This window comes from Carettochelys insculpta, chromosome 29 (genome assembly GCF_033958435.1).
Source record: "Carettochelys insculpta isolate YL-2023 chromosome 29, ASM3395843v1, whole genome shotgun sequence".
Lineage (NCBI taxonomy): Eukaryota > Metazoa > Chordata > Testudines > Carettochelyidae > Carettochelys > Carettochelys insculpta.
Genome location: NC_134165.1, coordinates 264,516 through 547,511, shown reverse-complemented (window position 1 = coordinate 547,511; position 282,996 = coordinate 264,516). Strand labels below are relative to the sequence as shown.

General features: G+C 48.2%; 10 protein-coding genes across 24 annotated transcripts; 4 read left to right on the top strand and 6 right to left on the bottom strand.

Annotated features, from left to right (window-relative positions):
* Positions 1–5,734: 5,734 nt before the first annotated feature.
* Positions 5,735–34,817, bottom strand: PIN1 (peptidylprolyl cis/trans isomerase, NIMA-interacting 1). Its single transcript, XM_074980153.1, has 4 exons — positions 34,728–34,817; positions 28,892–29,092; positions 15,144–15,254; positions 5,735–6,964 (listed from the first exon to the last, which is right to left on the bottom strand). The coding sequence occupies exons 1-4, from the start codon at positions 34,783–34,785 to the stop codon at positions 6,855–6,857; spliced, it is 480 nt and encodes a 159-aa protein (XP_074836254.1). The 5' UTR covers positions 34,786–34,817; the 3' UTR covers positions 5,735–6,854.
* A 3,604-nt stretch (positions 34,818–38,421) lies between these two features.
* UBL5 (ubiquitin like 5) lies at positions 38,422–41,717 on the bottom strand. The gene is made up of 5 exons (XM_074979847.1): positions 41,624–41,717; positions 41,337–41,401; positions 40,960–41,043; positions 39,307–39,344; positions 38,422–38,682 (listed from the first exon to the last, which is right to left on the bottom strand). The coding sequence occupies exons 2-5, from the start codon at positions 41,390–41,392 to the stop codon at positions 38,639–38,641; spliced, it is 222 nt and encodes a 73-aa protein (XP_074835948.1). The 5' UTR covers positions 41,393–41,401; positions 41,624–41,717; the 3' UTR covers positions 38,422–38,638.
* A 69-nt stretch (positions 41,718–41,786) lies between these two features.
* Positions 41,787–46,158, top strand: FBXL12 (F-box and leucine rich repeat protein 12). The gene is made up of 3 exons (XM_074979664.1): positions 41,787–41,892; positions 42,214–42,286; positions 42,876–46,158. The coding sequence occupies exons 1-3, from the start codon at positions 41,798–41,800 to the stop codon at positions 43,656–43,658; spliced, it is 951 nt and encodes a 316-aa protein (XP_074835765.1). The 5' UTR covers positions 41,787–41,797; the 3' UTR covers positions 43,659–46,158.
* Positions 46,159–50,501: 4,343 nt separating this feature from the next.
* LOC142003040 (hepatic lectin-like) lies at positions 50,502–56,983 on the top strand. The gene is made up of 6 exons (XM_074979665.1): positions 50,502–50,832; positions 53,049–53,156; positions 54,215–54,289; positions 54,859–55,010; positions 55,873–55,985; positions 56,267–56,983. Exons 1-6 carry the CDS (start codon positions 50,790–50,792, stop codon positions 56,400–56,402), a joined length of 627 nt encoding a protein of 208 aa, XP_074835766.1. The 5' UTR covers positions 50,502–50,789; the 3' UTR covers positions 56,403–56,983.
* Positions 56,984–75,569: 18,586 nt separating this feature from the next.
* On the top strand, positions 75,570–137,215 carry LOC142003136 (LIM homeobox transcription factor 1-alpha-like). The gene is made up of 9 exons (XM_074979835.1): positions 75,570–75,598; positions 85,025–85,211; positions 129,364–129,596; positions 130,309–130,466; positions 131,389–131,466; positions 131,860–131,915; positions 132,004–132,026; positions 132,960–133,118; positions 136,984–137,215. The coding sequence occupies exons 2-9, from the start codon at positions 85,039–85,041 to the stop codon at positions 137,136–137,138; spliced, it is 1,035 nt and encodes a 344-aa protein (XP_074835936.1). The 5' UTR covers positions 75,570–75,598; positions 85,025–85,038; the 3' UTR covers positions 137,139–137,215.
* Positions 137,216–141,913: 4,698 nt separating this feature from the next.
* Positions 141,914–148,807, bottom strand: CHCHD5 (coiled-coil-helix-coiled-coil-helix domain containing 5). Of its 7 annotated transcripts, none has more exons than XR_012642801.1 (5): positions 148,711–148,807; positions 147,597–147,737; positions 146,980–147,112; positions 145,804–146,337; positions 141,914–142,045 (listed from the first exon to the last, which is right to left on the bottom strand). XR_012642801.1 is itself a non-coding variant. In XM_074980093.1 (4 exons), exons 1-3 carry the CDS (start codon positions 148,748–148,750, stop codon positions 146,962–146,964), a joined length of 321 nt encoding a protein of 106 aa, XP_074836194.1. In that variant the 5' UTR covers positions 148,751–148,765; the 3' UTR covers positions 146,200–146,337; position 146,961. The 7 variants fall into 7 exon arrangements, 1 of the variants encoding a protein (XP_074836194.1); XR_012642804.1 differs by having other exon boundaries at positions 147,597–147,733; positions 148,711–148,800; XR_012642803.1 differs by lacking the exon at positions 148,711–148,807 and adding an exon at positions 148,637–148,700.
* Positions 148,808–148,910: 103 nt separating this feature from the next.
* ATP13A1 (ATPase 13A1) lies at positions 148,911–183,210 on the top strand. Of its 3 annotated transcripts, XM_074980337.1 has the most exons (26): positions 148,911–149,285; positions 155,033–155,122; positions 156,786–156,976; positions 157,376–157,448; positions 158,077–158,232; positions 159,074–159,143; positions 159,778–159,884; positions 160,548–160,677; positions 160,958–161,013; positions 161,577–161,703; positions 161,944–162,081; positions 162,676–162,796; positions 165,130–165,287; positions 166,960–167,135; positions 169,459–169,569; positions 170,210–170,335; positions 171,357–171,465; positions 172,038–172,234; positions 172,696–172,792; positions 173,925–174,106; positions 174,661–174,775; positions 176,179–176,375; positions 179,658–179,800; positions 180,164–180,275; positions 180,712–180,855; positions 182,772–183,210. In XM_074980337.1, exons 1-26 carry the CDS (start codon positions 148,911–148,913, stop codon positions 182,880–182,882), a joined length of 3,612 nt encoding a protein of 1,203 aa, XP_074836438.1. In that variant the 3' UTR covers positions 182,883–183,210. The 3 variants fall into 3 exon arrangements, 2 of the variants coding, with proteins under 2 accessions (XP_074836438.1, XP_074836439.1); XR_012642830.1 differs by lacking the exon at positions 180,164–180,275; XM_074980338.1 differs by lacking the exon at positions 155,033–155,122 and having other exon boundaries at positions 148,920–149,285.
* On the bottom strand, positions 180,167–190,581 carry MVB12A (multivesicular body subunit 12A). 4 transcript variants are annotated; one of them, XM_074980339.1, is made up of 9 exons: positions 190,449–190,581; positions 188,115–188,213; positions 187,459–187,555; positions 186,656–186,782; positions 186,426–186,557; positions 185,577–185,683; positions 185,033–185,097; positions 184,738–184,794; positions 180,167–180,299 (listed from the first exon to the last, which is right to left on the bottom strand). In XM_074980339.1, the coding sequence occupies exons 1-9, from the start codon at positions 190,530–190,532 to the stop codon at positions 180,234–180,236; spliced, it is 834 nt and encodes a 277-aa protein (XP_074836440.1). In that variant the 5' UTR covers positions 190,533–190,581; the 3' UTR covers positions 180,167–180,233. The 4 variants fall into 4 exon arrangements, with proteins under 4 accessions (XP_074836440.1, XP_074836443.1, XP_074836442.1 ...); XM_074980340.1 differs by lacking the exon at positions 180,167–180,299 and adding an exon at positions 182,968–184,579; XM_074980342.1 differs by lacking the exon at positions 186,426–186,557.
* A 376-nt stretch (positions 190,582–190,957) lies between these two features.
* On the bottom strand, positions 190,958–212,349 carry DSN1 (DSN1 component of MIS12 kinetochore complex). 2 transcript variants are annotated; one of them, XM_074979940.1, is made up of 12 exons: positions 212,270–212,349; positions 208,472–208,508; positions 202,167–202,227; positions 201,270–201,632; positions 200,325–200,398; positions 199,412–199,484; positions 197,231–197,318; positions 195,932–195,991; positions 194,893–194,964; positions 194,146–194,293; positions 192,901–192,988; positions 190,958–191,148 (listed from the first exon to the last, which is right to left on the bottom strand). In XM_074979940.1, exons 1-12 carry the CDS (start codon positions 212,302–212,304, stop codon positions 191,042–191,044), a joined length of 1,206 nt encoding a protein of 401 aa, XP_074836041.1. In that variant the 5' UTR covers positions 212,305–212,349; the 3' UTR covers positions 190,958–191,041. The 2 variants fall into 2 exon arrangements, with proteins under 2 accessions (XP_074836041.1, XP_074836040.1); XM_074979939.1 differs by having other exon boundaries at positions 202,167–202,245; positions 212,270–212,347.
* A 4,269-nt stretch (positions 212,350–216,618) lies between these two features.
* PBX4 (PBX homeobox 4) lies at positions 216,619–269,996 on the bottom strand. Of its 3 annotated transcripts, XM_074979511.1 has the most exons (9): positions 269,635–269,993; positions 263,121–263,194; positions 231,096–231,337; positions 230,538–230,728; positions 230,108–230,243; positions 229,656–229,812; positions 220,003–220,109; positions 218,989–219,075; positions 216,619–217,430 (listed from the first exon to the last, which is right to left on the bottom strand). In XM_074979511.1, exons 1-9 carry the CDS (start codon positions 269,862–269,864, stop codon positions 217,338–217,340), a joined length of 1,317 nt encoding a protein of 438 aa, XP_074835612.1. In that variant the 5' UTR covers positions 269,865–269,993; the 3' UTR covers positions 216,619–217,337. The 3 variants fall into 3 exon arrangements, with proteins under 3 accessions (XP_074835612.1, XP_074835614.1, XP_074835613.1); XM_074979513.1 differs by lacking the exon at positions 220,003–220,109 and having other exon boundaries at positions 269,635–269,996; XM_074979512.1 differs by lacking the exons at positions 263,121–263,194; positions 269,635–269,993 and adding an exon at positions 236,406–236,611.
* Between the last annotated feature and the right edge of the window lie 13,000 nt (positions 269,997–282,996).

Sequence of the window (282,996 nt, the reverse complement as noted above, 5' to 3'; positions counted from 1 at the left end):
CATGCATGGTACCCAGCCACCAAAACCGTACCGGGACATGGCAGGAGAGGCAGGCCCTGCAAGTTGTCTCTGGAACGTCCCCTCTTGCTCCAGTATAAACCTCCCAGGCAGTGACAGAGTATCAGAGACATTATTTCTGTGCAAGGAATGAACAAGGATCAAGTCTACAAGAGATCAGCGCATCTAAATCAAGGCAGCTGAAGTGCTATTTGGATTCAAAGAGCTGTTAAAGCAGTCAGACAGGCTCTGCAGCTGTGGAGCGAGTGCCACTGCAGACAGACTTCTGCAACCATGTTATTTTATGACACAGCCTTAAAGGGCTAAAATGTGATCTAAGTGCACCAGGCTAGAGGCCACAAGCTCTGAAGCAAAACTGCAGTTGGAATGAGAGAAAACCAGAGTCACCTCTCATGATAAAATCTCTCTCGAAGTCCATATTCTGCACCATGACAGTTTCTGGTAAAGACAGCTGCATTAAATCCCTGCCCTGCCAAAATCCCAGTTCAGCTAATTCAATGCACCCTCCTGAGAATATCCCCACATTAGCAATTGGCTGAAGCGTCTTCCTTCACTTCCTGCCCTGCCCTGTTCATCTATAGCTTTGCTACACCCTGTTAAACACTTTCCACCCCAGACAGCTGCACTGCTGGGCCAAGCATTAGCAGTTATAATCATTGCAATGCAGGAGCTGGGCTGGGCTGAGCCACGGGCCCAGGCCCACAGTGCGATTAAATTGATACTGTCCCTCCTGGCTCAGAAGCCCAAGCTGTCTTGTGCTCAGCCAGCAACCAAGATAGCTCAGCCTCTTACTGCTGAAGGACAGTCAGACAGGCCTGTTATGTTTGCACATCCCTGGGCTGGGCTGAGTCTCACAAACAGGACCCAGAAACCCCAATGCCCATCAGTGTGATGGGGTAGGGGATACCTGTGTGTGTGAGTGGCTCACAGAGGGTGTGGGTCTCCTGCTGGGGGTAACCTTGACAACCAGTATCAGAGGGGTAGCCGTGTTAGTCTGGATCTGTAACAGCAACGAAGGGTCCTGTGGCACCTTATAGACTAACAGAAAAGTTTTGAGCATGAGCTTTCGTGAGCACAGACTCACTTCATCAGATGCTGTCAGTCTATAAGGTGCCACAGGACCCTTTGTTGCTCTTGACGACCAGGTAACACTTTTGTACTGCAGACAAAGGAGGAGGTGGAGCCTGAGGGATCTGAATTGGAACTGGGAGTTGGGAAGCAGTTAGTCTGGGCTGGGAAAGAGAGAGAGAGAGACAAAGGAGGGGGCAAGGCCCTGGCTCCAGGGACCCCTCGGGGCCTCCTCTCCCCAACATGGATTGGACTGGCTGTCTCCGCCTACTGTAGTGACTCTTCTGTATAATGCTGTGCCCTGTCGGCTAATAAACCCACTGCTCTCCTGCTGAGTGAGAGTCACTCCTGCCTGCAGACGGGGTGCAGAGCTTGGGGGACCCCAAACCCCATCATAATCAGCAAATGTCTCTGCTAATCATAGCACATTGCTTAAGAACATCTCACTGGACACTCTGTCCCCCACAATGCTCACCTAGATGGAGAAGACGTAGGCCACAAGCACCCACAGCCTGGCAACCTAGACAGACGCCATAAGCTCAGGGGCTGGCAGGGCCACAGAACACTCTTGTGCATTGCTCTGTTCTCTGCTTGCTGTGCGGCACACAGAGCAGGTGAAGGCAGCAGGCTGCATTTGCAGCTTTATGGCTTGTTCGTGTTCTCCATGCAGCTTATCCAAGGAGCCACCAGCACTCTGTGGTGTAGGTGGGGGTCTTCGCCACACGCCTGCACTAGTGAATTTACAACATGCTCTGGGGGAGGAAAGTATCAATACTGCCATTTGTGTGGAGCATGGAGAGGAAGGGATGATTCATGCAGCCATGGCAGAGATGCCAACAGAACCAGGCATCCTGACTTCCTGCCTCCCATTCTAATCCCTGAGCCCCAGCCCCAGCCCCTTCCGGGAGCTGGCTCTCTCCCGGTGAGCAAGTGTGACAGAACTGAATTTTAACAGGGTTCTGACGGGGATTTATTTCCCCACCTCCCTGGCAGAAGGGCTGTGGGTTGGGCAGCTGCAGTGTGGCTCTGCGCTCTCAGCCCCAGTTTAATAACGGTGGTGACAGAGATGGATGGGATCTCCTGGAGCACAGCAACATGTCATCAGAGTACGCGGCACCCTAGCCAGGTCTGCATAACGAGTCACTCGGCATGCACTTCCCTCTACAGCAAGCACGCAGTGCAGCACGACTGGGGATAAGCAACAAGGGCGCAAAGTGGCTTCGACCCTTCACCTCCGAAATCTTGCTCAAACATTGGGGCTGAGATTTGTCCAGGTGTCACCAAAGCTTCCCATGTGATTAGAAGCCCCCATCCCTGGTGACCAGGGATACTTCACTGCTGCAGGTGACAAAGCCAGAACAGAATTATTGTCACAAAAATCTAAAAGGCAGAAAGCAAGGAGGGATACCTGGGATTAACCTCTCCTCTTCAGAGCCGCTGGGGCACAAGGAACTTCCAGGACTTCAAAGGGCAGGGGAAGTGCAGCTTAAGTGAAAAGGCCTGAACTCTGGCGGTCTATAACAACCAACTGGCACAGACAGGAACCTGCCTTGCACGTTCCTCCTAGGGATGTTAACTGGTTAACCTGGGGGCTGGCAACCAAAAGACCAAGAAGAGCCTTTTTTTTTTTTTTAATTTCGTAAAAAGTTCAATAATTCAAGAGCTGCAAAGGATGTGATTATGAGACTGTCCTTAATAAACAAAGTCAAACCATACTTTTCATAATCCATTTTAAGAACAGCGCGCGCACACACACACACCCCACAATGCACTGCAGTTGTGAAAGTGGGAGATAGCCAATAGTTCAAGATCACATATCATTTGCTATTTAGATAGGAGTTGTTCATTGCTAGGCTTTTAGATGTTCACTGAAATATCACAAATAATCAGGAGGTGTTTTTCTCCCCCTACTTAGCAATTATAGCATTGGGAGCCACGAAGAAGTCCTTAAAGAGCCATGTGCGGCTCCAGAGCCACAGGTTGCAGACCCGTGGGTTAACTGGTAAACCAGAGACTTACTGGCATGCTTACCACTTAGCTGGTTAAACCTGCCTTGCCAGCTCACTCCATCAGCAGCCAGCCACACTGGGCCAAAGCACCCCTCACTGCACAGAAGCCAGAGTGCCAGGACATAGGTTAAAATGATTCACCGATTAAGCGCTGTCATTTAATTGGTTAACCGTTTTAACATCCCTACCTCATCCATGGGGCCCTGATGGCAGAGAGGCGCGATGAAAACGCTCGTGAGATTAGCGACGCTGGCTTCCCTCTGTGCTCAGGTCTGTTTGCAGGAGAGGAGAGGTCACAAGGGTACCGAGAGCCTTTTGGTCCGTGTCTAGATTTCACCCTGGGGCTTAATGCTGCCCCTGGGAATACGAGCAGAGGGGCTCAGCTGAGAAGGACCACAGCAGAGGCACAGCCCAGCCATGCACAGGGCCTTCCGACTGTTTTCAGGCAGGCATGCATGCCATGTTCTATCCCCACTCCTCCCCCTCCCTCCCAGCACTGTCAGAGCGCAGGGCTGGTATTCGAATCAGGCTGGAAGGGAGCAGGGAAGAGTGTGGCTCCAGGAGGTGTTTGGGGGATGGGGACAGGCAGGGGGTCTGCCATCCACTGAAAATAGCTTCAGGAAGTAATTGCAAATCAGGGCATATTTATCCCAAAATAAAATCCTTTCAGCAGAACCCGACTGCATGCTAATGGAGGAGTCCTGCATGCCAGACGCAGCAGGAGTTCCAGGGCTTGAGTCACTGATGCAGGTGGGTTAATGCCAGCATGCAAGCTAATATGGCTCCCTGTGACTCAGACACAGGCTTGAGTCACCTCAGTCCTGTCCACAACAATGAACTGAGGAAGGAGAGTTTCACGTTCTCTCCCCCCAGTGCCACATCTAGAGCAAGGTTTCTACGGACAGTCGGACTCAAACTCAAAGAGAAAAGAGGCCCGCAGGCAGAGTCCCACCACCTCCGCCTGGTCAGAAGTTTCCATTCTCAGACGCTTCGGAACATGTTTTTGCATTGCAGCTAATGCCTCGGCACAGTCTCCATGGCAGGATGGTACCTCTGGCTATAAAGCGCCAGGCAATTCAACACCTCTGTTTTGGAGGCTGGGTCACTGAACACCGTTCTCCACATACACCTGAGATCCAGCTCAGTACATGAGGGCCCAGTCGGATGAACTCACAAGATTGGCAAGAGCAGTTCAGACCAGTAGATCATTTAGTCCTGTTTCCCACATGGCCATCACAGCCTGCAAGAAACTCTGTACTGGACAGTTAGAGAGTAACATGCCCAGAGGGGAAGGGTTTTTCCCCCTAGCAACCGCACGGGTGGTAGCTGCTAGTTTAGGCTCCTATCCCTTCTCGGTATGGGATGCAGGCTCTCGAGAAGGCACTATGGGGGAAGATACCCCATCATAATAAGCAGCTATCCACCTCCTTTAACTTTAACAACTTTAATAGCAAAATGTTTTTTTGGAATTCCTCTAAACTCAATATTTTGTGGTAGAGTTCCATAGGTCAATATCATGTTTCAAATTCTTTACCCGTTTGCAATCCAGTGCCTGTGTTTCATTAATTACCTCCTCACTCCAGTATTACTGAAAAGGGTTTCTAAAAAACTGGAAAAAAAAAAAAAAAAAAGACTCCCCTCATTAGGCCTGCCACTCCTGCCCCTTTTATTGGTGCACTTTCTAAAACTAAAGAGTCCTGATCTTTTCGGACTGCTACATTTCTGCTCCATCTTTTGAAAGTAGAGGACAGAGCTGAACAGAGACTATGCAATTCTGTTTTAATCCTTTTATACAATTGGAGATGAAAACTATGGCCAATTCCAGCTTCAGAAAGCATTTGGGTGCCACTACTTCAGCTAGTTCACCACATTCCAGAGGTATCTCCATTTCCCATTATCTACACTTGATCCTGCTTTTATGATACTGCAGTGGTTTGGGTTTTTTCCCCCCTTTTCTAAATTCTCACCTGAATGTCACCCCAGAAATGGGAGGGTTCCCCCCCCCCAATATGTTGCCATGGAGACTAACTTTTAACTGACATGCAAGAGCCTTCCATTTCCCCAGAATGGCCAGCAAGGGAAAGAACAGAGGCAGAAATGCAAGAAATATTCACTTTCAGATGCTTCTTGGTTTAGGTGATCATCTTAATTGGCTGGAGCTTTTGGGAGATGTTGCCTTTCCTCATTTCTAAACAAGATGGAAATTTTTAATTCACATCAAGGAGCCACTATCCATATTGGCTGGTCTGATATAAAGAAAACCTCTGTAGATTTGCAGAATGGAGACAAGTTGGGAAACAGTGACCGAAACGGACATTAGAGAGTCTGCTGTGCTCACACAGAGTAGTGTCTCACTTCATGATTCCAACAGAGCTATGGCCTGTGCAAAGCACTGCTCAACAAGTGGTACAATCTGTCCTCCCCCATTAGCTGGAGGCTAATGTTTGATTTTCTTTCAAGACCTGGAAAGAACAAATGAGAACTGTTTTGTTTAATATCACCGGCATTACATTTCCATTTTAAGACCAAACTGGCTAAAGCTGCCTTTACACATACTTCACAGGGAATTTAAAAAAAAATAAGACCAAAGGGATCTGTGAAATCCAGAGGGGAGAGGGAGAAATAATCAGTGCCAGAGCTTTGGAAATGTTCAACTGGGGAGGGCTTTATTTTCTGCTGAAGAGAACCAGAATTATACACAGTATCGGCACTGGACCGAAGCTAGGAACTTTATCTGGTGTGGTTTGGTTTTTACTAAACATAAGCGATGCAGTGTAACTGGAAACAGTGACTAACAGCAATTAACCCACAAGTGGAAAAAGAGAAGCTCTGAGTGCTCTCTCCACATTGAAAATCCACACTGTAGTTCCTCCTCTCCCATGACATTGCCATGCCTTAACAACGGAGTGATCTCACACTGGAATGGTTAACACACAGAATTCTACGTACCTCTATACAACTTGATTGGTGACTGATCTTCCTATACTGGGAACTACTGGCAATTAGTCACCCCCCCACACTTTGTTTATACTCATCACAAACCAAAAGGCATCTTCGAGTTTTAAGCCCATACAACAGAAGCAGAAAAGCCAGTTAATGCTGTCTGGTGGGATCAACAAACCACGATCTTCACTGAGCCAGATACATGAAGGGAAGTTACACGCAGGCAGCAGTGACAGGTCCCACCAGCATGGCATCTTAACATCAATTTATAATCAGGGGCTTTGATAGGTCTGTTCTACAAACAAACTGGGCTCCAGACCAAATGATGCTTATTCTAGATATTTTTTAAAGCAGTGCAGGGATGTAGGGGTGGGACAGAAATTTCATTCCATCTTAAACACCAGAGCTCACAAGTCTATTTTGCCACCATCAGTGCAGTTCTGTAATAAATACTCTATCTTTAATAAGGTGGGTGTGGGAAGCACTGAAGTGTGACCTTTAGCATTGACATGTCTCCTAAACTGAGGAATTGTCAATACAAAACTCAAGCGGCTGTGGCATGCCTGAGAATTTTAACATTCTCTGCTTATGAAAGACGTGACTGCCTGTTAGTTTGATTGCATTCTCATCCTTGGCTAACCATGCATCTCTACAGGTGGAAAACATTGTGTCAGGTGCCACAGAAGGTACTGAGAAATGAAATGAGTTTTTTTAAACTAGATATATGAAGTTCATTCAGGAGAGTGCAGGGTTGGAGTAGGGCTTTTTTTCCTTTCTTCCCCTCGCCCTTTCCTTTCTACATGTCACCAAGGCACTTCACTCCGTGCGTAGGATGATGTGGATCCCTGAATCTGTGAAAACTGGTCCGCTCATCTCACCAGCCCGCAGCGCAAATGAGGCATCTTCAAAAGGTTTCTGCATCTGACCTGCAGAAAGCAGCAAAGAGAAAGAGTTCAATTAATTCAGCAGAGAGTGGAAGACCTTTCTGAGCACACCAGCCTCAAATGAAGGCAGCCTCCAGGCAAGCAACGAAGCCACCAATTAATAGCTTGCAGGGGGTGTTTGTTTTCATCAGTTCCCAGCAGACACGCCACCAACACACACGACACAGATTCAGGGCTTTCGCTCACATCCCATAAACATCACTGCTGCTCGGAAAAGTGTTACGGCAAGCTGGGGAGTCAAAGGGCAGAGGAAATCTCCTCAGCAGATTTATTGCCACAAGCCAGTGTGAGCATTTCTGTTCCAGCTGCCCTTAAGGCAGAGGGAAGGGACAGAGGCAGTGTAGATTACAAGCAGCACTAAATAATTTACAAGATGCACCTGGGTAATGTCATGACCTAGACAGAGCTTGCTTAATGCTCCAGTCTCCATGTCACCAAGTTCCTGGTGGTTTATCAACAGAGACCTAGGAGAGCCACAAGCGAGGCTGGGATGGCCCCTGCACGAGGGATAACGAGCAGGCAGGCAGCCTACAGCAGTTCTGCAGTGGGCTACAAAGGTTCAATCAGAAGGATCTAAGACAAGGCAAGTGTTACCAGTTCAAGAGGGAAGAGGATTTTTGCCCAATTTACTGTGACATTTTGGAAGTTATAGCAGAGAAATGTTGAACCCCTGCTGAGATAACGAGGCTCCACTTTCTCAGTCTCACTTGCATACCAGATGCCTGCAAAAGGAAAAAGAGCCCCCGGTACATACAGACATTTCACTCCCTACACTTAGCACTGACTGGATTTGCAGTGTTTGCCTTGAGATGCCTGAAGAAGGATAGATCATCTGCTCACCAGGAACACAGCATAAGTCTCCTCTAAGTTTATGACCCCTGTCTCAGAGTTTCAAGACACTGCTGTAGCTTTGGACTCTGCAGCACATTAAGAGATGGCTACAGAAAGCATGACAGATGGAGCATCAGCAGGCTCTGTTTTTTCCTAAACAGACATTTCAGTGATATACTAATCTCTTTGGGAACTAAAGCATGCCTCCCTGCACAGGCCATACATCCTGGATGCGTTACACGGAGCTGAGGAGCTGCAGCAGAATTCATATATTTCACTTTAGGGTCTAAATCCATCCAGAGTTATTGCTCTAGCAAGGCAGCTGATGTTACGCAGGCTCAATTCCTCCTTTCAGGATCGGTCACAATAGCTTCAGCCTGATGTCTTACCATTAAAAAAAACCCACTGTTTTATTACTGAAGTGACTCAATACACAGGATTTCTCAGAATTCTGCTTCTCTCCTCAATCTAGCCTTTAGTTTGCTTCTCCTACCAATTAAACTTTCTGTCTCACTAACTCTTTTTCTAATGACATGTTCACACACAATTCAAAACAGCATTATCTCACCTAGAACTGCATACCAAAAGCCCTTCATCTTAGTTTTTAAGTTAATTCTGCTACAAGCAAAGGAGTCTTTACTTCAGAAGAGGAAACAGCTTCTGTGTGCAACACCAGAATAATTTTCCTTCAGCAGAATCAGTTACGTGCAGTTTCCCAAGAAGATAAATTGGAATGTTTTAGCAGTTTCACCTCTGAAGTAACCAGCATTCAACATTTCTAATAAATTATGTTTGCAGCCCCGTGACAGCAAGAGCCAAAGATGGAGACTTGAGTGCGGCATTTCAGGACTAGACCAGCCACTTGCACTTCTAGTGTCACCTAGTGGCGACAGAGTCTTGGAACATTTCTTTATTTTCTGCTTAAACCAGGAGAAATGTTCTCTGTGACTTACAGAACTACAATGAGCACCTCGAGTTTAATGGGTATTTCGTTATCTCAGAATCCATAAATGCCTGTGTTATGCAATAAAAAAATACATTTGCGGAAGCAGGAAAGTTCTCTCCCTTTGCACTGCGACTGGAGTGCTCCACGAGGTGTGCATGCAGACAGCACCTTTTATCACAGTGCCTGGTCTGCCTGCACCTTGTGCCACACACATCTGCATGCCTTGTAGTGAATCTATATGAATCTGTTTGGGTGACCAATCCTCCGTTCCTCTTCTGACAGAAAGCCCACGAAGGCAGCTCCAATGCAGAGGAGAGGAAGGAGGGCACTAAAGCACCCATCAGGAACACATCTCCAAGAACTCCAGTTACTGCACGAGGCAAGTAACTGCTCCTTCTTGGAGTATAACCCCTTGTGTGCACCATTTCAGGTGATGCCCCTGCAGTAACACTGTCAGGAAATGGGAGTTTTGGAAAAGAATCCAAGGCCAAAGAAAGAACTGTGCTGCCTACTGCTGCAATGGATCTTACGATGTTTGAAATGTGGAACAGTGGTTGGAAAATATGTACACTGAAAACCCTATTGCAGCCTTGCAGATTTCAGCGACTGGAACATCTCTGAGTAGAGCTACACAGAATGGAGTAGAGCATGCAGTCACATTGAGAACACGTATAGCCTCAGCAAAACTATAACTGGTAATAATACATCCAGAGATCAGTTTACAAAATCTCAGAGTGGAGACAGATGCTCCCTTAGACCTGCTTGCAATAGAAACAAATTGTTTTGGGGGTATTTCTGAATAGTTTCTTAACAGCGAATGCATAAAAAGTTGACTCTTCTGTAGACTGGTGGGGCTTGGAAAAAACAGAAGGTGTGTGGTTCAGTTGATATAAAATCAAAGACACCTTAAGAGCTCTGGATGAGGTGTTAAAGGTAAGTTGTTTTCCAGGGAGAAGGTAGAGGGAGGGTCTGTCATTAAAGCCCTGGACTGGACAAGCATTCATGCAGAAGCAGTGGCCACAAAGAAGGAGAAGGACATCTTCAGACTGACATAGCAGCAAGCACATAGTTCATGACACACAGGGTAGTTTTGTAACACAGTTAAGCATCAGGCTGGAATCCCAAAGCAGGGCAGGGACTCTAAACTTCAGAAAAAGATTCATAAGTCCTTTCAGGAATCTCGAAATGCTCAGGATGTGAAAATACCTAGAAACCTCTATTTGCATAGAAAGCTCTTAATACCACTAGGTGAACCTTGATGGCACTCATAGAACGTGTTTTGAGAACACTCTTGGGGCAGATGACAGGCTCAAGGGTACGACTTGGTAATAGTAGTGACTGTAACGGAAAATGGAAGAAATCTTTTGCGAGGACGAGCGTTAAATGGAAGCAGGCATCTTTGAGGTCAAGTTTTGCAAGCCAATCTCCTAGGGCTACCAGCCTGAATTTCAGATTCTTGACATGCTGTTTAATTGCCTGAGATCTAGCATTGGACTCTGACCCCCGTTTTTCTTGCATATCAGAAAATATTTTGAACAGAAACCTTTTCCACTGTGTTGAACTGAGACAGGCTCTATGGCCCCCCAGTCTCAGGAGCAATGACATCATCTTTGTCAGTAACTGCTGAATAGGAATGGGGAGGGGAATTGGATGGGCAGGGAGGGAGTAAATTAGATAGTTCAACATCTCATGATGCGTCTGATATCACAGCCACCCCTACATGATGAAATCTAGAGAGGCAGTATCTGAACTGACAAAAGGTGTTTGATTTGTGCAGTTGATTAGCCCTGGTCACTGGGTGTTCTGGACTCTTGAACAAACCACAAAAATGGGTGTCTGGATGATGTTGAAGGCTGAGATGAAATTCATTCATGGTAAGTGCTGACTTTCTTTGAAAACCTCATCCTCTGAGCCCCTGGTTCTTCTGGAAGCCTGGGGAAGGCAGAAAATTAATCAGATGGGATTCCTGTACCACACAAGACTTCCTTTTATTTGCAAGGGTTATATATTTTACATATCCTTAAGTTTTTCCCTAGTTGCTTAGGATGTGAAGGAAGTCATCTGTGGAATCTGCAAAAAGCTTCTGGCCACTGAAAAATTAATTCTTCACAGTCAATTCTACCTCACATGGAAACCTGGTCAACAACTGAAGCTTGCCTCATCAAAGCTGTGGTGGAAACAGAAGAGGATGCGGTGTCTGTCACACCTCACAAAACATGCAGTGAAACTTTTGCCACAAGGTGATCTGCTTTTAATATGGCCCTGAACATTCCCAGAGTTCTGTGTTAAATGATCAATAAAACCATTAAGCTTCTTATCATTCAGGTACACGCATTCTGACCTCAGGGCCTGGTAGCAAGCAACCTTCAAGTGTCATGCAGCTGATGAACAGCTTATATGACCAAACAAGTCCAGATACTTCTTGTCTTCTTAACAAGGGCCAGTCTTTTGGGTATACTGCCAGCCTCCACCACTGACTGCATCCACAGTCAGAGTTTGGTGCTGGATGACAAAATACAAACTCAGAATCGGGCCTCTTGAACAGGAGTGCATGGGCAGTCTTCGCTGGAGTTTGCCAGAGGGACTTGGCTAGCTACAGCACGGCTTCATTAATTGGCAGTACTGTTTGTGCTGAGGTAGAGGTATGTAATATGTGCCGGGTCTCTGATGGGAATCTTGGACTTCTTCCAGAGGAATATACCAGATGTCAGCAATAAGCTTCACTAGATCCTCGAGTTGTCTAACGTCATCAGCTAATGATGGTAATGGTTAGGTGAGCATCTCAGCTGGTGATGATTTTTTTTCAGATGTATAAGCAGGAAACCTCCTGGTCTGCCCCTGCCTTCTGCTCCTCAAATGTCTTTTCAGGCTCAGAACGGAGAGGGCAGATGGAAAGGTCTTCTGTGTTCTCTATGCAACTGAGTTGAGGTCCCTAACATTGCTGATGGTACTTGGCCTTACTGAGAACCACAGGTCAGTGACGGAGACAGTACGACATGGAGGAGACGAATCCAACACTAGTCATGGCAAGCACTGGGTCTGGTATCTTGCATCTGTTTCATGTGCAACAGGACATAACATCTCCTGAAATACATTGGAGTTCCTTCAACAGAAGGCTCGAAGTCTGAGCCAGAATGTTCCTTCACACATTCTATTGGAGGTGACACGCTGTCCTCGTGGATACCCAAAAGACAGATATATAGGCCTCCCAGAAACATTAGCAGTCAGTGGCCCAGCCATCCAGAGGTTTCAAGGAATGGAAACCCTGGCTCATTCAGTACCAAAACTCCTGCAGTACAGGAAGCCCAACAGAATTCAAGAGCCTCACCAATGATGTTGAAGAGGCTGTTGTGTGGAGCATGGAAGTTTGTACTGAGTAGCATAAAGGACTCCATTGAAGCTGGTCTCTTGGTAGTAGAAGTTTTCGTTATCAAGCCGTTACCACTGAGGCACTGAACTTAGTCTTAATGTGCTTCATGGTATCTGAATTACTTGAAGTCTCACTAGCATTCTTCATGGAGCCTGAAGTTTCCAGTGATTGGATCTTCTTTTATGAGGGATTTTGTTTTTCTCCTTTATTGGATTGGGATGCTCTTGGTCAGCATTCCCTGTAAGCCGTGTGCTTGTGCAGCCACTCAGGAGAGATTCAAATGCCGCTCACCCAGTGTTTTGATTGGTGGGACACAAATTTATTCCACACACAGATGGAAAAAATCCACAGACAGATGGCAAAGATTGGCGGGAACATCGCTCTTGGTATCAGCAATGTAGTTATAAGTACGTCAACCAATGGAGACTGGGGTTTTGATGCCATCTTCCCCTTGGAAGGTCTCAGTGATAGTGATCTGGATGATGACGGGACACTGATAGACATGGAAGCCCTGTAAAGCAACCTTCCTGTGCCTGGGTCTGCATCACGTAATGAGGCTTTCCCTATCATTAAGAGTCTGCTTACGTTTCCTGTTCTTACAGAATTTTACCTTAAAAGATAATATTTTATGGGTGCTGGTAAAGTGGTGTGCGTGTGTATGTGTGTGCATCCCCAGCAATTAATGCAGTGAGGGTGCCCATCACCAATAGCTATTACCTTTTCACAAGAGAAGCACCTCTTAAATCATAGAGAGTGGCACCTCCAATGGAAGACAAAGTTGTTCAAACCCACTCACTAGGGGAAAAAAGTATTATTTTTTTCAAAAGAAAAGGGGGAACTGAAAAGAAATTCCAACTATACAGTACTAAACCTATTAATGCAAAGCACTAAGTAGGTTGCTAGAACACTAATAAGATGGAAAACAGGAACATCCTAAAACAACCAGAAGTTCTGTGGCACCTTATAGACTAACAGATATTTTAGAGCATAAGGTTTCATGGGCAAAGACCTGCTTTGTCAAATGCATGACTGGGGGGTACCAGAGGAGGGTCTCAATTTACAGGCTCATGGAAAGGAGGGAGTCCCAATCAAGAGGAGGGCCAGAATTGACAAGGTCAGTTCAGTCACAGAGGATGTGTCCATCGCATACAGACCCCAGCTAAAACCTCTCCAGCGCATCACCAGTGATCTACAACCCATCCTGAACAATCATCCTTCACTTGGCTACCCCTCTGATACAGGTACACCCTAGAACTCCATCTCTGGCCAACAGCAGCTGAGAAGGAACTGAGGGTAGCTCACCCACACAGCTTTATATAGTGTTGGTACAAGGATTTATAGAGCACATACTCCAGCAGAAGAGGCATTGATACCAAAAATCTTCTACCAAAGGCATGGAGCACGTGTGCCTGAAGTGGCATACCCACAAGAACAATATTTGAAGACAAATTACTCATTTAACTGTAATACAAGTTAGATTTGTATGTGGACATAAAACACAAAGGCAACTAAAAGTATATATTGCTGCAAATCCTGAAGACAAAGTTTTTGCTGCCAAAGTCCATGGCAGTAGGTCAGTTCTGACCACTTCAATACTTTCTTGATTGTAACACAACTATGGAGACTGCCCTGTGTACGGTGTATTCTCTAATAGACCTTTGCAGTGGTGTGCCTCAGAACAGATTTCTGTTGCAAAATGTGTACTTAAAATGTTCAGAAACTTGTCTTAATACTTACTTCTTATCCTGCTATCCCCAAAGGAGGTCTTAAAAAAATGTGATCTTTCCAAAGACAGAGACATGGGATTCCACCTCCCTGTTTCCACTGTAGGCAATTCTCACTAGATTTCTTCCCGTGGGGTCTATTAAGTTTGTAACTTTGGAACACATACTTTAAAGCCAAAGACAGAAAATGCTGTATTTGCCAGCTCAGGCTATAAATATGGGCACTTCTCTTATGTGCCCCTGGCATTGAAGTGTTTTTTTCTCTTAATACATTGTTGACAGGCTCTCGTTTTGAACTGCGTCCTACTCAGAGGAAACTGAATGCATAAGCAATTCCAAACAAAATTAAAAGTGAAGTAATCATATGACAAATCTCAGATGTTTCTATTTCACTTGTAAATTTCAAAGGACCTTTCTTATGTCAAGTGTCTTAACAATTCTCCTATTAATAAGTGAACTCAGAGCAGCTTTCTGTATTTACTCCCTCTGCACACAGATTAATAATGCTGAAATGAATTCCCTCACCAGCAGCGTTATTTTCAGGTTTAAGCAAATTGCACCCATTTCCCCAATTTGCTATACCCATGCCTCCCCACACACGCTTTAAGGTCAGCACTTAATTATCTGTCTAGTTTGTCATTAGTTCTATTCACTCATTTCCTCATTGTTCATGGTTTCTTACACTAAACCTTTGATTCCCATTCAGCTTGGCTGGAGAAAAAAACATTGCCCTGAAAGACACAGCCAGTTTCGTAAGGAACGTTTCTGTAACATTCTCCTTGTAGGATAATATCAGAGCTGTATTCCTACCTGGCTTAACATCTATGCAGCAAACTACATTTCATGTTCAGCAAGCTCTCCTAGCACATCAATTCATGCGGGGTGGGGGGGAAGGTTATTACAGTAAACTTTTTTATATCTGGGAGCCCCAGGACCCAGGAGGTTACCAGATATTTAAATATTCTGGATAATAGAGAAGTATATCTAGCAACGCATAACACTACAGAACAAGATCAGATATTAACAAAACTGTATGCAGAGTACTTTATTTACCAACAGTTGCACTGTACACTGTAAACTTATACTGCATAATCTGTATTTATTTGTATTTACTTTCACTATGGTGTATTTATATAAAACACAACTGATATTTATTTCTCGTTATAATTCTGGTTATTTGAGACTTCTGGATAATAGAATGCTGGATATGAAAGAGGTTTCTGTAATCCCCCCCAGCTGATGAATTTCAATGTCAGTCAGTGCTCACAGTATTGAATTCATGTCACCTACCTCTCCCAAAAGCACCCAGGTCTCCTCCTGCCTTTGCTGAGCTGCAGTCACTAAACTGGGACGCAAGGGATTCAAAATCCTCCTCTCCAGATTTAATCTTCTGGATGTACCCTGTTGACACACAATAGTTCACAGTCAAAAGTGAGCACCACGTCGGAGAACATGCTAAAGAGTGGGGAGAGGAAAATGTCATAATGAACATGGTTAATTATGCAGGTGTGTTTCAAGGGACCTGTTTTGCCATTGTATCATTCCAGAGAGGCAGCACAGTCTTACCACCCCCTAATGGCACGTATAAGCCATTGCATAAGGTCCATAAGCCCAAGAAACTAGCACAGCACGTCAAGAGCTTGCTTAAAGTGTTCTTTCTGCCAGATGCGAGTGGTCTTTTGCTGCACTGTATCCTGGGAGTGTGAGCATGACTGCCACTTTCACCACACCTATGCTACTGTCATATGCTAAGGCACTGCTCTCTCATGATAGCACCACTGGACAGAGGCTTCCAACAGCGACAGAAGGGATTTTCCATCACTGTAAAAACTTCGCCTGCCTAAGCAACGACACTCTTCCATTCACCGCCATGCGTTCGCATTACCAAGTTGTTAGTCATGCAGTTATCATTTTGCGCTTTTCTACAAGCTCAGATGCTCTCATATTTGACTGCTGTGTGCTGCTGTGTGTGTGTGTGCCAGAGAAGAATGGATGACGATCGCTTATACAAGATGAGTAACAATGGGGAAACAGCTCACATGAAGCCTTAACCCCACTCACTATAGACATAGCAGGGTCTAGAAGCTCCAAGTACTGGTTCCCATAGAACCCGCACCTTGCAGGAATTCCCGCCTCAGAATCTTTTCACCAGCTAAGCTTAAGACAACCCATCCCACAACTACTCTGCCTATCAGAAGTGAGGTCTTCCAACCCCCTGACATGTAACTCAAGTCAAAACCTAAACCTTCCCCCCACCCCAACACCCAGAAGCACTTCTTATCGAAGGCTATTTCCAGGCACCTTTTCATCTTTCCTGTGCATCCTAAGTCACTTCATCACTCGTTGCTGAAAAGTGGGGTGAGGAGGAAGGGATGGCTGAAAGGCAGAAATTCACCAACCACAAGACAAGAACGTAATGCTTAAATTTTTAGACACTTACTCTTTGGAAAAGGCCAGATACAGCCAATTTCAGCCACATAGGTGGAAGATGCTGAACATATCCAAAAATGGGGTTTAAATGGAAATACTCAGAGCCTTCACTGGAAACTGTGTTTTTCAGCTCAGTAATTACAGCCCAAGATGACTAGCACATATACTACTCTATCCCTGTATCTGTTGAGCAGGAAACAGGCTAACTCACCTCAGCCATTCTACAATATTTATATTTGAGAGGTGTGGGTGTGTGTGGAACGGACCATTTAACCACTTGGGCATTGAAAGTATTTAATCAAAGACAAGCAAACCAGTGTCACAGCAAGTATCAGAATTATGCCGTGATAGGAAGTCCGTGGCAGGGTGGATTGATTTAAATCACATTTCCCATTGATTATACTTCACGTTTCTTAAACAATGGTGCAACTCTGATCACTAAAACATGTTAAGTTACAACCCAGTACAGCATTTTACAGTGCTTGAGGATATACTTTAAAAATTGCACAAAATAAACTAATAAAGTTAGAAAAGTACATATTACTCTCTTCCTTAGTTCCCCCTAACCTGCACAGCCTCCTGTTAAACTCCACACAAGAGCTATTATGTCCCACACAGGGGCTCAGGGCTGCACAAGGAAAGATGCCTCTCCCCAAGCTGTGAAGCTGCTGGGACTGGCGGGGAGGTGCCCTTCCCTGCCAACCCCAGCAGAGAGCAGCCACAGCCAGTGGAGGGTGCCTCTCCCCACCAGTCTGAATACGGAGTAGCTCAGGCAAGCCCAAGTCTCAACCCCCGACCCAGCCTTGAGCCCTCTCCACTCTGTGCACTGAGTTCTATCATGCACCCCAAAGCCCTCACCCCTAGCTCAGAACCTGTGCCCCCTCCTGCACCCCAAATCTCCCAGGTCTAGCTCCACCACAGAGTCTGCACCCAAGCTATGGCCCTTGCATCCCAACCTTGAGTCCCTCAACTCGAGCCACACCCTAGAGCCCACACACTTAACCAGCGTCATCACACTCTGGGCACCCCAACCTCTGCCATAGGCCTGAGCCCCCTTCCACATTCAAAACCCCTTGCCCCATCCCTACAACTGAATTTTGTTGTGTGGATCAATAGGAAGATGATGTATTGCATATCACCTCCACACTTGTGCAATTAAAAAAAATAATACTGTTCAGAGGTGGAAAAAATTAGAGGGAATACTGCTCTTTGCACCTGTGTTAAGCTTCAGATGCAGTAGCAGTTCCTTCAAAAATGGTACAAACTACTACTACTACTACCACCACCACCACACACACAAATATTCTATTAAACTAAATAGTAACTATTACCCAAGTAGTCCTGTAGCACTTTAGAAGACCTAATAATTTATTTTGTCAGGTGATGAGCTTTTGAGACAGACCCACTTCTTCAGATCTATAGCCTTACCAGAACAGACTCAATATATCAAGCACAAAGGTCCAAAAATTATCAATGTTGACAAATCAGAAAAACTGATGAAAAGTGATGAATTTTTCTGATGTGTCAACCTTGATAAATATTTTTGGACCTCTGTGCCTTATATATTGAGTCTATTCAGGTAAGACTATAGATCTGAAGAAGTGTGTCTGTCCCTCGAAAGCTCATCGCCTAATAAATTATTTTGTTAGGTCTTTAAAGTGGTACAGGACTGCTTTTTTGTTTTGATAGAAAACAGACTACCAAAGCTCTCTCCATTACCTAAGTTTCACATTTGCAATTGCAGCAGTCACCTGACTTGCTAGTTGATGGCGAATCCCTAAACTTTTTTTTTTTAAATTTTCAAATTAAACAATTCTAACTGCCATCACAATACTAAAAATACAGTGTCATTAAAACTTCTACAGCTAGCTCACCTGCTACACTCCCACTGTCACTTTGATTCACAAACAAACATGAACTTTCCTACTTTTTCAACTCCCAGATGATATCTTAGCTTTGAGTGAATAAGGCCAAACAATGAAAATATTCTCTGCGCCTGCAGAGGAAGCTACTGTTGTGAGAAGTTGGCTTTGCAACTGAAGGAACTCTGTTTCAAGATGCATGGCTAATGATTTCCAGAAATTCAAGGGAATGACTTTATTTGTATTATCAGTAAACATGGACTGATTAAACAGTTTTGGCTTCAGCCCTGAAATGTATTATGATTCGCATATCCCAGGGATGATTTTGAGATGCCCATGATGGCAGCATCTTCTCCAGAAGCTAGGCCGCAGTTTTATAACTGAGGTGGAGAAAGCACATAAGAAAATGCAGTGGGGTTGATGCTTAACCCATTTCGATCTATGTGGCCTGCAGTTAGGTCTCTGATGAAGTATCTCTCATCAACGTCTCTTGAAATGTCTTCCAAATTTTGACAGCAATCGCTGATGTTTAAGGCTAGGTATATAGCTTTCAGCATATTGAGAATATCTTCTACATTCCTTTTTAATCCAGTGTTAGATACTTTCAATGAGATACTTCCATCTATTTAATCACGGTTTTCTTCACAAAGAAATGAGATGAGACTTATAAACTGTTCAAAAGAATTGACCATAGAATTCCATCGCATATCTTCCAGAAGAATTAGTTTGGATGCTTCTGCTCTCTTCAGTGAAGCAAAATGGTTGTTACAGAAGTATTTTGCAACTTCATCAGGAATAAAAGAAAACACTGAAGACACACTTAAGTCTTTGGCTAAAAGAGGCACTAAATGCGCACTGCAGCCATATGTTACTAAGGAACATATTTCCAATTCTAAGTATCTTCTCATCTTTGGGACATTTACAGTGGTCTGTGTCAAAACGATACATGTGACAGTGGGATTTTTGTGCACGGTTTATCACAACTTCCCCCCCCGCATCAAAGCTTAACCTGCCAAGTTTCCCCGTAGTATTTCTTCCACACTGTTCAAGTTCCTCCTAGAGAAGATTAAAAGAATTGGATTTGTTTACTTTGAAAAAGAGAAGGCTGAAAGAGGATATGATGGCAGCTTTCAAGTATCTAAAAAGAATGTTACAAAGAGGAGGTACAAAAATTATTCTCATTAGCCTCTGAAAATAGGACAAGAAACAATGAGCTTAAATTGCAGCAAAGAAGGTGTACATTGTACACTAGCAAAAATTTCTCAGCTGTCAGGGTGGTTATTTACCAGTATAGATTGTCGAGAGTGGGTTGTAGATTCTTGATCACTGGAGATATTTAAGAACAGTTTAGACAAACAGATAGTGCTTGGTCCTGCCATGAGGGCCCGAGGACTGGACTTGACCTGACTTCCTGAGGTCCCTTCCAGTTCTAGTATTCTGTGATTCATACTCTGTATCTAGCAACCTCCCAATGTCTGCTCTACCAGGTGGACTGTAGCCTAGTCACTAGGATTAAACCATGTCAAAAAAGTGTTTATTGTAAATGCAAAAAGGAGAATTTGTGACATAAGTGAACCAAATGACCTATGAGACCTTAATGGCTGGTCCTTATTACAAACCCATCTATTGTGGTTATTTTACTGGATGATTGAAATCTTTTGCTTGATAATACTTTGTTATCAAATACATTTAGTTGCAGCACTGCTGCAACAAGTACTGACACATGACTCTGAAGTTGTTGCAGCTAAGCAGTCAGAACGGAACAGTCAAATCCTCTTATACTTAAAAGGGACCCCAAAACAAAATTCAGAAATAACTGAATACTAGAATGAGAATAACTATTCAAAATTATTCTTCCCTCGTGCCCCCTACCACCCCAGTAAGGGCACAGACCCAATTCCAAATTACCTAAGACTGAAAGCACTTAGAGAATACTTAATTTTGGAGTAAGCCCCATTGAACTCACTGGTACTTTTCTCTTAAAGCAAACAAAAACAAAAACAAAGTTTAGGATGGGGTTCCCTTGAAAAATTGGATTAGGCTGAAGTAAAATAGGGAAGAGATTTATGGCATCAACATTGTGGCCACAATCTTCCCAAATAAGGGACATTACGTAATATAAAAGAAGAAAGTGATATTCAGAGAATGTCTCTCTGCAGCTTTCTGTACTGCATGCTTAGGAGATTCTCAATCTAGTTAGCTAATTAAACAAGCCATAAGGATTAGCTAAGCTAAAAAAATTTTTTTTCTAGGAATCTTCAACACAGCAAACAGCTTGGGAATTTACTCGTTAAATTGCACGTTTACTAAAAGACAGAGAATCTTAAATAATTCACACAGCAATGCATCATTCTTCAAGTTACTAACCAGTTGATCCACATTGTTCTGTAACACGTCCACATGTTCATCCACATTGTTTTCTTCTGCTAAGCAGTTTTCCTTACGATGTTTCATTCTTGCAACTAGGCCCTGCATCTCCCCCATTCACTGTTTACACTTGATATATTTTCCTTCACCCAAAAGGAAAAATATTTTCCAAAGTATTCCCAGAAAGGGTCTGTTTCATGCCCAGAAGCTGTGACAGATTTGCTATGGCAAAAGGGTGGGGAAATATAGTAAGATGTGTGCACTGAATAATGTTTTCCCTTTTTCTTTCCAGTACACTCCACTATTCCTTTCTATGTATTGTTTCCATCTTTAAGATAGTGTCTTAACTAAACTCCTCTGCTTTGCTTGGCCCAGCTCCACCACCACATGAGCACAGAACAAAAACAATCCTACCCAACCTGTATCTTTCTTTACATGTAACTTTAGCCTGATGAGAAACAAACTGAAAACTCAGAATTTTAAGAAGCTAGTCTGTCCAGCCTAGCTACCTGATCTCAAATCATTAAATAACTGCAACTGTTAAGGGTAGATTTAGCATATGATGATGAGAATTAATTGTAACGTGATACTTTTAAATTAGAATTTAGTATTTTATTGATTATTTTTAATTAAATCATCATTGATATTTATTCACCCTGGTTCTTGGTGGCTTATGGAGATCAGTTCGGCTTTGGAGTAAAGCACTATGCAGGATTTGGAGTTTAAAAAAAATGTGATAAGTTCATGGAGGATAGGTCCATCAATAGCTGTTAGCCAAGATGGTCAGGGATACTACAGCATACTCCAGGTGCCCCTAGCTTGTGACAGCCAAAACCTGGGAATAGAGACAAGGAGAACAGGCCACTCTAATTGCTTGTTCTATTCATTCCTTCTGTGGCACCTGGCATCGGCCACTGTTGGATGACAGGATTCTGGTTTAGCAGGACCATTAGTTCTTCCCTCTGCTACCTAAGACTCGGAAGTTAAACTGCTAGCATTTGTTTCAGTGTTTTAGTTTTACTGGAATTAGAGCCATTAGATGGAGAAATTCTCTCTCAAGCCCAGTCTAGTATTTCCCTCCAACCCAAGCAGAGAGCATTCCCTGCACTGTATGCTTCCCAGCTCCTGTAGAGGTTTCACAGACTCAAAGAAATAGGCTGCCACCATTTCTGCTGGGAAGACCAGTGCACAAGATGACAGAAGGATGGTTAAGATTCAACTGTTTGCTCTTCTTCAGGCTCCCTGCATGACCTGGCCCAACTGTCCAAAGGTATTTAGATATGTAAGTTGCACTGCCCTCCTTCTTGGGGGCTTGCAAGTAGTAAAGCTTACAAGGTGCTCAAAGACTCTGGATGGGTGGGGGGGGTCCATACAAGTACCACAATGAGAATACATACACCTCAGCCATTACAAAACACCAACTCCTTTTCCTTTGGTATCCTGTACCCGCCCAGTCAGTTTCTGTCTCCCTTCCACATTTACATCCTTCAAATAAGTGTTACAGCCACCCTGGTTGTGATTTGGTCACAGTACTATAAGTATATGCTATTTTTAGACAATGATCTAAACTTAAACAGCAGCACTATTAACAGATGAGTATTTGTTACAATAGCAACTAGAACACTAAATCAGGGCCCTCTTCAGCTAGCAACTGTACCACATAGTGAGTGAAGCCCTGCGCCAAAGAGCTTACAGTCTGTACAGACAAAAGAGCATGAGGCGGAGTCAGAGGGTAAACTGAATTGACCAAGGTCAGAAAAAAAATCAGTGGCAGAGCAGGGTTCTAGTTCTCCCAAGACTAATTTTCCCTGCATGCCTCTTCTGAGGCACACTGTAGGTGTACATCTCTCAAAGGTGGTGTTACAACCTATTTAAGTTCAAGTGTAGTCTGGGGAGCATGCCAGTGCCCCAAACAAAGGTCAGGGAGAGCATCTGAAGTGTCTTTCAAAGTCAGTCAAGCTTTGTTGCTCTCCTGATGCCCAGTCTTCCATCTTCAAAGAGAAAGTCGGGACACAGTAAATGTTATGAAAAAGGAAAGACTGTGCTTGGTCTAGCCATTATTGGTGCAAACATCCTCTCAATGAAACCCTGCTAGGTCTTGGGACCAGAAGGCAGGCTAAGTGTGAAAGTTAGACTTTCCATACATACAGCAATGGCTGAGGTTCTCCTGAAGCACTCTGGGAAAAGGACACAAGAAAAGGAAACTGTTTAATCTGAAGTCAATAACTGTCCTAGTTTCAGAAGCTCATAAGCCATACTGGGGTAACTGAGCCTTTTATCATTTGGGCACTCTAAACCAAGCAAGAGCATGCATATGCTGAAAGATGGACATTTGGACATATTTTAAGCTGTAGTTCTTTGCTGTACATGGACAAGTACAAGTTTTTATCCCCAAAGTTTGAGAGGATAAAAAAGTTTTGCTTCCACACACTCCTATGGATCCAGAAATGCTCCTTCATGAACAAATGGAATAGCCCCCCAACAGCTAGCTCCAACCTGTACAGGCACTTCTTTGATCCATCTGGCATGCGCGCGCGCGCACGCACAGTCATGGGCGAAAGGTAAACCAGTAAGAGTGGGAGAGAGCAAGGCAATCAGAAGGGAACAGAGAAGCTTAAAAATAGCAGCAACTTGTGTAGCAGCAAAAGCAAAAACTAAGCAACAACTGAGACATGCAAAGCGTCAAATATGAAAACTCATGTTGACAGCATCACCCATGAAGAGAAAAGCAAAAACCCAAGAGTCACTAGGAGTGAGCTTGTGGAAAGGGATGCAGTATTCCTATTGCAGTTGTAGTGATTGCTGCCTTGTACAGCTGGTCCAATAGCATTCAGAGATGTGTCTGTGCTGGTTTCACTCAGTATTAAACACCTTGTTAGAATGGTAAGTGTTAGGCATATGCAACATCCACCTCTCACGGCAAGGACACAGGGGCCTGCCTGTGCTCAGAGAGGGGAAGCAGAGGAGCTTCTTCCTCCAAACCCCAGAACTAAACACAAAGACTTGTGGCAATTCTAGACTTGGCTGAGATGTTGCAGTAAGCAAACATGCCATGAAGAGACTAGACAAACAAAACTTAAGACCAGTAGCCTAAACCAGTCACTGATAAATAGTGACATCTCAATGATTCTCCAAGACATTGTCTGATTTTGGTGACACAACTAGTGACAAAAATATATGGATGATTTTGTCTTAAGCCAGTATGACTCAGTGTTCTGCTTGGCTAAGCAGCATCTATTTTTAGGGACTGGAAGAAGACATGATGGTTTTTAAGTGAAAGAAATCTGTCAAACAGCAGACTTCATTCAAGCATCTCTTAGTACAGAGCCTTCTGATTGAAACAGAGCATAATACACTGTTCTTTATTTCTTCAAATACTTGGGATTTCCCCATCCAGGGCACATTTTTTCTTCTTGAAGTTCAATCAATTGGATCCCTTCAGCTGAAGTAATGTTCAGTACTCTATATCTGTGTAGCAGAGAGGTAGTCATAGGTACGTATATCTGTGTAATTATGCAAAAAATTGAACTCTGTAGAGAATTGTTCCTGCATCTCCAGGTGGACTAGAACTAACCTCAGAACCAGTCTGTGGGAAAGCTGCCAGCGACAGAGAGAGGAAGAATGGGGACTGACTGACCACGGCCCTGTGACTATATTTTGGGCACCATGGTAGTTTATATTCTTTTCGAGGAATAAATGCAATGATGTGCTTTAATACAAAGACAAGCGGCTGCAGGAGCAGGACTGCTAAATTGAAGGGGTATGCATATTTATCACCCCTATTTCATTGACTCCTTAGAGGTGGAGAGGGGACAGAGATTACCCTGAGGCTACGTCTACACGAGAAGTATGTCTACAGAAGTTACTGTCGGAAGAGATGTTGACAAAACTTCTGTTGACAGATCATATCTGCACATAAAAGCGGACTGATCTTTTGATCTGCACTGTTGACAAAAGGGCGCCCTATGAACCATGTACATGGCTTTTTTGGCTGACAGTTTCTGTTGACAAAAATGTATTGTGTGTGTAGATGCTCCAGAAGTTTTGTCTTCAAAACCCTAGTTTTGCTTACAAAACTCTAGTATAGATGTAGCCTGAGGGAGTTGTGAATCAGTTCTGTAATTTGAGAAAAATTAATCATGATTATAATAAGCCATTTACTCCAAAAGAGTTTTGTGTGTCTCTGGTGCCTCAAGGCAGAAGACAATTTGTTTTCACAGCACTTATGTAGCCCACTCCACAGTGGAAAAAAGGAATACTATTTATCTAATTAAACTAAGCTGCTCCAGCCAAGTGTAAACAGCATATTTACACAATACATTTGCTATCAAAATACAGCTTTCATCCAAACTACATATTTGCATCACCTTAAGTGCATGCTTGCTTCCAAATGTCATAGTAACCCTGCCAGTAACTGTTATGTTACCTCCTGTTGCACCAACAAGTGCAAGAAGGTTCAACCTTAAGGCGCACATATTGAAAAAATAAAGCCATCTAAGTTAAGGAAGAGTCATATGGAGTTGTCAGTTTGTACCATGATCTTCATGCTATTAACAGCTCCTGAAGAATTAACTTGTCAGAGTGAATTTCACAAGATCATAAAGTGAGGCTAAATAATTTAGTTGTTATAGCTCTGCTAAATGTAGGACCGTTTACTAGTCCAAGCACACCGTGTACTTGCCAACTGTCTAGATCAGGGGTCAGCAACAAAAATATCAAGAGCAGACATCTTTTTCCAAATCTGTAAAAAAAACAAAACAGAACAAAAAAAAACAAAACCAACAATAATTCAAGAGCCACAATGCATGTGACTATGAGATGGTCCTCAATAAACATCAAATCATAGCTTCTGTAACCCCTAGTTTAAGAACAATGCACACACACACGATCGGTAATGCGATACATGTTTACTGCAGGACATTCACAAACTTTACATATTATATTTCCTTGCACTTTACAAGTGTGTTTGTACCACTGTCTTCCTGACTTTCACTTGCGAACTTCTCTCTCTCTCTCTCTCTCTCTCTCTCTCTGTGAGAAGGAAGGGAAGCGAGAAGACCTGCCTGTTGCAGACCCCTGGGCTAGATGAGCACTGAACCAATGCCAGCTCCTTGTTCTGCCATAGATTTGGTGTGCATCTCCGGGCACAATACTTACTCCCTGTGCCTCAGATCACTGTCTCCAATAAGATTAATTACCCTTCCTTCCACCAGCTCTGTCTTGTCTAAGGCAATCAAGCTCTTCAATACAGGTACCAACTTGTGCTATGTATTTGTCCTAAGCCAGGCACAGTGCAGCCAAGCACTGCTATAATACAAATAAAAATGCCAGGATTATAGTGAAAACTAATTTAACATTACGTTTTCTCCACCCCTTGTAACTTTTGTAATGGTGTAAGGTTTTGCAATGCTGCTTTAGTTAAAAATTGCTGATCAACTCTACCTATCTTCAAGTCTAGTTTCCTTACTACTGGAAAGAGAGTCATAAGTAAAAAAAGTCCAAAACCAAAGTTTGTCTATCTAAAACGCTAACCTTTAGCAAGTTCCTTAAGAAGAGGAGAATATAACAAAGCATTTTCCTTAAACAAATTCCACTTGCAGGCTTATACTGCATAAAACATTAATTCCAGAGTTAAAGATTCTGAAGGAAATATCAGAGGCATAACACCTTCGTAAATAAAGCGTAAGACTGTGTGGTGCTATGTCTGTTGAACAAATGCCCCCCGAGAGAGCTACTTAAGAGATTCCGTGCTATAATTACGATCACCAGGTACAGTACATCTGCTCAGAGAAATTCAATTATACTTATTTGTCAGAAAATGGAGCGGAGTTAGGCTGTGCGTTCACACAATACATTCTTTAGGGTTCAAAAAACCCTATTTTTTTTTGGTCATTTTTATGATGATAATACCGGATTAGATTTTTCCAAGTCAACAGTATCAGTATATCATCTCACCTTCACGGAGTAAAGAAAATGAAGACAATCTACATAGGAAAATTATACAAGAGGGTGTTCCCTGTGACCTTTCTACGGAATAGGGTTTATCAAGGATGGCAGTGCTGACAGATTTTTTTTGATCATGGCATTTCATTCGCAAGAGGCAAAAGTACAATGATCATATGATGAATAAAGAATCCCTAATGGCCTTTAATCAAGAACACAGCAGGACACTTATACCAAATAAGTTTTAATCACATCTCTTGTCTTCAGATGCCAGACAAGAAAGAGGATTGTTAAATGTTAAAATTATCTGATAGTGAGAGGACTTTAGTCTCCAGGGCTGTCAACTCTGTACTTCTTCAGTCTAGCACTTACAAAACAACCTACAGCTCAATCTCATCTAGAACAAGATTAAAAAGCCCCTCTATGACGTTACTGAATGTTGAAAACCTGTTGTGTCTGAGTAAAGGAGGGCACTCAAACCAAGTTATAAAGATGACATTTATTTATTCGCAAGACTGCTAGCTCAGCTTCTAATTGGGGGAGGCTTCTTCTAATAGCAAAAATGTCTAACTGGCTATACGAGTCTGAAATACCACTTTGGTAACAGTTCAAGAGAACTTTTCCTCTAAAATTTATTCTCACTTGGGCCCAAGTTTATGAATACCTGCTCTATAAATGGCAACAGCACTTTTGCTTCCTGTATAGTACAACCCCATTTAGCCAATCCTCCTCATTACTCGATTCTACCTATGCACCAAACAACTAGTGCACCCAGGTCCAGAAACAGGCAGGCTCTCCTGGTGTTGCAGTCCTGCACTTTCCCTCTCTCTGGATTATTCCATTGGGCCCCAGTCAGGCTGCAGTGTGGTAGGACTCTGCTTACCCAAAGTGTCAATTTTCAGTTATTTGGTGTGGTGCAAAATTGCGCCCCCCCACCCCAATGCAAGGAGCATACAAGACCTAGGCCTCACCTCAGTACAGGGGGGCAGCACAAGGCCTAGGTCCTACTGCAGTCTTTAGACTAGGGGTTTATGGGATTTTGGCAATGCACAGTTCCTTGCACAGAGTTGAATTTCACCCTAAGATACTAGTAAATCTGCCAGAATCAATTCCTATGTGCAGCCTGGCTACCAAGCATTTCAAGTTTTTTTTTTTTTTCTTTAATAAAATTCTCATTTCCATGGGCATGGTTCTAATCAACTCCCCAGTAACACCCTTCACACACTGCAATGCAAAACATCTGCTTTATTATACCTTTTACCCATCAATTAACCTAACTCGCAAATGGTCTCAGAGGAGATTTTCCTGAATAGGTGCTAGCACTGTTGGCAGTTAATTCAGTATCACTTTCAAAACACACTGGGCACCACCTGCTGGTTACTACCCTGTTTGGCTTCAGAGCTACATGGTATTTGGTGGGGTGATCTTCTCCCACAAAGACTTTTTTTTTTTTTAATTGAAATACGATCAAGACTATTGTGTGTAAAACCTCATTTCTGAGCCACCCAAAAGCAACAAGAAACTTTACAATAATGTAACAGCATGCAGCAACACCAGTGCTTTACAGCTTCAAAGCACTTTACAAAAGGTTAGCCCTCACAACACCCCTGTGAGGTAGGTCAGACTATTTTATAAACTGGAAACATGTTAAATTGCTGATCCAAAGCCATTAGGAAGACTCACACCGACTTCACCCCCAGGCCCTGCCTAGCTTGATCCCAAAGCAAAAGGAGAGTCAATGGAGAAGCCGAGAACCCCATCTCTAGACCCCAATGCCCATGCTCAGTCCCCAAGACCAAACTTCATTAAGCAGCATCCCAGTTAAAAGCTACTGCCAGCACTGCAAAGGACAATACATGCCATGACTTGTCACAACAGTCTTCAGGAAAGACCTAGGATTCCATTACTCCAGTGTGGGAGCTGACTGTGCTAGGAAATGTATGTTTTGGGGCTCACCTGAGCAGGATATGTGAACATCGACATGAAAATGTTTATACATATGTCAGTCACAGAGTAATCAGAATTTACAGAAAGCATGTTAGAGCAAATAGTCAAATGGAAGCTTAAACATAGAAAAAGTAAGATGTTTAAGGAACATTTAGTTTTAGCTTCAAATAATTGTTTTATTTTTAATATAAAAATTATATACATATTTACAAACAAAATACAAATGCCTGTCTGACATGACATTACAAAAATGCAGAGTGGATGGGGAAGGAATGGATCCTCTTAAGTAATTTAATTAGGGTCAGTGCATCACACAGCATAATTGACTCCCCATGTGGTTGTGCTATAAGAAAGTCCATGCTTAAGCCACTTGGCTCAAAAACTTTGTCTTACGGAGTTCATGCAACTAATAAGTCATTTCTCTCTAAGTGTTTGCTTAACATAACTTTACCCTTTACTACTATTAACCTCTCTCCTCCTTTTACTTGCCATTTATAAGCTCCAGTGCCTCATCTTTGCTCCGTGTGATCTTCTCCTGCCTCCATGATGATGGTCTTCTGGATTGGTTGTGCTTCACCAAGAGGTGTGAACAGCGCACTTTGGCAGGCTCTCCTTGGCCATTTTTCCCACCACCAGTGGGGCGCTCCCATTGGCTTGCATTTGTAATGTGGTTGAAGTAATACACACGGCCTACAAATAAAAGGAAGGAGAGGATTACACATTAAGTTTCTTTTAGACACACAACACTAACTTCCGGCTTATCTCAGCAAATATACAAGACTCTAGATTTCTCCAAGTAAGTGAGAAAATGTGGACGTCAGCTCAAAGCAGAATCGCTACAGAAACAGTCAATATCCCATAATAGAGAATGCTGCAGCTATCTAACACAACTGTTAAGATTCTCCTCTCTAACAATCTTTTCTAATGAAAAATAAAAAGGTGGCATGAGCACAACAGGCCATCCATTCTCATCCAGCCTCTTGACATCAACTGCCTTTCCAGCTCAACCCTGATCCAGTTTTCACTGAAGTCCATGTCAAAACTAAAAAAAGTAGTCATGTCACATTTTAAAAGCTAACAAAATAATTTGTTAGGTGATGAGCTTTCATGGGGCAAACCCACTTCTTCAGATCTGGAAATAGATTATTTATCCCTGCATATATGTTAAAATAAAGCATGGTGAAATCGTTAATCAGAAAGGATGAAAGGCCAAAATATCGGTGACTCATACGTTACAAACACTGCATAATTATGAGATTTCAGGGAAGATGTTGATAAACTGAAAAAAGTTACAAGAAGAGCAACAAAAATTAAGATCCAGAAAGCATGACTATGAGGTAAGATAGAAAAAATTGGGTTTGTTTGGAGACAGAACAGTTTTCAAGCATGTAAGAGGTTGTTACAAGATGGAAGAAAAAATGTTTTTCTTAATTCTAAGTATAGGACAAAAAAGTAATGAGCTCAAACTGGACATTAGGAAAAACTTCCTGTCAGCCTGGTTAAGCACTGGAATAAAATTGCCTAGAGAGGATGTGAAATTTCTATAATGGGAAGTTCTAAAGAACAGGATAGACACCTGTCAGGGATGGTCTAAATCAGTGGTTCCAAATATGGGGTCCACACAAGTAATGCAAAGGGTCCGTGGAAAAAAAATACAGGAAATAAACATCATAGAAAATGGAACTGGCTTTGATGGGGGTTTGCAAACAGTTTGGGGGCGGTGATTTGGGGTCCATACTAGTGAAAAGGATGGGAACCACTGGTCTAGATAATATTGGTCTACCTAATATTTAGTCCTGCCATGAGTGCACTACATGAATTCTTAAAGCCCCTTCCAGTCCTATAATTCTATGATATTGCAATTAGAAAACTGAGCATGAAGGCTTGTCTTTGTGCAATGCCCAGAGCACACAATCACTGAAGCCTTGATGCAGGACACATCTTTGGTTGCTAGTACTAACAAAACACACATCCCAACCAAAATCAACCCTAACTGCTCTTTAAAATAAGCAGCAAAATTATCCTGAAGGACAGGGGGAACCCTGCTGTAAAGCTATGTCAACTACTACTGTAACCTGGAGATGATTCATACTTCTGCCCTCCAAGATGGAAGCCACTCATACCTGCACTTGCAGCAATTTTCTCCAGCCACACCGATCTTCTCCATCATTAACCTCCCTCCCTAACCCGTTAAGAGCAAAAGATTTCCAACCACCAAATCATATGCACAATACTCTGGAGAAGACTATGACTGTCAGGCACAGACCATGGTGATGAATGCTATACAGCAAATGCCCATTCACTGGCATTAAACATTAAAAAGGTCATAGAGCAGTTTTTAAACTAAGAGGTGGGGGAAAGCCGATTGGTGCAGGGGAGCACCTGCATCGGACGGAGACTTCTCTTACATGAGGCTCTATAGATAGGGATTCCCTAGAAGTTAGTCAGATAGGGAACATGGGAAATAATATATGGGCAGGATCAAATGCGAAACAATCGCATATAAAAAAAATCCAACGCGTCCGTGAAAGGCGGACGTATAAATAGTGGTAGTTCTTTAAAGTGCTTTTACACAAATGCTAAGAGTCTGTCTAATAAGATGGGTGAACTGGAGTACCTCATATCAAAAGGAGGAAGTTGACATAATAGGCATCACAGAAACATGGTGGAATGAGGACAATCAGTGGGACACTATCATACCGGGATATAAATTATATCGGAAAGACAGAACAGGTCGTGTGGGTGGCGGAGTGGTACTATATGTGAAGGATAATATAGAATGAAATGAAGCAAAAATCCTAAAGGAATCAAAATGTTCCATAGAATCATTATGGATAACAATACATTCCTCTAATATAAATATGGCATTAGGAATATATTACCGACCACCTAACCAGGACAGTGACAGTGATGCTGAAATGTTAAGGGAGATTAGAGAGGCTATCAAAATAAAAAACACAGTAATAATAGGAGATTTCAATTATCCCCATATTGATTGGGTACATGTCACCTCAGGACGGGATTCAGAGATTAAACTTCTTGATGCCTTAAATGACTGCTTCTTGGAGCAGCTAGTACAGGAACCCACAAGGGGAGAGTCAATTCTCGATCTAGTCCTGACTGGAACGCAGGATCTGGTCCAAGAGGTAACTGTTACTGGACCGCTTGGAAATAGTGACCACAATATAATAATTTTCAATATTCCTGTGTTGGGAAGAACACCGCAGCGGTCAAACACTCCAGCATTTAATTTCAAAAAGGGGAATTACACTAACATGAGGAAGCTAGTTAAACAGAAACTAAAAGGTAGAGTAACTAAACTAAAATCCCTGGAAGCTGCATGGAAACTGTTTAAAGACACCATGCTAGAGGCCCAACTTAAATGTATACCCCAAATAAAAAAACACAGTAAGAGACCTAACAAAGAACCACCATGGCTTAACAGCCATGTTAAAAAGGCAGTGAGAGAGAAAAGGGCAGCTTTTAAAAAGTGGAAGTCAAATCCTAGTGAGGAGAATAGAAAGGAACACAGACACTCCCAAATTAAGTGTCATAATGTAGTAAGAAAAGCCAAAAAAGATTTTGAGGAACAGCTAGCCAAAAATTCAAAAAATGATAGTAAAATGTTTTTTAAATACATTAGAAGCAGGAAGCCCGCTAAAAAAGCAGTGGGGCCCTTGGACGATAAAGATATAAAAGGAGCGATCAAGGAAGACAGTGCCATTGCGGAGCGATTAAATGATTTCTTTGCTTCAGTCTTCACAACTGAGGATGTTACAGAGGTTCCTAAATCTGAGCCAGCCTTTTTAGGTGACAAATCTGAGGAACTCTCCCAGATTGAAGTGACATTAGAGGAGGTTTTGGAGTTAATTGATAAGCTGAATAGTAACAAGTCTCCAGGACCAGACGGTATTCACCCAAGGGTTCTGAAAGAACTCAAATGTGAAATTGCGGAGTTATTAACAGTGGTTTGTAACCTATCCTTTAAATCCGCTTCGGTACCTAATGACTGCAAGACGGCCAATATAACGCCAATATTCAAAAAAGGCTCTAGAGGAGACCCTGGCAATTATAGACCGATAAGTCTAACATCAGTACCAGGCAAATTAGTAGAAACAATAGTAAAGAATAAAATTGCAAGGCACGTAGAAGAGCACAAATTGTTGGGCAAAAGTCAGCATGGTTTCTGCAGAGGGAAGTCGTGTCTAACTAATCTATTAGAATTCTTTGAAGGGATTAATAAACATGCGGACAAGGGGCACCCAGTGGACATAATATACCTAGATTTCCAGAAAGCCTTTGACACGGTCCCACACCAAAGGCTTTTATGTAAATTAGGCGGTCATGGGATAGGAGGAAAGATCCTTTCATGGATCGGGAATTGGTTAAAAGACAGAAAACAAAGAGTTGGAATAAATGGTAAATTTTCACAATGGAGGGGGGTAACTAGTTGTGTTCCCCAGGGCTCAGTCCTGGGACCGATCCTGTTCAACTTGTTCAGCAATGACCTAGAAAATGAGGTAACCAGTGAGGTGGCAAAGTTTGCAGATGACACCAAGTTGTTCAGGACAGTCAAAACCAAAAGGGATTGTGAAGAACTACAAAAAGATCTCAGCAAACTGAGTAATTGGGCAGCAAAATGGCAAATGAAATTTAATGTGGGTAAGTGTAAGATAATGCACATTGGAAAAAATAACCCAAACTACACGTACAACGTGATGGGGTCAAATTTAACTACGACAGATCAGGAAAGGGATCTTGGAGTTATAGTGGATAGTTCTCTGAAGACATCCACGCAGTGTGCAGTTGCAGTTAGTAAAGCAAATAGGATGTTAGCAATTATTAAAAAAGAGATAGATAAGAAGACAAAAGATATCATACTTCCCCTGTATAAAACTATGGTACGCCCACATCTTGAGTACTGCATGCAGATGTGGTCTCCTCACCTCAAAAGAGATATATTGGCATTAGAAAAGGTTCAGGAAAGGGCGACTAAGATGATTAGGGGTTTGGAACGGGTCCCATATGGGGAGAGGCTAGAGAGACTGGGACTTTTCAGTCTGGAAAAGACACGATTGAGGGGCGATATGATAGAGGTATATAAAATCATGAATGGTGTGGAGAAAGTGAATATAGAAAAATTAATTTGCCTTTTCCCATAATACAAGAACCCCTAGGACACCAAATGAAATTGATGGGTAGTAGGTTCAAAACTAATAAAAGGAATTTTTTCTTCACACAGCGCACAGTCAACCTGTGGAACTCCTTGCCGGAGGAGGCTGTGAAGGCCAGGACTCTATTAGGGTTTAAGAAAGAGCTCAATAAATTTTTGCAGGTTAGGTCCATAAATGGCTATTAGCCAGGGGTAAAGTATGGTGCCCTGGCCTTCAGGACAAGGACAGGAGATGGACGGCAGGAGATAAATCACTTGATCATTGTCTTCTGTTCTCCTTCTCTGGGGCACCCGGCATTGGCCACTGTCAGCAGACGGGATACTGGGCTGGATGGACCTTTGGTCTGACCCAGTATGGCCGTTCTTATGTTTTTACTTCACTGGACACAGGGATCAAACCTCCAATTGCACACCAGCTACTCTGAAATTGTCAGCATTCTGGTAAAGCTGTCTGGAACACAAGAGCCACGTCAAAATCCCACGCAACTGATTTGCTTTTAACCCTTCACATATTGGATATCAAGAATTGCTCCACACTTAATCCTACCGCAGAGCAAACACACTCTACCATCTACCACATCCATATCGAGACCTGCAGCCAATAAAACCACCGCCCCTACTTCCACTTTCCCTCCCGACTCGCCCCTCCACCACAAGACGAGCAAATACCAAACCTGCAGAGTCTGCGCCTCGGCCGGAAGATCCCATACCCGAGGGCGCGGGACGAGCCCCTGCCTCTCGCAGCGCAGCGCAGCGCAGCGCAGCGCAGCGCAGCGCAGCCTGCTCCCGCCCCCGCTGATAAAAGCCACTTCGACTCCACTCAGTAGATGCAGCAGCGAGCCCGACCCCCGCCGGCCTCTTCCCACTCAGGAGCGCCCAACTCCCCGCAGCGCCCTCCCCAAAGCATCCCACGAGAACCGAGACACTGCAGCCCCCAAGACGCCCACCTGGGGGCGGCCCTGCACGGCACTGCCAAGCCCGCCGCAAGCCTGGCCCGCCCCGCGCCCACTGATCGTGCTCCCCGCGGCCCGCGCCCCGTTCGGCCTCAGCTTCCCACAGGCCCCGCCCACCCCCTCTGCCTCGCACCCTACAGGCTGCCCCCATGCGCGCCCCCGGCCCGGCCTCCAGCCAGAGCCCCGGGACCCCCAGTACCTGAGCTGCGGCTCATGCGCTTCTCCCAGCCCGAGGGCAGCTTCTCCTCCTCCGCCATCTTCCCTCCGCCGCAGCCCCGCCCGGCCGCGCCCCGCCTGCCTGGCGCCTTTGCCTCCCATTGGCGCTAGGGAGGTCGAGACCCCGCCCCCGCTAGCTCCCATTGGATCACACCTATAAGTCCCGCCCCCTGCAGTCCGTGTTCCATTAGCTCAGAAGACCAGTGATTGGCTGCTGAAGAAAGACCGCAATGATCCCGGAAGAGATTGCGGAGTGACGGGATGGGAGCCGAGAAAGGACAAGTGAGACAATCAGCGAACACCGTGCCCAGCCAGCGGCTGCTGGGCGCGCTTGTGTCAAGCCACGTGGGGGGTAGGAGGGTGTCCGAGACCGTCACTGCCCATAGGCACACTGGAACCTGCGACCTCTGGAGCTTAGCGCAGGCGTCTCTACAGCTTGAGCTAAAGACCATCTGGCTCCCAGCCCCGGCTGTAGAGCATGCCTTCTTTCTCTGTGAGCTGCTCTACGTGCCACTACATGGGAGAGTGACCTCACACAGGTGTGTGGGTTACACTAGTCCCAGGAATGGGGACTGGTTGTGGACTCCCAGCATGAGAAGGTGAGGGCAGACACAGGGGACGCCCTTGATGTCACCATGGGGAGGGGATGCTGATGGGGTCCCCTCCACTCAGCCACGGGACAGGGAGCCCTGGAGAAACCCAGACAGTCTCAGCCCAGCGAGCCCAGGCTGTGGGGAGGCTACCTGGGCTGGGGCATGTCAGTGAGTAACAAGTGGCAAACCAAGTGGCCACCCACGCTAGTCCATTAGACTTGCTACTGCACAGGTGGGCAAACTTTTTGGCACAAAGGCTATAGAAATTGTATGGTGGGTGATGAATGCTCACATTATTGGGGCTGGGGAGTGGGTGAAGGCACCAGCTTGGAGTGAGAGAGTCAGAGCCTGTGAAGTATCTGAGGGGTAGCCGTGTTAGTCTGGATCTGTAACAGCAACGAAGGGTCCTGTGGCACCTTAGAGACTAACAGAAAAGTTTTGAGCATGAGCTTTCGTGAGCAGACTCACTTCATCAGATGCTGGTCCAGCATCTGATGAAGTGAGTCTGTGCTCACGAAAGCTCATGCTCAAAACTTTTCTGTTAGTCTATAAGGTGCCACAGGACCCTTTGTTGCTGTTACAGAGCTTGTGAAGCTCTGGGCTGGAACTGGGGTTTGAAAGACTGGAGCAGGGGGTTAACATTAGGGAAGGGTGCAGGTTCTGGGTGGCCCATACCTCAAGGAGCTCCCAGAAGCAACAGCACATTCTTGTGTTTCCTGGCTTCTATGGAGAGTTGCCAGGAGGGAGCTCAGGGCACTTCCTCATCCATGGGCACTGCTTCCAAAACTCCCACTGGCCATGTTCCCTGCCCATAGGAGCTGAAGGGGCAACCCTTGGGATGGGGACAGCACAGGAAGTCCACTGGTTGCACCTAGGTATAGGCACCAGAAGGTGGGGCATGCTGCTGCTTTTGGCAGCCACAGCAGATGCAGAGCAGGGCAAGCCCCTGACCCTGCTCCACAGGGGGAGGCCAGATGCAGCCCATCCCTGCACTAGCAACTGCTGCCAATCATTGCACAGAGCACCGCCCTTATAAACCGTGTAGCTTTTTGTAAATTCTCTTGCTGATGCATTTCTGCTCTTATGGCAGCAGAGGGCAAAACAGCATGCTAGCCAGAGTCTACCTTAGCGTCCCTCCCAATCCAGGCCTGCATGCTCACAAAATCCCTTTATTATTAACAATCTCAAGCATTCCTGAGCCAGGCTGGCCAAAAATGAGATTGTAAAAATAAATATGAAGTTTTGTTGATTTGACTTTGTTTGAGCCTTTAGCATTCTGCAAGCAGGAGGGCTAGACATATTTTTGTTTACTGAAAGTTGAAGGTCTCATGTAATCACAGGGCCCCAGTCAACTGGGCCTTTAAATAAGACATAGAATATTATGGGATTAATAACCACAAGAGTTAGCAACTCAGTGATTCTACAGAAGAGAATTCCCATGCAGTATCCCACTCCCTGAATTTTTACAGCCTTCTAGAGGAAAGAATAAAAATTACAGCATATCAGTGATTCTGAATTACAGTAAGAACCATCTTATAAAGAGGAATTGTGTCTAAACAGAGAGCCAGAACTGGTGGGTTGCAAGCTGTGTATGTGAGGGAATGGGGTCGAGTAGTTAGAGGAATAGGAATTCTGGGTTCCAATGCTTTGGGAGGGAAATGTAGTCTCATGGTTAATTTTAGGGTGAGAAATCCCAGTTCTATTAAGACTCTGGTTACTCTCTTTCTTCTGGGGTAACTGGTTCAGAAGGATATTCGGAAAAGTAATCATTTTATTCACAAAACTTCACAGTAAATGGAGATCTTGCTAGTGTCCAGTTTGCAATGAGCCTTTTGCAACACACTGATAAAGCTGACGTATATTCTGTTTCACTGTGAACAATATGAGTAAATCCCTCTGGGCAGCTTTCACTGTTTTTTCCCTGTCTCTCCCTAATGCACCATTTTTAAAAAGCTGGTTGCTCTGTCACTATTCTCCACTTGTCATTGTCTGTTTTTCCCTTGACACTTAGCCAAATCTTTCACTCTGCAGAAATGTTCCTGTGAAAGTCATCTGTGCCTCTCCTGGTGTCTGTCAGAAATGACCCATTCCGGAGCATCTCCAGCATCCTTGCACTATGATACACTAATGCAGTTCTAAAAAAGGGGCATAATCAGGAAGGTCAAAGTGGTATTGGAATTGCAGCCAGCAAGGGATGTGATGGATTATGAGAGGGGTTAATAGGTACATTAGCAACAATATGGTGATCAGGGAAGGAGCGGGATCCTTGCTGAATGCAGAAAGTAACCTAGTGACAGATGACATGACAAACCAGAAGTACTCAATGCCTTCTTTTCCTAGGTCTTCAAAGACAAGATCAGCTCCCAGACTGCTTTACTGGGGAGGAGGGGAGTAGGCCTCAGCGGTGAAAGAGCAGAGTAAGGATGATTTAGAAAAGATGTCAAGTATCAGAGGGGTGGCCGTGTTAGTCTGGATCTGCAAAAGCAACGAGGGGTCCTGTGGCACCTTATAGACTAACAGAAATGTATGAGCAGAAGCTTTCATGGGCAAAGACCCACTTCATCAGGTGCAGACCTGCATCTAGTGAAGTGGGTCTCTGCCCATAAAAGCTTCTGCTCGTACATTTCTGTTAGTCTATAAGGTGCCACAGGACCCCTCATTGCTTTTTTAGAAAAGATGGACATGCACAAGCCCATAAGGCTGGATCTACTGCATACGAGGGTGCTGAGAGCGCTGGCTGATGTGATTGCAGAGCCATTGGCTCTGAAAACTTGTGGCAAGCAGAGGAGGTCCTGGATGATTGGAAAAAGGCAAATACAGCCCCCATCTTTAAAAAAAGAAGAATCAGGGGAACACCACGCTGGCCAGCCTCATCTCTAGCCGTGGGAAAAACAAACAAACAAACATGGAACAGGTCTTCAAGGAATCCATTTTAAAAAACATGGATGGAGATTCCTTCAGTATTCATCTTATTCTAGAAAGCCAACCCCACTCCTTTCCAACTTTCCACTCCTTCCAACTGCAGTAGCAGGTAAGGAAGAGATTTCTTCTGACTTAAACCACAACAAGGAGAACACAGAATTTGTCAGGAGGCATTTATTGCAAACTATTTAAAAAAACAACAACCTTCTTACAAGTTTGCAGCCATTTTTATTACCATCAGCACTGAAGCTCTCAAAAACTACATGCACAACTTGAACTTTTAACTGCTACCTTGAAATAAAGTTTATAGACAAGTTTTATATCAGAAAAAAATTAGAAAAGTAATGCCTGCCATATGCAACTGCAGGTAGAGTCAAGGCTACTGGTAATATAACTCCAGGTTCATGCCATCATGGATTTCATCTAGAAGGAATGAGTTAAGCGATATTCCACAGGAAGTGTTCAAACAACTGAAAAACATGTTTCTACCAGCTCAATAATTCAAAAATAAGTTACATCAGCAAATTTATTCTTAATGATCTGTTATAAAATTCTCAAAAACACAGCTCTCCTTCCCACTTTACTATAGGTGTGGTGTTTCTGTTCCAAACGGAAACACTAACTTGCTAGTGTCATACAAGAGAAAGAATACAGGTCATATGCAATGTGGTAAGCATCTATGCTGGAAGCAGCAGTATCTTAACTCAGCACATTAGTCCCTTGTCATACGCTACCCCTAAATTTAATAAGAATAGATTCACCAGTTATCTTACGGTAGCTTACCATATTATCAGTCACCACTACCCAAGGAGATGAGCAAGATTTCTGGTTTGTAGCAAAGCGACTGTCAGATTAGGAAGGGTCTCTGGATAGTTACTTATTTATAACATGTCCATCACTCCACTACTTGGGTTGTGAACAACATGGTTCTCTCTCTGATACGTGGATTGTGGATCTTATAAATAGTAAAGAACATGACCATTATTCTAATTAAAAGTGTTTCCTTAGAAACTGCAGTTTACTCACTATTCTTATGTTCAAGGATACAATCTCCCAATGATACGTGGTCCTTGAAGATTGTGTACCTGCAAAAATGTGTAAAAAAGTTCATCAAGAACAGAAGCGTAGCACAAGAATGAAAAAAGGAAGTCAATAGGAATGGAATGATTATGCTAATAACTCAGATTTGTTGTTATCAATTACTACATTAAAAATATCATTGAAATGTTACATAATGGGTTTCAGAAGCAGTGTTTTGTTTTGTTTTTGAAACAGATACCAATCACAAGTTCCATGGCGAGAGACAAGAGAATGCCTACATGCCGGGGTGGCCAAGCTGCAGCTCTTTCAGCAATTAAACACAGCTTCTACTTGGAGCCATGTTCTGGGAGTGCCATCCACTGCTCTGCTTACATGCCCCAGTGCTTGGTAGGAGAAGTGCATGGTGGTGGCTCCGGTGAGTCTCTGGCATCAAGTCTGAGCTAGGGACTTGGGGTGTCTGGCTTAGCTGGGAGGGCACTGAGTTACAGCAACATGTGTGTGCACGTGCCTGGCTCTGCAGGGAGGGCACTGAGTTAGAGCAGCGGGGTGGGGGGTGGGGGGTGGTGTGGAGAGGAAGGGGAGGGAAGCTGAAAGAAGGCATTGGAGCCGGGGGGAAATCGAGCCACATATTACATATTTATTTTTAATGTAGATTAAAAATAAATACGTGTGGCTCTTTGCACTGTGTCTGTGGCTCTTAGTCCCTAATTGGTTGGCCACCTCTGCTATATGCAGTTATAGTGTGAAATATAGAGTAACTTCACACAATGAAGTTAAAATCACCACACTGGTTCAGACCAAACCTGCATCTAGCTCAGTATCCAATCTTCTGATAAGTGCTTCAAAGACAGTAAGCTTTACAAGTTATGATCAAATGTTAGAAGAGTAATAAATTGTGTAAAAAGATGAAGAATCAAAAGCAAAAATTCTGTGTTGAATATTACCACTGGTGAAAACACAAAGGAGAACTCAGTCAGTAGCATTCACTTGGAATAATCTGTGGTTCCTTACACTTTTGCTCTACAAAGTGTAGAGCTGCTGGCCTGCCTCTGAGACTTTAATTAAGAGATTTGTCAGTGGAGCCCCCAAAACACTGGACAATGGGAAAGGTGCAGAAAGGAAAACATCTGAGAATTAACAAATTTCACAACCTAAAAAGAAATCTTAAAAGCACACTTACTGGAAGTTTGCATCACATGCCTCCTTGCCTTAGGAACATCCTTTCTGATACATTAAAGTTTTGTATTCATATGCAGCTTTCCATCCCAGTGTGCATCAAACTACTGAGACACATTACACAGTTTTTTTTTAAAATCGCAGCTTGACAAAGCCCTGGCTGTGATGATTTAGTTGGACCTGGTCCTGCTTTTAGTAGGGGGTTGGACTCTCGAGGTTTCTTCCAAGTCTATGAAATGCCATTACCTCTGAGTATATGGAGTGGGAGTGATGTGGATTGTAGCTGAAGACTGCACTAGAGACATCCACATACATCATGTACAGAATTCAGTTTACCTGTGTTGGTCAGCTGAAAAGTTAAAATGAACCTGCTTGGGACTGAAACTGTAGCTCCAGTAAGTCCTACTTCATCAAATCTGATGCTTCTCAGATCTACTAAAAAACAATGTTTCCTTCCCTTGATCCTGCATTTAATTCACTCACCATTTCTTGAGCACAATTTTGTCCCACCGGGTCCCAGTCTGAGCTGCAATGAGTTTTTTCAGGTCGCCAATTGTGTCCTCAGTGCTGAGTGACGCAGTTAAGGAAACTACATTCACACCCAGGTATCAAGCACATGGAGAAAGCAGCATTGACCACAGCCAGAATCCTCTTCTCCCCAAGAATCTAGACCTTTGGCGGTCTCCTTCCCCACCCCTCACGTTACGGACGCCAACCTCCACGGCATCCCCACAGGAGTGGTACCTTCTCGTTATGAGGAAAGGGCACCGGCAGACGCACCCGTCCCCAAGTGCCCCCAGGCCCGAACCCGAACCCCACGGCCTCTGCAGACCTCACCCCGACGGGCCCCCGAAGGATACTTGCATTTCACTCGCACCTTCTTGCCCAGCCGGTCGTTGCAGACAACTTCGATCATGCTGCCGGCCTGGGGGAGCGAGAGGCGTCAGGGGCCCGGACACAGGCAGCGGGGCGGGCGGGGCGGTAGGCGGGACGCTGGAGGAGGTGGCCCCGCGGGAGCTGAGGAGAACGGGGGGCTGACCCGGAGGGCGGAGGCTGTTCTGAGGCCAGGCGGGGGTCCCTTCCAGGGGCTGGGGCTGGGGCTGGGGCTGGGGCTGGGGCTGGGCCGACCCCCTCCCGCTGCACTCACCGCTGCTATCTGCCGCGTGCGCACCTCGCACCTGTCAGAGGGGAACACAGAGCGACGGCGACCGAACCGGAAGCGGAAGTGATCTAATAGCAGCCATCAGAAATCGCAGTCGGGCTGCGCCGGAAGCGGAAGTGATCGGGGTGGTGTAGCTGGGTGCGCCGGAAGCACCCGGCGATGGCTGCTCCCGGGGGTCTGGGGGCGCTCCCCGACTTCCTGCTACTGGAGATTTTGTCGCTGCTGCCGCTGCACGAACGATTGCGCGGGGCCAGGTGAGGGGCCGGGCCGGGCCCCGCCCACCGCGCGGCTCTGTCCAGCCTGTCCCCCTCCGGCGCCTCGCTTCGGCACCCGCCCCCCGGGAAGCCCGCCAGTCCGCCCGCTCCAGTCCCCGCCCCTCACGCCCCCCTCCGACAGGGAGTCCCTCCGCCGGTAGCTCCGTCCATTCTTGCCTGCCCCCTTGACGGGCATTGCTGCTTCCGGGTAGTTGAGTCCCGGCCCCTGGAAGCGGGGATCCTGCGTGGCTGCCTGGTGGGTTCTCCTTCCCCTTTCCTCTGCGGCTGGGATCACAGCCTGCTCCGCTGCTGTCTCTCTAGGGTCTGCAGACGCTGGCACAGACTGATACAGGACAAGATGCTCTGGAGACATGTGGATTTAACACCTTACAAGGTACTGGCCCAGCTGTGTCCCTGCAGTTGTCACTCCTGCTCAAGACCCACTCTACGGGGGTGATCAGTGCTGCCTGGGGAAACGGCAGAGTGGTCTGTGGGGACGAGAGATCTGCACCTAAAAGCCAGCAAGAGATGTTGAAAAAGAGACACAGTGAGGATATCCCTGGCCATGAGTGGAGGGGGAGCTGTGTAGAGGAGGCTAGTTTTAGATAGGCAGAGAGGCTATGAGGTCAGGTGAATCAGCTTCTTAAGGGCATTTAGAAACAAGAAGGTTGATTTAAGCAGGTCGCTGAAGGCTGGGGTGGTATGTGGGGAAGAAGATTGTGTATGTGGAGGAGAAGGCAGCATGTACCATGTGCTGGAGTGTGGAGGGCAGGAACTGAGGTTGCTCATCGGGAAAGGAGGTGCAGCAGACAGGAGTAGGGTGGTACCTGTGGCTTACCCCTACAGGTGTCACATACCTTCCTTTAATGTGTATTTGAAGAAGAGCAGGATGGGTCTTTCCTTTCTCATTTACTGGTTCTGTAGGGTTTGTTCCATTTCTTATAAAGGTGCCAGCTGCTTTGTTGCTGCTCTTTTATGCTCAGATCAATTCCAGGATCTTGTGGCATCTGCTGCGGCAGTACCTGCACAATCGCCTGAAGATACTGAAAGTGAGAGGAGCTCTCTGCTCAATGAGAAAGCATGAGTTCCTTTCCCCAGCGCTGCTGCAGGCGCTTGAGATGCGGTGCCCCAGCCTTCATCATCTGTGCCTGACAGAGGCCGACCTCCGTCTGCTCCAATATCACTGTATACCAGCTTCTCTGAAGACCTTGGAACTGCGCCAGTGTGAGATCCCTGCTGTGTGGTTCCAAAAATCTGCACCTGCCAGCACTCTCAGAGTCCTGCCACAACTGCAGCACCTCATCATCCATAATGTTCCTGCCTTTTCTGATCACCATCTGTTCAATATCTCGTCTCAAAGCAGCCTGAGGACACTGACTCTCTCTGGAACCTATCGGGTGACGGACACTGGGATTCAGAGAGCAGCCCCACATCTGGAGGACCTGGAATGCCTGGTTCTGCGCAAGTGTGTTATTACAGATGCTGCTTTTCACTTCATTGGGCGTCACATGAAACAACTCCGCTCTTTGGAAATCAGCAATCCTTGTTCCTTAACAGATGCTGGCCTGATGTGTTTAGCAGTCTTGAAGTGCTTAGAAACTCTCTGCCTTGAGTTTAGCTATAAGCTTTCCCCTGACACTATTGTTGCTATGTGCCAATCACTGCCACAGTTAAGGACTCTCCTTTTAGAGGGAATTGATTTTGGAGACCAGGCAATACATAAGATTCAGACATGTTTGCCCAGCTGCATTTTAGCTGCTCCATGACACACATTCTGAGGCAAAACATTGAGAAAGGGGAGGTGTATGGAACATACAACAGGGAAAGAACTGGTTATGTCCATTTCGTAAAACGGACAGCAACCATTAACCTCATCATTTGATGAATGAGTGACTGTGATTGTATCCTGTCCTGGAGGGTGGAGTAGTAGGGGTTCTGCTATGGCCCTGAAGGATGCATGGAAGACCCTAGGGGGAAGCAAAGGGAGCTTCCAGAATGCAGTTGTCTGTGAGGCGAGTTGAGCATGCACCTGTTTAGCCTAAGTTCAGTAAGAGAGCCCAGCATGCCTCTCTACCTTCTGAGCAGCTCCATCATCTTTACATGCCTGATTCTTCTGTCTTCACTGTTCCTCTTCATTCTGTTCCTGAGTGTCCCTCCCCAAACCTGGAATCTGATACATCAAAGCCTTACGAGACCTCCTGCAATGTGTCCTCCCTTGTCCTCTTCTTTCTCCTGCTTGTTTGTCTGAGCTGTGTATGGAGGGCCTTCCATGTCATGTTTGCAGCTGCAAAGGAAACGATGAACAGAAGTACTTTTGTGAGTACATGCACAGCACTGCAACCCCACAGGTTACAAATACAACATTCTCACTTCTTGGGATCCAAAGAGCTGGGCAGCAGACCCAGACACAATGAGTATGCCCTGTGGAACGGGGCAGTAAGTCAGGATAGTTCATGTAAGCCAATGAGTTGATTGAACTGAATGCTTTCACTGGTTCCCACAGACAGCGAAGACAGTAAATATCTTGCTTTGGTGGGTAATGGAGGCGGAAAGGAACGGCTCCTGTATGCGTTCAGCTGCAGACCTAGTCTTTACGCGATTAGCCTGGGCGCTGCAATGATGTCAGTGAATTAATTGCCAATTGGCTTGGGAAACAGCCCTACAATGGCAGAGGAAGTAAGGCATCACCTACCTCCACACCCTGAAATAGTCTGCAAACCTTTGCCAAAGATCTGCTGGAAATCTTCCATGAGATCTCTCTGGAGGATGCCCAGGGCATCCCAGTGTACATACACAAACTGTTTCACAGGGTTTAGCTGTACAGGGAATGAGAGGCAGATGGCATCTCTTCCTCTATTGCTTGTTTCATGATCTTTTCTAGCCTATTTAAAAGCATACTATGTGAACAGATGTGTGCCTGCAATACCAAAGCAAACATCATACTTCTCAGAGGCTCGTTCCTCTGCATCAGAACTGCTAGTGCTGCATGATAGGGTCTGGCTCAGCTGCTCTGGAGTGAGGACGAGGTCCTGGTTCTCCACGCTCCTCCTCATCTTCATCCAGCACTTTGTCAGGGTTCACACAAGTGGATCATGACTCTGACTCCTCCAAAGTTTCCACTGGGCCCTTGTGGCATGGGGTCAACACTGAGAATATCATGCATCTCCTTGTAGAAGCAGCATGTCTGCAGCTGGGCACCAGAGCAGCTGTTTGCTTCCCTTGCCTCCTGGTACACCTATGGCAGCCCCTTGATTTTCATGTTGCACTGACACATTTCCCTTCTATAGCCCTCCTGCACAATGTCCCAAGCCATCTTCCCATAGATATCCACGTTTCTGTGGCTGGAGGGGAGTGGTTCCTGCACAGCCTGTTTGGACCCCAGACCCCAGAGAGCCATCACATCCTGGATGCTCAAGGCAGGTGTGTGTTTGTTGCATACAGCCAGCATGGACAGCAGGGCAGATGCAAGTTGACCTCTGCACACTGAGCAAACAGGAAATGGAATTTCCAAAATTCACAGGGGTGTAAAAGGTGAGGGTGGGTACCTGGCTATTGAACAGTGGAGTTCAAAATGTTGGACAGCACAGTCGTGATGTAGTATTGTGGGCCACCTCCTGGAGACTTTTAAAGTCGACATAAGTAACACAGTGTCTACACTGATCCTTCATCATCTCAATTGTCACCTTAAGTGCCATGCCCCTTGTGGAGGTGGAGTTAAGTTGAAGTGGGCAATTTACTTTGGACGGAGCACCATTGTAATGCAGGTGCAGACAGAATTAAGTCTACACAAGCTGCCTTGCATTGACCTAACTGCTGTAGACCAGACCCAAATGTGTATAGTAGCTGGAACATAGATCTCAGGCATTACATCTGAGCAATATTAGCTGGCTGCCAGTGGCCAGATCCAGCACCTGGTTTGTTGGGTTACAGTGCTGTGCATTGTTACTTGCACCTTTTATAGTTTCAATAATCCCTCCTTTCCACTTCATGTTACAAAGCCCTGAGCTCATGTTAGCAAATTTTGATTGACATTAGACCCCTAGTAGCACAACACTGAAGTTTCCATACTCGGACACATTGAGTTTTTGAATCCTCAATGTTAATCTGTAATCAAATGCAAAATTTACTTATAAAATAAAAATGCTTTGAGATCTGTAAAGTCATCTTATGCTGCCAGATTTGGATCTAAATACACCAGTAGCTTGGGTTTTAACAGATCAGTGATACTGCTCGTGATGTGCAGAGAGGCCTACCTTCTTGGTAATTTTATTCCTACTACAACTTAGCATTTCCTAGAGCCTCAGCTAAGCACCATTTGTAACCAAATGTGACCCATGGACCTCTTGATGCCAGAGACAGAGGACACAAGGGTACACAAAAGTACAGGGTTTCCCAAAAGATTTTTGTGTAAGGTCTCTAATGAAATTCTGTCACAATGTCTTGAGCACTGTGAGATGTGCGAAAGGAAAATAAGTGAGAAGTTGTGTACACAATGAAACTTAACGTTCTCTAGACCTGCCCACTTTCTTCATCTGAAGCCGTGAGTCTCTCACACAAATGCTGATGACCTAATATATTTACTAGTCTCTAAGGTGCTGTAGAACTGCTTGTTATCTGCACAGAGACAGTGAGGGCTGTAGAGGCTGGTGGAGTTGGGTGCTAGCCCCTGCCAAAGGCAAATTAAGGTTTCCTGGGACTCTAGGCCGGTCCAAGTGGTGGGGGGCCCCCACCCCTTCTACCTGCCCACCCCTACTCCACCCCCTTCCTCTAAAGCCGTGCCCATGGTCCAAATCTTTCTGTACCTTGTGCAGGGTCCCCCCATTCCATCCCCTGCTATATCCCCACAACTTGTTTGCCAATTTCTATCCTACCCAGGAGCCCCAAGACAACTGGTTCTGTTCCCTCAACAGGTCCCCAAGCTGCAGCAAGCAGAAAGAGTTCCCTCTGCCCTAAGGCTGCAGCAGGAAGCAAGAGCTCCTGCAGTCCAGGGGCTGCAGCAGGGTTTCCAGTGCAGTGGCTTTCCCTGACACCTTCATGTTGCAGTGGGGTACCCAGGTTGGGGTGCTGAAGTTTTTCCCACCCACCCACCCAACGCTTCTGGAAAGCTGGGGTCAGGGTGCTGGGGGCTTCCCCACCATCTCCAGCTTCTGCCAGTGACATATCAGGGCACTGGGGGCTTTCCCTGGTGCCCTCCACCTTCTGAGGACAGAGTCATGAGGTGCTGGGGACTTTCCTTGCTGCTCTCTTCCCCATTTTTGTGAGGGCACAGGCTCTGTTAGCCAAGTGGCTAATCTGCAACTGCCCCCAGAGACGGCCACAAGAAGCCTCACAGCTCAGGCAGCCCCAGGAAGTGTCACAAATATATTTTAAAAACTGACTCCAGAGAAGGGTTGAGACAACTGTGTCTCTTAACAGCACCTTTTGGTTAACCTTTTCTACAATGCCCATGCAACATCTTCCTCAAGTTCACATGCTCAGCCCCTATCAGCGAGGCCTGCTTGGAATATAAAATGCATATGATGAGTTTATAACTCACATGGCGATGAAGGTGAATACTGTTCACTGTTTTGCAAGATCCAGTCCTGTCTCTCAGTGTTCTTCCTACCCACTGGTCTATGATTTTGATTCAAATTGCCATTTCTTTCCTGGCAAGACTGCCTTCTAGTCAGACAACTGCATGAGAAGAGTGGGGACACAGCTGCAGAATTGGTGAACTCCCTAGCATGTTGTTCATCTTGTGGTCTGGAAAAGACATCAGATGGACTAACTTCTCAGTTAAGCCTCCCACCCTAGGCCTGTGTTTTTCTCTGAACGCCAGCTTTGTCTAATCAGCTGTTTGCCTTCTTTTCAGATGTAGGTTGTGCAAGCACCTTTCAGATCAAACAACAGACCTGGAAAGCATTGAACCTGTGTGGTGAAATTCATTGTGCACCTTGGCAGCAACTGCTCTAAAAGTTGACATTATCGTCATGCAGCATTCAGGAGAATAAACAATGATGAGCGCCCCAGCCCTGAATCGGGAATTGTTTCCAAGTCTGTTTGATGCCTTCTGTGACACAGAGTCCCTTTGTACTAACTGTCAGAGGGCACAGAGGGGGTTCTTAGGGTTCAAGTATTCCTGGAGTCCGGCAGATATCCCCCAAGAGTGGTGTGCGATATCTCTTGTGAAAGTTGGCAGGCACGGATAGTTGTAGTAACCCCGCTTGATTGTGAGCTCGAAGTCTCTGGAGGCTGAAAATACTGCTGTCTGCTCGGAATTGAATAGGTATGCCCAAGGGGCAAGCCTTAAAACAAATAACAGCACCACTGAAAAGTAGATGTTGAACGGGAGAGGAGCAAGGACACATCCTTGAATTGTACCATTTGCTGTTTCAAAAGGTGCTGATGTCTCTCCATTGTTTAGGATGCGACCAAGCATGCCATCATGAAAAGACCAAATAATGTTGATACATTTTTCAGGACAGCCAATTCGCCCTAGTATTTTCCAGAGCCCATTTTGGTTGACCAAGTCGAACGCCTTGGTCAAATCACATAGAGGTCCTGATGTTGCTCTCTACAATTCTTTTGTATCTATCTGGCTGTAAATACCATAACAGCAATGCCTCGACCAGCACAAAATCCGCACCAGCTTTCAGGAATAATGCCATTTTTGAACACGTAGTGAAAGCCTGTTGTAAAGGATGCAGGCCAGGATCTTAGCAGCTACAGAGAGCAGAGAGATGCCCTGATGGTCATCTCAACATGCACAGTCACCTTTATCTGTTTATATTTTACATCCAAGGCATGAAGTCCTGAAAAACTAGCTCCTTCTCCCAAATGGCACTAAATAAATGGATGAGATGTTACATTGACTGGCCACCAGCAGCTTTATAAATTTCTGATGGAATTGCATCACTGCCAGGTGCCTTTCCATTTTTCATGTGGTTAACAGCTTTTTGTACCTCATCAAGAGCTGGTGGTGTGACCAGCTGTAAATCATTAGCCCACTGAGGACTCTCTGCAAGAATGCTGCTCTCAAAAGATGAGGTCTCATCAGCACTTTGTGAAAGTGTTCAGCACGGCAAGTCAAGGATTTTTGCACTATCTGTGATCAAAGTGAGGCCATCAGCAGAGCGCACTGGTGTACAGCCAGTAATGCCTGGCCCAGAGACTGCCTTCAGCCCATCACAGAATGCTTTAAGATCATATCTGTCGGCTGCATCTTAGAGTTTAACTGCTTGATATTTCCACCAATCCTCTTTCATTTGCCATAATTTGACTTGTGCCTCCTGCTTGGCTCTAATAGATGTCGATTTCCTGGAGGCATTCTTTTTCTCATTGATCCAGGCCAGGCGTGTCACATGCACGTTATCAAGAAGAGCGTCAACATCTTTATCCTTGTCATCAAATCCATCCTTGTGCCTGGGTTTTTGGAAACTGAGGATCTCAACAGCAGTTCTGTAGGTTGTTTCTTTGATGTTAATCCAGTCATCCTCAGTAGTGAGTGACTGTTCAATCCAGTCATCCTCAATAGTGGGTGACCATTCTGGACCTTCATTGCTGGTGACTAAAGAAGCATTAAGGCTGCATTGAAACCGTGCTTGTGTCTCAGGTATTTCAAATTTATCTACATCCAGCTTTTTCCAGCATGCAGCAGAATGATGTTGTTTTGGTGAACAAAGGTTCAAGGCAACAACACTGTGTACCATGTAATGATCAGACCAGGAGTTAGTGACACACATTGCATGAGTCAACTTGACATCACAAAGATCTCTTTGTTTTGCCAAGTAATATATAGCTTGGTTTAAAAGGTACTGAAGAGATTGCTGGATTCAGGCTAGCATAAAAAGCCTCCTTTTCATCATCTGCAGCAGTCAAAGTAGGTACATATGCACTAACAACTACAAGGCATTGTCCCTAAAACTTTTGCTTGTGAATGCAATCATTGAAATCTCAGTTGTTTATGTAATAAACTTTTACTGTTGTCGTTAACGTGTGTCTATGCTGGATGCTAAGCCGTGTGGTGATCAGAAAGGAAACAAGGGAAGCTGGTATGTATGGTGTCTTTAATAGCACCAAATCTGGGAATTCTGCAGGAGCCCAGTGGATCAGAAGCTGCTCAAGAGTGACACATAGGGGCTGGAGTGTCTTCATTGCTAACCAGGAGAGAGAGAGAGCCTGCATAGGCCTAGATGGGAGGGTCTCCATTGCCCATGGCCTGCAGGTTTGTGGAGCTCACTGACATGGCCTCCTCATGCTAAACAGAGGTGATGCTGGAGTAAATGACTGCACAAGAGCAAGGGAATAAGGTACCTAGAATTCAAAACACTTTAATTACAAAGTCAGGACTGTAGCACCATTGTACGTAGATTGGTAGGACACTGGATCAGCCTGGGATGCATTTTATCTTCTTGTGTTATCGTGTCCTGCATCACACTGCCTCTTGTGTGGGAAATAACTTTCCAAGACCTTAGCCGCTGCCTGCCAAGAGTTCTATAATTCTCTTCCAGAAAGAAAGTCCTGAGCCGTTGCTCTGCAAACCCTGCTGTTGTGACCAAGATTTTTTTTTTCCTTTCAGGAACCAGGCATCTCATATTTTTGCTCTTGCACAATTTGAAATTCACCAAGAGAGTTTGGAATAGAAAGGATGATCTAGTTGGCCAGCCAAGATCTTTGAGTCTGTTTGAGCAGAGGACTTATCAGGATCCAGTTTGAAATGGAAACAACCCAGATGGTCAGGGACAGAGGACAAGCTGCCTGGGACATGGTGTGAGCACTGCAGGTTATACATTAACCTTTGGATTTAACATCTTTAGAGGAATTGTGAATTCTGTATTCTAAGTAGTTCACCGAGCAGGGTTCCACGTTGCCCAGGTTCTAAGGCAATTGAAGCCACTTCTCAGGCATCCTTTACCAGCATGGACAAGGAAAGACTTTACGATGAGCTGCGCATTTTTAAAGGTAAGCCCTGCCCCTTCCATCCAATAGCTGAAGAATGGAAGGAAAGAGAGAAATGGGATTCTGGCCCAGATGGGTAGGTGGTCATGGGATAAAAAGGTTGTCTTCTGGATCAGTAACTGTTTAAAAGGGAGGAAACAAAGGGTAGGAATAAATGGTCAGCTTTCACAGTGGAGATGTAAATAGCAGGATCCCCCAAGGAGCTAGGCTGGGACTGGTGCCGTTCAACAAATTCATAAATGCTCTGGAAAAGGAGGTAAGCAGGTGGCAAGCTTTGCAGAGAATACAAAACTACTCAAGCTAGATTGGTCCAAAGCTGTCTTGGAAGAATGACAAAGGGATCTCAAAAACTGTCTGACAGTGCAGGAAAATGACAAATGAAATTCATTGCTGACTAAGTGCAAGGCAATGCTCACTGGAGAACAGAATCAAAATACAAAACAACGAGATCTAAATTAGCCTATATTGTTCAAGAAGGAGATCTTGGAGTCACTGTGGGTGTTTCTTTGAAAACATGCACTCAGTGTGCAGCAGCTGTCAAAAAAGTAAACAGAATTCTAGGAACCATTAGGACCAGGATAGATGATAGGAAAGTAGCACAACCTCACTATATGTATATCCATCATGTGCCCAGACCTTGAATACTGCTTGCAATTCTGGTTGCCCCAGCCCAAAAAGGATATACCATATCAGAACTGTTAAAAATACAGAGAAGAGCAGCAAGAATGATGAGGGTGTAGAACAGTTTCTGTCCAAAATGAGATCAAAAACGGTGGGACCTTTCAGCCTAAAAAAGAGATTGCTAAGATGGGGAAGGGGGGAGGGTTACCACATAAAAAGGAAGACTCCTCTGAGGGGGAGTGTATATCAGTATCTACCAATGTATTAATGTACTAGGTATACTATAACACATTAATATAACTTGAGTTGGTAGATACTGACACAGATACACTCCCTCTCAGAGGTATCCTACTTTTTGAAAGGTCAAATAGGGTAACCCTAGGGGAGAGGATATGACAGAGGTTTGTACACTCATAAATGGTGTGTAGAAAATGCGTAACACTAAGGACTGGGGCTCACTCAACTAAATTTATAAGCAGCCGGCTTAAAAAGGACATAGGGAAGTACTTCTTCACACAACACACTGAATCTCATTGTCGGGGGTATTGTGAAGGCCATGGGTATAATATTCATGGAGCAGAGGGTCTGTCAGTGGCTGTTAGGCAAGCTGCATGGGGACAGACCCCCTGCTCTGGGTGTTCTTAACCTTCTGACCGCCAGCAGCTGGGACTGGTTGATGGGGTGGATCATCAATAATTGCCCTGTCCATTCCGTCTGGAACAGCACCTGGCCCGGTTGGCTTTTGGAAATAGTTTGATGTTTGCTGATGAGAGACGGAAGGGGCCTTTCTCCCACATTAGAGATGTTACAGTTTTGAATTAAGAATCATGGACTATTCTGAAATGACTGTGAGCGTCCAGCTCAAGATGCCTCCAAGGGGCTGGGCTGCTAGGAGGAGATGCACTTGGGATGGAGCCCCCCTTTTTGTTGTCTCCAAAGGAGGACACTGTGCTCAGAATGAGCAGCTACTCTCAAAAGTTTGGGTCACAGGTTTAATTTCCCTGGGGTGAGCTTGGAATGTTATTAAACATCAATTAATGATGAGGGGAAGATAATCTTCTATTGGGACCTGCTAAACAAACTTGGAATACTAAATACTTGGTCCCACTAGATACAGCATGAACATGAGCTTAAACCCTTCTATTGTTGTGATGATTACCAGCCGTTATAAGCATGAGAGAGCCATGGGACATATGTCTCATGGATGGTTAGAAGCTTGTAAGCTCTTGGGGACACGGCATGTCTCTCTGTTCTGTGTTTGTACAGTGCCTAGTGCAATGAGGCCCTGAAACATGGCAGGGCATGCTAACGCCCCTAAAAAATAACACACAGCGTCCAGCACACTGGGGTCCCTCTGCAGGAATGGGGCTGCTACTCCCACTGTAGTATGTCTAAGCAGAAAAGGCTGATAGAGCTGTAAGGTGCAGTTACAAACACTCTGTAGACCTCTACACCATGCAATTAACCCTCTAATTTAGGGTTTATCATTTGTTAACCCTTTGTAAACCGTAAATGGGCCCTTCCTCCAATGTGGCACCAGAGCAGCTGCCAAACCTGGCAAGATGTGATGCTCACACTCTGTTTCTTCTGTTTTAAAGACAGGCACTTCCTCCAGCAGAAGCTGAAGTCTCCGCTCACGGTCTACGTGCTGCTGGCACTTTCCTACCTGCTGATCACCATCCTGTTTGCAGTGGCACTCTCCAGAGGTACCGTGGTGCCTTTGGGAGTTGAAATGTTTCACGTCATTAATGAGGAAGGCAGTTGGGGATGAGATGTGGGGTCTGTGTACTCAGAAGTCCTGGGGTCAAGCCTGATACTGACTCCTCTGTGTCCTTGGGCTTCTTTGTCTCTTCCGCAGCAAAGAGCCCACTCAAGATTCCCATTGTGCTGTGTGGATAGAGGGAGGCTGCCCCTGCCTGGCAAAGCTCGCAGTCTAAACCAACTTAGGGTGGGAGGGAAAACTGGGACAGAGAGGGGAAGCAAGTATTTCCCTGGCTTCCCAGCAAGCCAGGGGTAGAGCTGGGAATAGAATCAATATCTCCTGAGTGCCAACCCTGTTCCCTGCCTGCCGGCCCCAGTAGCAGGACACTGCACAGCTCAGTGTTACTTTTCCTCTTCAGCCGCACACAAGGGGTGGTATTATTTGTTATTCTCTTCTCTAGGCAGATCCTCAGAACTTCATGTTAGGACGTTCTGTGCTTGGATTTTTGCACAGATGTCATACAAATCTCTCATTGCCTTTCATACCAGGGCAGGCACAACAGCAGAGCCGCCCTAGTGTATCAGTACTTACCCCAGGTGGCAACCCTTGGAAACACCCACTGCAGCCTTTGCAAAGCTGCCTGGCTCCCTTGGTGCCTACGTTCAGGTCGCTTGGTGGCCGGTGCAGGTTATCTCAGAGTGGAATTTTTATTTTTCTGTTGTATTCCAAGGTGGCATTTTTTTGTTTTTCACCAAACCCTTGAAATCCTGCTGCTTAGTCCAGGCTGAACTTGGTTGTAAACCTAGCAGAATTAGTGCATTGAAGTGCCCAGATCACCTTGCCCTGGGATTGGCTGCGAGGATGTGGTCTCAGCTTTCCTCCAACAGTTAAATAAACCTGTTTGGAAGGCATTGCTGGCACACACACGTGCTGTTCAGCTCACTGGTTGAAGAGTGTTGAAACCCAAAAACTAATCAGTGCCATTCAGAGATAACAGGGCCTGCTAACCTGATGTGTATTCTCTCTCCCTCTCTCTCTCTCTCTCTCTCTCTGTGATGTCAGTGTCCGTGCTCTCTTCACAGCTTAATGAAATGCGCAAGGAGCTGAAACGGAATCATTCCAGCGAAGATTTCAAACGTAAATATTGGGCACTGCCCTGTGCTCTCCCCACAGCTCCTGACCTCTGCTTAGTGCTGCTTGTGTGGTGCCCTTCCCACTATACAGTGCCCCTGCAGGAGCCTCTTTCTTCCCATTTCCTCACCCCACACGGCCTCCACGCAGCCCACCTCCCTGGCTGCCCTTGCTCCTTCTGGCCACAGCTGTTGCTACCCTGCAATATGTGATCACAGCAGGGTCTCATCCGTCTCCAGCACCAAGGTTCTTTGTTGGAAGGTCTTCTAGGAGCAATTTAGGGGCTTTATCCCCCCTTCAGATTTTCCTTGGTTCAGTTCATGCTGCTCAGGGGATTCCAGCTTCTGAGCTATTGATTTGCTTCGGAATCTGGTCCCCAGCTGCCTTCTATTTGTCAGGCAGAAGCGAACCCTCACCCCCCTGGTAATGTGACTGGCCAGTCCCAATGATACCTGCTGTGTCTGTACAAAGTTAGGTTCTTGCAGGGTGAGGATTATGCTGTCATTCCCACAGGGACAGGATACACCTGTCCAATCTGATAGCTCTGACTCCCCTGGTGTCCCTCCGTTTTCCAGTGTTCCCCTGCGGACCTGAGGCCCGGGAATGGGAATACTTCAGTGGGAAATGTTACTACTTCTCCCTGCGGATGACCTCTTGGCAGAGGGCAAAAGTGCTGTGTGAGGAGAAGCATTCACACCTAGCCATCGTTAACAGCCACGCCAAGCAGGTAAAAACAAGAGTCAGGATGGAAAACCCCTGAGCTCCTCTCTCCTGGCTTGCCTTCTTTCTAGGCACCTCTGCCCTTCCTGAGATGGTAGCAACCCCTTTCCCTGGAGAACGCTGCAGCCCCAGCCTGTGGGTTCCCAACACGACCCTTTTGGGGGTGGCCAGTGGGAATGACACAGGTGGGCTACAGGAAACTTGTAGAAGGGAACTCAGTGAGCCCCTGTTTACATAGTACCCTGTTCCCAAGGTAAGCTAACAGAGGCTAGTCTAGAACTAGCGGGAACTTGCCAGAATCAATCAGGGCAATTGAGCCAGTTAAAACACCTGGAGTCAATTAGCAGGTTTCCAGAGGCAAGTGAGTTCAGGCTAATCAGAACACCTGGGGCCAACTGAGAACCAGCTGAGATGGGTTAAAAAGGGCTCCTCATATGGTAGCTCAGTGTGTGAGGGGAGATGATGGGAAAAGGAGCTGTGGGCAATCTGAGGGGAGCCAGCACACGCAGGTACCAGAGGGAAGAGCCTGCAGGAAGGAGGATGCTGGGACTGCTGTCGGGAAGTGGTCCAGGAAATCGTCGCTGTCAATCAGCTGAGACTTGAGACATTGTAGGTAGCTGCTGTCCCAGGCTTCCTGGACTGGAGAAGAGGACAGGCCCGGGCTCCCCCATTCTCTCATCCCTGATCCAGCACAGGAGGGGGACTGATAGCAATGGAGGGGTTTGTCCTGCCTGAATCACTTGGGGGGCAGCAGAGGCTATGGAATCTGGCCCCTTTCTGCTGTGTTGCACATGAAGAGAAAATGGCGCTGACCCGAGTGCTGGAGATGACTCCCAAAGCGTCTTTCCTCACCCTCCTTCCGACTGCAGAATTTTATCATGTACCGGACCCGTGACAAGCGCTTCTGGATTGGCCTCTCAGACCAGAACGCAGAAGGGGTGTGGAAATGGATTGACGGGAGTGACTCCACCACCGGTTTCACGTGAGTGTGGGCTGCCGTCACTCTCCCTGCGGCCTGGGGTAAGATTGGGTCACAACTGGGTAGTGGGAAGCTGCACGGGGCATTGTTGTCCAGTAGTACATGGTGTGAAAGTCTGATGAGTGTCTTCACCAGCGGGCCTGCATTTCAGTCTCTGAGCCAAGTGTTCCCGAAAGCGCCAGTTTTGAGACCCCATCCTGTGCGCCTGAGGCCCCTGCGGCTCTGAGCCCACTGTCCCCAGCACCCCGTTCTTGCCCCTCTATCTGTGGCCCCTCTGTGTACAGGTACTGGAAGGAGGGGGAGCCCAATGACAGCAACCAGAATGAGGACTGTGCGCACGTCTGGACCTACGGGGAGTGGAACGATGTGCATTGCACCTACGAGTGCTACTACATCTGTGAAAAGCCTGCCCCTCTGTGAACAGAGACCCACTGGAAGCCAGTAGCCACGCGGCCTGGAACTGTCCTGCCTGTCCGGGCCGCGAGCAGTCGGCGCTGCCACCTGCTGGCAACAGAGAGGATTTAAAAATCATACAAGTCTTGTTTCTTTCCACTCCTCCTCTCTTCTTAATTTATATTCCCTTATCTCTGTGTCCATTTCCTGTTGGCTCCTCCATGAGTCTCTCTCAGCCACGGGGTCTGTATCCTGGGGAGGACGCAGAATAACTCCCAATGCTAAATGCCAGTGTCTCTACACCTGGAACTCAGGGCTGGTTTCAAACAAAGATTGTCTTATAACCAAATTTTAAAAATAGGTTGTTAAAATGTTCTGGGTTTTTCTGCCCTACTCCATGCCACTAAATGGAAAAAGAGAGGAGAAAGTGTGAAATTTTGATACCAAAATTTTGGGTAAAAATTGTTTTTGGAGGGAAAAAAAGAACACAAGTTATGAAGTTTTCCAAAAATTCAGATTTTTCAACATCCATTGCACAGCACCTTCCTCAGATTGCATCTGTGTCATTTGTCAACCAACTCTGACTGTATCAGACTCCAGACCCCTGTGGGTTGGGCACATTGGTAACAAGATGGTGCACTTGGAAGGTTACAGAAGGAGATGCAGTATCCACTGAAAACCATGAGTGGGTGCAGCGAGATCTGGGCCCTCCCTGGGTTTAGCAAGTGGCATGGTGAGAGCACAGGGCAAAGTGTGATGCACTCAGGGGAAACGTAGCCAATTTAGCCCAGTACCGATAAGAGCAATTTATTTGGAGCACTCAGACAGTGTCACTTGGTATAGGTGTGATGGGGTTCAGGGGTCCCCCTGCACTGCACCCCGTCTGCTGGCAGGAGTGACTCTCACTCAGCAGGTACAACAGAAGGTTTATTAGGCGACAGATGCCCAGTTTCTCACAGAAGCGACAGCACAGCAGCCAGAGACAGTCCTTCCAACCTGTCCTGGGGAGAAGACCCCGAGGGGTGCCCCTCTGGGGTGTAGCTTCCCCCTCCTCAGGCTGGCTGCCTTCCAGCTCTCCCTTTTCCTAGCCTCTAACTGCCGCCCCCCGATTCAAAACCCAGCTCAGCTCCTCCCTCCTCTTTGTTCAGGCAGAGGTGTTACCTGCCAGTTGTAGCCCCAGGGTCATCCTTAGCCACTGGGAGCTGCTGCTAGCCTCAGACATCCAGCCTGACTCACACAGGCACTCCCCCCACTCCATCACATCTCTCCCCACTTCCAGACCGAACTGAGCGGGGTCACTTAGCCAGTGACCTGGGGAAGTTCGGGGCCCTCCCTGCGTGACAGGGCATCAGCTATGGTGTTGTTGTTCCCCTTCACATGGACCACCTCCATGTCGTAGTCCTGCAGGAGCAGACTCCACCGCAGGAGCTTGGCGTTGGCCCCTTTCATGTGATGCAGCCAGGTCAGGGGTGAGTGATCGGTGTACACGGTGAAATGCCGTCCCAACAGGTACGGCTGCAGCTTCCCCAGTGCCCACACCATGGCCAGACATTCCTTCTCTATGGCTGCGTAGTTCTGCTCCCGGGCCAGCAGCTTCTTACTCAGGTACACGATGGGGTGTTTCTCCCCTTTGTCATTCACTTGCATTAGCACCGCCCCCAGCCCCACGTCTGAGGCATCGGTGAACACCAGGAAGGGCTTGTTGAAGTCTGGATTTGCCAGCACTGGGGCCCTGACCAGAGCCTCCTTCAGCGCGCAGAGGGCCTCTTGGCACTGCTCTGTCCAGACCAGCTTGTCAGGCTTTCCCTTTTTACACAGCTCCGTGAGGGGGTATGAGGGGGTACTGGGGTCCCCAATGCTCTGCACCCTGTTTGCAGGCAGGAGAGTCTCTCACTCAGCAGGAAAACAGCGGGTTTATTAGCCGACAGGACACAGCATCGTTCAGAGGAGTCAGTACAGCAGGCAGAGACAGCCAGTCCAATCCATGTTGGGGAGAGGAGGCCCCGAGGGGCCCCCAGAGCTGGGGCCTTGCCCCCTCCTTTGTCTCTCTCTCTCTCCCAGCCCAGACTAACTGCTTCCAACTCCCAGTTCCAATTCAAACCCCTGAGGCTCCACCTCCTCCTTTGTCTGCAGTACAAAGGTGTTACCTGGTCGTCAGGGTTACCCTCAGCAGGAGCCCCACACACTCTGTGAGCCACACACACACACACACACACACACACACACACACACACACACACGCAGGTATCCCCCACTCCATCACATCTCTCCCCTCTTCCAGACCGAACTGAGCGGGGTCACTCAGCCAGTGACCTGGGGAAGTTTGGGGCCCTCCCCTCGTGATTGGGCATCGGCTGCACCCTCAGTGCTCCCCTTGATGTGCACCACCTCCATGTCATAATCCTGCTGGGGGAGGCTCCAACTCAGGAGCTTGGTATTGGCCCTTTTCATGTGATGCAGCCGGGCAAGTCCCTTTAGTTCCCTCAGGTTGGTCGGTCTCCCTGCCTCTGTCTCCGGTCCATCAGCCACGTTCTCAAGTCGGGCAGGCAGAGCCCATACAGATGCTGCAGCACCAACAGATCAAATAGTTCTTTTCTGGTCTGGGCCCTGCCCTGTCTGCCCACCAGTCCATACAGCTGCTCCAGCCAATGTTTGGAATTCAGTTACAGTCCAGTAACGGAAGGTACAAATGCTTCCACCCTTGGCATTTAGCCAGACCACCACAATGGTTGTGTGCCTCAGTTTCCCCTTCCATGCCACACAATAGGTTTGGAATGTTCCTCCTCATGTGACAGGTTACAAGACTAGTTAAAGGGAACAATGGTGACATTTCAGAGTTACAGATTCCTTCAACATACAACTCATTGTTATACATCAATGTCATCATGTCACATGGCTCTTTCCAAACATTCAGTACATGGTACAATTCTACAGCTTTTGGTAGCAGCACCCCTTGGTTACAGCAGTCAGCGTGAGTAACAGAACAAACCCATTGCAACTGCACACTTACGTTGCTCTTTGGTAGACCACAACCTTTGTGCAACATCCTTGAGAATCTGGTATTTTGGGGATAAATGGCTGAGGCCTTTCTTAGCACCAAAAAGTTCTAATCTTCTCTCTTGCCCCCTGGGGTGGAAATTTGATCTCTCTGGCTGTGCCCTCTCTTCTAACAAGAGCTGGGCCATTGATGATCTCAGGGAGACGGCCCCCTTCCTGCCAGTCTGGAAATTTGCAAACCAAACTGCTTTCTGAGAGTTGTTTTGTGAGTCCCAGACGCAGAATCCACATGAAGGAATCCCTGTTTATCTCTTACTGGCCCACCAGGCCCACAGCTCCTTCATCCTTCCACCTCCAACTACTGCCTCCCCATGGAATCAGAAGTTGAATCCAGTATGAGAATATAAGTGTTTCCACCATCTGGAGATGGGGAATTGCTGGCGCTCTCCTGCATCCTACAGAGACTGGCTGTGCAGCTGTTTTACTTGGTTCTCACAGGGCTGCTCACATTCCCTGATAGTTTTTACTTTACTTGCACCAGCTTCCAATTCCTGAGAAACTTTTACACTACCTGCTTTGGACCGTTGCAGAGCACAGCCAGTGGTTTCACACTCAGGCAGGTCCTGGCCATCAGGAGCTGAAACAAACTTCTCCCCAGGCAAAGGGCTGCTCTGGTGCTTACAGACAAGCACCTTTTCTGTTCACTCTCCTTCACCTCACTCCCATTTTCTGCAGTCCCCACAGACGGGTCAGGAAAAGTTTCAGGGAAATTCTTTTCCTCAAGAGCTCCCCCAAACAACAACTCACCCCTGTCTGGTTCCACAGGGGCACTGCTCCCTTGAGCCACAACCAGCTCCTGGGTTTTACCTACACCCAGGATCACTTCTGGCCCATTAGGCAGATTCCCACGTAATCCCCCTCCAGGCAGACAGCCAGTACCACCGGACAGACAGTTAGGATCCCTTTCCTCCCTTTTGCTACCAGCTCCTTTATCTTCATCACTCAGCATAACTCCATTGCCCGTCTGTTCTTGTGTCCTGGCGAGAGGATGACTCTGGTAGGACAGAGTCCTCTCACCCCCTCCCAATAACACCTCAGCATCAGGCAAAGAACAAGTACCAGAACCGTCTGGTCTCTGGCATTTCCTGATGATCCTAACTGGATTAGACCAAGTTAAAGCATCATCCCCCCTGAGAGACACAGAGGTAGGCCCACTTCCCATCTGGGCTTCAGCTGCCCTCAGATCCAGCTCTGGGATCTTGGCTCCATCTTGAGCCCCCACAGGCTCAGGCAAAGGAGTCACTTCCCCAGAAGCAGAAGCACTTTTCTTGCACCAAGGACCAGTGTCCTTAGCAGGGACACCACAGCCCATCCCAGAGCCATTCCCTCTGCTCCAGCCCCCATGGCTGGATTCAGAGACACACCTGGAATGCTCTTTCCTGGTGGTTCCTTCTACAGCCACCCCAGGCTGGTGAATCTTCCTCAGACAATGGGCTAGTTTCCTCATTGGCACCTTTTCCAAACGCAGGCTCTGCTCCCTCCCGAGGCTGCTGCTGCTGTTCAACACAGACAGACAATGGGAGACACTGTCTCCTTTCTCCCAGCCCCCCGGCTGGTCTCCACACACACACAGAAGGTGGAGCAGCTTCTCTCACAGACAACTTGCCATTCCCAGTGGACAAGCTGCTTTCCTGCACAGACACACAGGCACCTTCCTCGGCCCAGGCCTGGAAAACTCTCCGCAGGTCTGTCTTGGCCACTAGTAGATGATGGGTTGGAATCGCTCCTTCCCTCCTTGAGCTGTGGCAGGCCACTCGGTTCAGAGCTCCATGCAGTCCAGGGTTCCCTGCCCCGATCCGGGCTCACCTCTGCAGTATTTTCCTTAACCGTCAGCTCTGCCACTGCACATCCACGCTGCCTTGTCCAGCTTCTTTAATCTCGATTCGGTTTCCAGGTGCTGCCACTTCACAGCAGAGTTGCTGAGCGTGGTTGCAGGCTCTCAGGCTGATGCCCTCTGCACCCCACGATTCCTGGAAGAATCCCTTCAGTGTGCCAGGCTCCTTGCGGGTCACAAGCTGCCCGGGGTTAGGCCGTAGGCCCCTCCGCCCTCTGGGACCGACTCCAACAGACTCCCAGCGGAACCCCTTCTTCAGTGTGACACCCGCTCTCAGGGACCATGAGCACCCTGTCTTGGGAAGGACTCATTCAGCGTCAGCCTCCTCAGGGGTCACTTGTTCCTGGGGTTTGGGCTCTCGGCCCCTCCACCTTCTGGGACCGACTCCAACAGATTCCCAGGAGTAACCCCTCCTCGGGTGTGACACCCTCTCTCGAGGACCACGACCGCAGTTGCTTGGGTTCGGCCGCAGGCCCCTCCGCCTTGGGGAACTGCACCTCACTGCCCTTCAGCACACCTGGGTCTCGCAGGCCCCACTTCTTCCGGGGCCCCGGTCACTTACTGCTGGATGCTCCATCCTCGGGGTGCAGAACATCCCACTTCTGACACCAGTGTGATGGGGTACTGGGGTCCCCAATGCTCTGCACCCTGTTTGCAGGCAGGAGAGTCTCTCACTCAGCAGGAAAACAGCGGGTTTATTAGCCGACAGGACACAGCATCGTTCAGAGGAGTCAGTACAGCAGGCAGAGACAGCCAGTCCAATCCATGTTGGGGAGAGGAGGCCCTGAGGGGCCCCCAGAGCTGGGGCCTTGCCCCCTCCTTTGTCTCTCTCTCTCTCCCAGCCCAGACTAACTGCTTCCAACTCCCAGTTCCAATTCAAACCCCTGAGGCTCCACCTCCTCCTTTGTCTGCAGTACAAAGGTGTTACCTGGTCGTCAGGGTTACCCTCAGCAGGAGCCCCACACACTCTGTGAGCCACTCACACACACACACACACACACACACACACACACGCAGGTATCCCCCACTCCATCACAGGGGGGCTGCGATGGAGCTAAAGTGGGGCACAAACCTCCGGTAGTACCCCGCCATCCCAATGAAGGCCTGGACCTGTTTCTTAGTCTGGGGTGTTGGCCAATCTCTGACAGCCTCCACTTTAGCTGGCTCTGGCTTTAAGCAGCCGCTGCCCACCTTGTGGCCCAGGTAGGTCACCTCAGCCATTCCCACCCTGCACTTCCCTGCCTTGATAGTCAGCCCGGCCTTCTGGAGTCGGTCCAGCACCTGCTTGAGTTGGGACACATGGTCCTCCCACGTCTGGCTGAAGATGCAAATGTCGTCCATGTAAGCCAGGTCAAAGCTCTCCATCCCTTTCAGTAGCTGGTCCACCAGATGCTGGAAGGTAGCGGGTGCCCCCTTGAGGCCAAAGGGCAGGACCAAGAACTCGTAGAGCCCCACAGGAGTGATGAAAGCCGACTTCAGCCGGGCATCTTGGTCTAATGGCCCTTGCCAGTACCCCTTGGTGAGGTCTATGGTGGTGAGGTAACGGGCTCCCCCCAGTTTGTCTAAAAGGTCATCAGGCCTGGGCATGGGGTAGGCGTCCGAGACAGTGATGGCGTTAAGCTTGCGATAGTCCACACAAAACCGAACAGACCCATCTTTTTTAGGGACTAACACCACGGGAGAGGCCCAGGGGCTGGAGGAGGGTTGGATCAGCCCCAGAGCCAGCATGTCTTCAACCTCCCGCTCTATGTCCTGAGCCGTCCTCCCTGTGGCTCTGAATGGCACACACTTGATAGGGGCGTGGGTGCCTGTCTCTATTCGGTGGACAGCCAGGTCAGTGCGTCCGGGTCTGTCCGAGTACAGCTGTTGATGCGAATGCAGCACCTCCTTGATCTCCGTCTGCTGGGCAGGGGTCAGCTGGTCTGAGAGGGGAATAGACTCCAGCAAGGAGCCGGCTCCAGTCCTTGTGAGTAAATCCACCAAGGGATCATCCCCCTGCCCCTCCCAGTGTCTGCACACGGCCAGCACCAAGTTCTGTCTGTCCCAGTAAGGTTTCATCATGTTCACATGATAGACCCGGTGGCTGTGGGCCCGTTTCGACAGTTCCACCACATAATTCACATCATTTAGCTGTTTGACAACCTTGAAGGGCCCATCCCAGGCCGCTTGCAGCTTGTTCCGCCGCACAGGTACAAGGACCATCACTTGATCCCCGGTGGCATAGGCTCGGGCCCTGGCGTTACGGTCATACCAGACCTTTTGCTTCCTTTGGGCCATGGAGAGGTTCTCCCTGGCCAGGCCCATGAGCTCGGTGAGTTTTTTCCCGGAAGGTCAGTACATACTGTACCACTGACTCTCCTTCAGGAGAGGCCGTCCCCTCCCACTCTTCTCTGAGCAAGTCCAAGGGTCCCCGTACCCTCCTTCCGTACAGCAGCTCAAACGGGGAGAACCCCGTGGATTCCTGGGGCACCTCCCTGTATGCAAACAGCAGGTGGGGTAAGTACTTGTCCCAGTCATGGGGGTATTGATTCATGAAGATTCTCAGCATCTGCTTCAGAGTAACATTGAACCTCTCCACCAGCCCATTGGTCTGCGGGTGGTAGGCTGTGGCCCAGGTGTGCCGGACCCCACACTTGTCTCACAAGCTTTGCAGTAGGGCCGACATGAAGTTGGACCCCTGATCCGTGAGGACCTCCTTGGGGAACCCCACTCTGCTGAAAATGGACAGCAGTGCATCTGCCACGGTGTCAGCGTCGATAGAGGTCAAGGCCACTGCTTCTGGGTATCGCGTGGCAAAATCTACCACTACCAAAATATATTTCTTCCCTGAACGCGTTGCCTTGCTGAAGGGGCCCACTATGTCTATAGCCACTTTCTGGAAAGGCTCCTCTATGATGGGCAGTGGCCTCAGGGCAGCTTTCCCCTTGTCCCGGCTCTTCCCCACCCTCTGGCAGGGATCACAGGACAGGCAATACAGACGGACAGCTGCAAAGATCCCTGGCCAGAAAAAGTTCTGTAACAACCTTCTCCTGGTGCGGTGGATCCCCTGGTGTCCTGCGAGCAGGACATCATGGGCTAGGTACAGCAGCCTGCTCCGGTACTTTTGGGGAACCACCAGTTGCCTCTGGACCTTCCATGGCTCCGCTTTGCGTCTGGGAGCCCATTCCCGGTACAGGAATCCCTTTTCCCACAGGAATCTCTCCCTGCAGCCCTCCCCCAGCTGTGGAGCTGGGCTGAGACTGGCCAGTTCCCTCAGCTTCTGCAAGGAGGAGTCTCTCTGCTGCTCTGCCTGGAATTCTTCCACTCGGGCAGGGGCGGATGCTACTTCCCCATCCCTGCCTGGCTTCAGCACCCCTGGCCTATGAGACCTGGTTTTTGGGGGCCCCCTTTCTCTCAGGGTTGGCCCCTGTGGCTCCTGTGACTTTGGCTGGGCCTGTACCCCTGAATCTGGGGAGCGCACCCCTCGTTTTCTTTGGCTACGGGTCAGGACCAGGGCACGAGGGCGTTCACCTTGCCAGTTCTCCAGGTCAGCCCCCATCAGTACATCCGCCGGCAAATGGCTGTGCACGCCCACTTCCTTGGGGCCTTCCTTCTTCCCCCATTTCAGGTGCACCCTTGCCATGGGCACCTTGAAAGGGGTCCCATCAATTCCTGTTATCGTCAGGTGGGAATCGGGTATCATGCAGCCCGGTGCCACCACCCCGGGTCGGGCCAGCGTCACGTCAGCGCCTGTGTCCCAGAACCCCGTGACCTTTTTCCCGTCTACTTCGAGGTGTTTGAGACACTTGCTCCACCGAGGTAGTGCCGTCCCCACTCTGTAAACTGACCTCTGAGCATTTGGTCCCCCTGAGGAGCTGGTCTGTGGGGTGGACTCAGCCCAATCCGAGTGCCCATTGTCAGCACCACCCGCCTTGGCCGCCAGCCCCTCTGGCTTCTGGGACCCCACCCAGTTGACTCCATGACCCCCCGGCCTGCTCAACCTGTCTGGGAGCCTGGGGCACTGGGCTGCTCTATGCCCCTTTCGCCCACAGTGATAACAGCCTGGGTCTTGTTGTGTCCCTCGGGCCGGCTGCTCGGTCCGGGCTCTGTTTGGCTCTCTGGGGGGTGGGTGGCTGGCCCCTCTTTCCTGGGCTTGCCCAAGAGGTGGTCCCCTCTGTTGTACAGTTAGGGACCGGTCTCTCTGAGATTCTCGGTTTCTCCAGGACTCCCTCTCCCTCCGGGACTCCCTCTCTCTCCGAGACTCCCTCTCTTTGTGGGGCTCACTTTCAAACCTGGCCCAGCTGTTTGTGAAGTCATCTGCCAGTTTCCCTGCATCATGTGAGTCCCCTGGCTTCCGGTCCACGAGCCACACCCTCAGGTCAGGTGCGCACATCTCGTAGAATCGCTCCACGACCGCCAGCTCGATCAGGTCCTCTACAGACTGGACTCCCATTCCGAACGCCCACTTCTGGTAGTATTGCTTCAGGCGGGCGGTTGTATCTACATGGGTTTCCTCTGGCCTCTTCTGCGCCTCCTGGAACTTCTTCTTGTACATCTCCGGAGTCAGCCCGAACTTATGCAGCAGGGCCTGTTTGAACCGTTCATAGTCCCCAGGCTGCAGCCCCACCAGCTGGCTGAGCACCGCTGCGGCCTTCTGGCCCAGCAAGGGGGTGAGGTGCCGGAGCCACTCATCTGGGGGAACCTCATGCAACTCACAGGCTCGCTCAAAGGCGGTAAGGAACTCGTCCATGTCCCCTGGGTCCTGACACTGGGCCAGCACACGTGTCTCCAAGTGACTGGCCACCCCGAACCGTCTGGCCCTCTCCCCGCTTACCGCAGCTGGGGCCTCTTGGCGTCTCGCCTCTGCCATGGTTCGCTCATGCTCCCGCTCTCGCTCTCTCTCCTCACGCTCTCGCTCTCTCTCCTTCCATTCTCGTTCTTTCTCCTCCCGCTGTGTCTCTTGTAGCTGGCGCTCGTGCTCACGCTCTCTTTCTCGTTCCTGGCGCTCGTGCTCACGCTCTCTTTCCCGTTCCTGGCGCTCACGCTCTCTTTCCCGTTCCTGGTGCTCCAGTTCCTTTAATTTCACCTCGAGTTCCAGCCATCGCAGCTGTGCGGCGGGGGACTCTGCCCGCGATGGACCACTGCTAGCTGAGCACGACCTGGTGGGCACCGCATCTGTCTGACGGCGTCGAGCCCCTGCTCCTGTCGGAGAATCCGAAAGGCTTCCCGAGGCTGACCAGCCACTTTCTGCCGGGACAGGCTCTGCCCCCCCGGCTCGGTCATTCTCTCCCAGCTGGGCAATCAGCTGGGCCTTGGTCGCCTTCCCCACGGTCAGGCCCCTCTGTCTGCACAGCCCTGCTAGCTCTGCCTTCAGGAGTCGGGTATAATCCATCTCCCCACTATCTCCCGGGGTATCCACTCACCAGCAGCAGCTGCAGGAATGGCTCTGTTCCCCCTCTGGCTCTTGTGAGACTCCTTCCTTCTCTGGTGCTCAGTCAGCCACTGCTGGGAGCTCATCCGTGGGTGCAGTGCATCCCACTTCTGACACCAGTGTGATGGGGTTCAGGGGTCCCCCTGCACTGCACCCCGTCCGCTGGCAGGAGTGACTCTCACTCAGCAGGTACAACAGAAGGTTTATTAGGCGACAGATGCCCAGTTTCTCACAGAAGCGACAGCACAGCAGCCAGAGACAGTCCTTCCAACCTGTCCTGGGGAGAAGACCCTGAGGGGTGCCCCTCTGGGGTGTAGCTTCCCCCTCCTCAGGCTGGCTGCCTTCCAGCTCTCCCTTTTCCTAGCCTCTAACTGCCGCCCCCGATTCAAAACCCAGCTCAGCTCCTCCCTCCTCTTTGTTCAGGCAGAGGTGTTACCTGCCAGTTGTAGCCCCAGGGTCATCCTTAGCCACTGGGAGCTGCTGCTAGCCTCAGACATCCAGCCTGACTCACACAGGCACTCCCCCCGCTCCTTCACAATAGGGAACAACAAGAAGTCCTGTGGCACCTTATAGACTAACAGGTAACAGGACTTCTTGTTGCTCTCAAAGCTACAGACTCACAGGGCTCGCCCTCTGATACTTGGTCTGGGGTGTGCCAGTGAATAGCTTGCAGAGATGGCTATAAATGCTGTGATCATAGTGTTAGGGGAGTAGAGATTAGAGCTAGGTGTATTGACAGAGCCCAGTGGCCGCTTTTCCTCTCAGGCACTGAGTAATGACCACCATGGGCCTACGCAGACCTGTGGTATGAGATGCAGGTGATTCCAGACTGACTGAGGCAGTGGCCCTCTATAATGCTGCTGTCTGAATGGAAAGTTAATGACCACATCTGCAGCTCTATCAGCTCCTACAGATTTGTTAACTCCACAGCTCCATAGATGCTGGAACCGGGGTGCTGGGGGCTGCTCCCACGCTCCCTGGCTTGGAGTGGTTTTCATTCTTAGAGGGTTTACAGCTGGTTCAATGGCTCTTAGTCCTGCTGCTGTACACATTGTTCCTGTGCCCTGCACATCTTTGAGGACTCTCCCCATACCCTCCAAACCCTGGTGCTGTTTCCCCTAGGAATTCTCTCTGTGTGCTATGTGACACTCATATTTCCTAGGTAGGAGAAGGCTGGGGGGTCAGAAAAGTCTCCAATAAGGGGTGGTGACAGATACATCTCTGCATCAGACACTGTGTGGTTCAGCTGCAGCTGGTCTGGAACTTATTTCAAAAACTTCATTTTTTGTTAACATTTGTCTTTGAAAAAATGTGGGGTTGTTATTGAACCCCCAATAATGGCTTTTGAACCAATAAAAGCCAAACGCTTCCCGTGTATAACCAAATGATTTCTCTTGCACACCCTTCCCCTCCCTCCACAAATGCTGAAAAAGATATCTTGGAATATAATTTCTATTTGGTCAAAAAAGCCATTTTTCATCCAGAAATAAAACTCCTTTGATGGACATTTACAATCAGCTGTCATTATGCATGGCAGGCACCAGGTGGTGCCCTGCAGCCCACGGCAGAGTTCTCTAAAGGGAACATTGTACTCAGCATACAGCTAGTTTCCTTTGCTATCCCCTGCACTTTCTGTCCTTTTTCATTGCACATGAGGAAAAGAAATTGAACGGGCTGCAAATTGCAGGCCTAACAGTAGAGCTCTTTGGCCACTGGGCTACTGCTGTCCTGCCACTCTTGGGCACTGTTGTGACAATAAATAATTAATACCAGCTAGCTCTTCTCTCAGACTCATTATTCCCATTTTACAGACCTGCGCTGGAACTCTCCATGGTTCCCACATTTAAGCAGCACACACAGAACTGTTACTGGCCTAATAAAAGCTGCCGTAGGACAGGTAGTCACTCTTGAGTTGGAGTGAAGTGGGTCATGTTGGCGTTGGAGCCGCGGTGCTTCGATTTGCAAAGGGGCTGAGCACACACCGGTCCCACTGACCTTGCAAACCACATCCCGCATCTGCGTTTGTAAGAGAGGCAAGAGTGGAGCTAATGCGGGTTATTAGGAGGTTTAGGGGAGTGTATTGGAGCCCCACATATGGAGCAGGCCCCAGTGTGCTGCTCTAAAGATTCCTGTATGCAAAATAAATTAATAATCTCAGAGGTAACAAGCAGTCCTGTAGCACCATAGAGACTAACAAATGTATTAGGTCACGAGCTTTCATGGGTAAGACCCACTTGTGCAGATGATTGGAGTAGCACTTAGGATCCAGGGTTTATATAGCTGGGGGAGGCAGGAAGGGAGAAGAGGGGAAAACGCGTTGCCTGTCACTAGTAGGACCAGCAGAGGGTTAAGTGTGATGTGTCCCATTCCTGAGAACATCAGTGGTGGGGACACTGCCCTTGTAATGCATAAGTTAGTTGGGATCTCTGTTAAGGCCTCATCTAGATGTGTTGTTTGTAAATGAATTCCAGGTCAGATGTCTCCCTCTGTGATCTTGTGGTAATAATTTTTGTAGAAGAATGGCTCTTTTAAATCCATTATTGAATGTCCAGGGAGATTCATGTGTTCCTCTACGGGCTTATGAATGTTCCAGTTCCTGATGTTGAATTTGTCCATTCACCCTTCGGCTCAGAGACTGTCCGGTTTGTCCAGTGTACGTGGCAGAGGGGCATTGCTGGCCCATGGTGCCATAGATCACGTTAGTGGGTGTGCAGGTGGATGAGCCCGTGGTGGCGTCTCTGCTGTGGTTAGCTCCTGTGATGTTGTGGCTAGAATAGATATGTGGACAGAGTTGGCAAAGGACACCTAGGGCCCAAGTCTGTGTTCCAGGTGAAGATCTGTACTAGCTTCTCCAGTCACTTACCCTGGCAATAATCAGAGCTGCTAGCACAACGGCTTCCCCGCACAGCAGCACCTAAAGAGCCTGCTGCCCTAGACACTGCACAATCACAGAGTGGGAGAAGGCCCTGCATGGTGCAGTGTCTAGCTGCAGGCTGCACTTGCAGGCTTTCTCTGAGTTCAGAGGGAGGCTGGGATGGTGTGCCACTCTACGGTGGGCCCTGGTAACAGGGTCCCAGGGTGCTGCACCTGAGAATCTTTGCTCTGGAGAAATTGGTCAAAAGAGGCAAGACAGAAACCAAGGCCCAGACAGAGGACCCTAACCTGGATGCAGCAGGTCAGAGGCAGAGCTGACCCCACATCTCCTGGCCATACCCAGTGCCCCAGTGATTAAACACAGCCACCCTCAAGAGGCCCCTGGACTGCACCTTGTGCTAGGCTCTTATCTTGGCTGGGGCACAGGCTGTTGTTATCAAGGGTCCAAGTGCCCGGGGCTAAGGGTTGGATCCTTCTCCTGCAGCCAGGTTACCTCACAGACAGGGCTCTCACTTTGTTGGAAAGACAAGCAACATGTTGGTCACACCTGGCTATGCCCTGACCCCAAGAGCCTGGAGAACCACCCAGTCCAAAGGAGGCTTTGTGTATGGAACAGCTGGGATGGGTAGGAAGCCAGCAGCCACTTTTTAACATCCCTTGGCTGGGCTAGAGCTGAGGAGGTACCCACGTAAGGACTCTGTGCGTATGTTAATTAGGCCCAGAGCTCCTGAGCCAGGGAGCTGTCACGCTTTCCCTTCCGCTCTGATTTGCGGGCTATGTTCATTGGTTTGTACCGCGGCGTCCGCGGAAGGCTGAGGGCTGGGAGCGGTCGGCAGGTGCCATTGGCAGTCACCCAGCAGCACGGTGCATTGCCCCACCTGCACACTTTGAGGTTCCCATCCCCTGATAATGCACTGCTGCTGTCAGTGGGTCAGTCTGCCTGTCTCTTCGAGGTGGAGCGAGGCCGCCTGCGAAGCCAGGGCATTGTTACTCTGGCAGAGGCTAGTGTGAGTAGCTTGGGCTGGATGGAGATTGCTGAGGCATCACTTGCGTGGCATAGATGGTCCTGCTCAGCGCTGCAAGGGGAAATGAGCTGAGCTTCCCCAAACCTCTGGCAGCAGGGCCTTCCGCAGCACCACTGTGACCCAGCATTGGCCACATTCAACATCTCAGCATACTCCATGCCTTTGTCTGCAGCTGCCCCCCGGGGAGAGGCTCTGCCAAGATGCTGCCTCACTCCAAAGCTTGGCAACTGCCAGGGGAAGCGCCTAGAAAAGGCCAGGAGTGGGCTGGGGAGCTCTGGCCAGTGGACTAGGAAAGTACCTGGGGCTGGAGCAGGTCAGAAAACTGGCAGGACCGGCTGGGACAAGTTTAAAAGAAAAACCAAAAATGGGCAAATGTCACCCAAAGGTTTTGGGAAATGTTGTTTTAATGAACCACACTCCAAACAATTCATTTGGGGGTTTTGGGCCTTCCCCACCCTGCCTCCCCACGAAAGGGGTGGGTGGGAAAAGATTGAAACAACGCGCACACACACACTCATGCAACAGAGAGAGCCGTCTCCAAGCTCCAGCCTTGGCTGAGCGTGCAGCAGGGAACAGTGGGGATGGTCTCACTGCTGTACCCTGGACAAGGCTGCCCAGGATCGTGGGGGCTAAGGGACATGGCCTTGGTCCCAGGGGTTCCAATCTGGGATGGTCCCTGGGCCTGAGCAGAGGCCAGGTGGATGGGGAGACAGAGGAGAGTCACACCCCAGGTTCACTTGGGCAGTTTCAGGCAGGGCAGGCCTGGCTCCTGCTTCCAGCCCAGCCTGAGCGGCAGATTGGGGCAGAGACCCAGGGCTGCGGGTTACTTCTCGGCCACAAATAAGGACCCAGTAAGGGCACTTTGTGCAGCCTGGGGCATCTGACTGCCCCCAGTCCCCTGCTCCCCTGAGAGGATCCTCCCAGGGAACCAGATTTTATCCCAGGTAACCCCCCAATCCATGAAACAGAGGGAGGAGGTTCTGGGGAATGTAGGGGAAGACATGAGGCACAATGGGGAAAGGACCAAGGGAGATGTAGGGAGCTCAAGGGGCAGAGTGGGGGGTGGGTCTTCACCAGCGTTCCCTGTAAGCTGCGCTCTTGGGCGGCTGCTCAGGAGACAGACCTACACTGCCTGGCTGACTAGCAGAGCACTCACAGCCAGGCTGTGCTTCTGCTGGTGGTGCCCAGGCCTTGGTGCACACGGAAATTTGTTCCACACCCAGAGGGAAAAGATTAGAGGGAAAACAAGAGTCCTTGCTGGGGGCATTTTCTTCAGGGTTTCTGTGTGTGAAAAATATGGTAAGAAAACCACCTCCCAGCCCACATCCCCCACAGTCCCCAACACCCCTCCATCCCCTGTACCCCTGTGCCCAGCTCTGACACCCCTCCATCCCCTGTGCCCCTGTGCCCAGCCCTCCACACCCCTTCTTCCCCTGTACCCCTGTGCCCAGCTCCCCACACCCCTTCTTCCCCTGTGCCCAGCTCTGACACCCCTCCATCCCGTGCCCAGCCCTCCACACCCCCTTCTTCCCCTGTACCCCTGTGCCCAGCTCCCCACACCCCTTCTTCCCCTGTGCCCAGCTCTGACACCCCTCCATCCCCTGTGCCCAGCCCCCTATCCCCTTCATCCTCTGCACCCATGTGCCCAGCCCCAAGCCCCTCTATCCCCTGTACCAGGCCCCCACACTCCTTCTTCCCCTGTTTCCCCCATGCCCAGCTCTGACACCCCTCCATCCACTCTCTATCTCCATGCCCAGCACTCACTGTAGCCTCCTCCATCCCCGGTACCAGCTGCCGGCGCCTGCCCGGCTCCATCCCCCAGCCCGGACATCGGGGAGGGGAGGTGTGTTCTGGCGGCCGGAGCCCAGCGGGGCCTGCTGCGTGGGCGTTAGTGGGGCTGTGCCGGGAGGGGGTAAGGCCCCCAGCTGTGCTGCCTCGCCCCCGACCTGCCCCGCTGTGAGCCTCGCCCGCGGGCGGCCCCGGGAGGTTCTGGTTCTGCCCTGCGAAGAAAGGGGGGCGCTGAACACCCCCGGCACGAGGTGGGAACGGCTGGAAGGGGGCGGGAACTCGGGTGCCGTTTGGGGCAGCTGATGGGGGGGCGAGTTTAGACTCGGTGCGGGGCAGTTAATGGGGCGGCCGGAGACCCGGTGCGGGGCATTTTCGCCCTTCCCCGCAGTGCCGAGTGACCCAGCTTCGGGCTCTTACTCGGATCGGATTGTCTGACCCTTTGGGCGCCGCCTGGAAGGGTCCCGCCGCTGCCTTTGGGGCCGGGCCCTGCCCCTCGCGCCCCCAGCTGCGGCCAGAGCCGGCCGGGGCGCCCCCGCGGTCCCAGGGGCCCGGCAGAGACACTCTGACCCCGCGCCCGGCCCGAGCGCCCCGCCCGACGCCCGCTCCCGGGCTGCCGGTCTCTATCGCCGGCCGGTCTGGAGAAGCGACCCCGGCTGCCCCCTGGGCCCGGCCCCTCCCCGCCCTGCCCGCACCGGCTTCGCTCCGAGCACCGCGTGTGCGAGCCGGGCCCGGCGGGAGACGCCCTGCCCCGAGCAGTCTGCGGGCCGGGGGCGCGTGGAGCACCGAGCCCTGCCCCGGCAGCGGCGGCGCGTCCGGCCGGGTAGGTCTGGGGGGTCCGGCCCGTCCCCGCCGCGGGGCCCGTGGGGCGGGGTCAGCCTGGAGGTAGCAGCTCGGCCGGGGAAGCGGTGCCCCGCCCCGGCCCCGCCGCGCAGCGCACCGCACACGCGGGCAGCCCGCCCCGGCTCCGCCGCGCCTCGCGCGGGAGCTCCCCGGACGGCAGCGCGCTGCGAGGCTCGGGGCTCCCGCCGGCGGCCGGAGAGCGGGCGCTGCCAGGCACTTCGCCCGGGCCGGCCGCCCGCGAGCCCCGAGGGACGAATGCAGCGGACCCCGGGCCGCGCCGCGAGCCCCCGCCGAGGGCCCAGCGCGCCCGCCCCGGGGGGCGACACCCCGCCACGCTGAGGCCGTTTCCGCGGCGCGGATCCCGCGGCCCCGAGCTGGGCCGAGCTGCAGCGGCGGGACCCGCGGGGACGACGCGCGGCAGGTGACTGCGGCTCGCTGGAGCGGGGCCGGGGGCCGGGCGGCGGCCCGGGGCCGGCGGGGAATTGGCTCGGCCGGGGCCGGGCCGGCGCGGGGGCTGCGGGGCGCGGGGGCGGAGAATTCGTTGTGGTTCCTTTGGAGCGGAGCCAGCGGCGCCCGGCGGGGACCGGGCAGCTCCCCGGGCGCTGCCCGCCTGGTCTGGGGCGGCTTAAAGCCTCTCGCCCCCGAGGGTAGAGCAACAGGCGGAAACGGGGTGGACTTCTCCCGCCCCAGGGCTGGGGGCAGAGACCCCCCATCCTGCTCCCTTACCCGCCCCGTATCCTACCCGGCATCCGCCCCGAACCCCGGTATCCCGTCCCCTTACCCGCCCCGCATCCTGCCCCCTCATCCACCCCATATCCTAGCCAGAACCCCGGTATCCCGTCCCCTTACCCGCCCCGCATCCTGCCCCGAACCCCATTATCTGTCCTATATCCTGTTCCCTTATCCGCCCTGTATCCTACCCGTCATCCGCCCCGAACCCCGATATCCCGTCCCCTTATCCGCCCCACATCCTACCTGTTATCCGGCCCAGTACCCACCCCACATCCTACCCAGAACCCCATTATCTGCCCTATATCCTCCTCCCTTATCCGCCCCACATCCTACCCAGAACCACATTAGCTGCCTTATATCCAACCCGTCATCCGCCCCGCATTCAGCCCCGAACCCCGGTATCCTGTCCCGTTATCCGCCCCACATCCTACCCGGTATCCTCCCCGCATCCTGCCCCGAACCCCGGTATCCTGTCCCGTTATCCGCCCCACATCCTACCCGGTATCCTCCCCGCATCCTGCCCCGAACCCCGGTATCCTGTCCCGTTATCCGCCCCACATCCTACCCGGTATCCTCCCCGCATCCTGCCCCGAACCCCGGTATCCTGTCCCGTTATCCGCCCCACATCCTACCCGGTATCCTCCCCGCATCCTGCCCCGAACCCCGATATCCTGTCCCCTTATCCCCCCCGCATCCCACTCAGAACCCCATTATCTGCCCTATATTCTGCTCCCTTATCTGCCCACATCTTAACCTGTTATCCGCCCTGTACCCTGCCCAGAGCCCTTTATCTTCCCGGTATCCTGCCCCATATCCAGCCCGTCTTAGCCCCCCCCGCCATCCGCTCAAAAACGAATCCGTCCTGCCCCTGTCACCCACCGCACCAGCCACCCCACCTCCCCCCCCGGCACAATCTATCACGGCCCTATCCCATTTACTGTCTGCGGGAGGATCCATAGGTCAGGTGGGGCCCCGAGCCGGGGTACCCCCGGGCTCTTCCCGCACTGGGTTCGGGGTCTGCGGCCCCATAATCTTATCGCCCAGAATAACGTAAAGTGGTGCTGGGACGGACACCGGCAGGTGGGGAACAGACCGGGGGACGGGGGAGCTCCCGGAACGGGCGCGGAGATTTGGGGCGCTCCGGGGCCACACGGGGAGGTGGAGGCAGACGGGGACATGGGGCGCTGCTCGGGGGGGACACGGGGCGCTGCGGGGCCACACGGAGAGGTGGGGGCAGAGGGGGACATGGGGCGCTACTGGGACGCGCAAGGGGCGCTGCGGGGCCACGCGGGGAGGTGGGACAGACGCGGAGGTCGGCGGCCAGAGAAGGGAGCGGACGGGAGGCGCTACGCGACGCACAGCTGGGGAGCCGTGGGGGCTCCCTGCACGGGGGCGGGGGAAGGGTCGTTGCGTTGCAGGGGCTGCGGAGTTTGTGTGGACGCAGGAGTCCGGGACCAGGGTCTGCAGCAGGTGGGCTCCGCTGCTTCCTCTCCCGGGGCTCAGCAGAGGAACATCGTCCCTGCCAGGCCGGGCACCCTGCGCCCCTGGCCGGCCGGCACTAACCCGCTCTCCCCGGCCCCAGGCTCGCCCCAGCCCGGCTGCAGCATGAAGACGGAGGAGGCGCCATCCTGCCTGCAGCAGGCCACGCCGGTGCTGGGCTTCGGTGAGTGTCCGAGGGCCCGGGGCAGCCGGAGGACTGAGCCCCGTCCTGCGCCCCGCAGCGCCGCCCGTAGCCCAGAGCCCGGCCCCCGGCTCGGCTCGGCTCGGCTCGGCTGGGCTGGTGGGCGTATCCGCCCCGCAGCGTGCCTGCAGGGGAACGGGCGCGGGCGGAACCCCGGCTCGGGACCGGCTGAGTTCGGGGTGAGGCCGGCGGCCGAGCCGAGGGTTTACACGCGCGTGGAGGGAGGCGGATGGCTCAAGGGTTGGAACCTGCTGGGGTCCAGCGGTGCTGACCCCGCCCGACGGGTGCTGAGCAGCTCCGGACCCGATCCGGGCACTTGTTTAACGCGGCCCTGTCGTGTGTGGGGGTGAGCCCTGCCTCGTGGGAAGAGGCCATTAGCATGTGACAAGGGGTGCCCCCAGATCTGCTGGGCTGGGGCCTCAGGGAACTCCTGACTCCGTCCATGCAGCTGAATGGGGAGGAGGCCAAGGGGGGCTCAGCCCCAGGGCAGGCCCCGGTATTTGGAGGGCGGCTGGCTGTGGGGACGAGGGGCTCCGGGGGCTGGCAGGTGGGACCAGAGGAATTCTGGCTGGAATCAGGTGCCTCTTACCGTGAGGGGCAATGAACCCGCAGAGCAAAAAAAAGGTGGGGGGGGATTCCCACAGCAGGGAGCCCAGGGACCCCCACCCTGAGCTAACCGCCAAAGGTCCAGGCACAGGCCTGCCCTTGGGTTAATGCTGGCCATGAGGCTGATTGTGCCTCCTCAGCACCCCGCCCCCACACACCAAATATTTACCATCTCATGCTAAGGTGCCTGTTGCAGCCTGGCTCTCCCCTGACCTGTCAAAGCCTCGCAGCCAGGAGGAGGCGGCGGTGTTCGAAAGGTCGGGGACTCCTTCCCTTGGTTTCCAGGCCAGCCCTTCCAGTGGGACTCTCCCAGGGATTAGACACCAGAGCGAGGAGCAGGGTTACATTTCACCCCTTTCATGCACCATCCTGCGACCGTGTGGTTCTGGTTAGGATGCCTTATGCTACGTCACTGCTGGGTTCTTGGCAGGGTTCTCCATCCTTGTGTGCAATAAATTTGCTGTGTGCAGCACCAGAGAGACACACACTGCTGCTCTGGGTACTCCGCTAATCAGCTGGGCAACGCTTGTCTCTCCTGGGTGGCTGCCCAAGCGCTCAGCGTCCAGGGAATGCCGGTTCTTGGCCTTCTGCCTGGCACAACTCCAGGTGCGAGCTTCTGATGGTGCCATCAGCTTTCTTTCTGCTCACATGGCCAGTGTCAGCGCTCACACTACAGCTGGCCGCAGGCTCGCAGGGCACTTTAATAATCTAGCCTAAGGTGCGCACTGGGCAAGGAGAGGACAACCTTACAGGGGTTCCCTTGATCTCTCCAGTTCAAGTGCACAGGCCTTTATTCTCCACTTGAATATATGCCCCTCCTCTCTCTCCTCGGAAGCTACTGAAGCATTAAAGACCCCTCCCAAGTCCCCACTGGGATGCCTGTGCTTTGTGCTAGGGGTGACAATCACCACACCACCCAGCCTCTGAAAGGCACCGGGCTCTGCAGCCAGTGGGATGAAGTGGGACCATTTGAAATGTCCCACTTAGCCCGTTGTTGTGCAGAAACCTGGCTTTGGACTAAATGAGAAGCTCTGGGGACAGTGTCTCCTTTCCATTGCAAAGTTTCACTTTTGCCAGAAACCAAGTCCCAGATCACCGCCATTTTTGGCACCTTGGTAGGGCCTGGGGGATCTCAGCCTGGCAGCGATATTTTTGTGATAACTTTTCTTTCTTCCCCTGTAAGTGGAATGCGAGCCCTCGGGTATGTCAGACCTAAGTACACCTGAGCTAGATGTGCATAGCCCAGCTTGAGTGAGAGCAGCCAGACCCAGCAGTGTGCCACTAGCACTGCATGACTACGGGAGCTGCAAGCCCTGCCACACTCGAGTTAAGGGGTTTGGTGTGTGGACAGGGCTCAGGCTGGGGCAACTCTTCAGCTACTTGTGCAGCGATGACAAGCCCCTGCTGCCCTCTGCATTTGAGGCCAGTTTTCAAATCCACAGCATCTGTCAGTTCCAAATTAGGCCCTCACCCCTGGTGAGAAGCGAGTTTCTCCAACAGCTGGCATATCCCCATCCCCCCACACCCCAACGATAGGGCATCTCCCACCACCTTGCCCTTGACTCCTGCTGGGCAAGCATGAAAACTAGGTTTGCTGATGCACCTAAGACTTTCTGCTTCAAATGGAGCCTTTCTGGTTCATGGAAATGTAGACCTGAGCCTGACCCAACTCCTGCGGAGTCGGGTCTAGGCTAACTCCAAGCCCTTTTGTGTCTCTATGGATACTTAGGGATAAGCAACATTGGGCCCTGATTCAGCAAAGCGTGTGGTTAATTTTAGCCACCTGCTTAAATCCATCCCTTTTCAGCAATGGAGTTACACACATGCTCAGGTCTCAGGGAAGTCAGATGGAAAGTAAGCACAAGCCTAAATGAAGTGGGCACTTAGAGCTCTGTGGAACTGAGACCTTAATGCTTCTGGGCACACACAGTGCTGCAGTTTCACAGCACTCATGCAATTGCTCTGGTACTGTTGTGCAGCGGCTCCACTCTGCAAGCCTGGCAGTAGCAGCTCAGAGGAAAGGGGAACTGAACACAGAGCTCTGGGGCTGCCTCTTTCCAAAAGTGCATCAGGTCCTCCATCAGGGGAGTGTTTTGAATAGGGAAAAAGGTGCTTTTAAGGTAGAGGTGCAGAAATTAAACAATTGTGATTTTTTTTAAACTCATGTGGTCTTTCAAAAAATGAGCTCCTGGGCCCTGCCCCCTTTCACTCTGCCTGGGCTCAGCTGTTGCATCCTGGAATGAATTTGCCCTGTCTGCATGCACTTGCTTATGATGCTGATACTGGCAGGCCTGGTGCAGCGAGGGGTGTGTGAGCAGTAATGTGTTGGAGGAACCCTTAACAATTCTTTGGCTTACAGCAGTAACCCTCACAGTGTTCTAAACACCTTCCATACACACCTTCATCCTTGGCTCTAAGAGCTTCCTCTCCCAAGTCCCAATCATGCAATGCCACAGGGCACCACTAGGCTTGGCAGTTCACACCTCCTGCACTTCTGTTATGAATGTAAAAATACCGTCTGAGTATTTAATTAAGCACTGCAGGGACTGACTGCTCCTGTGCTGCTCTGTTGCAGCATGAGGAGATGGTCAGTTTAGGCAACAGACAAAGGTAGTGGGGAACAAATCATGCAAACATACTTCATTTAGAAAAAAAAAATCAGATCTCCCATTGCCATACTCTGTTGCCATTATGAAGTGGCTAAGCTTTTACAGGCTTTACGGTAGACCTGGATGACATTTATAGAGACTCATTTTCATAATGGTAGTGCTGAAAGGTCCCAGCTGAGATTGGACCACCGTGTGCTGGGTGTGGAACAGACACGTAGGCCCCATGCGTTCTCTGAGGCACTGCTTTAACTGTCCTGGACTAATAGTCTCAGAGGAGTAGCTGTGTTAGTCTGTAGCTTCACAAATAACAAGCAGTCCTATAGCACCTTAAAGACTAGCACTTATTTATTAGGTAATGCACTTTGGTCTACTGCACATCTGAGGAAGTGGGTCTTAAGCACAAAAGCTCATTAGCTGATAAATAATCTTGTTAGTCTTTAAGATGCTACAGGACTGTTTGTTATCCTGGACTAGTTGAAGCAAATCTCCTGGTGGATGCAGTCATAGCTACTTAAATGTGCCTTCCTGGGTGAAGCCAGTTTATTTTGCTTAGGTAGAGCCCTGCAAATCCGCTGATACCTGCTTTATACCCAAAGGTGTGTGCACCCACAGATGTGGATATCTGTGCCTCTGTTTTGCAGATGCAGATACAAATTTTATATCTAGAACCCTGCAGATTTGCAGATATCAGCTTTATATCCGGGCTGCCTGCATCCGTGAGTGTGAATGCAGATATCCACACACCATTTTTGCAGATGCAGGTGTGGATGAGGATACCAATTTTTATCTGTGCAGGGCTCTGTGTATAGGTTCTTACACCTCGCTCATCACCGTGGTATCTGGTGCATTACATGATTGCAACTGACATCTGTTGCATGTTTGGTCTCTTATCCTCGTCCCTGGTAAAATGAGTGCAGTGGAAGGTTTTGTTTTGGTAGCATGTTTACACCCTGCATACCCTGTGGTGCTGTGTGTTTGCAAGAGACATACACCTAGGGGAAGAGGGGCAAGGCTACCCTGGTAGAAGGGTACCCGGACTAGGAGTTGCATTGGTATAACTGTGTCAGTCAGCGCTCACACCACTGACTGGTACAAATAGCATGTGAGGAGCAGACCTTGGCCAGAAATGGACCCTGTCCCCACAGAGCCTACAGGCTAAACAGACAAGATGAATACAGAGCAGGGGGGGAAATTACATCATTCAGAGTGGGGAGCAGAGCCTCGCTCTCCTGAGTCCCAGTCTATGCCTCGCACCACTGGCCCATGTTGCTCAGTCACTCCGCAGGTGGCATGTTTTCCTCTGGCTGCAGAGGGGACAGGTCAAATTGCTGAAAGGGAAAAGGAGGGCTCATAGGCTTCATTCTCTTTAGCTGGCCCTGTCCTCTGACTTGCATGGTCAAGCCCAGGGTTTGCTTCATAAGGGGGTTTGACACTGAAATTTGTCTAGGGCTGACATAGTCTCAGTTAGTCTGTAGCTTCCTAAACAACAAGCAGTCCTGTGGCACCCAAGAGACTAGCAAATTTGTTAGGTCACAGGTTTTTGTGGGTGAAACCCAGGAGCTAGTAAAGCTCATGACTTAATCAATTTGCTAGTCTCTAAGGTGCCACAGAACAGCTTGTTGTTTGCAGGGCTGACGTAGTTTAGATTAACGTTAGTTGTTGCTGGCAGAGCAGCAGTTGCACAGCCCTGTTTGGGAACAGATCCTACAGACAGCTAGCTGGCAGGAGCAGTGGCAGCAACTCAGCTGGGGGAGCTGGCTCAGCCCCTACTGAGCCTGAATGCAGACTGTAATGTGGGCTATAAAGTGGGTTGAGTAGCACCTTCACTCACACTGCTCAGTCCCCCCAGGAGCCCCTGTGGTAACCAGCCCTGACTGCAAAGGGTTTCCCTTGCTCTTAGGTAACAATGAGCGGGACCCCTCAGAGGCCAGTGATGTGCCAGTCTCTTGGCACCCAATATCCACCTGGTCTGAGTTGGCTCAGAACTGTGCTGGGCAGAGCCTGTGCCCATTTTGCTGTCACAACAGACTCTAGCTCTGGCCACAAGTGGATCTAACGAGGCCCCAGGCACTTTGCAAACTTCCCCTGCCCAGATTCCTAAAGGCTATGCTTTGTTCCACTCATCCGGCCTCACACTTCCCCACCACATCTCTTCCACTGCCCCTCAGTCCTGACTCACAGTTCCTCTTATTCCAGCCACAGGCTCCTCCCCCTAGCTTTCCATCTGCCCCTCTGTCCTGACCCACAGCTCTTCTGCCATCCCTGCCTTGGGATTGCCACACATGCATAGGGCACAATGAAGGCTTAACTGTAATTGCTTCTGGTCTCCTGCCCTGTGGAGCCAGGTGAAAGGCAAGAAGGAAAGGCCACCAGGGAGGGCAGAAGCTGGGGAAGGGGAAAGAAACTGTAATGCAAAAAGCTGGAGGCAGACAAGAGAAATGTGTAAGGGAAAACAAAGATGCAAGGGGTGGGGAAAAGAACACAAAGATGCAGAGCAAGCCTGGATGAGTAACACTCCAGAGCTGCGTCTACACGTGCACGCTACTTCGAAGTAGCAGCACCAACTTCGAAATAGCGCCCATCGCGTCTACACGCGTCGGGCGCTATTTCGAAGTTAACTTCGACGTTAGGCGGCGAGACATCGAAGTCGCTAACCTCATGAGGAGATAGGAATAGCGCCCTACTTCGACGTTCAACGTTGAAGTAGGGACCGTGTAGACGATCCGCGTCCCGCAACGTCGAAATTGCTGGGTCCTCCATGGCGGCCATCACCTGGGGGGTTGAGAGATGCTCTCTCTCCAGCCCCTGCGGGGCTCTATGGTCACCGTGGGCAGCAGCCCTTAGCCCAGGGCTTCTGGCTGCTGCTGCGGCAGCTGGGGATCTATGCTGCAGGCACAGGGTCTGCAACCAGTTGTCAGCTCTGTGTATCTTGTGTTGTTTAGTGCAACTGTGTCTGGGAGGGGCCCTTTAAGGGAGCGGCTGGCTGTTGAGTCCGCCCTGTGACCCTGTCTGCAGCTGTGCCTGGCATCCCTATTTCAATGTGTGCTGCTTTGACGTGTAGACGTTCCCTCGCTGCGCCTATTTCGATGTTGGGCTGAGCAATGTCGAAGTTGAACATCGACGTTGCCGGCCCTGGAGGACGTGTAGACGTTATTCATCGAAATAGACTATTTCGATGTCGCAACATCGAAATAAGCTATTTCGATGTTGGCTGCACGTGTAGACGTAGCCCAGGAGAACCCAGAGGCAGGAGGTGTTGCTTCTTGGAACCCTGATTGGTATTTAAAGGGTCCTTGGGAAAGGTTCTACAGGTGTACAGGCCTGGCAAAAATAAATAGCTGCAAACAAATCTAACCACATCACTGAGGGGGAAATTACTGCAAATTGATGAAAGGTGTTAAAGTGAAGTGGCCCAGTTAAACTGAATTAAATCCCTGTGTAGATGCAGTAATTCAGAATTAAAGTGATCTTAACTCAATTCACAGCTAAACCAAATGTAAGCCAGTCTCATTCTGAATAACAGCATTCACAGAGGGATTCAATGTGGCTTAACTACACCACTCCAAATTCACACCTTTAGTTAATTTGGATTAACTTTCCTGGATGTCTGTATAGACAAGTCCCTGTCACAGCTGCTGCCCCCCCAGATTATGGTGAGACTTCCCTCCTGCCTTTTCTCAGACTACTCGAGGCATTTATAAGGGAAACCCTGAACTGCTGGACTCCAACAAACTGCAGTAAAAGAGCACAGTAGCCCATGGAGAGGGACCAGGCTTCTCTTCTGTTAGCTGAACTGCTACTCCCTAAGCCATCCCAGCACTGATTCTGCCTCCATCAAGTTCAGCTGCTTGCTCTGCTCTTATTTCCCTCTCCCAGACGGTCAGAATATCTGCCCCACCCATCTTCTTCCCTGCTGGAAGGTACGTGGCTTGTGAGAGAGCCAGCAGGGGAGTGGGGGTAGCTCTCACCAGCAGAGATGGCTGTTGCGTAGTTAAGGAATCCTGCTTCAGCAGCAAGACCCAGCAGGGACCCATTGCTTAATGGCAGAGGCTAGGGCAGAGTCAGGCCGTGCTATGTTAGGGCTCTCCTGGTACCTGCATTCAAATCGGTGGTACTGTTTGTTTCTATTGCAGGAACACATAAGGGCCCTATTGTACAAACAAATAGCATAGGCCTGGCTGGGACCCAGAGCTCCCAGGCCAAGATGCGATGCATAAAACTGCACATGAGAGGGCTCGATTCCCCATTACCCTGTACCAGCTGCCCCGTGCAAGGAAGTGAGCATACCACTGCTTGATGGGGAGAGGAACATGTTACGCTCACTTCACTGCACGAAGCAAATGGCTGGGTGTGAGGGAGCCCTGGATGACAGTCTGGCTCCTACCTCATCAGAATTCAGTCAGAGAGTCAGTCGTGTGGACAGACTCTGTCCCCTGCCACACCTGTCACAGGTAACTGAATTGTGAAACTCTGCTGAGTGCAAGGAGCTAACACAGGTACTGCTGAGGGGCTGATTTGGCCCCACAGATCTGTGATTGTGGGAGGGGTGTGACCAGAGCTGCTTGGTGTCACTGCTTTCCTCTCAGAGCTCCTAGCTGGTGAGTTTTGCAAGGCTGGGAAATCAGCATTTCCCTTCTCCCATGTGCATGTGACCACAGAAATCACATGGCCCCATCCCACAGCGCTGCGTATATGGGGCCCCTTTCCAAAGCTGGGCGGCTCTCTCCTTCCTGGGCGAGCAGCTCAGTGGAGGGAAGCTTATGGCCTTTCTTTCTCTGACAAGCTGGTTGTCTCACACCTGCCACAACTCTAGTGCTCACACAGGTAAAATTCACCCTGACTAGCACCCATTGGAAGGCCCAGACTTTACCCCCCACCCTACCCCCATAAGCAGGCTCCAACAGAAGCCCGGCTCCCACCCCAGCCTTGGGCAGGGCCCACTGTCAGGCTTGTCTCCCCACGGCCTCAGGACAAGGTCCTACCCCCATCCCAGCATGAGGCCTTGGCCCACTGAAGCCCTTACAGAGAAAGGGTGAATGAGTGGCTGGCTGCTCTGTCTGGCTGCAGCAGGATCTTGGAGCTCTGGGCTCCAGAAGCTGGCCCAAAGGAAGATGGAAAAACAAGGGGCTGGGAAGGGCAAGGAAAAATTAAGTTGCAGCTTGTTATGTGGGGTGGGAGATAGTGGACTCAACTCAGGTACCTAGTGCCTGCCGGGCTGGACCTACAGCCCAGATCCAATGCACCAGAGAGGGGATTCATAACCTTACATTCAGGCCTCTACCTTGGCGTGATCACACGGAAGCCTTTGAAGGGCAGCCATAGATTTGTGCCTTGATAACATCCAGGGAAAAAAATGCCTGGAAGCTCTTCCTGTTTTAAGTGTTTCAGCACCTCATCCCCCAATGGGAATGAATCTGGCATGTCCCAGGGAGGCAGAGGCTGGTTGTTCAGACCCACATCTGACCCCCTTCCAAAGGTCTATTGCAGGTTTCAGAAGTGCTCGGCATTCAACAGCTTCTCCTGAAGACAGCAGAGAGCCCCCGCACATCCCTGAGTATAATAGAGCATATGTGTGTCCTGTTGCTGAGAGCTGTGGAGCGCGCGCGCACACACACACACACACTGGGCGCTACTGGGAGCAGATTGCACCATGGGCTAGATTTTTTGAAGCAATTAACAGTTGGGGCCAACGTTCAGCCCCCAGTGGGCTGGCTGATATCACATGATTACTGAGTGTAGGGGCTGGTTACTCTTGGAGAACTCGTTATTAGAGTCCAGGAAGGAAGGCCTTCTGCACTGCACATCACTCCACAGTGGAGGGGTTTGGGTTGTTTTTGGAGGGGGAAGGATTTTAAAAAACATGCTATCGGGAAATTAGATGCCAGGTGTTTTGGGGGATGAAAATTTTGAGTTACTGATACTCTTGTAAAACCTTGTACCCAATGCACTGTTCCTCTTTGTCACTCTCCCAGTGTACACACAGCAATGAACATGAGTAACACATGGCTGTAGAAACAGATTTGCCCACAAACCTGAGGCCACGACCTTGCTTAACTCTGGCTTCTGCCCTGGAAACAGAATTTAAGCAGCATCTCAGCTCTCTGCTGGGTCTCTTTCCTTGTGGGGCATTGCCTCCATGGCTGGAAACCTGTCCTCCTGCATGGGGCTAATCAGCCGTTTCCTCTATTGCCAGGTTCAGACTCCAAAATGCGGGAGGTTTGTGCTGGCTGTGATGCACCCATCTCTGATCGGTTCCTTCTGAGAGTTAATGAGCGTTCCTGGCATGAAAATTGTGTGAAGTGTGCTGCCTGCCTTCAGCCACTCTCAGGCACCTGCTACTGTCGCAACCGGCAGCTGTACTGCAAGCACGACTATGAGAAGTAAGTGTCTCCGGCTTTACATTTGGGCTGCCCCATGTCCACAAGCGCTGCTTATTGTGTTTGGGGCTGCTATTGAGGGGGATGCCGAGCAGAGAGGATACGTCTGAGATGGATTCTGGAGATGGACTGTGACGAAGTGGTGGCTGTGATGTTGAGTGGCAGCAAATAGGAAGCTTCAGGTCAGGTTGTGTACATTGCAGTGATGTCTGGAAGCCAACTGTACTGCAAGCAGCACAAACCATAGAATCCCTGTTCTACAAAGGAAGCGGGGAATTAATAGAAACCAAACCTCTCAACATAACTGTAGGTGTAGTGTACAAGCTGCAGTACAGAACACTGCATCACTTTTTGCTTGCCTTTCATATTGCTGCAAAGTGCTTTCCAGTGCACTGAAGATGTCGGAATGTGAAGGGATAGCCACTTGTTCTTCTGCACCGTGGCTTTCACCCTAATTCTTTTTTCCCGCTAGGGAAGAATGGTTGGTGTAACTGGTTGTTTGTCAGATTGGTGTGTGTAAAACCAAGGCTGTATGGTAGCAAGAGACCACCCCTGGCCTAAATAGAGCAGTGATTGTCACAAATTTAACCTCCATGAATTTATCTGGCTCTTCTTTGAACTCTGTTAAAGTGTTGGTCTTCACAACATGCCCTGGCAAGGAGTTCCACAGGCCTACCATGTGCTGCATGAAGAAAAACTTCCTTTTGTTAATTTGTTTTAAAACTGCTACCTATTAATTTCATTTGGTGACCCTTCATTCTTGTGTTCTGAGAAGTTCTTGAGATGAAAGTTCAGGCCTTCCTGATAGCCAGGAGGCACAGGGATATGTGTCTTAGTGGAGCTGAAGTTTATGGGGTCCCCTTGGTTTGAAAGGGAGGGAGCTGCCAGGGTGACAGAGCATGTTCTGATTTGCAGGTTGCTCCCCTCCACTTTTTGGTGCAAAATAGCACATTTCTGGGACATTTCAGGTAGGCTGTTAGATCTGCCTGTTTGCACAGGCTCCTGGGAAGCATGGTGGAGCTTGGAGAGGGCTCAACACTGAGCTGTGTTTGTGCTCTGCTTGGCTGTGGAGGTTGGTTTGTCTCTTCCTCAGTGGAGGTCTAGCCAGCTGGACTGTTACGTGTAGTTTGTGTGGCTGGCCAGGGCTCCAGGAGCTCTGAGTAGGGCTGCACTGCTAGGCTGGTTATCTTTCTTCTTTCAGTCTTGTAGTTTGAAGTGTAGCGTGTGAACCAGTGTTAGCAGGAGCTGCACTGTGTGTAGCTGGAAGCAGAGATGGTGTTTCTGTCAGATGAAAGTGCACTTCTTAGTGTCACAAATGTAGAAGGGAACATCTCGAATCAGAAAGTTACAGGTTCCCCCAAGGAAACACAGGTGGTTGGTGAAGCAGCCCTCCGGTCTGTCTGTGGGTTACTTCTCATGCCATGTGTCCCAGTGCAGGAGAAACGCTTCTCATATTACATCCCCAAGGAAGTCTGGGCTGAGAGCCTGGGGTTGGGAATTGTACTTGTGCTTTTGTAAGCACGGCTGAAGGACAAACGTGACCAGGGAATGACTGGCACTTTGTCCACTTGTGGCCTTTCAGATTTCTGCAGCTCCCTCTGTAGGCTCCCTTCCTCCAGAGTCCGGCTCCCAGCAGCCAGACACAGTGGAGCAGAACCTGCAGCCCATGTAACAGAGCTCTCGGAATATTTTATTCTCCTAACATTAAATAAACCCGGAAAGAGAAAAGAGGAAAATGGAGATGCACAAAGGGAATAAATTTGACAATTGGCACCAGGAGGAATCCAGCAATTAGTTGGTTCTGAGGTTTCTGTAGGGGGGTATTTACCTCTGATTCACCTTTGTCAGCAAGATCCAAACTCTAGCTTTGTTGATAACTCAAACTATGTGTTCTCTGTATCTGTACAGCTCCTAGCACAGTGTGATTCTGGGTGACTAGTAGGGTGATGTTGCTGCAGCTCCCAGGTGCTACTGTAATGCCCCTGATAAATAAAGTGCAGCACCCAGCACAATGGGCTCTCAGTCCATGACTGGGGCTGCTAGGAGCTACCACAATGTAAATGAACACTGCAGATACCTGAATGGCAAAGCTTTCTTCCTTGTCTCTTAAAAAATAGTAAAACAATACTTCCACTTCTACCGAGTTTCCTAATGGAGAAGAAAGACAATGCTGTGAGCATGGGGCTGGCAGTCAGGTGGCTGCAACCTATTTTCAGTGCTGCCATTGACTTGTTGTCTGACCCTTCCCGATGCCTCAGTTTACCCATTTGTAAAAAGGCCGTGAGGATCCTGGCCCCATTCAGATGGGCTGGATTCCTCCTCTGTAGCAGGAGTAGCAGGAAAGTAAGAGGAGGCACCTGCTCTCTCTTCCCCAGGGAAAGCCCTGGAGCCCTGGCTGGCTCTGAAGAGTTGGCTGCTGACTGAGCTCTAGCTTATTAGCACTTTGTGCATTTAAATTTTTGGTAGCCTGGAGGAACTTGGGTGCTGGGCAGGTGGAGGTGTGGAGAGCTGTCTGGAAAGGAGTTTGGGGGTGTGGATATGTGGGGGCACAGGGTGGGATTAGTCCTGAGCTGCCAGCCAAGAGCAGCACAGAGGAAGGAGCGGGATGCAGGGGTCTCTGCTCCTTGCACTTATCCACAGCAGTCCGTCTGGGATGCCCTGTGCCACTGCAAAACAACAGGCACAGATGGCAGAGGTTTGGGGCCCTGTGGACATTTGTTGGGCCCCACTTTCCCCAAGTGAGGGCTCAGCTTCAGGGGCTGCCAGCCCTGTACAGTAGGAACAATGTGCTGAACACCCCCACCATTGCAATCCCACCCCAGAATGCCCCCTTGCCCCTCAGCATGGACACCCTTTGGTCCTCCAATCCCACATACACTTTACCCTCCTCCAGCCCCCACCATCCTGACAGCCCCCCACCTCCTGCAGCTCATTCGCTCCACTCCACTGCCACCCAGCATCCCCAAACCCTCACTTGCCCCCAGTGTCTCGCCTGCAGCCCCCCAAAACTCGCCCCTCATCCCATGACCCTCCTCAACTCATCCCCACCCATCACTCTTGGCAGATTCCTGGCCACTCACTAAAATACACTCACCGCTTCCCAGCTCAGTGCTCATGGCCTGTCCCAGCCTAAGGCAGCCCTGGCAATTTCTCCACATGCCTCAGGTTTGTCTGGGTTGCCGTCCATGGTGCAGAAGAGGCAGCTGGTCTGAGTCTGGGACTGTTGCAGCCTGGCACATGGGGTCACAGCAAGGGTTGCCTCTGTTATTTTTTTTTTTTAACCAATTGTGGGTGGAATAAATTTTATTTGGTGCACCGAGGCTTCTGCCAATGTGCACCACCATGAAACACAGGCCGCCGGCTGTGGCTACTCTGCTATCAGCTGGGTGGCACCTGCATCTCTCCTGGGTGGCCACCCAAGCGCTCAGCTCACAGGGAACTCTGACCACAGAGCTGCTCAGTTGCTTTTTTCCCGGCAGTGGTTCCCCCTTCTGCTGACCCAAAATAGGATCCCTGTGCAGGGGCACCAGAGCACATGGGTTAGTTTGAGCCTGCAAAGTGGTGGCTTTGGCTTTGCTTTGTGATCTCCAGGTTACATCCCAGACGAGACAAGGCACAGGCAGGGCACTGCAGCAGTTTTTGTAGTGGGATGCTGAGAGCCACTGAACTCAACCCTAAATCTGTATCCAGTGGAAACCTCTTCAAGCCGGGGGGAGGAGGAGCTGCAGAGCCCCCAGCACCGCTAGTTCCAGCACTTTGGGCACAGGCAGTTTGGACCCCGATGCTGGTAGTCAAGGCCAGGCTGTTACTGCCACCTGTGTGCATGCGGGTGTCTGCAACTTGCCAGAAGTGTGAGTCTGTCTGGGGTGGTGGTGGGGGTAGGAGGCCATAGGCTCTCTTGCCTCTGGCCCATGGAAGCAGGGTGACTTTGGGGAGCTGGTGCATGGGCTATGCCCAATGCTCCTATCCCTACCCACCTTCCTTCAACAAACCTGGCACAAAGATAACCTGGAAGAGCCTGGCCACACACAGGGGCTGCTTCTCCCTCCTGGAGCTTTGACTGATGACCCAAACCAGCAGCCCTGTGACTCTTCACACTGGCCAAGTGGCAAAGCTCCGGAGTAGGTCAGGGCAGATCCTGCCAGAGGCTCTCTCCCCGTATGGGGCACTTTGATCCCGGGGATGACCATTGCAACTGCTTTGGGTGGGTGCTTGGCTCTCCCCTCCCTTGCAGCACAGGGATGATTCAGAAGCTACATTGTTTCCTTATTTCCCAAGGCCGAAGTTGACGAGTTGGCAAACTTTTAGAACCCCAATCGGTTACCAAAATGGCTTTGAATGCTCCCTCCTCCCTCTCATCAGCCACACTCCAGATCCTCCGGGTATCCATGTAAATCACAGCTTCTCCTTCACCTGAACATACCAGCTGAACCAGGCAGCCATGACATCAGCTAGTGTCACCATGGTAGCAAGTGATGTCACAAATGCAGCACTGCCAAACCCCTCCATGAATCAGCAACAGGAAGAAGCCCAAGGAAAGCTGGAGGAGCCATAAGGCCTGCTGGCTAGAGCAGGAACAGTCCTGGGAGTCGGACTCCTGGGTTCCACCCCAGCCCCAGGAAGTGTGGAGGTGCAGGGGGTTGTCTGGACTCCTGGGTCTCTTTTTCCAAACATAGGCCTGCTTTGTGACTTTGTGTAAATCACCTCCCCGGTCTGTGACTTTTCCCAGCTGTGCAATGGGCATAAGAACTGTCAGCTCCTGCCCAAGAGGCGGGTCTGCTTAGTGTTGGGGTATTTGGGGCTTGGGGGAGCTTGGTGCTGCTGTTGAGAAAGATGAGAGCATCTGAGTCTGCATGGAGAGGTCTCAGGCAGTTGGCATTTCTGGGAAAAGAAACCCAGAGATGGCCCATGAGGTTTTAGGGAGGCTGCTGGGAAGGAGACAGCGTGCTTTGTAAAGTTTCCTGGAGTTTGGCAGCCACCTATAAAGATTTTTCTTAACGGTCCAATCTTATCTCTTCTGTGCTTCAGAAGAGAGAACACAGCCGCCTCCCTGCCGGTGACGCAGATGCTTGGCAGCAAGCAGGGGCAGTAATAAAAATACCGGGGCTCACCCAGTGCCCAGGGTTGTTTAGTCACCAGATACGAGCCAGAAGCTGCTGCAGCTGGACATTCCTCAATGAAAGGGGAGACTGTTAATCTCAGTCGTGCCACCCATTCTCCATCACCCCACTGGCTGGCTTTATTTCACAGCCCCTGCATGAGTGGTGGATGCTTCACAGGCTGGTCCTTGCTGGACAGAGCTTGCAGTGTGTGGCCCTGAACTCCCATTAGAACGGTTTCAGCCTCATGTTGTCCTGCACTGCGGCGATATTCACCTGAGGGCTGAGATAAACTCTCAGAGGTGCCTGGAGGTAGAGGCTGACTGTCCAAAGGGCTGAGCTCCCTGAAGTTCTCAGCACCAGTGCGTGTTCGGCACTGATGAAACCAGGTTGCAGGGGCCTGTGTAAGTGAAGAAAAACGGTGCTTGCTTAAACCGCATTAGCTCAGGGTTTGGCTGCACACACAACTTGTGCACCTTTAACCATAGTGGTACAAAACCAGTGAGGACTCCTGTGGCCCCTGAGAGGCTGACAGGATTATTTTGGCATGAGTGTGTGTGGGTAGAAACCACCTGTCAGAGCGCAAATGCTTAAGCCCAAATAAATCTGTTAGTCTCTGAGCTGCCACAGGACTCCTCGTTGGTTCTGCAGACAAACACCACCACCTCTCTGAGATCTGTAGTGGGACAATTACACGGGACAACCCCATTCACCCAGTGGGGATGCAGACAGACAGGTAAAGTTATTCTGGTACCAGAAAGGAAGTAAGCGATACAGGTGTGAGGCAGCTTTATTGCTACATTAACACTTGAGGCAGTACCAGTCTAACGCTTCAGGTCAAAATCTCCCCCCACCCTGCAGCTGACATAATGACACCAGTCTGATACGGCGTGTGGCTCAGGACCTGGGCTACACAAGGGCCAGCATTTTCAAGGTGGCAATCTTCACAGTCTAAAGGTGTTTTAAACCATGTTAGCTAGCAATGTTTCTCATCCTCGAGACAGAGCCTGAGTCAGGTGCCTAAATAGAAGGTTAGGTTTTATGCTTCCAGATGAGGGTTTGAAAATCCCATCTGAACATCATTATTTAGGCATTGAAATGAGTCTCGGGGTAAACAAAATTTCAGAAGCAGCCAGATTCCATTTTCAAGAGAGTGTTTGGCATTTCAGAGCACTGGCTGTCGAGCAAACTAAGGCCATTTGAAAATGGAACTTAGGTGCTTCAGAAAACTTCAACCCTCAAGGACCTGGGATTTTCAAAGGTGTCTATGGGAGTGTGGTCCCCCAAGTTGCTTTTGAAGATGACCCTCAGGCTCTTTAGTTACTAAGTGTCATGAAAACGTGTAACCCTTTGGCACTCTAAAAAGTTTTACCCTAGCACCCAGACGCTCTCAGGCCACTGTTTTCAAAGGAGTCTAACTTCCAGCACTGATATTTTTAAATCTTCCCCCGTGTCCCTGCCCCGTGTTTACATTCTCTGCCTTGTGACATGCATGCGCACACAGAACCCCAACTCCAACCCAGTGTTCTGGCCAAGGACTGATCTGGGTCTGCAGCCTCCATCATCACCTGGGGCAGCAGGTGAGACCATGGCTGTAGCGTGTTGACCCAGAGGGGAGACCTGTCTGGCACATATCCCTCCTCATGTGAACTGAGCAACCAGAGGAAAATGCTTTAATGGAGAGATAAGCCAGCAGCTGCAGCTGAGCATGGGGGAAGGACCGGGCTGTTGATCTGGAGATGAAATGTTAAGCCCGAAGATGGATGTTGCTGTCCGGTCCCTATCATATAAAACCGCAGTCTGAAGGCTTTTGTAAAACTCTCTCTTCCCCTTTGGCTTGGGGCCCCGCCAGCTATCCCGGCCCTTCGTTTGGGCACCTGCCTTGTAAATCCTGCTCTGTGCAGCTCATGTAAGTGGTATCAAACAGCAACAGTCTGGGGGTGGAGGGGGAGGAGGAAAACCTTCCCTGCTGATGATAAAGTGACTGCACCGGCCGGCCCAGGCGCCTTGTTTACTTTGAAGTTTGTTTTGTGGGACGACAGGCAGTGCGGGGGCTGCCAGGGAGCTGTCAGGAGGGATCTGAACCGCAGCCTCACTCTGGCAGGCATCCGTCTCTCCTCCGCGCTCTCCCTCTGCCCATGTGGAGATGATTTGCTTGTCCTCTTCAGAGATATGGGCTGAACTCAGCTCGAACCTGCCTTGCCAGGCACTTGGTTGCTGGGCTGCTCTCACGTGACCAGTGCTGCTGAGCACCGAAAGAGAAGCCCTGACACACTGCCCCAGGCCTTGCCCTTGGCTCTGGCCTCAGGGCCCAGAGAAATCTCTCTGGCGTTGCTGTGACATCGGCACTGAAGGCAGACAGCCAGCGACAGCCAGCCCAGGCCAACCCAGCCCAGGACCCCTCTTGGCACCTACACGGTTCCTTTTGCCTTTTCTCAGCATGGCACATTGGACCTTGGGCATTTCCTGGGGCTGGGGCCACACCCTCTGATGCTTGGCTTGATGGGCAGCAACTCCTGCATTTTGTCACTTTGCAAACCTCTTGGCAGTCATCTCAGCACTCCCCTCATTTCCTGGCGGGCTGTGTAGGCTGTGGAGGGGTTGCTGCAGGGGAGGACTAGGTCACTGTGTTAGTCTGTGTCCGCAAAAACAACGAGAAGTCCTGTGGCACCTTATACTCTAACAGATTTTTTTGGAGCATAATCTTTCGTGAGCAAAAACCTACTGTGTCAGACTACATGCCTCTGCCATAGTGGGGCTTTGCCCACGAAAGCTGATGCTCCAAAAAAATCTGTTAGTCTGTAAGGTGCCACAGAACTTCTTGTAGTGGAGGACTGAAAGTCAGGATGGGCATGTTGTCAGAGCTAGACCGGGGAGCCCAGCATCCTTTGCCTTTCCCCGTCATGGATTCCTTGGCCTGCACAGCCTGTCCCTGGGGCGATACCAGGCCTTCGTTAGCTCCTGCACAGGGACACTTGGTTCTGAGCTGGCGCAGCTTTTGCAGAGGGGATGGGTGGGACAGCCTGACACAGAGACCAGCAGAGATCTTGCTATGCTCAGAATGAAAGAGAACAGTGCACGCTTGTTGAACCATGGCTGAAAAATACTGAGAACACCACGAGTGTTGGGGAGAGGGGGCTGGGGCACTGGAGGTGCAGTGACAACAGCACCCAAATGCTCAGTTATCATCATCCCCAGGGTCTACAGTTTGTCCAATGATTTTCAGCATCCTTGGGTTCAAATGCCTTGTTGTCCAGTGTGGCGCAGTGAGGTGGTGAGACCAGGAACGAGGGGGAACCTGGGGAGGACCTTGCGGCAGAACACTCAGCAGTAATGTCCCACACAGCATTTGTGCTCTTGTCCTTTGGGTCCCTGCAGCACAATTGTGCGTTATGTTCCTCGGGGGAGCCTGGAGTCCCAGATGCCAGCGTGAGGGGTGCAAGCTGGGGAAAGAGAATCGAAAGCTGTGATGTATGTGAAGAGGGAATGAAAGTGAGCTCATCCGGATCACTGGCATCCTCCAGCTCCAGCACTTGGGAGGGAGCTGGTGCACAGGGGCCTGGGAGCCTGCAGAGGCCGGGGCTGAGCCAGCCGCACACATCATTCCAGCTGCTCTTCCCTGCAGAACAGGCTCCCGGCAGCACAATGACCCTCCCTGCTCCGCTCTTGGTGATTGATCCGGGTTCATGCGCCTTGGCAGCCACTCAGAGGGCAAGTTAATGTTTAAGAATTGTGTGGGAAGGTTCCCCCTAGGAACAGAGTAGAACATCAGACTAGGAGAAGCCAAGGCTCCGGGGAGAGGGAGCGGGAAGCGGAGGGAAATTCAGCAGTTAACCCACTAAAGGAGACCAAAGATTGCTTTAATAACAGATTGTTATTAGTTGTGTCACAATATTCCCTGATTGAGGTCTGGCCCCCATCATTCCCCCATTGCAAAGACACAGTGAAAGAGCGTCCCCATAAAGGGAAGTAACTTGACCAAGGTCACCCCAAGGAGTGTGTGGCAGAGTTGGCAATAAAACCCAGGTCTCTGGCTTCTAGCCCTGTTCCTTCTCCCCTGAGCCATAGGGGTCAGAGCAGCTCTTGTCTTGCCTCATGTGGTGTTGTTTAGGCCAGTGCACTGTGGCTATGAAATGTTGCCAAGTTAGGACCCTGTGCGCCCTGGGGGGAAATGAGCATGCTGATGCATCAGGCAGCTGGATGGAGCATAGTCTGGCATGGCAACCACTGAGTGGCATACAAGCCGGCAGAGAGACCTGAGAGGCTCCTTATTAGTATGTAGTGAGGAGATGGGCAGAGCCTGGCGATCCTTCAAGTGGCATTTTTGGCACAGGCTTTACGACCACTCCTGGTGTGATCTAATCAGCAGCCTGGCTGGCAAGGTGCAGGGCTGGACTGTTTGAGGAGGCTGCTGCCTCAGAGGTTCTGCAAGAACTGTGGGAGGGATGCAGTCCAGGGCTGGGACAGTAGAGGGGCTGCAGCTCAGGTTTGTGGGTGAGGGACACAACAGGTGAGGTGAGATCTTTTACTGGCCAGGCGCCTCTTGATGAGAGAGAGAAGCTTTTGTTAACACAGAGCTCTTCCTCAGGTTGCTGTTGGATTGGGAGGAGCAGGGGGTCTGCAAGTTGGTACTGAGGGGCCCAGCCAGCCTGGAGGTGGGGCTGGGAGCTGAGGCTGCAGACGACAAGAGAAGAGCCTCAGCAGAGCTGTGTGTTGGGGGTTCCAGGCAGGAGGGGAAAGCTGCAGAGGGGGTGGTGTTGGCTCATGCACGGCGTCCTACCTGTTGCTTAGCCAGCCTTGCTCACATGCCTGCCCCTCACCCTGGCTGTTTTTAGGGTTAGTAATGATTAATTACTCCCCGTGGGCACAGCAGGAGACAGTCTGTGTGTTGTGCAGCTGTGTCCCCACCCCACTGCCCTGCAGCCTTTATGGCCACAGGTTGGTTCTTGTTCTGTGGGGTGGAAGGAGGTAATGAGAAGTGACTGCATACCAGGGAGCAAGCAGACCAATGACACAGTGAGCAGCCTGGATGAGGCAGTGATGAATGGTGTGCCATCCCGGGATACTGTACCAGGCACAAAGGCAGAGCCAGGTGCTGAGGGAAGTGAGGAGGAGATAAGAAAGTGCCTGCACCTCACCACTCCTATCAGTAAAATTGGAGCAGCAGCTGGTTTGGGTGACAGTGGGGGGAGATCTGTGTCTGTGGTGGTAATACCGAGCGAGCACCTGTCACCTGAGGCTTGAAAAGAAGTTGACAAACTCTGTCTTATTTCCCCTCTCCCTCCACTCCCAGGGCTGCTGTGTCCAGTTACACTGCGGAGAAGCTGCACCACCAGAAGAGGTGATGTGGGCCATGCAATAATGACGTGGGTCATGCAATGGCTAGAAGAGAACCCAGGAGCCCTGGCTCCCACTCCTCTAATCCACAAGTTCCCACTCCCCTCTCAGAAGCAGGGATTGAATTGGCTCCCAGGCCCAAGGGGAAAACACTGGATTGCACCTTTTGCTTATAATTCTGCATTCTCATCCATCTTTGCCTTTGCTGGCAATCAGAGCTGACTTCCTCATGGCAAACGAGCATCCCCCATTCCAGTTTCTGCCCATAGCAGAGACCCAGACAGACTAGATTCCCCCTTGTCCCGAGCACTTGTGAGGGTGGGGAAGAAGGGCCCTGTCTCCTGCTGAGAGTGAAGTCTGTGCCATGATTAATGATGTTAATTACACAAAGCTATTCCTCGCCCCGTTTGTACTGCTCCCTGCACTGGTGGATTGGCGGAGCTCAGGAAATTAAACAGTAACTTCATAATCACTGCAAAATGAAAGAAATATGCAGATGTGCCTTGAACATGATTAAGAAACACACCACCATGTGCTGTCCGTTCCCGACTGCTGTTGGATTGTTTTCTTCTGACAGAGGGATGGGAGGGGGTCATTCTTGTCATGGCGAATTATCTTTCTAGTTTAATTAAATGTTCTTGATAGTTCTCTCCCTCTTTTTGGCTGTTTTCCCCACCCCACTTTGAGTCCCCTAAGTCTGAGACAGCTCAGATAATGATGTCATGTGTGCAGGTCCAATGGCTGTGTGTCTGTTCATCTGCTTGTCTCTGTCAGATCACACCAGCGCCTCCGCAGATGGCTCCTCTTCCAGTTACTTTGTTGTGGTCATGTTGCAGGGCCAGGTGGACAAAGAGGAATCTGAGAGAACCCACTGTTGCCAACTCCCAGAGTAGTATTTGGAATCTTCATTAAACCCTCACCCCGGGAGCCAGGTGATCCAGTAAGAATCCCAGGGAAACCAGAACCCAGTCTGCTGAGTTTTCGGTGTGCCCGAGTACTGCTGGCCTCTGGCGAGTCCTGAGGAGTGGGGCTGTGTGATGGAGTGGGGGATACCTGTGTGTATGTGTGTGGCTCACAGAGGGTGTGGGGCTCCTGCTGAGGGTAACCTTGATGACCAGGTAACATCTTTGTACTGGAGACAAAGGAGGAGGTGGAGCCTGAGGGGTTTGAATTGGAACTGGGAGTTAGGAAGCAGTTAGTTTGGGCTGGGAGAGACAGAGACCAAGGAGGGGGCAAGGCCCCGGCTCTGGGGGCCCCTCGGGGCCTCCTCTTCCCAACATGGATTGGACTGGCTGTCTCTGCGTGCTGCACTGACTCCTCTGTATGACACTGTGCCCTGTTGTCTAATAAACCCGCTGTTCTCCTGCTGAGTGAGAGTCACTCCTGCCTGCAGGCGGGGTGCAGAGCTTGGGGAACCCCAAACCCCATCACAGGCTGGGGTGGGACATTACACAGAGATGCTCCAGAAGAATCAGTCCCAGCAGAGGAGGGGTTCCGCCAACACACATGCCAGACACAAGTTTCTGTTTTCCTTATCAGGTAGGGCCATTGCCATCTGGCATCCTCTGAGGGTGAAATTCAGCCCTAGTCCTGCTTTGATTCTTCCCTGTCCTGAGGCTTATGTCCCACTTAAACCTCCACCAGGCCTTGGTTTCAGGGCTGAAGCAGCACCTGGGTCTTGTGCAGAAGCTCCTCACTGAGGTGACTTTTGCTCTGTTTGAGGCTCTGGCTGTCTGTGTGTCTCTCAGACAGAACAGGGCCCTGATGACTGGAACTCGGCTTGTCTGAATGCCTATAAAATCTCTCTTCTCCCAGGGCAATGTGTGGAAGCCAAGGGTCATGGTGGAGTCACTATTGCAGGAAATGTTTAAATCAAGATTGGGTGTTTTTCTAAAATATCTGGTCTAGAAATAAATGGGGGAACTTCTCTGGGCTGAGTTAAGCAGGGGGTCAGAGAAGACCCTCACATTGGTCCCTTCTGGCCTTTGAATCTATGAATCCAACCGGGCTGACTCAGTTCAGTTCAGCAGTATTCTCCCCTCACACTCATGTGTTCTCTCCTTTCCTTCGGAAAAGTAAGCAGGTGCCTACTTGCAGCTCAGATGCCAACGAGCATCTCCATCTATAAATAGACACTAGGGCCAGAAGGATGGTCGTTGTCTGACTTCCTGCATGACTCAGAACTTCATCCAATAATTTCTGCCATGAGCCTGCAACTTCAGTTTGAGCTACAGCTGCTCCAGGCCTGACCTCCACTCAGAGAGAATCCACTCCTTGGTAGGAGATCTTCAGTGGGAGGGGATTTAAATAGCTTATAAAGAGGGAGACAGAAATACTGGGTTGATTTTTAATCTTTGGCCTTCTTTCTCCATGCAAGGGACATCCCTTTAACCAGAATGGCATAGTTCGGATGGCACAGCCCCCCTGTAATAGGGTGGGCAGCTTCTTCAAAGGCCCAAAGCCAGCAAGTCCTGTTCTCTGGTCAGACGCAGGCAAGAAGGGGACAGGTGCTCCTTACAAAGAACTGCTGGACGCTGGTACATGTAGGGGATTTGGAAAGGACAGACCCCTGCAGGAGTCCTGCGAGGAGGGGGATTCCCAGTGAGAGAAAGACCCACCTGGAAGTTTTGTTTTGCTTTTGCAAGTTTGTTGGCTGTTTGGACCATCAATGGGACCTGGAGACAAGGACTAAAGATTGATGTTGGGTGTGGATGGTGGTTCCACTGTGTGGATGCGGTTATACAACAGTTGCTAATCCATTTGGAAAGGGGAGTAGGCCATAGCAGTGTAAGGCAGTGTTTCTCTACGAGGGGACGTGTACCCTTGGGTTACAGCGAGGTCTTTCAGGGGGTTCGTCAACTCAGCTAGATATTTGGATAGTTTTACAGCATGCTACATAAAAACAATAGTGAAGTCAGTACAATCTAAAAGTTCATTCAGACAATGACTTGTTTCTCCTGTTTCATATGCCTTATGCTGAAATGTAAGTATAGTATTTCCATTCCAACTCATTTATTTGATCATAAGGTGGAAGAAAGTCAGCAAATTTTCGGCAGCAGTCTTCTGTGATATTTTTGCATGTTTTTGTAAGTAGTTTTTTAGTGGGGTGTGATGTGGTTGTACGCAAAACAAACCCGACTCCTGAAAAGGGGACAGTAATCTGGAAAGGTTGAATGGCACTTGTTTCAAGACCTCAGGTTACTTTAGGACCATGTTTCCCAACTGGTGGTACATGTACAGGTGCACAAAAGAAGTCTGAAGGCACACGCGCACGTGCGCATGCACACACACACTTTTAAAGGCATACTTTATTAAAAAAAAGTTTGAGAAACACTGGTGTAAGGCACCTTTAGACCAGTTTAGCTGCAGCCATGCTAAGGGCTGTGTTGGAATAAATCTGATCACAGAAAAATTGAAATCATTTTAGCAGTTCAAAGACTATATGTAGGTCAGGCCTCAGAGAGGAAGAAAACAAAAGGGATGTGAAAAGGATATCCGGATTAATGAAAAGGAGAGAAGTAGCAGCTCAGGAACATTTTGTTCATGCTGCCTTTGAGAACATGGAAAAAGGGACATCAGTGAAACAGAGAAGTGTAGTCCAACCTGGTAATTTTCCTAGTAGGTAGTAGGCATCCTTCAGTCTGCATAGACTATGGATCGTGCCATTTATAGTTTCAATTGAGGACTTCATTTACAGCGTCTACTGTGACTATGAAGACCCACACGAGAGTGACAGTCCTTGCTGCATCTCTTGCAGATGTGGTGCGTGTCTGGCAAGTCCTTAGTGTGCTTTCTGTGTGCTCGCTTCTCCTCTGCTAGCTGTCTGATCCTCATCTTCCCCTTGGAAGGCCCACGTGTAACCCCTGCCTCCATCTGCTGCGGTCGTCTGCTAGTTCTTCCCAGTTGTCCAGCTCGATGTCTACCTCTCTGAGGTCTCTCTTGCAGACATCTTTGTAGCGCAACTGGGGGCGTCCGGGAGGTCTTTTGCCAGAGGCTAGCTCACCATACAGGATGTCTTTTGGAATCCTTCCATCATTCATCCTGTGGATGTGGCCAAGCCAGCGCAGCCAACACTGCCTGAGGGTGTGCATGGTTGGGATTAGCCAGGGGAACTCACTGCCACAAGATGTCAGTGTGTCCATGTGCTCTGCAGGGCCCTAGAGGGAATTGGGGGCTTATCTGTACAGAAAAATTAATGGGCTCAGCACTTCTAGAATAAGAATGTCCAGACAGGGAGCTAGTCTGGAACAGGTATTTTCCTTTACATTCTTGCCCTGCCTTATTTCAAATGAACTCCTCCTCACTTCTGGCAGACCAGCCCTAATTTGGGTAACGAGAATGTCCACGGTTAGAACAGACTAAAAGGACAGTCTGCCATTCCAGGGTGGCTGGAACCCCACCTGCCTCAGCACATAGGTCTTGGATCTCTGACTGCCCGGAGTCAAGAGGGAATGTGCCCCAGAACAGGTTATCCCATTTCTGCCTCCCATCAGATTTCTTACTCTTTCCTTGTCTGATCTGGATGGTAAGTCCTGTGTTCCCTTTACACAGAGGGCCCCTTTACAGCTGCAAGACTGAGCTGCGTAGGGCACAATCCAAAGCCAACCAGCAGGTTGGTTTGGTGGCTTCTCTCCAGCGGTGAGAGACCAAGAGAGAGCGAGAGCACGAGAGCACTTTTCTGCAGGGGGATAGGAAGGTTGTCTGGCCCAGCAGGAGTCTCTGCTCCCACACAGCCAGCGAGAGTGATGTAGTTCCGTAGGGGCTCTCCCTGGCAGCTCCAGAGGGGTAGGAAATGCTCTGCTCAGGTGGGGGAGGCATATGTTCCCCACAAGGGGACCTGGCAGGTGTGTGTTTGGGAGCTGACATGGTCCAACTTTTGAGGCTTCATCCTGTGGATGGCTACACTGTGGCCTGCTCACACTGGGCTCAGGATCTGGCTGCAAGTTCTAGACAGACAGCTCCAGGATTGCTGCAGAAGTCGGGGAGGTGTTCCCGGGGGAGTGGGGGATTTCACTCAGATCCAGGGTATCCTCAGGACAGCGTTTGGCACCTTACTCAGCTGGAGCTGCAGCGGGAAGAATTTCCCTTTGCACACAGGTTGGCCCAGTTGTGTTTGAAAAGCCTGTCGCCCGTTCACCTGCCTGGGGGCTGGACTGTGGGTCTCTTTTCTCACACAGGCTGAATGGAGGGCAGTGGAAGTCTCATATGGGGCATCAGTGTGTTTCCATTGCCAGTGGCTGTGTCTGTCAGACACCAGAGGGCACCAGGGAGGGCATAGGTGCTGGAGATACAGGCCTGAGGTGCCTGTGGTGAGAGCTGGTGCCCAGCAGAGTGTAAGTGGCCTGGTGCTTGGAGAAAGAGGCAGTCACAGAGCGCAACAGACTTTCCTTGGCATAGTAGCTGGTAGAGGCTCCAAAGTGGGTGAAATCCACACAAATGCTCTGACTTCCAAGTTCCTCAGCGCATCCTCCAGTGCTTCAGTTGCCATCAAAGAGCTGCTGGGGCCCAAGTCATTAGATGACTGGGTTCAAGCCTGTGTTTTTACTTTCATAACTGAAGCGCCAACCCCAGAGGTGCGGGGGACTGTGAGCTGCCAAGCCGAGAGGTGCCGGGGGCTGTGAGCTGCCGGGGTCTGTGAGCTGCCGTGCTCAGAGGTGTGGGGGGCTGTGAGCTGCTGAGCCCAGAGGTGTGGGGGGCTGTGAGCTGCCGTGCCCAGAGGTGCCGGGGGCTGTGAGCTGCCGTGCCCAGAGGTGCCGGGGGCTGTGAGCTGCTGAGCCCAGAGGTGCTGGGGGCTGTGAGCTGCTGAGCCCAGAGGTGCGGGGGGCTGTGAGCTGCTGAGCCCAGAGGTGCCTAGCTCAGCCCCGGCACAAATTAAACATTGTTCCATGACCTGAAAATTCCACTTCTGCAGCTGAATTCACCAATAGGAGGCAACAGTGGTCCCTGCACTGTGCCCTGCTCTATCAGGGTTGGCGGTAAATGGAAAAAGGCCCAGTAGAAGCCTTTTAGCAGAGGTTCTTTGGGGGGTTCACGTTAAGCTCTCACCTCAGAAGAGGAACCCCTGTCATGGTTTATACACTTTGACCTGTTTCCTTTTGCACCTCTCACAGTTCAGCACCTGGATTGGAAGTGAAGGCCACTGGCAGAGCAGTGGGAGGGAGGCACCCAGGGCTGGGATAGCAGTGGCTGCAGGTCAGGACTGCTTGGCATCAGCTGAGCCCATGGCTGGGACAGCAGGAGGTCAGAAGTGAGGACTGAGGGGCACCAGCCCAGCTGGAGGTAGAGCCAGGGCTGGCCTTGCAGGAGGGCTATAAATCCAGACTGAGCGGTGGAGCTACGGGGGAGCAGGTTTATGAAGGCTGAGATGCTGCACTCACTGCCTTATAACTCTCTGGAAATCTGATTGTAATTACACAAAATAAGACAAAAATAACTCACAGTGTAACCCCTGGAACTTCTGCGGCTCCTTTGTCAGATATCTCCTTGTTTTGGAAACTGGTCTAAAGGGCCCTAATGCTGCTAAGAACTAACAAATGATTAATTCAGTATTTTAAAACAAAACCTGCTTTCTTGTGGATTTGGCGGAGGTGGGAGGTGGATAATAATCAGTATTTGTGCTCCCCCACCCTTGCTGAAGTGGCCTGGGACATGGGTGTCTTTGCTCCTTGCTCTTTAGGAAACAGCCTGTCCCTTGCTTCCAGAATGGGTTTTACTCCAGGAGTGGAATCCATGACTCCCTTTTGGGAACACGCATTACAGTTAAATTAGAGCAGGAAGAAAATAAAAATGGGGAACGTAAAGCAAAGTCTGCCGGTCTAATGCCAGCCTCCCTGCTGCATCCTGAGAGCTTGGGGCATGGCTGCTTCCGACATGCATTACACCGTCTCTCTCTCTCTCTCTCTCTCTCTCTCACCTGTTTCATTCTTTCACACTGTTCTCCTCCCCGGGTTCCTTATTCCCTGGGTTTATTACCCTTTGAACATGAGAAGCCCCAGCTTGGTTTCCCTGTTTCATCTTCATTTCCTGGACTGAATTTTTCCTACGGGGCTTAACACTTATCCTTAGCATCAGAAGCCAAACAGCTGATAGCAGTTCCTGGCTCCAGTAATCCCTAAAGGTGCAAGTGCAGCCATATCACTGAGAATTATGTCAGAAGGCTTGAAACAATGGTCCCCTGCTGGCACAGTGAGGCTCAGCCACGGCAGCTAAGTCTGCCAGGTAGCAGCACTCTAAGGTAGTAGTGAGAAGTGGTCTCTGCCCAGAGAGGTTACAATCTAAAGAAAGACAAAATTATTATCTGAGGCCCAGAGAAATTCAGGGCCTTATCCCACAGATTGGATCTCACAGAACAACCCACAGGGTCCTGGCTTCAGTAATTTGTCCAAGGTCACTCAGTGGGGGAGCCTCTAACAGAGCCAGGTCTCTGCTCCTCAAGCCTGCAGACTGCCTCTGTGGTTGCAAGGACTCTCTGCTCTGACGCTTTTTGGGAACAGCCAGTTCAGGCTTGGCTGAGCTGGAAGCAGGAAGCTTACAGCCCTCCTCCCTGGGCTGACTCTGCTCAGAGACTCGGGGCGTTTTTCACAAGCACAGATTCCCAGCTACAGGCCTGCAACCTCAGCCTGTTTCCACTGCTCCCTCATGTTCTCCAGCCATTAGGCAGCTCATTCTTCAACTAGTCTCTGCAATGGAGACGGCCAGAAACCGAGGGTGTTCTTTTCAGTGGAAGCAGAGATTGTCACATATCACCTGAGTCCAGGAGCTGGGGCTTTAAGAAAACCGTTGCAACTCACGATAAGATGGTGGAAGCTGGCAGCATGGAACAAGTTTTCCTGTTACCAGAGCTGTCCCTAGGAGGAATAGAGTCTGGGCAACCTACCCCCTCCCCAGAGTGCCCCAGGTGTGGGGCCCAGCCACAGGCCCCACTGCACGCCACCCCAACTCCACTTCTTCCCCCAGGACCTGCCTCTGCCCCCCCCCTTGAGCAGAATGCCCTCCTGGCACAATGTGAACCAGGCCATCAGCAGGGAGCAGCGATCAGCCCCCTGCTCACCATGATGGCAGAAAGTGGAATGCAGCAGGCTGGGGCAGAATGGAGCAGGCTGCTGGGTAACTCCAGCTCCCCATCACCATGAGTGTGTGGGAGGGGCGTGTCCGATTCCTGCTGTTGCCCTGCCCCAGCCCTGCCCCAGGTAATCCCCTGGGCAGTGTGTGTCCCATCCCAAGGACAGTGAAGGCCATAGGAACCTCCCAAATTGGGGGGCCAGGGCAGCTGCCCTGACCCATCCTCTGGACAGGATGGCTCTGCCTGTTGCTCTCCAGAACCAAACCACAGGCCGCTCCCCTGGGTGTGTGCTGATTAACTGAGCACGGCAGTAGCTCCAAGTAGATGCTCAGCATCTTGGGAAATTGGATTCCCAATCTCTTCTCCCTGGGGTTCACAGCCATCTTTCTCCTTGCTGTCCAGCCCCTCCGGTGGGCCCTTGCACCAGTGGCTGAACCAGCAACCTCTGAGATCAAAGCGCCAGTGAGACCACACTTTTTTCTGCTCTCTGGCTTTTGTGCAGATCTCTGCTGGGCTCCCCAAGTGTTTGGGTGCCTCCATGCCCTCTGGGCTGTTCGCACACTTCAGTGGTGGCAGAACAGGGCTCTGTCCCTCTAGCTGATGCACAAATAGTATTAACAGACAGATCCATAAAGCGCTTCCAGCTTTCATTCCCACTTCTAATGCAATTAACCCTCAGTGTGCTTAATGAAAGTCTCCCTTGCCTAGCTCGGTGGCAGCTCCAGATGTCCGTGTCCATTATTCAGCTATGTCAGTGGGTTTCTGCTGTAGCTGGGAGAACCCAACACTACTCCCAGTGGTCCAGCTAAAATTCTTTCCCAATTTTCTTAATCTCACCACTCCCCTTTAGCATGGCCACTTTCTCCCCTAGCCTGCCTGACCTCACTCCTGCTCCTGTGCACACCAGCCTGTCACTTCCAGGGAGCCTCTCCTCTTCTCCAGAATCCCATCACCCTCCAGGGCCATGGTGTCCAACACGCTAGCCACTAGCCACATATGGCTCATTGGCTTGAACAATAAATACCCTTTGCGAATCACATGGCTAGTTACCTTTAGCAGTAGCCACTACAGTAGCTATTGATTGAGAACTGGTTGGACTCCAGAGATCTAGGGTGTAGTTAACAGTTCTTTGGTTAACCAGTAAGCCTCACCCTAAAGAGATGAGACTTACCAGTTACAGTTAACTGGTGGGGGTTGGAGCAGCCCCCATCCATCCAGGCTCCCCTCCTGTTTAACTGGTTAACCAGTCAAACTTAGTGTTTACCTAGTTAACTAATTAAAGGGGACTTTAGATCCCTAGGGTGTCCATGCCCTCAGTATTGTGTTGCTCTGAAGCACACAGTTCTGTGTCTCCCCCGATTTCTGTCCTAGAGAGAGACTTAAGCCTCGCGCCATAGAGCATTTCCTTATCTCACAAATCTGCCAGTAAATCCAGGTGCTGTGTCTGGGAACTCATTACCCACTACCAACGCATGCTTTAAAACATCGTAAAAACTAATGAAAAGTCTTGTTAGATCACACACAGTCTCTCACTAGTGCAAGGAACTGCTCATCTAGGGACGGTGGGTTCACCCTCACAGGCTGTCTTTAATTCTGGACGGCCTTTCTCAAAGAGATGCTCTGGCTCCATGGTTCCCAGCCAGGGGTACACATAACCTGTGGGCAGCATTCCCTGTAAGCCATATGCTTGTGTGGCCTCTGAGGAAAGATTCAAAGGCCGCCCAGCTGATGAGCTGAGCGCCCACGGCCAGGTTTGTGTTTCTACTGGTGCTGCACATTTGTACAAGCTTTGGTACACATAAAAATTATTCTGCATATGTATAGAAAAAATCCTCACTGGGATGGAAAAGATTAGACAGAGCATTACCTGTGAGGTCACAGGGCTCTTCCCAGATGTGTGTCCACTCATCTAGATATTTGCCTAGTTTTACAACAGGCTACGTAAAAGCACTAACAAAGTCAGTAGAAAATCAAATTTCATATAGAATGCTGGTTTACACTGCTCTGGGTGCCATACACTGAAATGTAGGTGCTGTGTTTGTGTTCCAGTTGATTATTAATTATATAGCAAAAGTGAGAAAGCCAAGAAATGTTCAGTAACTGCACAGTGACACTTGGATTTTCAGGTCTGATCTTGTAAGCAAGTATTTTTTTAAACGAGGTAGGACTTATGGGACATAAGACTAATCGGACTCCTGCAAGGGGCGCAGTAGTCTGGAACATTTGAGAACCACTGTTGTAGCTCATACAGGGCTTGCTACCAGAATGACTGGGTAATGTTCTCTGACCTCTGCAATACAGGAGGTGAGGTGAGATGATCATAGTGGTCCCTTCTGTCCTTACTGTGACTTTCCACCTCTGCCTATGTGTAATGAATAGGGTTAATGTCTGGAAAGCCACTGTGGGCAGATGTTTTTACTGGGGCCTTTACAAAATGTAAGGCTCATGTCTGGGCAAAGTAATGGAACAGCTGATAAGGGGGTGACATAATGACAATTAGCATATGTTTGTGGAACATAGATCTTGTCCAGTTAATTTGACATCATTTTTGATACAATTGCAAGTTTGGTTTGTAAAGGCTCTTATGTAAATTAGGTGGTCATGGGATAGGAGGAAAGATCCTTTCATGGATTGGGAACTGGTTAAAAGACAGGAAACAGGGCAGGAATAAATGGTAAATTTTCACAATGGAAGGGGGTAACTAGTGGTGTTCCCCAAGGGTCAGTCCTGGGACCAATCTTGTTCAACTTATTTGTCAATGATCTAGAGAAAGGGGTAAGCAGTGAGGTGGCAAAGTTTGCAGATGAAACCAAACTGTTCAGGATTGTCAAAACCAAAGCAGACTGTGAAGAACTTCAAAAAGATCTCAGCAAACTGGGTGACTGGGCAGCAAAATGGCAAACGAAATTTAATGTTGAATACTAACAGAGAGTAAGCCGTGCTAGTCTATACACTATCAAAACAAAAAGCAGTCAAGTAGCACTTTAAAGACTAGCAAAATAGTTTATTAGGTGAGCTTTCGTGGGACAGACCCACTTCTTCAGACCATAGCCAGATCAGAACAGACTCAATATTTAAGACACAGAGAACCAAAAACAGTAAGCAAGGACAAATCAGAAAAAGATAATCAAGGTGAGCAAATCAGAGAGTGGAGGGGTGGGGGGGAAGATCAAGAATTAGACTGAGTCAAGTATGCAGACGAGCCCCTATAGTGACTCAGAAAGTTCCCATCATGATTTAAACCATGTGTTAATGTGCCAAATTTGAATATAAATGTCAGTTCGTCCACTTCTCTTTCTAAAAAGGAGCGATAATTTCTCTTCAGTAACACACATACCTTTAGGTCATTGACAGAATGCCCCATTCCATTAAAATGTTGACTAACTGGTTTGTGGATCTGGAGTGTTTTGATGTCTGTTTTGTGCCCATTGACCCTTTGTCTAAGGGAGTTAGAAGCCTGTCCAATATACAAAGCATCTGGACATTGTTGGCACATGATGGCATATATGATGTTAGTAGAGGAGCATGAGAAAGTGCCCGTGATTCTGTGAGTAACCTGGTTAGGTCCAGTGATGGTATTTCCAGAGAAGATATGTGGACAAAGCTGGCAGCGGGCTTTGTTGCAGGGAAAGGTTCCAGGACTGGTGTTCCTGTGGTATAGGCTGTGGCTGTTAGTAAGGATCCTCATGAGGTTGGGAGGTTGTCTGTAGGAGAGAACAGGCATGTCACCCAGGGCCTTCTGGAGTGTAGCATCCTGATTAAGAATAGGTTGTAGGTCTTTAATAATTCGTTGCAGTGGTCTGAGTTGGGGGCTGTAGGTGATGACCAGGGGTGTTCTGTTCTTGGCTTTTTTGGGCCGATCTTGGAGTAGCTGGTCTCTGGGTATGCGTCTGGCCCTGTCGATTTGTTTTTTTACTTCTCCTGGTGGGTAATTCAGGTTTATGAATATTTGGTAAAGTTCTTGTAGTTTTAGGTCTCTGTCAGTTGGATCAGAGCAAATGCGATTGTACCTAAGAGCTTGACTGTAAACAATGGATCTAGTCACGTGTGCAGGATGGAAACTAGAAGGGTGTAGATAAGTATAGCGATCAGTAGGTTTTTGGTACAGTGTGGTACTGATCAGGCCATCCTTGATTAGTACTGTAGTGTCCCGGAAATGTATCTCTTGCATGTTGTAATCAAGGCATAAGTCGATGGTGGGGTGTAGATTGTTAAAGTCTCTGTGGAATTCTTCTAGAGCCTCTGTACCATGGGTCCAAATCATAAAGATGTCATCAATTTATCTTAAGTAGAGGAGTGGTAACAGGGGACGAGAGCTGAGGAATCGTTGTTCCAGGTCAGCCATAAATATATTAGCGTATTGTGGGGCCATGTGGGTGCCCATAGCAGTTGAAGAAGTGGGTCTGTCCCACGAAAGCTCACCTAATAAACTATTTTGCTAGTCTTTAAAGTGCTACTTGACTGCTTTTTGTTTTGAAATTTAATGTGGGTAAGTGTAAGGTAATGCACATTGGGAAAAATAACCCCAATTATACATGCAATATGATGGGGGCAAATTTAGATACAACAGATCAGGAAAGGGATCTTGGAATTATAGCAGATAGTTCTCTGAAAACATCCACGCAGTGTGCAGCGGCAGTCAGTAAAGCAAATAAGATGTTAGGAATAATTAAAAAAGGGATAGAAAATAAGACGAAGAATATCTTACTTCCCCTATATAAAACTATGTTACGCCCACGTCTTGAGTACTGTGTGCAGATGTGGTCTCTGCACCTCAAAAAAGATATACTGGCATTAGAAAAGGTTCAGAAAAGGGCAACTAAAATGATTAAGGGTTTGGAACGGGTCCCATATGAGGAGAGGCTAGAGAGACTGGGACTTTTCAGTCTAGAAAAGAGGAGACTGAGGGGCGATATGATAGAGGTATATAAAATCATGAATGGTGTGGAGAAAGTGAGTACAGAAAAGTTATTTACTTGTTCCCATAATATAAGAACTAGAGGACACCAAATGAAATTAATGGGTAGCAGGTTCAAAACTAATAAAAGAAAGCTTTTCTTCACACAGCGAACAGTCAACCTCTGGAACTCCTTACCAGAGGATGCTGTGAAGGCCAGGACTCTAACAGAGCTTAAAAAAGAGCTCGATAAATATTTGGAGGTTAGGTCCCAAGCTGGCTATGAGCAAGGGGTAAGGTATGGTACCTAGCCTTTTGTCGAAGGCGGGAGATGGATGGCAGGAGACAAATCACTTGATCATTGTCTTCGGTTCACCTCCTCTGGGGCACCTGGCATTGGCTACTGTTGGCAGACAGGATACTGGGCTAGGTGGACCTTTGGTCTGACCCAATATGGCCGTTGTTATGTTCTTAAGGTAACGGAACCAATGCACTTTCACTTCTGTAAGGCATTGTCTTTGGTATGTGGGAGTGCTCCCACTGCAGCACTGCACCCAAAGGGCTAATGTGGCCCTGGATAGTACAAACAGGAGTATCAATAGGCATGTGAGGTTACCTGTATTGGGCACCGGTGCAGCCCCCTTTGGGAACACTGGGCACAGTTCTGGTGCCCACCAGCTGATAACTGGAGAAGGTTCATAGAAGAGCCATAAAATCGATTAAAGGGTGGGAATCCCGTCTGGCAGGGATAGACATCAGGAGCTCAGACTGCGTAGCTTATCGAAGAGACGCTTAAGGGCTGACTACGTCACACTGCTGACATATCAATGCGAGGGAACAGAATTCTGGTAATAGAGCAAAGTTGAAGTCAGAGAAATTCAGCCTGGAAACAAGGCACAAATTTTGAGCAGTGAGGGCAATTCGCTCTGGGAGCAGCAACTAAGGGTGGGGATAGATTCTTTGTCACTGGATATGTTAATTTAGAGGGGGCGATTTGTTCAAAGATCGGCTTTACTTCAAACAAGAACTATGTGGCCTCGGTTACACAGGAGGCAGGGGACCCAACAGCTCACCAGGCCTCTGCACAAGGTGTGCTGGGGTGGGGTGGGGGGTGGCTCTGCTCTCCCTGAAGGGGTGGGGCCTTTGACGGAAGGGTGGGCTGGGGCAGCTAGCCTTCAGGCCACCTGGACTGTGGTGCACCCCTCAACCCTCAGCTCTTCCTGGAGTGCCCCACTCAATGCTTTGGCCACGATCTAAAGGGCCTGGGACTCTGGGCACTATCACAGTAATGGCAGTGGTGGCTGGGAGCTCTGGGCCCTTTTGGAGCAACAGACCAGATGGCCCCTTTGTACCCCACTGTTGGCAGCCCTGACGGAAGGTCAGACTGGTCATGCTAATAGTCTCGTCTGGCCTTACAAGAAGGGAGATGTAACTAAAAAGGGACTTGGCCCCCACGTGAAGCTTCACCTATTTAAATATGGGCGTGACTTACAATAAATGGCATGTACCCTGTGAAAACTCTGGCACGGCTGCTCTGAAGCCAGCTTAGAGCTGGGATTTAGAAACTGGTTACACTTAGAGCAAGATGAGACCTGATGTAGACCTGTCCTTACAGCAGATTTAAGTTAAAATCTCCAGTTACCATAGCATAGTATCTCCACTTAAAATCTCCAGTTACCATAGTATGTGCACCTCTTAATCTGTAATGCGTTCAGCCACACACATCCCCAGATGTAGGATGGCCACCTCTGGGATAAAACAAAAGGGGAACATCCGGGATGGTCCTGGTTCCATAAAACAGCCAGCTCTGTCAGCGTGTACTGAGCACCCCTACTATGGTTACCAGGTGTCCAGCTTTCAACTGGAATGTTTGGTTGAAAACTGTTAAAAGTCTGGTCAGGAATGCAGCAGCGCTAAGGCAGGCTCCCTGCCTGCCCTGGCTCCATGAGGCTCCCAGAAGCAGCTGACATGTCTGGCTTCTGAGCAGACAGGTGGCAAGGGGAGCTTTGTGCAGGGTGGTGCTTGGCATGCTGGCCCCTTCCAGGAGTCACCTGAGGTGAGTGCCACCCGGAACCTGGACCCTGAACCCCTCCCACATCCCAGCCCCACCTCTCTCGCCCCCCAGCCTGGTGAAAGTGAGTGAGACTGGAGGACAGTGAGTGATGGGGAAGGGGAATGGATTGAGCAGGGGGGCTCAGTCTCAGAGAACAGGCGGGGCGCAGGTGAGGCCTCTGGGAAGGGGGTGGGACAAAGGTGTAGGGTTTGTGCCATTAGAAAATTGGTATCTCTTACCCCTTACTGATTTCATGGGGCAGCTGCATGAAAAAAGAGACAATCCTGGGAATATCTGGACATGTGGCAGCTCTACCTGTGAGGCAGGGTGGTGCTACAGCTCCTGATGTGCACCAGCAGAACGTGGTCGACCTGGGAATTGAGTCAGGTCTCCCCAGTCACAGCCTAGCAGCCCTAACCACTGCACCATCCTGCCAGTCTAGCAGATCCCCCTTAAGTCTTCCTAGGCTCAGGACAAAGGGTCCTTACGCCATCAAGAACTAGTTATAGCATTTCCTGGGAAAGAAAGGTACTTGGTCACAATTGTCAGGTTAGGGGAAAATGTAGCCAAATGGTTTTGCATGTGACTGGGAAAGGCTCCAGCCCCAGCAAGCGGACAGTCGGATGTGGGGAGGAACGGCGCCTGCTGTCACTGGTCACTATTGACGCTCCCTTCACTCCTGCACTACCCATGTCCCAGCTCTGTGCTGCTCTAAAAGAAACAGAGACCCCAGAGTTTAATTTAAATCACGTCTCCCAAGCTTGTTCGTTTCTCAATCAATATTGCTTTTTGCATCATATCTAATCTCTTTTTTTCTCCAAAGTAAAATTTAATTAAATAATTCTAATGAATGTTTAATGATGTTCTTTTGTCATTATTAAATCTGTAATAAAAAAGAGTCAGCAGCCCCTCAGCCTCTCTCCCCTGTAGTCACCCCCTTCACATCCCCCATTTCTGTCTCCCCTCTACTCTGACACACGCTGTCCTGCTCACGCGCTTGCCACCCCACCCCCACCATACACACACACACACACACACGCACACTCTGACAGGGCTGGCATTCAGACTTGAAAACAGGAAATGAGAAAGGGAGAAACAGGATATTGAGTTTGGATACTATCTGGATCAGTAATATCACCCCTAGCTACCGCGGGAGGGGAGGCGCGCTTCCCCACTTGCAACATACTAATCTAGCCCGCAAAGGCTTAACAGAGGCGGCCAACAAGGCAACACAAAATCAATATGAATTGATAATTCCAGCTCAAAATTCACATTCCTGGAGCAAGCAGCTTACATGGCTTGTGCTTTGCCAATGGGGAAGTGAGTGGGTGGGTGCAGAGCGAGCAGAATGCCAGGACCCTTCCAGAGAGAATTGTCTTCCTTGTGTCAGAGGTGCTCGTCTCCGTTTTTAATGTTTCAGAGAACACTGAGCACTCATCCTCTGGTGACTAGGTCCATTAACATGCGCCACGTTGGGCATCCTAAATCAGTGCTTTTTAAATTATGTTCTGTGGAACACTGGTGTTCTGTGTACAGCGTGCAGATGTGCTATGGGTGTTTGGAAAAATTACACTGATGGTGTACATTTTCTGTTATTAACACCAGATACAAGTTACCTCTTCATTGCTATGATACCTGATTAAATTATTTCATTTTGTTTTTACCGTATATTGTGCTATTTTGTCTTTTTTAGAAGAAAATTTCCATAACTGTTCCTCATAAAACATAATATAATTTGGTGTTCTGTGGACTGAAAAAGTTTAAGAAATGCTGCCCTAGATCACTAGTTTGAACATCACTGTCTAGAGTGCCCAGATCTCCAGCAGCAGTGACCATGTGCACTAACCTGTTATGTCTACAGACAGTGCTGTCTCCTGGGGAACTTCCTTACAAACTACAATTGAGAGATGGTCACAAAAATTTCCTGACAGAAATTGTGGTTTCTTCAAAACAGACATTTCCCATGATGGAAAATGTCTACTTTGATAACAGTTTAAATTTTCCAAGCAGGAGAAACAATGTCAAATCCAAATTTCGAAACTGAAACCATATTTATTTCCTTTACAGTTCTCATCATCTTGCCATGTTGGGTCATTTTGTTTAGATTAAGTGTGCTGAAATTTTCCATTTTGACATTTCCAGTGAAAAATTTCTTTGGGTTTCTTTGCTTCCAGAAAATGTCCAGTATTCAGCTCTTTTTTTCTGATTCAGAATGAAAAGTAACTTCAAAGTGGGTGAGATTTCCTGAAAAAGGCCAATTCCATTTTTCAAAGAGCCCTTCTAAGATTAGCATGCATGGACAGGTCTCATCTCTGCTCCTCCACACTTCTCTGTTGTGCACCGACACGGCTCATCTCTGCTCCTCCACACTTCTCTGTTGTGCACCGACACGGCTCATCTCTGCTCATCCACACTTCTCTGTTGTGCACTGACATGGTTCATCTCTGCTCTTCCACACTTCTCTGTTGTGCACCGACACGGCTCATCTCTGCTCATCCTTGCTCTCAATCTTACAGCTCCATTGCTTGAGCTCAGTCACCTGTGGCCTTTGAGAACCCAGTGCAAGACCAGTGAAGTGCCTCTAAGCTATAGCTATATCTGTCAGTGGGCAAGACAAGGTGTTCCAACCAGTGTTCCCTCTAATTCTTTTCCAGCCAGAATAAATTTTGTTCTGTGCATTGAGGCATGTGCAGCTGTGCACCACCAGTAGAAACACAAGCTGATGTACTACACGCAGGTGTGCCAAAAGTGGGGAGCAAAGGGGGCAATTGTCTGTGGCCCTGGCAATTCAAAGGGGTCCAGGGTGCTCAGTGGCTGCTGCTGCTGCTGCAGCAGTGGTGGCCGGAGCTCCCAGCCCTTTTGAATTGCTGCTGGAGAGCCGCTCCATGCAGCTCTGAGGGCTGGGAGGAGCATGCTGCAGTCTGGGCAGAGCTAAGGACTAATTGTCCTCTGCTTCTGCCAAGTCCCCCTCCCTTGCAGGGGCTCAGAATTGCCCCCCTCAACACACCTTGCGGTGGGGCTCATCGCAGCTATTGTACCTCTTGGTTGGGTCGCATTTGAATCTCTTCTGAATGGCCACCCAAGTGCTCTGCTTACAGGGAACACTGGTCCCATCCATGATGCTGCTTCCTTCTGCATGCCCAAATGCCCTGATATGGTTTGTCAGAGGGTACTTCAGAACTCCACTTGTCTCACTATTTTCCTGATTGAAAGTAGCTTTTTAAAACCCACATAGAACTTAACACTGGACTGCATGCTGGTGGGAATCCAGGCTGGTCAGCAGAGATATGAGCCTGACCCTCCCCTTGTCATGCTCCTTGGGCAGTCACGTGCCCCAGTGTCAAGCGAACATGAAGTTTGGGAGCTGTAGCATTTTGCGCCTCTCTGTACTGGCGTGAATGATGGTAGGTCTTAGTGGATGAGTGAAACTACTGGCGCTGTTGACTGAGTTCTCAGTGTTGAACCCATTTGAAAATCTGGCCTCCATACTGGCAGCTGTAGCAGCGAGGCCAAGAGGTGAATGAGTCATTTGGAGGTTAATTTACATTCTCACTTATTGTCTCTCTAAGGGTGCAGGGGAGCAATGAGGTGGGACTCCTGGCCACATTGTGCTGCTCTGATGGGTGGCAGAGTTTTTCACCAGCTTTATGCTCATTTTGTGACAAAGAAAGAAATGCCCCATTTGGGCTACAAGCCCCCACTCCCCAACCCCCGGGTCAGAACGAGCACTTGCCTGGACAGCTCTCCTCCAAAGCAGAGAATGAAATCCCCCCTTGTGTCTTTACGTAGGGTTCTTTTTCAACAGCATGTACATCTCTCCATTTTCTCTCCTTACAATACTTGGCAGAAGTACTGGGCAGAAAACGTGCCAGCGGGAGATTTCTGGGTAATTTTCACTGAATCAAAACCATTCTGGGGGATTTTGGGGAATACAATAGTGATACAAGCACTTACCACCTAGGAATATAAGAGGAGCACTGCACTGATGGTAGGTGCTTCTGCAGCGTGGTGTTGGGCACTGAGCTGACACTAGGGCTGCGTCTACACGTGCACGCTACTTCGAAGTAGCGGCAGTAACTTCGAAATAGCGCCCGTCACGTCTACACGTGTTGGGCGCTATTTCGAAGTTGAAATCGACGTTAGGCGGCGAGACGTCGAAGTCGCTAACCCCATGAGGGGATGGGAATAGCGCCCTACTTCGACGTTCAACATCGAAGTAGGGACGTGTAGACGATCCGCGTCCCGCAACATCGAAATAGCGGGGTCCTCCATGGCGGCCATCAGCTGGGGGGTTGAGAGATACTCTCTCTCCAGCCCTTGCGGGGCTCTGTGGTCACCGTGGGCAGCAGCCCTTAGCCCAGGGCTTCTGGCTGCTGCTGCTGCAGCTGGGGGTCCGTGCTGCATATACAGGGTCTGCAACTAGTTGTTGGCTCTGTGTATCTTGCACTGTTTAATGAAAGTGTGTCTGGGAGGGGCCCTTTAAGGGAGCGACTTGCTGTTGAGTCCGCCCCGTGACCCTGTCTGCAGCTGTGCCTGGCTCCCTTATTTCGATGTGTGCTACTTTGGCGTGTAGACGTTCCCTCGCTGTGCCTATTTCGATGTTGGGCTGAGCAACGTCGAAGTTGAACATCGACGTTGCCAGCCCTGGAGGACGTGTAGACGTTATTCATCGAAATAGCCTATTTCGATGTCGCAACATCGAAATAAGCTATTTCGAAGTTGGGTGCACGTGTAGACGTAGCCTAGGTGTTTCTGCAGTGCTGTTCCAGGCACTGCACTAATGCTAGCTGTTTCTGCAATGGCACTGCATTGATGCTAAGTGTTTCTGCTGTTCGTTGGTGGGGACTGCACTGATGCTCGGTATTTCTGCAGAGTAGTGCTGGGCACTGTGCTAACGCCAGGCATTTCTCCAGTGCAGTACTGGGCACTGCGGTGATGTTAGGTGTTTCTGAAGTGTGGTGCTGGGCAGTGCGCTGATGCTAGATGTTTCTGTTGTTTTTGCTATGGCTGTAGCACTGCCAAGCAATTTGAATAGAACCTAGTTTTTGTCACATCCAGGTGTAATAGGCACATCGTATTTTTAGCATCCTGCTGTCACCGAGGAGGATGGATTTTGAGAATGGATCCTTCCCAGCTGCAGCAAGAGCACTGTCTCCTTGCCACCAGGGAGGGCGAAAGGGGACACACTGGTTTGCCGGCACAGCTTTTTCCTACAATATATTGATGGATTAAATTCTGCACCCACTAATATGTCTCCCTATATCTGGGGTTGGTCCAACAGCTCAGGACAACCAGGGCTGCTGGGAGGAGCAAACAGACTGATATACCTGTCCTTCCTGAGCAGAGTTTGCATGAAAGGGGCTATACTGCAGGTATGAGTAATTTGTTCTAGTTAGAAATCAAAATGTACAAAATCCCAGCAGTTCCCATTGGCAGAACCAGCACCCCTTCCCGCCTTAGTTACTGGTTTGAAAGAGGCACTGGACTGCTCTTCTCCAACCAAGATAACAGTTTGGGAAGGACTATAAACCTGTTGGTTTCAGGGCAAGAACCCTAACCCCTAATGAATTAGGGGCAGGAGAGAACTTCTCTTAGTTCCTGGTTATCCCACTGCTGCCTTCTGTGGGGTTTCCTTTGGAGTAGCAGGTGCTGGCCATGCTTATTGATGGGACACTGGGCCAAACAGGACCCTGGTCTCTTCCCTTCTGGCAATGCCTCTGTCCCTGTGGCTGCAGAGGGCAGTGAAGACAAGATGCCACAAGCATGTCTGTATCTGCAGTGAGGGCATCATTGCAACCTGCATCACAATGACACCTGCACGTCCCAAGCAGCAGCAACCTTCAGCTGTCATGTTGCCATTGTGGGCCTCTTTCTGCCTGTGCAATCCCAGTCATGCCCCTCAGGGGGATTGGAAAAGCTTGATCGCCCTTTCTCCACCCCTGTTTGTGCCCAAAATGACTGGCGCTGGGGTGGCAAGAGAAGAGGAGCCGCTGATGCTTTTCCTTGGGGAACGGCATCTTTCCCATTTTGCCCACTGCTCCTTGGCTGGCAGTGTTGCTCTTCTCCCTGCACCTGACAGAGGCACCACCAAAACACATCCTCTCCCTGGCAGTACCCAGAGAAGCGCACATTTTTTTTGTTAGCATTCTGCAGCGATATGACAGGCGCCCTACGAATTCTGGGAGATTTTAATAAAGAAGACAGGACTGTGAAATTTAATAAAAGAGTTCATCAGATTATATGGTGATGGCTCAGTGCCACAGAACTGGCAGTAATATCCTCACAGTAGGGGGCTTAACCCCTTGAGGCACGGAGCAGCAGCACTGTATTAAATCTTTCAGCAGCGCTTCACTCGTGTCACTTTAATATTTATGAATCTCCACGGCCTTGGGAACTAGTCGTGTGTTTTGTTTGTTGTTCGTTTTTTTATTTAAGGACCAATTTTCATCCCCAGCATTAACAGACTCAAGTCCAGACACTAACTATCTGTGTTATAACCACTAGTCTCTTCAGAACTGATATCCAGGCTGGTGCAGGGCCCAACCAGGCAGTCCTGCTCTTGTGGGATTCAGAAGTTGATGTTTTAATAACCAAATAGCAAAGTAATTGTCACTAGTGATCGATATAGGGCCCTTTGCAAACCTCACCAGTAAGTTCCCTTTGTTCCACACAAATTTGGTGTCTCCTTCATTTTAAGGATGGAAATATTTCACATTGGGTAAAAAGACTCCTCAGTCTGCAGTTAGTTTTCCCCACTAACAGAATGAGTTTCACATCCTTGTAAGTTCACTTTAAGGGTGTCCTACTCTCTTCTAGTCTACACACATTCCTTTACCACCATCATCACCTTTCATAGCTTGGGCATCTTTTAATTATGCGTTAAAGCAAGGTAACTAACACCTGTCAGACAAGGTTCAGTCACTGTGTCCTCCTCTCCCCGAGGGGAGAAATGTGTGTGGTGTTTTGGTAGGCTTTTGGCTTGCAGGATTTTGTTTGCTGGTTTGTTTCTTCAAATGCATGGTACTCCGTGTTTATGTCAAAGTGAAACTGAAGAAGTGTGTCTTGCTCTGGAAGCAGAAGGTGGGGAGCTTTGTGACAGTCCTTAATTCCTGGGCTAGTTTGTTCTCTGTCCCAGGTTCTGTCTCCTGCATAGATGAGCTTTGGTGGAAAGTTCCATGGCACACGAGGCTAAGTGTTGCCAACCGTCGTCTTCATCCCACAGCTTTAGACCTTTTTAGTTACCCTGGGCCCAGACTCTTGGTACGATGAAGACAAGGGCCCAGGCCTTTGACTTGACTCGATTTTCTGTGGGAAGCTAATGCAGAGAGCAGAGGACAAGCAGGGTGTGCTCGTGGGAGCACCTGTCTAGGAAGCGTTTGGTGTGACCCTCTGTCCTGAACGAAACTGGCAAGGACTCTCTGTAATAATGCAGCCGCTTGCTGAGTGCCCAGAGAGCCCTGGATAGAAGGTGCTAGAGATGGCCCCCCCAGCGCTGTATGGGTTTGTGTAGCAGGTATATCAGCACAGTGTGTGATCTGTGACACACAGGGTGACGATTCACTGCCAGCGCTTAGTGCTCAGGGTGATACCTGTGTGTTCTCCCACTCACACAGGCTTCAGTCACACAAGTCCTTGTGCCCTCTTGATGCTCAGGCATGGGGTTACCTTGGCAGGTGTTCTGCAGCCTCAGGGTCCCCTGCACTTCCCCTCCCTGCCTATCCCCTTTCATCCCAGGCTCACCCACCTCTACCTCAGAATCGCAGCAGGAGCCCGACTGGAATGCCCAGCCATTGCTGCACTCTAGCCCCTCAGCTGTTCCTTCAGGAGACCCTGTTTTCTCCCGCCATCCAGCCCTGCGTTTTCCCTGTAGGCCCCTCCCTGAAGTAGGCCAAAATCAGTGCCGGGAGCTCAGTGATGTCCACTGCTGTGGGTCTGAGTTGCCTTCCATGGAAAGAACCATTTTGGTAAGAAGGACAGAGAGGATGGGCCTCCAGGGCCTGGCAGCAAGTTTCTGTGTCACCGGATAGTTGAGATCGCCTCTCCTTCTGGTGACTGAGTGAGGAGAATGGAGCGTTTGCACCTTCTGAAGCACACTCTGCTCCCGAGATTGTACTGCCAGATTTGCCCCTAGAGCAAGAGTGTTTGCCGGACAGATCTGGGCAGGCAGAGGGCCTGCTGTGCAGAAATTTTCACCACTGAGAGAACTGACTTAATTTACGGTGGATTGTGAGTAAACAGAACCACGGGCCCCTTTCTAGAGAGCCCTTATGTGTCTCCTCCAGGATGGCCGACAAATACCCTGGGGTAGGGGGGAAGATCTGTGATGAAGCAAGAGCAGAGATGATAATTTGTCTCCCCAACACGGCTCATTCACTCTGGCCTAGGTGTTGCTAACATGGAAATGAAGCAGAGGAGAATTCTGCCCCTTAACCTCTCCCCACCCGCTCCATGTCACTGAAGGAAGAGCCTGCTGTTGTGTTGGGAGTGAAATAAACTCCTTGCAATGAAAGCACATATTGTATTCCAAGCGCCGCCTCATTCCAGTCCTTGTGTCCCACCCCCCTGCTCCTCGCCGGGTGTGAAATCTGGAAAGGGGCTTTACAAGTTCCACTTCAATATTTCAGACTGCTGCAATGGATTTGGCAGCTCAGCATTAAGTAAACAGACCTTGCTTAAGCTAGGACTGCTTCATTGTGACTAAACCCTAACTAAATAAGATGGCTTCATGAAGCACAGACCTCATGGCTTTCAAGGCTGCCATAGCCCTTGCTTCATTAACATCTTTTAATCCCACTGGTACAATTTTATACGCTCCAAATTACCCTTCCCAGGTCAGGGCCCTCCGTGCTGCCACACAACAGGTCAGGCACCTGCTCAGTAACTTGCTGCTCAGCTCAGCCCTGTCTGGCATCACTCTGAACAGAGCAAGCTCTTACTCCTACTGTGATTCCTTCTCCAAAGCTGCCTGCAAAGAGATGGGTGCCTCTAAGAGGGACAGGGCTCAGTAGGGATTAATGAGTTGCTCAGGGAGTTGCAATATTTTACTAGCACTTGAATTCAGTAGATGATGGAGTCTATTAAATGTCTGAAAACAGCTGGTCTCTGTAAACCTTCCCAACTATTCTGTTGAAGAGGCAAATCATACCAATGAGGGAATGCCAATAGGAGGGAAAAGAATCAAGAGGTCAGACTTTTCTGGGACTTGTGCACCTCAAAAGAGATGAAGAGAAGGAACTTGGACCAAATACCAAAGAAAAGCACCCCTGAACTCTAGGGTGTGTGAAATCTGGCTCTGAATTTTGCAGTTGCAGCAGGCGAGGATCTCTCTCTCTAGCACCCAACTTCTATGCTTTTGTGCAAGTCAACTCTCTCCCCTACCGTGGCATAGTTAGGCACGGTTGCTAAACTCCCCAGGGAAAATTAGTTAAGCTCCAAGTGTCCCACCACTGTTTTAGTGATCAAACAGTTTGCCTTTCATTCAAAAGCAATTGTTAAGTTTGGGTATAGGAGCAGCTCTGCACTGCAGAAGAGGAGGTTGATGGTTTGAGGAAAGGAAAATGGGAATGCAATTTGTGAATGAAATTCATCTCTGCGCACCAGTTAAGTGACATGTAAGTCCAGCGCACAGGCCCTGTGTAAAGGAGTGTATTGCACCCAGTGTAATGGTGAGTGGCAGCCTCAGGCCAGGGATGCTAGGTCTCAGGGTTCTGATCTCTTGTAAATGACATGGAGGGTTGAAATTTGGGAACAAAGGCAGAAAGATAACAGCATGTGGGGAAGAGCAGATCCCTGGCTTCCCGCCCTTGTAACAATGCTCCTTTTCCAGCAGGAAACACAAATTCCCCTGTTTGTAGAATTAACTAATTTGACACACGCTGAAGAAGGTGATAGATATCTGTATTAACTTTACAAATGCTATGTGCCTCTGTCTACTTGATTATGACCATGCTGCTCATGTCTGCTCCATGGTTGCAGAATTAATTCAGTCCCCCGGTGACTTTTGCACACTCCAGGAACTGAGATCAGTGGCTGTATACAGCCCAGTTGCTGGTGCTTAATGGACAAGAGAGGAGTCAAGGTCTTTTTAATTGGGAAAGGGACAGGGGCCTTTAAGGGGGAAACTTTAAATAAAGAATTTGAAAACTGTTAAAGACAACAGCCTTGGTGAGACGGCAACCCAGTCTCCTAAAGAGTGAGGGTATCAGAACTAAATTGGGCCCACCTCAGCCTGTGGCCCTTTTGTTGTAATACTTTTCTCTCTGATTGCCATATTCCTATGGATAAATAAGTGATGCTTTGTTGTGAGTCTTTTCATTTACCTCCTGGTCACAACTCCCAAACGGAGTCTGTAAAAGGGGCCAGGTTCAGTTGGACCTGCCAAGGAAACATGGTTGGTAAAGAAGGGTGCTGTGCCCTAGAAGCCTAGCCTGACAGTGGGATGAATCGCTGAGCGGAATGCAGGTCCCGTCACAGGAAAGTGTACCCACTAACAGACTGATGGGTCTGCCTACACTGTAGACAGGAGGTGTGACCGTAGCACATACAGACACACCTGAGCTAGCTACATCGAAGCTTTGCCAAGTGGAGCCATGGCAGCATGAGTAGAGCCCGAATACACACTCCACAGTCTGCTGTTGGTTCTGGAGTGGCCTACTTCAAAGCTGACTCCAGTGTGTCTAAACACGCTGCAATCACACTTACCATTGCTATGCAGACACATTCTGACTGAGGCCTCAAAGGTACAGCTCACTCGCAGCTGCAACAGCTGGTGAATTAATACACTTGCTCAAAGTCACTGACCAGTCAGCATGACTGCCTCTGTCCCTGTCTTTTTCGTGCATGCTCTCCCCACATTGCGCCAGCATGCAGTAGAGAGGGGTCTTTATGGAGCTTAGAGAGGAAAGTTGAGAGGTGGCCCAAATTTGAAGACACCACATTTCTCTTCTCCTGTGGTTGGTCTCCAATTCCAGCTGACACCTAAGCTGCAGCAGAAATGTTTGACTTGAGAATCTTCTGTTCCCAGCTAGTGACCAAATGCAGCAGAAACAATGCTTTTGTCCGCTAAGCAACATGCAAACATAATACAATGTTGAATTCGTTGATGTGTTTTTGACAAGTGCAGCAAAGTGTGAGGTTTATGTAGCTCATTGGTGGTAGTGGTGATGGTGTGGAAGTTTCTCACAAACATACGACCCCCTGCCAAGTGTTGGCTCAGTTGATTATTGTTATTTGTATTGTTACAGCGCTTAGGAACCCAAATCACACACCCGGACCCCATTGTGCCTAGGTGCTATGCTATCGTGGAACAAAGAGTCTCTCTCCCAGGGAGCTCAGGAGACAACAGGTGACTACAGGCAGGGAGCACAAGGAAACAAGGAGGCAATACTGTTTGGCATGAAGGGCAGTTGTCTCTGCTCCCCTGCTACCTGCTTGGCATCACAGGGCTATTTTTTCAGTTTTGGCATAACTGGCTGCATGAGCACTGACAACGAGCGAGGAAAAAACTGTTCTTTTGGGTCTCTGTCAAGAGTGGGTAGGACTCCCTTGTCTGGGAGCTTGACTGCAGTGTGGTCTTGTTGCCTAGCACACCTCACACTGGAGTGTGTGAGTGCCAGAGAACATGGGAGACAGGATGGCTTAGAAGGCCAGAAGTGGGACGTTGACCTTTTTGCCCGTTATGTCACTGATCCAGCTGTGGTCCCAGATTAGGAGTGGATGAAAGCAGTGATGAGCTGAATGCCGGTTTGTGTCCTGAGACCTGTGAAACAACTGTGCACTACCACAATTAGCTTCATACTTCACTGTTTCACCCAAAAACCCAAGGGCTGACTGGCCCACAGGGTTTAAACTCACTCCTCACTCCAGTGACATTTTTCCCAGAGGAGGTCAGAGATAGAATCATAGAAGAGTAGGACTGGAAGGGACCTTGAGAGGCCATTCAGGTGTTTAAAAGGGTTGGGAAACTAATACAGCAGGGGACAGACTCTCCAATAAATTCTTGGATTGCATTGCAGACAACTTTTTATTCCAAAAGGTTGAAAAAGCTACCAGAGGGGAAGCTGTTCTAGATTTAATTTTAACAAATAGGGAGGAAATTATTGAGAATTTGAAAGTGGAAGGATGCTTGGGTGAAAGTGATCATGAAATCTTTCCTTGCCACTTAGTCCTGATCCTTCAATCTGATTCATGTGGTTGTTACCCAGTGCACATAAAATCATAGAATCATAGAAGAGTAGGACTGGAAGGGACCTCGAGAGGCCATCGAATCCAGCCCCCTGCCCTCATGGCAGGACCAAGCATTTTCTAGACCATCTCTGAAAGCCATCTATCTAACCTCTTCTTAAATAGCTCCAGTGATGGAGATTCTACCACCTCCCTTGGCAATTCGTTCCAGTGTTTGATCACCCTGACAGTTAGGAACTTTTTCCCAATGTCCAACCTGAACCTCCCCTGCTGCAATTTCAGTCCATTGCCTCTTGTTCTATCCTCAGAGGCAAGGAGGAACAAGTTCCCTCCCTCTGCCTTATGACACCCTTTTAAATACCTGAAAACTGCTATCATGTCCCCCCTCAATCTTCTCTTTTCCAAACTAAACAAGCCCAGTGCTTTCAGCCTCTCTCCATAGGTCATGTTCTCTAGACCTTTGATCATTCTCGTTGCTCTCCTCTGGACCCTCTCCAATTTCTCCACATCCTTCCTGAACTGCGGTGCCCAGAACTGGACACAATACTCCAGCTGAGGCCTAACCAATGCAGAATAGAGCAGGAGAATGACTTCTCATGTCTTGTTCACAACACACCTGTTAATGCATCCTAGAATCATGTTTGCCTTTTTCGCAACAGCATCACACTGTTGACTCATATTTAGCTTGTGGTCCACTATAACCCCCAGATCCCTTTCTGCTGTACTCATTCCTAGGCAGTCCTTTCCCATTCTGTATGTGTGACACTGATTATTTCTTCCTAAGTGGAGCACTTTGCATTTGTCCTTATTAAACTTCATCCTGTTTACCTCAGCCCATTTCTCCAGTTTATCCAGATCCTTTTGAATTATGACCCTATCCTCCAAAGAAGTTGCAACCCCTCCCAGCTTCGTATCATCTGCAAACTTAATAAGTGTATTTTCTATGTCAATATCTAAATCGTTAATGAAGATATTGAACAGAACCGGTCCTAAAACAGACCCCTGCGGAACCCCACTAGTTACACTTTTCCAGCCGGATTGAAAACCATTAATAATTACTCTCTGGGTACGGTTATCCAGCCAGTTGTTCACCCACCTTATAGTAGCCCCATCTAAGTTGTATTTGCATAGTTTATTGATAAGTATATTATGTGAGACCGTGTCAAATGCCTTACTGAAGTCTAGGTATACCACATCTACCGCTTCTCCCTTATCCACAAGACTCGTTATTCTATCAAAGAAAGCTATTAGATTGGTTTGACATGATCTGTTTTTAACAAAGGCATGCTGGCTGTTCCCTAGCACCTTACCACCTTCCAAATGCTTGCAGATGATTTCTTTAATTACCTGCTCCATTATTTTTCCTGGCACAGAAGTTAAGCTGACTGGCCTGTAGTTTCCCGGGTTATTCTTGTTCCCCTTTTTATAAATGGGTACTATATTTGCCCTTTTCCAGTCTTCTGGAATCTCTCCCGTCTCCCACGATTTACCAAAAATGATTGCTAAAGGCTCAGATACCTCTTCTATCAGCTCCTTGAGGATTCTTGGATGCATTTCATCAGGCCCTGGTGATTTGCACACATCTAATTTTTCTAAGTAAATTTTAGTTTGTTCTTTTCTTATTTCAACTTCTAAGCCTACCCCTTTTTCACTAGCATTCTCTATGTCAGGCATTCCTTCAGATTTCTCAGTGAAGACCGAAACAAAGAAATCATTAAACATTTCTGCCATTTCCAAATTCCCTGTTACTGTTCCTCCCTCCTCACCGACCAATGGCCCTACCCTCTCCTTAGTCTTCCTCTTGTTACCAATGTATTTGTAAAAAGCCTTCTTGTTTCCCTTTTTGCTTGTAGCTAGTTTGAGCTCATTTTATGCCTTAGCCTTTCTAATCTTGCTCCTGCACGCTCGTGTTGTTTGCCTATATTCGTCCTTTGTAATTTGTCCTAGTTTCCATTTCTTATACGATTCCTTTTTTATTTTGAGATCATGCAAGATCTCCTGGTTAAGCCAAGGCAGTCTTTTGCCATGTTTACTATCTTTCCTACACAGTGGGAAAGCTTGCTTTTGGGCCCTTAATAATGTCCCTTTGAAAAACTGCCAACTCTCCTCAGCCGTTTTTCCCCCCAGTTTAGCTTCCCATGGGACCTTACCTACCAGCTGTCTGAGTTTACCAAAATCTGCCTTCCTGAAATCCATTCTCTCTATTGTACTGTTTTCCCTTCTGCCCTTCCTTAGAATTGTGAACTCTATGATTTCATGATCACTTTCACCCAAGCATCCTTCCACTTTCAAATTCTCAATAATTTCCTCCCTATTTGTTAAAATTAAATCTAGAACAGCTTCCCCACTGGTAGCTTTTTCAAACTTTTGGAATAAAAAGTTGTCTGCAATGCAATCCAAGAATTTAGTGGACAGTCTGTCCCCTGCTGTATTAGTTTCCCAACATATACCTGGATAGTTGAAGTCCCCCATCACCACCAAATTCTGGGCCCTGGATGATTTTGTTAGCTGTTTAAAGAAAGCCTCATCCGCCTCTTCCACCTGGCTAGGGGGCCTGTAGTAGACTCCTAGTAGGACCTCATCCTTGTTTTTTACTCCTCTGTGTCTAACCCAGAGACTTTCAACCCGTCCCTCTCCTTCGTCCATCTCCACCTCTGTCCAAGTGTGTACATTTTTAATATACAAGGCAACACCTCCTCCCTTCTTTCCCGGTCTGTCCTTCCTAAGCAGGCTGTACCCTTCAATACCAACATTCCAATCATGAGTATTATCCCACCAAGTTTCTGTGATTCCAACGATATCATAGTTGTATTCGTTTATTAGTACTTCCAATTCTTCTTGTTTATTTCCCATACTTCTTGCATTTGTATATAGGCGTCTCAGACATTGATTTGGTCTTGCCTCCCAGTTTTGCCCTGGCCCTCTTTTTACTCCCCCAGTGTAGCCCATACTCCCTCCCATTTCAAATTCATCTCCCATGTATTCATGCTGTCATAGTGGTTGACGAGCTCTCCCTGCATCTGCCCAGGCTGTCTGTTCTCTGTGGATGCACCCAGGGGCTGTCAGTCCAGCTCCTTTGCTGGTGCTCATTCATGTCCAGTTATGAACCTGGACACCCAGTTAGTCTGCAGCATCCCCCCCATGTGGCTTCTTGAGACAGCTCTATGCAGACACCATGCAACCACACTCCTACCACAGCCATCCTCCCCTCCTCTCAGAATACTGGCTGTTCCAGAGATGTATCCTGTTCCTATGACAACCCAAACAATATTACCTTGACTTAAATGGATTCAGGGGATATTAAAACCGGCCTCTTTAGGAATTCCTAGTGTTGGAGGGGCCGAGAATTTTAATTTTGTGTAATGCGAGCTGACACCGTGTTTATGAGCTGCTTGCTGAATGTTTTCTTCAATTAGTACAAAGCAGAGCAGATTTGTTTTCAGGGCTTACTGGGAGAGGGAGGATGTGAGGCTCCCAGTGCCTCTGTGAGACTGAGTAATGTTACAAGAGCTGCATGTCCCTCACCTGATGGCACCTGGGAAGCCCTTCCTATGAAATTCATCGGAAGGGGTCGTTAGACAAGATTTGCTGACTGCCTCATCCTAACAGCAGTGGGGAAGATGGGCTGGTCCCCTTGCACCCGTTGGGAACCTGGGGCTGGGTAGGCTTCTTCTGCAAGCTCTGACATCTGTCTGCAGGTGTCTTTGCTGTGTCTGGTACTTCTCACAGCCGTCATCCTCTCTCTTGGCTTTCATATGTAAAACCAGTGCACACCCACAAACACACATGTATGTTTGCACACTCGGACAGTCACCTAATCTTGTGCTGGTCTCTAGCTTACCCTGTCATGCGCAGGACCAAGCCCTCAGTCAGTGCTATGTTGGGAATTTTCCCTTTCCTCTACCCCTCCAAAACAATGCTGGACAATGATCCCATAAAACTCATTGCCACAGCATATCACGGAGCTCAAAGGCCTGGAAGGAATAAGGAGTGAAATATAGCTTTGATATTTATCTGGATAATGAGAATTTCCATAGCTATCCTGGTGTGGATTTTGTACAAGAACTAAACCCTCTGTCAGAGCCAGGTCCCCAGCTTCAGACTAACGGGACTCAGGAGGGAGAGCTACCCCGCAGCATGGCTTGTATAGCTAAGAGTTTTTGTCTTCCTAAGACTTCAACTTGTATGACTCTGGTGCTAGGTGCGTGCTGGGCCCACCCCTCACCTTCCAAGAGGCTCCCTGTCTGGAAGCACAAGAATGGTAGGGTGGGGCTCTGTTACATGCATATGACTGGCCCTGCTCCCCCTGGGAAGAACTAGCTGAAACTAAACGAGATCCATGGGACCAGACCCTTGAAAGACCCAAGAATCTTCATGTCATGGAAATGTGGTCTCAAGTATGGCACATGCCAAATGAGTCCCATGCTTAGGAGGTAAGTTCTACAAAGGAAAGAGACTGTGGAAAGCCATTGTATTTAATAGCTTGCATAGCTTGGCTTGAGGGCTAACTCCAGACAACAGGCTGGGAACATTCAGTGATCTGCCTTTCGTATTTGCAACAGCCAATACTAGAGTACTCGTCAGCAAGCAAAGGCACAAGATCCAGTGGCTGGCTCTGCAAATACAAACTGGAAATAACTAATTAGCTAGTAATTAGCCGCTGGAACAGCATCCAAAGAGCTATGGTGGATTCTCTGTCACTTGGAAGCTGTAAATGGAGATGGGGTGTCTCTTTCCAAGAGAGAGGCTTTAACCTAACCACAGACTATTGCAGGAACCCCTGGGTGAAATTGTCTGGCCCCTGCTATGAAGGACATCAGATTATATGAACAGTAAACTTCTGTCTGGGCTTAAAGTCTAGGAACCTAAATAACTTGTTACCAGTAATAAGGAGCATGCTTGTAACTGATCACAGCTCGCAGCTATCACAGACAGGTTTACTTTTTCTTTTCACCTCCACCTGCCATGCTGATTGCTGGTGTCAGAGAGAACCAGATTTGTATGCAGATCACCTCTGAGACTGTGCCCGGAACATGCACCCCACAGGACAATGCTTGGGGGTTGGGGTTGGTTTTTAAATACGTGACTCAATGGCACTTTTTTCTTCATTGTGCACTTTTCCTTTTAGTTCTCAATTTTTAAAGTAAAATGTGAATCCTCAAAAGATGGGGTTAGGGGTGCAGAGAGAGCTGGAGGGGAACACAGACCGGCACAGAAGGAAAGCGAGAAATCCCACTATGCAGCTCCAGCTGGAATGTCCCAGGCACTTCAGGCAAACGCCAGCATGCAGCACAGCTCCATGGTGGTATTTGGAAGAGATGAGCCCTCTCCTATAATCCTCCTCTCCATCCCGCTCTGCAGAGTTTGCCAGGAGGATTAACCCAGTCTTGTTCTCAATCCCAGTTTATGAGTTCCCTGCTGGTGGGGAAGATCCTGTGTGTTTAAACAACAGCCTAATTAATCCCCATTTTATTACTTTCTCTTGTCAAGTGGCTAAATAGAAGCTGTCAGCCGGCAGCCACCGTGCTCACATTTGTTTAGATCCCAAATTACTTCATCAGAACCATCTGCTCTGAACACCGGGCACTCGCAGTTGTTTATTTCTCTCTCAGGACACAGCAAGGGGCAGAAACAGCTTCCTCGGGGTTCCCTGCCCCAGGTCCATGCACTCCCTGGGGACTAGCTTATTAAAAGGTGTTTAGGGGGCTCAAAGGAAGGCTGAGACAAAACTAACAGGCTGAGCTGAGCACCATGGTCCCTGGGGACCTCTCCGACCTTAGGGTACAGTCACTGACTCTGCTGGCCTGAATGGAGGCACTTGGCACAGCTCAGCCACTTCCAGGAGGACACCATGGATGCTGCTGACTCAGCCAGGAGCTGAAAGGCAGGGCAAGAATGTAGTCCTTGCAGAGATAGCTGGAGAAGTCAGGAGGAAAAGCAGCATAAATCAGGGGTGGCAGGAGCAGCTGGCTGGTTTCCATATTCCACTTTGTGGTGCTTCCCTGGGCCCTTTTGCACACCCCCACCCCTCCCACTCACCAGGTCACAGCACTGCCAACCCAAACTCACTTGCTTTCTGGGCCATCCTGCTCAGAACAGCTGGGGTTGCTTGGGAGCACCTGGCAGGCCCAGCCTCATGGCACCCAAGGCTACTGCTTTCCTGTCCCACCTGATGCTGTGAACCAGCCACTGTGCATGCGATCAAGGGGAAAATGAAGCCTTTCCCAGTGCTGCTCCTGACCCCTCATCCATCTGCTTGACCCACACCCTTTATCAATGGAGGCCTGTCCGTACGCGTAGTGTCCAGAGGAGAACAACCTGAGCTGCTGCTTTGACTGAAAAACTGCACTCATGACTGGGACCGTTTAAACTACTCCAATATCTAGGTGTTAGCCCTCAAGTCACTGCCCAAGCATCAGCTCAATACTTCCCATAGCTCCATTACCCACCTGAGTCCTTCCTAGCCCCGGTGCTCCTCAGCTCCAGGCTGGCCTGACCACTTTCTTCCCTCCCTGGCCATGCAGGCTTTTCCAGACCAAGTGCAGCAGCTGCCTGAAGGCGATCGCCCCCTCTGAATTCATCATGCGTGTGCTGGAGAACGTCTACCATGTCCATTGCTTCTTCTGTTGTGAGTGCGAGCGGCGGCTGCAGCGTGGGGATGAGTTTGTGCTCAAGGAGGGGCAGCTGTTGTGCCGCAGTGACTATGAGAAGGAGAAGGAGATGCTGAGTGCCATCAGCCCTGCACCCACTGAGTCTGGTGAGGGGCCATGAGGAACTAATACCCTTGGGGCCAACAGGGATGGTGGCAAGTGGAACCCCTCTTGGAGCTGGGATTTAGAGGGACAAGGTGTTCAGGAGACCAAACCCCTCAGCACTGGGGTTCACAGCATTGCTATTGTAGGGTGTGCACGGATACTGTCTGCTCCCTGGAGAAGAGGCTGTCAGATTGGGAGATGTGGGATGCCCCTGGAGGGATCCAGTCTCTGTCCTCTGAAGCATCTATCCCCTGACTGCAGTCTGAACCAGCATCTTGGGCTAGACCCTTTTCCGATCCAGAGCAGGGTCTCCTCTAATTTTATCCATCCGTGGGCAGAATACATTTTGTTCTGTGCCCCAAGGCATGTTCAGATGTGCCCCACCAGTAGAAACATAGGCCGCTGGCTGGGGGTGCTCAGCTAATCTGCTGGGTGGCAGCTGAGTCTTTCCTGGGCACCTGCACAAGTGCTCAGCTTACAGGGAACACCGATCCAGTGAGGCCAGGTGGGAGTGAACGGTGAGAGGGACCAGCGCTCTGCCCTGTAGGGTCTCCTCGGGTGGGCAGGTACTGGGCTACACAATCCTGTGCACTGTATCTCAGGACAGGAACCTTTACGGCCATGGTGGGAGGGAGTTTCCTAGCTAAGAGCAGCTGCGTCAGAGGGCCCAGGTCTTTTGCCAGTGGCAGTAATGGCTAACAATTCCCCCTCCAGTGAAAAGCGAGGATGAGGATGGCAGCCACTCCCACGGCAGAGGCAGCGAGGAAGGCAAGGACCACAAGCGCTCCAAGCGCCCACGCACCATCCTCACCACTCAGCAGCGACGGGCTTTCAAGGCCTCTTTTGAGGTTTCTTCCAAACCCTGCAGAAAGGTAGAGTGCAGGAGAGAGCTGCTTGTCTGCCTGGCCCCGAACCCAGAGCCCTGGTGTCCAATGGCCTCAGAGCCCACTCCCAGCTGAGCTGCAGAACAGGCGATTCCAGCGGAGCACGACGTCTCCCGGGAGAGACCAGTTCCCTTCTGAGGTGCCTCCCGCCCAGCGGAAGGACGGCACCCATACTGCGGCTCTGTGATGACTTTCTTCCTGTCCACAGCAGCTTTAAGCCTCAGCACAGCTTGGCAGCCAGCTTGTTTTCGCACACTGGGCCAGATGTCCCACTGCCCCTCCCCCATCTTGTGCTGTCATTTACACCCAGGCAAAGGCAATGCCTTCTGACCTGGGAGCACTGCACACTCACATGCCGCTGGTGTGAGCGATGGCACAAGGTGGGTTGGGCTCACTTTGAGCTGTTTCACGGACAGCAGCTTCTGCTGTTCTCCTTCTCCTCTAGAGTGGGTCGGGTTTGTAATACTGTGCAGAGGAACAGAAAGCCAGGCCGCCTCCCTCCCTCATGGTGTGCACCCCGAGTAATGACAGGAGCGAAGTGATAAACAGGAGATGGGATTGCACCCTGTGAGGGCAGCGAGAGGCTCCTCCTACTAGAAGATTTTCTGTGCCAGGCATTTTTCTAAACTCTCAAAAAGGGATGGCTTCTGGACGAGCTTACAACCCTGGGACGGACAAAAGGACAGACATTGCGAAAGGCACTTTATGTACAAGTCAGCGCAACTCCTTGTAGGCAGCACCGTAGACAGATGTGAATATCTAGGAAGGGTCTGGAGAGGGAAGGGGCCTCTTGGGTATACAGTGTTATGGACACTACTCTAAACATCAGCTGGGTTGGTCATTTTCCAATTTCTATTTTCCAACAATGCTCTAACCCACCTTTTCCAACTTGTTTCCCCTTTGCGGATAGGTGAGAGAGACCCTCGCAGCTGAGACAGGCCTGACAGTCCGGGTAGTACAGGTCTGGTTCCAGAATCAAAGAGCCAAGGTGAGTGCCTGCTTCTCTTTTTGAAACTAAGATCAGTGGTCCTGATTCTCAGTTGCACTGGGGCTCTTTTTACAGCTCTGGCCATGTAATGGGCAGAAAAAGCTCTCTGAGAATTGCCCTAAACAGGGGCCTCCCCAGCTGCTGGTGGAAAGACCCTGACCCCACCCAACTGTGGCACATAGGGGGTTGGATTGAGGGCACAGCTAGTGTGCACTACCTTCTGATATCCTGTTTCCCAGGGCCTGCTGGGGCAATATAAAACCCTAATGAGGTTCTGCTTCAGGTCTAGTGTCTGCATAACATCAGCACTGCTCAGCAGGGAGTTTACTGCAGAGCATTTCCCCAGCAAGACCCTTAATGCAAACTCAGGGCCTTGCTTGCTTCTCCTGACAGATGAAGAAGATTGCTCGCAGGCAGCAGCAACAGCAACAACAGCAGGAGCAGGAGCAGCTGGGTAACCCACGTTTAGGGACCGGCCGTGGGACCGGCCGCAGCAGCAGACAGAGCAATGATGACAGTGAAGGTGAGGTGTGGCAGAGCCTTGGGATCAGCTGTCAGCAGTAGCAGGTTGGCGACCAGCTATCTGGGACTCAGGGGGCTCCGCAGAGCTCTGTGGTTGTGCAATCCATGGCTGAAACAGCAGGGGTGCTGTAAGGCAGTACTGAGGTGCACTGGCACAGCTTTGGGGAGAGGAAGTGAGGGGAAAAGTTTCAATTAGCTCCCGGAGACTGTTGGAGGAAAAACTGGTGCAACACGTAAAGCCCCAGACTAGGACTTGAAATTCCAAAGTGTCAGTCCTGCTCTTTTAGAGTCCCTTTGAGATCTGGGGAAAACACTTCCCTGCTCTCTGCCCCAAAAGATGTATGATTATGAAAATAGCATCTAGTTCAGAGGGTGTCACCAAGATCTGCAATCTCTTTTAGTCTCCAGCTGTAAGGAAGGAGCTTTTGGGAGAGTGAAAATCATGAACTCTGACCTCTGCATGCTTCAATACACTTAATGTCAGACATTTCTGGCTGTGCCACAGGAGCTCAGTTATTTTACTAACTGGTGAATTGGGATTCTCTTCAATTTAGCATTTACATACCAAACCAATTTTTAATGTATGGTCTTTGACCTCTTCCTCTAGAACTAAGTGTCCATGCTCCCGTACAAACAGCCCTATACGGCACCTTAATGATAGTGCCGAGAACCCAACAGAGGTAGACTCACTTGCTTGACAGTATGGATGTGTCATAAAAATCTTGTCACAAGCAGAACAGAGCCACGCTCTGCTGGCAAAACACAGACACTGATCCAAAGTAACGGACTTTTATTGAATGTTTATGGAGAGCCACATGTAATTTTCAGGCCCTGTACAATCGAAGTGATCTCATGGGGGACCTGTAAGCAATACTGCAGTACAATGCACAACAGCTTAGTATCCAGATAGATTTTACTCTGTTCTCATTCTGTACCCACTGCTTTCACCTGTGCCATTGACTCCTCTGTAGATGGAGCAAGTGTTCATGGACTAGATGGGCTTATGGTTTCATATCCCAGGATTCCCCAGCAGCAGCTGCTGCCACTGGATCAGAACAGCTACAGCACAGACTTGTACAGACAAGGGCTCACGCCGCCCCAGCTGCCAGGAGACCATTTGCATCCCTACGGTAAGTGGATGCGAGGGGGCTGATGTGACTCAGCACCAGAGGTGTGCTCAACCTGCAGTGTGGTGTGGTAGGTCCCAGTCCCACTGTTATTACTGTCTGACACATGCTCATCACAGCCAGTGCTGAGCATGACACCAGGCAGGAGGTGGCAGCTATTAAGGTAATGATGTATTTAAGGAGGTAGATTGTGCCTTATGCCTATTTGGTTCAAAGCCACCTGGGAAGGTGCCCAGGAAGGAGGGGGTCTCCCAGGATAAGGATAAATAGCCCAGCCGGATGGGACAGGTCACACCCAGAGCATCTCACAGAGCCACCCCTTTCAGGTCTAGGGCTCTCACGTTTTCTCAGTGGTGGGGGTGAGGCCAGGCAGAGGCTATATGGTGGATGTCAAGGCTAGCATAAGGCCTAGCTCTCTCTGGGAAGGGCACATCACAAGACTTAGGTCCCATTCAAGTGCCACTTCAAACCTGCTTTGAAGATTTGAAGAACAAGTTAAAAGTTACTTTGCCAAATTAGATGTCTTTAGTCCCAGGGCCTGATGAACAGGGTGACCATATCTCTCCCGCCCAGATGTGGGCCAAGGGGAATGATGCCAAAAATGGGACAGATGGTCACCCTACCTGGGAGTCAAGCGGTGGCTGCCTTTTGAGGACTGTCACCCTCCCAGTGAAGCTCCTGGCTTCCGCCAGCTGGGGGGCCACTGGTAACCCCTCCCAGCTTGGTATCATCTGCAGATTTTATGTGTACACTCTATTTATATTTACATCTACATACGGCACTGCACTGCCACTCTGGCTCCCAGCTCCCCCAGCCAAGGGAAGGTAGTGGGAGGGCAGCCATGGTGTGGGTCTGCCTCCTGGCTCCCCCCATGGGGGAAAGTTCGGGGACAGCCGTGCCACAGCAGCCTGGGGAAGGCGGGGAGCGCGGGTCCAGCTCTTGGCTTCCCCAGCTGGGGAAAGCTGGTGGGGTGGGGTAGCCGTGGCCAGGTCCGGTTCCCCCAGCCATGGGAAGCTGGGGGGGCATCCGCGCCACCGTGGGGGAGCCGGGGGAGGCAGGCAGCAGCTGCAGGAAAATAAGGGGCAGTTAGCTCCTTTGAGAAAATAAATCGGGTCGCTACCCTAGCATCCCAAATACGGGACTGTCGCGCCAAAACTGAGATGGACAGTCACCCTACTGATGAAATGCATCCTACTGTACTCAGGGGGCTATCTGAGACAATATCTGAGCCAATAGCTATGACCTTTGAAAAGTCATGGAAGATGAGAGAGTTTCCACAAGACTGGAAAAGAGCAAATGTAGTGCCCATCTATAAAAAGAGAAATAAGGACGGCCTAGGAAACTACAGGCCAGTCATCTTAACTTCTCTGCCAGGAAAGATGAAGGAGCAAATACTTAAGGAATCTATTTGCAAACATCTAGAAGATGATAAGGTGATAAGTAACAGTCATCATTGATTTGCAAAGCACAAATCATGGCAAACCAACCTGAGAGCTTTCTTGGACAGATTAACAAACCTTGAGGATAAGGGGGATGCAGTAGATGTGCTATACCTAGACATTAACAAAGCATTTGATACAGTCTCACATGACCGTCTCATTAATAAACTAGGGAGATAAAATCTAGCTGGGGTTACTATAAGGTGGGTGAATAACTGGTTGAATAACTGTTCCTAGGGAATAGTTATCAATTGGTATAGTTATGTTGGAAGAGCAGCACAAGTGTGGCTCCATAGGGGTCAGATTTGGGACTGGTTCTGTTCAATATCTTCATCAAGGATTTAGATGTAAATATAAATAGAGAGTACACTTATAAAATCTGCAGATGATACCAAGCTGGGAGGGGTTACCAGTGCTTTGAAGGATAGGATTGTAATTCAAAATGGTCTAGACAAACAGGAGAAATGGCCTGAGAGAATAAAATTCAGCAAGAACAGATGTAACGTATTCCATGTAGGAAGGAACAATCAGTTTCACACACACAAAATGGAAACGGCCGTCTAGGAAGGAGTACTGCAGAATGGGGTCTAGGGGTCATAGCGGACCACAATATGAGTCAATATTGTGATACTGTAGCAGACAAGGCTAACAACACTCTGGGATGTGTTCACAGAAGTGTTGTAAGCGAGACATGAGAAGTCATTCTTCAGATGGAGTACTGTGTCCAGTTCTGGGCATCACATTGTAGGACAGAAATGGGCAAATTGGAGAAGGCCTAGAGAAGAGCAACAAAAATTATTAAAAGTCTGAAAAAAAAGACCTGTGAGGGAAGATTGAAGTAAAGGGGTTTGTTTAGTCAGGAAAAGAGAAGACTAAGAGGGGACATGATAACAGGTTTGAAGTACCTGAAACGTTTTTACAAGGAAGAGGGAGAAAAATTATTTTCCTTAACCTCTGATAATAAGACAAAAAGCAATAGGCTTAATTTGCAGTGAGAGAGGTTTAGGTTGGGTATTAGAAAAAACTTCTTGTCGAGTGGTTAAGCACTAGAATAAATTGCTTCAGGATTTTGTAGAATTTCCATCTTTGGAGATATTTAAGAGCAGGTTAGACAAACACCTGTCAGGGATGATCTAGATCGGGGTGTCCAATTTATGGCACGCAGGCCAGAATCTGGCCCCTGGCGCCTTTTTATCTGGCCGGCTGGGCCAGCAGTGGCACCATTTTAGAAGTCTGCTGAGCGACTCTGATATTACAGACAGCAAACAGCTGGAGCTGCCACAGTCGCCTATGGCTGCTAGTGGCAGGTGGGTGCGTAGCACAAGAGAAGCCTGCAGGACATGGAGAGGCTGAGGCAGGGCAGCTTCCACCTCGGCCTGGATTCCACCTCTTCCTGGCGTGGGAGGCGCCTGGGGCTCGCAGTGAGTCACACGCCCGGTCCCAGCCCCATCTGCGGCTCCAGCTTCCTACTTTGTTGTTAGGTGCTGGTTGTGGCCTCTGGGTGCAGGCTCAGAGCTGGGGCAGTGGATTGGAGCGTGGGAGGAGGTCAAGACGCAGGCTCCAGCAGGGCGCCACTTACCTTGGGCAGCTCCCAGTCCAGTCAACAGAATGGTGGGCTAAGGCCAGCTCCCTGCCTGCCCAGGCCAGCACGTCCCTGCAGCCTCCAGGTGGGGGGGCAGGTGGCTGTGCATGCTGCCTCTGCCAGCAGGCACTGCTACCACAGCTTCCACTGGCCGCAATTCCTGGTCAATGGGCCTGCAGAGTCACCGCTCGGGGAAGCGCAGTGCCTGGAGGCCCCTGCCCAGAGGCTGCAGGAACAGGCCAGCCGGTTCCAGGAGCGGTGTGGGGCGAGGGCAGGCAGGGAGCTGGCCTTAGCTCACGGTGCGGCTGAACTGTTAGTGACCAATCTTCCAGTGTCACTTCAGGAGCCTCCAGGAGACTGAGACTGAGTCTGGGAGACTCCTGGCCAAACCGGGAGGGCTGGCAGCCCTGAGGATGGCGGGCAGGCCCGCCAACCAGGGAGCGTGGGCAGCGGGGGTGGTGGGAGCCCCAGGCCTGTCGAAATGCTGCAGCAGCACGCCCCTGCTGCGCACGGCTGCGGGAATGGGGGGCAATGTGGCAGCCTGGGTTGCGCTGAGGGCTGACTGGTCTTGGCCACACCCCTTCCACTTTTGGCCCCAGCCTTTCAGCACAGAGCTGGGCCTCCCACCCCCTTGCCTGGGGCCCGTGGGGGTTGTTGGTGCCACTTGTGCCATGCCCCACACAGGGCAGTGGGGCAGGGAGGTGTCCATGCCTCATGTTGGACTCTGCCCAGGGTAAATGTCCCTGACATGAAGATCTACCCTGATCGTGCACAGTGTCAGGCAGGGCGGTGCAGGAACCCTGCGGGACGTGCTCAGGGCTTTCTCCTGCTTCCCTTCCTCCCTTAGACTCAGAAGGTGTTTTCCATGACATGGACAGCGACAGTATCAGCCACTTGGGAGACTGCCTGCTGTCAACCGCCGAAGCCAGCCTCCTCCAAGCCCGAGTGGGTAACCCCATCGACCGGCTGTACTCCATGCAGAGCTCCTACTTCACCTCCTGACCGTGGACTTGGTCCCGGTTATTTGGGAAGCATCTTGGACAGACCTTGCTCTGAATTCAGAATGAGGAGTGGGGAGGAAAAACAACCCTTCAGAGAAATTCTTTGAACCTTACAAATGGAAGAGGTGGCTGGTTTGCCAAGCACACCAGCACTAGTTCATAAGGACCTACCACAGCCCAGAGGACTCAGCTGCATTGCCTCTCCCCTCCCTTTCTCTAGCCACCAGTAGATGGGTGACATAATGTTGTGTAGCTGTAACTGTCATAGTTTGTCCAGTGTTTGCTTTAGAGCATTACATTTGTCACGAGATGGGCCAAGGTGCCAAGAGTCAGGCTTGTGAACAGCATCTCCTCTGTTGGCTGCATTTATTGAAACCGTAAGGTTTGTGGGTGATGCCTTGGGGGTCCCACTGCGAGGGATTTCACCAGCCTGCCCGCTCCTGGGCCTTTGTCATTTTCTGTAGGGAAGGCCAATGACTGAAGATGCTTCTGTTTGATATCCTGGCCAGTTTGGAAGCTGCCTTCCATGGGGTTGAATTAGGCTTTTTAACGGCTGGCACCATGGAAAAATACAAGACTGGTTGGCCTCCAAGGGAAAGGGCTTTGATTGGCTATTTCCCGCCAGGAACAAAAGATTATTTGGTCTTTGTTGTGATGCACAGAAACCAAGCACACGTCCCTGAATAGAGTAACACATCTTGAATGGCCTATCAGCCTCCCCATCCCTCCCTTCAAAAGGAAGCCCACTCCAGCCATTTAAAGTATAATGAATATCTCCTTCTCACAGCTATAGGACTGCAGGTGCTGTCTGCAACAATGGCTGTTTGGTTCTTTTAAAACTGATGGTGTGAACTAATACTATTTAAAAACATTCTCACTGAAACCTCGCCCTACCTGGTTTCCATCTCAAGAGGATTTCTCCCCTTGGTACACTGGGATCTTACCAGCAATTGCTTCCCTCAAATACATGAGGAGAGGGAAGAGACTGATTGAGTTATCTTGGAATGTGCCCAGTGCCAAGTCACTTCCACTCCAACAGACCGAGTTTGTTCTTGGTGCTGAAGGCAACAGATGCCCAGATGCCTCTGCGAGGCAGAGCACCTCCTCTGTGGATGGGAAGGCGCAACCCTTCTCTAAGCAGGGACCTCTGACAAGCTGGCTGTGGGGGGGCAGTTTCGGGCTAGAAATTGGTAGGCAGGTTCAGAGTTATGGCACGGAAGGTTTATAAAAGATGCAACAGACAGTGGCAGAAGAGAGTGAGTGGAAATTTAAATCAGATTGTTAAGAAGAAAATTCTTTGCTCACTCACCCAGTATTTTATGTTTCAGATGTTGTACAGACAGCTGGCACCATGAGAAGTGGCAGATGGTTCCCTGTCAGCCCCCTTTTACATAGACTTATGGACAGAGTAAGGGCCTCCAGAATTTGCCTTCCCTCTCCAATGGAAAATGATAGCTCGGCACAAGCAGGACATTTAAACCCTGATCCCTAGAGTTGCAAATCCACCAACTGAGTTTGTGCTGTGGCTGTCAGAGACCCTAGCTCACTGATGCTCCTGTACATAGTGCTGAATTGGGTTCTAAGTTCCTCGGCCATGCCAATCTGGTTTCAAAGTTATGCCACCCCTTCTCAAACGGAGCTGTGGCTGTGGGGGGACCACGTGTGAACATTACTAATCCAGCATCTGATGAAGTGAGTCTGTGCTCATGAAAGCTCATGCTCAAAACTTTTCTGTTAGTCTATAAGGTGCCACAGGACCCTTCGTTGCTGTTACAGATCCAGACTAACATGGCTACCCCTCCGATACATTACTAATCCTATGATTTGAGAACACAGGAGACCTGTTCCTGATATGTATTGCTGTCTGTCAGGAGCTCCCCATCTAGTCTAGGGAGCTCATGGGACTGGGCATAGAACTGGTGCATGACTGAACCAGAGCCTGAATACAGCTCACACCACCCATGATTCCCCCATTAGTACAGACGTATAAAAGTGCCACATGCCACTGGCAGTCCCTGGCCCCTCTGTTTACAAAACTATACGTTTTTTGTCTCCCTCAGGCATTAATAGTGGATAATTTTTGCCTTTCAGGCAATTGTGTAAATAGTTTGCAGACATTTCAATATTTCACTTCTGGGGCGCATCCTCTCCTGGCGAACTGGCAATTTGTGAGTTAGTCCATCCACACGAGAGAGTTCCATGAAAGTGGGTTTTTTTCTGCTCCTTCCCACCTGAGTTGTTGCACCTAGTCCCCCCATCCCCGTTGCATGTCCCTCCACCCATAAGACATGAAGTAACTCATGGCACTGGTTTTCTTTCTTTCTTTCAGTGGCTTTTGTGCTGGAAATGGTCGCAATTTAAGTTTTAAGCGAATGTTTCAGTGAACCATGTGCAGATTGATGTTTCCTCCAAGTGCTGGAGGCACTTTCACCCCTGAAATCCTACCCCTGCTCCTGTTGTGATCCAGTGCTGTAATGTGCCAGTGATTTTGCATGTACATTTGGAAATAAAAACAGACTTAAAGTTGGAGTCTAAAGCTTTCCTAAGAACAGACAACCTGCACCTTTGCTCCGCTTAGACTAGATCTAAGTAAACCTGGCCATCTAGTTAGTTTCTGGGCAACCCCATAGGGATTTGGCTGAGTTCTTCAAGGTGACATTCAATCAGAACCTCATTTTTTCCTGGGACCAGACATCCTGGAGCTAGAAGCAAGGAACTAAGTACTATCAGCTATTCTTACTTTGATAAAGAACCAGCAAATCCAACACCAAGAGTCAGTTATCAGTAGCTGCAAGAGGAACTGAATTCCCCATATGAACAAATGAGACATTGGTCAGCGATGTGAAGAACTATTCTAGGTGCTGGACCTCTGGTAGAGGGGAGTCAGAGATGACAATGACCTGAGCTTCAGAAATGATGCTGAGATTCACTTGCAAGACTGGAAGGAGTATATTCTGGCTAGTTAGACTGACCTGATAGGAGCAGAAGCAGGATTTCTCCTTGACATAGTCTAACCTTGTGCTGACTCAAGAAGTGGTTAGTCAGCTTGCAAGCACCAAACAAACAGCTGAACTTCCTATCGTCTGACAAATGAGCACAATTGCCAAGCAAAGTCCAGCTGCATCTCTGGTATCCCGCATTCTGAGGGATCCTCAGCACTGCCAGGTGGCTTCTGGGGCATCCAGAGGCTGCAGGTCATCCCAGTGTATTTTGCAGCAGCCACCAAAGGTTGGCTGATGTGTGTGTGCCAGTGGGTACCAGCTGTTGTAAATGTGAAGGTGCAGGAGCAGTAACTGTGTGCTTGTGTGCACAAACATCCCAGGACACCTGGAGTGTGAGCTCTCGCCCCCTTGTGCCCTCTTTGAGCCTTCCTATGAGCAGATGGGAATAAGGGGACTTCAGAGTAGCTGGGGTCCTTTCGAAAAGGAGCCTCATCTGGATGAGCCACGCAGCGGCGAGCTGCGTCAATTCTGAAGTGCCGCAGCTGCCCGCGTGCTAAGGAGGTGCTGAATATGCATTTCAGCGCTTCATTAGTAAACTTCGAAATGGCCATTTGCATGGCCATTTTGAAGTTTTTGGCTAGTGTAGACATGGCCCTGGAGTGTGAACGCTCGCCCTCTTGTGCCCTCTTTGCTGGCCGCATCACACAGATTGGTAAGCCGTGGCTTTTCCTGATGCATGATTCCCACCTAATGGACACTCAGGGGCTAGCTGCGTTTCAGCTCTGTCCAGGACTGTGTGGTTCTTCTGAGTTGTTCAAAAGCCTCTAAGTGGATCAGAACTGCTGGGTGCTCTTCTTGATATGCCTCAGGCAGCTGCTTGCTTGGTTGGTTTGCTGTCAGCTTGCAGGGTATTCCTTTCTGCCTGGCTGCTCCAGCATTTGTGACACCGGAGCATAGCACAGCTTCCGCGTGTGGTGTTGCTGAGTATGGCTAGGTTGATGTTTGCTCCTTTTGTGGCATGGACTATCACCGTCTTACCTGCCGTTTTGCTACGTAGCAGTAACACTTTGCTTCTAAGAGCCTTCCATATACTTTAATGACTTAAGGCTCAGACACCTGGCAAGCAGGGAAGTGTTGCTCCATGATACATGTGGGGAGACAGCAGCATAGAGAGGTCAAGAGTCATTCCCCAGGCCACAGCACAGTCCATTGTAGAGCTAGGACAAGAATCCAGAGGCTCAACACCATGTGTAGTAAGCATTACCCTGCAGTGCCTCCCTTTTCCTGTATGGCTGCAAACCTCCGTTAAGGCCTTTCACGTCTACCCGTCAGAAGACAGAAATGTTTTTTTTTTCAGGAGGGAGGCAATCAGCTTTGCCCAAGGCTTCAGTGTTCCAGTGATTTTGATGGGAGTAAGACCTGGGGGTTTCTGACTTCCACTCCTGTGCTTAGGTGTGTTTCTTTTCTGAGTGTTTAGCTGAACACTTCAAAGGTGACAGGTGACCAGAAGACAAGGGTGCCAAGACAAGACCCTCTGTCCAGGCAGCCCCTCTCATACCAAGCAGTGACTTGCTGTCAGCTGGATGGGAGCCAAGTAAAGCAACCATGTGTGTGAATGGAATGTGATTCTGCATAGCTCCCTACCCTTTGCCATGGCCCATGTCAGTCCTGGGCCTGCCAGCAGTACTAAATCTCTGCCTATGACTGCCGACACCAAAGGAACATACTGATTTATGGCTCTTTTAAATAAGAGAAACAGCGTGTAAAATTGGAGCATTTTCTGGATGAAAAATTAAAGGGATGCTTTTATTAGTTCCTCATTCTAGACTCATGTGTAATTCACCTTGTTGGTTTTAAAGTTCCACTTGAAAGAAAACTTGACTTCAACAGAAGTTAACGTACGAGGCTGCAAGAGTTCCAGCACACGTAATCTCATAGATTGAGAGACTTCTAAATCAAAAGAGATCTGTGAAAAAAAAGGGCAAAAAAATTAAGTGAACTAATGAGCTTTGGTTTTTCTCCATCTTGCAGACCTCAAAGCCCTTCCCCTGCATAAATTAGCTAACCCTCACTACTTCCTGACAAAAGAGGCTTGATGAGTTTCAGATATGAGAAGTGCAGTGACTAGTCCCAAGCTCACACAGCAGATCATTGATTGAGCTGGGACTACAATCCAGGTATCCTAATGTCCAAGCCCTTCTTATACCTATCAGTCAAAACTGGAAACAAGAATCTGGAACAAGTGAAAGGGGAACAATGCAGATGGGCAGCTGAGAGACCATTCTTGGAGAGAAGTGTGCAATGGCTCTGCTAGACAGGCAGCTGAGAGACCATTCTTGGAGAAAAGTGCGGAATGGCTCTGCTAGATGGGCAGCCGAGACCATTCTTGGAGAGAAGTGCAGAATGGCTCTGCTAGAAGGTGAGCAATAAAAGCTTTCACTTCCATTTCTGCCCAACAAAGGAGCATTGCTACAATGGCACAGATGGGATTGTGTGTGAACTAAAGGGGGAACACCCCACTCATATCCCCCAACCCCCAGAGTGAGAGTGTGTCTAATGGTCTGTGTCGCAGCCAGAAATGTTCTAGAGGTTCTGAAGTAACTTGGGACTTTTTAGGCTCCCCTGTGTGGATTCTGCAGGGTTTGAGTATTTATTTCTCTCTCTTTTCAGTTTATGAGACCAGTAAGATTACCAATTCACCACATGATGGCTCCAAATCCATTTTTGTGACGCTCCCACCATGGAAAACAGAGACTTACATATTGATTTGGACCCTTTGGGATCAATTTAGCTGAACCTCTGCAGCCTTTGGCAATGGTGCAGAAAGCAGAGGTCTGACTGCCACAGACTTTTCTATGACTCAGCCCAGTGCTGGTGCATGTCTAACGTCTGTTTCCTGCAGTTGTTAGTATGGGCCCATTCTTTCTTGACTTGGGATGCAGTTTGTGCCAGAGCCCAGACAGTCTTTGGCTATAGAAGTCTGGGCTGGCACCACGTCTGGTGCAATATATTCTCCATGTCCTCAGACACAGGGAATGAGGGAGAGCAGTTTCTGGATTTCTAACGTTTGTTTTCTTACATGTAATTTCTGGTTTTCACCATCATGGAAGGGTCCTAAGCATCGCCAAACTGTCCAAAAACCGCAGCCAGAAGAGTACAGAATTTGCATTGCCAGACAGATCTTCACTAGCCTGTGTAATCCAGAACCCTGACTCTTGCAGGAGCCAATATCTTATGTTTCAGAACACTTGCTGGTCCCATGGTGCTGGCTTCTTCGTATATCCAACTGCATTAAAGCAAACCAGATGCCCAGTGGTACTTCCCTAATGTTACATCCGCATCACAGTGACTGCTGTAGCTGGCACCATGATTGTATTCCCTCACAGGCCAGAGGAGGTAGCCAAACAAACAAAACAAAACAAAACAAAAAACAACCCCTCCCCCCGCAAACAAAACAAAACAACACAACTTTTTAGGACCGTACTCCACCCTGTGAAACGATTTGAGACCCTACTGCTGCAAAGCCACAAGGAAGACTAAAACTTTGCAATACTACACATGGAACTAAAACGCCTTCGGGGCCAAAAAGTGAGCAGTCCCTGTGCATGTGCAACTTGAAAGGAGACCGACTGCGAGGGATGATCTTCACTCACAAGACCCTGCCTTTCCATACAGCATTTGCCAACTGTGATAAGGCCATTTGTTTGTTTAGTTCAGGAATCTGCCTTCAGAAATACTTGGTAACTTGGGGGAAAACAACACTTTTCAAAAGCAGACTGCCTATGCCATTCTGCCCCGTGAGGGCAGGTTTTTCCCTCAAAACTGCAACACAGGGCTTTATGATCCAGTCTACCCAAAGGGGCACGACACATTCTGCATTCAGAACAAAACCAACGGCTGCCTTGTTATGATCTCCTCAGAAGACATCATTCTCCTTGAGCGTCAGAGCCCAAATACACAGCCGGCAAAAGGCAGCAGCCCCTGCATTTCACCCAGCCTGCTGCTCAGTAACAGGCTGATTTTTGTAACTAATTGTCAGGGTTCAGCGGCTCAGATGCAAGCTGGCGTGGACATACGCCTAGCAGTGTGGTAGTTAAAGCAATAGCCTGAGTAAGTAACGATAGAGTGGTTCAGGCTGCTCAGCAGCAGGGGACATAGCTGGGCTTATAAGAGGCCCAGTGCACCTAAGCATAATGAAAAATGGCTTTTCTGCTTATAGCCTGACATTTCAATACAATTTCAACAGCATGTAAAGCATCTTTCATGCATAACAGCAGCCTTAATAAAGCTCTTTCCACTACAGATACTTATGACTAATGGGAGGCTCAAAAGGTAGTTGCACCCTCTAAATTCAGCCACCACCTCCTCTCCCAACTTTCCCACCACGTCAAGTCACTAAGTAAACTGAGTCTCCTTTGAGCTGCTCTTGGCACTTGAAAGGGATGAAAGCAGAAAAATGCTCCCTGCCTCACTTACTTATAAAATATGTATAGTTATAAGTGACCCCCCCACACACATCACACCACTCCTGAAATGCAGCCACCTCTGTAGCTGGGGACAGCAGCTAATGAGGTTACAGCAAGCAGCACAACTGCGTAAGCCAGCTGCATGATTTGGGCTGTTAGAAGCTGGAACAGACAAACTTCAATCTGCCACCACCTCCCTGAAGAGGGGACTCTCTGCCAAGCTGGGCTATTGGAAGATGGGACATTATGTTCACCAAACACCACATGCTCAAAGGCAAGAACCTGGCCACTTGCTTCAGCTGAAAGACGGACAGGGAATAATGTGTCATGTTGAGCAAGAATGAAATCGCTAGGCACCACATCAGAGATAAACCTCTTTTGGGCCTTGTTGAGCCACCTGTGAAAGGTGCCTGCCTCAAATTAAAGCAGCTACAGAATCTCAGCAGGATTAAGAAAAAAAATTTTAAACTTGAGGAATATGTGATCTGCCGTCCTGGTTTCTGTGCAAGGCTGTAGAGCTCGGTTCCCTAAGCAGGGTTGCACTGCCTGGGTCCAGGCCCTTATCTCTCTCGCTTGTTGGGTGTCCCCAGCAGCTTGGAGAAGCAGCATCTGCCTGAGCATATCAGAGGGAACAGTCCTTTGCTGTGGCCTTTGAGTATCTCAAAGCACTTTCAAGTCCAAATTAAGCCTTACACCTTTTCTGGGAGGCAGAACTCAGTCTCATTTCCTACACACTGAACAACAGCTCAGACTCATGCAAGGAGAAAAATCAAAACAAAAGTGCTGGGAAGTGAAACAAGGAGTTCCAGCTTCCTGTACGCTGCCATAGTGCTCCTTGCACTTACATCTCTGATTTAGGCATGCTCAGGGCAGCTCTCTTTGCAGAGTGAGGACTTGAAATCTCTGGTCCTTAATTCACTCCTTTCACAAGAAGAATCCACTGTTCTGTATCACTAATGACCTACACTGCCTGCTAACTTGACATAACCTCTCTTTCCCTTTCACTGTTCTCATATTGTGAGCATCAAATACCTCCCCATCATTTTGGAATTTGTTTGTTGTCTTTTTACAAAACCTGACTGGTATAGAAACGAGTTTCAAACATGGGGAGCACTAGTTATCAGATATCCCTACAGGCAAGGCTCCCTCTGCTGGCTCCAAAGCAGAACATAAAACATGCTAATCTATAGCCCCTCAGTAACATTTGTCAGTAATGGGATTAATGAATAGTCTGAGACTGTTCAAATTTAGGACCTACACAGATTGCTGATTTCTCTTCAGTTGTCTCCTGGATTCAGTGCCATCCACCAGACCCTCACAGCAGCTCCTCTTATCAACAGGAGGAAGCCAGAGCCAGCTGTTTAGTCTTTACAATTTATTTCATCAGGGTACAGAAATACTGTGCCCAAATATTGCAAGGAGTAGGAAAGAACACATGTTGCAGTAAACAGGACAAGTTAAGGGCCAATTTCATCCACTGGTCTCAGTTTCATCGCAGAGTTGAGCCTTTACTGACACCTTCATACAGTTTCTGTAGCTGATTAATTAATGGAGCTATTCAGGGCTGTGCAACGAGCAGATACAACAGCAGCACTAACAGCACACTGACAAATAGGACATCAGAATGCTTCCAGCTGTGACTCCAACTGTTAAAGTGCCTGTGGCCAGAAATGGATGAAAGCCTGAGCATGGGGTCCCATATCATGCTCTTTTGTTCCAGGAACCATGATACTGAGGCTACACAGCTGGGAACACTTGTCTTCTTCCTCCAGATGAAAGTTCTCAGTATCCCCTGTGGAAAAACAGCAGGAGTCAGCGTCAATGGTTATGCATATATGTGAAACTCTAGTCCTGAGGCTATAGCATTTACACAGACAACTGATAATAAGTAATTCTGTAGCTTCCAAGGATTTTCCACAAACTTAAGATGATTTTATTTTGATACTGCTCCTTCAGAGCACAAACTCTTTGAAAGAAAATGCTCAAAGTAGTAGAGTAAGCTGAGGAAGCCTGATGTGTACGTTACTCTAGGTAGTTCATATGGATCAAGGGCCTGGCAACAGCGTTCAGGGTTTTCATCACATGGCTGACAGCTCAAGCTCACGGTGACAGTCATTACTATCAGCTACCCAGTTGGAGATCTTAGGATAAATGAGCTAGCTAAGCGGTCACTCTGGTTTCTAGCAGTTAAGTGTCACTCTTGCAAGAATCACCACTACAACTGGCACTTATTGTCAGTCTCAGCAAAGAGGACAAGGAAAGAATGAGCACCGGTCTGCAATCTCACTTTTCAAAGGAATCTCTAGGGCATGGGAAGCACTATTGGCAGGAAGGCAGATGGGGAAGCTAGCAGGAAAGCTGCCTATGCTGGAGATGAATAACGGATTTCAACCTTTCAGCTGTCACTTCATTCACCTTAAGTTGTCAGTTTCACCTGCTCAGCGCAAAGCAGAAACTGGTTGACATGTTCCGTGCAGTTTGTCACTGAGGCTTGGTTCTGTTTCAAGCACTGTTCAAATGCAGTGAAGGGCTTGGCACAGTCATGGCGGATTTTCTGCACAACGGGGCTGCAACAAAGCAAGCACACACAGACTCTGAGTTCCTCACAGGGACTAAACAAATGCTGGAATAAGCCTAGAAAGAGCATTTTAAAATCTCTAGAAAAAGCAGCTGTAGGAAAGACAGGAATGAGCCTAGCAGCAGATGTGAAATTCCACTGATCAGCTGCACAACAAATGGACAGGCTGCCCTTGCAGTTACAGCACTGATTATCAACCAAAGAACAGGGTTCAATACCCTGCTCTGTCACAGAGTTCCTGATGCAACCTTGGGCAGGTCACTTCCTCTCCCTGCCCCTCTGCTCCCCGCTGTACAATGGGGAAAATGGCCCCTTGGCTTGCAAGGGCAGGTGACATACACATGCACCCACACGAGCTGCTCAGCTACCATGGGATGGCAGTCAGATGTGTACAAAGAGCAGGAGACCAGCCGTGGGGACAAGGTAGGAGAGAGGCCACGCGGAGCACAAAACTAGGGGCAGGCCACACTCACTGGGAGGAGGTGCAGCGGGCCATGTTGAGCTTGAGCTGGTCACAGTCCTGCTGCCAGGTGGCAGGACTGGCAGCCACACAGCGCCCATACTGCTCCATCTCGCTGCGGCAGTGCCGCACTGCCACCTCCAGGGCAGCCTGCCTGGAAGGAGACCAGAGAGTCAGAGGAGAGTGCTGGGCCTCTTCACCCCCAGGAAATGCCCATGTCCCTTCTCCCATCACAGAGAATGTTCAAAAGAGCATCCCCCTTTGCACCCCACTCGGGTGACTGACCCATCCGTTTTCCTACTCCTGGGACTGACCTGTTTCTCTTCCCACCCCAGGGACCGCCCCCCCCTTGCATCCCACCCTGGGACTGCCCAGGAGAGCATTCCCACTTTGCACCTCACCCTGGGAACTGCCCTGCACCCCTCCCATCCCAGGACTTCTCAGGAGAGCAACCCCCTTTGCACCTCACCCCAGGGACTGCCCTGCACCCCTCCCACCCTGGGACTGCCCAGGAGAACACCCCCCATGCACCTCACCCCAGGGACTGCCCTGCACCCCTCCCACCCTGGGACTGCTCAGGAGAGCACCCCCCTTTGCACCTCACCCCAGGGACTGCCCTGCACCCCTCCCATCCCGGGACTTCCCAGGAGAGCAAGCCCCTTTGCACCTCACCCCAGGGACTGCCCTGCACCCCTCCCACCCTGGAACTGCCCAGGAGAGCACCCCCCTTTGCACCTCACCCCAGGGACTGCCCTGCACCCCTCCCACCCTGGGACTGCCCAGGAGAGCACCCCCCTTTGCACCTCACCCCAGGGACTGCCCTGCACCCCTCCCACCCTGGAACTGCCCAGGAGAGCACCCCCCTTTGCACCTCACCCCGGGGACTGCCCTGGACAACACCCCCCATGCACCTCACCCCAGGGACTGCCCTGCACCCCTCCCACCCTGGAACTGCCCAGGAGAGCACCCCTCTTTGCACCTCACCCCGGGGACTGCCCTGGACAACACCCCCCATGCACCTCACCCCAGGGACTGCCCAGGAGAACACCCCACCTTTGCACCTCACCCTGGGGACCACCCCATGCCCCCCTTGGTCCCGCCCTCACATGCCGCCGCGCACAGCACACCCGCAGCCGACCGGACAGCAGGACCCGTCCCAGTCCGCATGCGCGCAGACTCGTCCTGGCCGGGACACTCGAGGCAGGTGGGCCGGTCGCCGCGCACGCGCGCCCCTGCCGGCCATGTTGCGGCGCACGCGTAATGTGGGCCCAGGGCGCCTGGTCCCCCGGAAGCGGAAGCAGCGGGTTGCTAAGACAGTTCCCGGAAGATGGCGGCGGCCGCTCCGGCTCCGGGCCCCGTGGACGAGCTGGTCTCTGCAGTCACGCTGTACCGGCGGCGGCCCCGGCTGCTGCACGGCACGGTGCTGCCGTTCGTGGCCGTGCTGTACCCGGCCTGGCTGTGGCTGTGGGGGCCCCGGGTCTGGGCCGCGTGGGTGGAGGCGGCGGCGGCGGCGGCGGCGGCGGAGGAGGAGGAGGCGGCGGCGGCAGGCTCAGGCTCAGGCTCAGGCTCAGGCTCAGGCTCAGGCCACGGCCCCCCCGAGGCCGCGCTGCTGGCGCTCGCCGCCATCGGGGTCGCGCACCTGCTCACCGCGCTCTCGGGGTTGTGGTCCGTCCACGCGCACTGCGCGCTCACTTGTGTCAGAGTGAGTCCCGGGCTCGGCGCGAGCAGGGAAGCGTTCGCGATCGCGGGGTGCCGTGGGTAAGGCCCTGGCGCCATGCACCGGCTGGGTGCCGCAGCCCGGGTGCCTGGTGCGGGCTGAGCCCCGCTCCTTTGCTGGGCTTTCCCAGGGCAGCCGGTCCCGTGGGCCGCCGAGCAGGCTCGGTGTTAGACTTGCTGGGGCCTACGGTGGAAAGCCAAAGCTCTGCTGGGCTGGACTGAAAATGGAGGTTCCGAGGCCTGTCTGGGGCTGGAGCTGAAGCCTGAGCGAGTGATCTTTGCGAGCCCACCGTTGTATGGGGCCTTGGCCCTGGCTGCTATGCTCTCAGGGCAGCTCTGGCCTTTATGTGCAGAAAAACAGTTCTTGGGATGGGGTGGGCTGCGTTGCTTTATACCGTATTGGGCAGGAAGGGCTCAGTAAAAGACTGAGAATCCATGACCTAGGGGAGGCTGTGAAGGCCAAAATACAACAGGAGTCTAAAAAAAAAAAAAGTCTGGGTAAGCTAATGAAGGGTTAACATAAGAACGGCCATACTGGGTCAGACCAAAGGTCTATCCAGCCCAGTATCCTGTCTGCTGACAGTGGCCAGTGCCAGGTGCCCCAGAGGAGGTGAACCGAAGACAATGATCAAGCTATTTGTCTCCTGCCATCTGTCTCCAGCCTTTGACTAAAGGCTAGGGGCACCATACTTTACCCTTGGCTAATAGCCGTTTATGGACCTTACCTCCAAAAATTTATCAAGCTCTATTTTAAACTCTGTTAGAGTGCTGGCCTGGCAAGGAGTTCCACAGGTTGACTGTGTGCTGTGTGAAGAAAAATTTTCTTTTATTAGTTTTGAACCTGCTACCCATTAATTTCGTTTGGTGTCTTCTAGTTCTTATATTATGGGAGCAAGTAAATAACTTTTCAATATTCACTTCCTCCACACCATTCATGATTTTATATACCTCTATCATATCGCCCCTCAATCTCGTCTTTTCTAGACTGAAAAGTCCCAGTCTCTCTAGCCTCTCCTCATATGGGACCCTTTCCAAACCCTTAATCATTTTAGTTGCCCTTTTCTGAACTTTTTCTAATGCCAGTATATCTTTTTTGAGGTGAGGAGACCACATCTGCACGCAGTACTCAAGATGTGTGCGTACCGTAGTTTTATAAAGGGGAAGTATGATATTCTTCATCTTATTTTCTATCCCTTTTTTAATAATTCCTAACATCCTATTTGCTTTACTGACTGCCGCTGCACACTGTGTGGATGTTTTCAGAGAACTATCCACTATAATTCCAAGATCCCTTTCCTGATCTGTTGTATCTAAATCTGCCCCCATCACATTGTATGTATAACTGGGGTTATTTTTCCCAATGTGCATTACCTTACACTTACCCACATTAAATTTCATTTGCCATTTTGCTGCCCAATCACTCAGTTTGCTGAGATCTTTTTGAAGTTCTCCCCAGTCTACTTTGGTTTTTGACTATTCTGAACAGCTTGGTATCATCTGCAAACTTTGCCACCTCACTGCTTACCCCTTTCTCTAGATCATTGATGAACAAGTTGAATGGGGTTGGTCCCAGGACTGACCCTTGGGGAACGCCACTAGTTACCCCCTTCCATTGTGAAAATTTACCATTTATTCCTACCCTTTGTTTCCTGTCTTTTAACCAGTTTCCAATCCATGAAAGGATCTTTCCCCCTATCCCTTGACCACCTAATTTACATAAGAGCCCGTGGTGAGGGACCTTGTCAAAGGCTTTCTGGAAATCTAAGTATATTATGTCCACTGGATCCCCCCGTCTGCACGTTTGTTAACCCCTTCAAAGAACTCTAATAGATTGGTAAGACACGACTCCCTCTACAGAAACCATGCTGACTTTTGCCCAACAAATCATGTTCTTCTACGTGTCTGACAATTTTATTCTTTGCTATTGTGTCTTCTAATTTGCCCGGTACTGACGTTAGACGTACCGGTCTGTAATTGCCAGGGTCTCCTCTAGAGCCCTTTTTAAAGGGTTCTGCCATTAATTGCTGTTAGCCAAGGTGGTCACCCCCATGATATCTGTGTCCCTGATTTTTCTGGCGGTCAGAAGCTGTGACAGGGTGATGGGGGATGACTCACTAGACAGCTGCATAGTAACAGAGAGATTATCATGTTAGTCTGTATTGTATCAAAACAAAAAAGCAGTCAAGTAGCACTTTAAAGACTAACAAAGTAATTTATTAGGTGATGAGCTTTTGTGGGATAGGCCAACTTCTTCAGATCAGAAGAAGTGGGTCTGTCCAATGAAAGCTCATCACCTAATAAATTATTTTGTTAGTCTTTAAAGTGCTACTTCACTGCTTTTCTGTTTTGATAGATAGCTGTGTGGGTCTCTTCATTTCTTCTGAGGCATCTGGTATAGATCTCTTTTGGAAAGCAGGATACTGAACTACCCAGACTGACCCAGTCCATTCTTATTATCTTCTATTATCATCTCCCTCCTTACTTGCCTTTAGTTTTCTTACTCTGGAATGGATCTGCCCACTGTCTTCAAGGCTCTGTGTAAGACCAGGCCCCCTTTGGTCTCTCTTGTCTTGTGGGGGCATTGGAATATCCATTTGGCTCTCTACAGAATATTGGGAGGCTGCTCTAGTGTCTTGAGCTTGGATATTTCCCCTTCCTTTGCTGCTAATGAGCTCTCTGCCGCTTCCAACTTCAACAGTGCTCTAATATTTTTGTGCTGTGTGTAAAGAATCTCTGAGAGGAGGAAACTATAGATGTGTAAAGTAACAATAATGGATGATACCACTTATTGAAGGGTCACCATGAATATCAATAACTATCCAGGAGGATTGCTTCCCAGATTCCCAGGTCAGAGGCAGCTGAGCATACATGGATACTCATTTACTGTGTGAGAGGGCAGTGGTTTAATAACCATATAGCAACACCGTGCTGCATTTTTAGACAGAAAGTGAAACAAAACAGGAAGGTGATTATTGGGATTATGAAACTTTCTTGTACAGAAATGTCCCTCCATTGAACCTTGACTAGCCAAGCTGGTCTGCTTTTATTTAAGTGCGTATGGCTGAGCTGGCCCTGCTTGCATGTGTGATAACTATTTTAGCACAAAAGGAGTTGCTTTATAATCAGTGAAATGCCCTGAGTGCAGCTTAGCTTTCTTTGCCAATTTTATTTGTTCCACCTGCTGCTGGGAAATGAGAGGTATGGTGGTAACTGGATTGGTTTGTTTATCTCACTTCATGTCAATTCCTGTAAACTGCCTGTATAGCTTTGGTGTCCAATGAGTCCTGAAGCAGTATAGTGGCTACTGCTCTAGAGGACTAACCACTTTATTCTGAGAATATATTTAGTGTCCAAGCCAACTAGCCACACTCAACCAGTCAAATAGCCACATGTAGCTGGTGGCTAGCATGTTGGACACCATGGCTGTAGTAGCTTCATTGTAGAAGCAGTTGCATGTCTAACTGCAAGTTGTCTTGGCAAGAAACATCAAGTACAGCTTCATTAACTAGTCTTCAGAGTAGTTGTCCTAGGTCTGTAACTATATCCTGTAGAGATGTTAATGGCTGAGTGGTAAGCCTCATCCTTAATGGTAGGGACTGGAGCATTCCCCCACCTTCCACTGACAGGGGGCTTCTCCAGCCCTGTGGGACCTGCTGTGGTTGGGAGCCCTCTAGCCTAACCAGAGCGGCCCTCATGCATGGCAGGTCTTGACTGGGAGTACTGTGGGCTTCCACCTTTGACTTATATGACTCAGTCACTGATGTCTCCCACCCAGTCATGTTGCAGCAATATTCCTCGATGGCACTGAAGATTCTTCTGCCCTTTGTGCTTTCCCTTTCATGTCATTTTGGTTGCTGTTTTTCGATGGTGAGATCTTGTTAGACTAAAAGGTCCAAAGTTTTGGTCAAACTGTGCAACTTGGTCCAGAGGAAAATGGGAAGAATAAAAGGGTTAAATATTCCTTCTCTTGGTTCTTTTTATTTATTTAAAAAAAAACAAAACCTTTTGCCACAGAATCTGATAGTGTCAGTTAAACTGCAAGAATGAAACTGAAAGTAGAGCATGCTCAATGATTTCATTGTAATGTGAGTGGGTTGTCTCAGTTGTCCATTCAGGGTGTTAGTCTGCTAACCTTTGATTAATTTGAGATGTGACATGGCAGAGTTTGAGATTTTTTCCCCATGTCAGGGGACAGAGTGTTCTGATGTGTTCAGACCTAAAATCTGAAGCTCACTGTAATGTGGAAAGCAGCATCTTAGAGCTTATATTATTAGATACCTTTTAGTATTAGATTTTTGTCTATTCACATGCTCTTCCAATATTGCTGAATATCAGCTGAGACAATTTACAAGCTTCATTATATTTTCACACATTGGCAGGTGGGAAAGCCCTATTGATTTCTATCTATTCCACTTTCCTGATCCTGGAGGAACAGGAAATGGTTCTCCAGTCCTTTACCTAGTTTGGCCAGCAGGGTGTCCATCACTCCCCCTGTAGCCTTATGCATCTCATAGTCAATCTCTCATTCTTAGCTTTCTGACAATCTGATGCCCATAAGGAACTGAAGATGCCATCAGGTTGTACCTTCCCATAGTCAGTTTTTTCTTTTTTGTCTGAAATCAAAACTCAGAAATTTGTGACAAAACTTGGAACCTGTTAACGAGTATAAAGACATCTAATACGATGAAGGGTCTTCTCCATCTGTCCTGCACTGAGAATCTTCATAGTTCCTCATAATGATCCTCTGTTCCTGTAGTGTCCCCGTGCCAGCGTCCTCAAATTTTTGATAGAATTCTGCTGCGATGTTTGCATGAATCTAGCTCAGTAGCTTTGAGCAGAAGGGAGATTGTTTGACATTGTTTGAATATGGCTTGTGATTTTTATTAGCATGGCAATGGTGGGTCTCTGGGAACAGGCTCTTATTTTTGGTGGGGTGGGGTGGGGTGGGACTTCCCATGTGTTCTTCATTTTAAAGCACCACCAGAGGTTTTCAGATATTGCAAAGGCATGTTCCAGTCACCGAAAACTCATAAGATTTCTGCAAACCCAAGTCTACTCCATCTTGTGAGGTGCCCAGCTGGTTAGACACAGGATGCATGTATAGGGCACATCACTAGAGTGCTCCAAGTGTGCTCTGATCTTCTGCAGTCAACTGAGAGCAATAACAGGTTTATGGGGAAGGGCTGAGATTGTATTCATGGTACTTGTTCCTTATTGGGCATCATTAGAGTAGTCTGAAGTGAAGGTCCTGGTTTGCTGAGCAGCTGTGTTGATCCAACCAAAGTCAATGGGACATTGAGTTTCTTGATCAAAACTGAGGAAGCTCTTGCAGCTAATTGTCTTTGTATTCAGAATCTCAGACAGTTCCCATTCCCTTTTCTGTCCTCTGCAGTATGTTGGCTTGAGTAAGTTCACCTAATTCCTCTGCCTCATGCTGTCTCTCCCCCTTGCTCTCCACATCCCTACAACCTCCAAAGAAATCTAGGAACTCAGTCTTTCTTTGGAAGCCAGGGTATAGTATATTTTTCACTGCAAGCATTGGTCTTTCCTGCATGGTTTTAAAATATCAATGCAAGGTCTGTATAATCCAGTAAATAGAGAGGAATGCTCTCTGCATTTGACTGTTGCTCACATTTTCTCCCACTGACTACATGTGAGTACTTTCTGGCTTCCACTAATGTTTAGGGTCTGTGACTTGCTTTGTAGAGTGTGTGTTTGCTTTGTGTTTTTTAGGAACCCAGTCCTAGGAAAGCCACACTAGCTAAAGTTGTGCCAACCCCAAATAATGGATCTGCAGAGCTTGTGCCACTCCATCGAGACCAGGTACAGACTTAAGACTCCAGCTCTTTATGAAAGCTGACAGCTACCTGGAAACTGCTATGATGCCCTTCTCCAACCTGCCTTTGAAATCCACTAATTTAGATTAAAACACCAGAGTTTGTCTGGAAGCCATCTGATATCCCTTACAGGCAGGGAATGAGAGGTTTAGCAAGTACAACATTTGTAACTAATACTTGTAGTCTCACAGATAATGTTTGGGACCAAAAGATTTGAATGTCCAGTTCAGTGTTTCCCAAAGTTTCGGCATCATGCCCCCTTTTGATTTTTGAGAAACCCTCACGCCCCACCATCCTCTTCTTAACCATCGTCCAACCACTCTTCAACAAAAAATTCAATTTGTAATTTAAAATAAACACAAAAGCTTGATATAAAAATGTTATTTAAAATTAAAAATAAGCTCAAATAATTTTTCTTGGCCCCTTGTGGTTGCCTGGTACAGCCCCAGCTGGCCGACTGCCTGAGCCCCATGCCAGGCTCCACAGCTGCCCGTGCCAGCCGCCCACCTGCTTGAGACCTGGACTGCCAGAGCTGCCTGCCCGAGCCCTACGCTGCAGGGGCCAGCCATCTGCTTGTCTGCCAGCCATCCACTTGCCTGCCAGCCGCCCAAGCCCCATGCTGCTGGGACCACCTGCCCACCCACCAGCCACCCACCCCAGCTGCGAGCCACCTGCCTGCCCAAGCCCCACACTGCCAGGGCCAGCTGCCCACTCACTCTCGCGAGCCTCCTGAGCCCTATGCTGCTAGGGCCAGCCACCCGCTCACCAGGCTGAGCCGCCCAAACCACACACTGCTGGGGCCAGCCGCCCAAGCCCTGCTCTGCCAGAGCCAGCCTCCTGAGCCCCACAAGTCCCACAAGGTGGCCAGCCACCCGAGCCCCACATGCCCTGTGAGCTGCCCACCGAGCCCCTCCCCTACCTTTCCACAAAGGCAGGCACCTCCATCCCCACATCTAACCCCATCCTCCTCCTTCCCCCCCCTGCCCCCAACCCACACTCACTCACATTTGTAGAAGGCAGCTAGCTCCACCTGGGTCTTTGCCAGCTGCCTGATTTTTACCCATTTAGAGTGGCAAGGGCTGAGAGCTGGAAGCAAAGGCTGGATCTTTCTTCAGGTGGGGGGAATGATTGGGGAGGGGCTGGGTTGCCTTGCCCCCCCCGGGAATTTCTTCACATCCCCCAGTTTGGGAAACCAGGGTCCAGTTGGTCCCGTCTAATCAACCCTTCACAGCCAGTGCAGGGACTGTTGCTTATGCATCTGAACCGCCATGCTCTGAGTGTCCCTAATATGGGACTACCCATTATTCAGACACTGTTGGGAGGGGCAGGAAGCTGCCTTCACCCCTCGCCCCACCCGCCCACCACCACCTAGGAAGAAACAGGACAGTGAAGCACTTCATAGGCTAGTGGTGGGGAGCAGTGATTGGAAGAGGTAGGTGGTGAAGTGCTAGTTAAGTACCCCCTCCCCCAATTTCCCTCACACACCCTCTCTCCATGGTCCATAAAAACTTCTCAATCCGGTGTACTTGTTTCCCAGGGTTGCCAGATTAAAAAGCTTCAAGTGTAGTATGTGAAATGATATAGCCCTTCTGTAAGGACCCTTGGATGTGAAAGTTTAAGTGCTCTCCCCTTCTGCATAATCTCTGCAGGGAGAAGATGGGCGGGAAGCCCTTTCCTTTGAGTTTCAGAAAATTAAGTACTCTTATGAGGTCGATGACAGGAAACAGTTTCTCCCTGTGGCTTTCCCTGTGGAGCACCCTCTCAGCTATTACCAGAATGCCCGAGGCTACCAGGAAGACAGAGAGATTCGAATGGCTGAGAAGAAATACGGCACAAACAAGTGAGCATTCGGGAGGAGCTGGGCCTTCTAGAAATTATAAGCATCAAACTGTTTCTGGATAACATTCAGTAACAGGATTTCAGGGAGAGAGGTGTTCCAGGCACTGGATTTGAATGTCCTTGCTCCGTATTATCAGGTTTTGGAGCCCTGAGTCCCCTGGAGGAAGGAGATAGCTATTTCATAGAACAGCATCGAGTCTGCGGTTAACCCTTGAAAGGGCCTTGGTTACAGATTCAAATTCCTTCCATCTCAGAGTAAATGAAAATAAGGGGAAGATGTTCTGGTACAAGTCGGAACAAAGACTCCTTTTTGTACTCCGGGAAATGCAGTAGCTTTTGAGTTTGAATGGTGCTGCAAGGTCTGTACACCAAGATTAATGAGGATTTGATTCTTTTCCAGAGCAGAAATGGTGGTGCCAGAATTCTTGGAGCTTTTTAAAGAGAGAGCCACAGCCCCTTTCTTTGTCTTTCAGGTAATTAAAAGCTGTAACTCTTGTCCACAGGGTGCAAAGAAGAGAATTCCCTCCAGTCTTCGCTTGGGAATCTGCAATTGGCTAGCTGCTTCCAAAAGCCAAAAATGCACCATTTATATATTGCACTGTCTGTGGTAGCTGACTGCTGTGGGGGAGACTTTATGACAAGGAAGATAGGGGTTGACATCTTTGGTCAGTCATAGCTGAAAGTTGTTACTGTCCAATGTGTGGTGGATACTATTCCAGTTCTCATCATAGTTGACATCAAGTGCTCCTTTTGCTGATAGCCCCAGTAGAGAGGCCAAAGGCAGAGGCCAGAAAACTGGGTCAGGGCAGAAGTGCATTAGCAAAGAAGCACTTGGAGGAGGTGTTTCCCTTGTCACTGTCCTGTGGAGAATGAAGGAATTAGTCACCAGCAAGCCAGCACTCTTCACTAGTTCTTTTTAAAATAAAGGAAAACATAATAAAGTCTTTTTACTCCTGTTGAGCTGTCTTAGTGACATTCTAGTGTCCAAGCAGCTGTATAGTAGAAGACACACTGATCTGTTGGTGGGCTTGACTTCTCAGGGAAACGTTAACTTCTTTATGGGGTAAGTGCTGGAGTGGCTTCCATATCTATTTCCTCCAGGTGTTCTGTGTGGGTCTCTGGTGCCTGGATGAATATTGGTACTATAGTGTCTTCACTCTGTCCATGTTGGTGGCATTTGAAGCTTCTCTGGTCCAACAACAAATGCGAAATATGTCAGAGATTCGAAAAATGGGCAACAAGCCATACATGATTCAGGTGAGTGAGAGCGGAGGAATGATGGTCAGAAGGTTGGCACTGAGAAATTGGGCAGTTTAGCATAGAGTCCGAAAGCATGTGAGGCCCTTCAGACATGGCCTGTTGGGGGAAAAAAAAAAAAAAAAAAAAAAAAAAAAGCAGTGTTTACACTCTAAAGGGGCCTAACCTTGGTAAGGGAGCAACACGATTTTCCTATTTCCTTTTTTCTTACGTCTGGTTTGCCTTTTGTCGGTCTATTGCCTTTGCACGCACTTGTTTAACTCTGAAGTTCTTCCAAGGCTTTGTCCACTTCCTTTGAATCATTTTAACCTTTCTAAAGTTCGGCTTTATTTAAAAAAAAAAAAAAAATGACTGTCACGTGTGTAGGCTCAGCATAGGGAAAAATGATTCATTGTGAACAGTTCCAGAAGAGCCCTGCTCAGACTGGAGCCCCAGAATTTGGTCTCCTCTTCCTTCAATACTTTCTTTTCCTCATATCTGTTTGGAAATTGCATGTGATTTTTGTGTATTGCGTAACTATAATATTATATGTATAAAAATGTAGACAGACATGGTCACGGAGTAAGAACCCACAGGAATAAAATACTCTGTGCTCAAGGAAGGAAAGAGACTTCCATGGGGTAGTAATAAATGGGGAATGACAGTTTGGAAAAAATAGCAAATGCAGGGAAGGTTTGTGGACAGCTGGGTTATTTCTAAGGGGAGACCATTTGTGCAGATTCCCCATTTATGTGGGTAACTGGGCTTTTGTTGTATCTCACTTTCTCTCCTTTGGCATGGTTTTCTAGGACCATTCCCCATGTATCTGAGTGCTCTTTGTCTCGCTGCTTTTGTTCTGCAGGTGTACAGGAACCGGAAGTGGCGTCCCATTTCCAGTGATGAGATTATTGCAGGAGATATTGTTTCCATTGGTAACAACCTACATGTTTAACAGAAGAGCCCTTATAAAATCGAAGCACTTTCACGTGCATGTATTGACTGAGATTACATTGAAAATTCAATCCAGTTGCTGTCTTTAAATGCTCATAATTCTAACATAGAATTGCTAATTGCCCATGGATGGTTGAAGACTCGCAGGTCTGAGAGAGCCTCAACTCAAGTTCCAGTCCCACAGATTTCAAACTTTATTCTACAAGATTGAAATCTAAATATTAGGAATAAAATCAGCCACAGGTGCTCTGCTGCACATCAGTGGTTCTAAGAGTGGAAAGTTCCATCTGAAAGCTGAAGATTAGGATGGAGGATGAGGGAGAACAGGATGCTGTGTCCTCCCTTACAAACTTTTTTTTTTTTTTTGAGATTACATTGCCCCAGGAGTGCTAGTCTCCAAAGCTTGAGTAGCAGTAAGAATTGTGCTTCGTTACTTTTAAATCTTTCAGTGCGATGTGCAGCTTTTATGACACTTCTGGTCCATATCAAAGTTTGTGTTTTGGTGAAGGTCATGGGGGAGATTTGGAAACTTGATAGTGTGACTTGCCCTTAGAAACCCTCCACATCTCAGCCAAAGAACTGAGCCACTTCTAAACCGCACTTCCTTGCTTTCAGGCCGATCTCCCCATGAGAATCTAGTGCCATGTGACGTGCTGTTGCTCCGTGGAAGGTGCATCGTAGATGAAGCCATGCTGACTGGAGAGTCTGTGCCTCAGATGAAGGTATGAAACTAGTCCTCAGTAATGCTTGTCATATCTTCGTCGTTCATAAACTGAGTTTCATTCCAGCCACTGTAGCAGCTGAACTGCGTGGGGTTTATAGGTATTGATCAATCTTTGTGTAAACTCTGGTCCACAAAATCCAGATCTTTTGGCATATTCTTCAACCCCCGTAGCTTGGACTGATGATATAGTAAAGGAGAAACAGAATGTCTGTTGTGCCTGGCTGCAACTGTGGCCTGTAGGGTTGGATTGCAGTGTGTGGGCACAGCACAGCACTCCCCCACATTCCCAAGTCTGCTTTGACTGGGCAGATGGGAGGGAAGAGCACAGAGATTCAAACCCAGGGACTCTCCCTTATGTCTGTTCCAGGGTGTGATTTAAACTTGATCAAATAACGTTTTGAATAGCCTCTCTGCTGAGACTGCTGGGCCAAGTGGGAATGAACCCTCAGACACTGAGTCTCATGGGCCACAGGCTCTGAGCTAGGACAAAGCAGGAACTAACTGTCCTGTTCAAATCCAGAGTCAGTTTCTGCAGGCTGCCCACCGGGTGGCTGAGAGTGCCTCATGGCGATGGCTTGTAAAGGAGTGTTATGAATCCAGTTGGTGGCAGTGAACTGCAAACAAACCCTGCTTCTCTTGAGTCCTGAAATCTCTTCTTCAGGAGCCCATTGAGGATCTTGATCCAGAGCATGTCCTGGACATGCAGCTCGATGCCAGACTGCACATCGTTTTTGGGGGGACAAAGGTCGTGCAGCACATTCCCCCACAGAAAGCCAGCACTGGACTGAAACGTATGTATGTGCCAAGCAGCAGGTGCTGGTTGATGGAATGCCGTGGCCTGGCCTGATCCTTTTAAACAATATAACTCTTTGGCAGAGGGGCTGCGTTTGTCATCTTGCTCCATCCTGATAGGTAGCAGCTTAAATTCAGTGTTAAAATAAGTCTTTTGCTGAAGACAGGCTTTTTCTCATGCACGCTGAGAGGAGTGTGCTGCCCCAATTTAGTTCTAGCTATAATGTGTCTATAAAAATATCTCTGCTGAGCTTTATGCTGTTACTGCTCTTGTTCCAGCTGTTGATAATGGATGTGTGGCATATGTTCTGAGGACTGGCTTCAACACATCTCAGGTAAGAAGTGCATGAGAGAACACCCATTTCTGTTCTTTTTATGGGAGGCCATTGTAATCAATTGCTGGAAAGAAGTTCAGATCAGTGTAACAATTATTCACCTGTTTGGAACAGGAGAACATTAGGTTAGTTCTTGGAATTCCTTTGTCATGGGTGGCTAGCTGGAATGGTCTAGAAGACAGAATACAGATTTCTGATTCAGGACTCCTGGGTTCTAATCCTGAGTGCCATTGAGTCACTAGGAGTAAGACACTCTATAGTAACAGTTACTGCCCCGGGTGATGTAATCAGGGACAAGTACAAAAGAACTTTTAAAAATCTAATTGGTAAAAAGTCAAGGCTGCTTAAATAAAGAGCAGTGAGAGACACTCTTAACTGATCTACAGCTTGTTAGCATGTTAAACTAACGTGGTGGCCCCAGTGAAAGGAATGCATCCCATGCTGTGGTAACAGAGCAAAAATGCAGGCCATCCTCATTTGATACATTTGTCATGTATTTCACAAGAAACTACATTGTGTGCTGCAGAACTAGCCATTTGCATTGAAAGCAGTTATTCTCTTAGGGCAAGCTGCTGCGAACAATCCTCTTTGGGGTGAAGAGAGTGACAGCTAACAACTTGGAGACCTTTATTTTCATTCTTTTTCTTCTGGTGTTTGCCATTGCTGCTGCAGCATATGTGTGGATCGAAGGTGAGCACTCTTAATTCTTCTTCCTAGGAGTTAGCTTTTGCCAAGAATGGAGGCTGAGAAGAGGCCTGGCAGCTGAAGAAGCTAGGCTGGTTCTATGTATGGGTGTGAGCCAGGGACTCTCTCTCCATTTTTTGTCTTCCACATGTGCCACTCATATGTGCCTCTGCTGTGTGCATCTTGTCCTTGTGGGGCACCTTGTCTGGAGCAGAGGGGCAGCCTGTCACAGGTTTTATTTTGTAGGCACCAAAGACCCCAGCAGGAATCGATACAAACTCTTTCTGGAATGCACTTTAATATTGACTTCAGTTGTTCCACCTGAACTTCCCATTGAACTCTCTCTGGCTGTCAACACCTCCCTTATTGCCCTGGCCAAGCTCTGTAAGTACTAAGCCCAGAAATAGAAATAAAAACAGACTATGTGTTCTGGTGTCTGGTATCCGGGAACAGCAGCACTTGACCATGTAAAATGTGTGAATTTGTGGGCTTTTGTACACCTTAGCAACCTCCTCTCTCTAAGTGGTGGTGACTGGGTTGGGTCCCATGCCCAGCCGGATGGCTGTATACGCTGCATGTTTGCAACATTCCTGTGTCACCCAAAGCTGGGAGCTTTCTCTCAGGGAGGCGTAGAGAATGTTTTGCAACTTTGAAAAAGCTCCTAAGTAGGTACATGGGGAAACAGGCTTTCATTCAAAACCCCATGTTCAGTTGCACTGACCCATAGGAATGGGTGCCTGCCTAAAGAGCTAGCAGGGTAAATGGCCTTCAAACTTGTCGTTGCTCTTCTGTATCCCCATGGGGTTAAATCTGACTTTACATTCCACGAGCTATAGTGGAGGGCCTTTAGAGGCCACAAAATGAATTGTGGCCGAGTGCCATGGTTTTTGGCTTGTATGTTGTCGGAAAGATGAGCACCTCAGCACCTCCTCGCTGCATCTCCATGAACATGACAGAGTCCTATCTCCTCTCTTTCAGATGTGTACTGTACAGAACCTTTCCGAATCCCATTTGCTGGGAAAGTTCAGGTTTGCTGCTTTGACAAAACTGGCACCCTCACTAGTGACCACCTGGTGGTAAGAGGTGTGGCTGGGCTCAGGTAAGCCATGGGATGAGTTTTCATAGGCAATGTTAAGCATATTGGGCTGTTGGCTATGTGTGTGGTGGGGGGTTCACCTGCCTTTTTATCATCTGGTAATGGCCCCTGTCAGACCTGGGATACATGACAGAGTGGGCCAGTGATCCAACATAACAAATCCTGCATAGCCAAGTAATCGGATGTGGGTGACATTTAAACAAGGGAGCCTCCAGCCCCAGGGAGATTTTGCCTCAGCTGGAGGTGAAGTGTCAGCTGCCTGGCAAAGACGGGGTGAATTCACAGTAGTGAAGGAACTGAGCCAGAAGGGGGTCTAGGCTAGGGGAAGGGACTCCTTCAGGTTCTCTGACTATGGTATTATTCAGCTGTTAGCAGCACCAGAACTCCTGAACTTGGCTCTTCATTTGTGAGTTCATAAATTGGTTCTTAATTATTACAACCATCTTCCTGTCTGCACAGGTGTTCAGCCCCCACCCTGGTGAGCTGTGCTCAGTGCCAGAGGTCTTCATAGAAACCCCCTCAAGGTTTATTTTATTTTAAGTTTCTGACCCCCACCCAGGATCATGGGAATGTTGTGAGTTGTAACTGAAGAACCCAAAGTCCCCATATGTGGCAAATAAAAATATAAAATCGCTACAAACAAAACCTTTCAAGAGGTTGGAGTAGTCACTTAGAATAAACAACATCCAGGTGAGCGAGGATGAGTGGTACTCATACCCTTTAATGAAAGGGGTTACAGTGAATGTCAAATGCAGCTCCTGCAAACTGCAAACACTTGTGATTTTGTGCCCATTTACTCTCAGGCTTATGAACAGTGGTTTAAAACATCTTTTTCTGGGAGTCTAACTGGCAACAGCGAGGGTGTGTTCCACCTATTGCGTATCATGGAGAGGGGAGAACAGTTTAGAATGATGTCTTGAACTAGAAAAAACATTTTTTTTGGAGGATGCACATGAATATAATCTAGGTGCAATCCACATCTGTGTGAGTGGACCTAGACAGCCACATAGACAGGCTGGCGTGTTCCACATCTGTGTGAGCAGTTATGTTCCCTCTGAGCTGTGCAGTCATAGTTCAAGTGCTGTGCAGAACTGTGTGCATCTGGTGGCAGCATGTGTTCAGGTGTCCCTCCCCTTGCTGCTTTGCCAACATGTTGCTTCTGCAGCTGCTCCCAGAACCCTCCTGCTAGCTGTGCTGTGCAGCAGGGAGAGGAGAGTGCTGATTTCAGGATATCCCTCTCTTCCCACCCTGTACCTCATCTCCACAGAGCAGGACAGAGGGGACAGAGCTCAGGACTCTGGCAGGAGAGAGGTTTGAGCTCCTCCAGGCGGAGAGCAACTTTCTTAAAGGGAAAGCGTGGTCTTGGAGACTTTTTTGTAGTGCACACGCTCTCTTACTCACACCCACAGTCTCTCCTTCTCCCCATTGCACATGTGCTCCATCTCTGCAGAGCAGGGCAGAGAACAGGGCTTAGGACTCTGAGCAGGAGAGAGCTACTGAGGTTGAACAGACCTTCCAGGTGGTGAATGCCTTAGAGACCACTGTCTCTGAGACTTCCCCAGCAGCCTCCATGTCCATGTGCGCACTCAGTTTCTCTCACTCACACACAGATATCCACTCATTCTCTCCCTTCCTACCCCCTCTGCACATACCCCATCTCTGCAGAGCAGGGCTAGGGGAGAGGGCTCAGTCAGGAGCAGGTGAACTTTCAGGATTGCCTTAGAGAGCACACATGGTGTCTCTCAGAAACTTCCTCACAACCAGCACTTATGCTGTCTGTGTGTATCTCTCTCTCACACATGTGGACACACAATCTATATGTCTCTTGTGCACACTCTGTCACACTTCTCTCCCAACACAGGCTTGTTTTATTGTTACTTCTGGGTACTTCCTGCAGTGCGCATATATTCTCTGTATTCTTTGTTATTTTAGTTTTTTGACTCATCTGTGCATTTCAGAATTTTTATTTCTCTTACAATTAAACTTAATTCCTTGACTAGTGAGTTGTAAAATGACTAGCCTGTCCTGGCTGGGGTAATTATCCCTATGCGGGTCCACATGTTACATGGGCATTCAGTTGCCTTGATTATCACTTGTTGGGTGCTCCAGTTAAGGCCAGTCCTTTGAGGAATCTGCTTAATTGGAATTGCTCATGAGGCTGTGACTGTAGTTGCAACTTTGAGAAACTGTCGCCCTGGGACAGCTTTCATTTTGTCAGGAGAAGCTCTAACTGTTTAGGACACTGGAACGGGAAATATTTGCTAGGAGAAATTGTAGAACATGTATGGCTTTGGCAGCCCATCCAAGCCTATTAACATTGTCTCTCTCCAATGCAGGGATGGGAAGGAAGTGACACCAGTGTCAGAAATTCCTATAGAAACCCACCGAGTAATCGCTACCTGCCATTCGTTGGTCCAGCTAGATGATGGAACATTGGTGGGAGATCCGTTAGAGAAAGCAATGCTGATGGCTGTGGATTGGGCTCTGACCAAAGGTACTGGCCCCAGAGTGAGTGAGTTTGTGTATGTGGTGGGGGACGGAAGGAGGGAATCTGTCATCTCCACCTAGCCCAAGATCTGCTGTGCCCCATTCCGAAGCCCCACTCTGCTCATTCCATCCCCCCTCTGGTGCTCACTGTCCTCGTTAACTTTCATTGCACTGGGGCAGGGGTTTGGCTCTGAGAGAGGGGTCAGGGCTAGGGTTTGGGGTGCAGCTTCTTGCCTGGCAGTATTTACCACGTGCAGCTGTGGGTTGCTGGCACAGTGAGCCTCTGTTTGTTTGTCAGAGGCTGGAAATGGGTGATGGGAGGGATGGCTTCATGATTATCTGTTCTGTTCACTCCCTCTGGGACATCTGGCATTGGTTACTGTCAGCAGACGGGCACAGGGCTGGCTGGACCTTTGGCCTGACCCAGTGTGGCCATTCTGATGAGGCTAAGGCAGGCTGCCAGCCTGCTCCCAAAAGGGGCCAGCTTGCACCTGAGGGTTGGGGGGGCACAACACTCTGAGCACTCCCCATCTTTGCTGGCACCACTCCCTGTTCCCAGCCAATGGGGGCTGTGAGGTGGAACTTGCAAGCAGGAGGGGCGTAGGCCCTGCCCTCTTCCCCTCCTACCCCTCCATGGGGCTGTGCTGGCCACTTCCCAGAGTTGTGTGGGGCTTGGGCACCTGCTGCACCACCAGAAATCGCAGTTGACTTGGAGTGTCCCCAGAATCAACCAGTCAATTGCCGTTGACCTATTGGTCACCACTGATGTAGCTGTAAGTGATGATAAAGCTGGTCTTCTCAGTTCCTTTCCTGTGGGTGACATTCCCGCCTCCCATTCCCTGCTCCTCCTGCATGCTCATGTGGGCTTTGTAGTAATCCTCTGCATGGGGTGAGCTTTGCCTGACATAACTCTCAGGAGCAGGGCTGGTGACAGACTTTGCAGGGCCCTGGGGAATGTGGAGGAGGAGCGGGGACTTGGTTCTGGGATTCCCGGAAGGGGTGGAGCTAGGGGCAGCCAGCCTGCACTATGCTGCACAGAGCTCTGGCAGTGACATAAAAGGCCCTGTGCTCCAGCCACTGCTGCAGTACCAATAGTCCAGACTCCCTTCTAAGTTGCTGGGTCCCATGGCAAGTTTGCCTTCCCCCCATTGGCAGCCCTGCTCAGGAATGCTGTGGCACTTCAATGGGAATGCTGCCAGAGACCTTGCACAGGGTTTTCTGCAGGGACAGTCTGCATACACAGACAGTTAAAGGGCACTCATGCTAGCTCGATGAGAACTAGTATAGCTGCATTAGCATGGTCCTGTGGGGTGCAGGTGGGTTGCACTTGGCATGGCTAAGCTGTGCTTCCACAGCTATGCTGTTTAGACTTGTGTTAACATGGGTATGCGAGCTGGGAATCGCACCCAGCTCCCAGTGTAGACGTAGCTTAAATCTAGAAATCCATCTTCGTGCTGCAGAAGTGGTGTGCTCAGAAGACAGCTCTATTCCAATCCAGGCAGTTCCATCCCTGAGTCAGTGAGACCAGAAATTCAGTTGCCGTCATGGGGCAAGGCTTGGCCTGGGGGGCAGAGGCTTGTGTTTTCTTGGTGAGTGACTCACTCCTGGGTGCCAAGAGACGTGATGCTGCTTGCGATGCTGAGAAACCTTTCAGGATTTCCCGATCTGTTTGTTTCCAGATGAGAAAGTTTTCCCCAGAAGTATTAAAACTCAGGGACTGAAAATTCACCAGCGCTTTCATTTTGCCAGTGCCCTGAAAAGAATGTCCGTCTTGGCCTCATATGAGAAGATTGGCGTGACTGATCTCTGTTACATTGCAGCTGTGAAAGGGGCCCCAGAGACCCTGCACACAATGGTGAGCACAGCATACACAGGGAATGGGCCTGCAAGATGGGTCTTAAAATGGGAATCAGTTCATTGGGTCCCCATTGGCTTGCCTGGGTTCGCATGACTCTGTCCTCATAAGTCTAAAACGTGAGTTGTCCTGAAAATGGGCTCATATGCCCCCCTCCTTGCCCAAAACAGTCTCCATTGCAAAGACTCGATTAAAGCTAAGGGGCAGCTCAGTGTCTGTTCTCAGTCACGTTGTGCTGCTCTCATGCCTGCTGGACTGAAAGATGGCAGAAGGGTGAAAATCAGGTACAGGTGCTCTCCTGCCCTCAGTGGGGATATCTGCTGCTCCTCTGAGCTCACGCTTGCCTCGCTCTTGGTGCTGGCAGGAAGGCTGTTCTGCATAACAGTGTGTTGAATATAAAACACTGTATCTTAGAATCATAGAACACTAGAACTGGAAGGGAACTCAAGAGGTTATTGAGTCCAGTGCCCTGTCCTCTTGGGAAGACCAAACGCCATCTAGATCAGCGGTTCCCAACCTTTTCCAGACGGACCCATTCTAACAATTCAAGAAGACGTGGCAACCCAAGGCAATTCAAAAGCGGGAGGGAAAGTGGGGAGATCAGGGCCATAACTAGCTAATTTTGTGCCTGACACAAGAATATAAAACTGTACCCCCTCATGTTTATATATTCTTAATAGCTATTTCATAGAAAAGGGGAAATACATTAATAAAATAATACTTTATTTACTATAGTTAGAGTTGTGGTGGTGTAAAGACACTCGTCTCCAAACTGCTCCCCCAGCTTAAACTCCACAATCAGGGGCTTGGGAAGTCACACTCAGTGGGTAGAGGGGGCTTAGGGGAGTTGCGCTCAGAGGCTGGAGATGGCTAGAGCGGGCTAGGGGAGTCACTCAGAGGCTAGGACTCACTCGAGCTGCAGGGGGCTAGGGGAGTCACACATGGGCTAGGGGAGTCACACAGAATTGTATTAAGTTCATGGAGGAAGTAGGACAGAAGGATGATGTCAAGGTCACTTTCTCCCAAGCTACCTTCCATTTTCAAATTCTCAACGCGTTCCTCCCTATCTGTTAAAATCAGATCTCGAACTGCTCCCCTCCAGTAGTTTTTTCCACCTTCTGAAATAAAAAGCTGTCATCCATGCAGTCCATAAACCTTCTGGATATTCTGTGCCTCGCTGTATTAGTTTCCCAACATATGTCTGGATAGTTGAAGTCCCTCATCACCACCAAGTCCTGTGTTTTGGATAATTTTGTTAATTGTTTAGAGAGTCTCATCCACCTCTTCTTCCATGGGCAGGTGGTCTGTAGTAGACCCCTATCACAACCTCAACATTGTTTTTTACCCCTTTTAACTTAACCCAGAGACCCTCAACTTGTCTGTCTCCTGCATCCATCTCCACCTCAGTCCAGGTGGGTGCATTTTTGATATATAAGGCAACAGCTCCTCCCTGTTTACCATGCCTATCCTTCCTGAGTAAGTTGTTCCCTTCTATACCAATATTCCAGTCATGCGTATTATCCCACCAAGTTTCTGTGATACCAATTATATTAGAGTTGTTTGTTTATTAGAATCTCAAGTTCATCCTGCTAATTACCCATACTTCTTGCATTTGTATACAGGCATCTAAAATACTGATTTGCTTTTGCCTCCCAGTTCCGCCTAGTCCCTCTTTTTTCTCTGCTTATTATAGACTATGATCCATCCCATTTTCAACCCAGCTCCCAGGCACACAATCCCAACTGCCACAGTAACTGAAACTGAAATCACCTGCACTCAGAAATCAAAACGTGAACAGTCAGGCAAACTCAACGCTGTAGTTTGGGATATAGTTTTTTGTGTAAAAGCTCTAGACAATGCAAAAATGGAACTAGCTCCCCTCTTAAGTCCTCTGAACTCTCTTCTCAAAACTCCCTCCTGTTTGCAATCACCTGTTCGCAAGCTCCCTTGGGTGCTTACTAGCAGGCTTGGTAGGCTCTGGCCTTCCTGATTGGTAGCCCTGACCCCTGGCTACGGCTTGACCGATGAGCACAGAGTTCTAGATTTCAAGCCCTAACTGGCAGCCTCAGCACACGGTCTTTCAAACAAACAGTTCAGCACACGCATGCACACACACACACAGGCAAACCAGCCCAGTACACAGTCACAAGTAACTCTCAAGTACACGCGCGTGCGTGCACTCTGGACAGCCACTTACCCTGAGGTCTTGTCATCTGCTCCTCCAACTGGAGAGCACCCTTCCCAAAACTCCCTCCTGTTTGCAATAACCTGTATATGGTGTTTAACACAATGATCCCCTCCTTTCCCATCCCGTTTTCTGCAGTTCTCTCAGTGCCCGAGTGGCTACCATGCCATGCACACAGAAATATCACGGGAAGGAGCGAGGGTGCTTGCCCTTGGCTACAAAGAGCTGGGACACCTCACCCACCAGCAGGTATGCTTGGCTCCATCTAGCAGGGCTGCACCTCACGGCTTGAAGTGCTAGTACTAACCCAAATATGTGATGTCCATCCTCAGCACCCCACCCTACAGATTGTTGCAGCCCCGCTGGCTTCAGGCCTGGGCCCTAAATTCAGAGCACGCACCCAAAGGGAGATGCCCGAACAAGGGTGTGGCGCAGACAGTTCATGAGGAGACAATTGTCGTAAGCCACAGATGAACCTGTAACTGTTTGGGGTTTGTTTATCCCTGAATCCTCTTGATTTTTATTGTATCTGTTAATTTTCTTGTTAAATCAAGGGACTATGGGTTAGCTCTCCTGGTCTCTGTTTTCAGCTTTGGCACAGACTTCTAGTGCATCCTTGGGCTACATGCTTTGCTGGCCTGTGCCTCGGTTTCCCTCCTTGTAACACAGGGTTGATAGGGCTATGGGAGGAAAATTGTGAGGTAACTATATTATTGAAGAAGGTGCTGTCTCCACTGCTTTTTTAGGGAAGTGGTGGGAGAATCCAGAAAGATTCCATACACTTTCAGCTGCCTCTGGTGCTCCCAGTCTGAGGCAGTCCCCGGTGGAAGCGCTGCCTCTGCTCATGAGATGGTGTGTAACACTCTGGTGTGGTTCTTTTCTGTGGAAGGTACGAGAGTTCAAGCGTGAGGCTTTGGAATCTGACCTGAGATTTGTGGGCTTCATTGTGGTCTCCTGTCCTCTCAAAGCTGATTCCAAGCCCGTCATCCGGGAGATCCAGAATGCATCACATCATGTAAGTGCTGGCAGGAGGGAACAAATGACTTATTGGTATGAGCCTTCCCTAGGGTTACAGGGCATGTGAGCGGCAACCACTGCCCTTAGATGGAAGTTATCTGTAGAATCCAAGGCCAGAAGGGACCACTGTGACCTATCTGACCCCTGCTGAGTACAGGCTGGAGACCTGCCCTGCATAACTCCACTTAGCAAAACATCCAGTCTTAACTGTTCTTGATGAGTGGGGGCACTGGCTGATAACTGCCCCATGCCAAGCCTTTCCCTGGACAGGATTCTGCGTATAGCCTCTGTGGCCCTTAGTGTCTCAGATAGTGCCTGGTCAGCATCTAGGTCAGGGGTCTGCAACCGAAATAATGAGAAGACTTTTTTTTCCAAAGTCAGTTACAAAATCAGTACTTCAAGAGCCACAATGAATGTGAATGTGAGACTGTCCTTAATAAGTAACGTCAAACCGGGCTCTGTCACCCCTGTTTTAAAAACAGCACATACACAATGATTTGTGTCAGTTGGAAAGTTAAGTTACTCCCATCCCCAGGCTTTACGTGCCTCAGCCCCCCAAACCACCCCCTCCTGCCCCACATCCCCAGGCTTTACCTGCCTCAGCCGAAGAGCTCTGCTGCTCCTCCAGCCCCCCACTGCCACTTCCTTTTCAGCCTGGTTTCCCAGCTCCAGCAGGGGCAGGCTCAGCTACCACCTCCACCTGGTTCTTCTGCAGGCTGACTTCCCCCATGTGGAGTACGTGGGTGGCTCGCTGCCCTGCCAGCTTCCTCTTCCAGGGCTCCCTGCCACAGCTGACTGCTCAGTGGGTCCAGGGCTGCCACCATTTAAACAAAAAAAGTGAATTCCATTTTAACGGCTGGCATTGTTTAAGTGGTGGCAGCCTCCAGAGCTGCAAGTGGCTCCTGAAAGGAGCTGCAGGTTGCTGACCCCGGTCTAGGGACCTCTCTCTGTACTGTGTGGCTAGCGCCATGAACATGGAGCCTTGATCATGTCATGTGACCCCCATCTCTCTCTCCCAGGTAGTGATGATCACAGGGGACAATCCACTCACTGCCTGCCATGTGGCCCAAGAACTCCACTTTGTTCAGAAGGAGCACACCCTCATCCTACAGCCTTCCCACAGCAAAGGTAATGGATTCCAGCCAGGACAGGAGTTCCTGGGAACTGGACAATAGGCCTGTTCTGATGTGGTGCCTGGCCTGGCTGTCTGAAACACTGATCTTGGTTGGCAGCAAGTATAATGACTTAACTGTTGCTCAGAGTCCAGTCACCTTTTGCAAGGCCTTTCCCTGCACATCTCAGAGCAGAGCACAGACTGCGGCTGGCAGGAGCAGTCTGCCTGGGTGCTACCCAACCCATCACCAGGGCCTCTGAGCGCCTAAGTAATAGCAGTGGGCAGGCCTCCGGTTTGGGGTGAAGCAGTGGTGGTAAGGGACTTGAAAACTTCCTGCATGACCTGGTTCCTGTCAGTCTGTCTGCCTGCTCCCCTGTTGGTAAAAAGGTGGACAGTAGCATAAGTCCCATAGAGGGCATACAGGACCAGCAGGTGCCCAGCATGCAAACTGCCCTGCTATCTTGCAGTCAGCAGCTAGAGAGGAGTTTCATGTCCCATTGCAGACACCCAGTTCTGTGTGCTGTCCGTGCAGTCCAGCGTGGCAATGTCTATGCTGTCTCTCAACCATGCTTGCACTCTTTTTCAGACTCCTGCTGGCAGTGGCAGTCAATCGATGGCACCATCACACTCCCTGTCTTTCCATTCTCCCTGCAAGAGCTGACACATCATAACCTGTGTGTTACGGGGGAAGGGCTCTCTTACCTGCAGGCTGCAAGCAGACAGCAATTGCTGAAGCTCATCCCCCACATTCAGGTGTTTGCCAGGGTGGCACCAAAACAAAAGGTTTGTAAAACCTCAGTGCTGAGGAGTGGGCTCTTCCCCAGCTAGGGTACTACCTACTTACCGTTGAATGTCCTCGCTGCTAACAGCACAAACCTAACCCAAGCCCAAAATACTGGGGGACTCCAACAATCTCTGGGGCTCAGCTCTTGCCACTAGCCCCACAGGCTCAGCTCCTTGGTGCTCTGCTGCATCACTTTGTTCGGGAGATGCAGGAGGAGCTCTTGGTGGCAAGTCAGCTGCATGGTTTCCTGCCCTCCTGTCTCTGAAAAGAATCCTTCTGTGCTTTGTCCTTTGTGGCATTATTAAAACCCAGCAAGGTGTAAGGCCAAGGATGCCCAAAAGAGTATTTAAGAAAGTGCTTTTCAGAGTGGCCTGCCTGTTTTGATTTGCAGTGTGTTTGGTGCATGCAGTCCCCCTGGTTTGTGTGGGCATTCTTTCTCACTGAGCCCTTCTCTCTGCAGGAGTTTGTCATCACAGCACTAAAGGGGCTTGGGTTTGTCACGCTGATGTGTGGGGATGGAACCAATGACGTTGGAGCCCTGAAACATGCAGATGTGGGTGAGTTCAAGCTTGCAATAAGGAGGAAGGTCAGGTGTGGCCTCCCACATTTGACTTTTCCCTGGGTATAGACTTCAGCATGTGGAAACTGCTGCAGCGCCTCTAGGGATTTATTTACTGGCGATCTGCTCAGCTGGCAGTGGTCAGTAGTTAATGTGCTGCTGCATCACAAACCGGGGTGAAATGAGCACTAGGCTGGTGAAGCACACACATGGCTTGTACTTCTATATTGCCTAAGCCTAACCTAGTGGGTAAAATCTGCTAATCTAGTGGCTACAAAGCAGTTACCCTTGGGAGTGCTTTACACAGCAACTTCTTCTCCACTCCCTTGCTGCTTCTTTAGCCCCTGAGTGTAACATGCCTGACAGGACTCTCGTCTGGGACATCCCTGAGTAACCAGCACATGTATCTATCCTGCATCCCGAATCAGAGGCTTGACAGTGACATCCCTAACTCCAGATTAATCTAAACTGTCTACACTCTTGTTTCAGTTGGTTCACAAAATGTTTTCCATGAAATCATTTGGTGAAAGTGCTCCAGTTCCTTTCTCCACCCTCTTTCGTGCTGTGTTCTGGAGCAAAGTGAGACTGAGCTGAGTAATGTGATGCGCTTCTGCCTAGGATAGCGGGCCATAGTGTCAGGCCAGCTGCGGTCTCTCAGATACAGGCTATGGCTTTAGTGCCTTCAGCATTGACTCCTTGATAATACGTGACACTTTTCTTCAGAAGTGGCCAGGGTTTTTCCAAGGCCAGCCAGGTATTACTGCATTCCGGTTTACAGAAGTGGAAAGGACTTGAAGTGTTACGGTAGCTAGGATGGTCTGGGGATATGCAGGAACAAAGATAGTAGAGAAGCAAGGTGGGTGAAGTAGTACCTTTGATTGGAGCAACTTGGATTCATGAGAGAGACCAGCTTTTGCATTACATAGAGCTCTGCTTCAGGTCACCTCAGCCACCATGCCAAAGGTCACACAGAGTGAGGACTAAAACCCTAACAAGTGGTGCCTTCTGTACTCCTCTACACCGGGTTTCTTGCTGACTTGTGGGAACTAGAACTAGAAGTTCACACTTGGGGAAGTCATTTGGGTTTTTCCATGTTTCTTTTTCTGCAGCTGTCATTTTTGGTCTTGCAGGGGTAGCGCTGCTGGCAAATGCTCCTGAGAGACTCCCAGAGCGGAAGAAGAGACCTCGTGATGGACCCAGTGATGGGAGACCCACCTTGCCCACCATGGGGAGCAGTGCCATGAAGCCCACCTCTCGTGCGGCCAAGCACAGGGTCATGTCCCAAAGAGAAGAGCAAATGGCCATCCAGCGGGTTGGTAGCCGAGTCTGCCTGGACCCCAACCTCACCCTCCTTCTGGAGTCAGTGGCCGACTGCATATCCCTAGTGCCTCCCTCCACAGGCTCACTGTGGCATTTATTTTTAATTTTTGTGTTGGAAATGGCAGGGACCCCAGGAATGAGGCTCTCCACATGTGGATCTCTGGGAAGGGAAGTCAGAGGGAGTTCTGTCCACCATTGCAGTCTCACGCTAGTCAAAATTGCAGCAGCTGCTCATGACCTTTCATAGATCCATAAATCAGCCATGACATTTGCAGTTCTACCCATGGGAGGTCACAAGCCCAGCCATCCTCCTCCCTGCCCCTACAGGGACACCAGTGGGTGGTGGCTGATTAGCCTTCTGGAGGTGGGTTCAGTGGGGTGAGCCACTGCAGTCAGCCCTTGGGGTATACCCAGCAGGGTGGCTAAGGCATTGGTAGTGTTGGAGAATCACTCCAAGCAGGAATCGTAGCTGGCTGGGGATGATGAAAGTCTCCCTGTTACTCCACCCTCTGTTAGTGACATGTCTCTTCTCTCACTGGAAACCAGGAGCGGATCAGCCAGGTCCTGAAGGATTTGGAAGAGGAGCATGTGCCTGTTGTGAAACTTGGTGATGCCAGCATCGCTGCGCCCTTTACATCCAAGCTTTCCTCCATCCAGTGCAGTAAGTAGCAGCGGGAGAAGAGGTCTGCACTGTAGGATTGCTGCCTGTCTTGGGGCCCTGTCCTACTTTAATGAGGAGAGTAGCAAGGATGGATCTCCAGTATGAATCTGAACAGGGTCTTGGCAAAGGCACAGAAGGCTTTGGTTGGGGTGGGGAAAAGGCTCATTTTAAACTCTGGCCCTTATTGGGAGGAATGCCTAAAACATGAGGCCAAGAGAGTGCTTCCCATATTCTTACCTTTAATTTCCCTCTGTGGATTTTCCAGCTTGGAGATGGAAAGTGACTGCTTTGAGTGTCCATGGTCACCACGGGAAAGGTGAACATCCTGCCCAAGAACACTATGCTCACATCATCTCCCCTGTGCTGTGTCGCAGACAGTGGAGAGGGCTGTGTGATGGAGCCACAAACTTGTTTACAACACAAATACAAAATATAGGAAACAATGGATAGTTATAAGTGGTCATTTTTCAGAGCAGAGAGAAGCAAGCGGTATCACTCAAGATCTGTACTGGGATGAGTGCGCACACACACGCAAAGGATCTCATAACACTGGGTGACTGGGCAATAAGATGGCAAATTAAATTAAATGTTGATAAATGCAAAGTAATGCCCATGCAGAAAAAATAATCCCAACTACACATAAAATGGTGTGGTCTAAATTAGCTGTTACCACTCAGGAAACATCTTGGGAGTCATTTTGAATAGTTCTCTGAAAATATCCACTCCATGTGCAGCCACAGTCAAAAATGAATGGAATGTGGGGAATCATTAAGGAAGAGTTAGCGAACAAGACAGAATATTTTAATACATCTATGTAAATCTATGGTATGCCAACATCTTGATTACTGGATGCAGATGATGTCACCCCATCTCAAAAACGTTACATTGAAAAGATTCAAAAAAGGGCAACCAAAATAATTAGGCATATGGAATAGCTGCCATGCAAGAAGAAAAGGGCTTTTCGGCTTGGGGGATAGATGAGTGCTACTTTGGCCGTATCATTCAGATAGGCAGTAGACTGAAAAACAAACAAAAGGAAGTATTGTTTATTTACACAGCATGCAGTCAACCAGCAGGACTTTTTTTGCCAGAGGATGTTCTCAAGGACAAAGCTATAATAGGGTTCAAACAAGAGCTCGGTAAGTTCATGGAGAGTAGGTTCCTTAATGACTGTTAGTGAGGAAGGGTAGGAATCCAGCGTTGTGTTCTGCACATCACCTCTGTTTGACAGAAGCTGGGAATGGGTGACAGGATGATCACTTGCTGATTCCCTGTTCTGTTCATTCCCTCTGGGGCACCTGGCATTGGCCACTGTCAGCAGACAGGATGCTGGGCTGGATGCGCCTTTGGTCTGACCCAGTGTTTCTGTTGTTATGTAACTGCTGTTTCTTCTTGCTCTTCAGTCTGCCACGTGATCAAGCAAGGTCGCTGCACATTAGTGACTACACTCCAGATGTTTAAGATCCTGGCCTTAAATGCCCTGATCCTTGCATACAGCCAGAGTGTTCTTTACCTGGAAGGAGTGAAGTTCAGTGACTTCCAGGCAACACTTCAGGGTTTGTTATTGGCTGGCTGCTTCCTCTTCATCTCCAGGTCAAAGGTATGGGGATGCCGAGTGGGGGCCTCAGAAGGAGGAAATGGGAAAGCTGTGCTCTGGGGAATGTAGTAGGGAAAGCAGCTCGTCTGTTATGTTGTGTGCTGTCTACTCAGTTCACTGCCTGCCCAGAACATGCAGTGAGTCACTCCAAGAGGCCTTTCTGTGGCCAACACTCAGGTATTTCAGGGAGTTCCTAATAATTAGGGTTGTCCATTAATTGCAGTTAATGCACACAGTTAACTCAAAAAAAATCACAGTTTTAAACACAGTTAAACAATAGAATATAAATTGAAATTCATTAAATATTTGGATTTTTTCTATGTTTTCAAATATATTGCTTTCAGTTACCAAACTGAATACAAAGTGTACAGTGCTCACAGTTATTGCAAAGAATTGCAATGTAGAAATGGTAAAAGTATTTTTCATTTCCCTCATACAAGTCTGTAGTGTAGTTGCTTTATTGTGAAAGTGCAACTTTCAAATGTAGATTGTTTTTGTTATGTAACTAAATTTTAAAAAAATGAAACTTTGGAGAAGGGGTCAGCAACCCCTGGCACATGTACCAACTTACCTCTGCAAGAGAGGCAGGAGCTCAGCCCCACCCCCATGCACACAGTCCCGGGACGGGAACAGAGCTGTATCTGTGGGGCAGGAGCTGGGGTTGCAGATGGAGGCCCCACCAGTCGCTCTGCAGCAGGAGAAGGGGCCAGAGCCTCTGCCAGAGCATGGGCTTGGGGCTGCAGCCCCCATCTTGGAGCCCCGGCCAGCATGCAGGGTTGGGTCTGGGGCCCTGGCCCCTGCCTGCTAGCGCCTTTGTGACAGCCCCAGGAGCATGGTGCTGGAGCCTCGTGGCAGCCCAGGGAACCTGGGGAGTGGGAGGCTGGGGCCACCTGTGGCAGAGGCCCCAGACCTCCTCTAGTCCAGAAAATTTTGTTCTTCAGGGTCTTTCACCAGAAGCCCTGCCCCTTCCAGGGGGGCCAGAGCTGGCATCCCACAGGGTCTGGGCAAGGTCCTGTCAATTCTGCTTGGCTGTGGGGGTTCTGATATAGGGCTTCCCCTCTCACTGCTGCTGAAGTGGTTTCACTTGCGCCAGTAATTTACATTGTCACTGGAGTAGGGCTTGTGTCTCCCACCTCTGTGGGTGCCCTAACCCCTGGGCTAATGAGTCACTGTCTTTCTGGTCCAGTGCCTATTTATCCAAAATGAACGTCTTCAACAGCAGAGCTGTGGAGCCCCACATCAGATACTGTGTAGCCAGTGACCCCTGTTCAAATCCTCTCTCTTTACTAGACACAAGAGAGAGGAGTGAACTGACAGGTGTGTCACTGGTAGGGTTTGTTTATTAATGAAGCTGTTGGGAGAAGGACAATTAGGGACCAAAAAGTATCACTTGGCCTGTACAGGGAGGTCAAAAGGTCAAAGTTCAGTGCTCTGCCTTGGAAAAGTTGCTGACCTCTGCTGTAGCACTTACAAGTCCAGTCAGTCCATCCTCCTCCTCCTTCAGCCAATCACTAAGACAAACAGGTTTGTTTACATTTACAGGAGGTAATGCTGCCCGCTTCTGATTTATAATGTCACTTGAAAGTGAGAACAGGCATTCATATGGCACTTCTGCAGCTTGCTTTACAAGGTGTTTGTGTCAGATATGGATGTTTAGCATTTTAGCTTTTTCATGCTGTGGCCACCGCTCCAGAAGACGTACTTCTGTGCAGATGATGCCAATTAAAAATGCAATAATTATTTTTAACTGCTGTTTTACTTGCATCCTGCCACCTCTTTCGTGGCACAGCAGTCTCAGATGATAACCCAGCACGTGTTCATTTTAAGAACTCTTCCACAGAAAATTTGACAAAATGCAAAGATAGCAATGTGCAATTTCTACAGAGAGCACCTTCCAAAATCTGAAAATCAACCATCTGCAGGTGGCATCTGACTCACATGATGAAAATGAACTTATGTTTGTCCACACTGCTCTGGATTGTTAGCAAGCAGAACCCATCATCAGCATGGAAGCATATCCTCTGGAATGGTGGCTGAAGCATGAAGGGCCATGACTCTTTAGCATGTCTGACATGTAAATATTGTGCAGTGCCTGCTACCATAGTGCCATGCAAATACCTGTTTTCACTTTCAGATGACATTGTGAACATGAAGCAGGCAGCAGTGTCTCCTGCAAATGTAAACCAACTTGTCTGTCTGAGCTGTTGGCTGTATAAGAAGTTGGACTGAGTGGATTTTTTTCAGCTCCAAAGTTTTACTTCATTTTATTTTTGAATCCAGTACATAATTCCACATTTGTAAAGTCAGCTTTCTTAATACAGAGCTTGCACTGCTACACTTCTATGAGATGAATTAAAAAAAAGATTATTTCTTTTGCTTTTTACAATGCAAATATTTGTAAAAATATAGAATCATAGAAGAGTAGGACTGGAAGGGACCTCGAGAGGCCATCGAGTCCAGCCCCCTGCCCTCATGACAGGACCAAGCACTTTCTAGACCACCCCTGAAAGCCATCTATCTAACCTCTTCTTAAATAGCTCCAGTGATGGAGATTCTACCACCTCCCTTGGCAATTCGTTCCAGTGTTTGATCACCCTGACAGTTAGGAACTTTTTCCTAATGTCCAACCTGAACCTCCCCTGCTGCAATTTCAGTCCATTGCCTCTTGTTCTATCCTCAGAGGCAAGGAAGAACAAGTTCCCTCCCTCATGCCCCCCTCAATCTTCTCTTTTCCAAACTAAACAAGCCCAGTTCTTTCAGCCTTTCTTCATAGATCATGTTCTCTAGACCTTTGATTATTCTCGTTGCTCTCCTTTGGACCCTCTCCAATTTCTCCACAATATATATATAAAAATACACACGCACTCTGCACCATGCTGGTTGCATTCTGTGTGGTAATAGAAATCAAAATATTTGAAAATGTAGAAAACTCCCCAAAATATTTAAAGAAATAGTTTTCTATTATTGGTTAACAATGCAATTACATTATTTGTGTTTTTAATTGCTTGACAGTCCTATTAATAGTGAAATTGGACAGAGTACATTTTTGTTCAGCTTGCCAGGGCCCGTGTCAATATGCAGACATTATTCATCTGAGACAGGCTATCGCCTGTGGCGCACAGCCATGGATTTGTGTGAAATAGAATTTATAATAGCTGGGCATCTCATGGACAGTTAACATAGACAGGATTTTGCTGGCTGCTTGGCCAATGATGCCAGCTTCATCATCTTTGTACTATTTTTTTAGTCTGCTAAATCCTGGTGTCTGTTTCCTTTGGTTTCCAGCCTTTGAAGACACTTTCCAGGGAGCGTCCGTTACCCAATATCTTTAATCTCTACACAGTTCTGACGGTGCTGCTGCAGTTCCTTGTCCATTTCCTTAGCCTGGTGTATCTGTACCATGGTGCACAAGCCCGTAGCTCTTCCAAGTGAGTGCTGCTTGCTTCTGACATATAAAACGTTGGCACTTTTCTTTAGGCTGTGACTGAGCACCAAGCAAATCCCATCTGGGAGGGAAGGTGCAGGGAAACATGCTGCCTTTGTGATGCTTTTTCTTCATATTTTCCCATAGATGCCGTTGCCTGCTTACTTTTACTTTTGGTATGAAGGAGGGAAATACTAGAAAGCATAGATTTCAGTTGCTGGTCACCAGACAACTTAGCAGAGTTTGGGGATTGGTCTGGGAAAAGCTGTACTCAGAAAAGTTATGGGCTTGGTGCAGAAATTAGAAAGTGTGGATCCTAGGGTTCCACTAATCAGAAAGGACATTGCCCTTTTTTTTTGCTTTGAAGGAAAGAGGAGTTTGTGGATTTGTACAAGGAGTTTGAGCCCAGCCTGGTGAATAGCACAGTTTACATTATGTCAATGGCAATGCAGATGGCTACCTTCACCATTAATTACAAGGTAGGAATTGCTCAGCTTGCATCTCTGGGAAAGAAGGAAAGGAACAAAATTGTATTTTAACTGTAATGTTACAGCAAAACAACGTGCCCTAAGGAACTGAGGTGTTTGCAAATCTGAAAAGGAGTGCGTGTGAGTTTAGCAGCATGGTTGTTGCAGGAGATACAAAGATTTATTCTGCATTTTTAACTGCAATGTTATAGGTGTAAATTATTTAGTAGAGACGTCCATTGAGATTTTGGAAAAAATTTGCATATGTACAACTATAACTTGCCTGAATGCATCAAGGAATACCTGAATTATACATCGAAGTATCAGTCCCTTGTCTGAGATACAAGTTCCTGTCCTGCTTTGAAAACTGCCTCTTACTAAACCCTGTGTATAGGAGCTGCAGCAGTTCTGCTCTGCTGTTGTTTCAATGCTGCATTTGCCATTTCAGGGCCACCCTTTTATGGAGAGTCTGCGAGAGAACAAACCTCTACTTTGGAGCATTATCCTTTCAGGACTGGCCATTGTGGGCCTTTTGACAGGTTCCTCACCAGAATTCAGTGAAAAGTTTGGGCTGGTGGAAATCCCCATGGAGGTGAGCAGAGAACAGGATGGCAGACTCTTTTGGAGTAACTGCTCTAGAAACAAATACAATGGAACTGCTACAGCCAGGACTTTTCAAGGGCCCTGAAGAAGTTAGTACCCAATGATTTCAATGGCAGTCAGGCACCTAACATCTGCAAAATGCTGAACGTCAGCTTGAATTCTGAATTCCCCCGTGTGCAACCCAAACACAGAGTGGATGACCCTCAACATCTCTTGTATTCCTGGTGAATTCTGTGCTGTTGTGCGCAGAATTTATGTCCCCTGAAGACTTCTGTGCTTTCCTATCAGAAAGTCATTTTTCTGCAGCGAAGGGGTATAGACAAGAGTGATTCTGCGACCCTCCAGCATGTTTTGGGTGCATGAGGCAGCCAGCAGAAATGTAAATCACTGTGAAATACCCAGCTTTTTAGCTCCTACCCTGTGCTGTGCTCAACTGCTATTCCCAGTTAGACTGGAGCAGACAGGAATTCCTCATCCCCTGGACAGCATCTGGGCTAGATCAAAACCACCTCCAGCAGTAGCTCTTCCCTCCCCATCCCTCAATTCCTGCACCCATCACTCAGCTGCTGGGGGGGGAGGGGGGAGAGAGGATCCTTGAGCTGTTTCCCCATGTGCCCAACCCTTGTGCCTCCAGACCCCCTCAGATCTAGATCCTCCTGCTGACCCCCCTCCCCGGGCATCTGAATCCCCAACTCTGCTGAACTTGACTCCAACAGCTGGACCCCCTCCCCCCCGTTGAGATCCATCTATCTTCACTTGGAAACACCCCACCACACACTGAATCCGTTACTCTTGCACCTAGAATACCCCTAGAAACATCTGTGCATCCAGATCCTCCTGTACATGGGTCCCTCACTGAGTTACCTGCATCTAGAGTGCCCCATGCAGAACCCTTTCAACCACACCTGGATCTCTCTCCTCTCTCTTCTCCCCCCCGACTCCAAAAAAAGAGCCCTTCCATGCTTTGATGCTGCCTGCCCACATCTGGTGCACTGGAAATAGAGAGAGAGAGCCTTCAGGTATTTCTGCAGCAGGTCTGTTCCTTGTGTTGTGTACAGGTTGCATGCAACCTCACCACAAAGTCTGTGCCCTCAGGGAGGGGAGGAAGAACTCCACAGTCACTTCTCACCTCTATGCAGCCAGTGGCCTGTGGTCCCCACTGCCATCCTGAGGCCATCGCATTTATTTGATAAAGCAAATTTGCAGGATTTGTGGAATTTTAAAATATTGTGTGCAAAATTTTGGGGCACAGAATGCCGGGAATACCCCCTTCTGAACCTATGGATCTGTGAGTCTAAGGGATGTTTCTTTTTAAAGATACTCTCTTCCATAATGTAGTTTGTGTTCTCATTGTTGAAAAAGAAAACAATCTAAGAGCTGCAGCTACTTGTCCTAAATGCCCTTCACCTAAGAAGAGCTGGGTTACTTTCCCAAACTTGCCCCTTGTTGATATTTGGAAGATCTGCGTCCTGCCTGAGGCACAGCAATAGTATCTTTGAACTTCTTTCACATATTTACTTAGCTGTAGACATGTTTAAATTCATGCCTAGTACAGCACTGCAGTTTACTGGCTCAGTAAGCTTTCATTTGACCCCTGCTCTTCTCTCCTAGTCTCTCACAGCATCCTGTCTCTTTCCCCATCTCAGGAAAGACTACATTTCTGGGTCTGGTAACATGAGGCAAGAGTTCATTTTGCATCCCTGCTTCCTTGTGGCAGTACAGAGCTGTGAGGACTGGACTGTCCAGTTCTGTACTAAGTGCTGACTTGCACAATTCACTGGTGTGCTATATTTGTCTATTTATTTTGCTGAAGTCCTGCTTGGCCCTTAATTGCCCATTAAGAATAAATTATAGCTTGTGTTGTTACTTAGCCAAAATAACTTATCTTTTCTGCTTTCCCTTTAGTTTAAGATTGTGATTGCTCAAGTCTTGCTGGCTGACTTCCTCCTCGCATTGGTGGTGGACCGGATTCTTCAGTTTCTGCTGGGAAGTGCAAAACTTAAAGTGCCTTCCTGAAACCAATTCCAAGCCTCCAACACCCCAGCAGTGCTGAGTACACATGGTATACAAGTGTGAAGGACAACAGTGAAAGGACACAACATTATAAAAAGGATCTTTATTCTTTTGTCAGTGACTTAACCCTGCTCTGGAGCAGGCCTGGGAAGGCACTCTGAAGTGCTCGTTTGGAAATCACTTGGTGTAACAATCAAGGATGCATAGGGCACTACCCTTTTAAATAACATTTGCAGGATGTTATCTGTTGGGAGTTTTGTACTGCCCTATGCCTGAGGAAACGTTTACAGAATTTGGTAATTAAATTAGAATCAACGTATTTTAAAACACATTTAGAATTTCTTTTATGTGGCAAGTAGTTTAAGTGCTCAACCTTTGAGTAACAAGAGTTATTTCTGCTACACAAATTTGGAGGTTCAGACACACATTCAAGTCCCTCAGTCATGAAAGAAACAGCAGGAACAGTTGTCAAGCTCACTGAGTCATAAATATGCAAGGAGGATGTGAACAGAGGCTGGTTTTAATTAGTATGACAGTAGCAGCAACCTCTTTAGCCCCTTAGTTTGCTTAGTATTTCTGCTGTATAAAAAGTTATAAAACTTACCCATTAAAAAGGAGAGGGAAAATTATCCAAAATAAAAAGTTGATAACAGTGAGAAAAGAGCTGGTGCTAACAGACCTAAGAAAAAATGTTCAATACCCAATTTTTCTTAATCTTTCAACAAAGACTGAACAAAATATTAGTGTCTTGCTGTCTGCTACAAAGAAAGTAAAACACATGGTTAGCTCTTAAAAAAACTGCAGGATATTTGGTTAAGAGAGTTAAGGTGGTTGAGACATCTCTTCCTCTCCCCCTGCACCACCAAATAAGTCTTAACTTCAATGGAAAGCTAAATATGGGTGACAGTGGAATACTGAACATTGCAGTTTTTAAAAAAAGCAAGTTTTAAACCTGCGGACAGCTGACTCTGGCTGAGGGTTTAAAACCTGAAGTGTAGCTGGTTTTGAACTGCAGCCTCATGACCGGGGGAAGGTCTAAAAGTCCAGGTTCCAGCCCAAGCATCTCTCCTGCCATTTTTAATCTACCGGCAAGGTTCCCTGTAAGTTGTGCGCTTTTGTAGCCACTCAGGAGGGAGTCACTTGCCATGTGCCTGATTTAACAGCATACCCAACGCTAGATTTTATTTTTACTAGTGGTACACAGTCATGTGTCCTGATCCACAAAAAAAATTAATCTTCTCCATCCATATGGGGATTTTTTTTTCATGTGTCCAATAGAGGGAACATTGTCCACCAGCCCAAGCCTGTTCTGGCCATGCCTGTGTCTTTTATTGCAGACACAGACATAACTCTAGGCTGCAAGTAGAAATAAACTTATTTGACTTTGCTTGTGAATATAATCTTAGAAAAATGCTGGATACTAGTGAGCACCAAGCTGATTACAGATTTAAATACCACAAAATTAAAAGGCAGAAAGAGAAAAGGTCACTCAGTTCTTTACAGGAATGTCCTTTGGAGAACTGACTCCACCACAACTGTTTATGCACCTAAGGCAACAGCCAGCCTCAATGGAATGATTAGTAGGAAGATGGCAACTTTGTCTGCTCGAAGTGACATGTACCCCATGCTGCTTTCTGCTAACAGATGCTGGGTGGGAGTCTGGCAGCTGCAGTCCTTTCAACTACAAAGGCATAGTCATACTGAAACAAAAAACAAGGTTCATAAATAGAAAGTGCTCTCTCTCTTATAGCAGTTAATTCATACAGTCATGTTCAGCCACCCTGAAGCTTCCATCCTTTTCTACTCTCACTTGGTATTACCAGTGAGACCAGAGGGCAGCCTAGAGTGAATTACTTACCTCCTTCTCAATGTCTGCAAGAGACTTAATGTTCAAGTCCATGAAGATGGAAAAGGCCTATAAAATAGAGATAACTACAATAAGTAATATATTCTTGTTCTCCTAGCATCCTCCTCATCCCCTAGTAGTTTATTCTACAGAACTGTTTGTAACAGCCAGGAAACAAAAGATATTTCCTACATGAAAATACATAAAATCATCAGCCCATGGGACTGCATAACTGTCTTAGCTCTGAAAGAGTAATTTAATAAAACCTTAAAAGGACATTATACTAATTCCTTTTACTGATACTTACATTAGTCCCAGTAGTGATGCTGCTTTCAAATTTGGGGTGTAGTGTGAAAGGTACCCCATCCATGGCTGGAAAAAAAGAAATGCTCATGAGAGAGCTTTAGCTGAACAACAGTGTGGAAGCACTGTGTTACAGAGCATTGGCAGGCCTGTATGAAAATCTGGTTCCATGGACAGTCCTTCAACAGGTGAGTGCTAAATTCACCCCACTGTTTAAGATGCATGCAAGTACTAATTTGTGAATTGCCAGATGGCTTGAAGAGTGGGTGAGAGTAAGGCTCAGAGGGACTACCTTATCCTCTTTTTTGTGACATCCCATTATACCACTCATGAGAAAGCAATACCCTCTGGGAAGATATACAAGATGGATTACCCATCTGCCTGCATAACCCACTCCAAGTGTGCTTTCTGATTATGTAATATCTTTGACTGGATTTTTTTAACTAGATAGAGGAAAAAAGCAATATGACTAAGCAATTAATGTAATGCAGTGTGTTTGTCCTAAACCCACTGTTGGGCATTATATCTAGAAGGAGAAAGTCACTTACCTGAGATGCCATAGAGGTTAGATGTATCATAAATGCAATCCTCTCGCTTAATGGATGCATGTTTTGAGCCAGGTCTAGTCAAAGACTTTTCTGATGGAAGTTCTGAGCTGCAAGGGATTAGACAATTTACAAATCAAGGTATCAGAGTTTCACATTTGTAAAACAGCACAAAAAGAAAAAAACAAGACATAAAAAAATTCATCCTCCAGTAACAGCAGCAGCAGCTCCTACCCTCTAGGGCTGCACTCCCTGCTTCTGATATAGCCAGCTGGGAGATGGTCATGATGGAAGGGCCAACTCTGAATGCCACTGTGATCTCTGTGTCAGCTCACAGCACCAGGAGACAGACACCTGAGCCCCACCAGCAAGAATTCTGTAGCTTCAAAGCCCATCGTGCTTGCCCAAAACATCCAAGAAAAGGTATTTCCTCACCCACCATGTTTCTTTAGGAGGCTGGCAGTAACACAGCTGTAACAATACTGCAAATTAAGACTTGCTAGTGCCTTACACTAGAGTATGTTCTTAAGGCTAAGTAAACCCGAGGTGCACAGCTGCCACTTCTATGCAGTCCCAGTCTCTCTATGAACGAGGTACTTCCTGTTTGTCAAAAGCAGCTAAGGTATTTTGCATAATCCTGAGTGGTAGCACAAGGAGAAAGCAAAGCATCAGCAGCCCCCTGCAATAACAAACTGGAAATTATGCCTAATTCAAGCCAGGTCCCAATAAAAATGAAGGGTGAGGGCTAGAGGCTACACGTCAGTAATCTGTGCTGTAATGCTGTGGCCCTGGTTCAATTCTGGTCAGGGAACATACCCTCACCTTTCTGCAAAATACTATAAAGTCACTTACTTTTTTCTATCTAGGTCTGTAGTCTCCAATGAAAGCCCCTTCATTTCTAGACTGATGCCCCTTGGTTTTGGAAGGGGTTTAGGTTTGACAAGTTGCCCCTTTTTACACCAAACAGCAAAGCTGCTAATTTCCCTGGGAAAGAAAGCGGGGGGGGGGGGGAGAAAAACACTGAAAACTAAAGGCACAGCAAGCTAGACCTGCAGCCAGAGTAAACAATGGCAGTCTCTTACCCTATTTTCATATAGCATGGGACCACTTTACTCTTGCCACTCAGCATAATGTCAAATACAACTAATTCTGCTGAATCTAATGGGACAAGCTTCATACAGACACGTTTCTTCTTGGAAACAGTCATTCCTAACAGGAAACAGAAAGCAAGGCATCACGGGAAAGTCCTACATTTGTTAGCAATAAAACTCATGCAATGTTTAAAAAGCAAAAAAAAATCAGTCTCTGCAGCAGGCCTTACCTGAACAGTGTGAATGCTGGCTGAAGGGAAAAAAACAAGGATAACAACAGTAGGAGACAAACATTAAAGCAGGTAAGGCAGGCAAGAGAAGCAGAGCACGTGAAAAAAAAAAATCCTCTCTCAGGCAGCTTTAGCAAAGAAAAGCTTAGCTAAACAGAAAAAAAACCTTGCACAGGAAGAGTCCATAAACGGATTTGGGGGGATGGGGGCGGGGGGCCGGTGCGGCACGGGGGGGGGGTAAGCATGTGGAATGCTGTCTGCACAAGTGGCTTTGTGAGCGTGATGTGTCACCAACCTGCTCACTGTATTACATAAACATCGCCGTGCCCGCCCCCCCCCCCCAAATTTAGCCCTACATGAGCGTGCAGCAGAGCCAAGAATTCCTGCATGCTAGTTCCAGCCACTCAGTGGTATACCTGCAGCACGTTTGGGCTCAATTTGCTCACATGCAAGGAAGTTGGGATTTAAAAAAAAAGAAGTTACATAAATGGGCTAAATAGGGAGCCGGGGGGGGGCAGAGCATGTATATGCTAGCTGCCTTTATCCTGGAGCAACAAAACTCACTTGGCTCTAAGAACTCCCTAATGTAAACATATCCTGGTGGGAGCGGTGTTTTTTCACTCAGGATCTGCACATCGGCCACCACAGTGCCTAGGGAGGGCTGAAAGACAGAGAAGCAGGGCAGGTGCCTGTATATTAGATTGAGATACACCCCTTGTGCAAGTGCACGTTGCAGTTTTTTGTTTTTTTGTTTTTTTTGGTTTTTTTTGGGGGGGGGGGTGGGGGGGGGTGCAGATGTAAGCCAGGTTTGGTTGTAGTTAGCATTAGGGCCGTGCTCATCGGGGCATGTGGAGGCCCCACAGTTAGCACAAGGCCTGGGAACACAAACACAGGCACAAAAGCAAGTGGTGTAGGGTGAGGCCCACTGGGCTAGGGCCCTGACTAGATGGGTGGGTGTGCACCCCAACCTTGAATTATAAGCTAAGAGGAGACCATGCCTTGGTGGGGGAGGGGCATGGCTGGGGCCAGGTTGATGGGTGGGTAGGGCCACATGCAGCTGAGCAGAGCAGCCACTTTGGGTTGGGGGAGACTTGTTACAGTCAGAGAAAGCAGAACTTGCAGGCAGCATGCCTGGTGACCAATAGCATACAGCTGCCCTCCCACTTCCACAGGCAGCCGCCACCCACACCCCCCCCCCCCCCCAACAGGGCACTTCCTACTTCGCTAGTCACAGCTGAGGTGATGCACAAGACATAGCCGGATTTCTGCCCAAAGCCCTTCCCAAAGCTGGCTGTGGTGCCTTCTAGGGTGGTGGTGATCTGTGCGGAGGAGACACAAGCTGTGAGTTTGCGGGGGGGGGGGGGGGGGGGGAAGGGGCAGGCTGGAGAGGCCAGGAGGGGATGCGGGGGGGGGGGGGGCGGTTCTAGCAGAAAGAGCAAGTTGTTTGGAGGGGATTGCAGGGATTGTGAGGGGAGGAACGTTCGGGGGGGGCTGTGTGTGGGACGGGGCTGTGGGGGAGGGATGTTCGGGGGGGGATGGTTGTTTGGCTGGGGTTGCGGGTTCGGGGGGGGCGGGTTGTTTGGTGGGGATTGCAGGGAGGGATGTTTTGGGGGCAGGATGTTTGGAGGGGGCTGTGGGGGAACGGACTGTTTGGCGGGGGGCAGGGGAGGGCTGTTCGGGGGGGGCCGTGAGGGAGCAGGTTGGTTGGAGGGGGTGTAGGGGGGATGTTCGGGGGGGGGCAGGTTGTTTGGGGGGGGGCTTTTTGGCAGGGGATGTTCCGTGGGGGGGGGGGGCTGTGAGGGGGCAGGCTGGTTGGAGAGGGTACCAGGGGGATGTTCGGCGGGGGGGGGTGTTGGTTGTGGGGGGGGCAGGTTGCTTGGAGGGGGCTGTGGGGGAGGGATGTTCCGGGGGGGGGGGCATGGGCGCGTAGGTTCTTTGGCAGGGGTTGAGGGGGAGAGATGCTCTGGAGGGGCTGCGGGGCGGGGGGGTGAGGTTGTTTGGAGGGGGCCGCGGGGGGTGGGGGGGAATGTTCCAGGGGGGTGGGGGGGGGCAGGTTGCTTGGAGGGGGTTGTAGGGAGGGATGTTCCGAGGAGGCTGTGGGGGGAGGGATGTTCTGGTGAGGCAGGCTGTTTAGCGGGGGGGTGCGGGGGAGGGATGTTCCAGGTGGGCTGCCGGTTGGTTTGCTTAGAACAGGCTGTGGGAGAGGAATATTCCAGGGGAGCTGTGAAGGGGCAGGTTGTTTGGATGGAGTGCAAAGGGGGAATGTTCTAGGGGGGACCGGTTGTTTGGGGGGGCTCTGGGGGAGGGATGTTCTAGGGGGTTGCTTGGGGGGAGGTACAGGGGAGGGATGTTTGGGGAGTGGGTTGTTTTGGGGGGGGGGGGCTGTTTGGCAGGGGAGGGATGTTCCAGTGGGGCTGTGAGAAGGCAGGTTCTTTGGTGGGGGCTGCAGGGGAGGGACGTTCTGGAGGGGCTGTGGCGGGGGGGAGGTTGGAAAGGGCTGAAAGTGAGGGATATTCCGGGAGGTGGGTTGTTTGGAGGGGGCTGCGGGGCAGGGATGTTCGGGGGTGTGTGTGTGGTAGGGGCAGGCTGCTCAGAGGAGGCTGCAGGGAGGGATGTTCCAGGGGGAGCTGTGGGGGGGAGGGCAGGTTGCTTGGAGGGGGCTGAAAGGGAGGGATATTCCAGGAGGTGGGTTGTTTGGGGGGCGGGGGGGCAGGTGTTTTGGGGAGGCAGCTGGGGAGGGATATTCGGGGTGGGGCCTGCAGGGGGCGCAGGTTGTTTGGGAGGGCTGCGGGGGGATGATTTGGGGGGGTGGGTTGTTTGGGGGGGCTGGAGAGGAGGGATGTTCGGGGGGGGCAGGTTGTTCGGGGGGGGGCTGTTTGGGGGAAGGATGTTCCGGGGGGGGGTGGGCTGTTTGGAGGGAAGGATGTTCCGGGGGGCGGGTTGTTTAAGGGGGAGGCTGTTTGGGGGAAGGATGTTCCGGGAAGCAGGTTATTTTGGGGGGGCTGTTTGGGGGAGGGATGTTCTGGGTGGCACGGGTTGTTTGGGGTGTGCTGTGGGGGAGGGATGTTCCCGGGGGGGGGGGGGGGGATGTGCAGAGGGCTGTTCGGGGCGGGGGGAGGGATGTTCTGGGGGGGGCTGTTTGGGGGAAGGATGTTCCGGGGGGCGGGTTGTTTAAGGGGGAGGCTGTTTGGGGGAAGGATGTTCCGGGAAGCAGGTTATTTTGGGGGGGCTGTTTGGGGGAGGGATGTTCTGGGTGGCACGGGTTGTTTGGGGTGTGCTGTGGGGGAGGGATGTTCCCGGGGGGGGGAGGGATGTGCAGAGGGCTGTTCGGGGCGGGGGGAGGGATGTTCTGGGGGGGGGTTGTTTGGCGGGGGATGTGTGGGGGAGGGATGTTCCGGCGGGGGGGTCGTGGGAGGGATGTTCCGGGGGAGGGGGGGGTTGTTTGGCGGGGGGCGGGCGGATTTTTAAGTGCGGGGGGGGACCGCACGCGACTAGGTGAAGTGGGCGGAGCGGCCCCGCGGCCAGGGGCATGTTAAAGGGGGCGGGACTCTCACCGTTGTCCAGCCGGCGGGCGCCGCGCCAGTGCTGGCGGCCCAGGCCACCCCCGTCAGCGGGGTCTGTGCCTGCAGCTCCGCCATCTCGCGCTCGGTCCCCAGTGACTCTTGGGGCCCAGCCGCTCGAGGCGGGTCCCCCCCTCCCTTCACCCTACTGGATGGCTCAGCTAACATTCGCCTCTGATTGGACTCATCTGAGAGCGACGTCTTCCCAAACCAATCAACAGCTGTCCTTCCGCCAGCGCGCACGCCTCACACAGATGAAGAAGCGAGAACACACCAAGGCGATCTGGCACGCATGCGCCACCAGTTCCCATTGGGTGAAAACCACTCCCGTTCCCCCCCCCCCTTCGGTGTCTGGTGGTTCGCCCCATTCCCTCGCGCTCCCTGCAGGGAGGGGCCGGGCGCGCGCCCCGGACGGGCACACGCGGCAGTAGGTGTCGCTCTCTGCAGCTTTATTGCGTGGACGGAGACGGAGACGTGGACAGCCCGAACCCCCCCCCCCTCCCCCCAGGGCCCGGCCGAGGGCGACGAGCGCAGGAGGCCGGGGCACGTGTCCTGCTCCCAGCGCCGAGCCCGGTGCACGTGTGCGTTCAGTCTTGCGCAGGCTGCTGGCCGTGGATGACTGGAGCCTGCTTGGGGGAGCCGGAGAGTAGTTTACGAATCGGCGAGTTCTCGAGCTGCTCAAAGGTCCTGGATGCTGGAAGACACGCACCACAATACCCAGTTACCTCCAGCCCGCATTGGCTCCTGTGAAGCAGTCACACTGCACCAGACCCGGTTGCTAAGAACGCCACCATCTAAGTTTAGCTGTGCCACAACTTGTCTAAGATCTTGAACTTACCCCATTGTTTTTCCCAAGAGCTGTTTCCTCATTCCTGGAGCAGGGTGTGAATGCTACTCGCCCAACCTAAGTCAGGCACTAGGAAAAGAGATCTTAGCCATTTTAATTTCCTCCTGCTCCTAAAGTCACAGTTCAGGCATGAGATTTAAGGCTAACTTTTTAAATCTCTGACTGGTGAAAAACATAAGAATAGCCATCCTCAGACAGCCAACAAGGCCCAGGCAGGCCCCATAACCTGTCTTTGGACAAAGGGCAATGCCAGGGGCCCCACACGGAATGAACAGAACAGATAATCAGCAAGTGCTTCTTCCTGTTGTCTCTTTCCAGCTTCTGACTATCCCTGCCCCTCCCAGCTAATAGCCATTGGAATTACACAGTTCTGTTTTAAGCCTTATTATAGTTTTTGCCAGAAGCTGTTGTGAAGGCCAAGAATAATACAGATTAACTATATTGTGTTAAAAAAAAAAACTTCCTGCTACTTAGTTTCATTTATTCTTTGTTCTTGTGTTATGTGAAGGAGTAAGAAAGACTTTTCCATCAACTTTCTCCACACCTGTCATGATTTGGTAGACTTCTATCAGATGCTCACTTAGGTTCTTTCTTTTCCAAGATAAAAGGTCCCAACCATCTTAATGTCTTCTCATATGGAAGTTATTCCATACCGCTAATCATTTTTGTGACTCTTTTCTGATTCCAATACATCTTTTTTGAGATGGGGTGACAATGTCTACATGCAGTATTCAAGGTGTAGTTGTACCATGGATTTATATAGGGGGATAGCATATGTACATAAGAGACCTCATAGATTAAAGACTTTAAATAGAGGCAATGGTGAGAGGTGCCATTTTGTTATATTCACTCACATGGTTATATACTAGCAACGAAAGGTCCTGTGGCACCTTATAGACTAACAGAAAAGTTTTGAGCATGAGCTTTCGTGAGCACAGACTCACTTCATCAGATACTGGTCCAGCATCTGATGAAGTGAGTCTGTGCTCACGAAAGCTCATGCTCAAAACTTTTCTGTTAGTCTAAGGTGCCACAGGACCCTTCGTTGCTGTTACAGACCCAGACTAACACGGCTACCCCTCCGATACATGGTTATATACTGTAGCATCTCACAATATAATATTCAGTAAAATATCCTCAACAACTCCAGGACATTTACTTCATGTGATCTGTAAGTTTATTGATGGAGGGGAGGCAGGTTTTCTGTGTGTAATATAATAGAATTAACTGTATACACAGGCAGAACCTCAGCTGTGGACTCAGCTGAGGACTGAACTAACAGCATGAGTAAAAAAACCAAAACAGTAAACCCTTTGTCAGCTAGCTTGCACCGAGCATCATTTTTCCTCTCAACAGTTTATGCTTCCTACAGTTGTCTAACAAGTACCATGCACGGCAAATGTTACCACTTAAAGAACACAAAACTTTCCTAATGACAGCCTGTCAAGGTACCTCCAAAGTGATCAGAGATGAGAAGAAGAGAACAAAAATTAATCCATGTCTCTCTATATCCTTTATGATTTTACTGCTTAACAACAAAGGTTCTGTGTTTAATGGATAATAAACATTTACTGTCCTGTGGCTGGAACATCTGCTTACCAAGTTGTTCTGAGAGATTCCGGAGGTATTTTGTACTGTCTTCTGTGAAAACCTGCAACAACTTCACTGCTTGTTGCAGTTCATCCATCTGCAAAACAACACAAAAAGTAAAGGTTTCACGGGAACCTATAAGATAAATGAGAAAATGTTTTAGGACTTTGTGAACTGAGTGAATAAAGCAAATGCCAAAGCATTTGGTGATGATTTCATTAGAAATTTTCACTTATTTCCCTTTCATAAGCCATGATGCAGGTTTGGACTGTAGAATGATATAGAAACAAACCGCAGATTCCTTGTATTCATTGTTAAAAACATTTATTAAACAATGTGTGATGTTTAGTGATCTCCCTATGTCAATTTTTATTGGCACAGAAGAAAATCTGTAAGGCAAACAAACTAATAGTGGATATTGTATAGTCTGACATCTTCAAAAGACAAAATGACTCGGACACAACAGATCAGCTGACACTTCTGTGTTTGACTATTAATGATTTTTAATATTTTTAGTGCATTTGAGACACTATGGCTACGTCTACACGTGAAGCCTACATCGAAATAGCTTATTTCGATGTAGCAACATCGAAATAGGCTATTTCGATGAATAACGTCTACACGTCCTCCAGGGCTGGCAATGTCGATGTTCAACTTCGACGTTGCGCGGCACCACATCAAAATAGGCGCTGCGAGGGAATGTCTACACGCCAAAGTAGCACACATCGAAATAAGGGTGCCAGGCACAGCTGCAGACAGGGTCACAGGGCGGACTCAACAGCAAGCCGCTCCCTTAAAGGGCCCCTCCCAGACACAGTTGCACTATACAACACAAGATACACAGAGCCTACAACTGGTTGCAGACCCTGTGCCTGCAGCATGGATCCCCAGCTGCCGCAGCAGCAGCCAGAAGCCCTGGGCTAAGGGCTGCTGCCCACGGTGACCATAGAGCCCCACAGGGGCTGGAGAGAGAGCATCTCTCAACCCCCCAGCTGATGGCCGCCATGGAGGACCCGGCAATTTCGACGTTGCGGGACGCAGATCGTCTACACGGTCCCTACTTCGACGTTGAACGTCAAAGTAGGGCGCTATTCCGATCCCCTCATGAGGTTAGCGACTTCGACGTCTCGCCGCCTAACGTCGAAGTTAACTTCGAAATAGCGCCTGACGCGTGTAGCCGCGACGGGCGCTATTTCGAAGTTAGTGCCGCTACTTCGAAGTAGCGTGCATGTGTAGACACAGCTTATAACTTACCATGAGTTCCATGCACTCAAGGACTTCACCCTGGCTATCTAGTATTTTCTGGTAGTCAGGCTTGCTACTGAGAATTTTGGATTGAGATGCTCCGAGATAACTACCAGGTTCCACTTGCACTTCATTTGTCTTGCAGTGCTCCAGTTGTCTTGAAAACAAAAAGCATGGTATACATGTAACCACTGCATATGGGGAGTACCCACTGTCCAGTAGCACCTTGCATAGGCATGAGCAGATTATTTGCATTTTTGCCATCTCCTGACTGTCCCAGTAAAACAAATTTTAAAACTGATCACAAATACTGGCAGAAAATCAGTTCCTCTCTACGCATCCCAATTAAACAAGTTTCCATAATTTACCACATTTCCAATGACAAGGCTTGAGTGTTCTTTTTATTTCTAAGACCTTTGTTATTTTTAAACAAGACTTAATTCCTTTAATACATTCTTTGCTATGTGTTCTTCAGGGCTGACAGCATGATTAATAGGAATTTCTTACGTGACCTTGCTGTTGCTTCATTATGCAACCAAGGGTGGATTATATTTGAATTAAACTATGCATGGAAAGAACACTTGATTGACAACAGATCACAAAGTGCTGAGTCTTTTAGTGTAAACAATTTGGGTTCTAGAGCATTGGAATTGAATACAAGAGAATCAAATTAATCAATCACTAGCATTATTAGATTCTCAATATTAAATCTATTTTTTGGCTGAAAAAAGGACAGAAAAAGGATCATAAACTAACCTGGACATTTCTTCTGCACTTTTCTGGAAGCTCAGTAAAAGCTGGTCCCAAGTTTGAGACTCTGTAGTAAACCTTTAGAATGAATGGATAGATGAAAGATAAGTTACTACAAGCTGAGCCTCTTTCATCTGGCACCCTTCCAACCTGACCGATGCCAGACAAGAGAATTTGCCAGATGATGGGAAGACAACATTTTCTAGTACATTACCAACACTTCCATTGCTTACTGTGCTCTCAGGAGACATTTAGGCATAAATTATAGCACAAAACACTGACAGCCAGGACTGGTGGTTGTAAACATACTTTATCGGACTGTGGGGAAAATTGAGCACACCCATAAGTGGTTGTCCAGCTAACTAAAATCATGCTGAATTATGGACTTTGCCAGACAAGAGAGTTCTGGATTAGAGAGGTTCAAAACGTACATACAGTGGGAGAGGAATTACCTCTATTGGGCTCTCTTATCCCCCTCAATGTAGAGGGAGTAGAGAAATTACATCAGAACCTTAGCTTTACTTTGGGTCAGAATTTTGCTTTCTGATTTGCAAGAGACATATACAGATACACATGGGGACAGATTCAGCCATGACAAACAGCGCTGACTCAAGTGGAGTTAGGGTTGTTTATACCAGACCCCAGCTGGACTCAGATTTCTGACTATCACATGAATGCTATTACCTCCAGGGCAAAAGTTGCTTGTAATTCATACCCTGATCAGATTCCAATTCTAGGACCTACAAAAGACAGGCTTACAGGTTGCCCAACTTCTCTAGAAATTTCAAAATAAATTCATTGACCCAGAGCAGCATCAGGAAAATTGAGGGCTGGGAACTGGAGTTCACAAAGAATCGTAGAGTGGGTTTCTCCTTTTCATAGGACCTGAGTTGGTTATATGTTAGGCTTCTCTTCACACAGCATCTTGTCGCTATTTGAGATTCTCAGTTCACCGTTGATACCACCTACATACTGATAAAAAAAAAAAAAAACAACTATGTCTATTCAGCCATATGAAGCCAGGTCTAGACTCTGTTAATCTTACCTGGATATATATTCCTTCATCTGGGCCAATGATGTGTTTAGTGCAGGGTCCAATACAATACTAAAATACAGAAGTAAGGGATGAGTGAGATTCTAAGGAGACATTTAGGGCACTATCTACACCATGCAGGATTTGTGATAATTGTTGAGTGTTTGTGCAGTGTATTATACTTCATTCAAAATTTTGGTTATTCTAGGCTATAAACATAAACAAGAAAATTTGGGCTGATGTGCCAAGCACTACAAAGGACACTTTGGTGCCATTAAAGAATTAAGTGTAGTTTCCAAATTTTTCACGTGTAGCTGAAACATACCTGCGTAGCCCATTTGTCTATTGTGTGGTGTTTTAGCACCCAAGAACTCTGTTCCAAGATAAGTTTTGCAAGCAAGAAGAGTAGCATTTTAGCCTGCATACCCTCATTATAAGTTGTACCCAGTATCTGCACTAAGAGCCTGCCATAGAGGTCACTACCGTCTCCAGTGTCTACAATACAAGTCTTGGGGTGTGTCTACACTAGCCGGCTACTTCGAAGTAGCTGGTTCAATGTCGAAATAGTACGCGTCGCATCTACACGTGCCATAAGCTATTTCGATGTTGAAATCTATGTTAGGCGGCGAGACGTCAAAATCTCTATTCTTATCCGAAGATGAGAATAGCGCCCCACTTCGACATGCAACGTCGAAATAGGGCACGTGTAGACGATTTGCGTCGCACTATGTCGAAATAGCAGGATCCTCCATGGCGGCCATGAGCTGAGGGGTTGAGAGACGCTCTGTCCAGCCCCTGCAGGGCTCTGTGGTCGCCATGTGCAGCTGCCCTTAGCCCAGGGCTTCTGGCTGCTGCAGCTGGGGGTCCATGCTGCATGCACGGGGTCTGCAACCAGTTGTCGGCTCTGTGGATCTTGTGCTGTGCAGGCTGAGTGTGTCTGGGAGGGGCCCTTTAAGGGAGCAGCTTGGGGCTTTGCTGGCCCCTTATTTCAACAGGGAGCACTTGTGTGTGTGGACGCTCTGCATTTCCTTCCGGGGTGGCTCCTTTCGACATTCTCCATTGCTACTTTGACGTTGAACATCGATGGCACCAGCCCTGCAGGATGTGTAGATGATACGTGTCGAAGCAGCCTATTTTGATGTTCTTATGTCGAAATAGGCTACTTCGACGTTGTGTGCTAGCGTAGACGTAGCCTTGGTGAGTTTCATGAATTGTAATGGAAGATAATCAGCCAAGCACTGGGACAGCAATAGCAAACTCCAACCCCACAACTTGTTGCAACAACACTCTGTGACCATGGCAGGTCATTACCTTTTTAGCTCTTCTGTACATTTCTTCAGAGTTCCATCTAGTTTCAGTCTCTCTGTGCAACGCATCAGCTCTTCTGAAACTAAATTCACTGGTGATGGGGGGGGGACAAGACAACCAGAAAATGTGAAGTAGTTAAGCATCAAACAGTACCTACTCTCTGCAGAACTAACTGCAAAGACTAAAGTAAAATACATGGAACACCAATACTCAGGCTTCACACATCAAGATGTTACATAACCCATGAACCCTGTTTTCAATATGCCTGGTTCAGTTTCCTAAAAGAGAAGATTCCAGATACCAGTCATGCTAGCTTTGTTAAGAAAGAATATGTGATGAAAGCTTACAGTGGACATTGTCGTGGCATCACTGTTATTAGAGCATTACTTTAAAGGGGTATTTTTGGCTGCTCAAGCCTCTTTTTACCCCCCCGCCCCAAAAGATTTTGGTTCTCTGTGGATTGGAAACTGAATGCCCCTCCTCATGTGCAAGTTGAGAGCTAGAGAAAGATTACCAAGGTGACCAGTCATCTCATTTTTAAAGGGACAGCCCCATATTTAAGCATTCCTACAGGTGTGTCCTGTATTTTCTGGCTCCCTCCACCTCCTACAGTCCTGGCAGGTCCTGCTGCTGGCTGGATCCATGCTCACCAGCTACCTGGTCACTATCAATGACGGAGTGGTGCCCCAAGATGCAGCATATGGGGCTGGCTCTCTTGCTAGTCTATCAGAGCATCTCCCAGGAAATGTCATCTCTTGGTCAGCAGGGGCCTGGCCCCTTCTCAGCAACAGGGACTGTTGAATGTGGGCAGACACTAAGCAGCATCCAGTTACATGATGCCTCTCTTGCTCCCCACCAACTGTTCTCTCCCTGCTTTGCCCTTTTTCCCTTTCGAGCAGCACTGCTTCTCCATAACCCCCAGGGTGGGATGTGTCTTGCTCCCAGCACTGTGCAGAGAACCAGTCTCAGTTGAGAGTGCTCAGGTTACCAACAGTTTAGCTAGCAGGCTTCTTCTCTTTCCCCAATGCCTCTGGCTGGGCCGGCACCCCAGGAAAGCCCAAGAGAAGCAGCAAAGCCTTCCTTATTCCAAAGCCTGGCACAGCACTGGCATGGGGAAGCATCTCTGCCACTGAGATAAACTATCATGTGGCTGGGGGAAAGCAAATCTGTTCACACCCCAAATGTGCAGGCCCCACAGCAGCCCTGGAATAGGGACTTAACACCCTCTTCATTGCCATCTCTCCCTGATCCTGGGTCATATTCCCAACGATTATGGGGCTGCTCTATCACCTAGGCACCCTCCTCTGCTAAGTCGCCTCTCTGACTGTGTTCACGGAGGCCCATGCAGTCAGGTTCCTGGGCCCCACTACACAATGCATCTTTAGGACTCAACCTGTTTCTGCCTACATTGTAGCTAGTGGCAGCTACATTATATTAGTGCTCAGCTGCAGCCTGGGTGCTAACTGCCTTTTGATACTGTATAAGTAGGAAAAGAGGCTGTTTCCAGAAACTGGGTGAGATGGTGCGGGGGGGAGATAAGCTTTACAAACACGTACCTCCTGCACAGAGCTGAAAGCCTACTGCTTGCCACATTCTTGTGTGAACCCTGGCAGAAATCAGGGGAGAGGGGTAGAGATGTGATACTGCATGCACTCACACCCCAACAAGCGGCTCAGGAAGACACAGTGCTTGGTACCAAGAGAGGCGAGCCTGTCCTGGGGCCAAGCCAGGCACGGAGAATGGAGAGTTGCAGGGACAGGCTGACTGAGTTAGTGAAACCTTTGTCAGACAGGCTGGGGAGGGGGGAGGATGGGGGATGACACACATGACAATGACAGACAGAGGTGGGCCACCTTTCCCCCGTATGTACATGTGTGTAGGGAGGCAGGGGTGTATTACCTCTCCCCGTGTGTGCATGTATGTGGGGGGTTAGGAGTGTGTGTAACCCCTCTCCATGTTAGCCCTAAAACTGACTACTCATTTTTTTAACAGGTGCTCTGTCTACTAGATATTAATTTGTATGTATGTATTGCACAGTTCCGATGGATTGCTGTTGAACTCACTTGAATATGAGTAACTTTACCAGGTGTCTCATATTCAGCATAGGGAAATAATGTCACAGTAATTACTACTCCAGTTAAGTTATAACAGTACCTTTACATTTACTGTCAAGTGGAGACCTACCATTTGCTTTAAAAGCCTCAGGGCTAAAGTTATCAGTCTGCTTCAAGAAGTCCTCAAGCTTCCGAGCAGAGAACTGGGAGAGCAAAGAACAGAGTGAGGTTTTTGTTTTAATTATTCAAAATATTCCATCTGACAATGGACTTCTTTTCAACAGACCATTCAGTGAGGGGAAGTTGTTATAAAAGTTTCGCCAACTGCAACAGGAAGATGATTATAGAATCTTGTCAAGATTTCTCTTTCAAGGCTATTACAAACAGCAAGTGCAACAAATAGTCTTTTTTAAACTCATTTTGTTTAAAGCCTGAACACTGGGCGTTGACATCAGTGTCCAGCCCAAACTAGATGAAAGCTTTCAAACAAACACCTGTGGAATTGGACAGCAGGAAACAGTACTTTGATTAGAGTTAAGTTATAAAACCCTGCAAACCAAAAATCAAAGTTGACTGCACCTGAAAATTTTCTGGCAATTTGTTTTTTGATAAAGATACTTTATTTTACATGGAGCTCAAATATGTATAAAATCAACCTAACATTAATACCCTTTAGCTGGTGTGACAAAGTAAAATGTGCCACTGTCTAAATTCTACAAACTCTTTAATTTCTCACTTGTTTCACAGTTATATTAGTTTATAAACTGTAAAGCTTAGCTTTTTATATCATTGTCAAAATGTTTGCAATCAGTTATAAAGCTTATTCCCCCATTTTACAGAAAGGGAAAAGCAAGGGACAGTGAAGTGACCTTCCCTTACCTATGAAGGGATTCAGGTGGGACTAGAACTCAGCAGTCCTGATTTTTTGCTTGACCCCTCTTCGCAAATACTTTGTTACTCAATTACAGATTAAAAACACAGAAGCAAAATACTATGCAAATTTGCTTTCAGCAAAAGATTCCTTTGAGGACCTAGGACCTCACCTGGAAACTATACAGCAGGAGCATGGAAAGCCTGTCAGTCTCAGGCAAATCAAGGCTGATTGATTTACTTAGCTCTAAAAATTAAACACAAACATTTAAAAAAAGACACAAGTTTATCTCAAACTGAATAGTTCAAATGCCCCTGAGGAGGACCTGGTAAATACTGATGCATATACACACAAGACCAGTGACAGTCTGTCCAGGAATTTCATTACCAGAAAAGCCAATCTCAAGTCCTAAATCAACAGGAGCTAAGAAAGCAGCTGCTGCATGTTACAAGTCAGAGAGATATTGAAAACATTAAACACAGAAGTTCCTTTTTAACTTAAGCAGCCATTAAGAGAGCTTTTAACTGCCTAATGCCAAGCCCTGCAGTTACTTTTGCACTGCACAGAGGACAGTCCGTCAATCTGGGGCTGTGAGATTCCTTCCTATGCAGGCCCTAGCAGATGAATCTCACCCCTTATAACTAAGGCCTACTTTGTACAATAAAAGAAAAAGAAAATGGTTACGGAGAATCAAGCATAAAACAGTCTGAACAGGCTGTTTGAATGAAATATACTGTTGCATAGGAGCTTCCAACTTCCACAGTAAGAGGTCTGATATGCACACATATACATGTTTCTGAGCTTGAGAGTGCTAACTGGTGTTCACATCACCACCTTCTTGTCAGCAAAGATACCTGACAGAGCTATAAAGGGCCCTTTAGCTTAATTTGGACCACTGCAGCATTCATGGTGTAAACATCCATTTTTAAAGCCAAAACTGCCAGTGCTCATTTACTGCTGTACTCAGAGAAAGTTGCCAAACATAGCCCTCAAAGGAGCAAAGCCAGGGCCCAAGTACCTTACACATTGCATCCATGAAGTCACAGTTTCACTTGTGCTGAAAGCCTTGTGTGCAAATCCTGGACAATTTAACCACAAGGAGGTACATGACACCTACCCGCGACATCTTGGTGAAAAGGAGGGAGTGACTTCCGGTGGTTGGTTCCCTTCAGACTGGAGCGACACCAGGAGCGACGTGTAATTTGTGGGCTAATGGCAAGTGCCCTCGGGGACAAGTTAAATGAACTTGAAGTAAGGCCTTTCTTTGGACTGCCTCTCCAGGGAGATATCCTCTTGGAACTTGGACTCCAGGCAGCTTTCCTGGGGCTAGGATGAGGACAAGACCTCTTCCTGCTAGCTGCTCCAACTTTGTCATCAGAACTTGCTCTCACACTAGCCTTGTTTCCCGGCCCAGAACTAATAATATTTTTCGGCTTTGAAGAGTATTCAGGCTCCACTTTCTTCTCACTGGGGTCACATTCTAGAAGAAATGCACATAAATAGATAAAATCCATTGAATTACTAAGGCAGAAGGAATCAACTCTCATTGGATTTGGAATGGGAATTTAGGACCTTTCACCTATGCATCCCTGTTGCATCCCAGCCCAGCATAGCAGTGACTGAAAGATGTTACAGTCTGGTGGCTCTGTTACCTTTTTCAGGGAACTGCCAGAATCAAAATCCAAAACCATTTGAGCTCCCAGTTCCCACTTGCTTCTTCAGTTTAAATTTAGACTCAGCCTCTGCTGAGACCAGGAAGAGAGGAAGGATAGGGTTGTGGAGATGAATGGAGATTTGGGAAAGCATAATCTGGACCAGTATGCAATCTCACAGCCTGCAGCACTGGATTGCAACCCTAAAGCTTCTCACACTCTGCTCATAGCTAACATGTTTGCTGTGATTATCTCTAGGTATGCAGCAGCTCTGGAAACCAAAACTAATTTCTACTGCTGAGAATGTGTCACTATCATTTACCTGGGTAATTAACAATTGGTTCTTTGAAATAAAATCTTACCTTTTGTCCCACCACTGTTCTGCCTATCTTCAACACCAGGGAGGTTCTGTTGGGGCAGATTCTGTGAAGTAAATATGTTCTGTGATAAAATTAGTTCTACTGAACAAAACCCACGTGAAGACAAAGGGTGGTAAAAGATGAATAGATAAGATGCCTGCGTGGCTACTTCTCTAAAGCTTAAAAGGATGCATAATAAAAAGAGAGCTACCTGTTCCATAACTAACAAGAAGTCCTGTTGTACCTTATAGATAAACAGATATTTTGGAGCATAAGCTCTCGTGGACAAAGACCTGCCGTGTCAGATGCATGAACTCATATGCTCCACAATATATGTTAGTCTGTAAGGTGCCACAAAACTTCTTGTTGTTTTTGAAGACACAGACTAACTTGGCCACCCCTCTGGTATCTGTTCCATAACTGACGTTTGAGATGTGTTACTCATGTCCATTTCCCATTAGAAGTTTGTGCTCTTCACATGCACTGCTGCTAGATTTTCCCTCAGCTGTATCTACCAGAACAACTCTGACATGCTTTGTGGGGTGCCCACATGATGCAGTGTAAGAGGGGCCACCAGCTCCCTCCACCCACAGTTTCTTCTTGCTGGAAACTACAACAGTGAGGAAAGGGGGCAGATCATGGAAAAGACACAAACAATGCATCTTGAAGAATGCCAGTTACGGAACAGGTAATTGTCACTTCTTCTTAGACCACTTGCTCATATCCATTCCCTGTTAGGGGACTCCAAGCAGTAACCTTAGAGGCAGGTACGGGTTCATGGCCACACAGATGGTAGCATAGCTCTGCCAAACCCAACAGCGTCTCCGGCCTACTAAAAGATGGCATAATGAAAGATGAATGTGTGGACAGAGGGCCACATCTCAGATCTACAACCGCCCTGGATCAGAATATGTGCAAGAGAGAGCTGCCAAAGACACCTAAACTCTATTTGAATACACTTGGAGGATTGGTGGTGGCAGGATCCCTACCAGCTTGTAACAGATCTTCATGCAAGAGGTGATCCAGTTGGAAATCCTCTGTGAGCAAACTGGAAGGACCTTTATCCTACCTGCCATAACAACGATGAGCTGGGTTGATTTATGGAAAGGTTAAAGGCCAAGGCCCTCTAGACATTTTGAGCACGAATAAGCTTATTCTCAGCAGTCTTGTGCAGCTTGGCAGAGAACACCAGACGAAAAGTGCCCTGGTTTGTATGGAAGGAAGACACCACCTTCAGCAGGAAGGCTGGGTGGGACCGCAGCTGGACCGTATCTTTATAAAAGATCATGTAAGATGGTTCCTAGGTCAAGGCCTTAATTTCTGAGACTTTTCTGGCTGATGTGATCACCACCAGGAAAGATGGGAAGGAAAACAAAAGCACAGCAGTTTGAATGCTGGGCTGGTGAGCCTGGAGAGAGGCAGATTAAGATCTCAAAGTGGGACAGGGGTGCCTACCTTGATTAGACCCTCTAGAGTATTCTCTTGAACCTGACTGCCATGTCACGAGAAGACACCATTTGACTCTGGATCAGCTCATGGAATGTATTAGACCCTGGTTCCTGAGCAGCAATAAATAATCTAATGCAATGACGACAGCAAGGGAGAAATGCCACACTCCAAACACCCAGCTTGAAAACCTCATCCACTTGGTCTGGTAAGTCAGTCTTGTAAATCACTTCCTCTTTCCCAGAAGGACTACTGTACCTCCTTTGAGCAGGTTTATCAAAGAGCATGCACATTGAGATGCAGGCACACAAGGTTAGAGTGCAGGAGACATGACCTCTGACAGCAGGTGTGGATACTTAATAAGGAGTCAAGGGCCACTCCCATGTTCATGAGCATGCAGAACGAGAGCTGGCGAGGCCACACCAGGGCAATCACGATCACCTGCACTTTGCCTATCTTGATCTTTACCAGGACATGGCAAATCTTCTGGAGTCTGCCAAGGATGACGCGAGTGAACAGTTTACCAGTGACGCTTAGGAGGGAGATTCCACGGTAGTTGTTGCAGTCGCTTCTGTCTCCTTTGTTCTTATACAAGGTTACAATGTTAGTGTCGTGCATATCCTGTGGAACCTTACCCTCTTTCCAGCACAGGAACAGTAACTCATATAGGAGTTCCAGGAGCGTGTCCGCGGCACACTTGATCACCTCTGGTGGTATACCATCCTGGCCAGGGGCCTTTCCTGCTGCAATGCTGTCGATGGCTCTCTTCAGTTCATCCACAGTCGGTTCCTGATCCAGTTCGTCCATTACTGGTAGGAGCTCGATGGCATCGAGGGCTGCGTCAACCACAACGTTCTCGCGTGAGTACAGCTCGGAGTAGTGCTCAACCCAGCGCTCCATCTGTTTGGCTTTGTCAGCGATGACTTCACCAGATTTGGATTTCAGAGGTGCCATCTTCTTCTGGGTGGGTCCTAATGCCTTCTTCATACCCTCGTACATTCCTCTGAGATTACCAAAGTCAGCACAGGTCTGGATGCTGCTGCATAGCTGGAGCCAGTGGTTGTTGGCACAGCGCCTGGCTGTCTGCTGTACTGTTCTTCTGGCCTCTCTAAGTGCTTCCTGGGTACTCTGGCTCGGTGAGCGTTTGTACTCCAGGAGTGCAGTGTGCTTCTTTTCAATGACTGGAATCATCTCATCGGAGTTAGCTTCGAACCAGTCGTTCGTGTTTCTAGCTCTTCTTCCAAACACCGACAAGGCCGTGTTGTAAACTGTATCCCTCAGATGTTGCCATTTGGATGTCACATCGGCACCCCCAGGGCCGCTGCGCAGATTTTCCTGGAGGGTCTCTCTGAACTTTTCAGCTTTCTCCGAGTTTGCCGTCTTTCTGGCGTCAATGCAGGGCCTTCCAGCAGGTTTAGAGCGGTACAGCTTCTTGGGTCTCAGCTTGAGCTTGGAGCAAACTAGCAAGTGATGTGTATCACAGTCAGCACTATGATAGCTGCGTGTCAGAAGGACGTTTTTGAGGCTATTATGCCTAGCGATGACCACGTCTAGTTGATGCCAGTGCTTCGAGCGTGGGTGTCTCCACGACACTCTGTGCTGTGGCTTCGTTCAGAAGAATGTGTTTGTGACGCACAGATTGTGGTACGTGCACAGTTCAAGGAGACGCTGTCCATTGTCATTCGTTTTTCCCACACCGAAGTGTCCTAAGCAGGAAGGCCATGAGGCCCAATCAGCTCCAACTCTTGCATTGAAGTCACCCAAGATGTACAGTTGTTCATGAGCAGGTACTTGCATTACAGCAGCACTAAGCATGTCATAGAACTTGTCTTTTACTTCTGGTGTGGCGTACAGGGTTGAGGCATAAGCGCTGATCAGGTGGACGGGACCGGCGCAAGCTTGAAGCGTGATCCGAAGTTTATATAAATTTGGGTCCAAGAAGACAACTAGCAAAAAGAAAAAGAAGGAACAGAAAGAATGAGGAGGAAAGACATGAAAGAACTCACCTCCAAGAGACAGCCTAAGATCAGAGCTGCCAAGAATCCTCTGCACAACCATGACATGCAGCAACTAGAATCCAGACAAGATGGACCTTGCCTGGCTAACGCGGGAAGTTTGCCTGCCTGGATCAGGATTGGTGAGCTTGCTACTGTAGACTTAGCATGTGTATTCGGCTTGCTTGGTAATTGTAAATAGAGAGTAAGGCTGTTTCTGTGTAAGGCTGTTTCACTGGTAAAAAGTCCTTCAAGCCTACAGGAAGTTATATCTTGAGCCCCAGGAATTGGTTAAGAATGGGTATTCAAATCAACAGGGTCCCCTAGGAACTGGGTAAAGGTGTGCACACCTAAAATGTGAGAGTGACAGGATTGTGCGTGGCTAACAGGATTTTCTCACGATATGTCCACCATTAAAGCAAGGTAAATATTGCCGGGGAATGGTGATGATCTTTTCCAGGTGGTCCCTGGACTGACAACAGGTCGATGCCAGCCACTGCTGCGAGGGCTTCATGTGAAGCTCTGGATGGTTAACCATGCAGATGCAAATTGCAATGTGGTACAGTAGATGCAAGAGTACCCTAGCCATCGTCAGAGGAAACATGGATAATTCCATAAGGTCTGTCTGAGCCTGAAACCTGTTGAGCAGCAGGAATGCTCTAGCATAGCTCAAGTTGAGCACTGCTCCATTGAATTCTATCATTTGAACAGGAACTAATGTGGACTTTTAGTCACTGAACAATAGCCCCAAGGAGCTTGCAGCACAGTCACATCACAGTACCTGAGCCCTGGAGCTAGTTTTGACCAACCAATCATCAAATTACAGGTAAATCTGGATACCCCTGCACCTGAGGTAAGCTACAACTGCTATTCACTTGATAAATATCCTTGGTGCTGTAGCCAGGCCAAAATTAGAGGACTGCAAACTGGTAGTGGGCAAAACACACAGTAACAAGGAGGAAGTGTTTGTGTCCCTAGAATTAGGGACAGCATAATAAAGGCTCTTGAGCCCCTCAGTGGGAACAAAGTACTTCGGCTTTGTCCTTTTGGAGATGAGGTGCAGAGGATGAGGACTGCCACAGAGCATTGGTAATCTTTGATACCCCTTTGTGAAAGGGAAAGGCCACTCTGGCATGGGCTGTGGAGGACAGGACAACAAACAGGGAGCTCCTTCAACTTTGCAGCCTGTAAACTGAGGTTGGACATGACCCTCTTCACCAGTTCCTATTGAATATGGTGACACCCTTTTTTGGGGGACCATTGGCAAGGCCAGTTGCTTCAGTCTTCCAACTGGTTCTGGGATCTGTCAAAACTCAAAGGGTGAGTCAAGGAGGTCAGTCCCAATGTTCCTGCTGGGAAGCACATGCCTTTGTGGATCTGCACCAGGCATTGTGATCTGCTTTGAATCCTGGTGCCTGGTCATACAGGGCTCTACTCTGAGGCAAGAAGGCTTCAAGCAGGTGAACAGTGGCAGGATGTTTCCCCATGATGGGGAACAGTGCAACTGGGACAAAGGCAGATGGAAATGTCCTACAATAGGTTTACTGCAATGTCTGGGTACCACTGGCAGCATCAGCATTCTCCTAGGGCAGCCTGGAGAGCTTCAGGCACTGATGACATCTGAAGCTGACAGAGGCCTGCTGTGACAGGGCTTCCAGGCAAGGAATGGGGTGGGTTGTGTTTCTCAACTTGAGCCCAACTTCCTGAAGATGGAAATGGGCTACCTAGCATGGGCCCTCCTTGTAGGGAATAGAAGACCAATCCCTATGGGCCTGCTTCAACTTCTTGGCCAGAGTCACAGAATAGGACTGGTGCCAACTTGATGGCACCAGTGGGGGTAGGGGTGTAATATTCTGCACGGATGCCACAGTGCTAGATTCTGAGTTGGACCTCTGCTGTGAAACCAGAGTGAGCACCAACTCCATCAGGAGCACTCTTGCATTCCTTCTTAATCCTAGGCTTAAAGGACATGCAGATGTGATACTTGTTACTTATGTGCCCTTCACTAAGGCACCTGAGACAACTACTGTGGGAATCACTCACAGACATAAGTGCTTTACAATGATCGCAGGACATAAAGCCTGGGAAATCAAGGCTTGCCCTATCCCTTGGCTAAATCCTGCATGAGATTAAAGAATAACTACTGCTAAGGGCTAATTGATTCAATTACTGTGTACATTAACTTTATAGGAACTCTGGTTTATACAAACGTAGCATAAGCAATGCTAGTAAAAGCAAAGAATGTTCTGTGCAGTCACTGGTGGCAAAAAGAAACTGAGGGTGGGAGAAACCAGTGACAATCTGTATATTGTGCCATGTGGGCACCACCCAAGATGGCACCAGAACTGCTTCCCTTTGGATATTGCCTCAGCATTGGTGAATGTAGAAAGCACACGCACCTAATATGGAATGGACATGAACAAACACTTGAAGAACTTCTTTTGTTTCTCAAACGTCCATTGACTGTGGCTTGGCAGCTAGTATATGCTGCAACTGCTGCACATTATACACAACATGATCAGCCCAATGCCAACCTGTTCTTTTCCGCACTCCACAACTGTTGATACCTTTTCTTATTTGCTTAGACCAGTGATGCTCTACATTTCCCACCAGGCAATATGAGACATAAGATGACTATGACTTCTTGATACCCTATTTGCAACCCCTTTATGGATCATGGCTTTGAGACCAAAAGCCCATGGCTTAAACAGCAAGCTCTCTGGGACACCAATTGGCTTTTATTACTTGTTTCTAAGGAGAATCTAGGACACACAGATCACACTCTGTGATTAAGCCCCTAGCCACTATTGCAACCCAGATATTTAACAAAAATGTGTTCTAAAGCTGGAGGAGGGGCACACTGCTCACCTGAAGCAGTGTTTCCTGTAGCCAGCCTTCTTCAGTCCTGCAATGACAAACACATTGGGGGTCATAACCTGGCCAAACTTACTGGCTTCTTGCAGCTATGCAAGGCTTCTCTGACTCATAGAGTTCAAGCCTATTTACATCTTTTCATTATTTCAGGAAACATTTAATGACAGAGACACTGCATAAATGCAGGGGCACTGAGTGAGTCATCACCTCCTCCTGGTGATCTCGGGGACATAGGGCACATTGCCTACAGCAGTGGCTCTCAACCCTTCCAGACTACTATGCCCCACACAGGAGTCTTATCTGCCTTGTCCCCCTCAAGGTTTGTTTCATTTAAAAACTACTTGCTTACAAAATCGGCACAAAAATACAGAAAATGTCACAGCAAGCTATTACTGAAGAAATGCTTATGTTCTCATTTTTATCAGTATACACTTATAAAGTAAATCAACTGGAATATAAGTATGGTGTTTACATTTCAGCACGTTATACAGAGAGGTATAAATGAGTTACTGTCTGTATGAAATTTTAATTTGCACTGACTTTACTAGGACTCTTTATGTAGCCTGATATAAAATTAGGCAAATATTTAGATAAGGTGATGTACCCTCTGGAAGATCTTTGCATACCCTTGTTTGAGACTCACTGGCCTATAGGATAACAGCGCAATGCAAGTTTCAAGGGCCCCAGGACAGAGAGGATGAGAAGTCATGCTAGTCTATATACTATCAAAACAAAAAAGTAGTAAAGTAGCACTTTAAAGACTAACAAAATAATTTATTAGGTGAGCTTTTGTGGGACAGACCCACTTCTTCAGACCATAGTCATACCAGAACAGGCTCAATATTTAAGGCACAGAGAACCAAAAATAGTAATCAAGGTTGACAAATCAGAAAAAAAAATTATCAAGGTGAGCAAATCAGAGAGTAGAGAGATGCAGGGGGAGAGTGTCAAGAATTAGATTAAGCCAAGTTTGCAAAAGAGCTCCTATAATGACCCAGAAAATTCACATCCCAGTTCAAACTGCATGTTAATGTGTTGAATTTGAATATAAAAGGGAGTTTAGCAGCCTCTCTTTCCAAAGTAGTGTGAAAATTCCTCTTCAGTAACACGCAAACTCTTAAGTCATTAACAGAGTGGCTTGTGAATCAGGAATGTTTTTATGCCTGTTTTGTGCCCATTAACTCGCTGTACTTACCTACATGCTTCTAGCTTCCATCCTGCACTCATAACTAGATCCATTGTTAACAGTCAAGCCCTTAGGTACAATCACATTTGCTCTGATCCTACTGACAGGAGACCAAAAACTACAAGAACTTTACCAAATATTCATAAACCTGAATTACCCACCAGGACAAATAAAAAAATAAATCGACAGGGCCAGACGAATACCCAGAGACCAGCTATTCCAAGATAGGCCCAAAAAGCCAAGAACAGAACACCACTGGTCATTACCTACAGCCCCAACTCAAAACACTGCAACACATTATTAAAGACCTACAACCTATCCTTAATCAGGGTGCCACACTCCAGAAGGCCCTAGGTGACAGGCCTGTTCTCTCCTACAGACAACCTCCCAACCTTACGAGGATTCTTACCAACAGCCACAGTCTATACCGCAGCAACACCAGTCCTGGGACTTTTCCTTGCAACAAAGCCTGCTGCCAGCTTTGTCCACATGTCTATTCTGGGGATACCATCACTGGACCTCACCAGGTTAGTCACAGAATCACGGGCACATTTTCATGTTCCTCAGCTAACATCATATATGCCATCATGTGCCAACAATGCCCAGATGCTTTGTATATTGGACAGACTTCAAACTCTCTTTGACAAAGAGTTAATAAGCACAAAACGGACATAACTCTCCTGATCCACAAACCAGTCAGCCAACATTTTAATGGAGTGGGCCATTCTGTTAATGACTTAGGAGTTTGCGTGTTACAGTCTTCCCCCGCCTTACGAGAGTAATTCGTTCCTGAAAAACCCCTCTTAGGGCGAATTCTTGTTAAGTCAAAAATGTAATTACCATTAATTTCAATGGGAAAAAAAATTTATGACTTCCTGAGCCCCAAAACATACACCCATTTATGCTAAAACACCACCAAATCCCATTAAATCCAGTGCAAGGGGGCAGGCAGAGCAGGGCACAGGGAGGCAGCCCGGCCTAAGCGCAGCTTAGGTTAAGTGGGGAGGGGGCACTGCCAGGAGCTGGCTGCCTGCCTGGGGAACTAGGCAGGCACAGGGGACCCCCAGCTGGTGAGGGGTGATGCCTCTCTTGCGCAGGGCTGCACAGCAGAGGCGCCCCACCAGTGGCAGCAGCAGCGGGTAAGCCAGGGACTAAATGGGAGGGAGCGCCACAGACGGCGAGCGGCACCCGAGGCACAGCTGCGCAGGGCGGGCAGCGGCGGCCCCCTAGCCGCCCGGGGAGTGAGCAGCAGCAGTGGGGTGGGGATGGGCTGCTCGCCCAGCATCCACACCTCGCACAGCCGCGTGATCCACTGCCGGGACGAGTCTACCTCCCCACACCAGACTGCTGCCCTCTCACAGGGCACCGCCACACCCCTGCATAGCCTCTTCGTCAAGGCCAATGCAGCCGACTCCATCCCCTCAGTGCTTGCCTACCAGAGCCGCCAGCCTCCAAACTGGTCCTCGTAAATGTGAAGAAATGCCTCATAAGCTGAGGTAGGGATATTAAATTAAACTCCTCATAAAGTCAAATTCTCGTAACTCGAATGGGCACATCTCGGGGTATGACTGTACTGAAGAGGAATTTTCACACTACTTTGGAAAGAGAGGCTGCTGAACTGTCTTTCATATTCAAATTCGACACATTAACGTGGTTTGAACTAGGATGCGAATTTTCGGGGTCATTATGGGGGCTCTTCTGTAAACTTGGTTTAATCTAATTCTTGACACTCCACCCCACCATCACTCTACTCTCTGATTTGCTCACCTGGATAATTTTTTTTTCTGATTTGTCAACCGTGATTACTCTTTTTGGTTCTCTGTGCCTTAAATATTGAATCTGTTCTGGTACGGCTATGAGCTGAAGAAGCGGGTCTGTCCCACGAAAGCTCACCTACTAAAGTGCTACTTTACTGCTTTTTTGTTTTGATAGGATGAGAAGTCCTGTCTGTATTCCCCACGGTTCCTCCAAGTCCCACGGAAGAAGGAAGGGTTACTAATCTAGATAGACACAGCACCCCAGGGTAAAGTCCAGTTACACTGAAGTAGGGTCAGGCCGCCTCTCCCCAGAAACATACAGAAGGTTAAATGCGGTACCACTCTCGGTGCTGAAGAGGAAGCTAGGTTGACACCTACCTGCTTCTCTGCCGGCGCATCAAACCACGTGGAAGGCAGGGTGACACCAGGGCCGCCCCCCCCGCAAGGAATGCGGAGAATGGCAGAGGAATGACACAGGGACTGGTTCCCCCCATCCCGTGCCAAGGACCCAAGGGAATGGAGAGACAGACACAGACGCCACCCCCCAGAAGAGCCTGACGAGGTGGGGGAGGGCCGATGCCAGGGGACACCACCCCTCCAGAAAGCCCGGCGAGCGGCGGGGATGAGGGGGGAAGAGGACCACCACCAAGGTTAGCCCAAGCCCGGGAAGCCCGGCGGGGGGACGGGGACCGCCCCAAGCCCAGGAGAGCCCGGCGAGGGGCAGGGCGGGGGGGGTGGACGGCACGGCCCGCCCCGCCTCAGGCAGCCCGGAAATGGGAGGAATGGGTGATTCTGAGGCCGTCGCCATGGGCCGCAGTGCGGCAGGGGACGCCACCACTCCCCACTCACCGGCCATGCCCAAACTCCTCCGGCTTCGCCGCCATCCCGCCGCTGCCCACTCAAACCGCCCGGGCGCCAACCGGCCACCGCAGGGCCTTTCGGGAACTGTAGTTCTGGGGCGCCAAGGCGCATGCGCAACACCCTTACGCCGGCATAGCTTGCGCGGGGTCGAGCGGGACCGGGAAAAGTTGCGCGCCACACGTTCCGGCGAGATGGGCGGGGCTTGAGCTGGCGTCGCGGTGTGTGGCGGGAAGTGTAGTTCGAGACGGGGCTTTGCCGCGGGCACCCAGGAGACGGGTTAGAGGCCACTCAGCCTCGGACCCCGAGCTGCTCGTCGCCCACCCCGGGGCAGGCGCGGCCGTGCTGAACGCCGGGGTCTACGTTGCCCAGAGGCCGCTCCGGGCGCGAGTCGGGCCGGGAGTGCGGCTCGGGTGGGGACTCCGGGGCGCAGTGGGGGTACGCCACCCTCCCTGGCGCCGCTCCCCCCTTCCCCGCCACCGCGGCTCCCTGCAGCGCCGGGGATTTAAAAGGGCCCCAGGCGGGCCGGAGTGGCTGCTGCGCTCAGGCGCTCACTTCGGAGACAGGGCCCTGCCGCCTCCGGAGCGCAGGGGCCAGCAGCTGTGGGAAACAGCAGCAGAAGCCATCTAACCCCCCTGCACTGGTGGTGGCGGCGGCAGCAGTAGTGTGGCCCCCACCTCCGGCTGTTGTGAAGTGCCGGGGCGGGGGTGGGTCAGTAAGCAGGGAGGGCTGGTGGAGCCTACGACTAGTCCCTAGTGGTGGGGCAACATGGGCCCATGTAACTCCCTAGCTGTGCCTACTGAGAGCTTTTACTGAGCATATAGCATCACTTCATTTGGCCTCAGTTTACCTGATACTTTCTCTTTAGAAAGTAACGGAGATGGAGCCATGTTAGTCTGTATGCCAATAAAATACTGACATTTGTGTGTGTACAGAGGACCCCAAAAACTGCAAAAAAATCTGATAAATCAAGTACATAGGACTGAAGTAGGTGGCAGAGGGATAGTGGATGTTAAGTATCCTGCCTGAGATAATTACTAGCATCAGAGGAAAGGAAGCAGTCCCTGTAATATGTAAGGTAATGGATGCCTCTGTTCGTACCACCTGTTAACATTTCAAATTTGAATATGAATTTCAATTCACAACTTTCTCGCTATAATCTATTTTTAATTCTTTGTTCAAGAACACAACTTCTCAGGTCTTTTAACAGAATGACCCACTGCTTCCCTTCCCTTGATGCTCGTAATTATCTCAGCCAGGACACTTAACATCCCCCATCCCTCTGCCGCCTCCTTCAGTCCTATGCACTTGATTTTTCAGTTTTTATTGCAAATTTTTGTGGTCATCTGTACTTATGTCAAACTGTATTGAAAATGAGATTGATCTTATGAAGTGGGTCTGTCCCACCACAGCTCACCACCAAATAAATCATTTTGTTAGTCTTTAAAGTGCTACATTTCTGCTGTTTTGTTCTCTTTAGAGAAGTCATTATTCCTCTTTATTCAGCTTTAGTGAGGCCGCATCTGGAGTACTGGGTCCCGTTCTAGGCCCCCAAAATATAGCAAGGATGTGGATACACTGGAGAGGGTTCAGCGGAGGGCAATCAAAATAATTAGGGGGCTGGAGCATATAACTTATGAAGAAGAGGGAATTGGGACTGTTTAGTCTGCAGAAAAGAAGACTGGGGGTCGGGGGGACTTGATAACAGCCTTCAACTTACTGAAGGGAGGCTAGAGAGAGGCTGTTCACAGTAGTCACGGCTGGCAGAACACAGAACAATGGTCCCAAGTTGCAGTTGGAAAGGTCCAGGTTGAACATTAGGAAAAACTTTTACACTAGGAGGGTGGTGAAGCATTGGAATGGTCTACCCAGGGAAGTAGTGGAGTTTCCATCCCTGGAGGTGTTCAAGTCTCGCCTTAACAAAGCCCTGGCTGGGCTGATTGATGGGTTTGGTCCTGCTTAGAGCAGGGGGCTGGACCTGATGGCTTTTTTAGGTCTCTTCCAGCTCTACTGTTCTATGATTCTATGTAATTTAAATTTTGTCAAGTCGTACATAGAACAATGTAAGACACTACATTCAATCATTTTGGAGGACTAATATTTTAAATGGTATTAAAAGTAATGCATACAGAAGTCAGTTTTAGCTAAACAGATTCCTGGTGATTTCATCATATGCCAATCTTTAAGGATTTTAGGACTATCCCTAAAAAAATTATGCAACCCTAAATTAGGGAAGTGCAGCATTGTAGTGTAAAAAGTAGAGTAGCTCATTTCCTTAACAGGACAGGAACAGTTACATATGATTTATCCAATATGTCCATAGTTTTGTTTGCACAGCTATTATAAGGCACTGCATTCAAAGTGTCCAGATGTGTCTGTCTCCTAAAAGAAATTGTGATTATAAATTCATAATCAAGTTATTTGACTTTCAGAAGCCCTTATTAGTCCCCTATGTATTCTTTGCTCTCCTTCATATTACATTCTGTAAGTAGGCAGCCTCAGGGCTTGTCTTTACTATGGGGAAGGTCAACCTGCTGAGGATCCATCTTCCTGGAGTTCAGTTTCATACATCATAGAAATGTGCAGAGTCAATCTGGAGTCGACCTCCCTCTGTTTGGACATCCAGATAAGTTGACTGCAGATAAGTCAAGTCTAGCTAGGCAACTGCAGAGCTAGAATTGTATACCTGCAATCTACTTACCTGCCTACTATAGAACAAGCCTTCAGACCCTTCTTAGACTTTAAGCCCACAGTTCTGATGTGATATTGCTCACAGAAAGTTTAGTATTTGTACTATATTACATACTAATTAGAAGCCAGTCTCTATTTGCAGAAGCAACCCTCTGAGACACCATGCAATCACCTACTACCCAATTCATAACTGGTCTAAACTCATTTTTCTTTTGAGAGAAGCAAGATCCTCCTCTCTAAAGCACCTACAATCACTTGGATTATATGGAATTCAAAAGGAATACTTAGTCAACCATGTCTTCCATTTACTTGAGCATATGTAATGGCACAACTGGACCAATTATTGTTTCTATACTACAAAAAGCTATGTAGTGTTATTACCACTATGCTGAAAGTAATATGACTCTCACCACCACCCTGAACCCCCATATGCACCACTGTTATACGATTAGGATATATTTTGTACAAAGCACGTCTTGTTAGTATCATTTAAAAAGTCAACTTGTTAAACATTGTTAAAATGTTATCACTGTATATGAATTACCTATTTTGCCATATGCTTGCTACTGAAACGTACTGCCTCTGGGAAATGCCCATGGATTAACCGCTCAAAAGTAACAAAGGAGAGTAAAGAAAAGCTGTACATCTGAAAGCTAACATGTATGAGAGGTGTGAGCAGCAAATTTGCAATTCACCCAAAAGAGACTATGAATCTTGTGTGCATCATAGCCTCACTGTCTGCACCCCAGCAGATCACTGCATAAAGTGACAGGGACATCACCATGGGGCTTCTCCTTCCCCATCAGCACTCAAGAAAGCAAAATAAAAAAGTCAAGTAGCACTTTAAAGACTAACAAATGTTAAATAATGTTGAAATGCACCTTGACTGCTTTTTTGTTTTGATAGAATACAGACTAACATGGCTCTGTCACTATTCAATAACGCAAGATCATCTCAAAGACAAAAAAGCATCACTGAACTGTGAGGAGTCGATAATCCTGACTGGAAGACTGTCCAGTTAACATGAGCAGCTGAAGTTGTGTGTATGAGGAACTGTTTTGCTTTCAGAACTTACTTAGTTGGAAAAAAGTGTAGGAATTAGCTTCCAATTTTGTCTTATTTCTTTTGTTACCAATTCTGATCTTGCACACCTATAATCACTTTTAAACATCTTTTATATTTTACAATCTATTTTAATATTTTATCTAAAGCATTGTAGTTCACTGAAGAAACTGGGAACATCTTTTAAAATGAGGGACTTTATGGGCTTTTAATCAAACAGTACAAGACGATACATTTATGGGGTGCTGGTCTGGGACTAGATATATGCAGGTGTTGCCCATATATAGTTCATGACTAGCTGGACATAGCACTGTGTATGAGACTGACCTGCATGCTAGAGGCTGAGGCAAGTGGCAGTGCACACAGCAAAGCAAGGGTGCACCAAATGCACCACAAATAGATGAATTAAGGGAGCACAGTTGTCCTACTGTCTGGATTTTACCCTAGCAGATGTTACAAGTAATTTAGCAAATGCTGTTCTAAGTAATAGTGAGGCTTCTGCACTGTCAAAATGGCAGCACTAAGATGCTACTAAGCAGCACGTTCAAAAGGATTAGGGGAGGCTCATGAAAAGGCAGGAAGGAAAAAAGGCTTTGGAAGTTTATTATCTTTGATAAAATTTCAACTGAAAATGAGGACTTTGTATTAACATTTTCATAAATGCACAAAATCTATTCACATGGAAGTCTGAGTTTACACTAGACATTAAATTAGAACTACATGTAATGACACAAAAGATGTAAGTTCCTATTCAAGAGCAAAGTCCAATGAAAGTTTTGGTAAAGCAATGTTCTGTTCTGGTTAATTAGTTCAGAATGAATTTGAATTAAGAAAAGCTTGTTTTCCTATACAAAATTACAATACAGAGAACATGGACAATTACAATACAGGGCTAGAGGGTTAATTGTTAGTAACTATCCACTAGAACAGAAATTTAATTATAAAAAAAAAACCTTATGGAAATTAAAATAAGTCAACTTTAAATGGAAAAATCAGACAAATGCCAAGTCTTAGAAGAGATACTTTCAGATTATTACCATAAAATTGATATTTAAAAAATGAATTTGGTTAGGAAAATGAAGCAAGTTCTTTTAAAACCATTTCACATCCCAATGGGCAGAAGTAAAAAGAACTTAACTGTGTCATGCTGAGAGGTAGAGAGGTATCACTGTGATCACAATCTTCTATTGGTTCCAGGGTTTTCTGAGGTAATTAGCTGTATTGAGTTGTATAAACAACAGTATTGGCAAGCAACACTGAAATTACACTAATGACCTCTTTCCTCTCATCAATAGGTCCTGAAAACTTAATTAGATGCATCTGAATTAACACTTCCTGGGTCTCCAGCAGGTGAAGTGATTGATGAAGGAGTGGTAGCATCCTGCCAGCTGCCATTAGCCTGAAGGGGGATAAAACTATTGTCATTAAATCCTTAAGATATTTGAAGAATGTTATTTATTTTATATTTCAGTAGAACAGTTTTGTGCTTTTGGATGTGAGGAATTAAACAGAACAGAGCATACTGAAGACATGCCACAAAAAACTCTTCTGTGCTAGTGTACCTCATCATCTCCACACTAGCTGCTCTTCTATTCCCAATAAAAATTGATTGTAAATACATCTCTCATCGAACTCAAAGGGAGGTCATCTAGTCCAGTCCCCTGCCCTCTTGGCAGGACCAGGCACCATCCTTGACATCTATTTGCCCTGATCCCTAAATAGCCTCCTCAAGGATTGAACTCTCCACCCTGGATTTAGTAAGCTAGTGCTCAAACCACTGAGCTCTCCCTCCTGCCATTCATGTGATATACACGAATCAGACAAAGCCACAATACACCAAAATTTCACTAGTGACCTATGCCTAGATTTTAACTGCAACTCCGTAAGTGAAAGACCGGTACATTAAACATCTTTGCCACATCAGATCCCTTCTCTCAACCTCCAGAGAAGACCACTTCAAGCACAACTTAAAAAAACAAAAACAAAAGACCAGGATACTCTAGAACTTTTACAGTTCTAGCCTCAAGCTGATATTAAGTTTGGTTGTGCCTGTAAATTGGTGCATTTCAGATATGAATTTTTTACAAGTGAAGAAAAATGCTAGTGCTAGAATGACTGGACATCTTCGCATGCTGTTTACTTTATAGTCCCCTGTACGGTTTTTAAAAGCATTAAAGCTTAGACCAGGGGTCCCCAAAATGTTGAGTGCTGTGCCCTACCTCTTACACCAGTACACACACGCACGCACACCAGGGTTGGGAGTTGAGCCAGGGCTCAGGACTGGAGACAGGTTAGTGGGCTAAGGCTGGGCCCATTACTGTGGGCGGGTCTGGAGACAGGAGCAGTGGCACGCTTAGGGGCCAGAGCTGAAAGGGGAGCAGAATTGCAGTTGGGCTGTGGCTGACAGCTGTCTGCTCCCCCTCCCCTGCTTTGCATAAAGCCTTGTCGCTGAGCCAGTAACAGAGCCATGGCCAAGGACAAAAGCCAGGGGGTAAGAGGGAGCTGAGGCAGGCCCAGGACTGAAGCCATGCTGGGACTGGGAATAGGGCCAAGTACAGGGTCAGGGATGGGACATCTCCAGAGCAGATTTGGCAGATGGGAGGAGCTAGGTGGCACTCCCTCCCCACTCCATGGGAGCTCTCTCAGGCACTATCAGGCTCTGTCCAGGCATTTCTTCACACACCCCCAACGCTCCAGAGAACCTCTATTTTAGAGACTAGCTTTTCTAGTGGAATAATTCAAAACAGGCTAGCAGTGCCTTTAGCTACACATGCAATCATTGTAGAGCAGGAATAGCAGAAGACCACTAGATTCTGGAATTTATCATTTTATAAACAAACAGTTAATTTACAACTACATTAAAACACAAAAGAGTTGTGTGTAGTGTAAGAAATGCATTCTCTAGTTTATACAAAAAACATTTCACTTATCTACGGAAGTGAAATCAAGCTCCTTACATCAATGCGCTGCGTCGAATACAAAGGATTCCCCACAATAGTGTCATATCTTCCTGTCTGGTGGATGACATGATGTAAGGAATCCATCTATAACAAAATCACATATGGGACGGGATTAACAAGGGAAATGTTCTAATAAGAAATAAAGTGGTGTGGCTGTAACACAACATCTTAATGCTAAGAGTCTGTAGCAAGGAAAGATGTAAGGGGACAAATATTTTTAATTTGCACCTCTTAAGTGTTTTCTTGTATGAAGGAAATTTATGGTTCAATTTTCCCTACAAAGGAAATAGGTTTTGTTTTTTTTGTTTTTTTTTAAAAAGGTGAAATTAAATGAGAAATCTAAACCTCATTTAGGTAGATTTCCTAGTTGCTGCTCATATCATCAGTTGGATTATCTGACTAGCTCCCCATCAGTGAGTCACCAGTTCAGATGTCATTACAACCTGACTCCCAGCCTACTGTAGCATGCAGACTATGAAAGAGATAAACAAGTTGTTATGCAACTTACATAATACTGCTAATTATTCCATTTAAATTAAAAACCTTAAAAATTTAAAATATTCTTAACAGGTAACATTTTCCTTAAAAGGGGTAAGCAAGATTCACTTTAAAATGAGAAAATATTGATATTTACAATGTATACTAAGACATCAGATCAATTTAAGCCCCACATTTAGTATTTATAAATCCAAATTTCAAGAGAAATGGGTCCTTGAAAGGTTTCTTCCACCTTCAAATTCCAGATTTAAATAAAATCAACTTTGGTTTGCTTTAATCATTCCTTGAAATCTAACCAATGCAATAGTATTCCAATACAGGAGAACTAGAAAATGAAAAAAAAACCACCACACTATTCTGTCCTCAGTAAAGTACGCGAATACCGTAAGTGCAAACCAGTTATTTAGTTTTACAAATGAAATTTATTTGCATCCATTCAGAAAGAAAGAATGGTGTCAAATGAAATATCTGGCTTGTTGACAGAGCTATGTGCCAGGTCTCATACACGCCTACCTGTGACTGCACACTGGCTCCCACGGGGGAATTTTGATAGGAAGTCAGTGACTGCAAGTTTATAAATGAATCTCCAGAATTTGTCATCTTAAAAGAGCCAGAAGAACCTGAAAATGAATAAACTTTAGCTAAAAGCAGAATAATATTTGGCTCTTTCAAAAGCAGAAATATTTCTTAATTTTAAAGGAAAACTAAAAAAAATATCCAACACAGGCAACTTTCAAACACCATGGGCAACTACATACTTTCAAAAAGTGAAGTAAAATATGACAAACTGCTACAGCAAATACAGTCTTTACCAGCAAAAGACAAGCCATCTAGTCCATAATATGCACTCCCCCATTTGGGAAGTATTTAGGGTACACCTTTATAAGGAGAGCATGATGCAGAGATTATTAAAATATTGCCTGCACTTGAGACTTTTCAGAAATATTAGGCACCTAAAGATGCAGACAGGTGCTTGGTGAGATTTTCAGTGGACTCCAGGTGCCAAATTCACCACTGAAATCAATAAGTGGCCAGCAACAGGATGCTTCTGAAAATTCCATTAGGACAATTATCTGTATCTTTTAGAGACCTAAATCACTTTCACAATCTGGCCTCTAATCTACAACACAGAAAGAGAAGTTACTCACTTGTGTAGTAACGATGGTTCTTCAAGATGTGTCCCCGTGGGTGCTCCAGAGTAGGTGTCGGGCTCGCCCCGGCACCGCAGATCGGAAATCTTCTAGCAGTTTCCCTCGGATTGCGCATGCGCCGATGTACGCCACTCCTTCGCGCGCCCTCGGTCACGTGCACAATCCGGTCCCTGCCAGTTCCTTGACCAACCGCCCCGGATGCTCCTGAAAAACACTGGACAGAGATCCGAAGCGGGGAGGACGGGCGGGTAGTGGAGCACCCACGGGGACACATCTCGAAGAACCATCGTTACTACACAAGCGAGTAACTTCTCTTTCTTCTTCGAGTGGTCCCCGTGGGTGCTCCACAGGAGGTGACTACCCAGCAGTAACCCCAAGTCAGGAGGTGGGTACTCGATTCATGTGCAGCTTGCCCTTGAGAGGACTGCTGTCGACAGACGGGTATCCTCATCAAACACCCGGTGCAGGGCATAATGCTTGGCAAAGGTGTCGTAAGATGGCCAAGTTGCCGCTCTGCAAATGTCTTTCAACGCGATTCCCTTGAAGAAGGCCGTTGACGCCGCCATCGCTCTGGTGGAGTGAGCCTCGGGCGGAGCTAGCAGAGGGGTTTTACGGAGCTCATAACACAGTTTTATGCAGGACACAATGTGATTTGAAATTCTCTGGGAAGAGAGGCCTTCCCCTTTCAACCTGGGAGTGAGACACACCAGGAGTCTGTCCGTTTTCCAGAAGGGCTTAGTTCTGTCTGTGTAAAAGGCCAACGCCCTCCTCACATCTAGGAGATGCAGTCGCGCCTCCTTGCTGGAGCTGTGAGGCTTCGGGTAAAACGAGGCTAATACTATTGGTTTGTTAATGTGGAACTCTGAGGAAACTTTCGGAACGAAGACTGGGTGTAACCGTAAGATCACCGCTTCCTTTGAGAACACTGTGCAGGGCGGCGTTGCCATCACTGCTGCGAGTTCACTCACCCTGCCGGCTGACGTAATCGCAAGAAGGAAGGTCGTTTTCATGGTAAGTAGTCGGACGGGTACCGTGGCCAATGGTTCGAAGGGTGGTCCCGATAGCGTATGGAGTACCAAGTCCAAACTCCATGACGGTGGTAGCGGTTTCTGAGGGGGGTACAGGTTTACCAGCCCCTTCAGGAACCTTGTGACGATAGGATGGGCAAATATGGTGGACCCTTCCTCTTTGTGCCAAAAGGGTGATATAGCTGCGAGGTGGACCTTTAGCAAGGATAGAGAGAGCCTGTCTCGTTTGAGGTCCAGCAGGTATTCTAGAATTACAGTTATAGGGACGTCGAGGGGAGCTAACTGCTTGGAAGAGCACCAGGAGGTAAATCGTGTCCATTTCTACTTGTAAGTCCTCCTGGTAGAGGTCCTTTGGCTACACTCTAAGACTTGTCTTACTCCCTCCGTACACGTGCTCTCTAAGGTGCTGAGCCATGGATTAGCCATGCTTGTAGGCAGAGTCCCTGAGGGTGCGGGTGCACTATGGACCCCTCAGCCTACGTAAGTAAGTCCGGCGCTACCGGTAGGGGGAGTGGTGGATGACCCAACATGCGCAGAAGCAGGGGAAACCATTGTTTTCGGTCCCAGGTTGGGACTATGAGTATCACGCGAGCTCTCCCCCTTCTGGCTTCCTGCAGAAGTTTGTGGATGAGTGTTATGGAGGGAAATGCGTAGAGTAGACGGCCCTTCCATGAGATCATGAAGGCGTCCCCCCAAGGACCCCCGCCTTATTCCTGCTCTGGAGCAGTACTGAGGGCATTTCTTGTTGTGTTGGGTGGCAAACAAATCGACTTGGGGAAACCCCCAGGTGCGATATATGCATCGGAGCACGTCGGAGCGGATCTGCCACTCGTGCGTGAGTGCAAAGCGCCTGCTCAGTTGGTCTGCCTTCACGTTGTGGACGCTGGGCAAGTACGAGGCTTTCAACGTTATGTTGTTGGCAATGCACCAGTTCCACAATCGGACTGCTTCTGCGCATAGTGCACGGGACCGTGCCCCTCCTTGTCAATTGATGTAAAACATGGTGGAGGTATTGTCAGTATTGATCCCGACTACTTTGCCGCGCAGGCACTTCCGAAAATGTCTGCACGCATTGAACACTGCTCCGAGCTCCAGTATGTTTATGTGCAGTGTCTGTTCCGCGGGTGACCACAGCCCTTGCGTCACCTTGCTGCCAATGTGTGCTCCCCATCCTATGTGGGAGGCGTCGGTTGTAAGAAAAATAGAAGTTTGTGGTTGGTGGAAGGGTACTCCCACTAGCAGGTTCTTGGGATCTGCCCACCACGCTAGTGACTTTCATACCTCCGTCGTGGGCGATACTACCCTGTGGATAGTATGGGCTGCCGGTCTGTAAACGCTTGCCAGCCAATGCTGCAGGCTTCGCATGTGTAGCCTGGCATTCTGTACCACAAACGTGGCAGCCGCCATGTGCCCCAACAGTTGCAGACATGTTAGGATCAGCACCACGGGGCTGTACATCATGACTTGTACCAGGGATTTGATGGTGCGGAAGCGGGTGTCGGGCAGGTATACTCTTGATGTAATAGAGTTTATGCGCGCCCCTATGAATTCTACATCTTGCGTGGGCTCGGTCTTTGACTTTGCGAGGTTGATAACTAGGCCCAGCGAAGTGAATGTGTTTGCGGTGACGTGTATCATGTGTAGGACCTCTGCCTTTGAGGCCCCTTTCAGTAGGCAGTCGTCCAGATATGGAAAAATAAACATGCCCTGCCTGTGCAGGTAAGCTGATACCACTGCCAGGGTTTTGGTAAAGACTCTGGGTGCCGAGAATAGGCCGAACGGGAGAACTCTGTATTGGAAATACTCCCCACCGACCGTGAAGCGGAGGAAACGTCTGTGTGCCGGGTGGATTGTTATATGAAAGCAAGCGTCTTGTAAGTCCAGGGCTGCAAACCAGTCTCCATCGTCCAGTGCCGTAAGTATGGAGGCAACTGTAATCATCCGGAAGCGCTGTTTGCGCAAGTATTGGTTGAGGCCCCGTAGGTCCAAGATCAGCCTCCAGCCTCCTGTTTTCTTCTCTGTTAGGAAGTATCGAGAGTAAAAACCTTCCCCTTGGAATTGATCCGGTACTCTTTCCACCGCCCCTATGAACATGAGGTGATCTACCTCCTGCTTCAGCCTCGTCTCGTGAGAAGGGTCCCTGAGAAGAGGCCGGGTGGGAGGTTTCGGTGGTGGTAGTGACTGGAAGGGGATCGTGTAACCCGTGGCTATAATTTCCAGCACCCATTTGTCTGTTGTGATGCTTTGCCATTGGGAGTAGAACGATTTGAGGTGATGGTGGAACATGAGGTGAGAGTGGCATTGAGAGATGGTGTTGATAGTGCAGTCCTCGACATACCTGTCAAACTTGCTGTCTCTGGGCTTGCCCCAAGGTTGTGCGACTTTGTTGAGAACGTCACCTGGGGGCCCTGCATTGTTGCTGCTGTTGATGGCGCCCTTGGTCATAGCCTCATTGGTATTGTGCGTGTTGTGGTTGGTAAGCATAGCGCCTTTGCTGGGGGTAGAATTTCTTTTTCTTGTATGGAGGAGTATAGATACCCAGGGTCTTAAGTGTGGCCCTCGAATGTTTGCTAGAGTGGAGGACCGAGTCAGTTGATTCTGCAAACAACTTTTTCTTGTCGAATGGAACATCTACGATCTTCGCCTGTAGATCTCTGGGGATACCAGACATCTGGAGCCAGGATTCCCTACGCATTACCACTGCTGCGGCTGTTGAGTGTGCCGCTGTGTCCGCCACATCCAGGGCAATCTGAACTCCTGTTCGCGAGGCCGCGTAGCCCTCCTGGACGATCGCCTTTAGCACTGGCTTCTTGTCCTCTGGGAGGAAATCCATGAGAAAGGTAAGTCTAGAGTAATTGTCAAAGTTATGGTTTGATAAATGTGCCGCGTAGTTTGCCACTCTCAGTAATAAGGTAGAGGAGGAGTAGACCTTTCTGCTGAACAGGTCTAATTTCTTAGCATCTTTATCTGACCCCCCTGATTTACACTGAGGCATCTTTGACCTCTGTTCGGACGATTCGACCACCAAAACATTGGGCTGTGGGTGGCTAAACAGGAATTCCATGCCTTTGGCTGCGACGAAATATTTCTTATCCGCCCTTTTATTCGTAGGAGGGATGGAGGCCGGAGTCTGCCATATGTTAGTGGCTGATTCCATAATGGCTTCGTCCAGTGGGATGGTGATTTTAGATGAAGCCAGGGGTCTCAAATTTTTCAGGAGTTTATGATGCTTCTCCTGCACCTCTGCTATTTGAATGTCCTGCGCGTATGCTACTCTTTTGAACAGATCTTGGAATTGTTTAAGGTCATCCAGAGGGGAGATGTCCCCAGGGACAACTGCCTCATCTGGGGAGGATGAGGAGGCGCCGCTAGGATAAACCTCCTCCAACTCCTCCGATTTCTGAGTTCGCTGATATGTTTGCTCCCTCATGGGCTGTGAAGGAAGGTCTCGGGACTCTGGACCTATTTCCGCCTGGGACAACTGCGTTCCTCTCCCAGAGAGAGAGCGTATGCGGGGGTGTTGGCGAGGAGTGGGTGGGGATCTGCCCCTGGATCTGGACCTCCGATGTCGGTGTTCAGTATGACGAGGACGGCCATAACAACACGGGCAAGGGCCCGGTGATGGAGACCTGGGCCACGATTGGAGTGTGTACCTATGATGTCTGGAAGAGTGGGATCTCCTTGATGACATTGATCATAGTGAAGCTGGTTTGTGATAGTATTCATAGGGATCCATGCCCGAAAAGGGTGAAGGTGGTTGGAGGAATGTGGAAGTGGGTCTGAAACAGGCCGTTGGAGTTGCCGCCCGGCGACGTGGCGTGTGTATCTCGGGGGGCGGGGGTGTCTGGGTGATAATGGCAGCGCAGCACTGTCTGGAGATGGACTGTGGTGCCAGGTTTTAGCCCTAGCTTTCCCCCGCCCTTGCAGGGTGGGTGCCAGCCCCTCCTGTGCCGGGGATCTCGGCCCCGCAGTCGGTGCCGGGCTCAGTGCCGTGCCGCGTGGGTAGCTTCCTCCAGTGCCATTTGGCCCCATGGTGGGTGTCCTTGCCGGCGCCGTGAAAGCCGGTGCTGTGTGAGGCGGCGCCGCCGATTCCGGCGCTTGCTGCACTGGCGCCTGTGGCGCCCTCGGTGCCGCCTATTGAATAGTTGGAGGCCCGGCCACGGCCATGTGCGCAACCATGCTGCCACTATCATCAGCCCGCGGTTCAGGGCTCTGCATTCCGTTCTGTGTGAGGCTTCTCTGGTGGCTCGGGCTGAAGGGCCTTATCAAACAAGATTATTTTGAGCCTCATTTCTCTGTCCTTCCTGGCCCTGGCTGTAAGCTTAGCGCAGTGAGAGCACTTCTGGGTAACGTGGGACTCCCCCAGGCAACAAATGCATTTACTATGCCCATCAGAAGCAGGCGTAACCTCGCGGCATGACTCACACTTCTTAAACCTCAAGGAAGACATCCCGGTGATTCTTTAACTGTTAATAGGGTACTTAGCCGCTAATCACAGTGTTCTTAAAACAAACAACATTTATGGCCTTTAGGGTAGCGGACGGCTTAAGTCAGCCTTCTTTGTCCGCTCTTCTCCCCTCCATTCCTCTTCTCTCTTACTTAGTTACTATTTTTATTTATTTATTTATTTATTAAATGTATAATAGTAAAAAACAAGCTATTAACTAGAATTAACGGTCTTATCTGTCTCAGGCGTTGGAGCAGATTCCGTCTGCAGCCGTTGGTGGTTGAGAAGGAACTGGCAGGGACCGGATCGCGCACATGACCAAGGGCGCGTGAAGGAGCGGCGCGCATCGGTGCATGCGCGATCCGAGGGAAACTGCTAGAAGATTTCCGATCTGCGGCGCCAGGGCGAGCCCGACACCTACTGTGGAGCACCCACGGGGACCACTCGAAGAAGAATTCAAATTAAGTAACATGCATTCAAAACAAAAGTCCAGTTAAAATGAACAGAGATTAAAAGGTCAAATCCTTGGGTCTGGCTATGTAGCACTCAAGGTATGATCCAAGTGTGGAGGTAAGAAGTAGAAAGGTGGTTTGATGCACATCTTTGCTCCCCAATCTTACAATGAGCGCTGCTTAGCCAGACCCAAGGATTTGACCTTTTAATCTCTGTTCATGTTAAATGGACTTTTGTTGTGAACGCATATTAACTGAAACTGAGCACTCACCCGCAGTGCAAAGCAGTCGTGTCAACAGCAGTATTCCCCTGTATTGGGGCAGACTGACCACCAACAGACCTAAAGGAAAGAGGAGCCCTGCACTCAACCCTTGTGGGCAGAGGCACACCAAGCTCAGCCCTCCCAACAGAGGTTAGTGGGAGGACCAGAAGTACAAATGGCAGACAGGAAAACTCAGCTGGGAGGCAGTGTCCGAAAAAGCCAGATGCCTCCTGCAAGCTGAGAGGCTGCTGCAGACGCCAAGGCAGAGGAGGCCATTTACAAACCTGAGCATGGAGGAGCAGCAAGCACTAGTGGAAGCCTTCTCCAACCACCAGGTCAACTGTCTATGCAGCCAGGTATGCCTTGAGGGGGGTGTGAGGAAATGGCCCAGTAAGTTAGTAGTGTGTTGCAGTCAGAATCCCCACTACTGCTGTTAGAGTCCTGGCCTAGGACACAGCAGAGTGGGTGGGACTGCATCCCTCCTGCCACCCCAGTCCACAGGTGGCAGTCTCCCCCTAGAGAGCTTTGCCAGGTAAGTGTCCCCACCCACAGCCTGCTTCTGTACTCTCTCCTGCCCAGACTCCCAACTCCCACCCACTCTTTCACCCTCTCTCCCAGACCCCACGCCCCAAGTCTGCTTCCTGGCAGCCCCCATTGTACAGTGAACCCCTCATTTTTGGCCCCACCCCAGAGTCTGGGGGAAGGGACACAATCTTCTAGCCCTTGTACCCTAGGCTCTGAGGCTGGTGTGAGAGGGGAATGAGAGGTCTGTCTTTTTTTTTTTGTTTTGTTTTGTTTTTCAGTCAGGACACATGTCAGTGAGGGGTCTGAGGTTTTTTTGCACTTCTCACTTGTATGGCCCCACTGATTTTTCTGAGGGTCGGAGTCCCTGACCCAAAAAAGGTTCCCTGCTACAGTCACTGTCTAAAAAGACATGTTGGAACCTTCCTGATACAAACACACTTAAGTTTTACCTTTAACAATCTTCACGAAAGCCTCACTAGTGTGCACTGCTCCTGGAAAGTCTCACTCGTCTACTGAAACTTCTCAGGTAAGCAAACAAAATAACCGAGGACACCACTGAACACATTTAATGTAGATGCAATTAAATATTTTGTAGCATCTCAGTAAGCTCTCTGTAGTATAACTTTTAAAGCAATAAATACTTAGTTCTTGGTTAATACATGTTGGCAACAGGAGTCTTCCCTATAGAGCTCACTACTAATTTTCTCTGAAGACACATTGGTATGGAATGCACAAATTATGTGAGACAGATTAGAAGGGTGAAAATTAAACTCTCTTAAAAATGTCCATATGATCAGTACATAAACACTGGTGCTTATCCTTTGTGGTGCTCTGACACTGTGGTATATAGACTAGGAGGGCCATCTGCAAGAAGAATGAGAAGCCTTGGGCTCTGGACTACAGAGGCTTCTCAAGCATAAGAACGGCCATACTGAGTCAGACCAAAGGTCCATCCAGCCCAGTAGCTTGTCTCCCAACAGTGGCCAATGATAAATACCCCAGACAGAGTGAAAAGAACAGGTAATCATCAAGTGATCCCTTCCCTGGCACCCATTTCCAGCCTTTGACAAAGGCTAAGTTCACCATTCTTACCCATCACAGCTAATAGCCAATGGACCTATATTCTATGAATTTATCTAGTTCTTTTTTGAATCCTGTTAAAGCTCTGGTCTTCACAGCATCTTCTTGGCAAGGGGTTCCACACGCTGACTGTGCACTGTGTGGAGAAATACTTCTTTTTTTTTTAAACCTGCTACCTATTAATTTCATTTGGTGACCCCCTAGTTCTTATGTTATGGGAATAAGTAAATTTTCCTTATTCACTTTCTCCATACCTGTCACTTTTACAGACCTCTATCATAGCCCCACTTATCATAGTCTCCTCTTTCCTGAGCTGAAAAGTCCAAGTCTCCTTAATTACTCTTCATACGGCACCCATTCCAAACCCCTAATCATTTTTGTTGCCCTTTTCTGAGATTTTTCCAATGCCAAAGTTATCTTTTTTGAGATGAGGTAACCACATCTGTACACAGTATTCAAAACGTGGGCATATCATGGATTTACACATAGGCAATAAGATATTCTCTCTTATTCTTTATCCCCCTTTTTTAAAATTATTACTAACGTTGTTTGCTTTTTTGACTGCTGCTTCACACCGAGTGGATGTTTTCAGAGAACTATCCACGAAGACTCCAAGATCTCTCTCGAGTGGTAAGAGCTAAGTTAGCTCCCATCATTCTGCATATAGAATTGTGATTATTTCCCACCCCCATGTGCCTTACTCTGCACTTATCAACAATAAAATTAATTTACTGTTTTGTTGTTCAATCGCCCCGTTTTATAAGATCTGTTTGAAGCTCTTCACAATTTGCTTTGGTCTCAACTATCCTGAGCAGTTTCATAGTATCTGCAAATTTTGCCACCTTGCTGTTTATCCCTTTCTCCAAATCATTTATAAGTACATTGAATAGGACTGGTTCCAGTACAGACTCATGGGGGACACCACTAGTTGCCTCTCTCCATTCTGAAAAGTCCCCATTTGTCCCCACCCTTTGTTTCCTGTCTTTTAACCAGTTATCAATCCATGAAAGGACCTGTTCTGTTATCCCATGACAACTTACCTTACTTAAGAACCCTTGGTGAGGAACCTTGTCAAGGGTTTCTGAAAATACACGTATACTATATGCACTAGATCCCTCTTGTCCACATGCTTGTTGACCCCCTCAAATAACTCTAGATTAGATTAAGGCAGAGACACAAAAAAATCTCTAAGTGTTTTTCCTCATTGGGTTCTCTCTTACCAGAATTTGGGGTTGATGGAGAGTTTGCCTGGTTACCATGGGTCACCACATTTGTTGCATCCACTGCTGTTTTTGCTGCGTAAATGTTAGCTTCTTCCTGGAACTTCCCCATATTTTTTTTGTACCGGATTCTCTTGTTACCAAACCAATTTGAGACCTAGAAAATATCCCTGTCAGTACTTGACCAAACTATCATTGTTCCCAAGTTGTTACTGAGGAGATAAGCAGACATCACTCTTATATTAAGCTTAGATAGAAATCTGCCACCCAGCCTCTAGCAAAATCTAGGATTATAAAAACATTTTTCCATACCAGATGGCATGGAGCCATGAGCATTTACCTGCAAGTCTTCCTGTGACAAAGGAATACTGATATTTTGCAAAAGCCACATAGTTTAAAAATAAAAAAATCTTTACAATGATGAGGGCAGTTTCAGATAAAATACTCTATACCTGTGAGACTGTGATGCCACCCTTCTTTGCTAGCTCCTCTTTGGCTTCTTCACTGGGGTAAGGATTACTCAGGTGGGAATAAAAATATTCATTCAGTACTTCTGTTGCCTGTTTACTGAAGTTACGCCGTTTACGCCTATAAATACACGAAAGTTATTCTTCCTGCTAAAGAATTAAAGATACCTAGAGATAGCTCATCTCCTTTAAAAGGTACTTTGTATTTTTTCAGCAAATACACAAGACTACCTTATATTAATAACTAAGCATAGTTTGTACAAATGACACATGGTGTATATTTAAAGATATCTATACTAGTTCAAGGTTGTAAATGCAGACATTATACTTTTTTAAAATTACTGACATCTAGCAACACATCAAAAACATGGTCAGAGTCAATAGCTGTTGCCATTGAGTTGTACTCGTTTATTACCTTGCATCAAGAAATCGTGAGCGCAATATCATCACTGCCTCACATGTGCTCTGTTTCAGCTGCATCTGGATAGTACTGAATTTGCCATGGATTATGTTCACCATGCGCTCAATTTCTTTTGGTGAAATTGGCCTTGTTCTACTCTGTTCTCTGAGAAGGTTCATGACATGGGTGGTGAACTCGCTGCATGCCTGAAAATAAATGAAAATTGACAAACACAATAAAGTACCCCTAAAGTTCTGTTTAATTTCCTCAATAAGTAAATAAATCCAGAATATGTTAGTTTGTGTTAGCTTTCATCTATTTACTCTTAAAAATATGGCAACAAGTACAATCTTTCAGTTAGTTTAGACAAAGTAGGCAAGTTAATGAATGTCAAAAGTCCTTTCATTTTAGCCTTATTCTAACATAGCGAGCTGAGGTTTAACTGAATTTGCCATCCCTACATTCATATGAATAGCTTATACTCCCTCTTCTGCACTTACAACCAACAGCAAAGGAAAAATGGTTATATTTTTTAATTGAGATTATAAAAACTCTTCCATGCAGAAAGATCACCTGTTCATATTTCTCTAGCTCAGAGTGGTATATCTGTCGGATCTGTGACAGCTTGGCCCTGTAGTCAGAGTGTTCAATGCTATTGTCATTTGGACAGCCACCTGATGTTGCTGCTACAGCCGTAGGTCCTCCTCTTCCTCTCTTCTCGGGCCCGGAAACACCTTCTGCCAGCAACATGTTATCTAGTCTCATTAGTTGAGCATCGGGGGGATCTTCCTCCTGAATACCGCGAATACTTAACACTAGATAAATATAAAACAGGGATCAAAAGGTTATTTCTGAAATAAAGTAAAAGACAGATTTAATTTTAGTGATTTATTTAAATTCCTTTCATAGATTTTAAACAGTCACATCTTCAAATACAATGAAAAAAATGAACAGTCAATGAAACAAACATGACAAATTCAAAATTTACAGGATGATGGTGAGACCAACAATTTACCAAACGTCAGAGATTGTACATTTCAGAGTTATTGTAATTAACGTTAAATTATTTTGGAAGGGAATGAAAACCTCATGCTTCAGGTTTTAAGTTAATCTCCAATTATTAGGGACTAGGGTAAGAACTTCAGGAACAGATAACCCCCATATTAGTACTTGCATAGTTACACCATCTTTGGAAGAATCTGGCGCTGACTACTGCTGGAGATAGGATACTCGACAGGGTCTGATGCAGTTTGGCAAGTGCTTTATCCCTAGACATAGAACTGAAAAGCACAATAACATAGAAGCACAAATCTCTAAGGAAGTCAGTACAACAGGGATGAATTTTGCTGAGTCTTTTATGTCACTAAGTCTCACAATTCTGAATTTCCATTAGAATCAGAACTAAAAGATATCACTGAGTAATTCAAACCCACCAAAGCTGTCCTAATACGTACATCTGAATTGCAGTCACATATTTCCTAATTACAAGAGAACCAAGCTTTAGAGCGGTTTATGAACTCACATTTAAACTATACATACAGAAACATTTAAGTTACTAATCTTCTCTCTCCCAACTACATTTTGTCTCATAAGCTGATGGGGGTAACTTCCATTCTAAACAAGAGCTTGCTAGACATTCAGCCAATTGAATAACATACTTTTCAATTATTTCTATTTCAAATTCTAGTCTTGGCTTGGCAACCACAATTTTTAGTCTCAAGAGAACATTAAGAGCGAGACAACTTCTGTTAAGAAAGAGAAAGTTGCAAAGCTTCTCAGATTTAATATCCTATAATAGTCACACATCAAGGTCCAATATTTTTATACAATGATTCAAGATGAAAGGAATCCCATAATTATGAAGCACCTGAGTAAAGGGACCATCTTTCACTGTCTGTCAAGAGCAGAATCCTGATTAATATGTATGACATTTATATACAGATAATATACAGTAAACTGTTTCATATCTGGCATTCTATCAACTGGAACTCTCAAATAACAGAGCAACTTTTAGTTACTTTTTCCATAAGTACAGCACAGTGAAAGTAAATACAAATAAATACAGCACACACAGTATAAGTTTAATAGTAATAGAGAGGAAGCCGTGCTAGTCTATACACTATCAAAACAAAAAGCAGTCAAGTAGCACTTTAAAGACTAGCAAAATAGTTTATTAGGTGAGCTTTTGTGGGACAGACCCACTTCTTCAGACCATCATGGTCTGAAGAAATGGGTCTGTCCCACAAAAGCTCACCTAATAAACTATTTTACTAGTCTTCAAAGTGCTACTTGACTGCTTTTTGTTTTGATAGTATAAGTTTAGTGTGCAAGACTACTGTTGTTGGTGAATGAAGTACTCTGCATACATTGTTTGTTCCTTCATATCTAATCTTGGTATTTTTAGTGTTATGCATTGCTAGGTATACCTCTTTATTACCCACAATATTTGAATATCCTGCAATCTCCTGGTACTGGAGCTACCAGACATGAAAGAGTGTACTGTACAGAAATATATAAAATCCAGGTTAGCTTACAATTAGAAATCCATAAACTAACAGTCACAATTCTGAAAACACATATACCACAATAAAAGTTAGTCTAACTTGTCATCACACCGTATTTTAAAGACAATACAGAAATAAGCCATGGAGATAGTGAAAAGACAATTAAAGACAACATACAATTTTAGAGTACATCTACACTAGGAAATTAGGTCAAATTTGTCTAGGTGGATTTTTTAGTACCTCATTTTGTAAAGTCAAGGATGCATGTCCATACTGGCACATGGAATCAATGGAGTGCATCCCCATTATTGAGGGCAGCTTTGACTATGTGAGCAATGCACTGTGGTAACATATCCCACAGTTCCTGCTGCCCCCTTGCATTGTGGGTTAATCTCCCAGTGTCTGATGGGACAAAAGAGTGCCACGGGTAGTTCTGCACCAGTACTAGTGCACTTCTCCACTCTACATCCCCTTGGAAGGCAACAGCAAAAAGTGTTTTTGTGTACTTTTTTCACTGGGTATCCACGCAGATGCCATTGCAAGGCTAGCATGGAACCCGTCTAGCTTCAAACTGTTGTGGCAAACATGAGCGCTTCATGCATCATGCTGTGGTATGTGCAGAGCCAAAGCAGCCCTCAGAGTGCAGACACCACTGAGAAAGACACAGACATACACAAATGTGAAACACTGGAGAGGAGGAATGAGGACACGCTGGCAGACTTGATGCTTTGTACACAATGACATGCCAGTTCTGGTGCCAAGAAACAAGGTCAGACTGGTGGGACTGCTCTGTTCTGCAGGTATGGGGTAGTCATTAGTGGCTTCAAAACTTCTGCATGAACATAAACTTCCAGAACATGGTGGATGGTTTTACCACAATGGGACACACTAACTGCAGCAGGGTGATGGAATGTACATCCCTATTTTGGCACCTGACCACTTTGCCACAGAGCATATAAACTGCAAGGGGTGTTTCTCCACAGTGTTTCAGCAACATCAATGCAGAATAGCCGGGAAAGGTGCACGATGCATACACCTTTAGGAACTCTGGTCTGTTCAGAAAGCTGCAAAATGGAACTTTCTTCCCAGACCAGAAAATCACCATTGGAGATGTCAAAAGTGATCCTGGGAGACCTAGCTTACCCCCTTGGCTAATGAAGCCAGGCACAGGGAGCCTGGACTACAGTAAGGACAGTTCAAACACAGACTGAGAAAGTGCAGAATGGAAGTAGAATGTGCATCTAGCCATTTAAAAGCCAGGTTCAGGAGACTCCTCACTCACTCACAGTGGCAGCCTGCTGTGTTCTCCATAACATATGTGAGAGTAAAGGGGGGAAATTTCATGCCAGGCTGGAGGACCAAGGCAGATCACCTGGCCACTAATTATGAGCAGCCAGACACCAGGGTAATAAGGAGCACTGCTAATCAGGGAAGCTTTGAAAAGCAGCTTTATGACCAGGCAGCAACATGATAGTCATGTCTGTTACTCTAAGGAAGTGCCCTCTGTGCAATGTGTACTGGCCTGTAAATCCTCTAAACCACCCAGGCCCTGTGCAACACATCCAATAAAGACACTTTTTGAGCGCTTAATCATTTTTATTTAGGGACAAAACATAGTGCACAGTAAAGGAGTTCATAGCAGGGCCTTCGGTGGTAGGTAGACGGTGTAGACTGGACCTTAGTCTAAACTGCCAATGTATTGTAATTGTTCTAATCTGGGGGACGGATAGCTCAGTGGTTTGAGCATTGGCCTGTTAAACCCAGGGTTGTGAGTTCAATCCTTGAGGAGGCTATATAGGGATTGGGGCAAATAGATGTCAGGGATGGTGCCTAGTCGTGCCAAGAGGGCAGGGGACTGGATTAGATGACCTCCCAAGGTCCCTTCCCATGCTAGGGGATGTGCATCTCCAATTAAAAACAATTTAAGTTTGCCCCCCTCAATTCTTTCTTCTTTTTCTGGGGTTGGGGGTGGGAAGGACAGCAGTGCAAGGGCATGCACACACAGGAACAGGATGTCACCATAAAACCTTAAGGTTATGTCTATACTTACAGGGGGTTGACATGGCGCCATCATCTTCCAGGGATCGATTTTGCCATGTGTGTGAACATATGGCAAAAATCGATCTCTTTGGGCTCAGCAATCAACCCTGGTACTTCATGCTGGCATGTGAAGCAAGGGATATCAGTGTGAGCCCGAAGATCCCTGATCTGCACCAGGGATCAAAGTCAATCCTGATACGTCAGTTCTAGCTACACTAATGGCATGGCTAGAATTGCATATCTGGGATTGACTTTGATCCCTAGTGTAGACTAGGCCTAAGACTTTGCATCATAAAGCTTGCTCCATACCACAGCTACATTTGATTTAATTAAAAATAGTTCTATTATGTCAGCTAAGCACCACCTCACTTCTTAAACTTGTAAAAAGTTACACATCTCCAGCAAAAGGAAAAAAACAAACAAACAAAAAAAAAAAAATCAACCATCTTCCTTCAGCGGAAAGTAGTCCTGAATTCCTTTTAGGTCACCTAGAGAAAATCATTTTTAAGTTTTGCATTTTATATGCACTACATCCTTTGCATGAAATCAAGAGTGTTTGTAACAGACCAGTATGGACTATATGTATACCATTTGTGTACAGTACCTCCCCTACTAGATGTCCAGTTTTATAATAGTGTATTCACTAAAGAATTTCAGATGCATCATTTTGGGCAACAGACTAGCATAAACTCCAGAGAATGAGCAAAAAGTTTTCTCCACTTTGGAAATGGTATTAGAATGCTTTATGCATACTGAACACCATGTATGTAGCAAACGTTGCTTTACCACCCATAGCTAACAGCTCCATGGTCCTCAGCTTTGTTTTACTTTCTCGGGCCAGGTCTACTCTAAAGAGGAAGGTCAAATTAAGATATGCAACTCCAGCTACGTTACTTATGTAGCTGGAGTCAACTTAATTCAAGCTTACATGCCATCTCCACTGTGCAAGTTCAACAATTCCCTTACTCCTTGTGAAGAGCATGAGTATCGCCTCCAACAGGGGCACACTGAGTTTGATTTAGCACATCCCTACCAGATATGCTAAAACTGACTGCAGAAGATCAACCGCAGCAGCATTGATCTTCCACCTAGTGAAGACACATCCTCACTTTCAACCTAAAAACTTCTTATCTGACTTCCATAATTCACCTCTAGTTGCAAGATTCAGCAACAGAAAATGGAACAAAACCAGTTCCACAGAAAGAAAATGAAAAGCAAAGTGAAAAAGATGCCTGCCATTAAAACATGAGTGAGAAATTCTGCTAAAGGAGTAAAAGTAAGAAAAACTACCAGCTGTCCAAATTCATCCCCACAAACTAAAGAAAGAGAAGTTACTCACCTGTGTAGTAACGATAGTTCTTCGAGATGTGTCCCCGTGGGTGCTCCACTGTAGGTGTCAGGCTCGCCCCGGCACCACAGCTCAGAAATTCTTCAGCAGTCTCCGTCAGGTCACGCATGCGCCGATGCACGTCGGCTCCTCGCGCGCTTATGGTCACGTGCGCGATCCGGTCCCCGCCAGTTCCTGATCAACCGCTCCAGATGCTCCTGAAAAAAAAACACAAACAGAGCTCCGAAGTGGGGAGGAACGGGTGGGTAGTGGAGCACCCACAGGGACACATCTCGAAGAACTATCGTTACTACACAGGCGAGTAACTTCTCTTTCTTCTTCGAGTGGTCCCCGTGGGCGCTCCACAGTAGGTGACTACCCAGCAGTAACTCCCCCCCCCCGAAAAAGGAGGTGGGTACCTGATTTATGCGCAGCTTGCCCGTGAAAGGACTGCTGTCGACAGGCGTGTATCCTCATCAAGCATCCTGTGCATGGCGTAGTGCTTGGCGAAGGTGTCATAGAAAGACCACGTCGCCGCTCTGCAGATATCTCTCAGTGCGATTCCTTTGAAGAAAGCCGTTGACGCCGCCATCGCCCTAGTAGAGTGGGTCCTTGGCGGAACTGGCAGAGGAGTCTTATGCAAGACACAATGTGATTTGAAATCCTCTGTGAAGATAGCGCTTCTCCTTTTGACCTGGATGCAATGGACATCAGGAGTCTGTCCGTTTTCCGGAAAGGTTTAGTTCTATCAATGTAGAAGGCCAGTGCCCTTCTTACATCAAGTAAGTGCAACCGTGCCTCTTCATTTGGATTGTGAGGCTTAGGATAGAACAAGGGCAACACTATTGGTTCGTTAATATGAAAATCTGAAGAGACCTTCGGAACGAAGGCTGGGTGCAAACGTAAGACTACTGCTTCTTTTGAGAATATCGTGCAGGGTGGTGTGGACATTATGGCCGCGAGCTCGCTCACTCTGCGAGCTGACGTGATTGCCAGGAGGAAAGTCGTTTTAATGGTAAGTAGTCGAAGGGGATCTGTAGCCAATGGTTTAAAGGGCGGTCCCGAGAGGGTGTGCAAAACTAAGTCTAAACTCCATGACGGCGGTATTGGTTTCCGAGGGGGGTACAGCTTTACCAACCCCTTTAGGAAACGCGAGACAACAGGATGGACAAATGTGGTTGATCCATCCTCTTCATGCCGAAACACTGATATAGCCGCCAGATGCACCTTTATAGAGAATAGAGAAAGTCCCTTTTGTTTGAGTTGTAGCAGATAGTCCAGAATCGTAGGTATGGTGGCATCCTGGGGTGTTAGCTGCCTGGAGGAGCACCAAATGGAAAAACGCAACCATTTGTGCTGATAAGTCTTTCTGGTAGAAGTCCTCCGACTACATTCAAGGACTTGTTGTACTCCCTCTGAGCATGTAGTCTCCAAGGCGCCTAGCCATGGATTAACCATGCTTGTAGCTGAAGTCTCTTGGGGTGTGGGTGCAGTATTGACCCCCAAGCCTGAGTGAGAATGTCCAGTACTGTTGGTAGGGGAAATGGCCGATGCTGTGCCATGCGTAGAAGCAATGGGAACCACTGTTGCCGGTCCCAGGTTGGGACTACGAGTATCATGCGTGCTCACTCCCTTTTGGCCTTCTCCAAGACCTTGTGTATAAGTGTCGTGGGAGGGAACGCATAAAGTAGAGGGCCCTTCCATGGGATCATGAAGGCGTCCCCCAAAGACCCCTGTCCCATGCCAGCTCTGGAGCAGTACTGGGGACATTTCTTGTTGTCCCAGGTGGCGAACAAGTCGATTTGGGGAAAACCCCATCTGCGGAACACTTGGTGAAGTAGGTCTGAATGGACCTGCCACTCGTGAGTGGGCGCAAAATGTCTGCTGAGCTGGTCTGCCTTGATGTTGTGGACACCCGGTAAGTATGAAGCCTTTATGGTTCTATTGTTGGCAATGCACCAGTTCCACAGTTGGACCGCCTCCGCACAAAGTGTACGAGACCTGGCTCCCCCCTGCCGGTTTATATAAAACATGGTGGTGGTGTTGTCGGTATTCACGCCAACTATTTTTCCGCGCAGATAATTCTGAAAATGCCTGCACGCATTGAACACTGCTCTGAGCTCTAATATGTTTACGTGCAGTGTCTTCTCCGCGGGGGACCATAACCCTTGAGTGGTTTTGTTGTCCATGTGTGTCCCCCATCCCATATGGGAGGCATCTGTTGTAATGAACACAGTAATTTGTGGTTGGCGGAAGGGCACCCCTGTTAGAAGATTCTTGGGGTTTTCCCACCATGTTAGCGACCTTCGTGCCTTTGTTGTAAGTGACACCCTCTTGTGAACGGTGTGGATTGAGGGTTTGTACACGGTTGCCAACCAATGCTGCAATCCTCGCATGTGCAGCCTGGCGTTTTGGACCACAAACGTGGTGGTCGCCATATGCCCCAATAATTGTAAGCACGTAAGAACTGGAACAGTGGGGCTGTACGTTATTAGTTGTACGAGAGACTCGATGGCGCGAAAACGAGCCTCGGGTAGATATACCCTTGACATGACTGAGTCTATCCGAGCCCCTATAAACTCTATATTTTGCGTGGGGTCGGTCTTTGACTTTGAGAAGTTGATGATGAGGCCCAATGAGGTCAATGTGTTTGTGGTGATGTGTATCATCCGTAATACCTCTGCCTGGGAAGTTCCCTTTAGCAGGCAATCGTCCAGGTACAGGAAAATGAAAACGCCCTGTCTGTGTAGATATGCTGACACCACCGCTAAGGTCTTGGTGAAGACTCTGGGCACTGAAGAGAGGCTGAATGGAAGGACTCTGTACTGAAAATGATCTGTGCCAACAATGAACCAGAGGAAGCGCCTGTGGGCTGGATGAATTGCGATATGAAAATACGCATCCTGTAAGTCGAGGGCTGCAAACCAATCTCCGTCATCTAGTGCCGTGATTATTGAAGCCATCGTAGTCATCTTGAAGCACTGTTTGCGTAGATACTGGTTTAGTGCGCGTAGATCCAAAATGGGCCTCCACCCTCCTGTCTTCTTTTCCGTCAGGAAGTACCTGGAGTAGAACCCTTTGCCTTGAAATTGCTCCGGTACTCTCTCCACCACCCCTATGAATAGGAGGTGGTCCACCTCCCGCCTTAATTCCGGTAGGTGAGAGGGGTCTCTGAGGAGGGGTGCGGTGGGAGGATTTGGTGGAGGTAATGAGTGGAAGGGGATCGTGTATCCCGTGTTTACAATCTCCAATACCCACTTGTCCGAAGTGATGCTTTTCCATTGTGGGAAAAATGGCTTGAGTCGGTGATGGAACATGTACTGAGATTGGCACTGAGATATGGTCTTGGCTTCGCGACCCTCGACATACCCGTCAAACCTGCTGTCTTGTACTTTGCCCTGAGGAGGCGTAGCCCTGCTGAGGTCGACGCCTAGGGCCCTTGTGATTGTTGATGACGTCCCTGATCATACCCCCGTTGAAACTGGGTACGTTGCTGTTGGTAACCATAACAGCGTTGTTGAGGATAAAACTTCTTCCTTCTGAACGGTGGGGTATATATTCCCAAAGTGTCGCTCTGGAGTCTTTGCTTGAGTGTAGGACTGAGTCAGTTGATTCGGCAAACAATTTTATTTTGCTAAAGGGGAGGTCTGCAATTTTGACTTGTAACTCCTTGGGAATGCCGGATGTGAGAAGCCATGACTCCCTCCGTATTACCACCGCAGTGGCTACAGCGCGGGCCACTGTGTCCGCCACATCCAATGGAATCTGTACGCCCGCTCGAGAAGCCGCATAGCCTTCTTGTACAATTGCCTTAAGAATCAGCCTTTCATCCTCCAGAAGCAAGTCCATGAGGACGGTAAGTTTAGAGTAGTTGTCGAAATTGTGGTTCGACAAATGAGCAGCATAGTTGGCCATGCGGAGCAGGCTTTTCTACCCAGGAGATCCAGCTTCTTTATATCCTTGTCCAGTCCCCCAGATTTGTACTGGGACGATTTGGACCTATGTTGAGACGATTCGACCACTAGCAAATTTGGCTGTGGATGACTAAAGAGAAATTCCATACCTCTCGCAGGGACAAAGTACTTTTTGTCCGCCCTTTTGTTGCGAGGAGGAGCGGATGCCAGAGTTTGCCATATGTTAGTGGCTGCCTCCATGATTGCATCGTTCAAAGGAATAGCTATTTTAGAAGAGGACGGGGGCCTGAGATTTTTAAGGAGTCTGTGGTGCTTCTCCTGCACCTCTGCCACTCTTGGGATTGAGCTACCCTTTTAAACATCTCCTGGAACTGTTTCAGGTCATCTGGGGGAGAAATGTCTCCAGGAACCACCGCCTTGTCTGGCGAGGATGAGGAGGCATCACTATGGTATCTCTCCTCCAATTCCTCTGGATCCTGGCTGTACTGGTATGATTGTCTTTTTGAAACTTCGAGGTGGGGTTCAATGTCTTTCGACCCAGCCTCTGATTGGGGAACTTGCGGTGTTCCCCCAGGTGGAAGCTGTACACTGTGGCGTTGAGGGGGAGTTGACGGAGATCCACGGTGAGATGTGGACCTCCTATGCTGACGCCCTGTATAATGATGGCGGTCATAGCAATAGGGACAGGGGCCCGGTGATGGGGACCTGGACCATGACCCAAAGATGTAAGGGTGGTGCAAGAAATGCCGAGACCATCGAGATGACACCAACATATGGGGAGAGCCTCTGTGGGAATACTCATAGGGGTCTCTGCTAGATGATGGAGAGAAGCATGCAGCCCCCTGAGATGGACTCCGGAGAAAAGGAGATGGATGTCTGTGGCAGGCTGAAGGTGTTGCTGCCCATCGAATCTCTGGTGGTGACCGTGGTGACAGAGGCAGCACAGTTACCTCACGGGAGGGGCTGTGGTGCCTGGTCTTTGTTTTAGCTTTTGCCCTCTCAGGTGGTCTTATCGGTGGGCTTGGTACCGTAGCAGGTGCCATGCTGGTTTCCACTGCTCCCGGTGCCGTCATTGTCGGTGCCGTTGTCCTCGGTGCCATCATCCCCGGTGCCGACGTCCTCGGAGCCGTCGTTTCCGGGGCCTCTGGGGGAACTTCGCTCGGTGCCGGTCTGTCCAGTGCCTGCACGGCTCTCGGTGCCGTCTCCCTAGTAGCTGTAGGCCCTTGGGTGGTTACATGCGCCGCGGCTTTACCAGTGGAAGAAGCCAGCGTGCGCGGGCCCTTCGTTGCACTCGTCCCGCTCCCAGAAGTAACAGGCAGGGATCGAACAGGAGAAGCTCTTCTTTTCTTCTGCACAGAGGAGGTCAAAGAGGCAGCCTTCCTCTTGTGCGATCCTGAAGAGCCCTCCGTATGCGTTGTCTCTGATGAGGCAGGTTGAAGTGCTTTGTCAAATAGCAGCATCTTCAACCTCATTTCCCTATCTTTCCTAGCCCTATTCGTCAACTTGGAACAATGGGAGCACTTCTGGGGAACGTGTGTCTCCCCGAGGCAACGGATACATCTGCTATGGCCATCCGAAGCAGGCATGGCCTCCTGGCAACATTCACACTTCTTAAAGCCGGGGGATGACATTGTTAAAGCTCAACTCTGTGAGTCCTTAGGTGCTAAGAGCACACTTAACAGTCAATTTGATAACACTAACAACCGTTGGCCTTTGGAGGCTTGACAAAAAAAACTAGTGGGCCCCCCCGGAGGCGGCCGCTGCAGTCTTTAAGATAGTCTTTTACTTTTAAACGAACTGTAACGAGGTAACTAAACTATAACAAACTACTAACTATGAAATATTATAATTATTAACACAAGAAAAATAAGATTTATCTGTCTTGGGCGTTGGAGCCGGAGAGGATTCCGTCTGCAGTGGTTGGCGGTTGAGAAGGGACTGGCGGGGACCGGATCACGCATGTGACCGTAAGCGCGCGAAGAGCCGACGCGCATTGGCGCATGCGCGACCCGATGGAGACTGCTGAAGAACTTCCGAGCTGCGGCGCCGGGGCGAGCCCGACACCTACTCTGGAGCACCCACCGGGACCACTTGAAGAAGAAAAGAACATTTTTACTGAAGACTATACATAAAACTGTCCCCCTGGTTACAAAAATATCTATCTATTCAATAATTGTGCTGTGTGGAAAATTTAAAAATAAAATACGTTCTCCCCCGCCCCCATCTTCCAGTTTTCAATTTCCAAATAGTTCTTAACCATAGGTGGGTACTGAGAATGTGACCATGGGGACAAGTGAGCCCGAGGTCATTTGCTAATTAATCTTGGCTAAAATTCACATTAAAGTATTTTGAGTGGTATGTATGAATACAATTAATAGGGTAAATATATTTGGGTCTCTGCAATTTAAAACATTTCTGTCAAACTCTTTTCTGGATGTACTATACCACAGATCAGAATCTGCTTCACTACCAGTGTCAAGCTCCCAGCTGCAACTTAATTTTCTATCATTTGTCTAATTGTGGTAATCAGACATTAGTTATCAATTACACATAGGCTCATCTCAAGTCAACTATTGAAATGCATGTATGAAATGCTTATAAAGTCTCAAGCGAAGAATATAGTTGGCTGAGTCAGGAAAGTCACAAGTATCTAGAGGAGTTAAATATCAACAACAACATTTTGTAGGCTACCCTTCTACTCTCGTATCGGAGGGGTAGCCGTGTTAGTCTGGATCTGTAACAGCAACGAAGGGTCCTGTGGCACCTTATAGACTAACAGAAAAGTTTTGAGCATGAGCTTTCGTGAGCACAGACTCACTTCATCAGATGCTGGTCTTGGAAATCTGCAGGGCCAGGTATGAATAAGCCAGAGCAAGGGTGGGGATAACAAGGTTAGCTCAGTCAGCAAGGGTGAGGCTTACTACCAGCAGTTGATCTGGAGGTGTGAACACCAAGGGAGGGGTGTCTTTTACAAGGGTGTTCCTCCCTTGGTGTTCACACCTCCAGATCAACTGCTGGTAGTAAGCCTCACCCTTGCTGACTGAGCTAACCTTGTTATCCCCACCCTTGCTCTGGCTTATTCATACCTGGCCCTGCAGATTTCCAAGACCAGCATCTGATGAAGTGAGTCTGTGCTCACGAAAGCTCATGCTCAAAACTTTTCTGTTAGTCTGTAAGGTGCCACAGGACCCTTCATTGCTCCTTCCACTCTAGAAAGTCAAATGTTGAATTAAATTCTCTCAAGGTGATTAGACCTATGTATTAGAACTGAGCTTTTTTTTTTTTTTTTTTTTTTATAAAAAAAAAAAAAAAAAGACCTACCACATATCTTAAACTTCTTCTGGCTTAACTATAATTCACTTAAATTACACATTTAATTGCCCCAAAGTTCAAATATTTTAATAATTAAAGATATTAAGTGCCTCAAAGTCAGACCTTCACTGGGACAGCTGTCACAGATGGTCAACTGTTAAGCCTAATATTTTCAACATCTCTCCAATTATTTTAACATTTGAGTTAATTTTAGTATCAATAAAATATGCGATTCATTTAAAACTATCTATTTGAAGAACTCATAACCAAGAAATTGCTGAAAGTATTAGCCTGCTCAAATCAGTGAGAACAAAAGCTGCATTCATTTATGTAATACTTCAGAGTCAGTAATCAAAGAGAAGAGCCTGAAGAGCGATAGGGTAAGGTGGACCTGGGGGCACTGAGAGCAGCTGGGGGGAGAGGGGCCAGTGCAGTGAGGAGGGCGGACATGGGAGCAGATGGGGGTAGTGGGTTGGGGAGGGTCCTATGGTGATGGGTAGCTGGGGGGAGGGGCGGTGAAAGGTAGAGAGGAGGGTCCTGGGGATATGAGGTCATTGCTCTGCAGGGAGCTATGGCGACTCGTGGTGACAGAGAGGTATGAAGTAGCGTGATCCTTAACCACATTCTCCACACCCCACTGCCTTGTGGGTTATCCTGGGAAGGAGAAAGGCTAAGGGAGTAAACCCTGACAGAAAATCCGGAGTGGAGTCCGAAGGCAGGTTGGTGTCAACTTCTGGTACTGTCCCGGCAACTCGTGCAGCTGAGCTGGTACCAGACATGGAAGTTATCCTCTCCTTTGGACTATATCGGTAAAGCCGAGAGGGAGACACTGGTGTCTGGGCAGCCCAGAGTCTCCATAATAAGTGCCCAGGCTCGCACCCGGAGAGGTACTCAGGCATCGCTGAACAGCGTTGCATCAACACAGGAGGCAACAGATACCGGTTATAAGCTCTTGATCGATTGGCGTAGAGAACGAGCGCCAGGGGTTGCCTTCGACGGTGGGAGAGATCCTTGCATCTCACTGGACAGTCACTGCCCGCCTCAAGCTGGGCAGCCCCCAGCCAATAGGGTACTGTCCCACCACACTTCACCTGCCTCGCTGGGTGCGTGAGGCTCAAGGTTCCCGAACCTGACATGTGACTGAAATTTGGGCACCAGGCAAACCAATAAGAAAATCAACAAGAAATGAGAAACATCAACAATTTAAACTTGCTTGCTGGAATGTGCAGACCATGCTGACCGGCTTGACTGAAGATCTTCAGGCCATCAGTGACACCCAAAAGACCGCTGTCATCAACGAGGAACTGAAGAGGCTCCGAGTTGATATCGCTGCACTGCAAGAGACGCGACTTGCAGATTCGGGATCTCTAAAGGAAAAGGACTATACCTTTTTCTGGCAGGGTAAAGCCCAAGAAGAACCCAGAGAGCATGGTGTTGGCTTTGCTGTCAGAAACACCCTTCCACAAATGGTTGATTTAGTCATGGGTGGAGCAGAAAGACTTCATTGGATCACGCTTCAAACTTGTGCTGGTCCTGTCCACCTGATCAGCGCTTATGCTCCAACCCTGTACGCCACACCAGAAGTAAAAGACAAGTTCTATGATGTGCTTAGTGCTGCTGTAGCGCAAATACCTGCTCGTGAACAACTGTACATCTTGGGTGACTTCAATGCAAGAGTTGGAGCTGATTGGGACTCATGGCCTTCCTGCTTAGGACACTTCAGTGTGGGAAAAATGAATGACAATGGACAGCGTCTCCTTGAACTGTGCACGTACCAAAATCTGTGCATCACAAACACATTCTTCTGAACGAAGCCACAGCACAGAGTGTCGTGGAGACACCCACGCTCGAAGCACTGGCATCAACTAGATGTGGTCATCACTAGGCTTAATAACCTCAAAAACGTCCTTCTGACACGCAGCTATCATAGTGCTGACTGTGATACAGATCACTCGCTAGTTTGCTCCAAGCTCAAGCTGAGACCCAAGAATCTGTACTGCTCTAAACCTGCTGGAAGGCCCCGCATTGACGCCAGAAAGACGGCAAACTCGGAGAAAGCTGAAAAGTTCAGAGAGACCCTCCAGGAAAATCTGCGCAGCGGCCCTGGGGGCGCCGATGTGACATCCAAATGGCAACATCTGAGGGATACAGTTTACAACACGGCTTTGTCGGTGTTTGGAAGAAGAGCTAGAAACACGAACGACTGGTTCGAAGCTAACTCCAATGAGATGATTCCAGTCATTGAAAAGAAGCGTGCTGCACTCCTGGAGTACAAACGCTCACCGAGCCAGAGTACCCAGGAAGCACTTAGAGAGGCCAGAAGAACAGTACAGCAGACAGCCAGGCGCTGTGCCAACAACCACTGGCTCCAGCTATGCAGCAGCATCCAGACCTGTGCTGATTCTGGTAATCTCCGGGGAATATACGAGGGTATGAAGAAGGCATTAGGACCCACCCAGAAAAAGATGGCACCTCTGAAATCCAAATCTGGTGAAGTCATTGCTGACAAAGCCAAACAGATGGAGTGCTGGGTTGACCACTACTCCGAGCTGTACTCATGCGAGAACGTTGTGGTTGACACAGCCCTCGAGCTCCTACCAGTAATGGACGAACTGGATCAAGAACCGACTGTGGATGAACTGAAGAAAGCCATCGACAGCATTGCAGAAGGAAAGGCCCCTGGTCAGGATGGTATACCACCAGAGGTAATCAAATGTGCCGCGGACACACTCCTGGAACCCATGCATGAATTACTGTGCCTGTGCTGGAAAGAGGGTGAGGTTCCAGAGGATATGCGTTACGTTAACATTGTAACGTTGTATAAGAACAAAGGAGACAGAGGCGACTGCAACAACTACCGTGGAATCACCCTCCTAAGCGTCACTGGTAAACTGTTCACTCGCGGCCTCCTTGGCAGACTCCAGAAGATTGCCGAAAGGGTGTACCCCGAATCGCAGTGCGGATTCCGCGCAGAGAGGTCTACCGTTGACGTGGTCTTCTCTCTAAGGCAGCTGCAGGAGAAGTGCAGGGAGCAGAGAAAGCCACTCTACATAGCCTTCATCGATCTGACCAAGGCCTTTGACTTGGTCAGCAGGGATGGTCTGTTCAAACTGCTCCACAAGATAGGCTGTCCTCCACGGTTACTCAAGATGATCCAGTCATTTCACAAAGACATGAGAAGAACCATCCAATATGACGGCGCCTTATCAGATGCTTTCAGAATCAGGAGCGGCGTCAAACAAGGATGCTTGCTTGCTCCGACATTGTTCGGGATCTTCGCACTCCTCCTGAAGCATGCCTGTGGATCTTCAACAGAGGGCATCTTGCTGCACACAAGATCTGATGGGAAACTGTTTAACCTTGCAAGGCTGAAAGCTAAGTCTAAGGTGCGAGAAGTCCTCATCAGAGACATGCTGTTCGCAGACGATGCTGCTGTAGTGTCTCACACAGAAGACCAGCTTCAAAAACTGCTGGATCAGTTCTCCAAAGCGTGCGAGGACTTTGGGCTTACCATCAGCCTAAAGACGACAAACGTACTCGGTCAGGATGTTGCTGAATCCCCATCAATCAGCATTGACAACTATACGTTAGAGGTCGTCCACGAGTTCGTTTACCTCGGGTCCACCATCACTGACACCCTATCGTTGTGCACTGAGCTAAATAGGAGGATTGGAAAAGCGGCCACAACTCTGTCCAGACTCAGCAAGAGAGTGTGGAATAACAACAAGCTGTACACTTGCACCAAAATGCAAGTCTACAGAGCCTGCATCCTCAGCACCCTCCTTTCTGGCAGCAAGACTTGGACGCTGTATGCCCGCCAGGAAAAGAGGCTGAACGTCTTCCACTTGCGCTGCCTCAGGAGCATCCTTGGAATATCATGGAAGGACGGAGTGACCAACACCGCCGTCCTCGAGCAAGCTGGAATCCCAACCATGCACACCCTCCTCAGGCAGCGTCAGCTCTGCTGGCTTGGCCACATCCACAGGATGAATGATGGAAGGATTCCAAAAGACATCCTGTATGGTGAGCTAGCCTCTGGCAAAAGACCTCCCGGATGCCCCCAGTTGCGCTACAAAGATGTCTGCAAGAGAGACCTCAGAGAGGTAGACATCGAGCTGGACAGCTGGGAAGAACTAGCAGACGACCGCAGCAGATGGAGGCAGGGGTTACACAAGGGCCTTCAGAAGGGCGAGATGAAGATCAGACAGCTAGCAGAGGAGAAGCCAGTGCACAGAAAGCCCAATAAGGACTTGCCAGACACCCACTACATCTGCAAGAGATGCAGCAAGGACTGTCACTCTCGTGTGGGTCTTCATAGTCACAACAGACGCTGTAAATGAAGTCCTCAACTGAAACTTTAAAGGGCGCGATCCATAGTCTATGCAGACTGAAGGATGCCTACTACTACTACTGACGATTGAAGGAACAAAACCATAACCAGCACAGATTCTGTACAGGGTGCAGTATTAAAACCAGCTTGTTGAAGGGTATTTAGGTACCACAAGCTACCTGTAAGTCATTTTAGTAAACACCATTTGTATTTAGTATTGACTTGTCTTGAACCAAAAATCGCTGGAGCAGTAAAAAAAAAAAGTAAGAAGCTAAGAATTCTTTAAACAAATTCCAGTTCAGAGACAACAGCTATACCAGGATTTTAAAATCTGTTAAGAAACAGGTGACTCTCTTCATACTTCTGACTTTTTAAAATTCAGAGCAATCTCATCCCCATTGTTATCATTTTCCACACCCATTCGTCCGACTGTTACAGAAATATTTATCTCCTTGAGACACTGATAGCCTTCAAGACTTGGCAGAAGTAAAGCTGAAGCATTAAAAAACCACTCAGTCAATATCCTCCTTTCACTGCTCCCCTAAATCAGGAACATGTGCAGCACAGAAAGTGACCTTTTCAAGCCCCCTGAAAAAAACCTTTATTTTTTAATACCAATGATTAACTTAAAACCAATGGCAATTTATGATGCATTATTTTCTCTCATGGAGACAGTTCAAAAAAGCCAAAAAGTTTAGCTTGAGTTGCCCCAATCTGATCCGTCTCACATCACTGAAAGATGGCCTGTTAGTCTCCCACTTATTTGTAAAGAAAGAAAATGTCACTGATCAAAAACTTCAAAACATGAGTATCACATATCATTTTCCCCCCATACAATATCACGTGGATTGTTTTGGTCACTTAAGCTTTGAGTTGAGGTAGCAGTGTTTTGCCTTTTGGTAGCCTACTAGCCCACTATGGTAATTAAATCGTTTTGTCCATCACTGCATCAACACTCAAACTGGACAAAAAGATCAACACTGAGTTGCAGCTACACTATTATGTACTGCATTTTAAAACACTAAGATGTACATTTAGGAAAATTAATATTATGCATTTTGTGTCGAGACACTGAGCAAAAGTGAGAGTAGCTGGATTTTTTCCTGGTAGTTGTATTGTACTCTCAAAGGTAATAACCATGTACAATACCAGCAGATGGGTGGGGAAAAAATATAATTCATGCATTCTAACTTTATATTTTATCCCAAATTTGTACCAAAAATTAAATTAAGACTTCTTGTTTTCCTACCTGTCCAGGAGATAGACAGTTCTAAGTAAATGACCTGTCATTCTGTTTACATAGTTATCACAGTCACTGTATGACTCAGACACATACAGGCTTAGTAGAATGTCCAAATCTTTCACTAGCCATTACTTTTAGGAATGCTTTAAGCCATGGGTGCCCAACCTTTTGGCTTGCGTAGGCCGCACTGAGTGAAGAGGAATTATCTTGGGCCGCATATAAAATATATAATATAGTTAATGTATATAGATCACATAATAATGTTAAAAGTTTACAACCTTGTGGGGCCGCATTACTAGCTGTGCAGGGCCACATGCGGCCCGCGGGCTGGACACGCCTGCTTTAAAACACACACACTATCTTCATGATCATAATACCTTTTACACTGACGCTGTCAGACACACTAACATGGTATTACACATTCCCCAGCGCAACACCCACTAGATAGTCATCAAAATGTAAAATAATTATACTAAGCCAAATGAAATTACCATCATTTCTAATTAATCCTTAATTAAAATACATCACAACCTAAGGTACTGAAAGCTCACTCAATATGCAAATACTATCATTACAATATATTTACATATAATTAATTAAAGATCTGCAGTTCTGTAATGAACTGTATGTGCTCACTGGTGCCAAGCAAAAATGATATGCAATTTGTTTAGGCTTGTTTTCCTCTCCAGATTTTCCTCCACGTGACAGAGCAGAAGTAGAGGTAAACACATCCACTGGCTGTATGACACACAAAATCAGAATTTTCAATGTTAAACCCTTTGAATTTCAAGGCATTTGAACAAGAGGGATAGGGGAAGTTTGAAAACATATCAATGATTCACTAGATTACAGGTGTAAAATGGTTACACAGTGCCCAAGGCATTCAGAGTAGGAGGGATATACAGGTGCTGATTGACTGAAATTTAATAAACAATTCTGACGAGACATAAGGGAATCTATAGAGTACGAAGATTCTTTTTTAACAATCATTTTTTAAAATAGATTGCAGAGTAATTAATTGGCTCTCAGCAAGAGCTGGGACTAACTAATCAGCATTAATCACAAGTAGAAAGGGCACACATGCATTCGAAGACATGGTATCCAACACAACGATACTTGGTAGTCACACCTGAAAAAAAAAATAAACACAGATCACCTCCAACCACACCTTCCTGCTATTAAGGGAAAAACTTTTGTAATAGCACTATAACAAATGGGCCTCCCACTGCACCCTGAAGGCTCTCAAATCCAAGCTATCACTAGCCACAAAAGGGAGCAAATTCCACACCCTGTGATGATGAAGACAGCAACTATCAAAACAAAAAAAGCAATCCAGTAGCACTTTAAAGACTAACAAAATAATTTAAAGTGCTACTGGTCTGTTTTCTTGTTTTCATAGAATCATAGAACACTAGGACTGGAAGGGACCTCAAGAGGCCATCGAGTCCAGCCCCCTGCCCCAATGGCAGGACCAAGTACTATCTAAACCATCCCTGATAGAGATCTATGTAACCTGTTCTTAAATATCTCCAGCAATGGAGATTCCACAACCTCCCTTGGCAATTTATTCCACGGTTTGACCACCCTGACACTTAGGAACTTTTTCCTAATGTCCATCCTAAACCTCCCTTGCTGCAGTTTAAGCTCACTGCCTCTTGTTCTATCCTCAGAGGCCAAGAACAAGTTGTCTCCTTCCTCCTTATGACTCCCTTTTAGATATCTGAAAACCGCTATCATGTCTCCCCTCAATCTTCTCTTTTCCAAACTAAACAAGCCCAATTCTTTCAACCTTTTTTCATAGGTCACATTCTCTAGACCTTTAATCATTCTTGTCATTCTTTTCTGGACCCTCTCTAGTTTCTCCACATCTTTTTTGAACTGCAAGGTCCAGAACTGGACACAATACTCCAGCTGAGACCTAACCAGCGCAGAGTAGAGCGGAAGAATGACTTCTCATGTTTTGTTCACAACACACCTGTTAATGCATCCTAGAATCATGTCTGTTTTTTGCAACAGCATCACAGTGTTGACTCATATTTAGCTTGTGGTCCACTATAATCCCTAGATCCCTTTCTGCTGTAGTTGTTCCTAGACAGGCTCTCCCCATTCTTTATGTGTGAAACTGATTGTTCCTTCCTAAGTGGAGCACTTTGCATTTGTCCTTATTAAACTTCATCCTGTTTACCTCAGTCCATTTCTCCAATTTATCCAGATCATTTTGAATTATGACCCTATCCTCCAAAGCAGTTGCAACCCCTCCCAACGTGGTATCGTCTGCAAACTTAATAAGCATACTTTCTATGCCAGTATCTAAATCATTGATGAAGACATTGAACAGAACCGGTCCTAACAGAGACCCCTCTGGAACCCCACTTTTTATACTTTTCCAGCAGGATTGAAAACCATTAATAACTACTCTCGGGGTATGGTTATCCAACCAGTTATGCACCCACCTTATAGTAGCCTCATTTAAATTGTATTTGCCTAGTGTTTTGATAAGAATATCATGAGAGACCGTATCAAATGCTTTACTGAAGTCTAGGTATACAACATCTACTGCTTCTCCCCTATCCACAAGGTTCGTTATCCTATCAAAGAAAGCTATCAGATTAGTTTGACAAGATTTGTTCTTTACAAACCCATGCTGGCTGTTTCCTACCACCTTACCACCTTCCAAGTGCTTGCAGATGATTTCTTTAATTACCTGCTCTATTATCTTTCCTGGCAATGAAGTTAAGCTGACTGGCCTGTAGTTTCCTGGGTTATCCTTATTCCCCTTTTTATAGATGGGCATGATATTTGCCCTTTTAATATACAGACTAACACAGTTATCTCTCTGTTACTTTTAAAGTCAGTAACTGAATATCTTGTACAATTCACTGCCAAAAAGGGGAAGAAAACTGTTTCAGAGGGAAGACGAAAGCCATCATGCTTCTAGTAGTAGTAGGCATCCTTCAGTCTACTTAGACTATAGATCACGCCCTTCGTAGTTACATTTGGGATCATCATTTGCAGTGTTGACTGTGACTGTGAAGGCCCACATGAGAGTGACAGTCCTCGCTGATATCTGTTGCACGTGTAGTGGGTGTCTGGCAGGTCCTTACCATGCTTTCTGTGGGCTCGCTTCTCCTCTGCTAGCTGTCTGATCCTCATCTCACACTTCTGAAGGCCCTTGTGTAGTTCCTGCCTCCACCTGCTGTGATCGTCTGCCAGCTCCTCTCAGCTGTCCAGCTCAATGTCTACCTCCCTGAGGTCCCTCTTGCAAACATCTTTGTAGCGCAATTGGGGGCATCCGGGAGATCTTTTGCCAGAGGCTAGCTCACCATACAGGATGTCTTTTGGGATCCTTCCACCATTCATCCTGTGGACGTGGCCAAGCCAGCGGAGTCGACGCTGCCTGAGGAGGGTGTGCATGGTTGGGATTCCAGCTTGCTCAAGGACGGCGGTGTTGGGCACTCTGTCCTTCCATGACATTCCAAGGACACGCCTGAGGCAGCACAAGTGGAAGACATTCAGCCTCTTTTCCTGGCAGGCGTACAGGTCCAAGACTCGCTGCCGTAAAGGAGGGTGCTGAGGATGCAGGCTCTGTAGACTTGCATTTTGGTGTGGGTGTACAATTTGATGTTATTCCACACTCTCTTGCTGAGTCTGCACAGAGCTGTGGCTGCATTTCCAATCCTCCTATTTAGCTCAGTCTCCAATGACAGGGTGTCAGTGATGGTGGACCCGAGGTAAACGAACTTGTGGACAACCTCTAATGAATAGTTGCCAGTGCTGATCGATGGAGGCTCAGCAATGTCCTGACCAAGTATGTTTGTCTTTTTTAGGCTGATGGAAAGCCCGAAGTCCTTGCATGCTTTGGAGAACTGATGCAGCAGTTTCTGAAGCTGGTCTTCTGTGTGTGACACTACAGCGGCGTCATCTGAGAACAGCATATCTCTGATGAGGACTTCCCACGCCTCAGACTTAGCTTTCAGCCTTGCAAGATTAAACAGTTTCCCATCAGATCTTGTGTGCAAAAAGATCCAAAGGAGTGCTTCAAGAGAAGTGTGACGAAGATCCCAAACAATGTTGGAGCAAGGAAACATCCTTGTTTGATGCCGCTCTTGATGCTGAAAACATCCGATAATGTGACGTCATATTGGATGGTTCCTCTCATGTGTCTTCGTGGAAAGAATGGATCATCTTGAGTAACCGTGGTGGACAGCCTATCTTGTGGAGCAGTTTGAACAGACCATCCCTGCTGACCACGTTGAAGGCCTTGGTCAGATCGATGAAGGCTATGTAGAGTGGCTTCCTCTGCTCCCTGCATTTCTCCTGCAGCTGCCTCAGAGAGAAGACCACGTCAACGGTAGATCTCTCTGCGCGGAATCCGCACTGTGATTCGGGATACACCCTCTCAGCAATCTTCTGGAGTCTGCTGAGGATGACGCGAGCAAACAGTTTACCAGTGATGCTTAGGAGGGAGATTCCACGGTAATTGTTGCAGTTGCTTCTGTTTCCTTTCTTCTTATACTAGGTTACAATGTTTGCGTCGCACATATCCCATGGAACTTCTCCCTCTCTCCAACACAGGCACAGTAGCTCATGTAGGGGCTCCAGGAGGGTGTCCGTGGCACACTTGATTACCTCTGGTGGTATACCATCCTGGCCTGGGGCCCTTCCTACTGCAGTGCTGTCGATGGCTTTCTTCAGTTCATCCACAGTCGGTTCTTGATCCAGTTCGTCCATTACTGATAGGAGCTCGATGGCACTGAGGGCTGTATCAACCACAATGTTTTCGCGTGAGTACATCTCGGAGTAGTGCTCGACCCAGCACTGCATCTGTTTGGCTTTGTCAGCAATGAGTTCACCAGATTTGGATTTCAGAGGTGCCATCTTGTTCTGGGTGGGTCCTAACGCCTTCTTGATGCCCTCGTACATTCCCCGGAGATTACCAGAGTCAGCACTGGTCTGGATGCTGCTGCATAGCTCGAGCCAGTAGGTGTTGGCACAGTGCCTGGCTGTTTGCTGTACTGTTTTTCTGGCTGCTCTGAGTGCTTGCAGGGTACTCTGGCTTGGTGAGCGTTTTACTCCAGGACTGCAGCGCACTTCTTTTCGATGGCTGGAATCATCTCATTAGCTTCGAACCAGTCATTTGTGTTTCTAGCTCTTCTTCCAAACACCGACAAGGCCGTGTTGTAAATTGTATCCCTCAGATGCTGCCATCTGGATGTCACATCAGCACCCCCAGGGCTCCTGCGCAGATTCTTCTCGAGGGTCTCTCTGAACTTTTTGGCTCTCTCTGAGTTTGCCGTCATTCTGGCATCAATGCGGGGCCTTCCAGTTGGTTTAGAGTGGTACAGCTTCTTGGGTCTCACCTTGAGTTTGGAGCAAACTAGCGAGTGATCTGTATCGCAGTCGGTACTATGACCGCTGCGTGTCAGAAGGACGTTTTTGAAGTTATCATGTCTAGTGATGACCATGCCTAGCTGATGCCAGTTTTTCAAGCATGGGTGTCTCCATGACACTCTGTGCTATGGCTTGGTTTGGAAAAATGTGTGTGTGATGCACAGATTGTGGCATGTGCAAAGTTCGAGAAGACGCTGTCCGTTTTCATTCATTTTTCCCACACCGAAGTGGCCTAAGCAGGGAGGCTATGAGTCACAATCAGCTCCAACTGTTGAACTGAAGTCACCCAAAACGTACAGTTGTTCGCAAGTAGGTATTTGTGCTATGGCAGCACTAAGCACGTCATAGAACTTGTCTTTTACTTCTGGTGTGGCGTACAGGGCTGGAGCGTAAGCGCTGATCAGGTGGACAGGACCGGTGCAAGTTTGAAGTGTGACCTCAAGGAGTCTTTCTGCTCCGCCCATGACTAATTCCACCATTTGTAGAAGGGTGTTTCTGATGGCAAAGCCAACACCACGCTCCCTGGATTCTTCTTGGGCTTTACCCTGCCAGAAAAAGGTATAGTCCTTTTCCTTTAGAGATCCCGAATCTGAGAGTCACTTCTCTTGCAGAGCAGCAATGTCAACTTGGAGCCTCTTCAGTTCCTCATTGATGACAACAGTCTTTCGGGTGTCACTGATGTCCTGAAGATCTCCAGTCAAACCGGTCAGCATGGTCCAGCAAGAAAGCTTAAAACTTTGATGGTTTCCTTTTCTTGTTGATTTTCTTATTGGTTTCCCTGTTGCTCAAATTTCAGGCACTTGTCAGGTTTGGGAACCTTAAGCCTCACGCACCCAGTGAGGCAGGTGAACTGTGGCAGGACAATACCCTACTGGCTGGGGGCTGGCCAGCTTGAGGCGGGCAGTGACTGTCCAGTGAGATGCAAGGATCTCTCCCACCGTCGAAGGCAATCCCTGGCGCTCATTCTCTACACCAACTGAGCAAGAGCTTATAACTGTTATCTGTTACCTCCCGTGTTGGTTCAACGTTGTTAAGCGATGCTAGAGTATCTCTCCAGGCACAAGCCTGGGCAATTTTTTTTTTGGCACCCTGGGCTGCCCAGACACCAGTGTCCCCCTCTCGGCTTTACTGATATAGTCCAAAGGAGAGGATAACCTCTACGTCTGGTACCAGCTCAGCTGCAGGCGTTGCTGGGTGAATGCCAGAAGTTGGCACACAACCGCCTTAGGACTCCCCTCCGGATTTTCTGTCAGGGTTTACTCCCTTAGCCTTGCCCCTTCCCAGGATAACCCACAAGGCAGTATGGTTCTGAGTGCTAAGGAACAAGAGACAGCAATGTGGGAATGTGAATAAATCGAGAGAGAGAGAGAGAGAGAGAGAGCGCGCATTTAGTCCTACACTTGCCAAATTGTATAATGGAATTAAAAAAACTGAATTAACCTATTTGAAGTCAGAAAGTTAGAGGAAGGAAAACTTACTGCAGTCAATGGTAGGGATATTTAAAGAGTTATTCATTTAAGCATTTTAACTCTGGGACCATGGCCCAGTACCACTACAGATGTGGGGTCCTACTGCCTGACCCACTGGCTCCTCTGCAGTCAGGGCTCTCCGGGTAGCCAGAAGTCATGAACAAGGGCTGGTTAACCATTAAGTATACCAATTAACTTAAAAACTAACCAGTTTAGCATCCCTAATCAGAGTGGCCATTTCTACACTGGAGGGTTTAGTGGCCAAAACTCAGAGCATCTACTCACAAAATGCGTTTTTTTTGACACTGTGTCGATAGAACTTGGCACTTTTTTTTGACACTTCTGCCTCTCCGCCATGAGAAGGAATGCTTTTGTTGACAGATTCTGTGGATGCTCAGAGGATGGCGGGGGGAGGAAACAACAAGGTCAACTTTTGTGAACAAAACATTCCTCCATGATGCTGATGGGGGGTGGGAACGCCCTGTTCACAGCAATCACAGCTCTATGCTCTCCGCCTCCAGCTGCTCTTAAAGCTGCAGGGAGCCCTGGAAACCAGGTGGCAGTAAGGTGAGAGCATGCAAGCAGCAGAGGCACCACGCTGTCTGCACACACCCGTTCCTAGCCACCCCCAGACAAGGAATTCATGGCAGAGGCCAGTAGAGGATCTCTCCTCCCCAGACCCTCACAGGAACTGTCCTACAGCTCCCAGGACCCACCCCACGGGTCAAAGAAGTAGGCCCTCTCCTGGTCTGCCCCTGAGCTCCAAGTCCTTCCGGGCTTCTGGTCTGAGGAGGCCATTCTGCTAGACCCCTCAGCTAAGTAGCAGAACACCCCAGGTGACGCATGCCTAGCCACAGCCCTGGCAGAGTGCGAACACCCTGGCCACATCCTGAAGCAGGCGTGGGCCAAAGTCAAGGAGCTCCACCAGACGTACATGTGGCCTGGGACACATGGCAGAGGTAAGGGGCAAGGACAAGCACCTGCCCATTCTATGAGGAGCTGCACTAGCTGCTGTGGAGCAAGGATGGCACTCCCACCCAAGTGGCCATGGACACAATGGAAGTGCCCCCCACCTCAGATGGGACCCCCGCTGGAGTCCCAGATGGAGCCAGAGTTGGAACCCCAAGTCCAGCCAGGGGCCCCTCCAGCATGGTGTCATCCAGGGTGTCTCTGGACTTCTCCAGCAGACTGTCTGGTGAGTACCCCATGGGTCACACACCACAGGGCATAGGGAGAAAGGCACATATGGGGTATGCTGAAAGCCTTGCCAGGCTGGCTCAGGCAGGACCCCACACTGCAGGCCCAGCATGTGGAACCATGTGCACAGCAGTGTCCCCCACCTGGATCCAGCAGACAGCCCCTGGGCAAGGGCACCAGCCCGCTGTCAGCCACATGGGGGGCTACACAAACCCCAGGACCCCAGAAGGAGGGGGGCATGCCCCTGCCACAACTGGGAGCAAGCTAGCCACCCAGGCAACGGCCCAACCCCAGACACACCACTGAGGAGTGTGCCCTGGCACGCAAGTGACAGTCAACACCCCCCCCCCCCATGGACAGCACTATGGGCCGCTTGTGTGTGGGGGGGGGGGTCACAGGGAGGGCCAGGTTGCACCCAGCTTGCCCGCCACCCATGCAGGGACCTCTTCTGGCCAGATACCTCCCCACAGGCTGCTAGCCTATTGGGTGGTGGGCACAGCGGTCAGCCCAGTCTCTGAGGCACCACAGGGTCCCTGTGTGGCAGGGTCCACCATGCAGGGGGCACAGGCATGCAATCCCAGGACATTCCTGTCCCACGGCCCGGGGTGGGGGCTGGTGATCATGGTGGGTGGAGCCATGGGGGCTGTGTTGTGGGAAGGACTCACCATCTCTCCCTCTCTTCTTACACCTGCCATGTCCATGGGACTGGCCAGCCCCGCCACACCACCAGGGCCAGCCAGCCCCATCCCAGGTCCAGAGCCAGACAGCTCAGGAGCAGCACACAATAGGGCCAGCACCCACCACTGCCAAGGCAGGCCCACAGCCAGAGGGGCTGTCATTAGGCAGAGGACAACACCCTGCAGGTGTACACATATGCACTCTGCTAGCAGACAGCCCTCTTGGAGCGGCAGCTGCAGAAGGACCAGGAATGGCAGATGCGGGCATGGGACCAACTGCTGTCCTGCCTAGACACCATCACTGGTGTCTGGCAGGACCAGTTGGCCCAGCCATCCATGCCTGTTGCCCCCACCCCTCCCCCACCAGACATCTTCCCCCCACCCCCAGCAGTCCTGGACATGGCACAGTGGTTATGGGCCATGGGTGCCACCCCTACTCCCCTGCCCCCCCCAAACCTGACCTGCTGAACCTCCCAGCCCCATCCCAGCACTGATGGGGACCCCAAATGCATGGCAGAAGGGGATCCTGCAGCTGGCACTGCTCGAGGTCCTGCTCCCCATGGGGTTATGACCCCCCATCTCCTCCCTAAACTGAGGCTCCCCATCCCCTGACCCAAGCCCTGCTCCAACTTTAGATGCCTCCACCACTGTTTCAAGCACCCCACTATGTATACATGTTAAAGCTTGCACTTTGTAAATAAATTGTTAACAGCAGTTGGTTTGCACATTTTTCCAGTTTCATAAGTAAAAGGTTTTATTTTTTTCACCACCCTCATGCTCCTCGTTATTATGGAGGGGTCAGGGATGCATGAGTGGGTGAAGGGAAGGGTCATGGTGGGAATGGGATAGGGCTGCAAGCCCAAGGCCTCCACCAAGGGTGCTCTGGGGACGGCCATTGGAGACCATGGGAGAAGTTGTCCCTGAGAGCCTCCCAGGTACGCAGCCTGTCCCTGTGGGCTCCACAGATGGGAGCTACGCCCAGCTGTTCACAGCCATGGCCAGTGTAGCCCCACCCCGGGAGGAAAGCCTCCCCCTTCTCCTCCACAAGGTTATGGAGAACGCAACAGGCAGCCATGACTTGGGGGACATTATGCTCCCCTGCGTCCAGCCAAGTCAGGAAGCACCTGAACCCTGCCTTCAGACGGCCAAAGGCACACTCAAGCTGGCTCTGTGCCTGGTTGAGGCAGGTGTTGAAGAGGTCCTTGGTGGATCCAGGTGGCCAGCGTATGGCCTCATGAGCCAAGGCAGGGCCTCCTGAGGCATGGCACGAGGGTGTAGGCAGCATCCTCCACAATGTGGAGTAAGGCATTTATGTTCTCGACCACCAGCTCAGTGGGGAGGGGAACGCATAGGTGCTTACCTCCACCCTATTGAACAGGACAGAGCTGGGCAATATGCGGGTGCTTTGTGCCCAGCCTGACCACGTGACACGATTTACTCCTTGAGGGAGCACTGTCTGAAACCCCGTACATTGGTTGTATCCTCAATATATGAGGGTGGAGTGTGCGTATCTAGGACATATTTGAAAGTGAAATATGCATTTCGTTATATTTATCCTAGTGAAGTACATAAATAAATAATCTTTAAACCACAGTGACTGATTTAATCCAAAAATAAAAATACAAAAGACTGTTATAATCCAGAGCTGAAACAGTAGTTTGAGAGAAGGTTAGATTTGACAAATCCATTTTAAGTGGCATATCAGACTAGTCACTTATATCAGCATTTTTTTAAAAAAGCACTTTGGACAAGATTTCTCTACTTTACAGCTGGCTACTCAATAGAGGGGCACATGACTTACCCACAGCTATTGTGAATTATACTGGCACACTAACAAAGGAAATGTGGGAGAGAGGTGGGGGGGGCAAACAGGTTTTAAACTGATTCAGAGCTAAAAGCAAGCTTGTGTGCCTGGGTCACAAAGAAAGCCTAAACCTTATGCTACAGTATGTCCACGCTTTTATTTTCCTGAAGCCACAACATCTGCTCTCCATAATTTAAATAAAGAACAGACAGGCCATCAGACATTCAAAAACCTATGAGACCAAAACAAATCCAGCGTAACCAAGGTACTGGAGTCTCTTGTTACAAATATGTTTAAGTCAAATAGAAGTTAAATTTCCATGTTGTAAAAGAGAGCAAGCAAATCCCAACATGGAAAAATAAAAAGCATGCTTCAGCCCTTCAATTTGTTTCCTTTCAGCTGTCCTAAGGTTAGCCCCTGCTCAAAGAAAACCATATGGCATAAACAGAGACTGTAGCATAACAGTTCAGAAATTTCTATTCCCAGAAAATTTTTCTACAACAAAAGAAAACTGTGGCCACAGTAATTCAAAATATGCCTCCCATAACATGCTCTTTAGACAAAAGTATGAGCGTACTGCATCTCACTTAGTATCACCTACTGCCTTTAATACCAAAAACATGAGTGAAAATTAAACTAGATGGCCTTTAATTTGGAAATATGGTACAAAAATGAGATACGAAAATAATTACAAAATATATCAGAACGCAGTGCAGTTAAGCAACTTGTATAATAAAGAACACATTTTCTACAATTGTTGGTTTTACAACTCTTAATACAGCACTCAAATTCAGTGAACTCAAAAGTTTACACAACAAAACCAATAAAACATTCAACTACTGCTGCACAGAAGTTTAGAGATGAACAACTGATATACTGGGTGGCCATAATCAAAATCCATTTGCTCCTAACAACCCCACTCACAAGGAAAATAAATTACATAATCCACCTATCAGCTCAATTTTCTGCTGCTTTTATCTTCTTTCCCCATCTCTCTTCTGCTACTCCTCAAGGCCTCTCTTTCTTGGGTCTAGGTAATTTTCCAGTGTTAATCTCCTAGTCCCATCACAATTTTGGGGCTATTTCCTTTCAAGAAATGGCATAAAATGAGCACCACACTGTTAAAGAAGTTCTGGGTATCTGGTTGTCACTCCTTTGTATCTACCCACGTCTACTCAAAGATTATCTCAGAATCATAGAAGAGTAGGACTGGAAGGGACCTCAAGAGGCCATCGAGTCCAGCCCCCTGCCCTTATGGCAGGACCAAGCACTTTCTAGACCATCCCTGAAAGCCATCTATCTAACCTCTTCTTAAATAGCTCCAGTGATGGAGATTCTACCACCTCCCTTGGCAATTCGTTCCAGTGTTTGATCACCCTGACAGTTAGGAACTTCTTCCTAATGTCCAACCTGAACCTCCCCTGCTGCAATTTCAGTCCATTGCCTCTTGTTCTATCCTCAGAGGCAAGGAAGAACAAGTTCCCTCCCTCTGCCTTATGACACCCTTTTAAATACCTGAAAACTGCTATCATGCCCCCCTCAATCTTCTCTTTTCCAAACTAAACAAGCCCAATGCTTTCAGCCTTTCTTCATAGATCATGTTCTCTAGACCTTTGATTATTCTCGTTGCTCTCCTCTGGACCCTCTCCAATTTCTCCACATGCTTCCTGAACTGCGGTGCCCAGAACTGGACACAATACTCCAGCTGAGGCCTAACCAGCGCAGAGTAGAGTGGGAGAATGACTTCTCGTGTTTTGTTCACAACACACCTATTAATGCACCCTAGAATCATGTTTGCTTTTTTTGCAACAGCATCACACTGTTGACTCATATTTAGCTTGATGGACCAGAGGCTATACCGACACCTAGAAAGAGAAAAGCTTGTTTGAGCTCATTTTGTGCCTTAGCCTTTCTAATCTTGCTCCTGCACGCTCGTGTTGTTTGCCTATATTCATCCTTTGTAATTTGTCCTTGTTTCCATTTCTTATACGATTCCTTTTTTAGTCTGAGATCATGCAAGATCTCCTGGTTAAGCCAAGGCAGTCTTTTGCCATGTTTTCTATCTTCCCTACGCAGCAGGATTGCTTGCTTTTGGACAGCATTAAAGTAAGGACGGCATAAAAGAATGGAGACAGTAACAAGCTTTTGGGCCCTTAATAATGTCCCTTTGAAAAACTGCCAACTTTCCTCAGTCATTTTTCCCCTCAGTTTAGCTTCCCATAGGACCTTACCTACCAGCTGTCTGAGTTTACCAAAATCTGCCTTCCTGAAATCCATTCTCTCTATTGTACTGTTTTCCCTTCTACCCTTCCTTAGAATTGTGAACTCTATGATTTCATGATCACTTTCACCCAAGCATCCTTCCACTTTCAAATTCTCAATAATTTCCTCCCTATTTGTTAAAATTAAATCTAGAACAGCTTCCCCACTGGTAGCTTTTTCAAACTTTTGGAATAAAAAGTTGTCTGCAATGCAATCCAAGAATTTAGTGGACAGTCTGTCCCCTGCTGTATTAGTTTCCCAACATATACCTGGATAGTTGAAGTCCCCCATCACCACCAAATTCTGGGCCCTGGATGATTTTGTTAGCTGTTTAAAGAAAGCCTCATCCACCTCTTCCACCTAGCTAGGGGGCCTGTAGTAGATGCCTAGTAGGACCTCATCCTTGTTTTTCACTCCTCTGAGTCTAACCCAGAGACTTTCAACCCGTCCATCTCCTATGCCCATCTCCACCCCATCCAAGTGTGTACATTTTTAATATACAAGGCAACACGTCCTCCCTTCTTTCCCGGTCTGTCCTTCCTAAGCAGGCTGTACCCTTCAATACCAACATTCCAATCATGAGTATTACCCCACCAAGTTTCTGTGATGCCAATGATATCACAGTTGTATTCATTTATTAGTACTTCCAACTCTTCTTGTTTATTTCCCATACTTCTTGCATTTGTATATAGGCATCTCAGACATTGATTTAGTCTTGCCTCCCAGTTTTGCCCTGGCCCTCTTTTTACTCTCCCAGTGTAGCCCATACTCCCTCCCATTTCAAGTTCATCTCCCAGTTATCCATGCTCTCCACTTACCTGCAGGCTTTGCTCCGCTGCCCCCGTCGAACCTAGTTTAAAGCCCTCCTCAGCTTACATTTTATTTTGTTTTTCAAATCAAATCAAAAGAAGTGAGAAATATTTTTTCCTTCAGCCTACACTCTTGAAAGCAAGATACAAATAATCTGCAACTTATGGAAAAACAAAATAACAGTCCCAGAAATCACCACTAAGCCTTTAGCTGTAAAAACCATTCACTCAAAGGCCTGTCTCAATTGCGCTTGACCCAGGAGCTGTCCATTTCTGATACCCAACTTTCCAAGAACCATTCAAAAACTCCAAAACACACCTGTTTTTTCCTTGATCTCACACAGCACACTGAAAAGAGCTGGCTTCATTCTGTGGCAATTCAAGGCATGTTTCCTAAAAAGGAGAGAAACAAAATATGAATGCCTAGTGGAAGTGAGAAGAAGCAGGAGTGCCAAGGTTTATAAGAATAGATTCCGTGTATTTGTAAAACTGAGCAAATCAGAGCACAAGATTAATGCACATTTGGAAATGCTGATCACACAGACATTTGAGGTTGCCATCAAAACTTTCTGCCAGAATAATCTATAGCCTTGAAATACTCAGTTGTTTGTAGCTGACAGAAGAAAACCAGAAATAACACTCTACTGAAAGTGTAATTCATATGATATAGTCAAAGTGCTGCTTTCTGAATCACTATTCTTCCACTTGCGCTAACAAAGCATATTATCTAAAATGAAAAAGATATCCTCATTTTTACATTATACAGATTCTGAACGTTAAAACAAAAACAGAACTCAGTTACCATTGATCAAATAAAATATCATTTCTTCCAGTTTCATCAAACTCCAAATAAGTTACCTAACAAAAGGAGACTGTCCTTCCCTAGAATGGAAGAAATAGCACCCAAAGGATTGTGGGGGATGTCTGTCCAAGAAGGATGAAAGATACTGTTTAAGCAGGGATTGGTCGCAACAGGATAAAGCTGCTTGTCTGTTACGGGACACCTCTTTGAATGCAGTAGGACCTAGTGCCAGAAGCCACACAATATGTAACCTGCTACAAATTCATAATGTGGAATACCATGCAGAATGTCTGAATGCATCCTTAGTATGAAAACATAGCATATATTAACTGCTTCCTTAGAGCTGTTATGTTTGCTGTGAATATATTAAAAACCTTGTTTGCATATTACAAGCTATACCTCACCTTGATGCATCCACGTAATTCTGTCAAAGAAAGGGATTTACAATAGAAACTGTCACAGCTATCGCTGGAGGGGAACCTCAAGTCCCACTAGAGGCTTTATCTATCTTTCCAAACAAGCAAAGAATGTTACCTTTTGATACAAGCTTGTCATCTCCCTGCTTACTCAGTTGGTATTTTATATCTATGCTACCCTTCCAATGTTTAAGACAGCTAACACCTCATTTTTTGTCCTTGTTTATTCAAAACAATTATGGGAAGGGGAAAGTATGTATGTTAGATTTGTGGAATGAGAGAGTACATTAAATTACACCACTAGCCATGAGTAAACTCTCCCCTTGTATTTCAGTGTACCCCCTAAATAAACCTAAGATACCACTCCAGAATTATTTCTTATTTGTAGTTCAGTAATGACCAACAGGCACTGTACACAGGAAGATGCAGTAGCTGCCTCAAATAACTTTCAGTTGATAGGACAAAAACAGATGAAGGGTAGCGCAGATATAAAATGCCAACTAGGTAAACAGGGAATTAACAAGCAAATGTCTTGTTAGTGCAATGTTTTGTTGGTAGGGCATTCTTTTAAATGAGAAAGCATTTTGGTACGCAATGGAAATTGATTTTATACCAATCTCTAGGAGTCACCTATGCAAATAATCTTTGTTTTACGGAATGCTGTTAATAGTTTAAGAATTCACATACAACTTAAAAATCACTTCCAACAAAACTTCTTTACTTGTGACAGAGGTGAAAAACACTTATTCCTGTTTGACAGAACTTGCACAAAAAGGCACATTCACTGTCTCCCCTGCATAATCAGTTTTCCCAGTCTCTGTGGGCCATTCACAAATCAAGAATTATAAATCCTCAAAAATTGTTAAGAAATTGAATGAAGATTAGTCTTTTTTTTTTTTTAAGGTTAAGTAGTACTAAAACAACAATAACCATGGTGCACAAGTTAACTATTTTCACATGTTTCACTACATTTGGAACCAAAACTCTAATCAGAGGTTATGTTAGCAAGTTTCAAGTTTTTTCACTCTTTATAGTAATCACTTGAAAGAACTTTGTGTGCCTTATTTTTATTTATGCACACTTTGTGCCTCTATATATCCTAAGACACTTGTGATAGAAACTACAAAAGTAGTTCTCAAAATAGCCTAGAGATATATTCTGCATCAGCAAAATTAAAGCTTTCATACCAAACGATGCAAAAGTGCCCAAATTAATTCCTTTACTCCCCCTGCTTCCCTTCTATGACAAGTACTTTTTGCTTTCCTCCCTAACAATGAAGCATCTCTTCCCATTACCTTCTCAGTTGGTCATTCCTCCAGTCACAGACGGCATTACATTTTATTTCAGTCTCATTCAGAAGCCTTAAAAATAAGCTTGACCAAGTGATCCTGCAGTTTTTGTTTCTGTTGTCTGGACATTTGCTGGAGAATCACAATCTGCAGGTGAATACTTAAGCTACTTGAAAAAATCTCATCTGCCATACTACTTTACTGAACAGACAGCAAGGAAATCAGCTATGGTGCATCCCTCACCCAAAAAGTGATACCAATTCTCAGTACTTGTAATTGCATTTTAGCTGTCAGACACATTGAGAACCATTCTCAAAAAGTTTGCTAGCACATCTCTCTGGAACTACTGGGGAACAGGAAAACTTAAAAAAATTGACATTTCTCTGGGGAAGATTTGTAAAGGCACAAATGGCAACTAGGCATTGGTCTTCCACTGGAAATTGAGATTTAGGTCCCTGCCATTTGTGCCTTTAAAAATTCCCTTCACCATCACATCCTGTGATGACCATCTCGTGTAATTTTTAAAGTAAGTATTTTCCACAGTAAAAGTAACCCCCTTTTAATGATTTCTTTAATAAATATAGATCTTCATATTCTTCATATAGCACCACTCCAGTTTTATGGGCAAGAGCTTAAAAAGATACTGTTCCTTACAAGCCCTCTTCAACAATTACAACAGGCAGCTAGTTGCGAGACTTCCATAAATATTTAAATAGAATTCTAGAATTTAAGCAAAATAGTACAAGTTGAATTCCACTGACCAGGTTACTTCAATACCTGGAGCCAAAGAATGCACATCAAACATCTAAGTAGATCAATAACTACCCATAGGCAAGCAGTGCGAGAACAAAGGCAGCGGAAAAGAAAGCCAAGAGGATTCTACTGTCCTTGCTTGATGACAAACCACCAATTCCAAGCCTAAAAACTCAACTACCAAAAAAGAGCTAAAAATTGCCAAGTTACTCACCAAATAAGATAGATGTGTTATAATTTCTCAGAGACAGGCTGTCGAGAAGTCACTACATAGATAGTATGGCCAATACTCAGTCTTTCATAGAAGGATACAATTAAGATACCCATTTAATAACAATGTTAATTGACTTTTTGGCAGATACTTTATTTTAAATAAAACTTCATCTCTTCAGTTTTTAACCTGCAGTCTAAAACTTGGAATATAAACACTGAAAATTCTAAAACTCAAGAGGCCCCAGTGATGCTGTGAGGCTTTGAAACCTAGTACAGTTCAATATGCAGGTTAGTACGGAGTACAATTAAACTACAGCAAATAAAACATCTGGAGCTAAGTCCAGGCCAACTCCCCTTACAGAGAGGCAGCGCCTTGGCATATCTACCTAACCACTGAGGCATCTGTGCTACTGGAGTGGTTACACTGGCTTTGAGGAGGGTTGGGTTTTTTTCTCCACAATGACATATAGGCCTGCTTACCAAGATTTTCCATTTGCAAGTAGACTGCCCTGTCTATAAGGCAAGACCCTATGTTGCGCATGCAGATGCAATGGCAATTTATAAAAAGTGTGAACCTTCAAAAATTTTGAACCTTCAAAAATTGTGTCTAAAAGGTCTAACATTTTCCAATTTTCTTTTCCTAAAACCACTGAAAACAGCTACTGCAATTTAGCCTACACAAAAAGCAGTCAGACTCCATAATTCAATTACTTTCCACAGGCAAAATAATGAAGCTTCCTAAGCATTACAATTTTTCAGCTCTCTTGCAAAAAAAAAATCAAACAGAACTGCAGTATCTTGTGTCATACATTTGCATGTGTGCATGAATTTAATATGCAGTAGCTCGAGAGAGATTTAATTTTGTGTTGCAGTGTCTTCGGAGAAGAGTGTTTTAAGGTAAGTCTCATGTCACTACTAGTAATATGTAAAAAGTTTGAAAAAGTAGCAGCATCCTCATCAGTTTTTTTTTTGTTTTTTTTTTTTTTAAACTTTACCATGCATGGTCTTAGAATCAGAGTAACATAGAAGAGCACCTCTGAAAACTCCCCCCAGTATTTCATTTGGAAAACACAGAACAATATCTTTGTTCAGTAAATGCAGTCTATAAAGCTTTAACATTACAATAAACTCTCTCCTGGGAACACCCCCCACCCCATCAACAACTATATGTTTATAATTGAGAGAAAGCCATGCTAGTCTACATATTATCAAATGTTTACTATGTTTATAATGTACAGCTACCGTTTTGCTTATCTTCAGATCATACCAAACATGTTTATGGCCCTAAGGTTTATTTTTGTAATTCTGTGTACTTGGATAAATAATTTTCTATATGGTATAATTAAACCTGCTCCACTATTTCTCAAAAAGTGAAGACCATGATTTGTCATTGCATACATTTGCAAGTTAAACCATTTCCCGCACCAGTTCAGATGCTGACACCAACAAGCAGGTTTTTTCTTAGCACAAAGCTTAAATGTCAGGCCAAAGAAACTTTTCAGAATAAATAAACCTTGGTTTAGGTAATTTATAATGGAAAGTCAGCCATGCTCCTAAACAAAGTCACAAATGACTTCTGAAATCTGATGTATGGGTATTCATTTTACTAATTTTATAAGCCAGATCTGTTCTAATGCTCCACTTTCCTAAGTACTTCCTCTAGTATTACATACTTTCTTACAACCTGAACATGCCAAGTAAGCAAAGCATATAATTAATAGAAACAATCAAAGGCACAGGTGCCTCCAGGGCAGTAAATGGAAAGCAGAAAATACTGAATTATGCTGAAGTAAAAACATCCATTTATTTATTTCATAATGTTATTTGTGGCAATTAGTTACGTCTCCTTGAAGATTACAAAAGAGTACAATGTACACCAAAGAGAATGTACTCCTTAGGTAGGCTTTTTTCTTTAAACAAGTATAGCTAGTTCTCATCCAAATGAGGGGTTATACAGATATAGTGCAATCGGGTGCTGTGACAACTGCTCATGCATAGCTCTGCCAAAGCTTCTTGGACCAATATGTAATACACCTACCACTCAGTTCACGTGTGGACATGCCTCTCTCCCCTAGAACACACACAATACTGTACCATGACATCTCAGACCTGATTGGCTATCACAACCTTGCCATTTATTCTACTCCAAGGCTAAATTATACAGTAGTTGTTCAAGAGGCAGAAAAAAAAATAATTTTCACCCGTGACTGAAGGTATGCTTTGAGCTCTCATCTCCAGTAGCAAAAGTAAAATTCACTACCCCTCTATAAAAACAGGCTAGCTTTTAAAAAATAAAGCTATCATATGACCTCTACAGCATCCTAAGCAAGAATTAAACAGTACTACAATCTATTATGAATGGGACAAAGGTATGACAACCTCTCAATGTACAATTTAACTGTTCATCTTCCACACTAAAAGCCTCTGCACTCTTATTCTTACTGGGATGGGAACAATAAAATCTACCAAAAGAGAAATTCAAAAATTAGGTATACAGCCTCAAACCCACCAAGAAGAATAGAGTGAGAAAAAGGAAATGGGAGTGTCTCGAAAAATTAATATGAGAACATAGGACTTTTCACCTCTAGGTCACTAGTGCCACTACATCTACTGAATCAAAGATATTCCCATTAGATAACTTCATCAGTAAGGAATCTGAGTGAAATAAACTGATGGGTCTCACCTGGATTCTTTGTAGATACCTGTCTAGATCATACAAAACTTCACCACCTACGTTCCCCTGACCCCCCAAAAGCCCCCACAACAGCCAAAAAACGAGAGACCAACAAAAGTAGACAGCCATTACCCATAAGGGCAGGTTTGAGATACAGTAACCAGAGCCTGAGAAGAGTCTGCCTTACTGCTGCCTGAACTGTACCTTCCCTGGGGATATGTGGAGCCTTCAGTCTCCAGCGCTGTCAGGCTGAGGGCCGTGCACGGGACCTGATGGCTCTTTGAGGTCCCCTCCCGTTTTAGCGTGCTCAGGCCGGTAAAAGGTCATTACATCTCTTAAATAAGCAGAGCGCCCACAGTCAGGCTTTGCACCCAAGACCTTACCTACCCGGAGCTCAACACTGGAACCCACGCGGCCATTGGAACCGAGCTCCTCTGCGAAACGCCACCAGGCTGCACACACTTCCCGGGCAGGGGCAGGGGCAGGGGCAGGGGCGACCGGCCGGGAGGTTAGCGCGCTGGGGCTCACAACAGCCCAGCGCAGGTGGCGGGCACCGCACCGCCCTACCCAACGCGGGGTTGCAGGCTCCGGAGGCGCCCTACCAGCCCCTCGCACCCACCCCAAAGCCCCGGGGTCAAGAGCCGCTAGTCGGACAGTCGGGGCCCCGCCCCGCGGCCCGGCCGTACCTGGCCTGCGCCTCGTCCAGGCTCTGGTCCGTGATAGCCATGATCTGCTGCAGAATGTCCCCGGTATCCTGGTGCCCGGCGGGTGGCGGCCCCGGCTGGAGCCGATGCGGGGGCGCCGGCGGGGGGGCGCCGGTGACCGGGTCGCTAGCGGAAGGGGGCGGTGGGATGCCCCCCGGCAGGGAGACCCCCGCGCCGTGCGCCGCCGCCAGCAGCCGGGACGGGTCCTCCATGGCGGGGCGCGGACGGGCTCCGGCACGGCACGGCCCGGCCCGAGCTCCTCGCACACAACAGGCCCCAGCCCAGCGCCGCGCCGGCCCCGCCCAGAGCGTGCGCCCGCCGCGGCGCAGCAACACCCCGCCCCTTCGCCCGCACGCCGCCGTCCGCCCTGCGCGGCCCCGCCCCTGCCGCGGAGCGCCCGGCCCCACCCTCCGACTGCCCAACCGTCACTCCTCGTGCACCCGGCCCCGCCCCCAACCTTCACCCCTCCCTCCGACTGCCCTCAACCTTCACACTCCCCTGCCCCCTCACCACCCACGCTCCCCCTCACACTGCCCCCCACCACCCAACTTTCACTCCCCCTCTGACTGCCCCCTCACCACCCAACCCTCTGCACCTACCCCCTCACCACCCACCCTTCACACCCACCCTCCCCCTCACACTGCCCCCACCACCCAACTTTCACTCCCCCTCTGACTGCCCCCTCACCACCCAACCCTCTGCACCTACCCCCTCACCACCCACCCTTCACACCCACCCTCTCCCTCACACTGCCCCCCACCACCCAACTTTCACTCCCCCTCTGATTGCCCCCCACCACCCACCCTTCACAGTCCCCTGCCCCCTCACCACCCAACCCTCTGCACCTACCCCCTCACCACCCACCCTTCACACCCACCCTCCCCCTCACACTGCCCCCACCACCCAACTTTCACTCCCCCTCTGACTGCCCCCTCACCACCCACCCTTCACACCCACCCTCCCCCTCACACTGCCCCCCACCACCCAACTTTCACTCCCCCTCTGACTGCCCCCTCACCACCCAACCCTCTGCACCTACCCCCTCACCACCCACCCTTCACACCCACCCTCCCCCTCACACTGCCCCCACCACCCAACTTTCACTCCCCCTCTGACTGCCCCCTCACCACCCAACCCTCTGCACCTACCCCCTCACCACCCACCCTTCACACCCACCCTCCCCCTCACACTGCCCCCCACCACCCAACTTTCACTCCCCCTCTGACTGCCCCCTCACCACCCAACCCTCTGCACCTACCCCCTCACCACCCACCCTTCACACCCACCCTCCCCCTCACACTGCCCCCACCACCCAACTTTCACTCCCCCTCTGACTGCCCCCTCACCACCCAACCCTCTGCACCTACCCCCTCACCACCCACCCTTCACACCCACCCTCTCCCTCACACTGCCCCCCACCACCCAACTTTCACTCCCCCTCTGATTGCCCCCCACCACCCACCCTTCACAGTCCCCTGCCCCCTCACCACCCAACCCTCTGCACCTACCCCCTCACCACCCACCCTTCACACCCACCCTCCCCCTCACACTGCCCCCACCACCCAACTTTCACTCCCCCTCTGACTGCCCCCTCACCACCCACCCTTCACACCCACCCTCCCCCTCCCACTGCCCCCCACCACCCAACTTTCACTCCCCCTCTGACTGCCCCCTTGCCACCCGACCCTTCTGCACCCACCCCCTCACCACCCAACCTTTACCCTCCCCCTCCCACTGCCTCCTCCCCACCCAACCTTCACACTCCCCTGCCCCCTCTCCACCCATCCTTCCCCTCATAAAGCCCCCCACCACCCACCTTCACACTCCGACTATCCCCTGACCACCCAACCCCTCCTCACCCACCCCTCCCACTGCCCCCTCTCCCTCCAACTGCCCCCTCACCACCCTGATGTTTCCCCACCCTCCCCTCACAACCTAACCTTCATACTCTGACAGTCCCCTCACCACCCGACCCTTCCCCACCCACCCTTCATACTGCCCCCTCACCACCTAAACTTCACATTCCAACTTCCTCCTCACCACCCAATCCTTCCCCACCCTCCCTCTCACCACCCAACCTTCACACTCTCCCTCTGACTGCCCCCTCACCACCCTGACCCTTTCCCACCCACTCCTCACCTTGTCCCACCTCCAGTTGCCCCCTCCCTACCCTGACCCTTCCCCACCCTCCCCCTCCCCACCCAACCTTCACACTTCGATTGCCCCCTCACCCCGCCCCATCCCCTGCTTTTCTCCCCGCTCTTCCCCACAAACCCCACTCTCACTAACTGTCCCCCCTCCCATCCCTTCTCCACCTGCCCCATCCACCCCTTCCCCATATGCCCCATTCCCTCTGTCTCCTCACCACCCCAGTCCTCTGCCCCCTGCCCCTTGCTATTCTCCACCCACCCACTCCTCACAGTCCCCCCTCTCTGACTGTCCCCTCACAGCCCAAACCCTTTCCCCATCCACCCCCTCACACTGGCACTTGCTATTGTCCAACTGCCCCCTCACAGAATCACAGAGTCATAGGGCTGGAAGGTACCTCAGGAGGTCATCTAGTCCAGCCCCCTGCTTCAAGCAGGATCAACCCCAACTAAGTCATCCCAGCCAGGACCTTGTCAAGCCGGGACTTAAAAACCTCACGGGATGGAGAATCCACCACCTCTCTAGGCAACGCATTCCTGTGCTTTACCACCCGCCTGGTGAAGAAGTTTTTCCTAATATCTAACCTACACCTTTCCCTCTTCAACTTCTGACCATTACTCCTTGTTCTGCCATCTGACACCACTGAGAACAATTTCTCACCCCCCTCTTTAGAGCTCCTCTTCATGAGTTGAAGGCTGCTATTAAATCACCTCTAAGTCTTCTCTTCTGTAAACTAAACAAGCCCAAATCCCTCAGCCTATCCTCATAGGTCTTGTGCTCCAGACCCTTAATCATTTTTGTTGCCCTTCACTGAACCTGCTCTAGCAAATCCACATTCTTTTTATACTGGGGGGCCCAAAGCTGGACATAAGAACATAAGAACGGCCATACTGGGTCAGACCAAAGGTCCATCCAGCCCAGCATCCCATCTGCCGACGGTGGCCAATGCCAGGTGCCCCAGAGAAGGAGAACAGAAGACAATGATCAAGTGATTTATCTCCTGCCATCCATCTCCTGCCCTTGTTCTGAAGGCTAGGGCACCATACTTTATCCCTGGCTAATAGCCATTTATGGACCTAACCTGCAAACATTTATCGAGCTCTTTTTTAAACCCTAATAGAGTCCTGGCCTTCACAGCCTCCTCGGGCAAGGAGTTCCACAGGTTGACTGTGCACTGTGTGAAGAAAAATTTCCTTTTATTAGTTTTGAACCTACTACCCATCAATTTCATTTGGTGTCCCCTAGTTCTTGTATTATGGGAAAAGGTAAATAATTTTTCTATATTCACTTTCTCCACACCATTCATGATTTTATATCCCTCTATCATATCGCCCCTCAATCGCCTCTTTTCCAAACTGAAAAGTCCCAGTCTCTCTAGCCTCTCCCCATATGGGACCCGTTCCAAGCCCCTAATCATCTTAGTCGCCCTTTTCTGAACCTATTCTAATGCCAATATATCTTTTTTGAGGTGAGGAGACCACATCTGCACGCAGTACTCAAGATGTGGGTGTACCATAGTTTTATATAGGGGAAGTATGATATCTTTTGTCTTATTATTGATCCCTTTTTTAATAATTCCTAACATCCTATTTGCCTTACTAACTGCCGCTGCACACTGCGTGGATGTCTTCAGAGAACTATCCACTATAACTCCAAGATCCCTTTCCTTATCTGTCGTAGCTAAATTTGACCCCATCATGTAGTACGTGTAATCTGGGTTATTTTTTCCAACATGCGTTACCTTACACTTACCCACATTAAATTTCATTTGCCATTTTGCTGCCCAATCACTCAGTTTGCTGAGATCTTTTTGTAGTTCTTCACAATCCCTTTTGGTTTTGACTGTCCTGAACAACTTGGTGTCATCTGCAAACTTTGCCACCTCACTGCTTACCTCATTTTCTAGATCATGGATGAACAAGTTGAACAGGATCGGTCCCAGGACTGACCCCTGGGGAACACCACTAGTTACCCTCCTCCATTGTGAAAATTTACCATTTATTCCCACCCTTTGTTTTCTGTCTTTTAACCAATTCCCGATCCATGAAAGGATCTTTCCTCCTATCCCATGACCACCTAATTTACATAAAAGCCTTTGGTGTGGGACTGTGTCAAAGGCTTTCTGGAAATCTAGGTATATTATGTCCACTGGGTGCCCCTTGTCCACATGTTTATTAACCCCTTCAAAGAATTCTAATAGATTAGTTAGACACGACTTCCCTCTGCAGAAACCATGCTGACTTTTGCCCAACAGTTCGTGCTCTTCTACGTGCCTTGCAATTTTATTCTTTACTAGTGTTTCTACTAATTTGCCTGGTACTGATGTTAAACTTATCGGTCTATAATTGCCAGGGTCTCCTCTAGAGCCTTTTTTAAATATTGGCGTTATATTGGCCGTCTTCCAGTCATTTGGTACCAAAGTGGATTTAAAGGATAGGTTACAAACCACTGTTAATAACTCCGCAATTTCACATTTGAGTTCTTTCAGAACCCTTGGGTGAATACCGTCTGGTCCTGGAGACTTGTTACTATTCAGCTTATCAATTAACTCCAAAACCTCCTCTAATGTCACTTCAATCTGAGTGAGTTCCTCAGATTTGTCACCTAAAAAGGCTGGCTCAGATTTAGGAACCTCTGTAACATCCTCAGCCGTGAAGACTGAAGCAAAGAAATCATTTAATCGCTCCGCAATGGCACTGTCTTCCTTGATCGCTTCTTTTATATCTTTATCATCCAAGGGCCCCACTGCTTTTTTAGCAGGCTTCCTGCTTCTAATGTATTTAAAAAACATTTTACTATCGTTTTTTGAATTTTTGGCTAGCTGTTCCTCAAAATCTTTTTTGGCTTTTCTTATTACATTATGACACTTAATTTGGGAGTGTTTATGTTCCTTTCTATTTTCTTCACTAGGATTTGACTTCCACTTTTTAAAAGCTGCCCTTTTCTCTCTCACTGCCTTTTTAACATGGCTCTTTAGCCATGGTGGTTCTTTGTTAGGTCTCTTACTGTGTTTTTTTATTTGGAGTATACATTTAAGTTGGGCCTCTAGTATGGTGTCTTTAAACAGTTTCCATGCAGCTTCCAGGGATTTTACTTTAATTACTCTACCTTTTAGTTTCTGTTTAACTAGCTTCCTCATTTTAGTGTAATTCCCCTTTCTGAAATTAAATGCCAGAGTGTTTGACCGCTGCGGTGTTCTTCCCAACACAGGAATATTAAAAGTTATTATATTGTGGTCACTATTTCCAAGCGGTCCAGTAACAGTTACCTCTTGGACCAGATCCTGCGTTCCAGTCAAGACTAGATCGAGAATTGACTCTCCCCTTGTGGGTTCCTGTACTAGCTGCTCCAAGAAGCAGTCATTTAAGGCATCAAGAAATTTAATCTCTGAATCCCGTCCTGAGGTGACATGCACCCAATCAATATGGGGATAATTGAAATCTATTATTACTGTGTTTTTTATTTTGATAGCCTCTCTAATCTCCCTTAACATTTCAGCATCACTATCACTGTCCTGGTTAGGTGGTCGGTAATATATTCCTAATGCCATATTCATATTAGAAGAATGAATTGTTATCCATAATGATTCTATGGAACATTTTGATTCCTTTAGGATTTTTGCTTCATTTGATTCTATATTATCCTTCACATATAGCACCACTCCGCCACCCGCACGACCTGTTCTGTCTTTCCGATATAATTTATATCCCGGTATGATAGTGTGCCACTGATTGTCCTCATTCCACCATGTTTCTGAGATGCCTATTATGTCAACTTCCTCCTTTGATATGAGGTACTCCAGTTCACCCATCTTATTAGACAGACTCCTAGCATTTGTGTAAAAGCACGTTAAAAAACTACCACTATTTATATGTCCGCCTTTCACAGATGCGTTGGATTTTTTTATATACGATTGTTTCACATCTGATCTTGCCCATATATTATTTCCCACGTTCCTTATCTGACTAACTTCTAGGGAATCCCTATCTATGGAGCCTCGTGTAAGAGAAGTCTCCGTCCGATCCAGGTGCTCCCCCGCACCAATCGGCTTTCCCCCACCTCTTAGTTTAAAAACTGCTCTATGACCTTTTTAATGTTTAATGCCAGCAGTCTGGATCCACCTTGATTTAGGTGGAGCCCATCATTCCTGTATAGGCTCCCCCTACCCCAAAAGTGTCCCCAGTTCCTAATAAATCTAAACCCCTCTTCCCTTCACCATCGTCTCCTCCACGCATTGAGACTCTGAAGTTCTGCCTGTCTATCTGGCCCTGCGCGTGGAACTGGAAGCATTTCAGAGAATGCCACCATAGATGTTCTGTATTTCAGTCTCTTTCCTAGTAACCTAAATTTGGCCTCCAGAACATCTCTTCTACCCTTCCCTATGTCATTGGTACCAACATGTACCACGACGACCGGCTCCTCCCCAGCACTGCCCATAAGTCTGTCTAGATGCCTCGAGAGATCCACAACCTTCGCACCAGGCAGGCAAGTCACCATACGGTTCTCCCGGTCATCACAAATCCAACTATCTATATTTCTAATCATCGAATCCCCCACTACTAAAACCTGCTTCTTCCTAACAGCTGGCGCTCCCTCCCCCGGAGAAGTATCCTCGGCGTGAGAGGATACAATAGCACCCTCTGGAAGGAGGGTCCCAACTATGGGATGGTTTCCCTCTGCTCCCATTGACTGCTCTCCTTCCCTGAGCCTTTCATCCTCCGTAACAGCATCAGGACTGTCAGATTGGAGGTGGGACAGCCCTACTATGTCCCGGAAAGTCTCATCAACAAACACCTCTGCCTTCCTTAGCTCCTCCAGTTCAGCCACCCTGGCCTCCAAAGCACGCACTCGGTCTCTGAGGGCCAGGAGCTCCTTGCATCGAGCGCACACATACGCCACCCACCCACAGGGTAGGTACTCATACATATTGCACTCGACACAATAAACAGGATAGCCCCCACTCTGCTGCTGGGCTTCTGCCTCCATTTCCTACTCTAATTATATATGAGGGGTTAATTAAATGTTTCAGATAGAGGTTGTTATAAAGGATTTAAGTTTAAGGGCAATAGAAGTCACTGGCTCCCTCCAAGCTCCCCCTCTAAACTCCCCTCTCAAAACTCCCTCCTGTTAGCACTCACCCTGTTCGCAAGCACCCGGTCGCTTACTAGCGGGGTTTAAGTGCTCAGCCTCCCTGATAGCTCCTCCCTCTGCCTACAGCTCAGCCAATCAGCACACGGTGTTTCAATTCAAACCTAATCAAGACTCACAGCTTCCAACTGCCTGCCTGAGCACACGGCCTTTCAAACAAACACTCAGCTCAGCACTCCAAACTCCAAACAAATAAACAAACACACACACAAGCCCAAAACCCCCATATATAAGCAGCCACTTACCCCAAGGTGCTTTAGTTTGCTCCTTCCTTCTCCTCTTCCAGGAGAGCCTCTCAATATTCCAGATGTGGCCTCCCCAGTGCCAAATAAAGAGGAATAACTACTTCCCTAGATCTGCTCGAAATGCTGCTCCTAATGCACCCCAGTATGCCGTTAGCTTTCTTGGCTACAAGGGCGCACTGTTTACTCATATCCAGCCTTTCATCCACCAGAACCCCTAGGTCCCTTTCCATCGTACTGCTGCTGAGCCAGTCAGTTCCCAGCCTGTAACAATGTTTGGGATTCTTCTACCCCAGGTGCAGGACTCTACACTTCTCCTTATTGAACCACATCAGATTTCTTTTGGCCCAGTCCTCCAATTTATCCAGGTCCCTCTGGATTCCGTCTCTACCCTCCAACGTATCTACCTCTCCCCCTAGTTTTGTGTCATCTGCAACCTCCACCTCCCTCCTCCTCGCTGCCCCTAGCTATTTCCCACCTGCCCCAACTCCCATCAACCTAGTAGCTGTTCTGCAAACTGCTCTGAGGGCCCCAGACCCTCTTGGTAAAACATTCTGTTCCATCTCCTGGGAAAGCGCCATCTCCCACGCTCCTATCACACTCCAAATAGCCCCAGAGCCTGGTATCACTACCTATCCCTCTTCTTCTCTCCAGGGGAATACAGCCACATCAGCTGCACTAGACTGGACTGCCAGCATGTGTCTGCTATAGATACTCAGGATGAGAACAAAGAAGTGCTCATGAACAGGGAGAAGATTGTGCAGCGATGGACGAGATATTGCATCAATCTATGCAAAGCACAGTTGGACCCCAGTGTCTCAGAGACTGACTGAAGAATTGAAAGAGATATCTCCCCCGAACATCGAGAGTGAGACCATTATTTCGAAGGAGGAAGTAAAAAAAGCAGTGAAACAACTAAACAACAACAAGAGCCCTGGAAATGATAAGATCACGGGAGAGATAATCAAATACAGAGGAGAAAGCGTGATTCAGGAAATACCCTGACTATGTAATATAGCATGCAGAGAAGGGAAGGCACCTAAGGAATGGACAAGCTCTGTGCTAGTGACAATACCCAACCATGGAAGTACATTGGAGTGCAAGAACTACAGAACGATTGCCCTAACGAGTCATCTAGGTAAGGTGCCGCTGATGATACTGACAGAGATTAAGATCGCAGATAGAAGAACATATAGCAGACGAGCAAACAGGGTTCAGAAAAGATAGAAGTACCATACAGCAGATATCGGCACTAAGACTGATAGTGGAGAAAGTTTGACAAAAGGACAAAAACTTATACACTTGCTTCATTGATTTTCAAAAGGCATTTGACAGCATAGATCAGAAAGTGACTTGGTGTTAGCCAACACAAAAGGGGTGGCTGATTGGGGTAGTGCTTAGTGCCAGAAGGATTCCCTTTTACATCCGAGTCTTTAACTGCTAGGATAGACTGTCCCTTCACAGCGGGCAGCCAGGGCGGCTGACAGATACCCCAGGAGTTTGCCCCTTGGCAGGCGGGCAAACTCAACGCCCAGTTTCCAGCACACTAGCACCACCTAAGGGGTTAATTAGCCAGAAGCCGCCTAGGGTTCTTTGTTTGTGTATGGCTCGATGCAATCACTGGAGGAGTCAGGCTTAGCATAGTGGTTACTATGATTTATTACAGTGAAAAGTTTAGCATGTAAGAGATGTAAACTTACCGGTAATTTAGATTGTTAAACTTAACTTTAGTTACAACTTAACTTTAGTTACAACAACAACAACGACACTTAACCTATTCAATGTGTGCAAAATAATACATAGCAGGTATAATTCTCACCCCTGCATCATCCGACTCCAGCGTTGCCAGCATCTGTCACTCAATCCCTCGGGAAGAAGAGTATGAGGAGGGCATCCCCTTATCTCGGGAGGCAAAGGCCCATCCTGACCTGCACGTTAGGCAATTGGAGCTCAGTCCATGTCTGCTACTAGGCCCTACTTTATACCCCTTGGGTCACATACACATCTTCCTTAACAACAGTTGTGCCGGTATGTCTCAGTGACGCCAATCTCAAAAGAAGGTTACTAAATTAATTTGCATTTGTTAGGTGAAGATAGCCGAATGTTGGCTGAATCATTAAGACAGAACATTCTTTTCACGTGGGCGTAGGATTCCTCTCCTGGAATGTTATGTGGGCGTATCACTATCGGTACTGTTCAAGGGTAGCCCGAGGCCCCCGGCTCCAGAAACAGCCTGTTTGTCCCCTTTGTCTATTCTTCTGTGCTTCCCATCATTTCGACAACTCAGCACATCTGTGCCTTGAAGTAGTTACATTGATAGGAGAAGGTGGGGGTGGTTTGTCTGGCTACATTCCACCCCCTGATACGCCACATCGTTCCAGGACACAAGGTGATGGTGATGCCAGCATCTGTTGCCCTCCTTAGAGGAAACTAAAATCGCCCTACGGGACTAGCCTGATCAAATGTTTTGTGATCGGGGGACTGCTTAGGATCACTGGGCAATGCCATAGATTGAACTTTTGCAGGTGAACTTCTGCGGTGTTGGAGTCATACGGAATGGATAGCAGACTGATACGGTTGTTGAAACATATCAATGATAATGCAGAGGCAGTGGGGAGAACATGGGGGAGTTGGGAAATTGGTTTAAAACAAGTAGAGGTACGAGACAAGGAGATCCAATATCGCCAAGTATCTTCATTGCACATCTGGCGAGAGTGATGGAGAAGATCAAGGAAGATGTAGAAGGGATAGCTGTGCATGGGAAAAGAATTAACAACTTGAGGTTCGTGATGATATAGTTATCATTGAGGAAGATGAGAAGCTAGCAAAAACAGTGTGGGTGTTAAATGAAGAAGGGAAGTGGTACAGACTGATTATGAACATCGATAGAACAAAAACAATGGTATTTGGAGATGAGATAGGAAGGAAGATCAGTGTCGATACTGAACTAGAAAATGTAGAGACATTCATACATCTGGGGAGCAACATAACGTATCATCTAGACTAAGAAGGAAACAGCAACTAGAATAGCGGAAGCAAGAGCGAGTTTGAAGGTGATGGATAAGATCTGGAAAAGCAAAGCAATTCGCTTAAGAACAAAGATGGGCGTCTTGAAAACGTGTGTATTCAGCAGCATGTTATATGGATGTGAGACATGGGTGATAATGAAAGATTCGAAAAGAAGAATAATGGTGCTTGAAAGGAGTTGTTATAGAAAGATTCTGAGAATAGGGTGGATGCAGAAGGTCACCAATGAGCAATTATATGGAAAGATACAGCCAAAAGAGAACCTGCTGCAGAAGGTTATAAAACAGAAGCTACAACTATTTGGACATAGTTGCAGAATGAATGACAAATGAAGAATCAAGACCCTAGTATTCAGCATAATGGGTGGTTCGAATAGAAGACGCAGACCCCACAGACAATGGATAGATGATGTAGTAGATTGGTGCGGAGCTAGTCTACAGAAACTAAGCCACTCTGCACTGGATAGGGAAAGAAGGAAGGAAATAGTGAGAGAGGCATCAGACACCAATGGATGCTGAGCCCACGGTTATTGATGATGATGATGATGAAGTAAAATTACTTCTAGCTGCAATGATTCATTGTTTCCAATCACTCATGGAAACAGTCTTCATTTGAACTACCCAGCTGAAGCTCAAAGCAGCTAAATTGGAAGTCCTCTGAAACATCAACAATGCCCTACAACTCAAAGGCATGTCTGGAAAGCTGCTTCATCATCAAGTAGTATTGTAGTGTTCTGCCCAAGGAAAAAAAATGTGCCAATTTAAGTAAAAAGTAATAGGTAATAATTACTGATGACATTTAGCTCTTATATAGGTCTTTCCGTACATAAAACCTTTTACAGGTACTTCCTTTAAGCCTAAATATGTGAACTGGAATTATTGCTATGGATGGCTACTAGAACAGATTATAGGCTCAAACCTTACCCCACTCTTCTACACATTTTAAAACATGTAAGCACACTCCAAAGCAGGGACCTAATGGTCATTGTCTTGCTCTATCATACAAGACGTTGACTTAATGCCTCCTTCAGACTTCTGGTTTGGCAGTCTAATCACTGTGTTCCACACCACCTACTAGCATCAGCATCTGTGACTCTTCAGCAAAACAATCACAAAGCAAAACATTTCCTGTTTTACTCCTAGACAATTATCATATTCAAGATGACAAAGGGTGAATATGCTGAAAAATTATATGGAGCTTCCCCTCTGGGGATTTTCTGTACAGAGTAAGTGCTGCATGTGGGCAATTGTTCAGCTAATGAAATTGTGCTGTGTCAACTTGAAATTGCATTTTCCCTTTCTGTAGCAAGCTCACAAGTCTATGAGCAAAAGCTATTAGAAATGACAAGCCCAGTAACTTGTGGGCGCTTCCTGTCATCAAGCTGAAAAAAACAGAGCTCAGCACTAATTAAGTCTGTAGATTTTGTAGTTCAACAACAAGGACGTTGTTTTGTTCTTACACAAGCTTCCTACACCAGGACTTTTTATTGTCACAAAGTCTTGTTAACCAGAATGAAAATGGATTTTGTACATTGAGTTCCTTGCTACCATTTATTTGTGTATTTATATGTTCTATTTGGAAATATTTGGTGTGAATTGATTTCAAGATGAGGCAGTATCTTTTATTGGACAGGAGCAAAAAGCTTTCATGCTACACAAAGCTCTTCTTCAGGTTTGGCAAGGACACTACTAGTGTCACAACTACCTTTGCCAAATCTGAAGCAGAGCTCTGTAAACTCAGAAGTTTCTCTCTTATCAAACAGGCTGCAGGATGGATGGGATTATGCGGGGTAGCCCCCAAAGTGCTGTCTGCCTAGATCAGTGCAGGGCCAGGGCAGGGTGGGGGGCAGCTGGAGGCTGGGATCAGCCTTCAGAGTGCTGCCCCATCTAGTTGCCAATACCCCAAGCAAAGACCCAGTGGAAAAGCTGCTGGCCTGGGGGGCAGCAGTAGGCTGTCCTCCAGAGTGCTGCTTCCCCTACAGGCTGCATGCCAGCTGGAGGCTTGGACCAGCCGGCAGAAACCCAGCCCACACCCGACAAGCATGCAGCCCCAGATCCTTCCCTTCTAGGAGGTGTTGCTGGATGGGAAGTGTAGCCCCAGTCCCTTCAGGAAGAGCTGCTGGCCAGGGAGCAATGCCCTAGCCCCCTGAGAGGAGCTGCTGCTGTAGCAGCATCACCCTCGCTGCCAACAGTGGTCACTGTAAACCTGACCCCACCCCCAACCTCCCAGCTCCCTCTCCTGACACCTCTGCCTTAACTTCCACACCTCCCTTGAGCCCCCATGCACCCCTGCCCCTCCTCACCCCTGAACCCTCACTCCAGCCTTCATGTTTCTTCATATTTGGAAAATACTATCATTGAAAAAAGCATGTATTTTCATTTATTTTCAAAAAATTACTTATCAAACCGAGCGATACATCTGCTAGTTTGGCATAAAGAACCCTGAAACCTGCATGAACATTTCCCCTGACCAAGAATGACATATTTAAATAAGATACTTTCTCTGGAGCTGGAACTCAGGCCAATAGGCTTGTGGAAATTACTGCTCCTTTCATTTTGGGTTTCCATTTTGCCACCCATGTTGCTCTTGCTTCAGTATCTATATTCATACATAGGATGCTAGTGGGTCCCAGGTGCACACCTCTTTGGATTTACCACTGACCAAGTTTCATTATAGAGAGAAAGTATGGTCAGGGCTCTAGGCTGCATATCTGATGCAGAAAAGCAAGCCTTCCACCTATACAAATTGGGAAACACCATCATCCCTTCCCAAGTATAGC

Bases quoted from the DNA above. Each gene is read 5' to 3' on its own strand.
- ATP13A1 (XM_074980337.1), top strand. From the start codon at position 148,911: ATGGCGGCGGCCGCTCCGGCTCCGGGCCCCGTGGACGAGCTGGTCTCT. The intron at 156,977-157,375 runs GTGAGCATTCGG...ATTCTTTTCCAG, and splicing joins AAGAAATACGGCACAAACAA to AGCAGAAATGGTGGTGCCAG. The intron at 169,570-170,209 runs GTATGCTTGGCT...TTTCTGTGGAAG, and splicing joins GACACCTCACCCACCAGCAG to GTACGAGAGTTCAAGCGTGA.
- PIN1 (XM_074980153.1), bottom strand. From the start codon at position 34,785: ATGGCGGAGGAGGAGAAGCTGCCCTCGGGCTGGGAGAAGCGCATGAGC. The intron at 29,093-34,727 runs GTACTGGGGGTC...TTTTATTTGTAG, and splicing joins GCGCATGAGCCGCAGCTCAG to GCCGTGTGTATTACTTCAAC. The intron at 6,965-15,143 runs GTAGGTGACATG...TGCTTTCTGCAG, and splicing joins CCTGGGTGCTTTTGGGAGAG to GTCAGATGCAGAAACCTTTT.
- PBX4 (XM_074979511.1), bottom strand. From the start codon at position 269,864: ATGGAGGACCCGTCCCGGCTGCTGGCGGCGGCGCACGGCGCGGGGGTC. The intron at 220,110-229,655 runs GTAAGAGAGAAC...ATTCATTTTCAG, and splicing joins TCCATCAACCCCAAATTCTG to GTTCTTCTGGCTCTTTTAAG. The intron at 217,431-218,988 runs GTAAGGAGCTTG...ATCCCCCTTCAG, and splicing joins ATTCGACGCAGCGCATTGAT to GCTAATGGCAGCTGGCAGGA.
- DSN1 (XM_074979939.1), bottom strand. From the start codon at position 212,304: ATGGCGGCGAAGCCGGAGGAGTTTGGGCATGGCCG. The intron at 201,633-202,166 runs GTAAGATTTTAT...CATTTCTTCTAG, and splicing joins GAACAGTGGTGGGACAAAAG to AATGTGACCCCAGTGAGAAG. The intron at 195,992-197,230 runs GTAATGACCTGC...TCTGTATTTTAG, and splicing joins TGTACAGAAGAGCTAAAAAG to TATTGTATTGGACCCTGCAC.
- LOC142003040 (XM_074979665.1), top strand. From the start codon at position 50,790: ATGGACAAGGAAAGACTTTACGATGAGCTGCGCATTTTTAAAG. The intron at 54,290-54,858 runs GTAAATATTGGG...TCCGTTTTCCAG, and splicing joins TTCCAGCGAAGATTTCAAAC to TGTTCCCCTGCGGACCTGAG. The intron at 55,986-56,266 runs GTGAGTGTGGGC...CTCTGTGTACAG, and splicing joins GACTCCACCACCGGTTTCAC to GTACTGGAAGGAGGGGGAGC.
- CHCHD5 (XM_074980093.1), bottom strand. From the start codon at position 148,750: ATGCGGACTGGGACGGGTCCTGCTGTCCG. The intron at 147,738-148,721 runs GTCGGCTGCGGG...GTCTCCTTCCAG, and splicing joins GGGACGGGTCCTGCTGTCCG to GCAGGCTGCCCTGGAGGTGG. The intron at 147,113-147,596 runs GTGAGTGTGGCC...GCTTTGTTGCAG, and splicing joins GCCCGCTGCACCTCCTCCCA to CCCCGTTGTGCAGAAAATCC.
- UBL5 (XM_074979847.1), bottom strand. From the start codon at position 41,392: ATGATCGAAGTTGTCTGCAACGACCGGCTGGGCAAGAAGGTGCGAGTG. The intron at 41,044-41,336 runs GTATCCTTCGGG...TGCGTCACTCAG, and splicing joins AAGGTGCGAGTGAAATGCAA to CACTGAGGACACAATTGGCG. The intron at 39,345-40,959 runs GTGAGTGAATTA...ACATTTTTGCAG, and splicing joins AAAATTGTGCTCAAGAAATG to GTACACAATCTTCAAGGACC.
- LOC142003136 (XM_074979835.1), top strand. From the start codon at position 85,039: ATGCGGGAGGTTTGTGCTGGCTGTGATGCACCCATCTCTGATCGGTTC. The intron at 85,212-129,363 runs GTAAGTGTCTCC...CTGGCCATGCAG, and splicing joins TGCAAGCACGACTATGAGAA to GCTTTTCCAGACCAAGTGCA. The intron at 132,027-132,959 runs GTAGCAGGTTGG...ACTCCTCTGTAG, and splicing joins CTTGGGATCAGCTGTCAGCA to ATGGAGCAAGTGTTCATGGA.
- MVB12A (XM_074980339.1), bottom strand. From the start codon at position 190,532: ATGGCGGAGCTGCAGGCACAGACCCCGCTGACGGGGGTGGCCTGGGCC. The intron at 188,214-190,448 runs GTGAGAGTCCCG...TCCTCCGCACAG, and splicing joins CGCCCGCCGGCTGGACAACG to ATCACCACCACCCTAGAAGG. The intron at 185,684-186,425 runs GTAAGTGACTTT...AATCCCTTGCAG, and splicing joins ACAGACCTAGATAGAAAAAA to CTCAGAACTTCCATCAGAAA.
- FBXL12 (XM_074979664.1), top strand. From the start codon at position 41,798: ATGGCTGCTCCCGGGGGTCTGGGGGCGCTCCCCGACTTCCTGCTACTG. The intron at 41,893-42,213 runs GTGAGGGGCCGG...CTGTCTCTCTAG, and splicing joins GAACGATTGCGCGGGGCCAG to GGTCTGCAGACGCTGGCACA. The intron at 42,287-42,875 runs GTACTGGCCCAG...TTTTATGCTCAG, and splicing joins TGGATTTAACACCTTACAAG to ATCAATTCCAGGATCTTGTG.